Here is a 281015-nt window from a genome sequence, read left to right on the forward strand (position 1 = left end):
TATCAGTCATCAGAATGTAAATATTTTTAAAAGATATCGTTGCTTTTTTTAAAAAAAAGATTTATTTATTTACTTGACAGGCAGAGTCGCAGAGACAGGAGAGACGAAGAGAACCTCCTCTGTAATTCATTGCCCGAGTGACCACGACAGCCTGCTGTGTCCGCACCCTGGAGGACAGCAGGGGCCGGCTGAAGGCTGTGGGTCCTGCCAGTCCCGGGCAGAGAGCGCAGTCCTGGGGGCTGGCTTTGCCGGGCTGGCATCTGGGGTTGAACCAGTGAATCAGTCTTGCTCGCTCTCCCTCTGCCTTGCAAATAAAGAAGATCCCCACCCCCCGCCTGCTCTGCTGACCCCTAGGCGATGGATTTGCCACCAGCACAGTTTCCTAGCTGGGATTACCTTGGCTGGGTAGCCAGAGGGCAAAACAAAAGCGGTCCCACAGCGGCATCAGCTCACAGTCTCCCCGGTGCGGCGGGCTGGACATCTGTGCCAAGTGTGGCAAGGCCTTCCCAGGTCGCCTCACTCCTTCCCACACCCCCCACGCGGGTCAGGGGTCCACCTGCCAATCCCCCCAGGGTGTTCTTTCTCATGCTGCCTTCATGGTGTCCTGCCTGGCTTGCTGCTTACTGTCAGGTGGCAGCGTCAGTCAGTGAAGCACAAAATATACACCCTCCTCCCCCCCATCCCCAACAGAGCAAGACTCCTCAGAACAAAACATGGAAAAGGGTGTGGTAGCCTAGTTGCCAAAGTCTTTACCTTGCATGTGCTGCGATCCCATATGGGCACCGGTTCGTGTCCTGGCTGCCCCACTTCCTATCCAGCTCCCTGTTGTGGCCTGAGAAAGCAGTGGAGAACGGCCCGAAGCCTTGGGACTCTGTACCCATGTGGGAGACCCAAAAGAGGCTCCTGACTCCTGGCTTCAGATCAGCTCAGCTCTGGCCACTGTAGCCACTTGGGAAATGAACTAGCAGATGGAAGATCTTCCTCTCTGTCTCTCCTCCTGTCTGTATATCTGACTTTCCAATAAAAATAATAAATTTGTTTAATATTTTTATTGCATTTTTTGAATTAATTTATACATTAATTACATTGTATTACGTGACAGTTTCATAGGTACTGGGATTTTCCCCACCCCTCCCCAAACCCTCCCCCCATGGTGGATTCCTCCACCCCATTGCATAACCACAGCTCAAGTTCATTTGGGATTCCCCCATTGCCAGCATATAACAAACATATAGTCCAACGTCCCATTGTCCAGTCAAGTTCAACACCTTCTCAGGGAGACCCCCTCTGGTCTGAAGGCAGAGCCAGCAGAGTATCATCCCACTCCGTCAAAAGCTCCAACAAACCATCAGCAGCAATCCCGGTACAAAGAGGCAGGTGCAGAGTCCACTGATTGACATAGTCCATCATAGAGTCTCCCCTTGCCCAGTGTTTCGCTGTCAACATATAGCTGAGGTGGTTGGTTGATCTACTCCATCTTCCATCTTCTCTTGGTTAATGTTCTGTTTCCTCCATTTTGATTGAAGGGGTCCCCAAAGAGACTTTGAGGTGTTCCCAGATCAGGTTCCTATATGTATTAGCAAGCACAGTGCTTGACTCAGTCCGTCACCCCATCAGCTGGTGGTTGCAACCGCTGGGTTGGTTCTATTCTCAGCCCTGACCTCCACCGGAACCAATGAGTATTGCAGTCCATCCCGGCTCTGCCCATCACACACTCCACCCTCACCTAAACCAGTGGGATGTGTGCTGGTTGGGTGCTGTGTTCCTAACAGGCACAGGCAGCCTCGCCTTGGCATTTTGTGTTGTATACTGTGTTTATCGCAACCGAACCTGGCCAGACCCCCACACAGCTCCAGCGCTCAGACTGACCAGTGGATGACACGAACCGACTCAGCCAGGTCCGCCCTCAACCCGAGCCAGATGTATGCCAGTGGGACACTTTCCATCGCCTCTTCTGGGTTGTTTTCCTCCATGCTTCCTGCGCTTAATAATAAATATTTTTTAAAAGAAAGACAAAGAATGCTCCATGAAAGAATAAAAGTTTATTAAGGCAATTTAGCAGCTTCTGTATGAAAACCCAGACCAGGGATTAGCTGCAACTAAGCTTATTCTACTTATCCCAGACCCAACAGTTGAAGCGGGGAGGTTTTCTACTTTTACAGAATAAAAGTGAGCTGGGCATTACATACTTCTTCTTACTATTTAAAATATTCATGTGTTTGTGTGTTATGCATTTCATTTGAAGGGCCAGGAACCCAGAAACTTCTGGGTCTCCCACATGGGTGCAGGGTCCCAAGAACTTGGGCCATCCTCATCTGCTTTCCCAGGCCATAGCAAGAAACTGGATGGGACATGGAGCAGCTGGGACGTGAACCAGCAGCCATGTATGGGATACGGTCATTGCAGGTAGTAGCTTTAACCTGGCCTGCTATCATACCACCCTGCCTTCTCTCTCTCTCTCTCTCTCTCTCTCTCTCTCTCTCTATCTCTATCTCTCATAGCTCAGGCTAGGAGCGGCTTCCTTGCGAAGGACTGTAAACTCCATACACGGTTGCAGCGATTTCCAGAAACCTCTGCCAAGATCCTCATTTGGAAACATTACACCTGCTAAAATAGGTTGCAAGGTGGGCCACCTCCCTGCCCCTCTGCTGGGGCAAGGACAAGTCAAGGCCCCCGGAAGCGACCACCAAATCCCCCGATGCTCGCTGCTCCTTCAGCCCCTTGGAGAGAGCAGCTGGACCCCAGGGCTGGCACATGCAGGGGGCGAGAGAAGCAGGCGTATTTGGGGGTCTGAGGAGGCAATCATGGTGACATCTGGACTCAGAGCCGTCCCAAAAAACATGATGCACGCCTGTGTCTGAGACGAACCTGTACGGATCAAAATGTGCGCTCTTGCTTACGGCTGGCAGCGTGGGGTCTGCCCACACCGACTGCTAAGCATCTCTTAAAAGGGAATGACAATGGGACCCGGAGAAAGTCAGTGACTCCTCCATGAGCTAGATGGGTCTCTCTGAGTTCTACGACTGCCCGTCGGTTGCGGGTACCATCTCGGTGAAGACTCACAGGCAGCTCTCATCAATTCTACGGCTCAGCCAATGGGCGCCGGGCGGCCTCGCCCACGGCCTTCCCTGCCCTGGCACCGCCGCTGTCTCGCTCAGTCGGCCTGCCCGCCCTTGCCGCCGCCGCGCCTCTGGACTCGGTAAGGCCGGGCTCGATGCGCCCCCGGGGAGGGCTGGGGAGCAGGCGGGATCGCGGTGCAGTGCGCGTGGACATCGTCAGGGCGCAGTGCGCAGGGCAGCCTCCGAAAACTAGGGCGGGGAGGGATGTGGGGCTGCGGGGCTGCGGGGGCTCGGTCGCGGAAAGGATGCTCGGCAGGTGGCTTGGCCGGGCGCTGCCGACCCTCCGCCTCCCGCGACCCCGCAGTGCTGCGATCAGGACCCGCCCTGGGTGCGGGCTGGCTCCAGGCGCCAACCGAGAGAGCGCGATGGTGACAGGGATGCGAGCGCCCGCACTGGCCCGTCCCTCCTTTGGGCACCGACAGGTCCTGGGCAGGTGCACTTCGAGCCGGCGCCTGGGTCACAAGGGACCCAGAGAAGGCTTGAGTGTGTTGGAGATCAGAGTACCTGTTCTCAGCGACTTCTGTGTAAATCCTGTTCGGCTTTCTTAAAGGGATAGGAAGCAAATATGAAGGCTGCGCCTACTTTTTAAAACAAGAATACTTTGAAGAGCTAACAGTCTCAAGTAACTATCTCATTAAACACTATTTACCAGGTCGTTCCCTTGTTTTCTTAAAATAGTCACAGTGGGTCTGATAGAAAATGGCAACTTGGTAGATTACTGGGCAAAATCCAAGTCGGGCGGGGTGTGTTGCTCAGGTGTGAGTTCCGGTCCTTCCGGTAAGGTAGCTGGGTGGCAGACACAGCCTGTGTCGGTGCAAGGGGGCTGGAGGCAAGCCCTGCAGACCTTGTTCTAGAAGCCTGTGAGGTGACTTTGCGCCAGCTGCCGGGGGCAGCCCAGGACATGCCCTGTCCCTGCCACCAGCAGATTGAGAGAACACTGATAACGCTGCTGATAAGCGCGTGGGAGGGGGAGTGGGAGAACTGCCGCTTGCACAGCATTCCCCCAGAAGAGGGAGGGGAGAAAAGGGGACCCACGCTCACGCCCAGAGAACCTCCAGGCTGGAAGCCAGAATGTGGTGTAGTGGCTTAAGCTCTCACATGGGTGTCGGGATCCCATGTGGGCACGGATCGGACCCTGCTCCATTTCTGATACAGCCCCCTGCTGAGGTGTCTGGGAAGGCAGCGGAGGCTGGTCCATGTGTCAGACCCTCCGTCTGCCTGGCCCGTGGAGTACACGTGTCCGACCCTCCGTCTGCCTGGCCCATGGGGTCCATGTGTGTGTCGGCTGCTCCCTCTGCCTGGTCTGCGGGGTATACACATCAGACCCTCCGTCTGCCTGGCCCGTGGGGTGCACGCGTTGGACCCTCCGTCTGCCTGGCCCGTGGAGTACACGTGTCGGACCCTCCGTCTACCTGGCCCATGGAGTACACGTGTCCGACCCTCCGTCTGCCTGGCCCATGGGGTACACGTGTCGGACCCTCCGTCTGCCTGGCCCATGGGGTACACGTGTCGGACCCTCCGTCTGCCTGGCCCGTGGAGTACACGTGTCGGACCCTCCGTCTGCCTGGCCCACGGGGTGTTCTGTCTTCGTTATTTGCTAGACTTTGCTACCTCCCCCACCATCACTCTCCGTCTCACAGCTGGGACGGAGAGAATTCCTTAAGCAACTGCTAGTCAGACATGTCTGTTTACCTTCTTAATGAATTGTCCTAGAGATTTTAGACTCCAGGAACTTTTTTATATATATAAAAGATCTATTTATTTAGTTATTTATTATTGGAAAGGCAGATTCACAGAGAAGGAGATATAGAGAGAAAGATCTTCCATCTGCTGATTCACTCCCCGAGCGACCCAATGGCTGGAGCTGAACTGATCTGAAGCCAGGAGCCAGGAACTTCTTCCAGGTCTCTCATGCTTTCGGCTGCAAGCAAGGAGCTGGATGGAAAATGGAGCAGCTGGGACATGAACTGGCACCCATAGGGGATCCTGGGACGCCAGGCCCTTTGTGTCTTTCCAAGTTAAGTGAGGGGAAATTGCTGGCAGCCCTGAGCCTTTATGGAGGCTAGCAGATACTGCCTTCCACTTGTTTAGGGCCCTGGTGGGAGACATGCCCGGCTGGGGGCACACAGGAGCAGTGAGACCCTGTGCTGTCGGGGAGGCGGCACCGGGCCTGCGTGGATCTGGGAGCATGGCCGTTCAGAGCTGGTTTTGTCTCTGAACTAAGCGCCTGCAAATCACTGCTTTCTAGACTGGACCTTGTACAGGAACGCCATTTTAGTAGCTGTTGGGATTTCCAAAAGACAGGTCTAGAAGTGCAAGTGCCTTGCCTCACAGGGTCAGAAACCGGCCCTAAACCGGAGGTGGAGGCAATGAAAGGCGGCCCGCATCCACAAGGCTGCCCTTGGCCGCAGCCCAGGCGGCGAACCAGCGGGCTCTGCGCTCCGTGGCTCGGTGGGCACGTGCCTGCTCACCGGTTTGTGCCATCCTGTGGCATTTGCCATGGGATGGATGCCGCGACTCCTAACTGTCCCATAAGTGGGGAAGTGCCTCACTGGTCGTTGAGGTTTGAATGTGCACAGCCAGCGGAGCAGGCCCTGAGCAACGCGGCACGCCCATTCACTGGCCGCCTGCTGCTAACCTTTCCCCTACTTTTGCACTGTCACGTGACGACCGCTGGGGGCAGGGTAGGGTGCAGGTGCCTGCTTCAAAGTACTGGGCGTGGGAGGGCAACCCATGCCCAGAGCTGCTGTACTTTGATCAGCTGCATTTTCCCTTGGTTAGAAAAACATTCCGGCACCCTGCAGGGTGCTTTTTGGCAGACCAGAGTTGGCGCTAGGGCTGAGAGAAGCCTGAACTGCAATCCGAAGGAATGGGAGCTTTCAGAACAGCGTGAGGCAGCAGGGAGAGAGAGGAGCGTGGGATGGCGGCCCTTGGGCTGCTGGCATTCCTTCCGCTTTGAGTGTTCATTAGAGTCCTCCGTTTCTGACCCAGCTCCTGCCGCTAGGGCCTGGGCCCTGCACCGACCAGATGGAGCTGCTGGCTTGCTCTTGGCTTCAACCTGCCCAGAGCTGGCTAGTACAGCTGTGTGGGGTGTGTACCAGCAGACAGAAAATCTCTGTCCGTCGCTTTGCCTTTCTAGTTAATCAATCAATCAATCCTTAAAAAAAAAAAAAAGAAGAAAAAGAAGAAGAAGAAGAGGCTGAAATTTAACCTTTGGATGACTTTGTGACGGTGCCTGCAACCCGTATGGGAGTGTCTGATTGCGAGTCTGCTTCTAACCCAGCTTCCTGCCTGCACGCCCTGCGAGGCAGCAGGGGACGGCCCCAGGGATGGTCCCTGCCCTTCTGCTGAGAGGCCTGGCTTCAGTTCCCAGCTCCTGCCTACCGTGGGAACACCCGGGAATGGACCAGTGCGTCAAAGATCCGTTATATCTCTCTGCCCTTCAAAGAAGCAACCCAACTTGCTAAAAAGACGATTTTTCAAGATGGAATATTAAAAATGTGCTTGAATGGTGGCGTCTCACACTTGCGTGTAAGGAGCGTGTGGCAGAGTGGCTCATCGCAGTCCTGTGCTGTGCTTGGGTGGATGTTGTCTGGTCTCCCAAACAAGCAGCACCTTTAAAGGGAGGATGTGGACACGGGAACTGGCGCCTCCTAGACCGGAACCCCCTCTCCGCGCTGCGTTACTGACAACGCTTTCTCTGATAGTTTCAGAGATAATCTGGGCAGTAAGCACTTATTTTTTTTTATTACTTTTAGTTTTTAAAGATTTTATTTTTTACTTGTTTGAAAGGCAGAGTTACAAGGGAGGAGAGCTTTCACAGAGCTTCCTCCGGGTGGCCCACACGGGTGCAGGGGCCCCAGGACTTGGCCATTTTCTGTTGCCTTCCCAGGCTCATTAACGGGAAGGACTGAAAGTGGAGCAGCTGGGATTCGAACCAGCGTCCACCTGGGATGCTGCTGTCACAAGTGGAGGCTTAGCTTGCACCATCACAACACCGGCCCCCCCATGTTTTTGTTCGATTTTTCTGGAAGACAAAGAGGTGGAGCTCTGCCATCCGCTGCTTTGGCTCTAAATTCCCTCCCCAACCTGGGCTGGGTCAGGCTGAACCCAGGAACAGGCAGCTCCAGCCAACTTCTCCTGCGAAGTGGCAGGGTCCAACTATCCATCTATTACCCGCTGCCCGTCAGGGTGCCCACAAAGTTAGAAGAGGGAGCAGAGCCAGGGATGAAGCCCAGAGCTACAGACATGGGGTGCAGATGTCCCCAGGGGCCGTCAAACGCTGACTCCGTAACGTGCATTTGAAACTACATGCTACACAGAAGCGTGCAAGTGGTCCCTGTTTGGTGGGTTCAGACATTCTGGGGCCTTTTGCACCTCTCAGAGATCAGCCCCTGCATAAGCTGGGTGGACCTGTGGTCCCTGACGTGCTGGACCGGGACCGACTGTCCCTCCCCACAGCCTGTGGTCTGCGGCATGACCAACTTGGCAGGACCTTTGCTGTATCGTGCTTGTGTCCAAGGATGTCTTTGAAGTCAACAGGGAAAGAAATGGTGCTCCCAGCAGCTATGTTCTGGGCAGGGGGCATGGTGGGACAGGTGCCTACAGCCGTGTTCCTGGGCAGGGGGAATGGGGGGACAGGTACTACAGCCGTGTTCCTGGGAAAGGGACGTGGTGGGACAGGTGCTGAAGGCCATGACCCTGGTCAGGGGACATGGTAGGACAGGTGTCAACGGCCATATTCCTGGACAGGGGACATGATGGGACAGGTGCCTATGGCCGCATTCCCAGGCAGGGGACATGATGGGACAGGTGCCATCCTGGGAGGTTGGGACTAGGGCACCTCTTGCTCTGTATCCCCCACTTTCTCGATGTCTTCCTCAGTTAACTCTGAGGTTGGCAAAGGGCTTTGCTCCTTTGCAGGGGAGTCTTCAGTAATATTCATTGTGCTTTTGTCTCTTTTGCTCTTGGTCATTATACATCTGCTTAGCAGAGTCTTCTCCTTGGGGCAGGTTTCTAAGCTCTGTCACCCACAGGCCTACAATTCGATTTTTTTAAAAGATTTATTTATTTTTATTACAAAGTCAGATATACAGAAAGGAGGAGAGACAGAGAAGAAGATCTTCCGTCCGATGATTCACTCCCCAAGTGAGCCGCAACAGCCGATTCTGTGCCGATCCGAAGCCAGGAACCAGGAACCTCTTCCAGGTCTCCCACGTGGGTGCAGGGTCCCAAGGCTTTGGGCCGTCCTCAACTGCTTTCCCAGGCCACAAGCAGGGAGCTGGATGGGAAGTGGAGCTGCCAGGATTAGAACCAGCACCCATACGGGATCCTGGGGCGTTCAAGGCGAGGACTTTAGCTGCTAGGCCACACCGCCGGGCCCTACAATTCGATTTTACTTACTGTGGTTATCACATGGTTCTTTGTTTGCAGTCACTTGTGCCACTCCCTGAAGTGTGTTCCAGGTCTGGGTCCTTATGTTAGATTTCCACCATGGTCTCAGTAGCCCCAGCTCCTAGCTCACCACTCCCCACCTCCTGTGACACCGTGCTGAGGCTGCACCATTGTCTCTGCAACCTTTCTACCACTTCCAGTTGGTGCAGGTCCCAGGCTTAGGGAGACATCAGGTGTCCTATATAGCTAGGTTGTTGGTAGAGCTGATCTTGCCGGAACCTGTTGGCCATTAGATCTGAGGGCCACATGGACCTATTTTGACCGATATGATGCCATGGTCAGTATTATTTTCCTGTGGGACCAGTGCAATGCTCTGAGCTCAGGGGGTTCACACCCAGATCTGCACAAGCACAGCTCACTGTTGTCCCTGCAATCTTAAAGTTTTGCCACACCGTACAAAATGGCACCAGATGTGCCACTACTAGAGTTCTTGACCTGTTGGCCGTCAGGTCTGAAGGCTGCTTGGACCTATCTCGAGTGAACCTGTAGGTTGCATGTTGTTGCAGCTCACTGAGCCAGAAATGAGTTCACTCCCAGCTCAGTGCATGTGCAGTCCTGCCCCGTAACTCTTGCCTCCTTAAACAAAATGGCACCTGATCCAGCTGTGGGAGGCGGACTGGGCTGTGACATGTACCCTGTTCCCACACTGCCTGTCTGGGACCTGCCACTCTGTCTCTGCTTCTGGTCAGATCAAACGGACCAGCAGGACAGGCAGTTCTTTGTCTGGGTTCACCTCTGGAGTTCCCGGTTAACATCCCTTCCCACCTGGTTGCTGGTGGAGTTCTGGCTGCCAGTGGAGTTCAGATCGCCGCTTGCTGAATGCCGCTGGGATATCAGTCACTGCAACACCACACCGTTGCTATGAAACTGTCACATAATGCATAATAATTAATAAAAAAAAAGTCAAAAAAAAAAAAAAAAAAACAAGACACCGTTGTGTCCGCTGCTTTCCAGTGTCTGTCAGTCTCCAGGTGCCCCTCTGCTGTTGTTCTGTCGTCTCCTATTTCCTGGAATGTGTCCTCTCTGCTTCACACTGGCTAATGTTTCTCCATCTGTTTAATCATGCCCTTACCCTATTCCTCCATCTTGATTCTCCAGTAATAGGAATATTCTATATCTTTATTTAAAAAAAAAACTTCAGGATTTATTTCTTTGAAAAGCAGAGAGAGGAAGAGGGTAGGACTCTTCCAGCCCAGACCAGGAACTCTCCCAGTCTCCCTCCAGGGGGACAGGGACTCCAAGCGCTTCTGAACGGTCACTCCTGGCTTCCTAGGCCCGTTAGCAGGGACCCGCACTGCAGACAGAGCAACGGGGACTCTAAACGTACGCTCTGACATGGTGCGCAGGATGGCAGCTCAGCCCACTGAGCCATGTGCCCAGCCTGTGTTGCATCTCTAAAAGCCCAAAACTGTGTCCATAGGCCATTGACACCTAAATATCCATGCACGTGCCACCCCGTCCAGACATCTGTCCACACAGCTACCCACGCGGTAAATAAATCTCCTCACTGATTTATTTGAAAAAGTGTGTTGAAACACTCCCAGAAAACCCTTGACTTCTGCGTTTGTTATGTAATCTGCGTGGCTCACCATCACACAGAAAGAAAAGTCATTGTTTATCTCACCTGACAAGGGTGAACTCCACCTCCCAGCCTCCCTGCGTGGGCACTGAATCCTGGCAGCGCACCTGCAGCTGGCCTTTCTCCTGCCTTCCTGGCCGCTGTGTGCCAGGGCCTTGCGGGCCGGGGGCGCTCAGCAGGCAGCAGGGGCCAGCTGTCCTGAGGAGGACGCGGACCTGTCCTTGCACAGCACTCACAGCCCCTGACCTCCAACACCAAGATGTTTTGGTGAACAGGAGTTGATGGTAAGGAGGGGATGTGCGTTGGCACTGCCACAGCGACTTGGGGAAGGCTCCAAGCACAGTTACCCAAGTAAAGGGAACCTTCCCAAACCGGGGTAAGGTGCTGCACTGGCTCCCCGCCTGCCCCCTCATTTCACTGGCAGTGTTGGGGGGCCCTCTGGGGTCCTCATGGTTTGGCCCAGAGGAGTAAATATCCATGAGAAATTAAAAACTTATTTTTGGAGATGAAACACACAACTTAGAAGGGAAAATCTTCCAGCAAGTCAGAGTGCTTGGTGATTGGCAGAATGTCGGTGCTTTGGGAGTGCGGTTTCAGGAGCTCGCCTGGTCAGGAGCCCAGCAGAGCATTTAAGCTAGGTCTGCAGAGAAGAGAAACGGATGGAGGATGCAGGCTGCCAGCTCTGGGGGGCGGCCAGTGGACCCGATCTAAGTGCAAATGACACCAAGGTGGCCTCTAGCCTGCATATATGGATTTTAATTGCTCATTTATTTAACGATAAGTAGATTGTACCATATTGTTCAGCACTGAGTGCTGTTCTGGTGGGGTTCAAGGTGAGAGCTGGCCCCAGGCCTCCAATCTAGCTTCCCAGCCATGTCAGTGCGCTTGCCGTGACTGAGCACAGCCACACCCACCGGCACACAGGGCGTGTTGGCTGGGGTGCCCTGGACTTCTCCTGGGCCCTCCAGCAGCCGACTATCTGGTGTCCCCGGGCTCATCTGAGGATGCCGAGTGGCCTATAGGGGGCGCGTCCCTCAGGGACCCTGTGTCGCTGGCCAGGCCTGCTGGTGGGGAGCAGCAGCCGGTCTGGCCACACAGAGGCGAGTCTTACCTAGCTCCCTCGGGTGCAGAACTGGAGCCCAGAGACCCAGGGCTGGGCTCCGGATGACTCAAGGGGAACGGGGGAGTAGTTGGCCCCTGAACCATCGTGCCAGGCCCAAGGGGAGCAAGGTGGCGGCAGATGGAGGGGCTCAGCTCTCCCTCCGCCTGGGAGATAGTGTGATGTTGCTACAGGCTATTCCTCCACCTGCAAGTGCCAGCTTCCCACGTGAGTAATGGCTCGTGTCCTGGTTACTCCACTTGCTATTCACCTCGTTGCATGTGGCCTGGGAAAGCAGTAGAGGGTAGCCCAAAGCCTTGGGACCCTGCACCCACGTGGGAGACCTGGAGGCTCCAGCTGTTGTGGCCATTTGGGGATGAGCCAGAGAATAGAAATTAAAAATTAAAAATCTTAGGGAAAAAAAAGTTTGAAACTGGGAGTTGAGTGCACAAGCAGGGCCTGGGAGACTCCCGGAGTACAGGGGTTCCAGATGGAGTGGCCTGGCCAGTGGGGCGAGGGGCCACAGTGGCCGTGCCTGCTGACCTTCCTTGGGGGCTGCGCCCCGGAGACCAACATTTCCATTACACACTGTGGGGGGGGCGCGGTGTGGTCCCCGGCTGCCCATGGAAGTGAAGGGCATGAGCTTGCCCAGCACTGAATGCCCACCTTGCTGTAGGCTCTGGCAGCTGAAGGGTGAGGAAGCGGCTCCCAGCGCCAGGCGGCCTGGCCCAGGCCTGGGTCTGGCCTGCCAGCTGGAGCCCACACGTCTGGCCTGCCAGCTGGAGCCCACACAGCTGGCCTGTGGGCCCTTCCTCTCCCAACATGTTGGGACTCCCACCTGGCCTGACCCAGCAGCACAACAGCAGTGCCCAACGTGGACACAGCATGCCTGGACAACTCCAGGGCATCCTGCAGGCTTCGAGGGTCAGAGTCTGAGCTGGCAGGTGCCCCGTGGCCTCCTGCCCTCGCTGAAAGGTGTCCCGGAGAAAGAGCACACGAGGCCGCAGGTGTCAGCCGCTACTTCCTGCTTGCTACTTCCTGCTCGTGGATCGGAGGAAGAGAGACTGAGAGCAGTCGGTCTTGGGTCCTCGTACGATCTTGTCCATTTAGGAGGCACGACTCAGTGACCCTGTCAAAGGCTCTTGGGTTCACATGGGCTTCCTTCTGGACAAGATGCTAAAGGTGTCTCCAGTCTCACTGCTGAGCAGCGGTCGGAGGTCTGAACACGTCACAGACGCTTCCAGGTGCAATGGCTTCCAACTCTGTCTTTAATTGACTGTCCTTAAGAATCCCTCAGTGCTCTGTAGACATTTCCAGGGTAGCTGCTCGGGTGGTTGGACTTAAGAGCCTACTGTGGGATCATTAGTATGTCTTCAATGCCTCAATATCGAGTTTGACTGTTATAACTGGATATCTTTGTGCGGCAACTGTTGATTTTGGTAACTCCCAAACACACATCCATGTAATTTGGAGGCCTTCCCTTGCGCCGGCACAGTCCCAGGGGCCAGGAGGGAGGGCGGCGGCAGGGAGGCTGAGCTCCAGGACGGGGTGAGCCGCTGCAGGTGCCTGGCAGCCCCTGGGACGGCCGGCCGAGCCGGTGGGGTCCCAGAGCAAGGCCCCACCCTGTGAGCACCCACCCTTGAGGGTTCTGTATGTGGGGTGCTCTTGGGAAGGTGTTAGTTCCTCAGAGCAGTGCCCACAGGTGCGCCTGGGGCCCTGGTGCTGCATGCTGGTGCAGGGTCAGCCCTGAAGGTCGGGGCTCTGGCCAGTGTGGCAGGAGGCTGCAGGGTCTTCCCCGTGTCCGGCAGGGTCGTTGGGGCCTCTGGATCGGCGGGGCGGGGCCGCTAGGTAATGCTTTCCCTGGCCTGGCCTCTGTTAGACAGGGGAGCGGATGCGAGAGAGGATGTGAAGATTTATTTTTAGATTTGAAAACGTCACGGAGAGAACGAAAAAGAGAGGAAAAAAAATATCTTGCATCCACCTGTTCATTCTCCATGTGACCCCAACGGCCAAGGCTGAGCCAGGTTGGTGCCAAGAGCATCTTCTGGTCTCCACATGCATGCCGGGGGCCCAAGGACTGGGACCAGTCTCTGCCGCTTCCCAAGCCAGCATCAGAGAGCTGGATCTGGAGTGGAGCAGCCAAGCCACACAGCAGCCCCCAAATCCAACATGCTAATGAAAAGTTGCAGCGAAGTCAGAATGACTCTGTAGGGAACATCTTCTGCTCCCCTTCTCCCCAGGTGGTCCCCGGAGATGGCAGCTGCTCAGCCGCTCCCCGGCCCCACAGGCCACCTCGACCATGACGCCCTCCAGGAACTCCGGCTCCCTCAGCTGCATTCCTGGAAGAAGAGCCTCCTGAGATCCAAGGTTTTGCAGTATTTGTTTAAGTGTGTGTACAGTGGATACCCTCACCGCCTAAGAAGGGGGCTTCGCTGCTGTTGAAGCCAGTGTGGCCCAGGCTGGTCATTGGCCCCGAACGTATGCTCCCCTGGGACATTGGCCTAGGTAGCACCCTCACATGCACTCCCCGAGTTCTTAAAGAAACCCTGGGAGGCGGGTAGAGGGCTGAGTGGAAGAGAGGCCAAGAGCAGCCCGTCTTGGGTCCTCGTAAGACATTGTCCCCTTAGGAGGCACGACTCGGTGACCCTGTCGTGAACAGCCTGGGTGCTGAGGGAGGCCAAGCAGAAATTAGTCTCCTTTATTCCCTGGCCAAAAGGCGTTTTCCCCAAATGTAGGTGAGTTTCTTTAGTAACTGCCTTGCTGGTGGAATACTCGCAAACTGAAAACGGCCATTGTGATTTCCAGCATATTCTGGGCTCTTCCCGATTCTGACAGCCTGAACAAGGGGGTGTTGGCTTCCCAGTTTTAGCACGAGTTTTTTTGTTTTTGTTTTTTTGCATTAATTTTAATGTATTCTTAAAAGTCCGAGGAATGATTAATGTATATATTTGAAACAAAATGAACAGCAGTTCACCGAGTCACAGTGAGTGCCCCCCCGCAAACGGAGCTGCCACACCCCACCCCACCCCCACGGGAGCTGCCATGCAGTGTGTAGGTTGCCCACTCCCTCCCGTGGGAGCAGAGGCTGTGGAGAAAGCCGGCGAGAAGCTGCTGGAGCTAGGGTTTGCCTCAGGGAGCCAGCTCTCTGCAGTGTCCCCAGCTCAGCTGCTGCCTCCGTGGGCCCGGCCACCAGTGGAAACGGCCGGTGCCACGCTGGATGGCACCATGCCCCCAGGAAAAGCCAACCTTGACTGGATTCTTGGCAAGAGCTGGCCAGACGAGCAGATATAAAAGTGAAGAACAAGAAATGGCGTGGGCTGATAGGGACGCGCAGGTGCCCTGAGGAAGAGGGGCTCACGGGGCTGGGTGCCTGGGAGAACCGCCCTCTGCTCCTCCCTTTGGTTTAATGACTCCGTGCGTTGTTTGGCTTCACCCAACATCCTCCAACATTTGAGAAGCTGGTGAGGCTGACGTGTAACAACATTCCCTAGCAGGATTCAGATGCAGTCATGATAGGTATTTCTTGGTTTTTAAGATTTATTTCTTTAAAGCAAAGTTACAGAGGGGAGGGGTGAGGTCAGGGCTCGCTAGACCAAAGCGACAAAGCAGGAACTCCATCTGGGTCTCCCAAGCCTGGGGCCTGCTCCGGCCAGCAGAGCCAGTAACGTGGACAGGGAGAGGGTCTGGGATGAAGCACCGACAGGAGACCAGCGATGGTGGAAGTGTCTCCGAAGTCTCCGTTTATTGCTCGTTTACCTCTCCTTATATACTCTTCACCCACGTCCTCATTTAGCAGGAGATTGGGTACAGATGAGTCCAGTTAGTCTCGGTGTTTTTAGCCAAGCCCAGTTCCTGTTCCTGCTCAGTCCATCCAGCACTAATCTACCCCTTAGCCCGCAACAGGGGCCAAGCTTCCATTGGTTTCCTGGCTGCCCTAGCACAAGCTGGATTCCAAGTGGAGCAGCTGGAAGTGGAAGCAGTGTCCCATGAGAGGCTGGTGTCACAGGTGCAGGCCCCAGCGTTTCTTGGTTTTCTTTGTTTTTGCTTGTAGATTTTTAATTCATTGTTCAAACAACATCTTACTAAGGCAGTTTTAGGAAGAATTTTATAAAATTTGAAGTCATTAATATACACACAAATGAATAGGACGCTGACCCCCGCTGGCTCCCAGTCTGAACAGTTATCAGACATTTGCTCATTTGTTTCGTAGATACTTTCCCTCTCCCACACTCCTTTCATGGGGTGGGAAGTAGAGCATTTTCCAGAAAATTCCTGCTGTGGAGTTAGGTTTCCAGGAAGTACTTTGAGAGTCCGGATCAGGAGTGAAGGGAGAGTGGGTTGCAGCTGGAGCCCAGGTCTCAGGGCGTCCTCCGCCCAGCAGGTCGGAGAGGACTTGGCCATGACTCAGGGATACCCCTCCTGCAGTGGGGTCGGGGTCCGCATGGGGGAGCTCAGGAAGCTGTCGACCCTCTGCGTGGCTGACTGTAATGTCCTGGGGAGACTGTCACAGGAAGGGCTTTGACTCAGAGCAAGGGACAGAGCAGATGTGGCTGGCCAGGCTGCAGCCTGGGCCTCAGGAGAGGATTTCCAGCAGGTGAGAGTGGGCTCCCCTCATTCCCCAGGTGCCTGATGTCACAGCCACTCAGTCATGGGGGGCAAGGTGGTGCACTCACAGCTCCCTTGTTTTATTCTAGAATGCCATCATCACGGGCATGTACCCAGCAGGCCCCTCCAGCTGGTTCATTGTGGTGGTGGGCGTCATGTCATCCATGTACGGCAAGGTGGACCCCTCCTTGGGGATCATCGCGAAGATCAGCCGGACCCTTGGCAGTATGTAAGTATTACTTTTTTTTTTAATTGTCGATTTATTATAAAGAATGCTTTGTTATTTTTTAAAAGATTTACTATTTCACAGGCAGAGGGTCACAGAGAGATATCTTCCAGTATTGCCTTACTCCCAAATACCTCCATGCCTTTCACGGTTCTGGAATTCACTGGAACTGTTAGATGTTCCCATGTCAATTTTCTTATTTCCTGCACCTGTCAGTGGCGTTGAAGGTCCCCTGGGAGTTAACAGTCCCTTGTGGCCCTTCCTTCCTGAGTACGACAAGGGGTGAGATGAGGGACAGGCCAGGGCACCTGCTGGCCTGCCACAGGGTCCCTAAAAAGGGCTGGGATGGCCCCGACATGGCCTTCCTTTGCCCCATTCTGGAACACCGGCCCCTGCTGGCTCCTTTTGAGTGGTCTAGGACCCCCAGGGAACCCACAGTTCTAGAGGCCTGAGGGGCCTTCAGGGAAGTTAGTGTCTCCCAGCTGGGACCAGGTCCTGGGCCTCAGCTGGGCTCTGCTGGGCATGCTCCTGAGGGCAGCTCGTTTCCTGAGCTCCCCTGCTGTCCTGGTGACCTGGTGAGCTGGCCCTGTCGCCCTGCTGGGCTCTCAGGGGCAACCCGGGGCCATGCGGCCTCATGGGGGTCTTGCCGGTGCCCGTGAGGAAGCGTCAGGGAGGGATTGGCAGGGGGCATGGAGGGAGGAGTGGGAAGCTCTGCCAGGCTTGAGCTCAGTGCTGCCCCCCATGGGCACCGAGCCTTCCCCAAAGGCCTGCCCGAGACCAGGGTAACACCAGCTCCAGGCTCATGCTGGCCCCCACGGGCACCAAGCCTTCCTCAAAGGCTTCTTGAGACCAGGGAAGTGCTAGCTCTGGGTTCATGCTGGCCCCCACAGGCACCGAGCCTACCCCAAAGGCTTGCCTGATACCGGGGCAGCACCAGCTCCAGGCTCATGCTGGCCCCCACGGGCACTGAGCCTCCTCTGAGGGCCTGCCCGAGACCAGGGCAACTTCCCATTTGCTTTTGTCAAAGAACTGACAGAACTGGGCAGGACGTGACGCTTTGAGCATAGATGTGGCTCTGCAAGAGCTTTTATATGTGGCTAATTGTGATTAAGGCAGTAGTCTTAGCAAGTAATACCTAGCCTTGCAATAAGCAGAAAGTGGGCAGCTGGGTCCCTCAAGCCAGAGCCTGAGCTCTCCCCAGCATCTTCTTAGTACAGCCAGGGAGCCCATCATACTCTCAAAATGGGAGTCAGACAGTTTCCAGGTGAGACCCCACCTTCTGCTGTCCCCAATGGGCAGTAGTGTCCTTGCTGAAGACACAGCTTGGGCAAGGATCGCCCAACTTAAAACATGGCTCTGAAGGCACTTCCATAGCACGGGGCAGCCTTAAGGACTCGCGACAGCTGCCCCAGCTCAGAAGTGGACTTGGCTCCCACACAGTCACTGCAGCCACTTGACCCGAGTCCCGTCCGATTCCCTGGCCCCAGCCCTAGCCCCTGGCCCCTGGCCCCAGCCCTAGCCCATGTTTTAAGTTGGGCCCCAGCCTCAGCCCTAGCCCCAACCTCAGCCCCAGCCCCAGCCCCTAGCCCCTAGCCCCTGGCCCCTAACCCCAGCCCCTGGCCCCAGCCCCAGCCCCTAGCCCCTGGCCCCAGCCCTAGCCCCTGGCGCCAGCCCCAGCCCCAGCCCCTGGCCCCAGCCCTAACGCCTAGCCCCAGCTCCTGGCCCCAGTCCCTGGCCCTAGCCCCAACTCAGGAGTGGGTGTGGCTCCCATGCAGTCACTGCAGCCACTTGGTCACAGCCCCATCCCCTGCCCCGTCCCCTGTGCTGGCCCCAGCCCCGGCTCAGCAGTGGGCATGGCTCTCCTCTCTCCCCAGGGGCTACATGTCCAGCCGGACACAGAATGTGGTCAGCGGCGTGCTTTTCGGCACGGGCCTCTGGGTGACCCTCATCGTCGCCATACGCTACTCCCTGAAGGTGCTGCTCTCCTACCACGGCTGGATGTTCGCCGAGCACGGCAAGATGGGTCGCGCCACCAGGATCTGGATGGTGAGGGGGTCGTGCTCGGGAGGAGCTGGGTGGGCAGGTCTGCGGTTCAAACAGTATCAGGAAGTTCATGATTCGCGGGTTCTGTGTAAACGCTGCGGATCAACTTTACAAGTTCCTGAATGAAGGCAAGCTTATCTTTTAATTCCATTTCCCCAAGAACTTCCTGAAACACCTGCATATTTTTGGGGTACAATGTGGTATCTCAATAGATTTACGCAGCGTACAGTGATCAGAGCGGGGTCATGGAATTCCTGTCACTGCAAAGGTGTTGTTCTTTGTGTTAGCAGCACTCTTCTTTAATAATGAGGTTTTTTATTTCATGTGTAATTGTATGACAATCATTTTGAAAACATACGTGAAATGGAAATACTTTTTGGAACACAATGATTGATCCTGACATAAGACAACCTGAAGAGGTTGTTATGTCCTAAGGTATGGACAGCATTCTAGACGCCATCTGCGAGCTATCTTGAAACAGACGAGTAACTGTGGTCATTTGTCATTGTGCTCCTATGCCTGAGCAGTTCTCCCGCACTCCTGTCCTGGCTTTCAAGTTTAAAGCAGGGTCCCGGGGGGACCCTCTTCCTTTTACACTTGGTGTGATTTCAATCTCGACTTGTGATTGCTGGAGGGGATTGGAGCAGCTACTTACTGCCAAAGAGCGTTTCTCTTCAGCGCTGTCAGCGAGTGCCAAGTGTTGTCTGCCGGCTGCTGGACTTCGTTTATCAGATGAGCGCGTTCTCTGTCCGGCCGTCCGGAAGCGCTCCGTGGTCTCCTTGGCCTCTGTGACCCATGCCTTCACCTTGGCTCTCAGCCCGAGGCTCCCTAGTTCAAGGTTCAGCCGTCTGTGGACACTGCCCAGGGCTCACTAACCCAATGCCAAGAGCTCGGGCTTTCTGAAAGAAAAAGCCTGACCGGGATTTCGAGGCCTCCTTCTCCGACCCTCGGACCCCCTAAGATCCCGGCAGGGCCTGGAGCTGGGACTGTGGCATCTGTGCACCTGCGGTCCCTGCCCTGGGGCTTCTGGGACCGCCCATGGGTCTTGGGGGCCCAGCAGCTTATGAAGAACCATATGCCCTGTTAACCCACACTGGGTGAAATGGACTAGGTGCTTTTAATGAAACTGGTTTTATTAGGATGACTTTCTTCAAATCTTTTCTCTCTCGGCTGGTTCACAGGCTTAGTCCACAGGAAGCAGGAATACCAGCTTTGGCCTGTTCGTGTGCCCTGGAAGTTGAGCGTCAAGCTACCTGCTCAGGGAACTTGTGGGCTGGGCTGGCTGCCCCTGCCTTCCTCAGGGTCATTCTACTCACCCCGGCCCGACAGGCAACCCTGACCCGCCACACAACCCTGACTGCCTACACAACCCTGACCGCCTATACAACCCGGACCACCTACACAACCTTGATCCACAGACAACCCGGGCCACACAACCCTGGCCACACACACAACCCTGACCCCACCATACAATCTTGACCCCACACATAACCTAGACCCACTACACAACTCTGACTAACCTACACAACCCTGACCGCCTACACAACCTTGATTGCACAGACAACCCGGGCCCCACCACAGAACCTTGGCCACACACGCAACCCTGACCCCACACACAACCCTGGCTCCAACGCACAGCCCTGACCCCACTACACAGCCCTGGCTAGCACACAACCCTGGCTCCACTCTTACACAAACCAATTTAGTCTGTTGTTGAGATGTAAGCTTTCCAGTTTGTCGAGAAGTGGCAATACTAAGAGATTAGGGACGGTTCCCCGCAGTCTGCAGGATGGCTTTAGTTCTGCCCCCCAGAAGACCCTGCAGTTCCTGCAATGCTGAGCCAGCACTGTAGGCCTAGGCAGACTGTCCTCACACAGTGTGAGCCGAGCAGCACCTTTGTGTGGATTTGCGTGAGGATTCAATTAATTAGATAAACTATACACATAATATACCTAGTGTATATTCTCTATTATATTTATGACTTATTATATGTATTCTATATACTGTTGGTTTTAAAAGTCTGGATCCTCCCACCCAGACAAGGGCCCATGGCAGATAAATGTGCTCTTCTGGAGGCCTGCAGTGCCCACAGGGATCACGTGGCTCTCCCTGGCGGTGACTTGAGGGTTGGGGCCTCAGAGCAGCCCCCATGCCCTGTTTCTGGAACCAGGGGCCTCACCCAAGGAGGTGGGTAAAAGGCCACGTGCCTAAGCACGTCAGGCCGGGTTGTTCCAGACCGCCAAGGCCTGGCCCGCGAGCGTCTCAGGGCAGCTGCGTCTCCCCACCTCGGTCACACACGGCTTTGCTTCGACCTGGGGGGTATCGTGTGGCTTGCTGAGCCGTGCGAGGAGAGGGAAAATGAATTCCTGCCGAATGGGAACAAGTCAGACTGTGCACGTCATATTGACTTTGAAAGTGTAACCTTCTGTTCCTCAGGCCATGGTCAAGGTTTTTTCATGCCGGAAGCCCACGTTGTACAGTTTCCAGACTTGCCTCCCCCGCCTGCCCGTTCCAGCTTTGAACGACACCGTGCACAGGGTAGGTGTCCCCAAGGCACGTGTCTTCACGTGCTCTTAAGGCGCTCGCTGTACTTGGCTACTTCACCCACAACATCACAAACATGTAATACCTTTGGTTTTTGGTTTTTTGTTTTTACAATGCTGTTGAGTTTCATAGAGAAACCATAAGACAAATGTTTTATTTTTTTAAACAAGTTTCATAATAAGTGATGAATCATATATTTCAGTGAGCTTCAGGATATTATGTTGTTTTACATCTGGTCAATACAGAGCATTTGCCGGTCTGGCCATTTTCAGTTGCTTGGTACTAATTCTGTCCACAGTGCTAGGCAACCATGTCACTGTTGGTTCACAGAGCTTCCCTGTGGTCCAGCACCGCATCACAGACACCTGCCATGCCCGCTCGCTGCCTCTCGTGTCCTCACGCCTGCCTGCCCGCTCTCTGAACGTGCCTGTTCTAGGTACTTCCCCGGGTGCAGCCCTTCCGTATCCGTTCTTATGCGTAACTTCTTCCAAGCTCAATCACGGTGTAGCGTGGGGCAGAACCTCCTCGTGTTGTGCTTGAATGGGTCCGTTTTTCTCTACTGGTAGGTGATGAAAGTATTGGATCTGATTGTTCAGGCGAGCGTGTCCTCTGTGACCTGGACAGCCAAATGTGGGCATGACCACAGAGGGCCAACCTGAGGACAGCCTGCTTCCGCATGCCTGCCACCATTTCGAAGTCAGAGACTTGTCCTGGCTCCTTGAAAACAACAATTTCCACAGGAGTTCATTTTCTCCTGACAACCATGTCTTTCTTTTTGTCCTTCCAGAAAAAGTTGGGGGAGTGGCTGTATGTCTTTGTTTCCGTCTTTTTAAAATTAGGATTCAACAATGTAACTAGACTTTTAGTTGTTCTGAAAAGGACAATTCACTGACATTAAGCACATTTTTAACATTGTGCACCTGTCACTGCCTTCTAGTCCAGGACTTTTTTTGGTCACATAAAATCCCACTCTGTGTGTGTGTAGGTGTGTGTAGGTGTGTGTGTGTGTGGGTGGGTGTAGGGGGAGTGTGTAGGTGTGTGTGTGTTTGTGTGTGTGCCCTTTTCACCTAACTGTGCTTAGGAGTCATCCTGTCGTAGCACGAGATACAATCCCTTTATGCGGCTGACTGTGTCCTCATCCACCCATCCACGAACATTGACGCTCTTCCCTCTGCCACCAGCAATGCCACTAGAACATGCACAGGCAAGGCGCCCCTGCATGCCAGCTGCCAGTGCTGCTCACGCCCTCCCTTCTCCACAGGAGTCTGGTTTATAGGAGAATCCTGGGCTTCAACTCACATGTTGAGGCAGTACCGTTGACATAGTCAGCCAGCCATAGATCATGGTTTTAGTTTCGCTATTTCTACAACCTGAGATCCCACAGGATAAGTTAATATCTCTTAAATTTTCTTTTTTTAAAAAACATTTTTATTATTTTCATTTTATTTGCAAGCCACAAAGACAGTAATATACAGAGAAACAGAAATCCCCCATCCGCTGGTCCATTCCCCAAATGACCTCAGTAGTCGAGACTGGGCCAACCAAACCCTGCATGCCAGAACTTAAGCCAGACCCTCCGTTTAGGTGGCAGGGAGTCCAAGTACTTAAGTCTGCAGCCTCCCAGGGTGGCAGTAGCAAAAACTGCATCAGAGGTGGAGAACCTATCAAACCAGGCACGCCAAGGTGAGTCACAGATGACCACGGCATCCAACAGCCCCCTCCAGAGGCCCCAGTTAAAAGCTATCTGGAGGGGGCTAGTGTGGTGGTGTAACAGGCTACTCTTCTACCTAGCAGCACCAGCATCCCAAACGAGTGCTGGTTCAAATCCCAGCTGCCTCATTTCCCATCCAGCTTTCTGCTTATGCCTGGGAAAGCAGCAGAGGATGGCTCAACTCCTTGGACCCCTGCACCCATGTGGGAGACCAAGAAGAAGCTCCTGACTTCAAACTAGCCCAGCTCTGGCTGTTGCAGTCATTTGGGGAGTGAACCAGCTGATAGAAGACCTCGCTCGCTCTGTAACTGATTTCCCAAGTAAAATAAATACATTAAGAACAAATATATGTGCAGGCTCATGGATTCATGCTGGCCCGGGGCAGCCCTTCCTGTCTCCTGTGATTGTCCAAGCACAGGCAGAACCAACGTGGAAAGGGTTTTAAAACCTTGGTCGTTATGTTGGAACTTTCCCTAAATCACAGGAAGGAAAAATGTAGGCTTTGGTCAATTTGTTTTGCATTGGTGTTTTCTGTTCGTTCCAGTACCTGGAATCCATGAGGCCCCTTATGAACGAAGGAGATTTTAAACGGATGACGGCGCTTGCGCAAGATTTTGCTATCAAGCTGGGGCCCAAACTGCAGTGGTATTTGAAACTGAAGTCCTGGTGGGCCACAAATTATGTAAGTGCGCGCCTGTTGACCACCTACTTGGAGCCTTTTCTGGACTGTCCGTGTAGGTGCTGCCATGCCTGCACACAGCACTCACGGGGCTTCTCCCTGGTCTTGTGTCTGCACCCCCCAGGTGAGTGACTGGTGGGAGGAGTACGTCTACCTGCGAGGGCGCGGGCCGCTCATGGTGAACAGCAACTACTACGCGATGGTGAGTCCGTCAGACGGGGTCACCTGCCCAGTGGTGGCTTCCTGGGACAGCTCTGGGGAGCGATGTGACCCCTGTTCCTCCTGGTCCTGCGTCCACGGCCCCAGCTTCCTAATCCTGTGCGGGAGCCCGGCTGCTTCCCACCGAGGATGCGGATCGTCCCTGTGTCTCCGTGGGTGCTCACGGGTGCTGAGCTGCTGCAGGGGAGGCTGAGGGACAGGCACGGCTCTGTGGGTGCTGGGAGCTCCTCGCCGTGGGCATCCCAGTCCTGCTGCTTACAGCACCCAGTGCTTCAGCAGCCTGGCAGTTAGCAGCCTAGAGCAAGGCAGCAGGGCTGGCCAGGAGCGTGCCCCTCTGCTATCTTTTGCTTCTTTCCCAGACCATAAGCAGTGGAGCAGCCAGGACATGAACCAGTGCCCAAAAGGGTTGATGACACTTGTAGGCAGAGGATTAACCATGTGAACCATTGCACTGACCCCAGAATTGATATTTCACACAAATACATAGCTGCCTCCCCCCACCCCCAATATACCCATATGCGTGTCTGGAAGGGGTGTTATTGAAAGAGTTGTGGAAAAGAAGCTCTTCAGCCTTATTCACTTCCCAAAGGCCACAACCAAAGCTGAGTCAATCCAAAGCCAGGAGCCAAGAGCTTCTTCCAGGTCTCCCATGCAGGTGCAGGGGCCCAGGCTTTGGGCCGTCCTCAACTGCATTCCCTGGCCATAAGCAGGGAGCTGGATGGGAAGTGGGGCAGCCGTGTGTGTCTTCCCCCACTATGCTGCCATCTTGTGCATACATATATTTTGAAACACAGTGAACCCCTTTGGGTAAACTCACTCCCCTCAGTAGCTGGGCCAGGTTTCGGCCAAGCAGAGGCCAGGAACCCCAAACTCAGCATCTATGCACGTGGTGGTGACTCAACCACTTGGGCCATTACATGCCGCCTCCAGAGGGCCCGTTGGCAAGAAGCCAAATTAGGGGACAGCACGGGCGCTCAAAACGTGGCCCTTTGAAAGCGGCTGTGTGCACCTCGCTGTCAGTTTCACTCTGGGCTACAGGTCCCTTGCCCTTTTGTTTTGGGGAGGGGGGGTATTGTCTCTGCAGACTCACTTGCCAAGTGGCTGCAGTGATCGGGGCTGGACCAGGCCTGGCCTGGACTGGAACTACCTCCGGGTCTCCCATGGGCGTGCAGGGGCCCAAGGACTGGGACCCTAGGCACTGTAGCAGGGTGCAGGAATGAAAGGAGAGCAGCAAGGACTCACCAGCCCTGTCGCAGGCTGCTCAGCCTGCTGTACCTCGATGCCAGCCCCACCCTTCCAGCTGGGAAAAGCTCTTTATCCACACAGCCACAGGAGGGGAACCACAAGTTTCCCAGGCCACAAGCGTGGAGCTGGATGGGAAGTGGAGCTGCTGGGATACGAACCGGCGCCCATATGGGATCCCAGTGCATGCAAGGCAATGACTTTAGCCGCTAGGCTACTGCGCCGGGCCCAAGATTTATTTATTTTTATTGGAAAGTGAGGTCTACAGAGAGAAGGAGAGACAGCAAAAAGATCTTCCATCTGTTGCTTCACTCCTCAACTGGCCGCAGTGGCTGGAGCTGAGCCAATCTGAAGCCAGGAGCCTCTTCCGGGTCTCCCATGTGAGTGCAGAATCCAAGGCTTTGGGCCGTCCTCTACAGCTTTCCCAGGCCACAAGCAGGGAGCTGGATGGGGAGTGGAGCAGCTGGGACATGCTCCAGTGCATGCCAGGTGAGGATTTAGCCACTGAGCCATCAGAGCGGGCCCAGCCATGGACTTTGCTGCCATGTGGGGAGTGAAACAGCACATGGAAGAGCTCTCTATCTCTCTGTGACTCTGTCCAATAAATACATTTTTAATACATATATATAGTTATATGTATAAATACACACACACACACACATATATATATACACATACATAACAAAAACTTCTGAAGTGAAAAAAGCAGGTGCCCACCTGAGCTCAGCCCCTCGCTGGGCTGAGATGCAGAGGGGTATGCGTTGTCGTCTCCCTGCACCTCACCCTCCTTTGTCTGACGGTCACTGGAGGCGTCCTCAGCGGGGGTGCTCAGTCCTGTGTAGTGACCGGCTCGTCTAGCTCATCCAGCTGTCGGCACCTGCTTCGGGGAGCGAAGGCCCTTCCCCTCTCGTGTTTGTTGTGTGTGTTCTGCCCAGATGTGTTTTCTGCCGTCTTTTCTTACAGTTGTGGGAAATGGAAACGTTTGGCACTGTGCGTGTGAATCCAGCAGCAGGTGGACTGAGCACTGATGGTGTGCGCACCCTCGGTGACTGAGCAGCGTGGAGACACCGCTGGCGTGTTGGATGAGGCTGTGTTTGTCCCCCTGCAGGACCTGCTGTACCTCACTCCAAGCCACGTCCAGGCGGCGCGCGCAGGCAACACCATCCACGCCACCCTGCTGTACAGACACAAGGTGGACCGCGAGGAGATCACGCCGGTAAGCAGGCGGCTGGAGACAGTCCTGCCGGCCAGCTCTCCCCAGGGTCACTGGTCTTATCCCACGTGGGGTGTGCGACCCACTGCACAGACCAAGCCAGTTCAGCATTTTAATGTGTGGTCAGAACTTGCTAGCTGTTGTTGTTATTGAATAGAATTGTCCTGTTTGTTTGCTGATTGGAAACGTTTTTGCTACAGATTCTGCTGGGATCTGCGATTCCCCTCTGCTCCGCGCAGTGGAAGAGGATGTTTAACACGACTCGCATCCCGGGGGAGGAGATAGGTGAGTGGGGTTTCCACAGGGCTTGTGCTCCTACAGAAGCCTTCTAGAAGGCTCTGAGGCTGATCCAGCTTTCTGAACAGGAGGTTTTAGCCCAGGCTCTTCACTCAGTGAGCCCTGGCCAGCGTCGTGGGGTGGTAGTCAGAGGGCCCTACTGTGCCAGCGTCCCAGCCCTGGGGACAGGGGAACCGCCACCCTTGGGCACAAGTGGGGCCCATCCTGGGCTCTTGGGCTGTTCCAAAGGCTATTTTGTTTCATATATTCACATTAGTTTGTTCTTTTTTTTTTTCTTTTGGTCATGTTAGTTTAAAAGAGTAAATCCTTGCTACCTCAAAACTGCCACGGCCCATCCGTCTCCATCTCCACCGTGCGGCTTAAGGTCCCCCTGCCAGGCCCAGGGGATCGCCTGCTTGGAACTGCCTTGAGTTACAGAGAGGCCAACCTCAGTCATTGCTAAAATGTGATGCCTGCCTTCTCCTCTCTGCCTACCTGGTTTAATGCTCTGCTCGTCTGGGCCTTCCCTGTTTTATCCACATTGTTTTATTCCAGTGTTATTGACAGATATTCCCTGGGCCAAGGTACGTGAGGCAACCAAGATTGGTTTAGCAGTAATTTAGTGGCAACTTTACTTCACAGAGGAAGGGCTGAGCCTTAGGCGAGGCAGCCCTGGAGAGGCTGGGGAGGAGACAAGAGAGAAGAGAAGGGAGGGGCGGGGAGGGGAGGGGAAGCCAGGCGAGGAAGCCCCAAAGGTGTGCCGCACAAGGGAGGGTGGAAGAGGCAACAAGCTTCTGGGTCTGGCACCGCGTGTGGTGTGGTAAGCCGCCTGCTGCGACGCCGCCAGCGCATGCGGGCACCAGCTGAGTCCTGGCTGCGAAGTTCCCATGCAGCACCCTGTTGGTGCACTGGGGAGTGTTGGGGAGTGAAGTGTGGGGGCCCTGGGGCCACATGGGAGAGCCAGATGGAGCTCCTGGCTCCCGACTTGGGCCTGGCCTGACTCTCGCTGTCGTAGCCGTTTGGGGAGTGAGCCAGCAGATTGAAGACCTCTCTCTGTCTCTCTCTAAGTCTGGCTTTCAAATGGGTAAATCTCACAAAGGAAAGACCGAAGAGAAGCAGCAGCCACGGCCCCAAGGGCCAGTGTTTAAAGAAGTAGCCACTGCAGTGTGGCCTGGAGGAGTCTGCTTTTCCAGGCCTCCTGAATGCTGCAGGGATCTGCCTTTAGGGTCATGTATGCCAGCTGTGGGGAAGACTCTGCCATCGGGGGAGCAGGAAGCTGTCCGAGCTCTCTGGGTTACAGGGAAGCAGATTTGGTTATGTGAACATTGGATGTGACAAGTTCATGTAAAATAAGCATCCATGCAGGCGTGGTCAGGTGCAGGTGGGGTGACTCAGCTAAAGGGATGTTTCCGTTGGAGTTTGGACAGGGTGTCTTTCCCAGCAGTGAAGAGCTTGCCCTTGGCCTGCCGGAGTGTTCTGAACTACCTGCCGTTCTCTTGTTCTCGTCAAGTGTACTTTGGCACGCTGCCTCCTGAGTGCGTTGGCTTTCTGTGGCTGCCTTGACGGATGCCACAGACCGCATGACGTAGGTCGCAGGTGCTTCATGTCTCCCTGGAGGCCACCAGTCCAATGCTTCAGCAGCTGTGGTTGTTCCGGCAGCGTCTCCCCTCGCCTTCCAAGAGGGTCCTCGTGGCCCTGTGTCCTCAGAGTGTCCGTGTCCACATACGTCCTAAGGACAGCAGTGGGTCAAAGGCACAGCGTCACTGTGTGGTACAGAAGTGCAGCATCTCCCGTGAAAATTTCAGTATACAGTTTGCCTTGCATTAGGGTACCTAGATACCTGGTCATCTGTATTCTCACTAATTTAAATAACTTCAACACTTCTCTTCCAGTTCCGTCCCTTTCTTTGCTTTGTTTCCTTTACTGCTCCCTGGGATCTCAGGTGTAACACTCCGTGCAGGTGTAACACTCCGTACACGGTAACACTCAGTGCAGGTGGTAACACTCCGCGCAGGTGGTAACACTCCGTACACGGTAACACTCAGTGCAGGTGGTAACACTCCGTACACGGCAACACTCAGTGCAGGTGGTAACACTCTGTACGTGGTAACACTCAGTGCAGGTGGTAACACTCCATACACGGTAACACTCAGTGCAGGTGGTAACACTCCGTACGTGGTAACACTCAGTGCAGGTGGTAACACTCCGTACGTGGTAACACTCCGTGCAGGTGGTAACACTCCGTACGTGGTAACACTCAGTGCAGGTGGTAATACTCCGTACGTGGTAACACTCAGTGCACGTGGTAACACTCCGTACTAACACTCAGTGCAGGTGGTAACACTCCCTACGTGGTAACACTCAGTGCAGGTGGTAATACTCCGTACGTGGTAACACTCAGTGCACGTGGTAACACTCCGTACTAACACTCAGTGCAGGTGGTAACACTCCCTACGTGGTAACACTCCGTGCAGGTGGTAACACTCCGTACACGGCAACACTCAGTGCAGGTGGTAACACTCTGTACGTGGTAACACTCAGTGCAGGTGGTAACACTCCATACACGGTAACACTCAGTGCAGGTGGTAACACTCCGTACGTGGTAACACTCAGTGCAGGTGGTAACACTCCGTACGTGGTAACACTCAGTGCACGTGGTAACACTCCGTACGTGGTAACACTCCGTGCAGGTGGTAACACTCCGTACGTGGTAACACTCAGTGCAGGTGGTAATACTCCGTACGTGGTAACACTCAGTGCACGTGGTAACACTCCGTACTAACACTCAGTGCAGGTGGTAACACTCCCTACGTGGTAACACTCCGTGCAGGTGGTAACACTCCGTACACGGCAACACTCAGTGCAGGTGGTAACACTCTGTACGTGGTAACACTCAGTGCAGGTGGTAACACTCCATACACGGTAACACTCAGTGCAGGTGGTAACACTCCGTACGTGGTAACACTCAGTGCAGGTGGTAACACTCCGTACGTGGTAACACTCAGTGCACATGGTAACACTCCGTACGTGGTAACACTCAGTGCAGGTGGTAACACTCCGTACACGGTAACACTCCGTGCAGGTGGTAACACTCCGTACACGGTAACACTCAGTGCAGGTGGTAACACTCCGTACACGGTAACACTCAGTGCAGGTGGTAACACTCCATACGTGGTAACACTCAGTGCAGGTGGTAACACTCCGTACACAGTAACACTCAGTGCAGGTGGTAACACTCCATACGTGGTAACACTCAGTGCAGGTGGTAACACTCCGTACACAGTAACACTCAGTACAGGTGGTAACACTCCATACGTGGTAACACTCAGTGCAGGTGGTAACACTCCGTATGTGGTAACACTCAGTGCAGGTGGTAACACTCCGTACACGGTAACACTCAGTGCAGGTGGTAACACTCCGTACGTGGTAACACTCAGTGCAGGTGGTAACACTCCGTACTCGGTAACACTCAGTGCAGGTGGTAACACTCCGTACGTGGTAACACTCAGTGCAGGTGGTAACACTCCGTACACGGTAACACTCAGTGCAGGTGGTAACACTCCGCGTACGTGGTAACACTCAGTGCAGGTGGTAACACTCCGTACACGGTAACACTCAGTGCAGGTGGTAACACTCCGTACGTGGTAACACTCAGTGCAGGTGGTAACACTCCATACGTGGTAACACTCAGTGCAGGTGGTAACACTCCGTACACAGTAACACTCAGTGCAGGTGGTAACACTCCGCGCACGTGGTAACACTCAGTGCAGGTGGTAACACTCCGTACGTGGTAACACTCAGTGCAGGTGGTAACACTCCGTACACGGTAACACTCAGTGCAGGTGGTAACACTCCGTACGTGGTAACACTCAGTGCAGGTGGTAACACTCCATACATGGTAACACTCAGTGCAGGTGGTAACACTCCGTACGTGGTAACACTCCATACACGGTAACACTCAGTGCAGGTGGTAACACTCCGTACGTGGTAACACTCAGTGCACGTGGTAACACTCCATACGTGGTAACACTCCGTGCAGGTGGTAACACTCCATACGTGGTAACACTCCGTGCAGGTGGTAACACTCCGTACGTGGTAACACTCCGTGCAGGTGGTAACACTCCGTACCTGGTAACACTCCGTACACGGTAACACTCAGTGCAGGTGGTAACACTCCCTACGTGGTAACACTCCGTGCAGGTGGTAACACTCCGTACACGGTAACACTCTGTGCAGGTGGTAACACTCCGTACACGGTAACACTCAGTGCAGGTGGTAACACTCCGTACACGGTAACACTCAGTGCAGGTGGTAACACTCCGTACACGGTAACACTCAGTGCAGGTGGTAACACTCCGTACACGGTAACACTCAGTGCAGGTGGTAACACTCCGTACGTGGTAACACTCCATACACGGTAACACTCAGTGCAGGTGGTAACACTCCCTACGTGGTAACACTCAGTGCAGGTGGTAACACTCAGTACGTGGTAACACTCCATACACGGTAACACTCAGTGCACGTGGTAACACTCCGTACGTGGTAACACTCAGTGCACGTGGTAACACTCCGTACGTGGTAACACTCCGCGCACGTGGTCGTGCTGTGATGCCGTTGAGTTCTTGTCTCCATTTGGCCTCTGATGTTAAGTGAAAGGATTTAAATGTGTGTCAGCTCTAAGTTTCCAGTCGAAGCCCCTTAGCTGCATGCACTAGCCCTGCTCTGACCGAACATATCGGAAGCACAGACAATGTGTTCTGGGCCCCTTGGAGCAGGGTCTTTCTTGCAGGTCACTTCCTGAGCGGGTGGCAGCAGGGCCGGCTCGTGTCATCACGTGCCCTCAGCCTCCTCTCGCACTCACCTGTTTTACCTGACGTGCTCATCCTGCGGTCCCCCAGCCCCTGTCTTGTCCCGCCATCCGCACGCCCCACCCTGAACAGCACTAACACAACGCTGGAGAAATGCGCTTCACTTTATCACGGTTCTGTTGTGTTGACGCTTTCTGAGGCTCCTCTCTGTCTGAGTCATTTTAGGGAACAGCCTTCGTTCTTTGAGCCATTTTCCATTTCCCTTCTGAGAACACCGGCTAAGGTTCCTATTGTAATTCATTAGTGGAAAGCTCACTGGAGAGTTTACTATCTGTGAGCTGTATGGATGCTGTTTTTATTTCTAGTACAGCCACTCCAGGGCTATATTGTGTCCATTTCCCAGATGAGAACATTGAGGCTTAGGGGTGACTCAACACACACATCCAGCGAGTGGCCAAGCTGACTACAAGGCCAGACCCTGCCCGATTCCACAGAGCCCACCTCTGTCGTGCACTTCATGCTGTCAGCAGTCTTGGGGGAGGACGCATGAACCCAAAGGGAGTGACGCGGGGTCCGGAATCACAGCTGTTGGCAAAGCCAGGGTGTGACAGCCTCACGCTCGCAGTGGCCGTGACCCTGGGTTCTGTGTGTGTGACCTGTGCCCCCAGACACCCTCCAGCACCTCAAGGACAGCAGGCACATCGTGGTGTACCACAAGGGGCGTTACTTCAAGGTCTGGCTGTACCACGACGGGCGGCTGCTGAAGCCCCGGGAGCTGGAGCAGCAGATGCAGAGGATCCTGGATGACTCCTCGGAGCCCCAGGCGGGGGAAGCCAAGCTGGCGGCCCTCACCGCGGCCGACAGGTGCGGGGCCATCTCCACCTGGCCTGTCTCCCAGAGGCGGCCAGGTGCTTTATATTCCTTGTCCCCCCCAGGGAGCGGGGCAGTGCCCTCAGGGACCAGCAGACACGCCCGTGTGTGGCTCTGTCTCGGCTGCCACCCAGTAGCTGCCCCTACAGTACCAGTCTGCCTTCTAGACCTCCCTAGGCAGCTGTCCCTATGTGGCCACACGTCTCAGCTGAGTTGCATTTGATCTTGCTGCAGAGTGCCCTGGGCCAAGTGTCGCCAGGCCTATTTCGGACGCGGGAAAAACAAGCAGTCTCTGGACGCCATCGAGAAAGCAGCGTTCTTCGTGACGTTGGATGAAACGGAGCAGGGCTACAGAAAGGAAGAGCCGGAAGCGTCCATGGACAGCTATGCCAAGTCCCTCCTGCACGGCAGGTGTTTCGATAGGTAAGACCCTTCCCTCCCCTGGGAGCTTGGAAGCGACGTCCCACGTGGGCGACGCCACTCTCAAGGGTCTGCATGAGAGGAAGGAGCTGGCCTGAACGTAGAACTTTTGTTTTCTTCCTCCACTGAAACTGTCACACACAGCTTGAGATAGTGTGTGTGTGTGAAAGAGAGAGGGAGAGAGAGAGAGTGCTCCCTCTGCTTGGAGATGCTGGCCAAGGTGGCAGAGGGTATAGCATGGACCTTGCTTGCCAGCCGGGGAACTGTGAGGCCCCTCCCCTCCTTCAGCCTCCTCTTCCTCATATCCAAGGGATGGGCGCCCCCTGGCGGGGTGGGGCGGGGTGTGCCCCTGGCCAGTTCCCCTTTGTGTCTGGGACGGGCAGTAGGAGCCTGACTGTGAGGTTTCTGGGCTCGATCCCCACCTGCAGACAGACATTCAGTCAGCTGACCAGTCGTTCGCAGGGCAAGTGCAACACCACAAGGTGGCGTCGTACTCGGGTGTTTTGCCTTTGTGACCCTGTATGTTCCATGAATATGTTTGTTTCACCAGGTGGTTTGATAAATCCTTCACCATAGTCATCTTCAAAAACGGCAAGATAGGCATCAATGCCGAGCACTCGTGGGCGGACGGGCCCATCATCATCCACCTGTGGGAAGTGAGTGTCACTTGAACTTGACTGGGGAAGCTGCTTTACAAAATCAGAACCGCAGGCTACCTTTCAGAACGCGTCTGCTTGTATCATGTGCGCGTCTGACGTGAGTCGGTGCCGCACAGTTGGACCATGGCTTTGGCAGCTGTCATGTCTGCTGTGACTCCTGGCAACACCTTTGAGGGCCAAAAGAATGAGACCGCGTGGTCCTGGAGGGTGGCTCAGTTTACTGAGCATTATTCTACCCGCTTCTTGCGATCTTCCTGCTTACTGACTGGTAGAGCAAATACTAAGAAGCATACTGAGATCTAGGTTTCAGGAAGGTCGTACACCTTTTACCTAAACATCATTTTGGTTTTTAAAATGAGCAGTTTCTTGAGAGCTCTCCAATGTGTGCTGTGCTCTCTGCTGTGGCATGAAATCACCAGCCCCCAAGGTGGATGATGTAATGCTGCTAAGAGACCAGAGAGGGAACCGTTTGTGGTGCGAGGGGCCGGGGCCCTGGGCAGGTCCCAGGCTGTGGTGCCATGGGTCGGAGTCGTGGGCAGGTCCCAGGCTGTGGTGCCAGGGGCCGGGGCCGTGGGCACCAGGAGCCCGTGCCATTAGCAGGTCCCTGGCTGTGGTGCCAGGGGCCGGGGCCATGGACACCAGGGGCCCAGGCTATGGGCAGGTCCCCGGCTGTGGTGCCATGGGCCGGAGCCGTGGGCAGGTCCCAGGCTGTGGTGCCAGGGGCCGGGGCCATGGACACCAGGGGCCCAGGCTATGGGCAGGTCCCCGGCTGTGGTGCCATGGACCGGAGCCGTGGGCAGGTTCCAGGCTGTGGTGCCAGGGGCCGGGGCCGTGGGCACCAGGAGCCCGTGCCATTAGCAGGTCCCTGGCTACCAGGGGCCCAGGCTATGGGCAGGTCCCCGGCTGTGGTGCCAGGGTCCGGGGCCATGGACACATCCCCAGCTGCCTGGGCTTGCATCCATGGGGAACTCTTCCAGGCCACCCGTCCCAGCCTTCCACTTTGCTTCCCGCGGCCCTCGTCCGTGCTGCAGCTGGCCCCCAACCAAAGGGGCTGCTCGGTCTGGACCTTTTCCAGGCAGTGAGCTGCTGTCAGTGTTTTGGTATGGTGATGAAGAGGTGACGGACACAGCTGCCTGCCACAGGCGTCCAGCGTGCGGTGCGATCAGAACCTGCCACTGCTCCCTTTAGATTCTTTCCTCCCTAGTGACTGCAACTATTTCACATTTAGTGTGAAAAATGGAAACTTTCGTTTGCCTCACTCACCTGTCAGATTTTTGTTTCAAAAAGAAAAAAAGTTAAATTCTGGGACGGCCCATAGCAGAGCGAACACTGAAAGCGCTCACTGTATCTACTCACTGTTTACACAAGCCCTGTAACATTGTGAACGTGGACTATGGAAACCAGCTTTTTCTATCTTTCATTTTCCTGATACACAATGTGGAATGAAGTGACCTCAGAGTCGGTCACAGCATGCGCGGGGTCACAGCCCAGTGACCAGAGGCCAGCCGCCTCACTGACTTCAACCCACTCCCTCTTTTTTCCCATTTTTGAAGAACATCAATGTGTTCATTTTTTACTTGTTTTAGGTACAGTAAGAAAGAGAGATCTGGCTGCTGTTGCTCTCGGCAGGGCTGGGCCACAAGCAGGAGCGCGGGGCTCCTCCATGTCCTACAGGCTCGTCCCACCGGTCCCTCCCTGGGTGTACAGCAGCATGACACTGCCTTGGCAGCAGAGGCCTGGCCCGCCCAGGCACCCCAACGGGTGCTTAGCCCACTGCACCCAGGCCCGGCCCCTGCACCCAGACCCGGCTCCCACACCCAGGCCTGGCCCCCGTACCCAGACCCAGCCCCTGCACCCAGGCCTGACCCCCTACCCAGGCCCGGCCCCTGTACCCAGACCCGGCCCCTGCATCCAGGCCCAGCCCCTGCACCCAGGCCTGACCCCCTACCCAGACCCAGCCCCTGCACCCAGGCCCGGCCCCCACACCCAGACCCGGCCCCACATCCAGGCCTGGCCCTGCACCCAGACCTGGCCCCCACATCCAGGCCCGGCACTTGCACCCACACCCAGCGCCCACACCCAGGCCCAGTCCCCGCACCCAGACCTGGCCCCCACATCCAGGCCCAGCCCCCGCACTCAGACCCAGCCCCCGCACTCAGACCCAGCCCCTGCACCCAGACCCAGCCCCTGCACCCAGACCCAGCCCCCAGGCCCGGCCCCGCACCCAGACCTGGCCCCCACACCCAGACCCAGCCCCCACACCCAGGCCCAGCCCCTGCACCCAGACCCAGCCCCCGCACCCAGGCCCAGCCTCCGCACTCCTCTTTCTTTGGACTTCCAGGAAAGCTCTGACTTTCAGCATTTCTCTTCACAGTGGTGTCTGTCTACTTTTCTTCTCTGGAGCGGAACAAGGCCGGGGGTGGGGGGATTTATCTTTGGGGTCTCTGCCTTGCTTGTCCTGCTGCCTGGGAAGCCATACCCCTCCTTACCTCACCCCCAGCTGCCTCCTGCTCTCCTTGGAGGTCAGCTTCACTGCCCCGGGCTGCCTCTCTTGATCCCATGCAGGGCGGCGCCAACCTGGCACTGGTTCGTGTGTGTGTGTGTGTGTGTGTGTGTGTGTGTGTGTGTGTGTGTGTATGTCTATGGAATTGGAGATTTTGTGGTCTTCATGTCTGGCTCTTCCCGGGCGTACCATTAGGTCCCTGTTATAAGCCACCCTTGCTGTGGCTAAGCAGTGTTGCCCTGTGGGGAGAGCCCACCACTCTCACATGTGCCTCAGCTGGTGTGGGTCCAGGTTGTCTGCCTTGTTTTTAGTGTTTCGAAGGATCCCACTGTTGTCTAGGACTCCCGTCGATGCTGGCATTGCTTGAGGTAGAGCAGGAATCCTTGTCAGTAGCGCCTGAATGTCATCACTGCTGCCCTGGTGCCCACACTCCATCCTGTGAAGCCCCGGGGAGTCCGCTGGTGCAAGTTGACATGGGTTTACCCAGCTGTGAAAGGTCAGCCATGCTGTGTCAGGGCCTGGACGCCCATGGAGCACAAGCGTGGAGGAGGCCCGGATCCTCTGCAGGGCTGGCTTCGCCTCTGTCCACAGGGGCATGGCCGCTAGTGCTATCCACGGCTTGACAACACAGAGCACATGACATGTGAACGTTAGGGACACGACGTCCAGGTGGCTCCCTGCCATGAGTGTTCACCTCTGACACTTGCAGCACAGTCCCCAGAGTCCCGTGACCTTAGTGAGATGTTGAGCCTTTCCTGTCTAGTCTCTCTCAGCTCCCACCTCCTCAGGACGGAAAGGACTGCAAGTGACAGGGTGTGAACAGCCAGGGAGGGATCGTCCTAGTGTCTTCAGGAGATGAAACCCGTTTCTGTGGCACCATTGCTGTGATGACCCCTGGGCCTCACCACCACATCTTCTCACTTTGGACAGTACATCGTGGCTGTGGACTTCTTCCAGCTGGGCTACACGGATGATGGACACTGCAAAGGGGACCCCAACCCCAGCATTCCGTACCCCACCAGGCTGCAGTGGGACATCCCCGAGGAGGTGAGTCCAGGCGGTCAGCCAGGGGTGGTGTCCTAGGCAGGACGTCTCCTAACCTAGTATTCCAAGTACACTCCTGAGCGCCAGAGCTCAGCTGAAGTGCAGGAAAATGGAACGTTTTCTGCCCAGGGAGTTTCTATGAGGGCCATCCAGCTGCCATGTCTCATTTCATCTTGGAAGCCTTAGTGAATATTTCTTCTTCTATTTGCAGAAGAGTTGAGGTTTCCATCTCACAGTTATAAAATGCTTATAGTAAAAAAAAACAAAAAAGTTACAAAGAAGGACTGGCACGGTGGCATAACAGTTAATCCTCCGACTGTCAGCAACAGCATCCTATATGGGCACCAGTTCATGTCCCAGCTGTACCACTTCCCATCCAGCTCCCTGCTTGTGGCCTGGGAAAGCAGCGGAGGATGGCCTAAAGCCTTGGCATCCTGCGCCCGCGTGGGAGACCCAGAAGAAGCTCCTGGTGCAGCACTGGCTGTTGTGGTCACTTGGGGAGTGAACCAGCAGATGGAAGATCTTTCTCTGTCTCTCCTCTCTGTAAATCTGCCTTTCCAATTAAAAAAAAAAATATTGAAAAAGAAAGAGGAAAAGACAAAGAGGTCTTCCCTCTGCTGGTTCATGGCCGAAATTGCTGCAACAGCCAGGGGTAGACCAGGTGGAAAGCAGGAGCCAGGAACTCTACCCTGATCTCCCATGTGGGTGCTAGGGGCTCAAGTACTGGGCCATGCCTTTAATGCCTTCCCTGGCACATTAGCAGGAAGCTGGACAGGAAATGGAGAAGCCAGGACCCCAGGCTCTAACCCCAGGCTCTCCAGTATGGAATGCTTATGTCACAAGAAACTGGTTGAACGTGCTACACCACAATGTTAGCCCTAATTGATAAATTTGAAAACTTTAGTCAATTTTTTTACAATTAAATATTTTATTACTATTATTTTTTTTATTATATTTTTGACAATCTTTACATAGTTAATTAGGGTAAAAAGGTACAAGAACTATAGGAAAGTGGGTAAGACTATTATTTCCATATTGTTTTCTTCATATATCTGAGGTAAAGCGAATATTGAGCGAGAAGCCCCACCCAGTCTCCCACCCACCCCAGGTCCCAGATGTGGGACATGCTCTGAGATACTTGCTCAAGTGGTTTTGATAGTTCAACAGTTATGAATCGCTGCCAGTCTCTCCATTCCAAGCACAATGAGGTCATTGAAGAATCCACTGATTGACATAGTCCATCATAGAGTCTCTGTTTGCCCAGTTTTTCACTGCCAACATATAGCTGAGGTGGTTGATTGACTTGTTCTGTCTTCTGTCTTTTCTTGGTTAGGCTTCTGAGTCTGGCATTTCGATTGGGGAGATCCCCAAAGAAACTTTGAGGTGTTCCCAGACACCAGATTCTTGTAAAATAGCAAGTTCAGGGCGTGGCACAGTCCATTGCCCCGATCAGCTGGTTGGTTCTGTTTCCAGCCCTGTCTTCCACTGGAACCAATGGGTGTTGCAGTCCAGCCTGGTTCTGCCCAGCACTAGTCAATTTTTTTTCCATAATGATTCTCAAATATAGCCCACTCATCAGAATTCCTTCTGGGAAGAGATATTGCATTGGAGCGCTCACGTAAGCAGAAACTTCTGGGACTCCAAGAAGTAACATTGACGCAGTATTGTATCTGGTGCTGCCATCTTGTCGATGGAGCCGGCTTCCCTTGCCGTCCCAACACACAGCAAGGTTCAAGGTCAGCTGCACGCCAGGCTTGGGGTCCTGCTGGCTGGCCGAACCATCCACCATTTCTTTTACAACCTCATTGACAGTCTTGGTATTTTGGAGCAGTTCTGTTTACAGCACACTTGAGTGCAAGGACTAGAGCGTTCCCGCACACCTCGTAGTCCTCCCGCACACCGCCCCTTCCTGTGCGCGTCTCCTAGAGAGGAGCGTTCGGCCAGCCAGTGATTCGGTCACCTGAGTTTCCTCCGTGGCTTTTCACTGCTTCCTGGTTGGTTTTTTTGTTAATACTAAGCCACATTCCGTGATGTGGTTGTTCACTGAGTCTCAAAGGCTTATGTCTTGATGGCCACAGCATGTATCTGAAGCTTCATAAAACCAAATCCACACTGTCTGTGTGGTTTATCAGACGCCAGGAGATGAGGAAGCCCCTGCCGTGTTCACACTTTTGGAGTCAGACCACTGCTCCTCATTTGGGGGTCGCTCTCTGTGGCTAACTTCCTTGGGCTTCTAAAATACCCTTTCAGGAAAGACATGATTTGCACTTTCTCCGTAATAACTTGGCGGCCTGCTGGGTACATGCCAGTCGTTTCCCGATGAGCGGAGCCTGCCTCTGCTCTCTCCCCAGTGCCAAGAGGTGATCGAGGCGTCCTTGAGCAGCGCGACGCTCCTGGCCAGCGACGTGGACTTCCACTCATTCCCTTTCCACACCTTTGGGAAAGGTTTGATCAAGAAGTGCCGGACCAGCCCGGACGCCTTCATCCAGCTGGCCCTGCAGCTGGCTCATTACAAGGTGAGGCTGCAAGCCGGGGCTTTGGATGTGAGCCTGTCTGTGGTTCCCTCACTCATGCTAAGGCTGCTTCATCCGCTGCGTTTGGAAGGCCTGAAAGCTGCCTGGGAAGGCACGGGCATGGCCACTGCTGTGTCCAGCCGTGGATGGTAGAGCTGGGAAGTGGGCATGGTGAGTGTGCAGTCCTGTGCCACCTGCGTTCTATAGAGGAGGCCTCTGTTATTATGGGCAGGTTCTAGAAATGATGACAGGTGAACTCAAGCTGCTCTCTTCAAGTTATGAGCACTTATTTTCATCTTGCAAATGCTCCCGCCTGCTCCTGGACCTGTGCCTGGAAGCCGGACTTAGCTGAGCCAGTTGGGAGTTGAGGGACTCCCTGTGGTCCTGCTGCAGGCCAGAGCCCTGCTGAGGCCTTCTGAGACCCCTGCTGTCTGCATCTGCAGGCCCCCCAACACATAGCCTCTTCTCCCCGTCTCATGGAGACACTGGCTGCATTATGAGGTCGGGCCCACCCATACCCCACCTTCCTGCTAGTGAGCGTTTCCTCCCCAGCCAGATGGACCAACTCGAGACAGGGCTTTAGGATTTCAAATCACTTCATGCTGGCGCCTGCATGTCTCTCTCTTGCACGCTGTTTTTGCTCTTCCCACGAGCGGAACTGCAGCTGGGTCAGTGTGTAGACAACGCACTCAAGGTGTCAGAGCCTCAGGCAGGTGTCATGGCGTCACTGAAGAGGAACCCGGGGTCACCCAGAAACTGACTCCTCCATTCATCCAGCCTGTCCAAAAGCAAATGATGCCCTGGCTACATGTGACCAGGCATGTGCCTACACAGGCACTCACTGGAAACAATGGTCCTGACCTGCCAGCCTAGCCAGCCACCCTCCTGCCTTAGGGTTCACCACATGCCTAGCCTGGGCCTGAAGGTCTTTTTCTTCCCCCAGGACATGGGCAAATTCTGCCTCACCTATGAGGCCTCCATGACCCGGCTCTTCCGAGAGGGGAGGACGGAGACCGTGCGCTCCTGCACCACGGAGTCCTGCAACTTCGTGCTGGCCATGATGGACCCCACCCAGACGGTAACGCGCAGTGCTCTGCCGCCTCCCTGAGGGACGTGAGCGGTGGGCCGGCGCGGTGCCTTCCTCGTGGTGTGCCCCTCCTGCTCCTCCCTGCCTCCCCACCCCCCACCCCCAGGGAGCGAGCAGGGGCAGGCGGCAGAGCAGGGCTGCGTCCTGTGCTTCTAGAAGTCAGGTTGTGCTCCCCATGGGTCTTTGCAATAGAATCGAGTGAAGGGTTTCTGTACGTTGCCTGTTCAAATCCCAGCAGTACCTGGGACATAGTACCATCTCCCTTGCGTGGACGAAGAAACAGCAAGATTAAATTACCTAGTCAGCGCCACCCACCTAGTAAGTGGCAGTTGTCAGAGCTGTGCCCAGGCCACCCAACCCCAGGCGGGCCAGGGTTCTCTTTTTTAGTGGGAAATTTTGCTTTGAAAAGGCTCTCAATTCTGAGGAGAGAAATGAGCCATGGCTCATGGCTCTGATGGGATTATTCCAGAAAAGGCCTTGAAGACCTGGTGGGTGGCACTCAGTCCACTGAGTGAGCATTACGTTGCCCTGACCTGATGGTTTCCGTCACCGAGTCCCAGGGAACCTGAGAGGGGCACTCAGGGTCAGAATTAAGGGTGCAGAAGTGCTGTTCTAGAACTGTCAACCAGACCACACCCCATGGTGCCACAGTAAGGAGCCTAGGACACGGTGGGTATGATGCACACAGGCCCAGCCGACCTCGGGTGTGGTTCTCCAGCCGTCCGCCCTGCCCCTGGAACCCCTAGGGAAGGGGCAACCACCTGCCCTGTGTGTCATCAGGAGACCCTGGGGCCCAGTGCACCCCTTTCCTGGGAGGCCCCCTGGGAAGGACAGCTGCCCGCCCTGAGTGGCATCAGGAGACCCCAGGTGCCTACGTGCCCCTTTCCTGGCGGCTGAGAGGCGGGTGGCCCGGCCTGACACGTCCCGTGCCTGCGCCCTTGGTCTCTCAGGTGGAACAGAGGCTCCAGCTGTTCAAGCTGGCATCCGAGAAGCACCAGTACCTGTACCGCCTGGCCATGACCGGCGCGGGCATCGACCGGCACCTCTTCTGCCTCTACGTGGTGTCCAAGTACCTGGGCGTCGAGTCCCCTTTCCTGAAGGAGGTGAGTCCCTCTCCCCGGGAGGCGCTGTGCTTGCTGGACGGGGCCCAGGCTCAGCCCGTGAGCACAGCCTGGTCCAGGAGAGGGGGCAGCGGGCAGGTGCGCCTGTGGGGTCAGGGGGCAGACGGGAGGCAGGGGCGGGGTTAATCTGTAGCTGGTTTTATTATCATTATCATTATTATTATTATTATTAATCTTAGCTTCTTTTTGATGTGTTTGTTAGGATTTGTTTATGTATTTGAAAGGCAGAATTACATAGAGAGAGGAAAAGAGAGGGCTATTGCATGTGCTGGTTCACTCCCCAAACGGCCAACGGCCGGGGCAGGGCCAAGCCAAAACCAAGAGGTGCAGGGACTCAAGCACTTGGGCCATCCTTTACTGCTTCCCAAGCCCATTAACAGGGAGCTGGCCCTGCTTGTGGCCTGGGAAAGTAGTCGAGGACAGCCCAAGGCTTTGGGACCCTGCACCTGCATGGGAGACCTGGAAGAGGTTCCTGGTTCCTGGCTGCGGATCGGCACAGCACTGGCCGTTGCGCTCACTTGGGGAGTGAATCATCGGACGGAAGATCTTCCTCTCTGTCTCTCCTCCTCTCTGTATGTCTGACTTTGTAATAAAAATAAATAAATCTTTAAAAAAAAACCAGGGAGCTGGATCTGAGGTGGAGCAGTCAGGACTTGTACCGGCACAGACATGGAATGCCAGTGTCAGCAATAAAGGCTTATCCTGCTATACCACAGCATGGACCCCCCCACACACACACACACACACAACTCACTTGTTTTTGTGTTTACCACAAATGAGCAGCTAGCTCCTGCAGGCTGGTACATGTCGTCGCTAACTCCCTCTGATCCCAAGACCTCGCCCCGCCTCCTTCTCTGTCTGCCTTAGCCCTGCCCACTGCCCCTGCCCTGCCCGCCCCCAGCCCTCGGGGCCTGGGCACTCCTGGTGTCTGAGACAGCCAGAACGCCTACTGGCCTTCCCTAGGCAGGCGTCACTGAGCTTTTCTCTGGCCCGCACTCCGCCAGGTTTTGGCTGAGCCGTGGAGGTTGTCAACCAGCCAGACTCCCCTGCAGCACACCGACCTGTATGACTTCAAGAGGAACCCTGAGTTCGTGTCCAGCGGAGGCGGCTTCGGACCAGTAAGTGTCATGAGCGTCGCTGGTGTCACTAAGACACACGCCCAGGCCGCCCACCGCTGCAGGCCCACCGTGCTCAGAGCACCCCTGGGTGCCACGGAGGGGCGTGGCTAGCGGGAGGCTGGTCCTCGGTGTGCCAGACCCCAGGTCACCGACAGCTCGCCTGCTCTGCAGGTGGCTGATGACGGCTATGGCGTGTCTTACATCATCATGGGAGAGAACCTCATTAACTTCCACATTTCTGCCAAGTTCTCCTGCCCGGAGACGGTAAGTTGCCAGGAAATTTCTTTCTCTATAAAGAAGACTTAGTTTTCCTGTCTTCAGTTTAGTACTTGGTTTACACATGTGTACCAGTACGTGAGCTTGAAATTTCTCTTCCCCTAGTTTTACAGAGGCACGGCTTGGGCCCTCCTGTCCGGTTCCAGCTCCCTGCCGGTGCATAGCCTAGGGCAGCAGGCAACGTCAGGGCTTCCTGCCACCCCTGGGAGACCCAGGCAGAACCTCCCGCTCCTCCTTTTAGTTGCCCAGCCCAGCCCAGCTGTTCTGCAAGTTTAGGGGATGAAGCAATGCATGAAAACTCTGTCTTTTCAAATACATTTTTCAAAGAATTGAAATTGTGATATCTGTCACATCAACATTTCTCTAGAATGTCTACATGTAAGAGAAAGCAGGAAGTTAAAGACGTTTTTAATTAAATTTGAACCAAATTTTTAAAAGGCTCGAAATGCACTTTTTACCGTCTTGTTTCGCCTCCCAGGACTCCCATCGCTTCGGAAAACACGTGAGACAGGCCATGACCGACATCATCGCTCTGTTCGGGCTCAAGTTCTGATTCCAGGAAGTAATCGCCGCGGAGCAGCTGAGCAGCAGCAGGGACCCTCCTGGAGCGAGCCAAGTGGTCGCAGCCCGGGATGGAAACTCACCCTTAGAAAAGCCCACGTTTCCCTAGACCAGCCAAGTGCCGCCCTCCCCTGCCGGGCCCGCGCCCCTCGGCAGCAGCTGCCCAGGTGCCTCAGGGCTGGTGGGGGAGCCATGGCCGGTCGGTGGCATCCTGGAGGAGGGGAACGTCCTGCCCGCCGGGGCGTCAGGGCCTCTTACGTCATCACGGCCGTGTAAATGCTGGCTGTGTTCAGGGACAAGTGGGTTGTGTTGCTGAAGAGCACTGACGCGTCACGCACCGTCAGGGGGTGCTGTCCCCGTGGGGACATTACATATCAGTACGGTTTGCTCTTGGGCTGTCAGTGCAGTGTGGATGTTGAGTAGCAATAATAAAACACAATCCTGTCTGTCTGCCAGAGCCTTTGTCTCTTCTTTCCTGGGTGATGAGGGGCTGGGTGCTGGGCTGAGTGCCAGGCTGGGTGCTGGGCTGGGTGCTGGGCTGGGTGCCGGGCTGGGTGCTGGGCTGGGTGCTGGGCCGGGTGCCGGGCTGGGACCAGCAGACCGCCCATCCACCCAGACCTGCATAAAACGGTGTTAGTGCCAGCAGCGCAGAGTTGGCTAGTACCTATGCTTGTCTGCGTGGTGGGCCCAAGGCTGGTCACTTCACCCTCACCTCTGCTACCTCCCTCAGCCTGGCTCCTGGGACAGTGCCTGGCACATGGCAGGGGCTCTGAATCCCACAGTGTGCCCCAGCTCCAGCCCGGGCTCTGGCTGGCCAAGCTCCGGTCCTGATGGTGAGGCGGGCCTCCCAGGTGAGGAAAGGTTCTGAGGAGCCCAGAGGACTGGGGCTGTGCAGTGAGCGGCGGCTGGCTCCGGAGGGAGGCTGCGAGCCTAGCAACACGGTTCAGCCAGCGTCACACGGGCAGCAGGGTCGGGGCGGCAGGTGGGTACCCACAGCGTGGCGACTCACCCTGGCTTCTGTGCCGCTCAGGAATGTGCTAGGGGGAGGAAGGACCCAGGCCAGAGGCTGCTGGGAGCTATGTCCTCTGCCTTCCAGGTTCCTGAGCTCGCCCGAGTTCCCGAGACAGGACTCTCCCAGGAATCAGCTGAGAGTGAGACCCCCACCCACTCGCTGACACCCCAGAAGGGCAGTACAGGGGTGGGCTCAGGGGACGTGGCTTTCCCAACACTTCAGTGTTTCTGCGGGGGCTTATGTCAGACACATCCAAGAAGGGCGACCCAGCGTCCGCCTGCAGGAGCTTCTGGAGTGTTCTACAGCAGCTGCCCTCCCGAGGGGCACCTGGGAGAGATGCCCGTTCAGTCCTGCCCCATGGTGCTGGGCCCCACCAGACGGCATGATGTGTATGCTGGGCCTGCTGTAGTGCAGTCACATGGTGGGAACATCCCTCCAGCGCTAACAAGAATGTTCCAGAATAATCTCTTCAGGCAAGGGCATGCTGACTACATCATGAGCTGCCTGGCCACACAGTATTGCTGTGTTGGTTACTACCCCGTGGCTTTATTTTTTCTCTTTTAAATTTATTTTTATTTGAAAGGCAGAGATACATAGAGAGAATGAGAGACAAAGATCTTTCGTCCACTGATTCACTCCCCAATGGCCATCCGAAGCCAGGAGCCAGGAACTTCCTCCAGGTTTCCCATGCGGGTGCAGGGTCCCAAGGCTTTGGGCGGTCCTCTGCTGCTTTCCCAGGTCACAAGCAGGGAGCTGGATGGGAAGTGGAGCAGCCGGGACCTGAATTGGCGCCCATGTGGAATGCCGATGGCGCCAGCTGCTACCCTGTGAGTTTCCGAAGTGTTTTAAATATGATACTAGAAAACATTGAATGTGCCGTTTCTACTTGACTAGGAACGCCTGTGGTCCGTTCCACACTCGGAGGAGAGTATGCACAGTCACGCCCCTGCCGTCCCTCTGCACACCCACGGTGCTCCCGGCTCCCACTCCTCCCAGCGGGCCGAGGTCGGTGTCCAGGGCTCCAGGTCGGCCCCACCCGAGGCCCGCCCAGTCCACTCCCCGCAGGACCGCCCACTCCCCGCAGGCCCCGCCCACTCCACGCAGGACCGCCCACTCCGCCTCAGGACCCTCCACCTCCCACACAGGCCCTCCACCTCCCGCCCAGTCCACTCCGCCGCAGGACCCTCCACCTCCCACACAGGACCTCCACCTCCCACACAGGCCTGCCCAGCCAACTTCCTGACTCCGCCTCCGCTCTGACCACGCCCATCTGCAGGCCCCGCCCACCCTTCAGATCCGTCCCACTCCCTGCAGGCCTGTTCACTCCCCGCAGACACGCCCACTCCCCGCAGGCCCCGCCCACTCCGCCGCAGGACCCTCCACCTCCCACACAGGCCTGCCCAGCCCACTTCCTGACTCCGCCTCTGCTCTGACCACGCCTATCGTCAGGCCCCGCCCGCCCTTCAGATCCCGCCCACTCCCTGCAGGCCTGTTCACTCCCCGCAGACCCGCTCACTCCCCGCAGGACCGCCCACCTCCCACACAGGCCCGCCCAGCCCACTCCCCGCAGGCCCCGCCCACTCCCCGCAGACACGCCCATCCCTGCAGGCCTGTCCACTCCCCGCAGACCCGCTCACTCCCCGCAGGACCGCCCACCTCCCACACAGGCCCGCCCAGCCCACTTCCCGCAGGCCCCGCCCTCCCTTCAGACCCCGCCCCTTTCTCGCAGACCCGCCCCCTCCCTTCAGACCCCGCCCACCCAACGGCCGGCCTGCCTGCTGACCCTCCCGGCCTGCGGTGGCTGAGGGCGGCCGGAGCGTCCCTGAGGAGAGGCCGCGGCGGCGTTGGTCTGTAGCAGGAACGGGACGAGGGGGCCTGGGGAAGCGTAGGTGGACGGCGCGTCGTGGGCGACATGGCGCTGCCAGTCGAGTCCTTCACGGGCCGAGGCCTTCCCGGGCCGCGCGCCCCTGTCCGGTCACGGGCGCCATGACAGTCCCAGGCAGGCCCGTGGGGGTGGCGCGGCCCTCCCCGGCCGGGCGCCTCCTGACCTGTCCACCTGTTGCAGGAGCTCGGCCCCGGGGACCCGGCTGGCTGCGGCCATGGACGAGGCCCCGCTGCTGGGCGCGATGCCCGGCCCGGAGGAGGAGATGGTGAGCGGCCTGTTCGGCGCCGAGGGTCAGTTTGTGCCCGAGAACATGGCGCTGAAGCCCCCGGCGGCCATCAGACACGACGAGGACGAGTTCCACGTGCTGAGGGACGCCTACCTGTGTGCGGCCGAGCCCCAGGGGCCGCTGCTGGGCGCCGACGGCCAGGCCAAGGTCAAGGTGGAGCTGCTGGTGGAGGAGCAGGCGGAGCAGCCGCTGCTCGGGGAGTACCCGGAGCTGCCCGAGCTGCACCCGCTGGAGGACGCCGCGCTGCCTGCAGCGCCCCCGGCACACACCTACAACCTGCACTTCCTGTCCTCGCTGCTGGCCCCGCACCGCAGCCCGGCCGTGCTGCCCCTGAGCGCCTGGGCCAGGGACGGGGCCGCCCCGGGCGTGCGCGTGATTCCTGTAAGAGCCCCCGTGGGGACAGGCCGGGGAGCCCCCTCCACCCCTGCCCCGCGCGGGCTCCCCACCCCCGGGCATCTCCCCGAGAGGTTCCAGGAGGACTCCCGGCAGCCAGGCCCCCTCCAGGAGCAGAGGCACCCCCTGGCCCCGCACCCTTGTCCCTGAAGTGGGGAGCCAGGCGGCACCTGCGTGCCATTCAGTTGCTTTAATGAGCCTGGCACCTGGGTGCAGTGAGCCGCTGGAACCCAGCTCCTCAAGCCAGGGCTCTTCGGAAAGCACTCTGTCCCAGCTGCTGCAGGTCACTCCGCCAGGAGCCTGGAGCGTCCTGCTGTCCCAGGGCGCAGGGCCTGAGCACTGGGCCCCCTCCGCCAGCTTCCCAGGAGCCTTAGCAGGGAGCTGGCTGGAAGTGGAGCAGCCGGGACTCCAGGCCAGGCAGCACTCTGAGATGGGGGGGCAGGCCACGGCTTACCTCACTCCACCACAACGCTGGCCCAAAATCCGAATGATTTTGACGCAAACATTTTGAAATTCATACTTGGGACATTTTTCCAAAAACTTTGTGGAAATGTTTATTTCGAACTTGCATGGACTTCAAATTTTCTGTAGCAAGATTTGTTTCAAACTTTTATTTTAAAAGGCAGAGCAGAAACGGACAGGTCCTCCACCTACCACTTCCCTGCCCAGTGCAGCTGGGCCAGGAGGCTGGCATTGAGTCCAGGTCTTCCGGGTGGGGGTCACGGGTCCAGTTGCACCCCGGTGTACGGTAGCACCCAGAAGAGTAGTGGTCCCAGTGAGGGAGAGAGGCTCGGAGCGTGGGGCTCCCTCCTGTGGTACTCCTTCCCGGGGTACTCGGGTTCAGCTTCCAGTGGGCAGCTGCCAGAGCCGGTGTCCAGCGCGAGCTCACGAGGCCGCGGTGGCTCTCTAGGTGGAGATAAAGGAGACGGGCGGCACTCCCGCCAGCGGCAACCCGGAGGAAGCCCGGTTCCCGAGCCCTCTGCCCCAGGAGGCCTGCTGCAGGTTCCCGTCGTCCCAGGAGGCCGAGGACGCCGGCGCGGCCCGTAGGAAGGACTCCAGCCCCATGGTAATGGTGCGGGGAACCATGCTGGCCGCCATCATGGGAGGGCTGGGCCCCTGGCATCACCAAGTCAGTGGATGGGTTCAGGCCTTCTCCCTGGGCGCAGCATCTCAGCTAGGGCCTTTCACCTTTGCCCTTTGCCCTCTAGGGCTCTCTCCAGTGCTGGAGAACCACAGCCACACAGATGGGACAGGTCTGTGTGTGCTGAGGAGACGCACGGGTCACCCTGGGCATGCAGAGCCCAGGGGCGTAGGGACCTGAGCCCCGTGGGGGGCGGGCTGGCGGGCTCTGGCTCTGGCTTGGTCCTCCAGATGCAAGTCTGGGCCCTCTGAATGTGAGAGCCGAGGTCGGGGTGACCTGAAGCCTCGACCCGGGGCGCGGTGCCTGCTACTGCAGTTGTCTCTGGGGGGCTCGTTCTGATCGCTCTGGGTTTCCCTCGTTGGAGTGTAACATCCCGAGCCCAGAGACCGCGTCCTCTGTGGGAGACCACGGCACGTTAGGGAGAGGAGCCCGAGGCCTCTCTGGGCAAGGTGCTGTCATCCTCCGCCCTGGAAGCTGGGATGAGGCAGAGCCCTCGGCTTGTCTCCATCTGACCCGTGTGGCTTGGCCGGAGTTAGGCGCCCAGGGAGCTCCCTCCGTGTGCTGGCTTCTCTGGAGGGCTGGACTGCTCAGGCTCACCTGGCCACTGAGGAGCCATCCCTCAGCAGAACTCGTGAAATGGGTGGAGCCAATCAAGTCCTGGGAAGTAGACATGTTTGTTAGAATTTTGTAGTTCTTAGTTTAACCTTCCTAAATTGTAGGAATAAGACAAATGGATACTTTAAAAACCTGTGTTAACGTGTGTGTGTGTGTGTGTGTGGCGGACAAGAATACAGTAAGACCAGACTATTTGAGTGTGTGTCCTGCTGCACAGTGGGTCCAGCGGACAGATCCGCCCAGGTCCCCATGGAGAGGGTTGGGGAGTGGCTCACTGCCCCACAGATGTGGACCCTGGAGTGCAGGGCAGGGGCACGGGCAGCACCCTGGGGCCCACAGTGAAGAGTCCATGTCAGGCCCCGTTGGGGAAGGGCCGCCGGGAGCCTGCCCTGCACCCCAGCGGGCTGTCGGCAGCCACGTCCAGGCCGGGCAGTTCAGAAAGCATGGAATGTAGGCGGAAGTGCAGAGCACACCTACAGCCCTCCATCCATCCGGACAACAGCTTCCTCCGGAGTTGAGCTCACCTGGCCTGCCTTACCTGGGTCAGGTGCTCACAATGAAACCTGCTCATTTCTCCTCTTGGAGGTGATCTGCCAGTTGAAAGGCGGGACCCAGATGCTGTGCATCGACAGTTCTGGCACCAGAGAGCTCAAAGCGCTTCCCCTGCTTCCTCAGTACCAGGAGCAAGGCAGCTACCTGCAGTCGGGTAAGAGTGAGTCGGCGCCACGCACAGCAGCCTGCACAGGCTCACGTTTGTGAAGGTAATAAATAGCAATTGTACCAGTGCCCTAACCCTCACAAACGAGCTAAGATTGAACAAAACACATCTTTCCAGATGAATGCCCAATTCCTACATAGCTGCCTCCCCCGCAGGCCCTGCAGGTCAGTCCAGGGTCGAGAGGCCCGTGAGCGTGCTGGGAGGACTCATGCCAGCTCTGATTCCACAGCAGTGGTGCCCAAAGGTGCCCGGGTCAGCTGTAGTGGAGAGATGGGGGTGTTGAGGGGCTGCACTGGAGAGATGGAAGGCTGCCAACAGGGCTGTCCTGGAGAGAGGGGGTGCTGGGGGACTGCCCAAGGGGGGCTGTGCTGGAGGGATGGGGGTGTTGAGGGACTGCCCGTGGGGCTGTGCTGGAGGGATGGGGTGTTGAGGGACTGCCCGTGGGGCTGTGCTGGAGGGATGGGGTGTTGAGGGGCTGCCCGTGGGGCTGTGCTGGAGGGATGGGGTGTTGAGGGGCTGCCCGTGGGGCTGTGCTGGAGGGATGGGGTGTTGAGGGGCTGCCCGTGGGGCTGTGCTGGAGAGGGGTAAGTTGCTGTGGAGCTGTGACATACACTGTGTTTCCATGTTGTCAGTGAGAACTGTCACTCTGCTCTGGTCCCCATGAGTTCTGAAGCGCGATCAGGTGATTGATCTGAAATTCATTCTCTCAAGCTCCTTTTAACGGGCCTAATAAGGAGAAGTGATCGGGAAACACACGGCTCTCCTGAAACGCCCTATGAGTGGTCCAAGGAAGATGAAGTGATGTAATTGGCGGTTTGATGAGTTGATGAGCACGGCCCTTCCTCTGTGGGTGGCACACCTTCGTGTTCCTCTAAGTCATCTCTAGTTAGACTTTCGTTGTGGGACACTGACTGGCATGAGATGCCGTGCCTTTGACCTTGGGAACCGGGGCAAGAAGAAGCAGTGTGCCTGCCCATCTCCACACAGCAGTGTCTTCAAGCTGCTGGCTTTTGCAGGGAGGAAGTGTGCTGGGGACTGCCCGCTGTGGCTTCCTGGGGCCCACCTCCCTGCCCTTGCCTTCTGGGCGCCACGTGACAGCGTGCTGGTGCCTCCAGGTCTACAAAGGGCAGAAGCAAAACGCACTCTCCATCACTGGTTCAGATGATGCCGAGTCCCTGCTTGTTACAGCATGCACATTTTATTTAAAGCTTATTTATTTAAGAGGCCGTTCCAGCTGCTGGCTCACTCCCCAAATGGCTGCAATGGCTGGAGCTGGGACAGGCCAAAGCCAGGACCAAGGCGCTTCCTGCAGGTCTCCCCACGGGCACAGGGGTCCCAGGCCTTGGGCCGTCCTCTGCTGCTTTTTCAGGCACATTAGCAGGGAACTGGGCCAGAGGAGCAGCCAGGGCTTGAACTGATGCCCATATGGAATGTTGGTGTCACAGAAGGCAGCTCATGCACTATAGCACAACACAGCCCCTATACCATGTGCATTCTAAGCATAAACAAAATAAATGCATCATTTGCCTTCATCTAGATCTGCCAGTCAAAGTGTGTGTGAGCCCTCCAACACACTGGCCCTCCAACACAGCCCCACGGGCAGCCCCTCAGCCCACCCCTCTCCAGCACAGCCCCACGGGCAGCCCCTCAGCCCACCCCTCTCCAGCACAGCCCCCCTGGGCAGCCCCTCAGCCCCCCATCTCTCCAGCACAGCCCCACGGGCAGCCCCCAGCCCCCCATCTCTCCAGCACAGCCCCACGGGCAGCCCCTCAGCCCCCCGTCTCTCCAGCACAGCCCCCCTGGGCAGCCCCTCAGCCCCCCATCTCTCCAGCACAGCCCCCTCTGGGCAGCCCCCAGTCCCCCAGCCCTCCATCTCTCCAGCACAGCCCCCTCAGCAGGCACAAGCATGTGCTTAAGGAGTAAAACATACGTTTCTCTTGCCGCTGAGGAGCCCGGAGGTCCGTGACCCCTCAGGGCTCAAGGATGCCCAGCGAGGTGTGTGTAGACAAAACTCTCACAGCCTCATCAGTCCTACAGGAAGTACCTTGTACTGAGTAGCTGAATTTTACCCTAACAAGTTAGTCCCCATTTGAGGAAAAGCAGGCACATCAGGCACTCCTCACGGTGCACCAAGTGAGAAGGGGCACTCCAGGACAGCCGGGGGGCTTGCTGTGTCCCACAGCCCCCGGCCCCCGCAGGCACACAGCTCTGGGACACAGCAGGCCCACCTCAGGGTGGCAAGGCAAGGAGCTTTGTGGTAGAAAGTAGCATCACTGACTCAGAACATTTTACAGAATAAACCATCAAGCTAAGTTTCACTGTGAACATGACAAGCGCATACTCCGTGTGCGGAGCAGGCATGCACCGCCAGCTCACTCCCGTCGTCTCCTTACAGACATTGCTAAAGCGATGCCTACTCTAGCAGGAAGATTCTTGCCAGTGCCAGCAAAATTCAGTCTCATTCCACAGCAGGTGAGTCATTCTAATGCAAAAATACAATTGGGCATCATGGTCTCTTGAAATCTCCCTTAATGAAATATTTCTGACCTGCCATTTACAACGCAACACTAAAACATCTAGCAAGTTCTGGGTTCTTACCCTCCCTTGTGCACTGGGAGCCCTTCTCAGCTCAACTGACCTGTTTCTTTGGTCTCCAGACCCTCAGCTGCCCAAGGTGCTGCCCATGTAGAATCCAGAAGATTCTGAGCTTCCACATTACCACAAATATGTTTTTCTGTCAAGTTGGGCTTTCTGATTCTACCATAGTGTACAGGCAGTATTAACCAGAGGGCAGCCTCTAGCTCCCCAGAGTGGTCCCTTGGCACTCTGGCTGCCCTGCCCTGCTCCGTCGGGGAATTCAGTGGCCTAGGAGACCACAGGTGTGTGGTGAGCTGCCGTTTGTTTATATGAATGGACGGCACACAACCTGGCCCAGGCATGATAGTGCCACACCTGCAGGGGGTGGCCAGGGGAATGAGCCCTTGGGTGATACTAGGGGTCAAGGGAACCTGACAGCACGCAGCCCCCCATTCCACAGCCCACAGTGGGTGCAGCAGGCCGGCCACAGGCAGATGCGCTCAGTGGGTGATCATATTCCATGTGAGGAGAGCAGAGGAGGGGGCTGGGGACAAGCGTGGGGAGGGCAGGTGTCCGTGTACACACAGCGGTCCCAGCTGCACGACGGGACAAGCCAAGCATAGTCCTGAGCGACATGAGGGAGTGGGCAGCACAGGGAGGACAGCCTACACGTGGGCAGCAGCAGGCCCGGGGGACGGCCAGGTCAGCAGGGTGGTGACAGAGCACAAGGGAGGGTGGCAGCAAGTCCAGGAGGAGCAAAGGCTCCGGGTGTTCCTGTACGGGAAGAGACGGAGGGGAGGGAGGGACAGGGGAGAGCCGGTGAGGGTGCTGCCACACCATCTCGGTGAGCAGAGGGCGGTGGGCAGAGCTGCCCAGGCTGAGAGACTGAGGCACAGGGTGAGCCAGGGGCGGGGTGTGTGTGAGGGAGAGGAGCCCCAAGGGCCCTGGGACGTGGATTCCCCTCTACGGAGACGGTGAGTGCCCCACACATGGCCTCGGATGCCCAGGGAGACACAGTGAGCCCTGGTGAGCCCCCTGAGGGCGCCCTGGGCAGCAGGGATGAGGTGGGGTGGCTGGGGAGACAGCGCTCAAAGCCAGGAAGAGGGGGGCCTGGGGGAGGGAGCGTCAACAGGGCTGCAGGTGAGAAGGGAATCCCTGCTTCCCTGGAGGCTGGCTGGGCAGGAGGGAGGAGGTGTCACACTGTGCGCAGCCAAGCCCTGTGAGCCCCACTGTGCGCACCCGGCGGGAGGTCGCTGCAGGTCCCCAGGACATCCTCGGCACCATCCCCGCCATGGCCGGCTGCCCGCGCCACCACCAGGCCCCCTGGCACCCAGCTTCCTGTCTACATGTTCTCCCTGGCTCCTTGACTGGGTGTGTCCTCACATTCAGCTTCCCTGCACACTGTGACCCCAAGAGGTTGTCCCAGCAGGCCGTGGGCTGCGCCCCTGGAGACCCTGGCCTCCCTGCCAGACCCCACTGCCTCTAGTGCTTGGAGCCTCCCACCTGAGCGATGTGTGACAGACACCTGGAGCACTGGCATTAGCAGGAGGGGGTGAGAAAGGCAGCCCCCCACCCCACCCAGCCTGGGATGCAGACCACCTACAGCGAAACCCTGCCCTGTGCCCATGGCCCCAGCACAGCCTGAGAGCCCCCCGATGGTGCCCCTTCCGCCCTCCCAGGCCGCAGGGCACCACTCAGGGAAGTCACGGGCTGCATCGAGTTGCCCCAAGAGAGACACGTGCAGTGGATCTGCAGCTCGTGGCCTTTGCTCTGCACTCCTTGGGGGCAGTGTGGCAGGGCAGGAAATGGGATTGTACCTGCTCTATGCCAAGAATTGCCCAAACCCCAAAATTGGTGAAATTGTTTTCCCAAAAGTAGCAGACCTCAGACGGGCACTTGGAGCCTGATCTGTCCGTCAGGTGTGTGGGTGACAGCAGGGGACAGCGTTGGTCACTTCTGAGCTTCGTCGTCCTGGCTTGGCCAGACCAGGGCTGGCATGTGGGGAGAAGCCCCTGGGCCCCCACTGTGCTCTGTGAGGGGGTGTCTGGCCTCCCACCGCGAGTCCTCAACGTCCTGTGGGACTACACAGTTAATGTGGGGGTGAAATGGGGACAGGGAGAGGGTGAGTAGGATGCGTGCTGTCAGAGGGCTGGAAGGCCGAGGGACAGAGAGGGAACGCTCAGCTGTGACTTACCCAAGCCATCTCTGCCTGCTGTGCCCAGCGCTCTAGCAGGAAAAGACCCCGACAGTGCCGCTTTGGGCCGTGCGCGTCTCTGAGCAGCCTCTGTGCGTCACGCTCACCAGAAAATGGATAAGAAATGCGAACTGGGCAAACGGAGGGCACGGATCATGTGTGATTGTGCCGTTGCTTTCCAGACTGGGAAACGGCAAAGTGTCTTCTTGAAAAATGAGCCATAGTGGCTGCCAAGGAGACTTGCAATGGTGAGACCTCACTGCTGTGCCATCACTCATGGTTAAAGAGCAGTTTCCGTTTGTACAAGTCGCTCATTGGAATTTCTGATTTCCAGATCAACACTTCTAACGATAATAGCTCCCTGGCCATTTCCACGGCCCGCCGCCTGACGGCTGGGCCATGGTCACTCTGCTCCCCCCTCACCTCCTCTGGGGCTGCGCTAGGGCAGCGTTCTCTTGCTCTGGGCATCCTGTGCCAGGTGGGCCTGCTGCGGCCGGGGCTGCAGAGCCTGGAGAGGCGTGTGCAGAGCGGGACACGGCTGGAGAGGCTCGTGCTGCAAGCGCTGCGACGAGAAAGCCGTTCCTCCCGCCTGGAGGGCTGGCTGGCTGGCTAGAACCTCGAAAACCAAACTAACCCCATGCCCTTGCCTTTGACCTCGCCCAGGTTGATCACGGAGCCCTGCCAACGGTCGTCAGCGGGTCTGCTTTCCCCTCCAGCTCAGCTCTCCCAGGACCCCCCAAAGACACCGTGTCTGGGTAAGGATACAGGGCCATCAACCGCCCCTCCGTGCATGTGCTCAGTTAGGAGGCGGCGGGCACTGGCCTGGTCTCTGCAGGAAGTGGCTGCCCGTACTCCTTCCTGCCTTGTAAGGTGCGTGTCACCTTGAGTCTGGCTGGTAGAGGTGTTAGGGTTCACGTCTGGTCGGTGCTCCTGGGAAGGCTGGCGTGTGTGCGTGCTCCGTGGCTGTGCGGGGAGTCAGGAGCCACTCTGGCTGGGCCATCTGATGGCACCTGGGTCCCAGCAGGGCTGACCTGCGGGTCTTTGCTCTGACCACTGTCACAGATACAGTGGCCAGCAGGGACATGGAGCGTGGTCTGTCACGTGTGCTCCTGGGCTGCCCGCACACTGCCTTCCCGCTCAGTGGGCCGGTGCTAGTGTGGGAGCGTATCCGGAAATTATACTTGGAGGCCGTGTGTGGGTGTGGCTGCCATTACCTGGGACCTTGTCTTGTCGTTTTAAATTATGCGTGTGCTTGTGGCCCTGAAGCCACACTGGTTGTATCTCTTTATTAAACAGACTTGTACTGCTTGCTTGGGCAGCCCAGTGCAATCATGGCTCTCTGTAATGGATTTGAGATGGGTTTATGCCTGCCCTGCAGACCTGTTGGTCCACAGTGCCATGAAGGGACCCAGGCCTGAACAGCCAGAGGGCACAGCTTCCCTGCAGCCTGGGCTTGGAAAGAGATGTTTGGAAGGCTACAACAAACGGCTGTTATGTGGACCCCGTGGTTGGATCCTGGAGTTCAGCTGTTGCCCTGTGTGGTCACCACAAGCAGGCTGTGGGTGCACATGTTCTAGACCCCGTCCAGCTGTTGCCCTGTGTGGTCACCATAGACGGGCCATGGGTGCACGTGTTCTGCGGCCCCGTCTGCCGGAGTCCAGCTCCAGCCGAGAGTTCGGAGCTCGGGAATGGTGCGTGGAGTCGGCGATAAAGAAAGACAGACACTGACACTTGGTGCGTTCTCACAACAGCCCAAGAAAAAGCTGTCCTTTTTATTTACTCAAAACCTCACAAGCTTCTGCACAAGCAACTAATTGTTCTATTTTTACTTCAAGACTAAGGGGGCATGTACAGACATTTGGTCACTCTGTCCGCACTTCAAGGCTAAGCAGGTGTCCCCAGAGATAATTCTTTAAAACACTGTATTCATATTCTTCAAAGCAAGCCATTATTCATTCTTCAACAGTAGCCATGGAGCGGCAGCCAGGACTCCAAGGCCAAGGCACATGCGATTACCTGCTAATCAGTAGTACATTTCTACCACATTTCTATTTCTACAACTTGCCCATTATTCAATGAGAAAATAGTTTACAAGGGAAAAAATATAAATCTAAAAACAAAAATTACAAATATTAAATCCCTCTACAACTATAGACCCTGCAACCCCATAAACAATAAAACAATAATCAAAAGCACTTTTCTTTAATAAAAGCATCCTTAATTCCTCTAGCTAAAAATTATAAAAGCGGCTAAAACAGCTACATTTTCTATGCTCCAAAAAATTGCAAAAACTGGCTAGCCTATAAAATAACAATAACTATACTTATTGCCATAGCAATTTCAGCTCTCACTCTCACTTGCATTCCCGTGGGTCCACTGGGTGCTACCTGACTGGCCAGGCCCTGGAAAGGAGGCAGATCCGCCTCACCTGTGACCTCCTGTCTTCCTGCTGCCTCCTGGCCTTGAACCAGTCATTATTTTAGGGCAGGGCACTCGTGCAGTGCTCCCAACACCCGTCCAGCGTTGCCCTGTGTGGTCACCACAGACGGGCCATGGGTGCACGTGTTCTGCGGCCCCGTCCAGCTGTTTCCCTGTGTCTGGCTGCAGTGTGTGTCCACTCTGTTCTCAACTTGGGTGCCTCTGATGGAGTGAGACTCTGCGGGGCCTCCTGTGTGGTGGGTCAGCAAGGAGCCAGCTGGCCGTCGAGTGTGACTGTCAACGTTCCGGATGAAGCAGGAAGGACTTGGGAAGCCCCCAGGGTCTGCTTTTTGCATTGTACCCACAAGAGACCTAGTATGTTGTGACCCCCCAAGAAACTGTTTTCCTGGGATGTGGGCCGCCAGGTGACATCATGGCACTGCTCCGTGCCTCCCTGTGAGTAGAACATTCCAGGGCATTGATGTTTCTGTTACTTTCTCTGTGAGAGCCTCCCTGACTGCAGGGCCTGACTGGCTCGGCAGCTGCCCTCCCCCTTCTCTGCCAGCCCCCTTCCTCCCTGACCTGTGTGCTTTCCTCAGACAACTGTGTACTGTGTGTATCTTGAGGAGCTGTGCAGGTGGCACCCATCTGTTGTGTTATAACTCCTGTGGCAGGAGCGATGTGAGCTGTGTGCGTCTGTGTGCTGCGCCTGCTTACCTGAGCCCCTGAGTCAGCCCTGCGGGCAACAGGAATCTCCTCCAACGTGAGGGGCCGGCAGCGAGCCCTGACTGGTTCTCACACTGCGTGTGCAGCCCCAACCATGGCTTGCTAGCTGTTCCTCAGCCGCAAGCTACGTGCTGTACTAGCCCCCTGTTGGCTTCTCCGAGCAGGGCAAGCTGGACCTGCAGGTGTCGGAGGCAAGGTCAGCCTGATGCGGACACAGGTCAGCCTGGACTTCAGGCTGAGTGGGAGAGCTCACCTGGTCACCATGCTGCTTCCTGGAAGATCATCTGACCAACTGATTCGTTAGCATATTATGTTTATTTTAAAGCTTTTAAAATTCATGTTCTTTAATAATGTGACTGTCGTCAGGCTGTAACTGTAAATTCTGACATAGCACAGACTGTCCTCATTTTGGTGACTTAACAGACCTCCTAGACATCACAGGCCTGGACGCGTCCCTGGTGCCGTGACTGGCGGTCTGCCTCCCCGGGTGCCGTGGCTGGCGGCCCGGACATGTCCCCGGTGCCGTGACTGGCGGCTGGCTGTGTGTTGCTCTCTCGTTTGCAATGCCTCTCCATGGCATGGCCTTCTGGTCTCACCTCCCCGTCTTTACTCCGATTTGCAGCTTGGCACTAGGAGGGTAGCCAAATGTCATTAGAGCTCTGGGGGTTTGTCTATCCAGTTTCCATGACAATCAGCTCGTCTCCTCACATACACCTTGTGGCCCTTCCTGACTCGGCAGCTTTGCTCCGGCTGTGGTTTTAGCAGAAACAGGGACGCCTCAGGGCTGGCGCAGGTCCCCCCCTCACAAGCCTTTGGGCCTATCTTCTTGCATGTCTGCTGACTCAGCCATCTGTGTGTCGGTGGCATTGCAGTTAGGGTAAGAGCGACGTGACACGTGAGCGTGTGCTCTTCTGTGCTCCCAGCTACTCGAGCCTATGTCCCTGTCCCTGGCTCTTCAATGGGCTTCTCCAGGCCAGGCAGCATGCCCCCAAAGCACTGTCGCAATTCTGGGGCAGCATGGCTCCATGCCCTGTGCCTGTGGGTGTCCTCCCAACACTGCGACACACACCGGCCTGCGCTGCCTCCTGCCCCAGGCCCAGCAGGGCCCGCTGCTAAGTCTCCTGTATCTGGGGGAGAGAGTGTTGGCTCCTGGGCACAGGAGTGCAGGATGGCCTTGTGGCCCAGCTCAGGACGGGAGCCAGGACAGCAAGACAGAGGAGAGGGCCCCTCCTCCGAGCAGGGGTCCGTGGGTCAGGAGGATGGGACAGCCAGACCTGCTCCCTTCAGGAACCCGAGGCCTAGCAACCTTACTCTCTTTATCTGAAGAAATACCAAGCTAGGTGAACTACTCAGTGCAGTACTTGGGGTGTGACCCCAGAGCAGATAACAGCTTTAGGAAGTCATGATCGGACTGGGGGGTCATTTGTCCTCTGGAGGGGGGCAGAGGGCCAGGAGAGCAGTAAAGGCCCAGCAGCCTAGTCCTAGTGCACTTAGGAGTGATGCCAGTGCCAAGAGGGTGGCTAGGCCTGGTGACAGGGGTTGGTCTCAGGGCAGGAGTTAGCCAAGAGGGCTGGCTCTGTGGTGCCCAGCGTGTAGAGCCCGGAGGAAAGGGTGTGGCTGTCTTGCGGCTATCTGGATGAGTTGTCACCTTGGACCCACGGTGTCATCTCCGTGTGCTGGCAGGCAGTGTCCTCAGGCAGCAAGCAGGTGCCACAGGCGCCCAGCTCTAGTTCCCATGGGAACCCAAGGCTGAGGTGCACGCCTACTCATGATGGCATACATGCATGTCAGTGACAGCCCTCACCACGAGGGGGCCCACCAGCTTCCCATGTGGCTGGCCGGCCTGTTCCGTGGTGGGCCCTGGCACTTCTCCCAGCTGCAGCTGCCCTTGAGCCCGCCCTGGTCTGTAACAGCCTGGGCAGGATCAAGATGCTCTGGGGGGTAACCCCAAATGATTGTCCCTTCCTAAAACACACGTGAGCCCTCCAGTGCCCATTGACAGCCCTGAGTCCACTGATAGTCAGTGATGTTGAGGGGCAGACAGCTTTCACACTAGCCTTACGGGCCATGAGTGAGGGTTTCTCCATTGCTGCCTAGTGGTGTTGGGGTGGAGCAAGAGAGGTGGGCGCACACAGTCGAGACACTCCAGTGAGGCTTTTGGGGAGGGTGAGCCTGTCCCCGTTCCCCAGACGGCCCGGCAGTCAGCCGTGCTGTGCCAGAGCTGTCCGTGCGGCTCCTGCTCTGTGGTCAGGCCTGAGCCGCAGACGCAGCTCCACCTGCCCTCACTGCTCAGAAACACCAGTCTTAGCTGGTTCTCTTTTTTTGAGAGTAACCACCTGAAAACATTTTCTTTTTTAATCTTTATAGAGTAACTGTTAGTTCATGGGCCTCAAAGTCTAGAGAGGCATATAACTGTACCAAATCCCAGTGTCTGAGATCGTAAGTAACCACAAATAGAAGTCAGTGTGTACCCGCCACCATCATGGCACGGGGGATGGGATTGGGGAGGGGTGAGCTTGGTGGGTGCCAGGCCGGGATTGTCTCCATGCTCGGAGCCCCGATTCCAGCCACCGCATCCACGTGGTGACCTGTCCCTGGGCGGCCAGTGTGCCATTCGGTGCCAGACTCCGCTGCTGGCCGCCTTGCGGCCTGCTCTGGGGTTTTGGGCTTTGAATTGCTGCTTAGGTATCTCCACGTCAAGCCACTGTACTTCTGGGATGTCAATCAATCCTAAAGAATCCTAACGAGAGTAACTTTTCCTTGGAAGGTTAGCGAGGGCAATGAGACCTGGTAGGTTGGAGGAGAGGGACCAGATGATCTTTATGGGTAAGACTGATATACCGAACGCCTTTAAACCCTGTGTTGTACTTGTAATCACCAAACACCAGTCCATGCAAAAGCTAAGGCCCAGGGCTTGTCTAGCAGGATCATATCCGACCACCTGACATGATGATGGATCAGCAGACAGGTCATATTAGGCAGGGCCATGACATGAAGTAGCACACAAGAGAACCATATCTGGGGGTAGATTCTGTGGGGAGTGTGTGGGCCAAACCCTGTGGAAATACTAGCCCCACTGGTTAGCTCAAGAGTTGAAGGGGTGATGGACTAAACTAGGTGTGACCAAGGAGCCTGCCCTCACTCACAGTTAAAGGAACCGACAACAGTCTGGACTGGTCAAGGTAGCAGCACCCGAATGTGCATCCTCAATAGGGTGTGGGGTGGGCCGGGCTGCAGCATTCACCAGCTCATACAAGGCCAAATGGAAGGGGTCCGGAGGTGTGGCCTAGCGGCTAAAGTCCTCGCCTTGAACGCCCCGGGATCCCATATGGGCACCAGTTCTAATCCCGGCAGCTCCACTTCCCATCCAGCTCCCTGCTTGTGGCCTGGGAAAGCAGTCGAGGACGGCCCAAAGCTTTGGGACACTGCACCCGCGTGGGAGACCTGGAAGAGGTTCCTGGTTCCCGGCATCGGATCGGCGCGCACCGGCCCGTTGCGGCTCACTTGGGGAGTGAATCATCGGACGGAAGATCTTCCTCTCTGTCTCTCCTCCTCTCTGTATATCTGACTTTGTAATGAAGTGACTAAATCTTTTAAAAAATAATAATAATAATAAATAATTTAAAAAAAGGCCAAATGGAAGGCCAGACTTCGCCGGGCACTGGCCCAAAACCCAATGGCATGTATGAGAACTGGGTCTGGGAGTGGATCAAGTGGAGGAACTTGGGAAACTCCCACTTGTGAACACGTGGTCCAGACCTGGGGGTCGGACAAGTTGGGCAAAGTAGATCCAATGGCTGGCTAATGTGTGGATTGGAAATGGAACAGGGTGGACCGGGCATGACTGAGCAAACCTTAGCCCACAAGCAAAATTAGAAACCAGGATGGAGCACAGGTCATGCCGAGCTAGGCTGTTGCACCTACTGGTCTGCGTGGGCCAGGGATGCTAAGCCACAGCATCTAAGGCAGAGGTCGGGACAGGTGAGGGGCTGAGCCAAGCTGAGTCAGAGAAACCACTGGCATGCACATGATCTATGGCTGGGAACAGGCCCGGTTGGGGAGCTAAGGGGACACCCTAGCTGGGTGGAGGTTCCCACCAAAGAGCATGGGGCTGGAATGGGGGCTGCGTTCTGATCAGGATACAGTTGTAGTCTCCCTTGGCAGAAGTGTGGACTGGGACTGGACGCACCAAGCTGAGCTAGACTCCAACACCATCTGGGGCTCTGGAGGACCAGGGTAGATATAGGACGGACTAGGCTGGGTATCAGCCCCTACTGAGCCATGTATGAGCCGTATGTGGGTATGGACGAGCCGTGGCCGGGCTGAAACATCCAACAGCAAGAACCAGTTTGGGTTGAAAGCCAGTCAGGAAAAGCCACTGTTTCTGCTAGGACAGGAGGTGAACTGAGTAGGGCTGGCTCATGGACCCCCTGGTATACGCAAATTCTGGCATTGGGAGAGGTTCTGATGGAGCAGCCTGAACAACTCCTCTGGCAGGACACAATCCCTGCAGGTAAGCGCACGAAGCATGATAGGAAACAGCCCAGAACAGGCCATGGAAAGTTTCCCACTGGCACACATTTGGCATGGGTCAGGGGCAGACCAGGCTGCTGAATCAGTTCACGTCATCCACTGGAGAATCCGAGCACCTGGACAGAGTGTGGGTCGAGCCAGGTTCAGTCGCGACAAAAACCAGTGCACAATATGGAATGCTAAGGTGAGGTTACCTGTACCGGATGTGACCACAGCGCCCAACCAGCACGTGTGAGAACCAGGATAGGAGGGGGCAGAGCTGGCAGGTGGAATATGGGGGGAGGGGTTCCCTTGCTGGACAGCTACTCCCACTGGAGAGCGTGGGCTGGGATGGGGGCAGACCAGACTAAGCAGGGCTACAACACCTGTGCGCCTCATGTGGACTAGATCAGGGAAAAGCCAGACTGGGCTGACTCTTCCTACTGGTGCAAAGAAAATTAGAGTGGGTGAGGGTTGTTTGGGCTTAACCACAGCATCAGCTGGCAGAAGCTGGCACTGGGGGCTAACTCTGCCAAGTTAAACCACAGAACCACCTGGAGAGTGCATGATCCGGGAGTGGGAGTGGCCTACAAGGGAAATAGTGGGCTCCTCCCTCTTGGGTTACCACCCCCACTGGAGGACAGGAAAACTAGGACAGGGGCAGGGGTGGCTAGACAGAAAGGCACCCAACAGCATGTATGCGGGCTGGATAGTTGGGCTCGTTGGGTTGAATTAGGCTTTAGTGTCCATTGACATTATGAGAGCTGAGTGGGATGTGGGACAGACTGGACGGGTCTGCTATACGTACTGTGCATATGGGAACCAGGGTAGGGGCGGGGCTGATGGGGGTTATTGGGAGTCACCCTGACTAGGCTGCAGCACCCATTGGTTTATGTAAAGGCCGAGTATGTGCCGGGCAGAACCAGGCTGGACTGCAACACCCATTGGTTCCAGTGGAAGACAGGGCTGAAAACAGAACCACCAGCTGATTAGGGCGATGGGCTGTGCCGGACCCTGTACTTGCTAGTACATACAAGAATCTGGTCTGGGAACACCTCAGACAAAGTTTCATTTGGGATCTCCCCAATCGAAATGCCAGATTCAGAACCCTAACCAAGAAAAGACAGAAGACAGAACAAGTCAATCAACCACCTCAGCTATATGTTGGCAGTGAAATACTGGGCAAACGGAGACTCTAAGATGGACTATGTCAGTCAGTGGATTCTTCAACGACCTCATCGTGCTTGGAGTGGCGAGACTGGCAGCGATTCATAACTGGTGAACTATCAAAACCACTTGAGCAGGACCCTCAGAGCATGCCCCACATCTGGGACCTGGGGAGGGTGGGAGACTGGGTGGGGCTTCTCCCTCAATATCCCCCTTTACCTCAGATACATGAAGGAAACAATATGGAAATAATAGTCTTACCCACTTTCCTGTAGCCTTTGAACCTTTTTACCCTAATTAACTATGTAAAGATTGTCAAAAATATAATAAAAAATGGAAAAAGAAAAGAAGTCAGTGTGTAGACAACAGCCTAGACCACCTAGACCAGCCAGCATGTCCGAGCCACAGCTGATGTTTAACGCGCGTGTCTCCAAGCCCGCAGAGACCATGGTGAGGACCGTGACGAGTGGGTCTCCCACTGGGACCCCACCACATCGCGTTGGCCAGCCCACTGCACGACACCTCAGTTCCTGTGTTTTGGGACCATTTTCCAGCCCCTGACACAGTGCTAGTGCATGATGTCACTGGATGAGCGTTAACTGTAACATTCCCACATTCTGATTTTTTTTTAAAGTTTGATGAATGGGTCTATTTTATATTGAATTTTTTTTAATGAGAAGTTCTCCCCTAGAGGTGCGGGGCGGGGGCAGGTAGGACCACCAGCAGCGGAGGGAACTGGTGGCCTGCTTAGCAGATGCCTGCTCTGCAGGTGGTGCTCTTTCTCTGCCCTCATGCCCACTCAGCCCTCAGTTCTGTGTTGGAAGGGGAGAGCGTGTCTGCTGCCCTAACCAGAGCCTCTGCATGCCTTTTCCGCTGCGGAGCCTCTACTGAAGATACTGAGAGCTGTGGACATGGGGAATCCAGGGGCCCGGGCACTTGGCTCACAGCAGGAAAGCAATGTAAGATCTAGGGTTCACACCGAGTGTCTGAGCCGCCGTTGGCTTGGTCCGTGGGAGCCAGCCTCATGCCTCTTTGAACTTCGGAAACGCCAGGAGACCGCTGGCCAAGAGCCTGACAGTGCGGTGCTGGGTGAGGAGGGAGAAGCCAGGGAGGAAGCTGGCCCGGGGCGCTGTCAGGCCAGAGCAGCCCGCCCAGGTGCAGACTGCTGTGCAGTGGAGGACCAGGTCGTAGAGCCTAGACGGACGTGCCAAGCAGGGTTGGACTCCTGCGAACAGAAGACACGGGGACAGGTGCACTTGGCCTTGCAAGGGAGATGCCCCCTAGGAAGGGCTAACTGGCTTGGTTACCTCTAGAGGGAGAGCTCTGCCATCCGCTCCATCACTCGGCTGGGTATTGTGGGACAAGGGAGGGAGGCTCAGTGTGTGTCTCATGCTGGCCGGGGGACAGGGTCACTGTCCCCGGGGACGACAGCGCTGAGCTGGGCGCCTGAGGCTCTGCAGCCTTCCATCCTGTGCTTAACCAAGGGCTAGCTGCCCTGAGGCTCCAGGCGAGAGCCCGCGGTCACGGAGGGCAGTGGCTCCTTGAACACCGCATAAAGGACGTTATCCTGCAAGTCCATTTACACACGGCCCTGTGACGTCGGGCATCTTGGTGGCTGTCAGCGCCCCACTGCAATGCTGGTCACTCTGGAAGTGGTCACCACACCTGTGTTCTGTCTGGAAAGGCCCCTGGTATACCCCAGCACAGTCATCCTGGCGGGCTCGGAGCCCACCTGGACCCTGTGCTGACACACACACTGGGTCCTGGTGCCAGGCCTGTGGAGGAGCAGTGGCCTTGCCGTTGAACAGTGTCCTGTTCACCATTAGCAGCCTCTGACTCCCCTCACCTGAATCCTACGTGGCGGCCTGGGGACATGTTCCTAGAACACGTTTCTAGGGCACTGGATAAAGGCCCAGAAGGCTATCGCGAAAGAGAAAACCTCATTACTGCGTTTTTACAAGGTCAAAGTGGTCCGCACTCCTCAGGCACATGGCCACCATGATGACACTGGTCACTGGGTGCACCCCCCACCCCACCTGCTGGAAACCCCCCACTGTGCCTGCATGCAGTTCCTTCAGTAAGAGTGTTTGCAGCCCTCCTGCCACGGTTGGAGGGGTTGCTGCTGTGCCCTCCAATGTGAGAGCTCTTAGCATGAGAAAAGTCAGGCACAGATTTCAAGAAGTTGGGGCACCAAAAAAGACTTTTCTTTTACATTTTCCCGCAAATGTCTGGAAGTCTCTTGCATGGTGGCTTAGCGATTGGGGTACCCCCAGGTTCTTTGTCAGTGGTCCAACCATCCCCATCCTCACCTGCGTCTTCCAGCTGTCAGGGAAGAAGGGAAGAGGTGAGGCCACACTCCTGCCTCGCACGGCATATCCAGAATTTCCCATCATCACCTCCATGCACAGGTCTCGTTGGCCATCCCCTTGCATGTGGCCAGGGCCAGCTGCACTACACCACAACCCTGGCCCCCCATTCCTTCCCCGAATCCTCTGCATGAATCCAGTTCCTTCTCCCCTGGAGCCTGCAGGGTCCCCCGTCTGCTGCCCTGTCGCAGGCTGCAGCTCGTTCAACACCTGGAGGACTCTCGTGCTGGACGCCCGACTCCTCGGCTCTGGGACACGTCCTTGCAGAGTTCCTGTCTCTACAGCCTTAAAGACTCCTGGGCCTCCCAGCTCACCTTCCACTGCCTTCTGTCTCCTGCTCTGCCTGCTCTGTTGTTACTAGCTTTGGGTTCTAGTTCTCATGGCTTTTTAACTCTATGGTTACATGTTTGTTTCCCCTTACTCTGAGTGCAGTTTTTCAGCATGCTTCCCCTGTGTCCTGGCCTCAGGGCCTCCCGCTGGGCCCTGGAAGGCTGCCCAGACTCGCTCCGCCCCCATGTCCCCAGACACACCACCACCTTGCTGCCGGTCAGCCTGCTCCCCGTGGCGGGCTTTGCAGAGTGACAAACCGAAATGTCAGTGTCTGTCTCAGGCACGTTCTCCGGGACTTGTAGGATCCCCAGGGAGGGATGCACCCCAGGAGGAGCCACCTCGGCCAGCAGTACCCATGGGACCTACCTGGGCACACTCTACTACCCCGAGTCCACAGCTGTTGTAGTGAGTGATGTCTGGTCTGTGGCTGTGGTGGTGGGGCCGACCACCAGCTCTTAGAACAGCGAGGGAGCTTGCAATCCCACAGCACTTTAGGATTGTCAACCCACTCCGCAGGGCTCCCAGCCCGTCCCAGGACTCAGGAGGAGCTTCAGCCAGCCTGCCAGCTCAGTGCTCCATGTTCCCAATTTGGCAGAGCCAGTTACCGCTCACCCTGTGTTTTCTCTTCCCCTGAGTCTTCTGCTCTTACCTCCCCCGTCCCCGTCCTCAGACCTAGTCTCCCATCTCCTTCAGGAGCAGCCCATTGGGACCCAAGCTCTCTGGGTCTCTAGGAAGCAGCAGATGACGCAGAACAACACCCAGCAACCTCGCCCCTGGCCTCTTGTCAGTGCTCACCTGTGGGCAGGACATGCTGGTGTCCATGTTCTCTAGGGGCCCAAACAGCAGGGGACTTCATCATGACCAACATCACCAGGGGATCAGGCGTTCTACCCTGGGGGGCCGGCTTGGAGGTGGGGGACTTTCTCAGAGCCTCAGTGCGGCCCCCTGCTGGATGACCCCATGGATGGCTCTCAGAGGTTCCCCTTACCAATTTCTGCCGGTCCAAACACTGCCCAAGGAGTGTGAGGGCAGTCACCTGACACGCCTGCTTCCACCTTCACTTCCCTTCCTCTGAGCGTGGAGCTGGACTGAGTCAGCCAAGGTCTAGACCACATTCCACCCCAGATTCCACTGATTGCTTCTCACTGTCGAGGCCTGCTCCTGAAGTGAGGCTGCGGTCAGCCTCGTGGGATGGCCTGGGGGTGCTAAGGGAAAGCAGTTCCCAGCAGGTGTTTCCAACCCCACCTCCCAACGGGTGCTCTCCCAAAGGGGAGGCCGGGGACTGTGGCAGCTGTGGCATCTTCTGGGAAAATGCTGCACATGACAGGAGCCTGCTCTGCTCTGCCAGCCACTGGGGAGCGTCCTCCTAGCTGGTCTGGCTGCCCTGCTACGGAGAGCTGGAGCTCCATCAGGGCAAAGTGTGCTGACCGGCTCCTAACTCGTGCAGGGTGCTCCCGGCCACCTGGGCCCTACCTGGGCCCCTCCTGGCTGGGCCCTGCCCAGCCCAACCTGACCCTGTCTGGGCCCCGCCTGGCCCCTCCTGGCCTGCCTGCCCCCTCCTGCCCCTTCCTGGCCCTGCCTGCCACCTCCTGGCCTGCCTAGCCCCTCCTGGCCCTGCCTGACCCCTCCTGGTCCTGCCTGCCCCCTCCTGCCCCCTCCTGGCCTGCCTGCCCACTCCTGCCCCCTCCTGGCCCCTCCTGCCCCCTCCTGCCTGCCTGCCCCCTCCTGCCCCCTCTTGCCCCCTCCTGGCCTGCCTGCCCCCTCCTGCCCCCTCCTGGCCCCTCCTGCCCCCTCCTGGCCTGCCTGCCCCCTCCTGCCCCCTCCTGCCCCCTCCTGGCCCCTCCTGCCCCCTCCTGGCCTGCCTGCCCCCTCCTGCCCCCTCCTGCCCCCTCCTGCCCCTCCTGCCCCTCTTTCCCCCTCCTGCCCCTCCTGGCCCCTCCTGGGCCCCACCTCACCGTGTTCTTTCCTTTACAGGTACTGTGACTGCTTTGCCAGTGGGGACTTTTGCAACAACTGCAATTGCAATAACTGTTGCAACACTTTGCGCCATGAAATGGAGAGGTTTAAGGCCATTAAGGTAACATATGGTCATGAGCACATGCATTTTGGGTCATTCTGAAGTACCTGAGATCCTAACACAGGTGCCAGCGATTCCCAGTATGTGTCTGAAGGGAGTGTGCCACAGCCTGCCCCTGCCCCCACAGCACTGGGAGCTGCTCGGCGGAAGGCCTGGTGCGGGAGTGGACGGCCATATCCCCCACATCCCATCGTGGAGACGCCATGGGCTCCCAGGAGAAGGGACGGGAAGTTAAGCCGGGCTGTCGCCCTGCCCCAGGCACTTGCCAAGGGAAGTCAGCGCCGTGGACTGAGGCGTGCCCTTGGAGAAGAGCCGGTAGAGCGCAGCTGCGACCGCCTTCGGGTTTCCTTCCATAGTTTAACTCTCCTCTTGAATTACGGATGCGCCAATTGTAAACGCGTTACCAGTTTTGACGTGGTCCAGGAGATTGAAGGCCGTGGCGCAGCCAAGCTTGGGTGGCCCTATCAGAATTGAGGGCCAGGGGGCTGCTCTCTGTTATCGGCAGGGCCCAGACTCCAACAGCTACTGGAGTCTGTGATTCAGCAAGTTAATTCTCCAAAGGATGTTTGAAGTGCTCCTGACAGGACTTTGTTCTTTCTTTAGATTTTTCTTATTTCTATTGGAAAATCAGATTTACAGAGAGAAGGAGAGACAGAGAGGAAGATCTTCTGTCCGCTGGTTCACTCCCCAAATGGTTGCAACGGCCAGAGCTGAGTTGATCCGAAGCCAGGAGCCAGGAGCTTCTTCCAGGTCTCCTACACGGGTGCAGGGTCCCAAGGCCCTGGGCCATCCTCAACTGCTTCCCCAGGCCACAAGCAGGGAGCTGGATGGCAAGTGGAGCTGCCAGGACACAAACTAGCGCCCATATGGGATCCTGGTGCTTGCAGGGGGAGGATTAGCCAGTTGAACCATTGCACTGCACACCCCCCCACACACACACACACAAGACTTGGACAAGGATGTGCAGAGCAGGTTTTACCCTTGACAGATACCCCCTGTTTGGGCCCCAAGGGACGGACCGACTATGATGAAGTGCTGCACACTGTGAAAAGACCCCACCACATGAGTGGGCCTCACGCTGATCAGACAGCACTCGGACAGACACGAAGGGCACCCTGTGTGGGCACAGCCCCAGGGACCATAAGGTGTACACAGGAGCCCCTGGGGCTGGACCATCCCCCAGCAGGGCCTGGCTGCTGCCAACCCAGGTGGGACAGGCTCCTCACACTGCCCCAGGCTGGACCTGTGCCGCCTGGCAAGACCTCATCCAACACTGGCAGTGTGCCAGGGCCTCTGGCCTCAGTGCCTGGCACAAGTCCCCTCAGCTGGCCCCAGGCGGGGCAGGGAAGAAAGGCCTCCATCACAGCGTCTGTGTGCTAAGAACTTTACAAGCCCGGGTCACTTTAATTCTAAAACACTTATATCTGTGTGTCCATGAATGGACCACAGGCCAGACTAAGGCTCAGGCACGTTGGGTGGGAGGGCCAGGCTCTGAAGGCAGCCTGCAGCCTGGCCGTCTGAACTCCACCCTTGGTGCCATCACCACAGCCCGCCCCCTCCCATGCCCATGTTTGCTCATTCTGAGATGGCCGTGACCGTGGCTGTGTCGAGCACCCTGAATCCAGGAAGCCTCTTAGGCAGCTGCCTGGGACACAGCGTGTCCATCGGGCTCAGCCAGAGTGAGTCCGGCCCTGCTCCAAGGGAAGGTGTACATGGAGATACGGCTCTCCTCTCTGCTGCCCACTTCCTATGTGATGGCAGGTGACTTTGGAACCCAAAAAAGAACAAGGTTTGGGGCCCTGCACCATAGCCTAGTGGCTAAAGTCCTCACCTTGCATGACCAAGATCTCATATGGGCACTGGTTCTAATCCCAGTGGCCCCACTTCCCATCCAGCTCCCTACCTGTGGCCTGAGAAAGCAGTTAAGGACAGCCCAAAGCCTTGGGACTCTACACCCGCATGGGAGACCCTGAAGAGCTCCTGGCTCCTGGCTTTGGATTGGCTCAGCTCTGGCCTTTGTGGTCTCTTGGGGAGTGAATTAGCAGACAGAAGATCTTCCTTTCTGACTCTCCTCCTCTCTGTGTCTCCTCCTCTCTGTATATCTGACTTTCCAATAAAAATAAATATTTTTTTTTTAAGTAAGAGCAAGGTTTAAAGGGCTCTGGCCAAGATCCTGCTTTGTGTGTAGAAATGACTTGGAACCAGCAGGAATGCGTCCTCGGAGCCACGCGGGCACTGAGCCGAGATGTGCTGTGGCGGTCAGGACCGATTCTGTTTCCTGTCGCAGGCATGTCTCGATAGGAATCCAGAAGCTTTGCAGCCCCAAATCGGGAAAGGCAAGCAGGGAACCATCAGGCCTCGCCATGGCAAGGGCTGCCACTGCGAGTGGCATGAGGCCAGCGGGCGCGCCTGCGGCTGCGGAAGGCGGACAGCTGCTCAGCTTGGTCCGAACCGGCTGGCTTTGGCCCAGCTGGGAATGCACTGTCCTCCCCACCCGTCCTGTGTCTGGCAGAGGGCGCCCCTGCAGTCGCTGGGCCGCAGGCTGAGCCGGCCCTGAGTGACGCGTGCCCCTTGCTCCCTGTCGCAGGCAGCGAGGGAAGGACAGTGCTGTCCCCAAGTCTGGCGTCAGCTCGGAGCAGAAGCCCAGAGGTGCAGCCGCAGCGAGATGCCCGCCCCCGCTACCCACCCAGAAGCAGCTCTCTGCTGAGGGAGAGGGGGCAGGGACAGAGCCAAGAGGAGGCTGCAGCCATGATGATGGGCAGTGCCCAGCCTGCCTGGGCAATGAGTGGGGCTAGGGACGAGCGGCCTCTGCCCTGCTCGCTCAGGGACCTATCCCCCAGCTTCTTGACCGGGCTCCTATTTCTGTGTAAAGATGTTGTTATGACTTGGTTTGAAAAGCCAACAGCATGCCCTCATCAGGAGCCCAGTGCCCCACCTGCTCACAGCGGCTGGGGGTGGCCTTGGCTGAGGGAGCCAACCTGCATCTGGGTCTCCAACATGCAAGGGCCCAGACACAGCTCGCTGCCCGCCGGGCTGTGGGGCCCAGACCCGGGCAGGGACACAGCTCGCTGCCCGCCGGGGTGCGGGGCCCGGACCCGGGCAGGGACACAGCTCGCTGCCCGCCCAGCTGTGGGGCCCAGACCCGGGCAGGGACACAGCTCGCTGCCCGCCCAGCTGTGGGGCCCAGACCCAGGCACGCTGGAAGGTAGACAGTGGAATGGACCGGCCTGGATTGGCCTCATGGCAGCTGGGCTGCGTGCCTGTCTTCCTTTTTCTTTATTTATAAATTATAGGTTTTACTTCTATGCATATACACACAAGCAAACATAAGATTATTTAAGGTACCAGGAAGATTTTCCTCTCGGGGTGTCTAGGGCACCCCTGTTTATCAAGTGTTTCCTGTGACCAGGCCACGATCATGTGCTCATCTGTTTGTAAATGCATTGGCTGCAAAAACTACGAGGAGAGCCCGGAACGGAAGACACTCCTGGGTGTGCCACATTGCGTGGAGGCTGGGGACATGGAAGACGGCCACTGCTTGTCACCTGCCAAGTGTCCGGGCCCACCAGAATACAGAAAACAGAGGTGGGCAGGGGAGGTGGAGGCAGACCGGGGGGGGCTGCATGTCACTCCCGGGGCGGGCAGGAGGGGTGCCCGCCGCAGAAGCGGCCCTGGCTCTCCAGCCCCACCAGGTTCCCACGTGGCCCGTGAGCTGACCTGAGCCGCCTTCCCTCCTGCAGCAGCGGGGGCAGTGAGGGGGTGACGCCCAGATGGCCAGACTGGCCCTGCCTGTCGGGGAAGTGACTGTGTGTGTGTGTGTGTGTGTGCGCCTCAGATCCCATCCACTCCCCAGATGCCAGTTCAGGAGCCAGGGACACTGTCGCTGTGCCCAGGTGGCCGGCAGGAGCCCAGGGGCTTGCAACGTCGGCGCTGCCCCCAGGGTGTGCCTCAGCAGGAGCCGCAGCCATGACCGCAGCCAGAACCCGGCCGCCACTGTCTGACAGCAGGCATGTGCAACACCGACCTCCCATTCATGCATCTTAAACACAGTGAGAACTGGTTGGCTGTTGAAAGGCAGAGTGACAGAGATCGCCCAGGCAATCAGTTCACTCCGCAGTGTCCTCAGCAGCTAGGGCTGAACCCGCCTACACCAGGAGCACAGAGCCTGGAGCCCGGAGCCCGGAGCCAGGGGTCAGGGACCAGGGGCTCAGAGCCAGTACCAGGGCCCTAGAGCCTGGAGGCTGGAGCCTGGAGCCAGATGCTAGGGGCCAGGGACCTGGAGCCTGGAGCTCAGAGTCCAGAGCCCAGAGCCAGAGGCTAGGGGCCAGGCGCCAGGGTCCTGGAGGCTGGAGCCTGGAGCCAGGGCTAAGGGCCAGGGGCCTGGGACCTGGGGCCTGGAACTCAGAGCTCAGAGTTCAGAACCTGGAGCCCAGAGCCAGGGCTAGGGGCCAGGGACCTAGGGCCAGGGCCTCAGAGCCAGGGCCTAGGGCCTAAGGGCTAAGGGTCAGGGGGCCAGGGCCCAGGGCCTAAGGGCTAGGGGTCAGGGGGCTAGGGCCCAGGGCCTAAGGGCTAGGGGTCAGGGGGCCAGGGCCCTGGAGCCTGGAATCAGGGGCTAAAGGACAGGGACCTGGGGCCTAGAGCTCAGAGTCCGGGGCCAGGGACAGGGGCTAGGGGCCCAGAGCTGGGGCCAGGGCTGCCTCAGGGTCTCCCCCATGGGTGCAGGATCTCCTGTGCTCAGGCATCACGTGCCCCTTGCAGGCAGACCTGCAGGAGCTGGGTGACAAGCACAGCAGCTAGGACTCTGCCCAGGCTCTGCAGGATGGCTCGTGGGCACCTCAAGTGGCTGCTTCACTTGCTGCCCCACATGGCCACCCATTTCCTGGCTTGGGGGTGGTGTCACAATCCTGGGATAACACTTGCTCTGTGCACTGAAGGGTCCTTGATTCCAGTGTAGTGGTAAAGGGCTGGCATCATTAACCAACCAGCATCATGTCACCAACCCGAATACACACTGTGTGCTGGGGGCGCAGTGACCCCCTCAGCACTGTGCGCTTGAGGTCTGTCGGCACAGGTGCACTGACGCCAGCCACATGCTGTCCTGGCACCATGAGTGCTGTGGACCGTGGCCATGATGGGGCTGGGCATGGCCCACCTCCAACCTGAGCTGCTTGTGATGGGCTCAGCTGTCATAATTCTTCACGTCCTAGTCACGTATGTTAGTGTGTCTGTGCGTGAGATTAGGAGTGTGTGTATATGTGAGTGTGCATTTGTAAGGATGTGTGTGTCTGTGTAGTGCGTGTGTGTGTGTGTAATGTGTGTATGTAGAGATGTATGTGTAAATGTGTCTTCTGAATGTGTGTATTGTGTCTGTAAGTGTGTAGATGTGTCTGTGTGAATGTTCTCTAAAGATGTGTTTGCATGTCTGTGAGCATGTGAGAGCACATGTGTATAAGCGTGTAAGCATGTAAGCATGTATGTGAGAGAGCATGTGTGTAGATTGTGAGATCATTGTGAGCATGTGTGTGAGCATGTTGTCTGTGTGTGAGCGTGTGTGTGAGTGTGTGAGCGTGTGTGTGAGCGTGTCTGTGTGGGAGCATGTTGTCTGTGTGTGAGCGTGTGTGTGAGTGTGTGAGCGTGTGTGTGAGCGTGTCTGTGTGGGAGCATGTTGTCTGTGTGTGAGCGTGTGTGTGAGCGTGTCTGTGTGTGAGCATGTGTCTGTGTGAGCATGTGTCTGAGAGCATGTGTGAGCATGTGTGTGAACATGTGTCTGTGTGAGCGTGTGTGTGAGCATGTGTGTGAGCGTGTGTCTGTGTGTGAGCGTGTGTGTGTGAGCGTGTGTGTGTGTGTGTGTGTGAGCACGTGCATGTGTGTTTCAGAGTTCCCCGCTGACTCCTCTTGGTCCTGCCTGGCTCAGCCACAGCTGCCCCTCGGCCTGGCCGGCCGGAGCTCAGAATTCTGTAGCACACAGGCCTCCTTGTCCCCGAGAGCCTGGGGGCCCCAAGGGCCTCCGGGACAGGAGCGCCTGCTGGGGCAGGAACGGCAGGACCGAGGGGGGCTGCCACCCCAGCTGCTCACACTTCTCCAGACCTGGGCTACAAGGCCATCTGTGGGACCAGGGACGGATTCCCAACTCTTCAGCCCCGCAGGCCACAGCCCAGCACCCTCGGGGCTGCCGCTGGCTGATCCCAGGAGGTCAGGGCTGTGCTGGGAGGGGCGAGAGGCCAAGACAGAACCCTGCCTCGGATTGCAGGTTCCTGGCTCCCGCTGCCTGGGCCGCCGGGGTGGCCGCAACCCACCAGCGGGCCACACTGAGTGACCCCCTGAAAGGAGCCCATCCTAGACTTCCTGAACTTGAGCCCAGCTGTGGCTGCCTGGGGAGGCGGCGAGGGGTGGGGGGTGGGGGCTCGTGTGGACGGCCGGCTTCGAGCCTGCCCTGAGCCTGCCCTGAGCCTGCCCTGAGCCTGCCCTGAGCCGCCCTGAGCCTGCCCTGAGCCTGCCCTGAGCCTGCCCTGGGCCTGCCCTGAGCCGCCCTGAGCCTGCCCTGAGCCTGCCCTGAGCCGCCCTGAGCCTGCCCTGAGCCTGCCCTGACCCTGCCCTGAGCCGCCCTGACCCTGCCCTGACCCAGCCCTGACCCTGCCCTGACCCTGCCCTGAGCCGCCCTGAGCCGCCCTGAGCCTGCCCTGAGCCTGCCCTGAGCCGCCCTGAGCCTGCCCTGAGCCTGCCCTGAGCCTGCCCTGAGCCTGCCCTGAGCCGCCCTGACCCTGCCCTGACCCTGCCCTGAGCCGCCCTGAGCCACCCTGAGCCACCCTGAGCCGCCCTGACCCTGCCCTGAGCCTGCCCTGAGCCGCCCTGAGCCTGCCCTGAGCCGCCCTGAGCCTGCCCTGAGCCGCCCCACGCCCACAGGCAGCCCGTGTCCTGCATCTCGTGGGAGGTGGTGGAGGCCACGTGCGCCTGCCTGCTGGCCCAGGGCGAGGAGGCCGAGAAGGAGCAGTGCTCCCAGGGCTTGGCCGAGCAGCTCGTCCTCGAGGAGTTCGGGAGGTGCTTGTCACAGATCCTGCACATCGAGTTCAAGTCCAAGGGGCTGAACATGGAGTAAGTGCACACGGCCGTGTGTGCCCGCCGGCCAGCTCGCCTCAGGACCCCCAGCAGGCCAGCTCGCCTCAGGACCCCCAGCAGGCCAGCTCACCAAGGTTTTCCGGGGGAGCATAGGGCCGGTATGCAGCCCCCTCCAGAAGCTTGCAAACAAACCTCGTGTCTCTCCTGCCCCCGTGCCTGGGGGGCTGGGGGGCCAGGGGGCGGGATGCCAGCACTGCCTGTGCACTGCATGGGGGAGGGAGCGCCCCGGGACAGACAGGGTCCCAACCCCCTGGGGATGCCCACCTAATGGCCTCAGCTGCCTTTCTGGTTTTTGTTTGCTGTTTTTGAAATTATTTAGAAAGAAGTTCCCCAGCTGGGCTGTTAGGTTCAATATAGCGCCCCCTCAAGGCATGCCCAGTGCCTGCTGTTGCCCAGGCCACGGGCACTGGCTAGCGTCAGCAGCGTTTGGAATTGCGGGACTGATGTTTTGGTTTCATTTCTTATGTGTTTGTATTTGAATTGTGGAAAAATGCTGTCACCTGTTCACTTCATTATTGTACTATTATCATTCTCGCTTGTGAAGTGCAGAAACAGTAGGTAAAGGTGCTTTTCAAGTTTTGCCTCTTGGTTTTATTGTAAGAGGGCCACAGGCATTTCTGACGTCCTCAGTTGTAACTAACTTAGAGGGGAGTGAGCTGCATTCATCTTGGGAATTCCCAGCCTGAAATGAACATGGCAGATCCTCTCCCACCCCTCCCCTTTAGCCACCTGCAGAAGCCTAACGTCCGCCTGGAACGGAGGCTGGGACAGGGACCGGGTGGCCAGGACAGGCTGCAGGCTGAGGGGCCAGTGTCCCTGCCTTCCAGGCTCAGACATCTGCCCTGGACCAGGGCCCCAGACCGCCGCTGCCTGCCCAAACGAGAGGAAAGAAAACCTGGGGGTGGCAAGGAAGCCGAGTACGCGGGGGCACCCCGGGTTTGGACCACTGGGTGGGCGGTGTCCTGCACCCTGAGGTGGGAGTGGATGGGACACGCCGAAGGGAAAGCCCCAACGGGACGCACAAAGCTAAAGCATCCCAGGCGGGGCGGGAGGGAGAGCAGGAGCCGGGGTCGCTTCAGCCAGGCTGCCGTCACCAGAGCCCGCCACCCCGAGGTGCTGACGCAGGGTAGCGGCTGCCATCTGACAGGTGGGAGAAGCCCATCTGGCTCCCCCTGCTTGCCCATTCCCTTTCTCATTCTTGTGGAATGATCTTGAACGTTTGCCCACCACTCCCAAAGCCGTCAGATTTGAAGACTGGCCCGGGTCTGCCCATGCTGTGCTCACTGTGAGTGGCTTCCCCGCTGGACAACAGCTCGGTCAGAGTGGTGGCCCAGCCGCAGAACAACCCACCTCTACCTTCCTGGGGGGCCCTGTGGCAGGGGCGGGGCCAAGCGCCAGCCCGACCCTGTGCAGGGTGCAAGACAGAGGGCAAGCGAGACAGCTGGGACCATTGCTCTTTTTATTTTTCCAAAAAGAAAATCTTAAATAGGGTAGCAGAGTTAAGTCAAGGTCAGGCAGGGTTTGCTCTTGCAAGCTGGGGCCAGGGACCCATCGCCCAAGTTCACAGCGCAGACACGCATGCGTGGGGCAGCATCCAGTCAGGACCACCCGGCGTCCTCTGACGATCCTGCCACGGGGAGGTCGGCCAGGCTGTCCAGGGCGCCGGCCTCTGCAGGGGGACAGTGGGGTCAACAGGAGGCCCCGGGGCTCGCTGTCATCCCACAGCAGTCCTTACAGGGCGCACCCAGGGACTGCACTCCGAATTCAGTGGCATTTTGAGCTCTGAAGAAGTAACTCCCATCAGATGGAGACGTTTTGTGTTAGAAAATTTGAATCAAAAGAGATATGTCCCTGCAGGCCGCTGGGCACAGGCAGGGGAGAGGCAGGGAGACTGACAGCATGAGGTCTCTGTGACCCCAGCTGGCCTCACTGCTGCTAACCCACTCCTGCTGTGTGCCTGACGCAGGGCCGGGTCCCCTGCTACGCTCACCAGGAAGCTGGCTTGCGGGCCCCATCGCCCCAGCAGCTTGAGCTGTTGTCACCCTATCGCTAAGCCTGCCCCCAGGGCAGCCAACTGTCCTCAGGGCCATCCTGACTCCCCCTGGCAGGGGACACAGTCTTGGGGCGGGCAGCAGGTGGTGGGCTGCTCCTGGATGCTGGGCGGAGGCTCGTCACGTACCTTTGAGGCGCAGAAACAAGAGGAAGTCAATGAGTGAGCGCACCGCGGCCTCGGGCAGCGACGTGTCGGCAGCCCCTGCAAAGCAGCCCACGCTAGCCTACACAGCCCTCCGGCCACGGGTTGTGTGTCTATGCCCTGGCCCAGCCTCAGCCCAAGGTGCCCATGGCCTGGCCCCCTGCAGCCGGAGGGCTGTGGCTCCAGGCCCCAGCGGGTGGCCGGTGCTGGGAGGGAGACCAGAAGCCCTGGCGCGTCCTGACTGGGTCCCAGCTTCTACTGCAGACTGGGCAGGTGGGGTGGGCTCAGCCTGGGCTGCAGGGGCGGCCAGCGCGGGTGCACAGCCATGGGAGATGCGCCCTCTCACCTGGCTTCAGGGGCTGCTCTAGTGGGAGTTCCCGCTTGCCGGCCAGGCCATGCTTGTCGTTAAAGGACCTGTGGTTGTCAATGGCGTCTGTGGACAGATGGGGGGCGGGAAAGAGGAGAGTCATCTGAACGCTGCCGCCCCGCCCTTCCCAGGACTGCTGGGAACCCAACACAACCACACCCCAAAGGAGAGCGGCGGCGTGTGCCGGGGCCAGGGGTGAGCGGCGGTCTACAGCATTCATGAGCAGGTGCCCAAGACCACAGAAGGGGGCCCAGTGTCTGAGGACCCCACCGTTGGCAAGAGGAGGGTTCAGTCAGCCTGCAGTGCCCGGGCTGAGGCCAGGCCCACCAGCAGAGTGTCCCCACTGCTGGCCACCTCCTGCTGCCATTCAGAGGTCCCGGGCAGGCAGCAAGTCGTGCAGGGCAGGGAGGCACAGGCTCTGGGACACCCCGACAAGCACAGTGATAAGCAGGGGTCTGCATGGCAAGGTGATGAGGCCTCTCCCGCCATGGCCAAGCACCACAGGCACCGGGACCCCAGAGGGCAGACGCCTGGCGACTGTCAGGTCCCCAGCCTGGCCAGCAGGTGTCCACAGCTGCAGCTCGGCCACTCCCTCCCAAAGCTGAGCTTGGGGGGGCGGGGGTGAGACATGGGGGTGGGGGCAGGGGTTTCCAGGGTCAGGACAGAAGAGCTGGAAAATTTCTTGGGGTCAGGGAGAGAGAATGGGGTGCCGAAGCCCACACTGGCCACCCCAGGGACACGGCTTCCTCCCTCTGGCTGCCATGTCCTCCGCCAGCAGGGCAGCCCGGGCGAGACCACTCACGTGGGCCCAGCAGGTAGCCGGCGCTGTTCAGAGTCCAGCCTCGCTTCTCCTTGGCCTGAAAAGGAACAGAAGGGGGTCCTACGGGACGCGAGCAGAAACCGTGCGCTGTGGGCGCACGCGGCCGTCCGGAGAAGGCACCTCCGCAGCCCGAGGGCGCTCCCCGCTCCCGTCCCGCGCGCTCCGCGGGCTCCGGACCGACTCACCGGCAGCGGCAGCGCCCGCGTGGTCGGCAGCGCGGCAGCGAGGAGCAGGCAGGCGAGCAGGAGGGCGCCGGCCCGGGCCATCTGCAGGGGAGGATGAGGGCGTCGGGCCGGGCGGGGGTGGGGCCGGAGAGCAGGGCGCCCGGGAGGGGACGGGGAGCCTGGACCGCTGGGGTCCGCCAGGGAGCGCGGGCACCTTGAGCGGCTGTCGCGGGGCGGCTGGGGGCCGGTCGGCGCAGACGGCGAGTGCAGGCTGTCCGGCGGCGTCCTGGCAGGTCCCCGAGGGCGCGGGCAGCGGCAGCCGGGCTCCCCCGACGTACTCTGCCCGAGCCGCCGCCGCAGCCGCTCTTTATCCGCGCCTGCCGGGGAGGCGCGGCCGCGTCACGGGGTGCAGCGCCGCCCAGCGCCCCCGCCAGCCCGCGTGGGGGGCGGGAGAGGCCGCAACTCGGGTCTTGCAGGCGGCGTCGGGGTCCTGCGTCAGGCGAGTGGGGGGACAGAGGAAGGTCCCCGTCCCTGCGGGAGAGAGCCCCCATCCGCGTGCCCCCAGCCCCACAGGGGCGGAGGGCACAGACCACCAGAGGGCAGCAGGGTCAGAGCCCGCCCCTCTTCGTCCCCCAGGCCCAGAGGTCCCCCATGGGCGGGGCCTGCTTGTCTGCCCTCTGCCCTGTCCAGCAGAATGAGGGTGGAGGAGTGCAAGCAGGGTTACGGCTGTGGGATTCTCCTGGCCTGGCATCCCAGGACCTCCGCCCTAGTCCAAGAGCTGTTCCCTGTAGGCTAGTGGGCAGCAGGGAGCAGATGGGCCCAGCAGGGTCAGTGGAGACCCTCCCCAACCCATCCCTGCATGTGTAGAGGCCCCACCCCCCAGCAGACCCTGGCCACTGCCAGTGGGCAGCCAGGAACTTGCAGGTCTGGGTTATGGGAGGTGCAGAGGGATGCTGGGGCTGGCATGGCTCAGAGAGGGATCCTGGACCGGACTTGGTCACATGGGATGTCCCACAGGTGGGGTCTGGCTGCAGTCACTCCTGTTTCTGACAGCCTGGGGCGGGAGGGAGAGAGAGGCTGTGGCTGCAGTGGGCTTGGCTGGAGGACAGGGCAAGTCCAGCATGCAGCTCTAGCGAGCAGGGACAGCGTTTGGAGAAGGTGCCAGGACGCCCTGGCTGGCAGCAGCACCTGAGTCACTGCCCTCCAGGCGGGGCTGCCCACTGTTCCCAAGCAAGGCAACCCACAGGGACCCTCCTTCCCCCGGTCATCTGTGAATGAGGACAGCCTGGCCAGGGAGCCGGCACCTGCTTTGGGAAACAGGCTGTGCCGGCAGCCACGGCCAGGCTTCTAATGGGTTCCTCGCTCAGCTGTGACCCAAAGAGAGCCATTGTCAACTTGTCACAGATGGCGCAGTGAGTGGCAGGCAAAATGGCTCTCATTAGGGTAATGCAGCCGGCAGCGTCTTACCCCACTGCCTCGCAGCCTGGCTCAGCTCCGCTCAGCAACTCCACCCACTGCCCAGCAGGAGACGCCGCAGAAAGTCGGCACTGGGCACTCAGCCCTGAGCCCCCGTGGACTCCAGCCACAACCATGAGCCATAAAGACACCCTGGTTCTCAGGCCAAGGAGAGGGCGGCACCCGCCAGGAGAAACCAAGGGGGCCTTGTGGTGACACGCTGAGGGCAGGCGGCATGCCAAGGGTCGGGCTGTTCATCCACTAAGGGAATCTCCTTGTGAACAGGTTCCAAGGGGGACATGAAGCACCTGCTGGGGGTGCCTTTTCTGGGGGGCCCTGTAGGAGGAAGGATGGGAGAGGCACGGGGTGACGGGGCTCAGCTACGGACAGCCCCCCCACACCAGCCCAGGCTGCATCTTCTGCAGGTGCCGGCTCAAGTTGTTAGCAGGTGGAGCAGTGGGGAGAGAGGTAAAGAGAGAGACTCTTCCATCCTCTGGTTTACTCCCCACATCACTGCAACAGTCTGGGTCGGGCAGAACCAGGAGCCAGGGGGCTCCACCCGGGTCTCCCCTGTGGGTACAAGGCCCCAAGCACCTGAGCCTTCCCTGAGCTCATTAGCAGAGAATTGAATTGCAAGTGGAGCAGTCAAGACTTAGGACTGGCACCTGCATGGAAAGCTGGCATACTGGCAGCAGCTTAACCGACTGCAACTCAACAGGAGCCCCACCATGAGGCTGACTCCCAGCTCAGCTGTATGAGCCCCCGCAGTGGCTGGGGGCTCCCGGCCACTGGCCCCCCCAGGACTGTCCCTCTGGCCAGAGCTGCCACGCAGCCATGGCTCCAAATGGACAGTGCTCACTGCTATGACGCTGCAGCCTCATCCACCTGCCAGTGCTGGACTCCTGGCCTGCAGCCACCTTGCCTCCTAGCGGGAGCCCTCTCCTCCCTCAGCCACCACTGCCCCCTGCCCCCTGCCCAACGTGGAGCCCACCACAGCCCTGTACCTGGTGACCCACTGCCTGGTGTCTGCTGGGAATTGGTGGCCAGGAAGAGGGTCTGGCTGGGCTGATGGCCCCAGGGCAGATGGCCCCCCGCTGGGGAGGGCTAAGCAGGGGCCGGTGACTCAGCTGCAGGCCCTGGGCAGGGGCACCTGTTTCCTGACCGGCAGCAGGCCCAGCAGCAGCACCCACAGGCCATATGGGAGCCCATCTGGCCAGGGGGCTGGGGCTGTGGGAGGTGGCTGGCAGCACTGCACTGGCACCCGCCCTGCCTTCGGGGACAGGATCATGGAGGGACGGTGAGCAGCACCAGCTCATAGCAGCCTTCAGCGGGCAGATGGCCCGTGCCATGTTCACAGGCACACCTGTGGCACGCGTGGCAGTGTGGACCACCCACGCCCAACTCCCAGGGGTCTCCAGTGGCTAACCCTGCAGGTGCAGCGTCAGCTTGCCCCTGCCCGACTGATGAGCCCCCGGGGTTAGGGTTAGTGCCCATCACTGGCAGGGAAGGGCTGCCAGGTAAGCTGCTGCCCACCTGCAGGCAGGCCCCAAGGGGCAGGCTGCCCAGTCCCTGCCAGTTCCCTGAGCCGTGGGCATGGGCTGGTAGGGCTTCACCTCTTCCTTCCGTGCCGTGTGACCTGGAACCTGTGCAAACCTCTGGTCACAGGGAGTGGGGCAGCACAGGGTTCGGGACCAGCAGCTGATGAGCTGAAGTCTTGAGGATTCCAGGCTGAGCGGGGAGGGGGCGTGCCTTGGCCCTCCCCGCGTTGTCTGGCTATTGCTGGACTTTGTTCATTGTTGAAGCTTCTGTTATTTGCAAGAAAACAGATATGTATAAGCACCGAGTGAAAATCGCCTGTAATCACCAATTTTAAAAAAGATTTTTTTTTTTTTTAAATTTGAAAGGCAGAGAGAAAGAGAGAGATCCTCCATCTGCTGATTCACTCCCCAAATGGCTGCAGGGCCAGTCAGGAGCCAGGAGCCTCTTGCCGGTCTCCCATGCGGGTGCAGGGTCCCAAGGCTTTGGGCCGTCCTCCACTGCTTTTCCAGGGAGCTGGATGGAAAGTGGGGCTGCCGGGACACAAACCAACGTCCATTTGGGATGCTGACAACGCAGGCAGAGGCTTAGCGTATTACAAGCAAGCTGGCCCTGTACCACACATCGCAAAAATGTGTTTTGAGGGGCCAGCGGGCTGGGCCAGGTGTCCACACCCGGGGAGAGGCAGGGTATCTGCATGAGGCGCTCAGTCTGGGAGAAGGTCCAGGAAGGCGGGCTTAGGGCTGCCAGGCTGCAGGTGCTCTGTGGAGGGGAGTTGGAGTTGGGTGGGAGGAGGGGTCTCAGGGTCTTTCCCCACCCCAGAGGCCAGCTACTGTCGCCCCCAGGCTCCTCTCAGGGGGGACCTGACACTCCCTCCAGGTCAGCACCTACGGGTGAAGATGGAAGCTGCTACCTGGGCGCTGGGGACTTGGCCTCAGGGTGGGGGTGGCTGAGCCCGGCCCATCAGCCGCTGCGAGATGAAAGGCCTCGGGCTGGCCAGCCAGGAGGGCCAGCTTTCATGTTCTGGCACCACAGATGAAGGTCTATGCCGGCAACGCCTCTTTCATCTGCCAGCTGGCCTGAGCCCGGGAGGGGTCGGGGGGCTGCGCTGTGAGCTGTTGTCCCCCACTGCCGCCCCCGTGGTCCAGCACAGGGCAGCACAGCGCCCCCCGCCGCCCTCCCATCTACCTGCAGGAAGACTGCTCCAACCCCAAGCTGGGAGGCCTCCCTGCCCGCCCCCCACCCTGGATTCCAACGGAACCACATAGGCAGGAGCTAGGACCAGGGGTCAGCCTGGGTCTGTGAGCAGCAGGGATCAGACTGGGCACCCAAAGACAAAGCCAGCTCCTGGCTGCTCTCCGCATCCCTGGGCAGGTGCACACTGCTGGTGGCATGGGTGCCCCAAGCCCACCCGCAGCCCTGGTTATGTAGATCCCCATCCTACTCATGTCCCCTGCTTCCCCCCACAAACAGTCCCCCTATGGGAGACAATGACGCTGCTTCCCCATTTCGGCTTTGACACACGCAAGGCCATCACCTCCTAAGAGCGGCCATTGGTTCTACGGTTAACACATTTACCAAGACCTTCAGATAATTGAGTCCCACTTAAAATCTCATAACTGTGACAGCAAAGAGAGAGAGCATTTATTTTCTGCCTAGGACAAGAGCAGTGGCGTCATCGGCCCCCTCACACAGACGCGCTTCCAGCTCAGCTCAGTCATTCCCTCCCCCGGGTCCAGGTCTGTGGATGTAACAGGTGCCTCAGCCTGGGGGGGTCTGGGGCATGAGGGGGCAGGTGAGGGTTCCTGAGGTACCAGTGCCTGACAGCACCTCTGGGGGCGTCACCGGGCACGTCTGGGGGTATCCCCACTTGAGGAGACTTTGCCGTCCATTTGGCAAAGTGAGTCCCGGCCTGGGGAGCTGGGGCGGCCCTCCACCTCCCGACCCCTGCCTGGATGGCCTTCAGAATTGCAGAGAGAGATTGTCATCCGTTGGCTCACACCCTAAATGGCCACGACAGAAGCGGGGAGTTGGATGGGAAGTGAAGCAGCCGGGACTCCACGCCAGTGTCACTACACCTTGCTGAGGGTTAGGCAATGCCAGATTCCTGGCGGGCACAGGTGCTCCGAGGCAGGCAGCCTCTGCCCACCTGGGTGTCCCCAGGGAAACCTCAAGCTGGGAGACACGGCGGCCGACCTCGCGCCCTCAGTCCATCCCTACCTCTTGACTGTGAAGCTAAAAGGGTTGCTTCACTCAAAGTTCCGAGGTTCAGGTCCAATGCAGCAGCCCCATCAGAGGAGGGGTCTGGGTGGGCCAGGAAGGGGACGGACTCCCGGCAGCCCACCCTCTCAGGGCCCTGACCTCAGGGTCTCCAGTCCTCCCCAGGGTCAAGGCCAATCCCATAAAAGACCACAGCTGGACAAGGCAGTTGCGAGAATGCGTCTCCCAAGCTGCTAAAGCAGCCTCCGAGTTCCCTGCTGTCCCGGAAGAGCCCCCGCCAGGCAGGCGAAGTGCGGGCTGAGTGTTTTGTGTCCTGTCAGGGCGTCCTGACCCTCCACGCCACCAGTCTGCTCTGTCACCATGACTGGCAGAGTCTTAAATGGACATCGAGGCCAAACCTGGGCCTGCCTTGTCAGCGCTGTCCCTGCCTGCATGCCTCCCCTGCCTCCCTCCCCCCCGGGAACTCCACCCCTCCCCAGCACCCCGGGGTCCCCAGAGGCCAGCACCTGTCGCCTCCATAGCTCATCCTGAGCCTCCTGCACGCTCTGCCCTGCCCCGCTCCCCAGCACCTCCACCCTCTGCTGCGATCGGTCAGGGACTTGGGTTTGAGTGGGTTTGGGTGTGATGTTGCTGAGGAGCAGGTGTCAGAGTGTGCGTAGGGCTGCACGTGTGATGGGGCATGCATATGCACATACAACCTACATGGATGTGCATATGTGAGCAGGTTCTGTGTGTGTGGTGTGTGACGGGACCTTGGCTGACACGTGTGCATAGGTGTGTGGCTCCAGAGGGGTGTGCGTGATCGACCCAGGCCACCTCAATCTGCCCCCAATTCCCCCTGCTTCGGACTCCCTGCCCCTCCCGTCCCCGGCCGGCCTTTGGGAAGGAATTACAGCTGGGGGATCTCTGGACAGGGTGGACTGGCCCTGGGCTCTGAAGGAATTTCTCCTCTCCCCACTGCCAGCCACTCTGCTGCCCGGTGGGGCTGGCTAGGGGGCCCTGGACGGACCCTCTCTCGCCCCTCTCCCCCACCAGTCCCTGCACCATGCCCTGCTGGTGGCCTCTGCAATGCACACAGCCCCCATCCTACAAATCGGATTTTCCTGATTAGGTTACCGCTGCCCTTTGGAGCACGCACCGCCACGCCTGGCCGGGCTCCTGATTGAATCATCCATCATCACTCTGAGCTCGGCCCACACAGAGCAGCCCCGGGGCGCGCAGGGTGGGGGCTCGCAGGGGCTGCCCAGCAGCCCTCCCACCCGGCACCACAGACGGACAAGGACTCCAAACCGAGTCCCTCTGGCCGGGGACTGAGCCGGCCAGGGTCCGAGGTGAGCTAGGGGCAACATCAGAAAGTGTGAGGCCTCAGGGGGGCAGGGGGCTTCAGGGGCTTATAGAGCCATCTGTGGCCGCTACCAGGCCTTGGGGCCTTGGGGTCCCCCCAGTGGTGGCCACCCACATTTCTCATGCTTCAAGGGCTCTGGGTCCATTGCTACTCCAGGGGAAGCTGGCCCAGGTGTGGTGGGAGCAGGCTGGGGCATGACTGCTGCTGCCCGTTAGGGCGGGGGTTCGAGCTGGGCCAGCAGAGTCACACCTGGCTGCCACAGCCACACGCAGCCCGGCCACCAAACCCATTGGGGGTGAGTGTGCGTGACCCAGCTGCCAGGCCTTCTACATTCTTGACTGTTTCTGGTGACCACAGTGGTGTCCCAGCCAGAGGCCCCAGGAACAGGCGGAAGAGGCAGGGGTTGCCAAATGCGGTGCCATGTGTAGCCTCACCATGCAGAACAGAGCGAGCAGCCTAGAGGTAAGGGGTGTGGGGGGCATTCGGGGCGCTCAGCCTTCTACGGAGGCTGTGGCTAGGTGGGCCATGGCCACATCCAGAGCCTGTTCCGCACTGTATCTGCTGCTAACCCAGCTCCCTGCGAGGCCGCAGGGGATGACTTGGGCACTCTGGGGTCCCTGCTGCCACCACGTGGGAGAACCAGATGGAGTTCCCTGTCCCTGGCTTTGGTTTGTCCCCACCCTGACTGTCGGGGACACCAGGGGAGGGAGTGGTACAGGAGAACTCTTTCAGACACATTGATGGTAAGTCAGGGACAGCAGCAGATGACCGACCTCTCGGCTCTCAGTGTGTGGACACAGCCACCCCACCTGCCCGTCCATCTGCTGGCCTCCGTCACTGACCCAGTGCCACAGGCGGGTGGGGCACCTGTAACAGCTCTGGACCCTGCAGGCCAGGGCCCAGGTGCCAGCAGCTGGCCTTCAGGTGTGGCCGCCTCCACCGTGAGCCCACCAGGAGCTGTGCAAGGATGCCGCAGGCCCAGCAGAGCATCCTGACCTCAGACCCCCATGGGCCACCTCCCACCTTCCGCGTTCTGTCCAGTGCTCCAGCCAGGTCACAGGGGGTGTCGGACACCTCTGCCCTACAGAATCCCTCGAAAGGGGCAGCCCTCCAGCGCCCCTCCTAAGGGTAAGTAAGGGCTGGACCTGGATTTCCCTCCAGCTGTGCTAAATGCAGCTGCGGGGGCAAGGGGTGCAGCTCAGAGCCCCGAGCCCTGCCCCAGGCACAGCCAGTGAGGGACTGTAGGGGACCCTGCCTGACCACCCAGAGGGGGACAAAGAGCATCAGGGCAGGCTTCTCATCCGCAGGCGGTATGGGCACATAATGGCCTAATTTAGGCTGAAATTATCAGTAATTTGAGCCATTGACAGTGTGTGTTGATGGCTGTTTTTCCCAAGCACAGATAAAACAGACAGCCGCCCCGGCCCCTCAGCGTGGCCGCCCGTGGTTGGGGAGGCAGAGCGAGGACCTAGGCTGCTCCTCTCTCTCTACCATTTGCATGTTTCTGCATTTGCCTCTTGGCTGCTAACGTCTGAGACTGTGGCAGGCACAGGCAGACTGAACGTGGGGCTGGCCTCGGCAGCCAGGGCCGGTGCGTGGCTTCCATCTGTAGGGATCAGGGACACCTCGGGTGCTCCCGGCAGGGCCAGGGCCTGGGCCGGGCACAGGGCTGACAGGGCGGCAAGGCCGGCACGGGGCGCACACAGGGACCCAAGCCCAGCTCCAACCCCTCACACAAGGTATCAGAGACACAAGAAGCCCAGGCTGCCGGGGCTGGCCCCTGCGTCCCCTGCCCCTTGACCTGAGCCAGCCCACACCTCCTGCAAGGCCCTGCCTCCTGCCCACGCCCCAGAGAACAGCTCCGTCACCACACACTTCTCTGTGGGGTGTGATGGCAGCCACGCTGCGGGATCTGACTGGGGGCCTGTGTACCAATAAAGCTTTATGAAGACACAGGTTTCAACCTGGTCGTCCCACTCCAGCTCAGGGATAGCACACAGGCGGCCCCACCCCTGGCCCCCGGCACCCCCTCTTCCTGTCTTTCCTGGGATCAGGTCCTGTTCAAACAGCTGGGTGTCTCCCAGACCTGGTGAGGGCCAGACCAGGGCCATGGAGCCACCTCTGTGGCCACTGATGGTCCTGGAGGTGTGGCAGGGTCTGGGCGCTGCGCTTGCTCTGCCGGCACCTGCACTTCTACGGTGGACAGCTGTGTCCCTCCACGCAGGGTCTGCTCAGGGGGCTGGGGGTGCACTACAGGTCACCCATGGGCTGTAGCTCCCCGAGCTGGCCGCAGGCACAGGGAGGGGATGGGGGGGCTAGAGACAGAGTTTGGCTGCCCAGCCCCTGTGTTGGGAGTGCTGGTGGGCTCCGTGCAGGGTTTTGGGGGTCCTGACAATCCCCCAACCCTGTTACAGGCTGTAGGCCCCACTCCGGGGTCCAGCTTGAATGGCGGCTGCCCAGCCCCTGCCCCCGGCATGGTTGGCTTTCCTGTCGGCTTCCTGCAGGCCTAAGGGGGGATGCAGGGAGGCCAGACCTGAGGTAGTGTGGCACAGTTCCCTTCCCCGCTCCCCACCCGGCCCTGCTGTACCCTGAGAAGGGGCGGCTGGGGCAGGAGGCACAGCTCGTTCGGGACTTGGTGTTCTCGCAGGAACGGCAGCTGCAGACCAGGGCTGTCAGCTGTGAAATGTGTCACCTGCGGGTGGGGGTGAGTACAGTGGATGCCGCTGGCTGGGCAGCAGAGCCACCCAGAAGCCACAGCAGCTGGCCGTTTGTGGGGGTACACCAGTGTGGGGCGCAAGCATGCTGCACCCTCTGCCCGGTGGGGACAGGGCATGGAACCACCAAGCCCTAGGGTTGTGGGATCTCTGGGGGGTGGCATGCCAGTGAGGCCTGCAGGTGGTTTAAATCAGAAAGTTAGGGGGTTGTTTTTGCAATCAAACAGCCAGCAGTGCCCAAGAGGAAAAGGGAGGGGTGGGCCAGCTCAGGGGACCCCCATCACAGCAGAATTCCTGCACAGGCAGCCAGCCCGGGCTGCGGAGGGCATGTGTCGGGGGAGGGCGGAGGGGAGTGGCAAAGGGCGAGAGGAACTGTCAGGCCACAGCCAGCTTGGGTTTTGATTTTAAGGATGTATTTATTTATTTGAAAGGCAGAGTTACAGAGAGAGGGAGTAGAGAAAGGGAAAAATCTTGCATCTGCGGGCTCACGCCCTGAATGTGCACAGTGGCCAGGGCTGGGCCAGGCCAAAGCTCCACCCGAGTGTTCCACGTGGGCGCAGGGGCTACCCCGGGCCGCCACCTGCTGCTTTCACATCAGCAAGGAGCTGACCAGGAATTGCACACAGGGGGTGCCGCACTATAAGCAGCAGCCTTACCTGCCCCCCAGTTCTGGCTTCGGTAACAAGCTGTCCACAGAGGGTCCCCACCCAGGGCTCCCCCATCCACCCTTCCTCTGATGCCACTAACCCAGCACTCTGAGGAACTGTCCAGGAGAGCAAGCCATGCCCTCCCATGCCTCAGCGCCCCATGCCGACTCGGTCCCCACACAGCATCAGCTCCACGGGGGCCTACACCTCCAGGGTCAGCGTGACAGGAGTCCCCAGGACCGGGCTTGCTCCACGGGGGCCTACACCTCCAGGGTCAGCGTGACAGGAGTCTCCAGGACTGGGCTTGCTCCACGGGGGCCTACACCTCCAGGGTCAGCGTGACAGGAGTCCCCAGGACCAGGTTTGCTCCACGGTGTCCACCTCGGTGTGTGTGTGTTACAGGGGGGATGGCCACAGGCATGGAGAACCCAGGGGCGGGCACCCAGATGTGGGGTGTGGGGTGAAGCTGCTGCCTGGGGCACTGGCTCCCCTCACTCCACCTCCACCTCCCAACCAGTTCCCCACTAAAGCGCGTGGGAAAGCAGTGGAAAATGGCCATCGTGCTGAGCCCCTGACACCCACCCACGTGGGAGACCCGAGGGAAGCTCCAGGCTTCTGCAGGCCATTGTGGCTATTTGGGGAGTGAACCAGTGGGTCTGGATGACACCCAGCCAGCCTGCAAGGTGCAGGGGTGTGGCTGGGCTCTTGAGTGGGATGAGAGTACCCCTGTGCTGGCCATCTCCTCAGGACCTGTGCTTGCGAGTCTCTGCTGAGCTTGGCATGGGCTGCGGGTCCACGCAGCGGGGCGGACAGAGCCACAGGCAGGGGCTTGGGGGGGCCTGTGGACCCGGGGCACCCTCATACGCCCCAGGAGTCGTATAAAAGCCGAGACTGGTAGATGCCGCTGCCCCGCCTCCCTTAATGGGCCTAATGTCTGGCCTTGGCTCTAATGTGAGCAATTTCGCCTCCCACACAGATTCTGGCAACAACACGCACAATGGCTTCGGTCCACTTTAGCTGAGAAAATAAAATAGTGGGAGAAGAATAGTAAAAATGACCAGGCAATTGCCTGTCACCTGGATTTATTTATTTATTTTTAATCTCCCTGCATCTCTCAGTGTAGGTGGTTCTGATTAATTCCCAAGGAGCCACAGCCTCTTTGGAAACGCCCCCCCACCTCCTTCCACAAACTGCCTGGGATAATTACAGTCACGCCATCCCAGCTCATATCGCCTGTGCTAATTGGGCTAATTGACGGCAGCAGCATTAAGGGGCTTAGTCATGGGCACCTGAGGGCAGTGCTGCTGCCCGCCTGCTGCCCGGGAATCCTGCTCTGGCCCCGGCCACCGTGGAGGGGCCCGACACCGGCCTCTGCCCACTCCACCACCAGGCTGTGCCCCCAGCCTCTGGCTACTAGGAACACGGGCCATACACCTGTCGCCGCCGCCCTCCCTGACCAGGTGTCCTGGGCTTCCAGAATGTCGGGCTGTGTCTAGAACATGCTCTGAGCGTCCCTGAATCAAATGAGGGACAGCCAGGGTGTCCATTCCTTTTCAGAGCCGTGCCCTTCTCTGCCTCGGAAAGGTGATGAGCTGGTATTTCTTCCTGCGTAGCCCTCTTGGGCCACACCGCAGGCCCCACAACAGCTCCTGAAACGCTTCCTGGCTCGGCTCAGTGGGGTTCTGGCCCCTCCGCCCTCCCCACAGTTGACCCCGAGCTCCGCCCTGTGAGGCGCGGGTGGGTTTACCATCTCCAGGGGGCCCTTTCTCAGCTTCCTTTTTAAAAGCTTGCGGACTCCTCACCTCTGTCCTTCTGTTTCTGTGGGCATGGAATCCATTTCCTTTGGCTTCCTTTCTGTCCCTGAGCTGTTCAGGCAGATTACTTGGGCCTGGTTTTTTGTTGTTACTTTTTTAAACTTTTTTTAAATTGAAAAGTCAGAAAGACAGAGAGGAAGATCTTCCATTCACTGATCCACTCCCCAAGTGAGCCGCAATGGCTGGAGCTGAGCCACCCAAAGCCAGGAGCCAGGAGCTCCTTCCAGGTCCCCCACGCGGGTGCAGAGTCCCAAGGCCCTGGGCCGTCCTCGACTGCTTTCCCAGGCCACAAGCAGGGAGCTGGATGGGAAGCAGGGGCAGCCTGGATACAAGCCAGCACCCACATGGGATCCCAGCATGCGCAAAGGTGAGGACTTTAACCAATAGGCTATTGTGCTTGGCCGTATTTTTTTTTAACTTTTTTAAAAATGATTTATTTTCTTAACTTCCTGTGGTCTTGGGAAGGGGGGTGGTTTTGTGACGTCCACCCGAGGTCCCCGTGAGGGAAGCAGGTCCTGGAGGAGGGGTCACTCTGTTGGCTGATAGATGGGTCGGGGAGCAGGGAGAGTGGCTTCGGCTCGTGGGCCTGAGCTGGCTGCCTCCCGTCCCATTTCACTCCTCAGAGGCCTCCAGCTCCAGGTCAGGGTTGCCACAGGGCGCGGATGCCTCACGCCTCCTGCAGTTACCTTCCACTGGCCGCCCGGGCTCGGAGCCCTCTCCCGTCTAATGCATCCCCCTCACGGGCCGGAGAACGCCCACCCAGCACCGGTGTCCCCGCGGCTTCAGCCTTGCTCTGAGCAGCTGGCTTCTTGGCACAAGAGTCCACTGCGGGGGTGTTCTGATGCCGAGGCCAGACCAACGCCCTCAGGCTGTGGTCCCCGAGAGAGCCTGACGTGTCCGAGGCCAGCATGAGGTGGAAGGACGTGCCGCTCGCTGACAGTGACGTCACTGCTGGGCCTTCCACACAGCAGGTGCCGCAGCCGGCCCAGGGAGCCAGCCCCAACTCTCTCAAGTGCTGCTAGGCATGGACAGTGGCCTGGCCCAAGGAGGCCCGTGCCCACATCAGAAGTTCTCGGTTGCCCAAGGGCTCCGAAAAGCCCAAGGTGGCAGCGGTCTGCTCACTGCCCACCCCCACCCTTTGTAACAGACCACTACACTGGCACACAGGCACACCGGTGTAGTTAACGCAGAGCTGCATGAACCAGCCCCCAAATGCCAACCAGCTACTGGCTGCTTTTCTGCCAGCAGTGTAACACTTGCCCAGGTACAAGACAAGCCAGGCAGTTAGCTATAGCTGGGTTTCTTGCTTGAAAGGCAAAGAAACAAAGATCTTTCATCTGTTGCCTCACTCTCCAAACGGCTGCTACAGCTGCAACTGGGCCAGGCTGAAACCAGGGGAATGAGCTCCGGCGGGTCTCCTCGTGGGCGGCCATCCTCTGTCGCCGTCCCAGGCCCATGGGCAGGCAGGTGGCATTCAACCAGCTCTCTCTCACCCAGGACGCCTATGCTGCAGGGGCAGCTCCGCTCGCCGTGGACCTGTGCGCTTGTTCCTGGCAGTCTGTGCTACAAGGTTCCCTGGGTGGAGTGGGGCAGCGTGGGTGGCCGGACCCTGCGTGTCTGGGGACAGGCTCCACACCAATAAGCCTCCTTCATCTGCCCCGTTCAGAGGCCACTCCCACCCGAAGTGGGACCTGAGCCCTTCCCGTCCAATGCTCTTTCTGGGAGTTGATTGCCTTTGTTGTGTCTGGCGATGTTTTTTTGGTGCTTTGCTTTCCACGGCCATGGTCAACATGCAGACCCCGGGTGCTGCCCTGCCCAGTGGGAAGGTCCAGTGCCTCTCGGCTGGAGGCTTGGCTCCACCTCTTGAGAAATGACTTCTTCCTTCATGCAGGATGCAAGATTGTGCTGTGCCTGCCCAGCTAAGGCTGCTGGATCCCACCGCGATTTGGTACTTGTCCTTGACGCCAGCAGGCACGCCTTCGCAGCCACGGCTCCTGGCTGCCTCGTGTGTCGGGCTTCAGGGACGGCTGGCAGCTTCTGCTTGGGCGAGGATCATCTGGGGACGTTTCTACATTTCCAATGTGACTTTGGCTCAAGACAGAAGGTCCCCACCTAGGTAGGATTCAGATAACTGACGTCCTAGGCGCGTGCAGCCTCCCCCACCCCACAAAGGCGGCTGAGCCCCAAGATGTCCCTGCCTTAGCATCTGTCAGATTGGCCTGAGGGCCATGTCCATGGAACTGTCACATCTTCCAACACTCGGGGGACTGGTCTCTGTGCGGCACAGAACGTCTGCGTTTGGCCCTAGTAATGTTTCTTCCGTTCAAGTACACTTTGTGGGGCCAGCATGTCATCTGCAGCAGTGGCCTCCCATATGGGCACCAGTTCTAGTCCCGGCTGCTCCACTTCCCATCCAGCTCCCTGCTTGTGGCCTGGGAAAGCAGTCGAGGACGGCCCAAAGCCTTGGTACCCTGCACCCGCATGAGAGACCCAGAAGAGGCTGCTGGCTTCACACTGGCCTACCTTCAGCCATTGCAGCCATTTGGGTAGTGAAGCAACACATAGATCTCCTTGTCTCTCTGCGAAAATCTGCCTTTTAAGTAAGTAAATCTTTTTCAAAGTGATGATTGTATGCAATTTCCATTCTGTTTACTCTGGCACCCTCAAGGCCAGGGCCCGCCCCGGCGGGGCTCCCACACGGAGGGAAGGTATCCACACGCCGTGTCCAGGTACCCTTGTACATGGGATGTGGTCAATGTGACCTAACAATGTTTTCTTTATTTGCATCCTGTAAAAGGTATAAACTGCACATGAGAAATCCAAACCTTTCAGCTCCATGAACTCCCCTGTTTCTCCGTCCAGGGCAGCAGGGCTGGGCGAGGCCTGACGGGTTGGCAGCATCGACGGAGGCAGAGGGGAGATCGGGCATCACATCTCAGCAGCTGTCGGCGACTCCCAGGGTAACTGTGGGGAGTGGGGGGGGGCAGATGAGCCCCCAGGCCGCAGACTGTCACCCCATACATAGAGCTGACGGCAGGGTGCCTCCTTCCCCCGCCCCTGACGCCCCAGCTGGTTACAAGGACCCAAGCAAGGGACGAGAGAAGGTTACTAGAAACAGAACCAGGCTTTATTTTGCTGTTCTCTTCAACACAGGTACTGCACTGCAGACATCCGTCAGGCCCGCAGCTCAGCATGGCTGACAGGGAGATGGAACAAGACACGGCTGGCCCTGACCTTCAACCGGAGTGCCACCCCACCCAGCACCCTTCCCTGACACGTCCGGCTAGCAGGGCCAAGCACCACCCAAGGGAGACCCTGTTTCTTGGATGGCGGCGGCAGCAGGTGCCCGCGCCGGGCGGCCCTGGAGCGAGCGGGAGGCGTCGGTTCCTGAGGAGGCACCGAGGGCGGTGTCTTCGGGGGGCGTCCTGCGAAGGCGGGGGCAGGCTGCACCCCTGCTGTGTCCCGGGGCTTGCTGTGGCCTCCGCAGTCCTCGGGGAGCACGCCCAGTTTGCACACCACTTAGGATGAGAAAGTCAATAAGAAATAAGGCATTATACATTTGACTCTTTTATTTCCATATGCAATGTCGTGTTTAGGCACGCTGCTTGGGATGCTATTTCTAAAAAAACTGTTGGCCATTTTTCCAAATATCCTTTTGGTTTTCAATACTGGTCAGGAGAGACGGTGATGTAAAAAGACGTGGGTAACCTTGTGTGACAGAAATGAAAACCTGGCTTGCATCTACGGTGCAAGGAGGAAGTGACTGACCCTCCACCAGAAGGGAGGAATGGCATATTGCTTCAGCTGTCAGAGACTGCGACGCGCTGCTACAGACATAGAAAATTATAAATTACACTGAATTAGTATCCATAATCACTATTATATACACACAAACCAGTCTACAAAAATACACCGGCTTAGAATTTTTGAGTGAAAACCTCACGAGGGACGGTAGAACAAGTAACACACTCGGCGCTGGCCGGCCGGCACTGCCCCGTCCGACCCTGGCCTTGGCACGGGGCCGGCCTGCGGGTTGCTCTGAAACCGTCTCCAGCGGCCCTAGTGACAGGAGACTGTGGCAAGCAGGTGACGGGCAGATGAGCTAGCAGAACAAAACAAAACCAAGAAAGCAAAGAAAGCCAACCACAAGCCCTGCACATCCCGCCATCCCGGTGCAGGCCCCGTAGGCACGATCCTGCCCGGCGAGGAGACCGAGCAGAACACACGGCTGCCCAGCCATGTCCACCCATCAGCTAAGCTGCAGCAATAAATACCTCCTCTCCAGCAACAGAATGACACTGTGATCCATTTTAAACGAAACAAAACAATTACCAATCAAAAACTGGTTATAAAAAGAACACCAAATATTTCTTATTCCCAATCAGTCCTGTAAGTTAGAACAACCAAAATAACACTTAGAGGCGCTTCAACTCCACAAGTCCGTGCCAGCCTGGAAGAAAAATGGATTCAGAATTTTTTACAAGGTGAAAAATGTATGAAAATTGCTAATACTTTGGTCACACTAATAATTGTCAAATAGTTATGTTTCCAAATACAATACATCTGTGTATTCACTTTTATAAAACTATTCTTACAGCCATTCTGACTATAGAGTACTACTATTATTACATGGGTGGCAAGATCTTATTTCACAGGCTACCCATCATTTAGAACAATACAATATAAACATACGCAAAAATTCTTGGTATTTGTCAATGTGCAACATTTTTACACGTCTGTTTCTCTGCAGTCTCAGAGTCTAGGGTGGGGGGACTGCTGGTCCTGGCCGCGCGTGGGTGCGTGCAGCGGCGCGGCGGGGCCTGGCGGCCTCTAGGACCCAGGGTGCTGCAGCCTCAGTCGGCAACGGCGGACGTCCCTTCTCACACTGGGCCATTCACGGACGCGTCCCCTGGCACGCTCGGCTGCTCGGGCCTGGGGGTGAGACACACAGCTGAGGCACCCACACCAAAGCCTGACCGACATGCTGAATCTGGCTTTGCTCCCACCAGCCCTGGCATGCAGGGGGCTTTGGATCCCACCTCAGCTTCTGGAGCTGTCGCCTGAGCCCTCAGCAGTCGAGGGCTAATCCAGCCTTCGGCATCACTTGCACGGGGCCCAGGGACTGGCATCCATGTAGAACTGTGCTCGAAACACAGGGTCTGCCAGGGGTTCAGGGCAAAGGTGGCATCAATGTGCAAGCTGGCTAGGCTCTGTGAAATGCAGGTGCACACGGGAGCGAGTGGCAGGCATGCTGACCCAATGCCAGCCCGCCTTCTCACTGAGACCACTGGCGGGACATGGAGGGGTTTTACTCAAAGCTTTACCCAAGCTTTATCTGGTATGCTTGGGAAAGCTGCTTCAGGCTCCAAGTGGGACGGTGTGCACACCTGCTGCCCAGCCCTGAGGACCACCACCTAACACCTCCCAGCCATGAAGCCAGCCCCACTCCACACACACAGCAACTCCACATGCTGTGCCACTAGCACACTCCTTCCTCTCCAGCCGCTTCCTCCCAGGGGCCAAGGGTTCGGGCCTGCTGCCCTGAAAGGGATAGGACACGCCATTCGGAGGCAGGCCGCTGGATGCACAGCCCCATGTGTGCCCATCACAGCACAGGTGTTCCTCCAACCCTCAGACCACTGGCAGCACAGGGTGGGTGTGCTCAACAGCCTTTGGGGTTTGCCTTTCAAAGCTTCATAATGCCAAAGACTGGCACTTGGCTGTAGGGAAGGTAGGGGCAATGAGGGACCCTCCATGCGACCCCACAGCCAGTGCCCAGAACAGACAGGGAGCAGGGCTGGGTCGGCGGCCCACACAGATCCCCCACCTCTTCCTCCCATGTCCTCACCACATACTGTGCTAACGATGACACACACTTCCTTCCCCTTTCTGCTGTCTGAAAAGCCAGCCCTGCCCACAACTTCAGTGTGAGGACTGCAAACGTGGGCCACTACGTGGGATCACAGGCTTCAGAGCAGCAAGGGGAGCGCGCCCCCTGCTGGTACCACTAGTTAGGATGCTGTGCAATGGGAGGCCAGGCGAGGGGACAAACCCTCTGTAACTGCTCCGAGGGCTGGGATTCCTCACACAAGCAGATACAGGAAGTCAGAAAGCATTTTGGGAGTGCTGACCCATCGGGGGGCACACCTCATCCTCACGCAGTGCGGGCTCTGGGGCCTCTCTGCGCACGTGAGGCTTTGGCCTCTCCCAGCCCTGCAGATCCCGGGCTCTGAACAAAAGGTTAGCAGAAACAGCAGCACGCTCCGGGAATGGGTGCGACTCTCACACGTGATCAAGATGAGCCACACCCAGCCACGTGGGAACTCCTCTGAGAACTGCACAGCTGCTACTGCTCAGGCGCCTCCAGGTAAGCCCTCCACGTGTCCTGCATGGGCAAGAAGGCCCAGACCTGCTGGCAGCCGGGCGACTTCCCAGAACAATGAAGGCCCCGACCCTGGGGGGAGAGGTAGACCCAGAGGTGGGAGCAACTAAGACGACGCAGGCACCCCTGACGCTGGACTCTACCATGCCGTCTTTGGCATCTATGGTGAACAGAAAGCCATGCTGGCCAGATTCTCAGCCCGGGTGCCCCACACGCATGATGGAGTCAATGCTGTGGTACCAGTGGGTTGCTGAAGACTGGCACCCTGGACATGACCTCCCCTGCCTCCCACCTCCTGGGAGGCGAGAGGCAAAGCTGGCACTGGGGTAACCTGGCCACGGGCAGTTACCTGGGCTCGGAACTGCTGCTGGGAGGCCGGGGGGCTGTGCGCTTGGGCCCCGCGGCCTCGGGGCTCTCTTCCGTGTCCTTCCCAGCAGCATCTTGAGAGGTAGAGAGCTTTCCTTCCTCGCTGTAGGAAAAGGGCGAGACAAGCCGTCATCCCCAAGGAGCCGCGACCGGGTTCCAGGGGGGTCCCATGCAGATGGTACTGAAGTCATGATGGCCACGGAGGCAAAGCCCTGGGGCTGAGCATGCTCAGGGGGGACACAGACGAGGAGTCACGATGGCCAAGGCCACCCGTGGGGACCCGGGTGTGCTACAGCCTGAGGAAGGACGCCGCGAGCCACTGTACGTACCGACAGGATTTCAACACTCTGAGGCCAAGTGTGCAAAACAGAAAAAGAAACGGACAAGAGTTTGAGAATACTGCTGGGAGGGAAGGGACAGGGGAGGAGGCCCACGGCTGCACATGAGCCACGCTGCAGCCTTGGTGAGGATCCAAGTCCATGCGACAAACAGGTGGTCACAGGACAGTGCCCTAACTGGCTCCACCATGAGAGACTTCTGGAGTTCTAAGGAGCACAAACATCAGCCAAGAAAGGGACGTGACGGACGTGAGGGACACAAGGGCCACGAGGAGTGGGCGGTGCATCCTGGCCCTGGAGGGCTGAGGGAGGGGAGATGTGGGGGGCTCTCCACAGACACAGCACCTGTTCCGGCTCTGTGAGCTCGGCTGGCAGCCCCTGGCATCCTCACTAACGGGAGCCACAGCCGAGCCTCCGATGCAGCCCCACTGCCTGCAGCTCTGACGGCCTGCTCACGGGACCAATGCGGCTCAGCATGCGCGCTATGGAGGCTGGGCCACGCTGCGCACCTGCAAATGGCCCTGTGGGCAACGTGGTGGTTCCCATCGCGAGCACAGGGCTGACTGGGAGCTGTGCCCACGACTGCCGTCCAGAATCTGACGCAAGGACTGTACCGTACACCACCTTCCCCGGGAAAGAACAAGGCTGGAACTCAGGCCGTTTCTGTGGCACACACAGTCCTCCTGGGGCCCTGTCTGCAGACTGAATTCAGCTGGGATTGAGTGACAGGGTCTACTGATTCACTTCCACAGCTGTTACAAAGGCATCAACCTAATTTCTAGACACTCAGCGGATTTGCTTAGATTCTACGGCTGGACGCTTCCTGGCCCACCCGGCAGCCAGCAGGAGCCCGCCCCGGTTACCTCTTGAAGACTGCGGTCTCCGTCTTGGCGTCCACGGTGAGGCTGAGCGTCTCCTTCACGCCGCCATTCATCACCGTCTCGGTGACCTTGTCCGTGCTGTCTACATCCTCTTCTCCATCGGAACTGGCTTCCATGGCCACACCGCCTGGTGCTGAGACAACCAGAGACCTGATGGGCACAGCCCCCAGCCTGGACACACAAGCCTCTCCTGCCTGTTTCTGCCGAGGCCAGAGTCCTGTTGGCAGAGGCGTCCCAAGAATGCCCACTGGAGATGGTGCGCAGCTCCCCGTGTGAGAGCACCAGCAAGTGCCTGCAGGCTTCCTGGCGCCCAACAGCCTAGGCAGGGCACACAACCACCTTGCTCTGGCCTCCCCCACAAACTCTGCTCTCTCCCCTTGGGTTTCCGGGTCCCCACTGGCCAAAAGCCCGTGTTCTGAAGTCAGAGCGGCCTCTGCACTTCCCACTGTGATGCCCCACCCACAGACAGGTGGCTCTGGGGGACAGTGTCTGGGAAGAGCAACAGTGCAGCTCATGGATGGCAGTTCCTCTCCTGGACCCCCGGGTCTGAGTCCCCACTCATGTCTTCATTTCCCCAGGATTGACCTCTGGGACCCCCTTCCTACCTCTCCCTGTACTCCCAACCTCCCATCACACCCCACCTGCTAACACTCTCCCCGTCAAAGGCCCCATTTCTCCGGCTTAAGGTAGTTCAGGGCGAATACAGGAGCACACGTGAGCCCTGCGGACAGTCACAGCCCAGGGCAGCTCGTACAGGCACCGAGGACCATCCCACTGTTCAGGAAGGTGAGGGGCCAGGCCCAGACACAGCCCTGCACAGTCCTGGTTCTCTAGCCCCTGGCACACACCTGCTTCCAGACGTGCCCAGTGCAGCTAACAGTGACCCCTTACCCTCACAGAACCACCACACTAGCACACAGTGACACACACACACACAGCGCTGTGCTCACGCATGCACAGCTGTCCCACGTGCCTTCCCGGTTCCTGGTGGCTCCGGCCCCACCTGCTCGGCACACTCACCCTCCGGCTGTGCTGCCAGGGGAGACACGCTGTGGGTGAGGGGGTCCAACGGCTCCGTGCTGGTTTCCATTTCCACCGGAGAATTACTCCGTAAGCAATCTTTTGTGCTTTCAGAAAAGAGACAGTCCAGATGTCAGGAGCGGGGAACCAATGCCAGGGGCTGCTTCTGCGAGGTGACAGTGTTCGAGCAAAGGGGCGCAGAGCCCAGGGACACAGGGACTGAGCACCAGCAGCTGCTGGACACAGCCAACGGGCAGGCAACTATGCCAGTGGGGTTTGGCTAGAAACGCCCCTACTCTCCTACCCGCCCAAGCCAGCAGGCTCCAGGACCAGCCGCCTGGGCCACATGCACTCTCCGCAGGCAGCAACTGACCTACTCCCTGGGCTTGACCATCTTCAGGCAAACCCTCACTTCCCTTAAGTGGAACTGCCTGGGAGAACTTGCCTCTGTGAGAGGCTGCTGGGCCCGCATGCTAAGAGGGGACATCACCTCCCCCCTGCCCCGCTCCCGTGCTGAGGCCGTCATCAGCTGGTCCTCCTGAGGCCTGGACACAGGGCTGCCAGAAGCAAGATGCCAACAAACCAACAGCCCCTGCAGACACAAACAGGCGGGCCCAGTGCTGTGGTGCAGCGAGTTAAGCCGCTGCCATTGACAATTCAAATTCAGGCTGTTCAACTTCTAATCTAGCCCTCTCCTAACGGCCTGAGAAAAACAGTGGGCCCCGAGTGCTGGGGCCCTGCATCCAGCTTCAGCTCAGCCTGGCCACCACAGCCGCTTGGGGAGTGAACCAGCGGACGAGGATCTACCTACCTCTCCTTCTGTCCACAAATCTGCTTTTCTGGTAACAGTCAGTCTTAACAGAAAAGCAGCCCTCGTTCTTGAGAAGCCCGTTGCTACACACCTTGCGGGCAGCTCGGACCGCCCCCGGGCCGTGCTCAGCTAACTGCTCTGTCATTCAAGCAGAACAGCACACACTGATCCTTCGTGGACAGACACCTTTGGCCTCAGTGTCAGCCTAACGAGACTCACGGCCTGTGGTTCCTGCTAAGGTGTTGCCGGCACCATTAAGGACCAAGGCGAACAGGTCAGAGCCCTGGACGCTGCAGTAGCAGGGGAGACCACCAGGCACTGACCTGCCACAGCAGGTCTGAGTCCCCCGGGACCTGAGAGCAGGGCAGCCCGTGCAGGTCCTGCCCCTGCGTGTCCAGGCACCACATGCTCTCAGTTCCTCCTGGAGTGGCACCTGGGCGCTGTTTCTCTGGGGACGCAGAGCTGGGTCCCTGCCTGTCCAGGACCCTGCACACACACCTAGGACGGCAGACACGACGGCACCCAGCCGCTCACCTGAGGGAGGGTGTGAACTCGGCGAACGATGCCCAGCCAGTGTCTTTCGTTGGCATGGGCTCCTCTGTGCTCCACACATCAGACCCCACCGAGTCCAAGGGGGTCCCATGGGTGGTCTCCATGGGGACGTCAAAGTTGGCTGACCAGCTGGGTGCTGAAAGACAGATGTCACCGGAACCACTGCAGGAGCTTAAGGCATTTCTCAGACACAGGCCATCATGAACAGCGTGTGGGGCTGGCGGGGCCTGCATGGGAGCCAGGAGCCCATCACCCACCCACCACCTCCTCCAACCCAGCTCTGCCCCGGTGCTGGCTGGCTCAGCCTGGCCCAGGGCACGCAGTGGGAGCCAGGGCTGCACTAGGCTCAGGGGTCACGAGTGTCTGATTCAGCCCCCTAGTTAGGTTTGACCTCCAGAACTGCGTGCTGGGGCTGTGATGCCAGCATATCATGTGAGAGCTGCTTAAGAGTCTCGGCCATTCAACTTGCCACACAGCTCCCTACTTGCGCTCCTGGGAAAGCAGCATAGTTGGTCTAAGTGCTTGGGCCCCTTCCACCCAAGTGAGACCCCTGGATGGGGTTCTAGGCTCCTGGCTTTGGCCATTCACGGACTCAACCAGCAGACGGCATACCCCCTGCACCCCCACTCTGTAATGTACTTTCAAATAAATACATCAAATTAAAAAAAAAAGGCCTTTGGGGTACAGGGAGCTGGTGTGGCTAAGGGAAGCGCCAGAATTAACTCGGAAGGTCCTAGGGAACTTTGAGAAGCTGCCATGTCTTCCTGGCGATTACAGGGGTGGACAGGCACTCACTGGGCAGGTGCCAGGGTGAGCTCCTAAGGCTGCCACCAAGAACTCGTGTGTGCAGTGGCTTCCTCCATGTCTGGTCCTAAAGGCCCCCCCAGCCGGTGGCTGTCCCCGTCCACTCCATCAGGCTCCGCAGCAGAGGGGTGGCCACCAGCAAGACGCCTCTCCTGACACCACTGCTGGGAAGCTAGCCCAGGAAGCCACTCACGCTCACTCAGATCCACCTCCATCTTGTCCTCTGTGCTGGCACCGCCGGCCTCAAACAAGTCCTGCTTGTCTCCGTCTTCCTCCTCAGAGTCTGTGCTCTCCTCACTGTCCGTGCTCCCCGAGCTAGGAGAAAGGAACACAACATTTAACGCTGCTATGAACTCGCCAAGGCTCACTCAACCACAGAAAATCCCACTACACTGGACCTCCAGGGCACGCCCGCGAGGCGTGACACCAAGAGCTGACCTGGCAGTGTCCAGCAGTGCGTCACCCCCGGGCCAGGAGGGGCTGGGGGCTTCCCACAGGCTTACTCGAATCCCTGTACCTGCTTTTCCCACTTACGGTGCATTTTAAAAGCAGTGCTGTCCTTACGGAGCAGAGATTCTCAGCTCTGTTCAGAATGCCTTTATCAGACGTGATATGCAAACGAGCTTTAGGTCGGGGACTAAGCTGCACTTGGTGCAACTTCTCTTCCCTGCACTGTGTGGGCGTGTGTCCAGGAAGCAGGTGCCTAACCCAGGTCAGAGTTCTTTCACAGTTCCAAGTCCCTCGTGTGACCCCCGGGCAGAGGACATTCTGCGAGCCTGGCCTCTCTCCACGACCCTGCCTTGGCCTCTTGCCTTGCCCTGTCTTCCCGTGTCCCTCCCAGCCTGGTCCCCATGGAAGCTGATCTGGCATCTTCTAGACCCTAGCATTTCTGTACTTACACGAATCAATTTGTTATGAATCACAAAAAGTGTCTCAGGATTCATATATGTAAAAAACCAAAACCCTTTTATTGATTTACTTATAAGGCAGAGTTCTGGAGACAGCTTGCACTCTCTGGTTCGCTTCCCAATGGGACGCTGCCAGGGTCTTCCACAGGACAGGCAGGCACCCAAACAAGAAGGGAAACGGGGGGCTCGAACCAGCACTCACATGGGGTGCTGGCTTAACCTGATGAGACTGTACTGAACTGACATCCTGGCAAGACGCAGTCTTGGATCTGTAAACATCTGTCCAGGTACCTTTTCCTCAGCAGCCTCACAGTTCTCACTGTACAGATCTGACACAGCCTTTGCCGTACTTACCCTACACACTTGGACAGCACGTCTTCGATGTATTCATTCATTTCAACTGTGTGTTGCAGAATGCACAGAAGCAGTGCTAGTAGCCTGGCACCACTCAACCTTGCTGATGCCACCGCAGCTTCTCTGGGCATCTTGCAGATCTGGCAGTGTGCACCAACAGTCATGCTGCCAGCCCGTGCACACTCGACACTCAGTATTGAGACGTGATGGGGCAGACACCCCTGGTCCGTGCCTGCCTCACTGGCGGACTGTCTAATCTTCCACCATTCAGAATGACGCAGCCTCTGCACTTTGTACACACTTTACACTGGTAGGACAAATCCTCTCCGATTTCTTACACACTTTTTTCCTTTTACATGTGAAAGGCAGAATTAGAGCACGAGTGAGTACACTTTCCCATAGGGGATGCTGGTGCTGGTGGGCGTAGGACAGCCTACTACGCCAGGATGCGAGCCTGTTTGCTTCCCAAAAACCAGAACCAGGTATTGGACTTGCCTATTGCTTGCTCCAATGTTAAAAGTCTCCATGTGTGGAACCATTAGCCAGTTTTCTCAAAATGTCTAACTTGGTTGCCATGCAGATTATGGAGTCTTGCCCTGACTTCCTTAGGTGTCTGAACTGGTAATGACGTGCTCCCGGGATGGGGGCTGCTGCCTCAGTGACCCCAACTGGGCCGCCGCCTCAGTGACCCCAACTGGGCCGCCGCCTCAGTGACCCCAACTGGGCCGCTGCCCTGGGCCTGTTTTGGAACTTCGGAGCTGTCAGCACTTTATAGTCAGTTTGCTCAATTCTGTCATCCTTTTAATGTATTTTTTAAAATGTGCTTGTTCATTCATTTAACAGCCAGAGTTACAGAGAAGGAGAGACAGAGGTCTTCCACCTACTAGCTCACATCCCCACATGGGTGCCCACATGGGTGCCCATGGCCAGAGCCGGGCCAGGCCACAGCCAGGAGCCTCCTCTGCGTCTCCCACATGGGTGCCCATGGCCAGAGCCGGGCCAGGCCACAGCCAGGAGCCTCCTCTGCGTCTCCCACATGGGTGCCCATGGCCAGAGCCTGGCCAGGCCACAGCCAGGAGCCTTTTCTGCGTTTCCCACATGGGTGGCAGGCCCAAGGTCTTGGGTCATATCCGCTGCTTTTCCCAGGAGCATCAGCATGGAGCTGGACTGGAAGTGGAGCAGCTGGGACTTGAACTGGTGCCCATATAGGATGCCAGTATTGCAGATGGCAGCGTGGGGTGATAAGCCACAATGCCATCCCCTGAACTTCTGATCTTTTTACTGTGTGTAAAACCTATTGTAATGTCACCTACCTACTGCTGCTGCTAGTAATCTGTATTTGTTTTTATTCCCTAAAACTTCTGGCTAGGACTTTATTAAACTTACTGATCTTCTCAAAAAATAAATTAAGGTTTCCTTAATTTTTGTTTAACATTTTCAGAATAATACTTAATGTTTATTTCTGCTCATATGGATTTAACTTGTTCCTTTTTACTAGGGTTTTTAATCTCAGGGCCAGAAGCAACAGCCCGAGCTGCAGCCTCTTGGGCACGGGGCTGGTCAGCACTGAAGCAACTCCGAGGCCTGTTCTGGCTGCAGTCCCTACGTTCTCACGTGGCGTGGTCCCATCGCCTTTCAATCCCAAACCTGAGATTCCCTTTTTGACTCCTATCCAGCATTCAGGGTGTGGGGATTCCTGAGAATTCTAATTTCATTTCATTTTGGTCAGAAAATGAACTTGCTGGGACTCAGCCTGAACATAGTCTGCCTTGAAGTGACTTTCCCATGGATGGCAGGGAAGGCACACGTCTGCTGGTGCAGAGCTGGCAGACGTGCGGGCAGCATGAGCTGACCACACCACCCTGCTGGAGTGTTCCGCGGTCTCACTGGTGCTCACCGCCTCCCGAGCCACCTGACCGTGGACTTGTCTCCTTCCCTGGGCAGCTCTGCCAATGTGTGCCTCCTGTGCTGGAAGCTGTTAGGCGTGCTGCCATGGCAGGTACACCACCTCCGCAAACATCCTTGGACATGAACACACCTGTTTCCCTTCCTGTCAGTTACCATGGTGTGTTTTTTCTTTTAATTTGATGCCTTTAAATAGTTTCTTAAAAGCATGTGTGGTTAGGAATTGTTTTCTTCCTGAATTTTTTTGTTTTTTAAAGATTTATTTGAAAAGTAGAATGAGCAGGACAGGAGGGAGGAGAGAAGCAGATTTCTCTTGTGCTGCTTGCTCCTCACCCAAATGCCTGTGGCACCAGTTCTGCACTGGGCTGGAGCCAGAAGCCAGGAGCTCCATCCAGGTCTCCCCCAGGGCTGGCGGGGACCCAGGGACTTGGGCCACTGTCTGCTGCCTTCCCAGGCACACGAGCAGGTGGCCGCGTGGGAAGTGGAGCGGACTGCGCTAAGAGGTCAGTGGTGGCTCTTCTGTTGGAGCCACAGCACTGTCCGAGCTCTGCCATTGCACGAGGGCATCCTGGCTCACCTATTCAACGCTACACGGCTCCCCGAGACCACTATGACCTCCATCACCCTGCCGTTTACCTTAGGTACCCTGTGTTCTTGTTCTGATTTCCTTTTAGTTTATTATTTTGCTTCCTTTATTGGCAGAGTAACTTTGTTCTACTGACTTCTTGGCTTATCAGTCGACAGGAGGGACTCCATGTTGAGCTGTGTGCGAGAAGGTACCCCCACCCAGTGAGAAACTGGTACCCTGCTTGGCAAGCATGTGCAAACCCCTGGCTAGGCTGTTCAAGTGTGAGCTCCACCTCACTCCGCAACAAAAGCTTACGAAGCACCTTTTTCATCCCTGCGGTAGTTCTGCCTGAGCTCAGCCCTGCCGGGCCTTTCCTGGTTTGCAGACTTTGCCTTTAGAAACCCTGCTAGTCTGAACCTGGGGTTGAGAGACCTGGGCATGGCAGCAACAAAGCACTTTCACAGCTCAGCAGCGTGTGGCACTCCTCCCGTCAGCTTCGTGGGTACGACAGTGTACTTTCAATCTACATTACGGCCCAAACCCAGCACCAAGTATCCTTCGGAGGAAGACGCGTGGGCACATGTAGTGAATTTACTGAACGGAATACCACTCAGCAACAAAAAGCAAGAATTACTGCTACATCTGACATTGCCGACGGCTCAGGACAAGCAGACAAAAAGCTTGTAACGCGCACAAGTGCGCATGAATATGTAAAGGACAGAAAGATGGTGGGGAACAGGAAGGGCACGTTATGAAAGGGCATGAGGAAGGCTTGGCAGACGGCTGAGGTCCTGACCTGGCAAACAAGCAGGACCGCTCAACCATCACCGCCACTGCCTGCGCTGTGCGAGGTGTGCAGGGCCGTCCCTGGGACGTGGTCTCCGCTGCCCTACAGCTGTGCTGTTGGTGCAGGACGGGCTATACGCTGCAATCGTGTGTGGGCGCAGAGCCAGGCTGCCTCCCGTATCATTGGCAACGGCCGCTCTGGGAAGTGGTGGAGCTCACGAGCGATGGGGCGTGGCCTCCTCCTGGGGACGCCCGCCTCCCACTGAATCGCCTTGCAGTGGGGGCAGCCATCTTGTGATGACAAGGACCACTGGGTAGGAGGAGAGGAAGCAGCTGGGCAGGACTACCCTGCCGCACACCCCCATCAGCTCCAGGGCGAGGGTGGGCACCCCTGGCAGGCAGGAGCTGCAGCTCCCTTGGGGTGTGAGGCCACACGCCAACACTGACTCCAGACAAAGGAGGCAAACATCAAGTTCACCTGTCATGCGATGCTCCTCTCTATCCTGGGATCGGACTCTGCAGGAGCACCTGCGGTCATGCAAGGTCACAGATGTGTGGGGTCAGTGACTGAGAACCAAGGCCGGACAGACCACATTCAAGGCCACCAATGAGCACTCCTCGGGGCAGGAGAACTTCCTCTCTCTAGCCAGAGCTCTGCTGCTGCTGCCGAGGGCACGAGTGTCCCCACCCACGCAGAGGCCACCAGCCACACCTGTCATGACGGTGCCTGGACACCGGCAGACTGAATGACCCACCTCCGAACCAGAACTGGCCCGCTTTGGTCAACAGCACCTTCCTGGTGATGACCCATGTCCCCCTCCAGAGAGTCACACAGCAGTGGCGACGGGCACTCACCTGGACCGTCTTTGGGATTCTGGCGTGAAGGCAATGTGCTTCTCCTCCCAGATGTCCTCTTCATCAGAGCCACCATCGTCAAACTGCTGTATCCTTTCCTTGCAACACGCTTCAAACAGAGCAATATTTCCCTAAACGAAAACAAGAAAAGCAAGTTCAAAGTCAGGTTACTTTCTTCCAAAAGTTACCAGTGCAAACTGCATTTTTTCTACTTGCTTTAAACCAAAACAGTGCCCATCACCTTCACCCACATGAAGTGTAAACCTCTCCCGCAGCTTCTGTGTGAAACTGCTCGCAGCTGGCCGCCAGGCTCAGAGCACCCTCGCGTGGACTCCCTGCCACCTGGAAACGCACACTGGACCCCAGGCTGCCTGTGTCCTAGAGACCAGTACCAGACACACCCGAATGAGAAGCAGCCCAGCAGTGCTCACCCTCAGCAGCCCCAATCTGGAGCCTCCAGCCTGATCCGTCAGCAACTCCAGGGAGATCAAGAGGCACCCTTGCCAGAGCTGTGCCCCAGTTGGCCCGTTTCTCTCGGGAGTCAGAGACCCTGGTTTTACAAGTCGGACATCACCCCAGTAGGCGGGGGAGGGGGAATCCTACACAGAGTGGGCCAGTGCACGCGGCAGGCACTCGTGGCTGTAACAACACATCCCACTTCTCACCTCTGGCCAGGAAAGAGCTATACTTACACTTTCATTCGTATTGAGGGTAAAGTTGATGTCTGACACCCGATCGAAAGAAACACTACAAATAGAATACAGGTTATGAATTGTTAGTGACTTTGAGGCCCACAGAAACGGCAGGGATGACATTATCCAATTGGAAATACTTACACCACCATGACCACCCCTTAACCAGAAACTGACACAACTTCCTGCGCCAAGGATGGCCACCAAGAAGCTCGCTCAGGGTGCAGGAACTGGCTGGACTCGGACAGGCTCAGTGAGGACCCTACGGGCTCACTGGGGTTTGGCCTGGGCTAAGATCACGCCAGCAGCCAGGAACTGAACTCAGCCCAATCAACAGAAACCGCTGCCCCTGCCTGCCAGGGCGCCAGGGCCACAGCCAGGCACGGAACCCAGGAGCTCTGAGAGTGGTGGGATGTCAGTGCCTTGACTGCATCTTAACCTAGTCAGCATTTTAATGGAATCCAGAAAAAAGGTTATTTGTAAAGAACAACCAAGTGAAAATAGGAAAGCCATGTAAAAGCCTCACCAAGCCCTGGGCCTGGCGTTTCTCGCCGGGATGCAGCCCTGACACCCTAAGCTGCAGGCCGAGCACAGCCCAGGCAGCACGCAGGAAGCGCACGCCCAGGCTGCGAAAGGGATGCTGAGCTAGCTGTGGCAGTTCCAATCCTGCAAGGATTTGCCGCGATCAGTCAGCACTCCGAGCAACAAACACACACGTGGCCCCAAGCAAGCACCCACAAGTGGATAGCCTCTAGGTGAGGGCCTGCGCTGGGCAGACGCCTTCTGGCATGCTCTGTTCTCCCTGGAGGGCAGCAGACAGTCCTCCCTGCTGCTGAGAGTGGGCTGTCCCATGGAGCAGCAGGTACACTCTGGGCCAGGCAGTGTCCCATGAACTGGGACAGCTTCTCCGTGCCATAAAAGCCTTCACTGGTCATAGTCCCACAAACGATGGACAAGATATGGCTTCCAAGGCTCCACAAGACACGGGGCGCTCACGAGCATCGTCACAAGTCTTTTCTAAGACTAGTTCTCCAATCCTGAAACGTTGGCTGCCTCAGTCCCTCCTTCACCCCCACAGGCAGTGACACCCATGTCCGCTCATCCTGCCTGTGACATTCGGAAAGAACCATGTCTCAGGGGTCATCTAGAACCCCCCACCGGGGCAGAGTGACTCCTGCTGACCCGGCCCTGGCCAGCTGCCCAAGCAATGCCCACTGTCAGTTTGCCATCGAGCAGCTGGGCAGGATGGGGTCAGATCCTGTCAGAGGCAGGAGGTGGATGGCAGAGTGCCTAGGGAAGGCTGGGGAAGGACCAGTCTCTTGCAAGGCGGTCAGGCCCCACATGCAGGCTCCCCAGCTCAGCATAACCCAACCAGCCAATCCCAGGGAAGAAAGATCTACCTCAGGGCGGGGGAAGGGGCTTCCTCCCAATTCCTGAAGTGCCAGAGTCCCAAGTCTCATACAGAGCAGGTACATTCGACACAGTTTGGGAAGAGGAGGAATACTCACTTGCCAATGTCATCTTGATCTGCAAACTTCTCATCGTTGAAGCCGAACTGGTCAATAAAATTGGACGTCATTTGTTGCATCTGATAATCAGAAAAGGCCTGGCACCCCAGGGCCAGTGACAGTGATACAATGACTCTAATGACATTCCACATACTATCTGCCCGTTTGTCTTTCACAAGCCATCTTATTTATCTAGCCAGAGGGCTGTAAAAGTTGGTGTGCTTATAAAACAATACTTTCAGACACAATTTACGGAAGCAGGAAATGTTTGAAATTTGGCCGACAAATCACTCAAATGCAGACATGCCTACAAGAAACAGTGAGTGACCGTGCTGCCCTTGGCTGGCGATTCTCTTTACAAAGAGGCTTGGGCTAAGCCTCGTTTAAAGAGGTGGCCCAGGGTCACGTGAGAGTCCGTCACCTCCAGACCCCACAAGTGGTAACCACCTGCCCTCCCTTCCTTGCCACTCCCACCCCCACCTCCCACCCTCCCGAATCCACAGAGAAATAGCAACAGAGGAAAAATAACACAACCGTGACCATACAGACACTGCCTCTTCTAAAACACACGCGCAGTCCAGAAGCTGCCGAGAGCATGAGGCGAAAGCAGGGGTAACCTTCTTCCCCTACAGCAGGGCGCCAAGTTTCCTACTCAACTGAACCCCCAGAGCAGCTCCGGGCCGACCGGCACCCGGGACACCACAGGCGGACACACAGGAGCGTTTTCATCAGCTCCATGAAAATGTGCATATTCTAAAACAGGTCTGAGAAAGCAAATGAAACCTGCAAGTTCTTTCTCACACCTCACTGGACAATAAGGAGCACGAAGACAACCCTGGGCCGCCTCACCCTGCCCACAATCAACACAGACCCGGGGGCGGTGGGAGTGGCAGGTGCTGTCTGAGCCTGAAACTTCTCTCCTGCAGCCACCTGCTGGAAGGAAGGTAGCTTCGCCCGAGTTAAACCAGCTACCCCTGGCACACGGCTGACCACAGCATGCAGATTCTGTGGCCGGCAGTGGCGGGAATGGCTCTACTCCCCTGACTCACGCTGGCAGCAGGGAATCATGGCATGGATAATCCAAATCACAGAACATTACAAAACAACCCTTATATTTGGCTTTGGAAGGTATCTCTGCTGAATCTGGAGAATGCTACATGCAGCATGGCTGGACAGAGAACTCAAAGCTCACTGGCCTCATGCAAGACGGCTCCTCTCCCCTTCTCCCTTTGAGCTAATGCTCTCCTGCCCAGAGACCCCCTAAGGAGCCTCGGGAGGCATGGGGCGAGCCCCGCTGCACCTGCACACGGCAACCCTGGCACAGGGCACCAGCACGGTCGTGCTGTGGGGGCACTGGCCCAGAGCAGAGGTATAGGCCCAGGTTCTGGGAAGCTGCACTGTGGCTGGGATGTTGAAAGAAAAACAAAACAAAACAAAAACAGAAAAACCACACTCCTGGAAAATGTGTGCTTGGTCCTCAAGGTATGTGTGAAGAGCCAACAAGTCACGCAGCAGAGTAGGTGCCAGCGGGGCACGCACAGGGCCCTGATCCACGGGCACATCAGAAATGTGGCTGCACCAGGAAAAAGGTGCTTAACTATTTTGATTCTTACTTTCTCTTCAAAAAATTTTTAATCTCCAATAATCACATTATGATTTTTTAAGGGCAGACATAAAAGGGAAGAAATTCCCAACAGTGTTGTAACAATTCAAAGCAGACCATAAACACAGATACACATGTACAGACAGACACGGCTGTTCATTCTGTCTGGTCACCCACCCAGGGGCAAGACACCCAAATCAGCAACACAAGTGGCTTCGCTGTGATCCTACACAGGGGAAAAATAAAAGGGACACGCTGTGGTCCTCGAGGCCCCAGTGTTTTATGGCTTCTTGGACAACATAAAATAGCAAATAACTTCATGTTAAAAGCTGGTCTTTCGGGGGCCTGGCACATACGGTATTCCAGTGGCTAAACCCTCGTCTTGCACACACTGGAATCCCATACGAGGCGCCAGTTTGTGTCCCAGCTGTTCCACTTCCCGTCCAGCTCCCTGCTTGTGGCCTGGGAAAGCAGTCGAGGACGGCCCGGAGCCTTGGGACCCTGCACCTGTGTGGGAGACCCGGAAGAGGTTCCTGGCTCCTGGCTTCGGACTGGCTCAGCTCTGGCTGTTGTGGCCACTTGGGGAGAGAACCAGCGGATGGAAGATCTTCCTCTGTCTCCTCTTTTCTCTAAATATGACTTTCCAATAAAAATAAATCTTAAAACAAACAAACAAACATAAGAAAAAACCCCAAAAACAAAAAAAACAAAACCAACCTGGTCTTTCCACAGGTCAGAGGGCACAGGGTCAACATTGTCCTGTATGCCTGGAACCAGAATACAGGAAGTGCCTCCAACATGGAGGCCTCTGAACCTGGAGAACATGGCATGCCTGTGGCCACTCTTGAAAGTGCACTGTCCTTCCTCTCTATGTATCTGACTATGTAATAAAAACAAACAAACAAACAGCGAGCAAGGGCACTGCCCAGCACCGTGTCCCGAGCGGTCAGGGAGCATGTGTCCCAGCAAGCAGGCAGCCCATACCCACTTACCACAAGCCAGCCTCAGCGTGCAAGCCACCTGGACGGCCCCACAAAAGAAGGGGTGTTGGGCGGGGCAGATCAGGCCAGAGCTCTGCAGGCTGTCGGAGGCCTGGCTGCCCAGTTACAGCCTGCACAGAGAACTCACTCCTCCTAGTCTCTGCTGGGCAGAAGCAGGCTGGCAAGGCCTGGACACTGGCCACCACAGACAGCCCCGCCATGCTAGGGTGAGCTCATGTTTGTCAAACCATCTGGCCACATGCCTACACTTAGGGGGACGGCATCAACCTGAGGCCCAACTTCAAGAACCTGAAGAAGCTGAGAGCTGCAAAGTGATATTCTGATTTTTATGGAGACTAGAAGCGAACTCCTCAACGGTTCCTACACTCCATTTTTTCAACAGGCTGTTATTTTCTTCTTCAAAATGACTCCACACTGGTTACAGTTTAAGCACCCAGGAAATGTTCACTGGAAGCTTTCAATCAAAAAAACAGTCCTTCCTGCTGGCAGAGGTCTATATTAAGTGGGTAAAAACTGCCAGCACTGGGCACCTGGTAAAGCTGTGTCAGCGTCCAGGGTGGACAGGGCCTGCCTCTAGATGCACATCCAGCGTGCAGCCAAAGGGATCCAAAGAACGCAGAACTCTCCAGAACACTGAGGGTTCTGGAAGCAGGGGACAGAAGAGGAGGAATCCACCTGGTGCCCAGGATCAGTGGTTTGAGGCTCTCAGGCCACCCGCACACTCAGCAGACGCCGAGAGCTTTCTCACTCCTGAAGCTTAACTTCAAATCACTCTGACAGTTTGCATGAAGCACCATCGTGCTTCATTCTAGGGGCAGAGCAACGAGGACTCCTGCAGCCCCAGGAGCTCTGGGGCAGAAGAGGCTGGCACACAGGGCTGACAGTGCCAGGGCTGCCCAACAGCCAGCCAAGGCACAGGGCAGAAGGCTGCTAGGTGTGGCTCAACAGTCCCCTGCCTGCAGGGGACTGGCTTCCATCAAGCAGCAGCAGGGTCAAAAGTCAATAGCCAACCTCAGGCTGACGAGGAAAAGCTGAATGCTCCAGTGCCACAGCATCAAATCCAAGCCAATCCTTGGCTAGACTAGCCTGCTGTGTGACAGGCACGCAGTCCCAAGCCAGGGCTGGCTGGGGAGGGCTCTCCATGCATTCTAGCAGGTGCAAGACCGTGGCACCAACTTCTCCACAGGACTAGCCAGTAACCTGCAACAAACTTGACACCGAGCAGACACCTGTCACTTCTCTAGGAGTCAGCAATGAATGATAAATCATGGTATTTGCATTCTTTGACTACCACCAAGATAATAAGCTGATGCTGAGTGGAGAGAATTTGTGGGCAGGAGTAGCAACGAATTACTTCCACTCCCAGTTTGGAAATCACTAAACCAGAATTGCCCTGGTTTATTGGTGTAAGCCATTGGTTCAGGGATACTTTTATTCTATTATTACCCACAGATCTTCATGCAAAAACCCACCTAACGGGAGACACGCCTGCTGTGTGGGAGGCTCCAGGGGACTCCCTGCACTTGTCACGGCTATAGGGGCCACCCGTTCCCCCCCAGTCTCCACAGAACCCTGCCCGCACGCCCCCCGCCCTCTATCCTGCACTAAGAGATGAGCCCAAGGCCCACTCCGCACACCACCTGACTCTGATTTGACTCCGCGAAGCGTTGGAAATAAACAGATAAAGCAAAGCTTGAGGCATGACTCACTTGCTGCAAAGAGGAATCCTGTGAGAAACCCGTGTCTTTAAAGTCAATTTCATCATCACTGGATGAATGAATATGGCAGGTTGTAACCTATATGTATAAAAATGTAGAAAACTCTTTAACAAAGAGAAGGTTTGGACATATGTATCAGCATTTTTACGGAAAAAAATTCACATTTATCTTTTCTCTCAATGTGTAACAGAAAAACAATACAAAACAAAACAAAACAAAACAAAACCACCAAAAGTAAATACAGTCACATCGTCAAATCGTCCCCAGACGCCAGGGCTCACGTCCTGGGCGGCACCCCGTCCGCTGCGCCCGGGGCCAGTTACTGCACTGCCACAGCCTAGCAGCACCACAACAGACTGCTCCATCTACCCGAGTCCAGGTAAGGAACTCCAGGACATGTTTAAGGGGGCAGGCAGAAGCAACGGCGCGAATGTTACCTCAGGATGTTCACACGTGCCAGACCTGGGGGCTGAGCTGTGACCGGGGCCACCAGCAGATACTGCATGTCAGGGCTCCAGATACACAGTCACTTTAACATTTCCTGGCCCTGAACACTAAACATAGGGTGAGCCAACACTTCCTGACCCCGATCCACCTGCTCAGAACTTACAACCGACTTTCGGCAGTTAAGCAAAAACACAAACATGAACTGCTCATCAATTCATGGTTAAGTGATGTTTATTAATTCATAAATGTCACAATTATTAGGGGAGAATAGATTAACAATAATTAAGATAAACAAATGATTAAATACAACACTAACAACAGAAACTCTGATCTACCAAACACAGGCGGGAACAGCTGGCCAGGCCAGGCACGAGAACCGGACCTGTGAGGGCTGTGCGCTCTCATCCGTCCTGCTTGTCTGCAGCAGCGTTCGGGACAGAGAACACTGGCCGTCCTTGGGGGAAGATGCGACAGGAGCAGGTGCTACCTGCCAGCTCTTGAGGCCGTGCACATGGCTGGGGGTGGCAGCATGGGCCTGGGCTGCTCTGTGAAAATTGCCTCGTACTGGTTCGAGCAGCTCAAAGTGCAATGCTGAGCTCTGTCTACTGGGGGGATGGACTTTGGAATGCGTAACTCATCACTGTCCACTAAGACTCACCTTTTTTCTCTCTGTCCGGCCAGTTTCAGTAAAGACACTAACCCAAGCACGGTGGGGCTCTAACAACCCTACTGCTTCCAGACAAGGCACCTGAATCCTGCTTGTGAATCTGGCTTGGTGAAACAAGAGACTGCGCAGCCGGGGAAGCGGCGGGCCCGACACTGCGTGAGGAGCAGCTCTGCTGGCCACACTGCAGGAGAGCCCCCGACGTGCAGTCATGGTGGCTGGCCAGCCAGCGTGTGGGCGCTGCGGCCCTGAGGCTGGGCAGAAAAATAGCAGCCAGTCCAAAGCCAAGCTGGGGAAGCACGCTCTCACTCCTTCCTACAAAAGATTCTGCCAGTTCATTAATGAAGTGTGAGAAGAAAACTAACTTCCGTGAACCTGGCTGCTGCGTGCCAGACACTGACCCCTCCATGTAGGACCAGGAGGCTGGAACCAGTGTGTGTCTAAGTTACTGTCAGGAACACAGTGCAGACACCTTCACTTCCGCTAATGGAAGGCGTGTGTCTGCGGCGCGACCCCAGGCTGAGGTCGGTAACCTGGTGCTGAGGCCTGCCCTGGGCCCGGGGCCTCTACTGCAGCAGGTGGGGCGTACACAACGCTCAGCACTGTGCTTTCTCTGCATAACCAGCCCCTGCTCAGATGCAACGAGCCATGTGACCCACTTCACTACAGTGACCTTCTAAGGATGTTTCCCAAAGGCCAGTGCTGTGGCAGAAGCAGACAGCAGCCACCTGCAGTGCCAGCATCCCACAGGAGCACCAGTTCTGGCTGCTGCACTTCCAACCCATCTCCCTGATGATGCCCCTGGGAAAGCAGTGGGAGAAGGTCCAGTTGCTTAGGCCCTTGAACCTATACGGGAGAAGCGAAAGAAGCTCCTGGTTTCAAACTGTTTCTGCTCTGGACATTATAGATATTTGGGGAAATCAATGAGCAGATGGGAGAATTCTGTGCAACTTTGTCTTTCAAATAAAATCTATCAATCTTTGGTTTCTCATCTTGCTTAAATGAAAGAACAAAGCCCGGTGCTCCCTGGGGATCATTTTCCCATTACCTCCCTAGAGACACTCCCCGTTCACACATGCGCAGGGCAGGGGAGCACCTGTCAGCCTCCCTAACAAGCCCCCACAAGTATTGGCTTCTCGGGGGGGTTTCCTTGGTCCAGAACACTCCCTAACCACCTGCCAACCACACAACGCATCTTCTCAGACACATGGGTGTGCATTTTGCTTTTTTTTTTTTTATTTGTCTGCTTACAGATCTCTGACGAAGCGGGGACTTTAAAAGTCTTGCTTCTACGACAGCCTCAGCGTCTGGCAGCCAGCAGCCACCCAGACACTTAGAGAAGCAGTGTGTACTAAACAAGCCACTAAACGAAAACAAAGATGGCAACAAGTTAACCAATGCTTCCTTAACTGTACTCTTGCCAAGCTAGACATATGCTAAGTACACTTGGAACAGCAACAAAAGTTCTGAGATGATACTTTCCATATTCCTTAATAAGACATCAGCTTTATTAAGTGTTGTTAGAGGAGTAAGCAAACTTATTACACTCACTGTGGCTGATGAGCAGTCACAAAAACTGTGAACTATTACACAGCAAGCCACAGTTCACAGTGTGCTGCCAGGGCTGTCCCCAGCATCTGCAGGACTGGGGGGTGACAATCACCCCATCTCAGCCCATGGCAACCTGCTGACTCTCCAGGTACATGGCACCTGCACACTGGTGTTGCTCCACACAACCTCCCCAACCACCTCTGGGCTTCGGAGGAGAAACCCTCCTCGGTGAGGAGGGAGGCCATGGACGACACCAACTCCCACGTGCAGTTAGCGCAAAGTCCTTCCCAGCACTCAGCCAGGGTCACCTGCCTATCCTTCTTGGATTCGGAACATAGAGGGCTTAGTCACCACAAAGGACTTCATAGCTAATGAAAACCAAACTTTATCCATAACAGACTCTCAACATAAAAGCAGGCAACATATAAAGCCAGCGTACAAATTTTGGAATGACACAAACAAACAAAAGAAATACTTCCAATGCCTCAGAGGAGCTTAATGAAGACGTCCCACGAGAAGCAACAGGCGTGTGGGGCTGACAAGGTGTGCCAGATGCAGGGCACATACATGATTCAGTGCCGAGCTAGGAGACCCAGCCCAGGCGATACAGTGGGACACTGAATCAAGCCCGAGGTGCCCGACTCCAGGCTCCTGAAGAAGCCAGAGTGAGTCCTGGTAGCTGTGAGGGCCCACTGAACAGTACAGCCGCCTGACTGACCACACCTCTCTGCCCTAGGCTGGCTGGGGACAGGAGCCTGCACTGGACCAGCATTCCTAGAAATGAGTTCTCACTTGGACTGTGCACAAGTCACGTGCGGGAACTCTGGGTTCCACTTCTGCAAGCAAGGCTCCCTGAATTGATCAAGCTGTTTTAAATGGATACTCCTGACAGCGCAGGAGCCCTGGACACGGCTGACAACGAAGTGCCTGCGGACGCAGCAGAGATGCCCACAGTGGCCGACAAGGGATGCACAGGCGGCCACAGCACAAAGCCCCTGCAGCAGGGCCACAAGGCCACGGGGAGCTAATTCTGAACAAACTCCGAGGCTACGGGGAAGGGCGCAGAGATCAACCCAAACGTCTCAGGGACTGTGGACACAGAGGGCGGCTTGTAGGAGGGTCGCCATGCAAGAAGGCTCTGTAAAGCGGCCCCCAGCTGCCCCTGGACATCCCTGTAGTCCCGGAGGGACAGCCTCACTTGGAGGGGTAGCCAGGGCTCATGAGGAGTTCTCCTCGCAGGTGTGACGTACCTGCAGTGGGGTGCACATCCCTCCCCAACCCATGGCCAAGTGTCCAGCAGCATGCGCGGGGACAGCGCACTGCACTGTCACCTGCTCACAGGGGACTCTGCTGGCACCAGTGAGGGCAGGGGGCTCTTTTCAAAAAGCATGGTAAGTTCAACTGGACATTTCTGGCTTTACCTTTGAAGTCAACAGATAATTTTAAAAGACATTTTCCAATGAAAATCAGAACTAATACTCTGAAAAGATTCCTTTATTAAAACACACAAAAAGCTCCCTGAAGGGGATTCTTAGCACAGAGTCCGCAGGGAACTTGTGAACGGCCTGACCTGGCAGCGTGGGGGGCACAGCTGCACGCAACCAAACACCGCCTAGTGTCCCGCACAGACACAGCTGAAGCTAGGCTAGTCACGTGCCGAGAAACCCCAGAGCTAGCTCCACCTGGGTAACACCAGGACGGATTGGGCCCTGCTGGTGATCCCGGGTTACCAAGGAGAAGGCCAGCTTCTCTACACGCAGACCAAGGCCCAAAGGCCAACGGTGAACCACAGAACTCACTTGCTGCAATTATCTCAACTTGCTAGTCCCCCCGACTGTGTATGTTTCCTGAGTTTATTGTTTTATCACCTTAAAAAGCGATCAGCCCAAACTGTCATGAGTATCGGAAAAGTTACCCCACCCCCTCCAGTTAGGCTGTCCGGCAGGAGGCGGGGCCTGGAGGCAGGGCAGGTCGCCCGCAGGCATGTGACAGCCGCCAGAGCCTGTCCTTTGGTTCTGCACCACTGAAGTGTGGTGTGTACTGGATCTCAGACCACAGCTGCGGAGCTCCAGAGAGGAGTGACGAGCAACAGCACTGCTCAGTCAGGGCAGCGGCTCGAGAACCTGCTGGGGGTGCTGCAGAGGGAACGCTCCCCATCTTCACAAGCAAAAGCAAGGGCATACTTACCTTAAAACTTAATGTGTTAAGAAAATACATTCCAAAGTCCAATATACATATATATTTACATATATTTTTAAATTACCAATGCCATTATTCCCTGGCAAAAAGTATCAATTTTGTTCCAGCCTCCAATGTTGGGCTCTCCAAGTCCCCTACAAATCCCTGGGGGGCTCTCTAGGATAAGGGGCTACCCAGTCAGCAATGACGGAAAGCATCCAGAGGAACATGCGGAGCCCTAGGCCCTAGCCGAGGTGCGAGACCTGGGACTCCAGCACACAAGGGCAGGCTGCAGACTGCTCAGCAGGCGTGGAAGACAATGGGACCAAGCACCAGGGATGGTGGTGAGCAGAAACTGGCGGCATGGCAGTGCGCTCCGTCACCCGAGGCAGGTGTCAGGAGACGACCAGAGAAGGAGCAAGAGATTGTGAATCTCCACCTCTCTCCCTGGGAAACAGCCACGAACTCATCCTTGGCTGCAGTCACTGGGCCGACTGGACCCTTCGCACTATGTCGAGTAACCGGGCACAGGCTAAGGGCACTGAAACAACATGAACGTAACCTTGTAGAACCTACTAGATCTACTGTGTTCCGCTTGTTAGTTTCTCCTAAGGAGCTCGTGCAGAAGGTCTCCCATCGCTCTCTGACTTCATCAGGAAGATCTTCAGTGAGAAAAGGAAAAAGCGTTATCACCACAGTGACCTTACACAGACAAAATCATTGAAGGCAGCGGGAACAAGAGGGGCCTACCCACCTGGTCCGTCAGTGGCGAGCACTCCCTAGCAGTTGAGGAGCTCGGGCAGTCAGCCCCGTGCTTAGAGGAAGGCAGTTAGAAACCCTCCCCAACCAAACCCCACAGACTTCCAGGACCCAGGACCCCAGCCCACCTCTCCCCATCCTGGCTCCCCCAACAAGCCAGGCTCCAGCCAGCCAAGGGCCCTACCAAGCTTATAAAAGTGCCTTGGCAGAACTTGCAGGTGGAAAATGTTTCCAACCACCTCTTCTGAGAGACACAGAAGGTCAAGGAGTGTGGGGATGAGGATGGAAGCAGAGCATCCTGTTTGTTTTGTTAATTGCTTTGAAATGACATCTCCTAAATGCTTGCACCATGGACCAACACACAGATGGATATGGGTAAGTGGAAGTCTACCTTCTACAGAACAAGAAATGCAGCTACTTTTCTGGTAAAACCAAACCACGGGGGTAATTTTGAAGGCCCTATAAGACTAGAGTTGTCATCTGGCAATCTGATTACACACACTTGCTTGCACTCATATGTAGTACACACAGTACCACCTGCCAAGTGACTTCCACAAGACTGATGTGAAAAATGTGACTGCATCACATGGTCCCTTCCGACTGCAAGGACAGAGACCAACTGTGACAAGCAGGCAGGCCCTAGCCTTTGGTCACCACCCAATCCTCTGAGGACAGCCTCCAGAGTGAGAGAGGACAGCTGGGAATGGGCAGGAGCCAGCTCACTCTGCGCAGACGCCGCAGTGCAGGACGGGCGCCTCCTCAGTCAGCGAAGCCTCGGGCCTGGCCGCCCCACTGGGAGAGAAGCCTGAGCGCGTGGAGCCCAGGGGTGGATGAGATGGACGGCCCTCTGCTGCCCCACACCCCCGCAGTGTCTTCCAAGCATCCTTGGGCCGGCTGGGCCCTAAGGCCAGAGCAGGAACAGACCAACCCCCTAGTGGCAGTGACAAGAAGACAGAGAAAAGGCTGACAAAGGCCTCGACCCCCAGACAGAGAAATTCAGTGCCCAGGCTGTACAGAGGAACTGGGAAGGTAACGGAAACAAGAGGCACCCCAGCCCAGCGCTGCCTGCGGGTGACTGCTAGCCACTCCCCAGCGGGGCAGGCTCGCTGGCCGAGGCTCAGGCAGGGAGAAACAGACTTGGTCAAGAGCCACACCGTCCCAACAATCTCAAGAAGCTCATTCAAATCGCTCCATGAGTTGCAAAGTCTATGAAGAAAGTCCACAAGAATCTACTGGAAACGCTGTAATTCCATTTTATTCTTAAATCCTTTCTCTGATCCCAGAACATGGACACTGCGTCTGACCTACTCACCCTGGATGAGCCGCTGCACCAGCGCGCTGTTGGGCCCCTTATCCGTGCTGTGCACAACACAGTTGGCAATCCTCGTGAGGTGGCCCATGTAACCATGTCGTCTTCCACCCTCTGCCCTGGCAGGGAAGGCAAAAAGAAGGTTGAGATTCCTGAGAGCAGGCAGCCACAGAACACCTGGTACACACGGGGTCTTTCAGGAAGAATTCTAACGCCAGGAGCGCTTAAGATGGCTGTGCAGACCACAGAAGGGAGTGTGTCAGAGCCCAGCAGGGCCTGCGTGCCAGTCTAACCCAGCAGAACAGGGGTGCTGTATATGCCACCAAGCAGCACTGTTGCTGACAGCACACAAAGCCAGCGCTCATCATGGACAGCTCACTTTAATGCAGCTTTCCTTTGTATCTTTCTTTGGTAAAACTGCTTTCAGGCTTTCATCAGATTGGAGGGAACACAGGTGAGAATCCATTGACTCCGGGTGAGACACCTGATTCCCACAGCAGAGTGCCTGGGTTTAATGCCAGCTCCAGGTTCGGACCTAAGCTGGCTCAAGTGGCTGGGTCCCTGCCGTCCACGCAGGAATCCCAGGTTGGCATCCTGCTCCCTGGCTTTAGTCTGGCCGAATCGCTCGTGCTGACTGCACGCGGGGAGTGAGCCAAGAGGCGCAAGGCCTGTCTCCCATTCCGTTGGCTCACTGTCCTACAGGATGTCCTACCAATTAAAAGAAATAAATGTCTACCAGTGGTCTTTCTCAAGTTAAGACAGGGTGATTTGAAGGACTAGGTCAAAATGAGAGGCAGTGAACTTTAACTTGTCCACACACTCACTGTGAAACAGGTCCAACGACAGCCCGCCCTTCTCTCCCCACGTGAGCCTCCACTTCCCAGTCACAACCCATCTTTGCACAGACATACATCCTTCAAACCCAGGCACGGGCTGTGTCCATTTACAGAGGGTTAAGACCTCAAATACCAAGAAACAGCTGACAACAGGGAACAAATGGAGAAGATTTTTGCTTGAAAGGAGAAAAAAAAAAAACTTCTCACAATGCTTGAGCACTTGTCTGGAACATACAGTCTGTCAGATCACCTCAGAGAGGTGGTGACCCTTGGCTCCCAGGCTCCTCCCCTAGCTCCTCAGGAGAGCCTGACACGCTGGAGGGCCACTGCACAGACACGGGCCCGCCAAGCTCAGGTGCCGGGCTCCTGCACCGCCTCTGGGTCTCCAGTGCAGGAAAAAGAGCTCACTGGGGGTCCTCTCACTGGGGGGTCTTCTCAATGCGGGCCAGCTCCTTTCCGCACTTGGAGCTCAGTGCGAGAAGAGACAACACGTGGGCCACTGCTAGCCACAGGAGGAGGCGGACAGGATGAGGCAGGAGAGTACACCAAGGGACTCAGACAAGGTCAGACACACAGCCAGAGAGGCTGGCTGCACCTCACATGTGCTGTGTTTGGAAGCAAGCAGCTGAAGTGTACCAAAATCAACTTCCCTGCAACCCACAAACTTGATGCCAGTGTGCCCCACGGAGTCCCATCAAAACCAGAGCAGTGTATATTAAGCCAAAAAGATTCAATCTCCCCAAGCAAAGCTGACAGCTGCCATGGGTGCCACGGGCTCCTGGGGGCCCAAGGCTAATCTGGAGGAAGACATGGAACCGAGAGACCTCCGGGGGAAGCAGCGCCTCTCAGGGCACTGAGGCAGCGTGGCTTGAGAGCAGGGGGCGTGTCCACCATCCGGGCCACTGCTAGCATCGGCTAGGCCTGCGGCCCCCACACTGACGACCTGACCGCTCCTGCAGTCAACCCGCCACAGGAGGGACACCTGCGCCACAGCCGGAAGTCCGCAGGGTGGCATGCGTGTCATCACAGGGACGCCGTGGCGTACATCAGCACTGCCGAGCTGGGCCACGCAGCGCAGCTTTCAGCAGCAGTCAGGCACCTCACACACCCTTCCCAGTCGGCTACTGCAGATTTTCTAAAAGGAAAAAATTCACCCATGCCCTACTGAGTTCCACGTGTAAAGCGACTATTCTTCCCACGCTGGTCGGAGATGGGGCAGACAGGTGGGTGCACCATCACAGGGGGGGACTGCATGGGCACCTTGGTTTGCCTCCGGGACCCTCTTGCAAAGATGCCCGTAACCCACAGCCAGGAAGCATCAGAGGCGGCACAGCAGGGAAGGGTCCTCTCGGATCCGTGACTGCCAGAGGGAGATGGCAAGCGCTAACAACAAGCTAGCAGAAAAGCATCTGTTTCAACAAAAACATGTTCATTTTCCTGAGATGGGCAGGAGGACACAATTCATATTCTAAGAAACTGAACTCCTTTCAGAAAATCAATTTACTTACTGTTTCTTCTCATTCATTTCCCAGGCTTCAAGTATTCGTTCTATCAATTGACATTTTTGAAAAAGCTGAATGAAAAAGAATATTACCGTTACGATTTATGCAAACATCAAAATGTGCAACTCTGAAAGGAAACAAGCGGCATCAAGAGGTCAGTGGGATGTGTCGGCAGCAGGTGGAGGCAAGGATGCAGCGCCGGCAACACTGGCCGCTCCTGCCAGCGCCGCAGTGCACCTGTCTCCAAGGACGGTGCTGGCCCCGCGGCAGGGCGCAGCCGACCCAGCAGGGCGTCTCAGCTGCAAGAACTCGCTCTGATCCAAATCAAAACAGAATAAAGAGCATTTCACCATTGCAAAAATGTAACTTAGAATCCAAAGCAGTCCCTGACATCCCTCCTTCTCCCCAGCTCCGTGACCGGCTCTGTGCACCTCCTACCGCCAGGGACCAGCCCAGAGCACCTTGCCGGCGGCCTTGAGAGATTCCCTGCACACAACTCACTTCTCCAGATGCTCACACACCAACAACTACACTTGGGGATGCCAGGTAACTGCCACAATCATTCTGTAGGATTTAACCTTCAATGCTTCTTTTACTCCAAACCTATGCACTTTACAAACACACAGCCCCTTGAATTTTTGCTGTAGAGGTGTTGTCATTTAACGGGCATCTGTTCAGAATTGATCCCGAGGAGAGAAGCACTATACCCAGGACACCAAGGCACCGAGAACCGGACTGGAAAAGCTTACGTGCTTCAACAACAAGTTGTCGCCAGCAGGGTCCTGATCAGCCATTGTGCCACTGTCTGCATTCTCCAAAGGGCTCGCGAGAATTAGTGCAACACAAATTTCCACTTGCGTGTGCAGGAAGTTATTCCATGTGTATCTGAAGAACATGTCCTGCAAAAAGAGTGCAAAGTTTGACTGAGACACAGAGTACTGAAGCCACGACTCCCGTGGGGGGTGTATGCAGGAACAGTGTGCTCTGAGAACAGGAACACGGGTATGTCAGAAGGGGATTTGACACTCCATTTCATACCCGACATAACATGATCCCTGTTCAATTCACTGTGTCAAAATTTTCATGAAACTAGGAGAAACCAACAGTTGACATATAAAGGAAAATAGTAACTTCACTAGGTGTTTAATAATTTTCAAGGACATTTGTTAAGAACTGCACTTGGATCCAGGTGAACAGCCTATGGGAACACCTGGCACCACCAGCGAGGAAGCAAGCACTAGTGTTAGCCAAGTGGTGCAGCACTCTAAGCCTCTGGCTGCAAAGCTGGCATCCCACAGGGGCACCAGTTCAAATCCTGCTTGCTCCACTTCCCATCTAACTCCCTGAGAATGCACCTGGGAAAACAGAGAAGGCTGGTCCAAGTCCCCAGTCCCCTGCAGCAACGTCAGAGACCTGAAGGAAGCTCCTGGCTCCTGGCTTCGGACAAGTCCAACTCCAGCCTTCACAGCTATTTGGGAAGTGAACCAAGGGCCGGAAGACCTCTTTCTTGTCTCTTTCTCTCTATGCAACTCTGACTTTCCAATAAAATGCAGAAATAAATACTCCTCCTCCTCCTCCTCCTCAAAAGAGGTCTCTCCCACCCCCAAGCGGCAGACAAGACGCAGGAGGGAAAACTGATTTCCATCTCACCCTCACAGCCCCAGCCCGGAGCCGCTCCACGCTAACTAGAGGCCCACTAAAGGAAAAATCACATCAAAACCAAACAACTGGATCACAAAGGGGAAGTCCAAACTCTTCAAAAATAATGAAATAAATTCTAGTTATGATACCAGTATTTTCAATGAAAGCAAAAAATTTGCTGTATCTTTAAAAAATTTCCTGGGCCTGGCACGATAGCATAGTGGCGAAAGTACTTTCCTTGAATGCACCGGGATCCCATATGGGCACTGGTTTGTATCCCAGCTGCTCCACTTTCCCTGCTTATGGTCTGGGAAAGCAGTGGGAGACGGCCCAAACCCTTGGGACCCTGCATCCACATGGGAGACTCAGAAGAGGATCCTGGCTCCTGGCTGTGGATTGGCTCAGCTCCAGCCTTCGTGGCCACTTGGAGAATGAACCAGTGGATGGAAGATGTTTCTTTCTGTCTCTCCTTCTTTCTGTAAGTCTGACTTTCCAATAAAAATAAATAAAGCAGGGCCCAGCACGGTGGCCTAGCTGTTAAAGTCCTCGCCTTGCACGCGCCAGGATCCCATACGGTCACTGGTTCTAATCCCGGCAGCTCCACTTCCCATCCAGCTCCCTGCTTGTGGCCTGGGAAAGCAGTGGAGGATGGCCCAAAGCCTTGGGACCCTGCACCCACGTGGGAGACCTGGAAGAGCTCCTGGCTTTGGATCAGCACAGCACCAGCCATTGTGCTCACTTGGGGAGTGAACCATTGAATGGAAGATCTTCCTCTCTGTATATCTGACTTTGTAATAAAAATAAACAAATCTTTAGGAAAAAAATAAAGCAAAAAGATTTCTAACATATTATTTAATGTTTGTGATTTAAATTTTTATTCTCACGCAAAGGTTAGAATACACAATAATCCACTACATAATTTCAGAATAACTAAAAAATATATATTTCAGAGGGAAAAAATGATGCTGTAGGCCTTTGGGAAAGAAAGCAGCAGACAGGAATGTCCTCTGTCCCCTTTTGCGACCCCTTCTCTCCCTCCCTCTCAATAAAGGTTTTAAAAAGGACCATAAAGGGATTATCAGGAACAATTATGTGATGCCAAGTTGCAATAACATAGAATAACAAATGGACACGTCAAAGCACTGAGAAACATACAATCTACCAAAACAGTGAGACAGCGAGAGCTGTGTGAGCGGGCACGGGTGCCTCCTGCACCCACGGCACTGTCCCACCAGCAGAAAAGGCGGAGCTTCCCAGGAGAGAACAGAGCAGACAGAGCCACCAGGCATGCGCAGGAGGGGACCACCCCAGGCACCTGTCCTCGCGTCTCACCAAATCATTACCACGCAAACACAGCTGTAGAGATTAAAAATGAACTCAAGTTACAGGATCAGCGGCCAGCACCTTCAGGGGGAACTTCGGAAGCAGGGACACAAGTTTCACCAACCAGCCAGAGGGCAAGGCAAGAACAAGGCGCCCACCACAGAAGCACCTTTCCTCACTTCCAACAGGCCCGTGTCCTCGCTCTACATGCGCAACGCCAAGTGAGAGCATGCCGACAACTGTTCCCCGAGCCTCTGCGTCACTGCCGTGGGAGGCACTGCGTGTGGCCTTGATCTGGGAAGGCTGCCCTCCCTCACACAGCTCCCATGAGAGTTATGTAAGTGCACGCCTCTCCCACACTCCCAAGCCCTCAGTGTTGGCACAGTTTCAGATAGCGTCATGGCATACTGGACTAAGTCTCCACCTGCAGCACCGGCATCCTGTATGGACGCCATGAGCGGCCCAGCTGCCACTTCCGTTCAGTCTCCTGTGATCCACCCCGAGAGCGGGGCCGAGACTTCAGCTCCCTGTCTCGGGCCGTGGCCTGCTCAGCCCCACCTGATGTGCACACCTGAAAACAAACCACCACATGAGACAGTCGTGCGTCTGCCTCTCCCTCCATGCCTTCAGATGCAAGGTAGATTTATTTTTTCTTAAAGATTTATTTATTTTTATTACAAAGTCAGATATACACAGAGGAGAGACAGAGAGGAAGATTTTCTGTCCGATGGTTCACACCCCAAGTGAGCTCAATGGCTGGAGCTGAGCCATTCCGAAGCCAGGAGCCAGGAGCTCTTCCAGGTCTCCCACGCGGGTGCAGGGTCCCAAGGTCTTGGGCCGTCCTCCACTGCTTTCCCAGGCCACAAGCAGGGAGCTGGATGGGAAGTGGAGCTGCCGGGATTAGAACCAGTGACCATATGGGATCCTGGCGCGTGCAAGGCGAGGACTTTAACAGCTAGGCCACCGCGCCGGGCCCTGCAAGACAGAGTTAAAAGAAAAAGATTCAAGGCCCAGAGCAGTAGCTCAGCGGCTAAAGTCCTCACCTTGCACATGCTGGGATCCCATATGAGCGCCGTTTCTAATCCCCGTGGCCCCGCTTCCCATCCAGCTTCCTGCTTGTGGCCTGGGAAAGCAGTCAAGGACAAAGCCTTGGGACCCTGCACCCGGAAGAAATTCCTGGCTCCTGGCTTCAGATTGGCACAGCTCCAGCCATTGCGGCTGCTTGGGGAGTGAATCAATGGATGGAAGATCTTCCTCTCTGTCTCATCTCCTCTCTGTATATCCGACTTTGCAATAAAAATAAATAATAAAATAAATAAATCAGGGCCCGGCGGCGTGGCCTAGCGGCTAAAGTTCTCGCCTTGAAAGCCCCGGGATCCCATATGGGCGCCGGTTCTAATCCCAGCAGCTCCACTTCCCATCCAGCTCCCTGCTTGTGGCCTGGGAAAGCAGTCGAGGACGGCCCAAAGCTTTGGGACCCTGCACCCGCGTGGGAGACCCGGAAGAGGTTCCTGGTTCCCGGCATCGGATCGGCGCGCACCGGCCCGTTGCGGCTCACTTGGGGAGTGAAACACCGGACGGAAGATCTTCCTCTCTGTCTCTCCTCCTCTCTGTATATCTGGCTTTCCAATAATAATAAAATCTTTAAAAAAAAAAAAATAAAAATAAATCAATCTTTGAAAAAAAAAATAAAAAGATTCCAAAATAAATAAATGGTTTGCAATGTCCCCAAATGTGTGATGTGACTAGATGACACACTGAAATCTGGTCCTCGGTGCTGTGACGGGCCCTCAGCACCAAAGGACCCAGGAAGGCCAGCTCAGCCCTGCGCTTCTCTTCCCGCCCACAATGCGCAGCCTCACTGCTACCCGTCCAGGAGAAAGCAGGCCGCAAACCAAGAGCACATGGCCTGGAGCCACCACAGACACAACCCCAGCCATCCTGGCCCCCACAGCCAACTGTGCTGTCCTGGCCAACCCAGCTCCTCAGCCAGGCTTCTCCTGAGAAGACCCTGTGCCTTCTTCACATCTGGAGTTTAGCATTACTGCTCTTTGCACACAGCAGCAACACACTCAGAATTTACGACAAACTCCAGATGAACCTACAGAGGCACACCGATGCTCACAGGACGCACAGCCCAAGGCTCCGTGCAGACTGTGCCGGGAGGGCCACATCCACAGAGCAGAGCTCAGCACACAGAGTGGAATCCAGAGTGCTGGGGGCTGGGCGCGTCAGCAGCCAGGGCGGGGCGGAGGACGGGGGCGCTCACCAGGATGACGCCGATGCTGTTGAGCTCCACGAGGCCCCCGTTGATGCTGCTGGTGTTGGTCTGCAGCAGGCTGGAGATGAGCCGGATCACGTTCAGCCGCGTGTTCCCCACGGGAGGGTCCAGCACACCCCAGGTGGTCTTCATCACACTTTTCTGTAGAAGAAAAACTTATACCATAAAACTTTACTGTTAAAAACACACAGAAAAGACGTAGGCGCTGGAGCACAGTACCGAGCTGTCGAGCGTGGCCCGAATCCAACACCTGACTGGAGAGCTCGTCCTTCAAAGGACGGCTAAACGACCGAGTAGCAACAAACCACATTATTGCCCTGGAGTATAGATTAAAAAAAAAATAAAAATCAAGCATCCTCCTTCCCTAACATTCCAAACTGTCATAGGGTTTAAAAAAAAACAAAAAAACAAAAGCAGGAGTATGTAGGAAACCCATGGAAAAACAAAGGGTTTCAAAACCCGACTAGAAAGCTAATGTTACAGTAGTTACGGAATAGTTCCCAGTCTCTGCCAAATCTTACACACCTAAATCATCCTAGGTCCCTCCGTTTGTTACACAGTTAAACAGCAAACACCTAACTTAGGAGCAAGTTAGTATAAAAAGCCCTCAATAATTCCCAATTGGACAGACAGAGACATTCCCTAGGCAGAAGAGCGAGGACTCTGTGACTGTCCCAGCCAGCACCTTTGGCCTCACCTAACCCCTGCTCCAAGGCAAGCAGGTTAAGGGCATGCGACAGCACTGAGGGGCTGTCACCAGACAGCTGCCACCAAAACTGGCCATCCAAGGCACAGTCTTTGCTTCCAGGCACTCAACTTCAATCCACATTCCCATTAGACCGAGAGCCTACACCAACTGTCATTTCAAAACCAGCTCTTCAAGGATCAAGTTTACCTCAATTTACTCCAAAGATGTGAAAACGTAACTGCAAAGAACATACAAATGCTCAAGAACTGATACTACAGAGCACAGCATGGTAGCCTAGCGGCTCAAGTCCTCACCTTGAACGCTCCGGGATCCCATGTGGGCACCGATTCTAATGCCAGCAGCCCCGCTTCCCATCCAGCTCCCTGCTTGTGGCCTGGGAAAGCAGTGGAGGACGGCCCAAAGCCTTGGGACCCTGCACCCATACGGAAGAGCCAGAAGGGGCTCCTGGCTCCTGGCTTCAGATTGGCGCAGTTCCAGCCATTGTGGCCACTTGAGAAGTAAACCAGTGGACGAAAGATCTTCCCCCCTCTCTCTTCCTCTCTGTATATCTGACTTTCCAATAAAAATAAATAAATCTCAAAAAAAAAAAAATCAGGCTAAGGTGTCGTGCCTGATAAGTGTATATTTTAAAAAAAATGTACAAGAGAGGTAAGCTTCATGCATAAGCAGATGACGGACACTGACCACACTGACCGCAGGGACCGCAGTGACCACACTGACCGCAGGGACCGCAGTGACCGCAGGGACCACAGTGACCGCAGGGACCACAGTGACCGCAGCCGTCATAAAGCAGGCTGTGTTCTTCCCCTCGGGCGCCGGCCCTTGTAACCCACTGGACAGCCTGCTCCCAGCTAGTCCCACTACTCCCAAGGGAGATCTGAGTGTCTGCACCAAACCTCAGCATGGTTTGAATTCATGCTTAGCAAAGCTCACCTACCTTGGGTGGCTCAAGCAGGAGTTCGTGAAAAGACGCGAGTCTTCCTCTGATGGCTTCCAGCACACTCTTATTGACTGAACAAGTGGAGAGATTCACGCCTGGTGGGCACACCTCTACGTGGCCTTCAAATCTGAAAACAGAGGAAAGGCACTGGAAAATTAGAAGGGTCGTACGGAGTTCTCACACACAAACCTATTCCCAAGTATCTATTTTTTAAAAACACTTTCATAAAAAGATTCATTCATTTTGACTTGAAAGGCAGAGAGAGAGGAACAGAGATCTTCCATTCCCTAGTCCACTCCCAACCACACAGGCACGGCCACAGACAGGTCTATCATCTCAGGACGAGCAAAGCAAACAGGAGCCCTGCCTCCTGACTTCGCACACACACGGCCTGTACTTATTCCAGCTTTTCTTAGGTGATCAATATTGCTTCCTAACTAAAAAACTTCAGCTATTCGTCTATACAACAATCCACCCTCATTGCAACCCACGGCCAACAGAAAAAAAAAACTAGAGGTCGATGCTCTGGTTTGCCAGCGGGTAGCGCCCAGAGAAGTGAAGGCCTGTGCAGGCAGGTCTGTGAAAGTGCGGTGCCATCTGCCCAGCAGTGCAGACCAGTGTTACCCGTGAAGCCACTGGAGTCCAAGCCCAAGCTCACAGCCTGCCAGTTATCAGCCATCACTCCAGGGCATGCCGACCAAGTGCCCAGTCAGCAGGATGACTGTGTGAAATCCCACACGCCTCTGTGTCCGCACGCCCTAACTCTGAGAGCTCCAGGCGAGCTCCTTCGGAAACGCAACCACAAGAAGAGGTGGAAGACCTCAATCGTTCTGATCAAATGCATCTTTAAAACATGAAGGTCTTAATGTAAGAAGGTCCCCTCCAATAGCTTCTGTTTATGGAGCCATGCTTAAAATTTCTTATACTTCTATAGGCCAGGGAATATCTATACATCCTTATTTCATAATTTAAATTTCATATGAAAATTTACTTGTTATAAAAATTAGGTACATGCATTTCTTGATCATGATTCTAGAAAAACTGGCCTCTCTAGTGAATAACTCTATTACATCCCACATTAAAATTCCTGAACGAGTCATTTAAGTTTGATTAGTTTTTCTAGTAGATTCTTGGGGGCATCCATTTCCGTGCTCGCCTCAGTCTAGGACGAGAGCCAGTCCCCAGGGTGCTCGCTCACACTGTGTGCTCCCCTGGCTGTGCTGACCCTGGTGAACGTAATCCAGCAATGCTATACTGCATTGTAACATGCAGGGGGCAAGTCATCCTGTAACTGGTCTTATTTATAATTTTATAGTCTCATATTCTTGTGTGTCCCAACATACATAATAACTTGCCAAATCTAAGCCAAAAAGTCGAGTTCTATTATCTTTGGAACAGCCAGGAGCAAGGCACGGCAGTTTCCATTCACCAGCTCAGAGGCAGGAACAGGTAAGGGTGACAGACACTCACACACAGGTTTTGTGACCACTAGGTCACATGGCAACTTTTCACAGGAAACAGGCTGGTGCCCAGCTGCCAGGCGTGCTGCCCTCACGGGGTCCTGGGAATCTCACCTCAGCTGTACCCTGGATGCAAGGCCAAGCAGATCATGAGGTGCAGCCCTGGTGCCTTAGGTCACGGTCCTATTCAGGGCACAGCGGGCTTCCTTTCTGAGCCACGTGCAGGAACGTTAAGCCAGTCGCCTGCACACAGACATCCAGCAGCCGGCACCTGGGCCCTGTGCTCAAAGCCGAGAAACGGCTGTGGGTTAAGCTAGCCAGTTACCATAACCCGTGACAGGAGCGAGGAGACCCTGGGAAGCAGGCGCACTTGGTGGCTGCGGGCAGTAAATGGTGCTCTGTAGTGTCCATCAGTCAAGTGCATGGCTGGTGCTGTTCCCACCTGAGCTTCTGCATAAAGACTCTAAAAAAAGCTGACAAAACGGACCTAAAGAAAAATTATAAGGGTCGTACGGAGTTCTCACACCCAAACCTATACCCAAGGTCCTATTTTTAAAAATACTTTTATAAAGAGATTATTTCTCACTGGTCCATTGCCCCCCAATGACCACAATGGCCAGAGTTGGGCCGGACTAAAGTTGGGAGTCAGGAGCTCAAATCTGGGTCTCCTGGGGGGGATGGGATTGCAAGGTCTTGGGCCAGTCTCTGCTGCTTTCCCAGGCCATGAATTCACTCACGTGGGCTCTCAGTGGTGCAGGCCCAGTCTGCGGAGCCACAGCACTGCTCCACTTCAGACTTCCTACGTGGGTTCTCTATTCCATCATGGCGAAGTTCACCAGTAAGACTGAAGGCATTTTCATTCTGTTGTTGTTTTTCATGTCCAGTACTCAGTATTACCTTGACTGATAAACTCCCTCATCTGCTCACACACTGTCCATTTTGCTCAGTCTTTAACATGTTCATCATTTTATCACACGCCCCTGAGGAGTCTAACGTTCTGGGGTCTGGTTCCGTGTACTGCTTTTTCTCTTGAGAACTTGCTGCGTTTTTTCTTGTCCCTGGGGTCATAGATGGACCCCCTGTATAGGAGAGCAGAGACATCAACAGGGCGTCTCCATTCTCCCCCGGCGTGCCCCATGCTCACCTTACGGGCTTTCTTTACACTTGGCACTGGACTTTGGCAGAGACTCCTCTAGCCCTCCCCACACCTGCTTTTCCTCCATCAACAAACTGTGGCTACTTGTTCCTGGACATCTGGCAGTCTAACACAAAGGGACAGGGTGTATATGAGGGCACAGGTTGTGCGGGAGCTGTCATTTTGCCTGTTGTTCAGTTCCAGTACTGGGCAGCAAATGTCCGTAGTTATAAGGGACGGGGCTCTCTCAAGGAAGCTGGTCCTTCCTCAAGCAACGCAGGAATCCTGACCAGGCCTGGAATGTCTGTCTTGTATCTGTCTGTACAAATTACTCCTCCCACTGCAGGCGGTCAGCTAAGCCTGAGCACTGAAGGACACCCCTTCTCAGTTGCCTTCAGAGCAAAGGCGGGTCCTGGAGGGCATCCCCCGTCTCACTGCTCTCTTGCCCAGAGGCGCTCTCTGTGTGTTGCCAAGGGCAGTGCCCATGGAGGAAGGGCGGCAGCTATGCGTGCCCTGCCCCTGCGCTGCAGGCCTGGAGCTTGGTTGTTTGTTCACTGTTTTTACCTCTTTGCCTTCTAAGATGCTATGGGAATGACCTATCTATTGTTAGTCTATCATATGCACTTACAAAAAATCTGAACCATAATTATCTATCAACACAAATTTCACCAATCATCACTTATCAGGCCCCATTCATTTTTTTTTAAAGAAATTTATTTATTTATGTGAAAGTCAAAGCTACATGGGGAGAGGGAGACACAGAGAAAGAGGTGGAGGGGGAGAGTGACAGTGAGTGAGAGTGAGAGTGAGAGTGAGAGAGACAGAGAGAGATACCTTCATGTTAGCTCATGCCCCAGATGGCTACAGTGGCCAGAGCTGGGAACTGGGAGTCATGCGGGAGGCAAGGGCTCACGCACTCAGGCCATCTCCCACTGCCAACTGGACACGAACAGGGCTGGTCACAGGCAGCAGCTCTACCTGCTGTGCCCCAACATTGGCACCTCATTTCATAGAGAGCCAGGGGAAACACGCATTCGGGAAGTTTGCATATCAGCAGGGAACTGGCCGCTCAACCCAGCTCTGCATACAATTAACAGGCACCTGGTTACTGGGTCAGGATGCGGGAGCAGAAGCTGGAGGCAGGACCAGCTCAGGGACGGGCGCCCGAAGCTAACCCTCCTCTTCCTTCAATCTTAAGTTACCAACACATTTCCTTCATTCTTTGCTAACACTCATGTCAGCTGCCCCTTGGCAGCAGCACAGAGGGCACACGGAGTTGTGTGCTTGGGAAGGCCTGCTCCGTGTTGCGCGTCCACGGGAGCGCGGCCAGTCCTGTGCAGGCCCCCTGACACTTGGTGCACATCTAGCTACACAAACAATATCACACCATCTCACCAGCACCCCAGGGAGCCCAGCTTTTCTTATCCAGATTTTTTAAGACTTATTTATATTTATTACAAAGTCAGATATATATAGAGAGGAGACAGGAAAATCTTCCATACAAAGATTCACCCAAGTGACCACAACGGCCGGTGCTGCGCCGATCCAAAGCCAGGAACCAGGAGCTCTTCCAGGTCTCCCACCTGGGTGCAGGGACCCAAGGCTCTGGGCTGTCCTCGACTGCTTTCCCAGGCCACAAGCAGGGAGCTGGATGGGAAGCAGGGCTGCCAGGATTAGAGCCAGAGCCCATATGGGATCCCAGAATGTTCAAGGCAAGGACTTCAGCCATTGAGCCACTGCACTGGGCCCAGCCCGCATTTCTTACCCAGATTTTTAAAGATTTATTCTTTATCCTTTGGATTTGAAACATTCAGGTAAAAGCTTAGATCTGCAACAGCATGTCAGAACTATCAAAACCACTTGGACAGAACCCATGGAACATGCTCCACGTTACGGACCCTGAGCTGTTCCCTATCCCTGGGAGCTGGGGTGGCTGCGGGGCCGGGTGTGCCTTCTGTCCTTACCTTCTAACCCTCTTCCCCCAGACACAAAAAGAAGAAAGAAAATGTGCGTGGAAAACAATTAATCTAATTAAAGTTCTGAGGAAAGGCTCAGATCAGCTTCTCATCTGCTGAAGTGAATCCTGCTTAGAACCAGATGAGCCTGTCAAGAAACGGGCGCTTCCTCGGGTGGGACAGCCCCTCTGGTGTCGTTCATGAGAGCTGAGTCCAGGAGCCTCGGTGGTCGACACTCACATGTGCTGGAACACATCCTTCCTGTCCTCTGCTTCACAGGACGGAGTCCATTTTGAGGGAGAAAATTGAAATTCTGAATTCTAAATCCTACACCCCTGGGATTCTTACACAGAACCATTTCTACACAGAGTTCTTCAAGTATTCACACACCAAGAATACTCAGACGCCATGACAAGTGACAGGTCAGTGAGCACTGATGACCACAGGACCCAAGTGGGGAAAAGGCCCTGAGAAGGAGTACCTACTGGACTGTTTTCACTATGCATTTACTACTGGTTTTCCCAGCTACTAAGAAACCCTATGCGACTAGAGTCTAAACACTACCCAAAGCATCCAAGCTTCTCCACCGACTCCTTAGAGCATTTCAGCACCTGACGCGCAAAGGGTTTCTGCTGTAACTCATCCACTAAGATCTTCATTCTGGCTCTGTTTAATTGATTTGCTTGAGTAAAACAGACTGAGACAGATATCTATAAACTGGCTCACTCCAAAAATGGTTCCAACAGCCAGCGCTGGGGCCAGGCCGACCAAGGGACCCGGGGCTCCGTTTAAGTCTCCCATGTGGGCGCAGGGCCCATGTCCTCAGCCATCCTCAGCTGCCTTCTCCGACACATTAGTAGTGAAGAACCTGGATGTTTTCTGCCTTTTGTGATTCTGCCTTAATGGCTTGGCTGGGGGCTGTGTGAACTCCAGGCCTGACAGTCTATGTGACACCCGGCAGGACACCTGGCACGTCAAGTAGGCAGACCACTCCTCAGGAAGGAGGTACCTAGTGCTAGATAAGATTCACCGCCCTATAGCTCATCGATCTGTACTTTTTTGAAAGTTGCTTGTCCCCAAACCCACCAATAGAAGCCTGCTAAATCATGGCTGCATAATTAATAGCCTGAAATGTATAAGAACTGGGGGGCTTGGGCTCTCTCTCTCTCTCTCTCTCTCTCTGGCTGGCGTGCTCTCTTTTTGCCTTCCCTGCGGATCCTGCAGCGGTCGCCCCTCCCCCGCCCGGCCATGCTGGGAGACCTAGGTTAATCTGAATAAACCACCTTTCTCCCTCATCACCGACTTCAGACTTGATGATCATCTGGGGATTTCAAAATCCGCCACAACAGTAGGAAACGAAGTTGGAAGTGGAGCAGCCAGGACTCAGAATTGTCATTCTGAAAAGAGGGATCCCAGGACCATGAGTAGACATTTCACCTGCTTCACAACGCTGGTTTCTCAACAAGCTAAAACAAAACTCACACGGTTCATTTTGTAAAATTAAATGAACGCTTACGTTGGCCGCCGTGTCTCAAGTAAAGTCAGCAAGACCTGGATTGCACTCACTATGGCTGATTCGTTTTTCTCTTTGTGGAAAATATTTGATAGCAGCTGCTCTATAATTTCTTGCCTGGGGGAAAAAAATCAATAGTTTAGTGCTAACTGCAACATCATTTAACACAACCTCAGAAAAAGACCACGGCACAAATGAGGTAAATATTATGTAAGAGCTCAACCACACTTCGAACAGTGCTCTTATGTTTTGTGTGTGTGTGTATTTAGGAGGTTTATTCCAGTGGGGCAGAAACGGGGTGGAAGTGGGGGAGATCAGCAGGGGGGGGATGGAGGCACCTGGGCCCCTTATGTTCAGATAGGCCTGCAAGGTATGGGGGATGGGACTGGGACTGAGGGCAGGCCCCAAGGGGATTGGTGCCTGCAGGTGAATGCCTAGGGATGATTGGTGAGTGGGCAGGGTTGAGGAAGGGGCTAGAAGATTGGGGGTGGGATTCTCAGGTGGAAAGCGGGTGACATCTGATAATGGGTGGCTAGACCATTTCGTGAGCTGTGAGAAGAGGAAATGGCGCCGGTCCAAGGTGGGATATTCGAATAACTCTTTACATCCCTCCCTTTTGTTCTATATACATGAAGAGGGACATTGTTCTCTCTGGCTTCTTGAAGCTGAGTTTTCTCTTGGCAGAGGTTGCAGCCTGGTGGGAGGAATGGGAGATGGAAGCACACTGCTCTTACTTCTTTTAAGATGGAAGTCACCCTCTACTCAAGGCCAAGGTGGTGTTGGTGGGCACAGGTGGTGAAGACACAACCCTTCACCTTACTCAGAGAGGGAAAGTTAACCTAAATCTAGTTAGAACTCATAAATGGTTTCCCACAAGACAAGAATGTGTAACTAACAAAGATCTAAAACGCATGTTATAGGGGCACCCGTTGCACATCCTGCACAACGACCACCTGGCGCACTGTCATGTCAGCGAGACCCCAGACTCATCACTGCTGCAGGAAGTTGAAGGCTCATTAACAGAAAGAGGGGGGTGTCATTTCTTTGGAAATTCTTTAGGAAAACCTCAGCTTCCTGAAATGTCAGAGATCTTCTGAATTCAGGTAAATTAAGAAACACGACCTCCTTCCCAAAATGGCATGCTGTCGGGCAGACTCTCCCAGGGCAGGGTGGCTCCCTGCACTCTCACCTGCCCACCTCACCGCCTCTCAGCAGGCTGCAGCAGCACCAGAATGGATTTTGGGCGAAGTAAGTGAAACTGCTAATCTAATCTCTAACGTGAGAATGAGAATCGCCTACAGAAAGTGGTTTTGGGGTGCCCCAAAGTCATGCAAACACGCAACAGTCCACGCAGTCAGCCACAAGGCTAGCCAGAAGGCTCTGGAAAGGCTTCATGGTAAATCAGTGTTCTTCAAACAGCAGCCTAAGCCCAGGTGCCCCCTCCTGGAGTGGCAGTGCTGGCACTCATCCGTGGGCAGTGTCACCTTCACACCTCCCAGGGCCTGCAGGCAGAGGCGACAGAGACCTCAGCCACTGCACGCTGCTCCAGCAAACCGTAGGCCAACACTATCGAGGAAAGCATTCTATTCACAGACAGGAATAATGCAACAGTGCAACACACCCTGTGGTTAGGACACAACACCATGCCTGTTCCATGTTCCTAAACACACAAATATCACCAAGACGTAATACAAACCGGGCTTGTCAAACAGGATAAAAAGCAATGTTTGCAATATGACCAAAAACTTATGAAATGTTTATTTAAAAGCAAGAGAAAATATATTCACATTCACATTCAAACCACAAGCAAACAAGTTCTTGGGCAAGTGTCAGAAGCTAACTGCCTGCATTTCCTCGTCTCTGTTTTTGGGACAACGGCTCTATTTTGTTGTTCAGATGGGCGGCCACAGCAAAGACCGTTCTCTAACTGGTGAGTCCCATTTGTTTTACAGGCGCTAGGAGCAAGGATGAAGTGATATACAGCCCAATCCTTATACAACTTTTTAAACAAATGTCCAACGTCAAAAAAATTCCCAGTGCTGCTAAATGCCAGATACCAGTTCACAATTAGACCTCACTCCCGGACGAAGTGCGCTTCCTCAGCACCCTACCAGGGCTACCATCCCTTCACCCTTGAGGTTATGTCAAACTTCTTCGTGTTAGTCAACACTTATATTTATACATGCAACATCTGTGTGCATGGTAGCAGCTGAACTGTGGGCTTGTTGACATTATAATACATTCAGATAACTGACTTGATAGAGCACTGCTATTTACTAACGTATTATCCATGTGGACATCACACATATTCTCGAACACACCCACACAGAGGCTACCAGCACCCATCAGAGGACTTTTGTATTGCTGTACGGCTTCCATCAACAGACACCAGCAGCACGCAGGAAGGGAGCCTGTTGGGTCTCGGGAGCTGTGGGACCCACCCAAGCACGGCAGCCGTCACCAGCCTACGTCACAGGACCGATTCACTGGGGTGAGGTGTGTGATGAACGTGTTGTAACTAATACTTCAAGAAGCAGATCCGAGGGGCCAGGCCTGTGACGCAGCAGGTGGACCTGGCACGCTGACAAACTGGCTGCTCCCCTTCCTATGCCTCCTTAGACCCCGGCAGCCCTGTGGAAGACCTGCATGGAGTTGCTTCCTGGGATTGGCCCGGCCGCTGCACCATTTGGGGTGTGAATCAGCAGATGGGAGAATTCTCCAATTCCTCCTTTCCAATAAATAAAAGATGTAGCTAGATCCAGACACAAAACAGGAGCACCTGCAGTGGCCCAGGCCAGGATTGAGGACACAGCTAACATACAGAAAGCCAGAGTCCTCTGGCCTCTATCTGCAGGTGTCGGGTCTCAGGATACCCCCAGATTCTAGAGTTGGTGGATGCAAAACAGTTCCATGGTGCAACCCTCGCACAATCTCCCACACACATGATTTCTAGGTGATTTACAAGGGCAGTGGTGTGAAAATCGCAGCTACAGGCCAGCGCAAGGGCTCAACTGGCAAATCCTCCACTTCCAAGTGTAAGTATCTCACATGGGAGCCAGTTTGCTTCCTGGCTATTTCACTTCCCATCCAGCTCTCTGCTTGTGGCCTGGGAAGGTAGCAGAGGCCGGCCCAAAGCCTTGCGATGCTGCACCCGCTTGGGAGACCCGGAAGAAGCTCCTAGCTCCTGATCAGCTCAGCTTTAGCCATTGTGATCACTTGGGAAGTCAATCAATGGATGGAATATTTTTTTCTCTGTAAATCTGAACTCCCAATAATAATTAAAAAAATAATAATAAAAATTTTAAGTGCTGCTATGCCGTATTGCATGGAAAATTGACGATGCAGCTTCTGACCAGACGTATCTACCCGCTGGCCAAACCTGTGGCCACAGGAGCCTGGGACGGCCAGCTGCACACGCAGACCTTGGCGACGAGGTCCCACACCGTGCTGCAGGTGGTGTGGCGGGAACTCCAAGCACACACAGAGCAGTCTGCTCCGCAGCTGAGCCTGCACTGCCCAGCGTGGCCACAGGTGGCTGCGGACATTGTCAGCCAGACCGGCCTGAGTGTGAGACACTGTCCAAGGCTTCACACACACTCCCACTGTAGGAAGCTTTCTCTACTTCTACTGGACAGGCCGCAGAGGACCACTCAATGCCAATAATGTTTGTCGATGATTCAAATGACAATTTTAGAAATTCAACCTAATTAACATTTATTCACTAGCTGAATGGGAAATTCTGTAAGTTTTGAAGTACCTAAGCACAACCTTAAGAATTACTAAAATGAGGCAGGTCAAACCCGTTTTTCTTTTTCTTTTTTTTTTTTAAAGATTTATTTTTATTGCAAAGTCAGATATACAGAGAGGAGAGACAGAGAGGAAGATGTTCCACACAATGATTCATTCCCCAAGTGACCACAAAGGCCAGTGCTGAGCCGATCTGAAGCCAGGAGCCAGGAGCTCTTCCAGGTCTCCCACGCGGGTGCAGGGTCCCAAGGCTCTGGGCCATCCTCGACTGCTCTCCCAGGCCACAAGCAGGGAGCTGGCTGGCAAGTGGGGCCGCTGGGATTAGAACCAGAGCCCATATGGGATCCTGGGTGCGTTCAAGGCAAGAACTTTAACCACTACGCTAGGCCACCATGCCGGGCCCCAAACCCGTTTCTCTTCAGATGCTGGTGAATGCTCCGAGCTGTGGTAAATGCTCCGAGCTGTGGTAAATGCTCCCAGCTGTGGTAAATGCTCCTAACTGTGGTGAAGGCTCCCAGCTGTGGTAAATGTTCCCAGCTGTGGAGAAGGCCCCCAGCTGTGGAGAAGGCCCCCAGCTGTGGTAAATGCTCCCAGCTGTGGTAAATGCTCCCAGCTGTGGTAAATGCTCCTAACTGTGGTGAAGGCTCCCAGCTGTGGTGAAGGCTCCCAGCTGTGGTAAATGCTCCTAACTGTGGTGAAGGCTCCTAGCTGCACTACTCAAGGGATGTTCTAGGCCCCGTTCTACAGCACACACTTGTCCATCACATGATAGCCCAGGCACCACAGCCTACTACAAGCTAGCTTGTCTCTATTTTTGCTTTGCTCATCTCACATGTGCCAAAAAAAACCCACACATACACACCCTTTTTATTTTAACCAGTCAACCTTACAGACAAGTGAGACAAACAATGCAAAGGAAACCCCCCCCAGGGGCCTGGCCACAGCAGGACACTGGGGACAGCCAGCCTCCGCACTCTGCAGAGAGACTGTGCATGCCTGCCACTCACACACTCACAGGGCTGGGCAACGATCAACTTTCTCCACTAAAGTTACTTTTCAGCTGTCTGGGGCAGGAAAAGCATGCCCATGTTGGCAGAAAACAACCTCTTTGAAAACATGGGAATCCAGACATCAACGCCCTCTGTGCCCCTCATATCAGGTGACCTCACTGCTCGGGCCAAGTCAGCTGCCCTGGTGCATTGCAGCATGTCCCAAAAAGATCAATGAACGTCACCAACCAGAATGGATGTGAGACCCTTCCATGGAGCAGTTCTGACCCAACCACAGCGATCAGCAAGGACTGCCCTAAGGGAAGCGGCTTCTCCACTTCCTCCCCAGGCCACAAGCACTCTCCAGGGACACAATTCCCACCCGAGGAGCACCGAACCACCACTCCAGCTGCTGCCACGTGGGAAGAGACAAGGGCGGACGGGAACCTACTTCTCGAGGGCGGCCAGCAGGGGGTCTGGCTCGGTGCTGTTCTGAGCCTGCAGCATCTGGTCTCTGCTCAGGCGGACAATTTCACACAGCGACTGCGACGCATTGGAATGCCGCTGAAGGAAAAAGAACACAAGTTTAACATATTACAAGGCAAATTTATAAGAAAAAATTATGGGGCAACTGTTTAAGGAATTAACACAAATGAATCCTGGCCATAAGTCTCAGAGAGCAAAAACTCAAACCCTAAAAGAAAAATAGAGCAAGTGCTGGACTCTGCGGCAGGGCACTGCACGGTTCCGCTTGGTGTGCCTAACTCTGCAGGCAGAGGAAGGATAGGACAAAACCGACTGATCAATCAATCGATCAATTGACGGAATTCCTCCCAAATATACTTTTATCAGCACAGAAAGATACACATGATTCTTTGGCTCAAAAGGAAAAAGAAAAAACAAAACAAAACAAACCACCACCACCACAAAACCAGGAGTTTCTTGAAGATATGCCTAGGCGAGCAGTACACAGAACATCCCTACAACCTCAGCACCCAAACAAACAGCATTCCATGGTTTCCGGGCCCAAGCCCCACGTTCCCTCCACGAGCCCACACTCCTGTCCTTGCTGGTCTGGGCCTATGCCAGTCATGCTCCTGTCTTGTGCCATGCTGGAGTCCTCCACCTTGAGCTGAGGGCCTATAGCCCACAGCCCCGCCCAGCCAGAAATGCTCCTGGGCAGGCCTTGGCACACTAGGGTAGGCTCTGCCACCTGGCCCACGCAGGTAGGCACTGCTACGGCACAGAACAGCACTGGGGAAAACTATGGAGAAACGATAAACCCTTTCTTTCTCTGCTCTCATTCACAGGGCACGTCTGCTCTCGGAGAACGGCAGGAGCCCCTGGTGAGTTGCTTCGTCCTGGCCCTGCCTCACACAGGCCCAGCTTCCTGCAATCCTCCATGTCACCTTCAAGAACTCCTTCGTAGCCAACAGGGTCAATCCTAACAAACATCATGCCTACAGGTAAAGGGCTGACAACAGGACATTTCACTGCCTTGGTCTTGAACTTCTTCAAGCTGACCAGCTGCTCTCAGGTTCTGCACGTGTCCCTCAGCAGAGCTGTCTGCACACTGCATGTCAAGGTTCAATCCTGCAGGCAGTCCTTAGCACCCAGGGCCGTGAGTCCCAGCAGCGACTCTGCGAGGCGCCCATGGCAGCCAGGAGCCTTCTGCACTGTTTTCTAAGTGTCAGCCAGACCAAGGAAAGCCAACACACAGAAGTGGCCACAGCACTACGGACGGAAGGGACCTTTTTAAGAAAGGCAGGCAGGTTTAAACGGAATGAACCAGGGCCTGCCATCTCACATTTCTGGAAATTTTCAGGATCATTTAGTAATAAACTGCTACCTTCGAGAAGGTTGCACTGCCACTTTACACCAGCCTTCCCTGACCACTCAGCCCAGCACAGGGTATGCTCTGCAGCTAAACAAGCACGGGTTTTGTTTATTTAAAAAGCCAGTGCAGTTTCCCAGGAGGACTTACGTCTTCTTCCTGCGACGGGTGAACGACCTCCACAAGCCTCTGGATGATTCGCTCCTCGTTCAACCACTGTAAAACATGGCGGAAGGGGGCATGGCAGTGAGCGGCTCCTGCTTGCACACAGCCACCACACTCTCAGGAGAATGTGCCAGCTTTCTCTGGACCTTGAACACTACAGAAATCTCAAGTCCCCCGGGGAACGGCCCGTAAATACATTAACAGGTAAACATTAGCACCAACAATTCCCCAAGCTACAATTCCTGCATACTTTTGTATGGTTTACAAATGGCTCAGTTTACTGGCAAAGCATGCTAATCCTCTCCTTGCAACTACCAATTCCCACTGCAGGCACTGGCTGGTGTTCCAGCTGCTCCACTTCTGATCCAGCTCTCTGCGCAGGCTTGGGAAGCTATGTAGGATGGCCCAAGACCTTGAATGCCTGCACCCATGTGGGAGACCCAGAAAAACGTCCTGGTTCCTAACTTTGGGTAATCTCAGTTCTGGCTGTTGTGGCCATCTGGGAAGTGGACCAACAGATGAGAGACCTCAGTTTCTCCTCTCTTGGTAAGAATCTGCTTCTAAATTAAAATAAATAAATAAAATCTAAGTCTATATATCTGTAATTGGTTACGGGGGGGAGGGTCAAATGGTAGGGATACATTTTAAACATTTTTTACAGGAAGCTATATGTTCTCACAGCTTCAAAAGCAACGGAACAACCATATTTTATATCAAGTTTCTGAGTTAAAAAACCCAAGGGTGCTGGCATTGTGGTGTGGCATGTAAAACTACAACCCCAAACACAGCCATCCATATGAGTGCTGGTTCGAGTCCCGGCTGCTCCACTTACGACCCAGCTTCCTGTTCGTACGCCTGGGAAGGCATCAGCAGGTGACCCTGTGCTCAGGCCCCTGCACCTCTGTGGAAAACTGCAAGAAGCTCCTGACTGCTGGCTCTGGACTGGCTCAGTGCTGGGGAAGCGAGCAGCACGTGAACAGCACTCTCTTCCTGCGTATACTACTGGCTTTCAAGTAAATAACAAAAACAGAAACACAGTACAGCTAAAAAGGGGCTTTTAGATTTCAAAGCCAAACGTATGGCAGGAAACATGAGACGCCAGAGGAGCGGGACTTCTCGGCCCAGGCCCACTGGAGAAGAGCAATCAGAAAGATCATGGCCATTTCTTTAAACATATAAAGGAATGAGATTAGCCTAAGGATTAACAAGGGACAAGCCAGTCAGGTTCATGATTCCATCAGGAGCTAGAATGTTCTGACACACTGTGGCAGTCACAGTGAGCTGCAGCTGCGGGTGGGGGGCTCACAAACCCCGACAGCTCTACTCGAAGATGCACCTGCCCATGCGCCAGGCTGAAGGCACAGCACAGCAGTTTGCTTCTGCAGGCCAGCGGGAAACACAGGCCCCAGGAAGCATGCTCAGGGCAGCCACAGGAGAGGGCGGCGCCCACTGCCTCACTTCTGCTCCAAAGCCAGACCCTGCCAGCGGATAAGCTCCCAAGGAGAAGCACTCCCGACCTGAGGCAGCATGTTGGGGTCCCCATCCGACACCCCGGCTGCTCTCTACTCCACCAGCCGCCTCCCCACCCTCAGCGTGGAACAGTGCCGTGCAGTCCCCCACTCACATTCAGCACGTCCTGCCTGGGCTGTGGGGGCTCGATGCAGGTCAGGAGCCGCAGCAGCAAGTCCATGATGGCAGAAGTGCCTATGTGCTTCATAAGCAGGTCTACAAAGTTGCGCTTCTTCTTTAAGAAGTCCACAATCTAGAGCACAAACACAACGGTGAAGGACCCACACTGGGGTTGATAAACTTCAGGGCCTTGCACATCCTCCCCCGCCCCCGGCTGAGGAACGCTGGGTCCTGAACTGACACTAACTTGCCAACCTATGAGGTTGTGCTAAAGTTAGTGTTCAAAACCCCCTTAGAGTACAGATCCTAAGAAAACATACAACATCTTCCATCTCATTTTTATCGATGGTTTTTTAAAAATGTGGATTAAGCATGGAATATGCCTATCAAGACCAAGAGAATATAGCCATTTCAAGTTTATGTTCCTAAAACAATGAGAATGCACCAAATACAGCATAGTCAAAATCCTCAGCCACTCCCATGAAGAGCAGAGATGCTGGGCTCAGCCTGGCAGCGGCCTGTCCCCTGCTCGGTGCAGCCACCGTGACAGGTGCTTGGGTCTCTCAGAAGTCATCGCTAGGATGAGGAAACCAGGGCTCGGCTGCCAAGGACTGTTTAGAGCAAACAACTGGCTGCTTCGGAATCTCCACTTCAATCTGTATGCAGCACCAGCCACGGCCTGCCATGACCCCACAGGGAGGTCCAACAGCCAGAGGCATTCAGGATCAACCTCGACATCTCCTGGCTAGACTCTGGCGTCCAGCACTGCGGTGTAAACCTTTAGGACATGATGTGTTCTTCAGCCACTTACACCTGAGGCCCACGCTAATCTTTAAGGACAGAAAGGACGAGAGAGTGACACGTGATCCGGCACTCCGCAAGTCAGGGGCAGATGCACCACATGGAGCCGAGCACAGCTCTGTGGAGTACAGCAAGGACAACAACCTCCCCCCAGATGGCAAGGCTGAGGTGCTAAGCCACGTAGCACAGAAGGCACCTAACTGCTGGACTTCCTGCTGGGCAAGCTAAGAAACGCCTTCACTGGTTAAGCCAGCTGAGCCTGAGTTTTTCTCATTACTTAAGGTAGCATACATCCTAACTAACATTATCATGTATCTTGATATTATCACTCACACTCATAATTGTCAAAGAACAGACAGTTGCCGTGGCTGGCCTCTCACTACAGCTCTAGAAGCCCGGGCCATCACAGCCCACCACTCAAGCTGTGGTCATGGCACCAGGCGACAAATACGACAGGCCTGTGGGACTGGCACAGCTGTCACAGGGCTGATTTTGAGATCTAACACAAATATTCAGAGACCCCAAAAGTTTTAAGTGTACTCTCGCTCTTTAGAATTTGTGCACTGAATAGCACAGCTTGCAAGTTTGGGTTCCAAGGAAGAAACGGTAAAGCACAGTGCCTGGCTACAAGCTGCAAGCCCCTCTGAAGACACCCTGGCAGCTTTCAGGTGAGGGACTGACGCCCACGCTCCCTGGAAGCAGCATCCAGAAGGCAGGAAAAGCAGACAACCCGCACGGGGGAACCCTACTGGGGGACTGCTCCCCAAGTTGAAGAATCGCTTTCCAACACACTCATTAGGAAGGTTTTGTTCACCAGAGTCAAGAAAACAGCAAAGTTTTCCTCCAAACGCATGATCACTAGGCTGGGCACACGCCAGGGCAGTGCACAAGGGCCTGTCCGCTCCTGAAGCCACCAGACCAACTGGTTCGACCAGTGTCACCCAAAGCACCAGGGCCCTGCCTGGGTGGCTGGGGGACTCTGCCCAGAGCAGCTCCCTGTGTGCCCACTTCCATAAACAGCCCCTGACCTCCTGTAAGCGGATCCTTTCTCACACCCATACCCACCAGTACAGCAGTCCTCAAGTTTTAGCACACATCTGAGTCAGCTGAAGAGTCGCTAAATAAAAAAACCCAGACTGCTGGGGCCCACGGCCAGTGTGTGACTCAGTAGGTCTGGGAGGGACTTCAAAGCTTGCATTTCCAGTAAGTTTCGCAGGCCAGAAACACTGTGGGCACAGGAGCATGCCAGCAGCGCGCCCAGGATTCCCTGTGAGCGCCTGAACTCACAAACCAAAGCCAGGTGAAAGTGAGGAGGAAGGAGCGGAGCTGGGCGGAGGACGCGGCCCAGCAGTCAGAACCTGCCCTCTGGGAAAGCTTTCAGGTCAATGCTTCAGCTGCGCCATCAGGAGGGGAATGACGAGGCAGCCCTGCGGCCACAGGCGCAGAACCTGGAGTCTGGGTTACAGCCCTCGCTTCAACAACAGGACTGGGCAGGGGGACTAGGCGCAGGATTCTCCCTCTCCCTCCAGTGTGCTGGCAAGGCCCGTGAGACTTGAGGCCCTACGTGACACACACTCGTGGGTCACATCCACGGGCACTCTGTTCCAAGTGGGAGCTGTGTTCTCACGGAACCTGACCTTCAAGCAAACTCCGAGCACTATGGCAACACCAGCCCTAGTACTTACCTTTGGGAAAGCAATATTTACCTGTTCTGGTTTTCGGCTGATAAGAATACTTAGCACCTTGCTGAAGAAGCTGGCAAGTAGTGGGTTGAGGGGGGGATCGTTTAGGAGGAAGCTATATAATTTCACTAGCAAGGATTCATCTTCTCCCAGTCTATCATTCATCTGGGAGACATCGGAAGTGAGCAACTCACAAGACAGATTTGGATACCTGCAAGAACAGGATATTTGCGTCATCATCGACAGTGACAGTCATGACACAGAGCAACACAATCGGGTCGTCTTCATGAGAACCATCCACCGGGATTGAGAAAGTCACATAGCTACTTTGTTCAACCTCTAGATTGAAATGAACTTTCTACTTGGTCTAAGAATGTGTTTCTAAAGCCAGGCTCCGGTCAGAACACATTTTCCCTAAGCCTAGGCCAAGGCCCTGGACAGCAGAACAACCATGGGGACACCAGGGTGCCAGCACTCTGCCCTAGCAGGCCCTGGAGCAGGCCCTCTTTTCAGATGGGCCGTAAATGGAACCACAGGGTTGCTGCAGGGGCTTCTTCATGTTTGTTTACATTTCATCTCGAGAACATAAATAACCTAACATGTTATAAAGGGGGGAAGCGGGCTAAGCTACTCCGGTGGGAAGCTGTAGGCGAAGAGTGTGCCCTCCACACAGCCTCCCAGGAAGTCAGGGGCACACAAGATTGGCCCCGGGCCAGCCCGTGCAGGACACAGGCCTGAAGAGGACAGCCCCTGCCCGGTGCCCAGCAGGCCCACTGTGTGGACAGCCCCTGCCCGGCGACCAGCAGGCCCACTGTGTGGACAGCCCCTGCCCGGTGCCCAGCAGGCCCACTGTGTGGACCAACTCACTCCTGAGCAACAGGCAGCAGGTCCTTCTCCACGCCCTTCACCAGGAACCACTCCTCACCTGCCGCCAACTAAAGACAGGAACCCCAGGGCCACCCAGAGGACACAGGGCCTGACCTGACAGGAACCCCAGGGCCACCCAGGGGACACAGGGCCTGACCTGACAGGAACCCCAGGGCCACCCAGGGGACACAGGGCCTGACGTGAGGCTTCGATTCTCTGTTCCTGTGAGCGAGCCAGGAGCCATAACCTCACTGGTCATCGGGAGCACTGAGCCCCGGACAGGAGGTGACAGAACATGATAAGAGACAGATGTGAGCGAGGGCAGCCAGCATGTGTGACACGCCTAGAGGCAGGCAAGTGGTTCCAAGCGACAGAGAGCACTGCGCCTGAAGGGATCTATGGCGAGCGCAAGACTAGGACAACAGTGCTCCCGAAGGAAACTGTCGGCAGAAGGCCAACAAGACCTGGCAGAGGGGTGGGCACGAAGGGCACGGTGCCATCCAGCTGCCCTTCAGTGGTGCACGTCTCAGCCTCTCGCCCTTTATGACACACACACAGGCTTGATGAGGCCGCAACATTCACATGGGACTGTCACAGGGCCCAGGTTCAAACCCTGCCTCAGCTGCTGTGCAACCCCGAGCAACGCCTTCACCTCCCTGGGTCAGCATCGCAGTCCCTAACATCAAGACACAGCCTGGGAGAAAGCAGGTGCGGGGGAAGCACAGCCCCTCCCCTTTTCTGTAGTTTTAAAAATGTTGGGAGGCTGGGGGGTGGGGTTGGGTTGGGCACACTGCCTCAAATGCCCCAATTTGAAAATTGCTGGCAAGTAGGGAATAATAAAAAACAGATTCAAATCCTGCCGTAAACCAAGTGCCATGTGCACCTGACCAACAAGCAGCAGGCTGGGCTCTCAGTGCGACACAAAAGCCTGGGTTCCGGGCAAGAGCGGCTGGAGCCACTTCCTCCCTCTCCCAACTTCAACAAGTCCCCCAGGTACCCACAGCTGCTCTCTGCAGCCATGCCAAGGGCCAGCACCCACTGCATGCTCCAAGCACACCACTCTGGTCCTCGAGCCGCATAAATGATGTGCAGAGAACTCAGGCCTGCCGTACTGGACCAACACAGGGAGCTCCCTTACTTGCCCTGACTCGAGCTGCCATCTCCTCCTTCCATCCCTAGGACAGGGAAGGACTCTCCAGCGAGACCTCCAAGGCATTCCAGCCAAGTGTCCATTTTGTCCAGGGAGCCTGCTCCCCAGGGGCCTATGATCTCCATGTCAGAGACTCCGGGATTCCTTGTGAGCAGTGACCTGAAGCCTGAACACAGCAGCTTCCTGGCGCCCCCACAACATGTCCAGCCACACCCCAGAGAGCACAGAGGGACCCTGGAAGACAAAGTCACCTCACCACTCACAACGTGGGTTTGCTGCACGCTCCCCGCGCCTGGGCACGCCCAGCCCACGCGCGGTCTCCAAGACCACTCTGGCCAGCTCTCAACCTCTTCTTGCTCCTCCCACTCACTCTCCGTTATCCCTGGGGACACCAGAACTTCCGCATATACTGTCCCCACGGCCTGGAGATTCTTGCCAAGTACCCACACGGCACATGGCTCTGAGCAGAGCAGCACCTTCTCAACGAGGCCTCTCCTGAACTCCCTTCCATCTGCCCTTGTGTACTTCCCCCAAAGACTTTCTCTGAAAACCTCTGGGTCTTCTGTGTATTCTGGCGCACCTCCGCTTTCTCAGGTGACTCCATCTGTCATAATGCTGAGCTGCCCTTGATGCTGAAGCTGCCACTGGGCTGTCTCTTGAACGCTGCCACCCAGCTCAGCCGGGGATGCAGGCCCTGCAGGCCCGGCCAAGCTCTGCCCAGCCCAAGCCCTGGCCCCCCATGGCACAGGGCAGCAGGTCTTGAGTCCGGAGGTACCTGCTGTCACAACATCTAACTGCTGGACTGCCAGGCTTCAGATCCCGGTCTGAGTCACACCGGCATGCGGGACGCAAGCACTTCCGCCAAGTGCCTGTTCTTCCCCGAACTCACTGGTCTCACTCAGCACGCCAGCCAACACGCTCTCAGAGTTCACTGGTCCAGCTGCCCTAAGACAAAATCATGCTCGAGCCTGTCCAGCCCATCTCCCCACCTGGCAGCACCCACCCCGGGCTGGCCTGCTGCTCTGTCTTGTGGAGGGTGGGAGAGCAGACAAGCTGTCAATCGCAGCGAACAGCGGAGACCTACACGGCCCCCTTGACGAGGGTGAACCCTTCCCCGACAGCATGAGTCTCAAGACAAAACGGAAAGCTGTCTGAGAAGAGGACAGAGACGGGGCCAGGAGACACTGCTGAAGCCTTCTGACTCCTTCCAAGTCCACCAGGTTGGCTTTTCCTTCCTGCAGCTGCAGGGTTGGCTGGGAGCGGGGAGGACAGGGCCGGACACCGAACAGAGGGAAACACAGGAAACTCAACCCGACATTTCACAAGCACACCGAGTCCTTACAAGAAGCCTCCAGTGTCAGCTCCCCACACAGGACTGCAAGTGCATGCGTGGGGGGCTCTGTGGTGAAGCTGCTGGGGACCCCCAGAAGGCCAGGGGCTGAGCCCTGCTGCCAGCTCCCAACACCTGCCTGCTGCCAGTGCGGATCCCTGGGAGGCAGGAGTGACGGTTCGAGCAGCGGGACACCTGCTGCCCATGTAGCACACCTGAGCTGAGTACGCACTCCAAGCTTGCGCTGCAGCCAATGCAGACATGTGAGGAGCGACCAGTGGAAGGAAGTGGGCTGTCTACTTCCGAAAAGTTATAAATAAACTGACGCATCCACACGCAGCCTCACTGTGCCACCAGCCTGCTTCTGGGCAGATTGAACTGTGGTACAGGTACCCAGGGCACTCTATGCCTTGACTTGGCCACATTACTGTGCCCCCTGGCCCACGGCCTGCTTTCCAGGGTGCAGGAGCTCTGGCTCGCCTGCTCCCAGCACGGCCCCTCGCAGCGGTCTGCAGGGCAACCTGGGGCAGACACATCATCTCCAGGCTCCTATTTGCAAAGTCAGGCAAATGCTTACTTGACCCACCTTACTATTTTAAGAAACCTGACCACTGTTTATAAAACACACTGCCATTCCACAGAACCGTCAGGACGCTCCCCTGGAAACCCCTGGGATGTGCTGAGCTTGTCAATGGCGACAGCCGCACGAAGCAATCCCTGTGCACAAGGATCGTCCTATTCTCCCCACCTGACCCAAGAGGCTGGACTCGCTTACTTGTATCTGATCTTTTCATCCATGTCCTGAGGTGGTTCTTCTATAATGAATGAGACTAACTCCTGGAGACATTCTGCCTTGAGCAGGAACTCTATCAGCTTGCGGTTCTGAGCCTTGCACTCCTGTAAGACATCTTCCTCATCCATCAACTCCTTCAGCGTGACATCTTCTCTTTCTAGAAGTGTGTCTATGTGGGATGATGAGTGAAGATCAAATTTCCAAAACATGCTGGTCTAAACAAAACACAGAGAATAGTTCATAAATTTCAACTTCACATGTTTTTACTAATCCAAAGGAAATCTCAGTCTGATCCTTTCACAACGAGCAATGTTGGCAGAATACTTACCCTCTCAGAAAAAGAAAACTTTTATTAATAAAAATATGGTTTTGCAGTTTGGCAAGGAAGAAAGTCCACTTTATTTTGAAAGATTTATTTATTTGTATTAAAAAGTCAAATACAGAGAAAGCACAAAAGACAGAGAGGAAGACCTTCTGTCCAATGATTCGCTCTCCAAGTGGCCACAGCAGCCGCAGCTGTGCCCATCTGAAGCCAGGAGCCAGGAGCTGTTTCCCGATCTCCCACGCAGGTGCAGGGTCTCAAGGCCTTGGGCCGTCCTCGACTGGTTTTCCAGGCCACAAGCGGGGAGCTGGATGGGAAGCGGGACTGCTGGGATTGGAACCGGCGCCCATACGGGATCCTGGAGCGTGTAAGGTGAGGACTTTAGCCACTAGGCTACTGTGGCAAGCCCAGAAAGCAGTCCATTCTCAACACAACCAACATGCTCAGCTTGAAGCAGTGGGGCAAGCAGCAAGTCTCAGAGACTCTTGAGCACACAGAAGAACCACCATGCATTAGTTTCTGAATATGGTTAAGAGCCATGCTATTCTGTGTCACACACACCCTTACATTCTTCCACTTCACCCCCACATTTCGTGAACAAAGGGGGCTTGAAGCTTTCTCTCTTCAAATGGAAGGGGCACACTCACTTGTGCCAGGCGGAACACGGACTGGGGTCTTAAACAGGCCACTGAAGGACCATCTCAAAGGTCACTTGTGACCAGCAGTGACACTGGACAGCATCAAGCAAATCACTCAGACGTCAGCTCTATTTGTCACAAACATCCGCTGCTCCAGTGCAGAGCCAGAGGTCTGGTACAGGGCCTCCCCCAGCAGCCCTGTCCAGCGGGACCCTCACCGTGTCTGATCCAAGCAGGCTCGCATGACCAAGGAAGGAAGCCGTAAATGTGTAGACATTTAGTTGAGGGATGCATGCCTACCCAGCAGGCCTCTGATTGGGTAGGGAGGGCTGAGGTGTGGAGGCACGGGAAGGACATAGACGTCTCAGTTTTATTTTCCCTCCCTGCTGTGTCTACAAAGGGGAGGATGGTGAGGGGCCATTCCTTGCTGTCAAGCTACATCAGCTCCTAGGGGTGAAGAAAATCACCTGATGTCGCCGTACAGACCCCGAAGTGGGCCCAAGGGTGCTGCTGAAGTGGTCCTGATGGTTCTGACACTGTGGCATCACTGCGCCAGGTCAGAGCGTCTGGGTATGTTCTCCATGGCAGGATAATCAGTAACTGAGGAGGCCAGGCCAGAGCCTTGAACTCCAAGGTCAGACCACAAGGCTTGCTCCTGAGGACCGGAGCTGGAGCCCAGCGGTCTAGTTGGGGAGCTCCCAAGAAACCTCACCTTGGTGACCTCAGGCTTGCCTCCTGTGTGCAACAGCTAGTGCATCACCAGGCTCCGTGTGTTCCCTGCAACAGCCGACATACACAGCACTGGATGAGCTGCCCGGTCAGCTCCACCCCAGCCCAGCAGAACCTGACACAGGCCCAGTCTTCACACACACTGGGAGGTGATGCTGCCAAGCCAGGGAACACACCGACACCCTTACCAGGCCTGCTCCCAGGCCCAGCTTTTATGCATGCATGTGTGTGCTGTGGCCTAGCTCTCGTGTGCACCCCTAGGTGCTGTGGCTCAGCTCAGCCCAAGTTCCCCACAGGTGCTGTGGCCCAGCCTGCTATGGTCTGTCCCCCAAGTCCTGGCACACCCCAGTTCAGCCTGTATGAACTCTGGGTTAAGCACACATTATTTTAAGCAAAAATCTATCCATATCAGGCCCCATATGGACACACCCCAATGTGAACATACTGTGAACCTGTAAAAAACAAAAGAAACCAGCATTTCCCTGCACTGCCAGTCGCACTGATGGACCAAGGATACACGTGGAGGCCTTGGCAGGCGAGGGTCTGCAACGACGTATTCACTCCACATGCGGGTGGGAGACGCCAGGTCACTAACGTGACTACGGTCACAGATCCATGCCAAGTCTGGAGGGAGCTTTGGAAAGTTTCTCCGGAACACAAAGAACATTATGGGATGTAAAGGGTATCGGGACCCGGCGCCGTGGCCTAGCGGCTAAAGTCCTCGCACTGAGCGCACCGCAATCCCATATGGGCGCCGGTTCTAATCCCAGCAGCTCTGTTTCCCGTCCAGCTCCCTGCCTGTGGCCTGGGAAAGCAGGAGAGGACGGCCCAAAGCCTTGGGACCCTGCACCCGTGTGGGAGACCTGCAGGAAGTTCCAAGTTCCCGGCTTCGGAATGGCGCAGCACCGGCCGTTGCGCTCACTTGGGGAGTGAGCCATCGGACGGAAGATCTTCCTCTCTGTCTCTCCTCCTCTCTGTATATCTGACTTTGTAATAAAAATAGATAAATCTTTAAAAAAAAGAGCGACATAAAGGGCACTGGAAGTATCCCTGGAGTTGCTGCCATGGTACAGCAAGTAGACTGCCCCCTGCAATGCTGGGATCTGAAATAGGTGCTGACTCCTGTTCCACCCGTGCACCTGCTTCCCATCCAGCCCCGCCAGCAAAGTCATAGCCTGGGCAACGGAGAAGATGGCCCAGGTGTTTGGGTACTGCCACCCTTGTGGGAGAGCTGGGCGAAGCTGCTAACCGGACGCAGCCCTGGTCCCTGTGGCCAGCTAAGGAGTGAACAAGCAGATGCAGTCCCTCTGCAACTGATGATCCTCAGGCGCTCTTCCCGCGGACAGGCTGCTGCGCTCCCTCATCCATCCGCAGGAACAGCCCAGACACGCCCCAAGGCCATCATGACAGGGCACAAAGCAGGGGCTTGCAGGGTGACACACAGCACTGTTTTCTGTGTGTGCTGCCACATGGCTGCGGTCTGTGACGTCTCCACACCAGAAGAAGGTGAAGGGGACATGTGGCTAGGGCAGCAACTGGGTAGCCTACTTCCCACCTGTGATCCAGGCAGTAAGTGCAAAGATGCCCAAGGCAATGGGCAAGGCAGAGAGAACCCTAAGACATAACTGCTCTGGGGCTTCAGATTTATGAGAAATGTCAAACAAAAAAAGCTTAATCATATCAGCTTAACCCAATATAAACTGCGGGGGGGGGAGGGAAAGAAAAGCAAAACCCCAACCCCAAAAAACTCCAAAGGCAGAGCAGTGCTGTTTCCAGTCCTACACTCCCGGTCAGGGCTCAAGGTCAACTGCCAGTGGCATCTACAAGGCCTCAGTAGAAATAACATGGGCTCAGTAACCCACAAATTCAGACCACAAATTCTTTTCAAAAGTGTGGTTTTAACCACACTTCCCTATACTTGATATTTTTTCTTTTTATTATTTTTATTGTTTATTATTTTATGATACAGTTCCATAAGTTCCTGGTATTTCCCTTAGCCCAGCCCCAATCACCCCCCCTGCCTAGTTCCCTCTATATCATTACTAAAGTTTAGTTCTTCGTACACAGTCATATGTCCATCGCTGCAGGCATGGACAATGGCAGAGTCCAGCATCCCACTGTCAAGATGTAGTAAACACTTTCATTGTAAGTCCATCTTTGTCTGGAAGTAGAAATGCATACTACATTGTATCCTCACATCTGGATATGTTAGTCTCCATTTCACAGCTACTGTACATCCCCTCAAATGAAAAGTCATAACACAAAATCAACACTAGAAAGAAAAATAGAAATTTACAATGCTATAAAGTTAAATAACACGTTATTAGATATGACAGTCTCCATTACACAGTTACTATACATCCCCTTAAATGAAAAGCCACAAAAGAAAAACAAAATCAACATCAGGAAGAAAAAAGGAATTACCACCATGAAGTTAAATAATATGCTACTAAATGACTAACGTGTAGCTGAAGAAATGAAAATCAAGAACTTTCTTGCAGAAAATGATGCTACTGTATAATCTATGAGTCACTGAAGAATTTAATCAGAAGAAAGTGTTTTGAAGAGATGAAACTAACCCAAAAACTCAAAACCTATGTGATACAGTTTCCGCTGATTTTTGCTGGTGAACTGTGTCTCTTCTAGACAACAAATAGATGTTTGTTTGTTTGTTTTTAATCCAGTCTACTAATCTATGATGTTTGATTTAGCTTAAGCCATTTACATTCAGGGTTAATATGTATGGGTGGTACTTTGGTCCTGTCATTTTAGGAATGGGTTGTTCATTGGTTTAGTCTTGTGTTGTCATTTCACTGGGATGTTCTTCCCATTTGCCTTTGGTTTTGGTGGGTGCTATTCCTCTTCTCTGTGAAGAGAACATCTTGAAGTATCATTTGTAGGACAGGTTTGGAAGAGGCAAATTCTTGTAACTTTACTGTGCAAGAATTTTATTTCAATTTCAAAGACAAAAGAAAGCTTTGCTGGATATGTTATCCTAGGCCGACAATTTTTTCTTTTAGAATCTGGAATATGTCACTCCATTCTCTTCTTGACTGTAGAGTTTCCTGTGAGAGATCTCCTGAATTGAATTAGCATTCCTTTATATGTCAATTGATTCTTTTTGCGTGCACATTTAAGGATCTTTTCCTTATGTTCAATTGAAGAATGCTTGATGATCTTGTGTGTTGGTGAAAATTGCTTTTGATCAGGCCCGTTGGGAGTTCTGTGCCCCTCCTGGATCTTGTTTCCCAATTCTTTCTCTAGATTAGGGAAATTTTCCTTTATTATTTCATTAAATACATTTGCAAACTCAGCTTCTCTTTCTGCACCTTCTGGGACTCCCATAACTTATATTTGGCCTCTTAATAGTGTCTTTCAATTCTTGAATACTTTTTTTGCCCTGATCCAGCTCTGCTTCCAGCTTTTTGTTTGCTTCCCCCTGATGACAGGAAATATCTTCCAATTCTGAGATTCTTTCTTCTGCTTGCTTCATTCTATTTTGGAGACTCTCCACTGTGCTTTTAATTTGCTCCTCTGTGTTCTTAACTTCTGATATATCAGCCTTGATTTGCTTTATTGCTGCTATTGCTTGTGTAAAATATGCCTTAAATCCTTTGAACTCTTGTATGTGCTTCTCATTGTTGATCAGAAGCTTTAAAGTGAGTTTTCTGAATTCTGTGTCCCCCATTTTCTCGATGTCTTCCTCAGTTAACTGTGAGGCTGGCAAAGGGCTTCGCTCCTTTGCAGGGAAGTTTTCAGTAATATTCACTGTGCTTTTGTCTCCTCTTTTGCTCTTGGTCATTGTACTTCTGGTTAGCAGAGTCTTCTCCTTGGGGCAGGTTTCTAAGCTGTGTCATCCACAAGTCTACAGTTTGATTTTACTTGTTGCAGTTGGTACACAACTCTTTGCTTGCAGCCACTTGTGCCACTTCCTACAGCGAGTTCCAGGTCTGGGTTCTTATGTTAGGTTTCCACCATGGTCTCCACGGCCCCAACTCCTGGCTCACCACTCTCCACCTCCTGTGATACCGTGCTGAGGCTGCACCATTGCCTCTGCAACCTTTCTTCCACTTCCAGTTGGAGCAGATCCCAGGATTAGGCAGACACTAGGTGTCCTATATAGCGAGGTTGTTGGTGGCGCTGGTCTTGTCGGAACCTGTTGGATGTTAGGTCTGGGTGCCACATGACCTATTTTGACCCGTACAATGCTACAGTCGGTATTATTTCCCTGTGGGACCAGTGCAACCCACGGAATTCAGTGAGTTCTCGCGAGCTCAGCACATGCACAGTTCACTGTTGTCCCCTGCAGTCCTAAAGCTTTTGCCACACTGTAAGAAATGGCGCCTGACTTACCACTACTAGAGTTCTTGATCTGCTGGCCATGAGGTCTGAGGGCTACCCAGACCTGTCTAGAATGCCACGTTGCTGCAGTTCACTGAGTCAGAAATGAGTTCACTCCCAGCTCAGGGTATGCTTAGTCCTTTCCCTTGTCTTTTCCTCCTTACGCAAAATGGCACCCAATGCGGCTCTCGGGGGCTGACTGGGCTGTGAAATCCACCCTGTTCTCACAATGTCAGTCTGGGATCTGCTGCTCTGTCTCTGCTCCTGGTCAAATCAAATGGACCAGTATGAGGGACAGTTCTTTGTCTGGGTTCACCTCCCAAGCTCCCAGTGAAAGTCCCTTCCCACCTGGTTGCTGGTGGAGTTCCGGCTGCTGGCGGAGTTCTGATCTCTGTTAGCTGAATGCCGCTGGAGTATCAATCACTGCAACACGACACCGTTGTATCCGCTGCTTTCCTGTGTCTCCAGGTGCCCCTCTGCTGTTGTTCTGTCCTCTTCTATTTCCTGGAATGTGTCCTCTCTGCTTCATACTCATTAAATGTTTCTCCATCCGTTTAAATGTGTCCCTATACTTGATATTAAAGCTTAAGATGAACTCAAATAATCCTAGACTCCAAGCACAAACTAAACTGCTAGTTAAGGACACAAACAGGCTGAGTTCTGGTTTAGCTGAAGGAGCAAAACCATCCCGAGACGCCCCAGCGCGACCAGTGCTGTCGGCGCACCTTGCCTTCCAATCACAGACCGCTGGGAAAGCCGCCAGGCTTCCTCACGTCCTTGCTAAGGCCATCTTCTCATGTTATCAGCTCGGGTACACTTAACATGAGGTCGGATTTCTGATGTTCTAAGTGTCTCCACTTGAAGTCAGAAAAGTAGATACAGTGAAAAATATAACCAGAAATCTTTTCAGTGAACCACATGTCAGGTGCAGCAATGTGGCACAGAGGTCTGAGCACCACCTTCCGTGCTAGCCTACTGGCTGAGCACGGGTCCACGTCCCAGCTGTCCTACTGCTCACCCAGCTCCTGCTGTCGCTCTGAGAAAGCCACGTGTCTGGGGGACTTGGATGGCGGTTCAGGAGCAGCATTCCATATCCCCTTAACCTTGAATGTCCACTGCCAACCACGAACAATCTGGCCTTCCTTCGTCAACCCCTAATATTAATCTGTTCCTGCACAAATTATCAGCCCGAAGACATCCATGAACATGGATTTCTGCGCCTATTTTTCTACAATTTCATGCAAGCCATGGGTGATATGCAGCTCACTTACACTTTTTTTTTTTTTAATGTGACTGAGGGCCACTTGGGAGCAGGCACGCCACTAGCACGCCACAAGAGGAGCCGAGGTTTTTGCCAAGTCCTGCTCTCTGTGTGGTGTGCCAGGCCTGTTGCAGGGAAAGGGCATGAAATGACAGAAAAGATGGTATCACAGAGGCCAGAGCCCAACAGGAAGTCCTCCCTGGCAACGTCAAGAGGGCTGTCCACCGGAAGCCTCTGAGCCAGCCTCCCGACTGAATGTCGGCAAGGAGAGGAGTGACCCCAGGTGACCGCGGCTAGGACCCCTGTCTGCAGGAGGGGTCTGGACAAGGGGACTCCACACTAGTACCTGACAGTGGCCACCTTCCTCAGCACGTGACCACCACAGATCAGAAGGCAACGAGAACTGTCTGTGCTCACCAAGCAAAAATCCTGGAGCATACAGAGAGGTTTTCAAAGAATCAGGAAGCAAAAAACCAAATCAACAACAACAGCAACAATCAGGAAGCAGCAGGCTGCAAGCGAAGAATGAGCAAATTATTAAGTTCATTTTACAATTAAATATTAGAAGGCAGAAGTGGCAAATGGCAGCAAACACGGGTTAGAACAGCCCCGGCTACAGAACCTGCCCCTTGTCCTTGAACACTGCGGTCAGGCTGCACAGACCACTAAGGACTCAGCTTCCTCAACCACTAGCCCAGCAGCGAGGCCACTCAGTGGGGCAGTGCTGTCACTGGGCAATGCTTTACTGCCCCCAGAGAACGGAGCAGTGACACCCCACATGCCAGGAGCCCCCAGGAAAGCAGCCCCTAGCCCCTTCCTGCCCTTCAGAAACCATAGACAACACCGCTGTGGGGATGCTGCCAGACCCAACTGAAACACGAAACTGCCAGGCCCTGGGCTTCCCGCTTCTAGCTCTGACCCAACCCTTCAGCTGTTATCACCTACACGTTAACACACCAAGACTGTGAGAAGCCAGAAAAGCCCCCAAAAGCCATAGCTAAGAAACATGCCAGTCAGAACTAGGACACAAACCAGGTCTACCAACTTCCAGGGCAAGCACTCTCCCCACCAGATCGGCAGGGCAGAGCCAGCCGCTGAGCAAGCAGCCCTAGCAGCAGCCATGAGGCATACAACCCTGTCCCTGCCAGCTGTGCGTGCACTTGGCCAACAAAGGAACAACAGTGGGTCAGCTCACAGGAAGGCTCAGGCACAGAGACCGCGTGGCTCACTTTACCAGCTCAGCCAGTGCCTCCTCAGTGGGCATGTCTAGGGCTGCAGCAGGCTGGTGAGGAAGCATAGGAAACGAAAAGGCAGGGGCGACAGCCAAAGTCAGACGACAAGCGGTCAAAAACCACTTGACTGATTCTGGGGAGATTTCGTCATGCTTGGAATGGCGAGACTGGCAGCAGTTTAGAACTGCTGAACTATCAAAACCACTTGAGCAGGGCCCTCGGGGCATGCCCCACATCAAGGACCTGGGATGGGTGGGAGGTTGGGAGGGCTTCTCCCTTTGTCTCTCCCCTGACCCCAGATACAGGAAAAAAAAGAGAATGTGGAAACAATTGTCTAACCCACTTTCCTGTAGCTCTTGACCCTCTGTGCCCTAATCAACTATGTAAAGATTATTAAGATAAAAAAGACTGAAAACTTAACAATATTGAGCATTCTGCTATCACAAAACAGCAAAAAAAGCCAAAAAACCAACCCTCTTGACAAGGTGAAGCCGTCCAAGATGGGCGGAGGCAGGCACAAGGAGCAAGAAGAGCACCGCCACAGCCCTTGGCCGAGGACCAGCTCCGCTTGAAGCGATGCTGCGCCGTAGCCTAGCAGTGCCAGTGAGGACCAGACAAGCCACAGCGGCACTGGGCAGAGCACACCGCAGCCACACGGCATCTAGAGAGGCGCCTAGGGCGGCAGGAAGACCCGTCATGGCAGATATAGACAAGAGCTCTGAACGCAGGAGGGGTCGGGGCTGAGAGAACCATCAGTACAGTAGCCAGGGTAAGGGAAGCCCAGTGAGGCAGCCAGTGGGACCAGCAGCCAATGCAGGAACTTGTGAAGCCCAGAGCTGTGGCCCGGGCCAGGACACAGCCAAGGGCAGGTGCCCTGGCACAGCCCAGCAGGAGGAGTTCCGCCCCCAGAGGAAGGCCACAGTACATGAGTGCCAGGCAGCTGTATGGGTCGCGGCTCAGCAGCTACAGGCCAGGGAGACTGGGTAGGACCAAACCTGCCAGACGAGGGAGACACCAGCCAATATGTAGGAGGCCAACATTCAGGTAAGGGAGCTTTGAAGAATGCATACCGTCCGCTCGGCTAACGAGACTACACAGCGGAGAGTCCCAGGGAACAGGGATAACGAAAGTCTCTTAGGCCCAGGGCAATGGCTCAACAGCTAATTCTCCCCTCGCAAGTACCGCGATCCCATACGGGCGATGCTCCATTTTCTACCCAGATCCCTGCTTATGACCAAGGAAAGCAGTGGACGTTGGCCCAAGTGCTATGTAGGAGACCCGGAAGAAGCTCCTGGCTTCGGATAGCTCAACTCCGACAGCTGCTGCCATCCGGGAAGTGAACTGGCACATGGAAGATCTTTATCTCCTTCTCTCTGCAAATTTGATTTTCTTGTCCAATAAAAATAAATCTTTAAAAAAGGTAGGAAGGAAGGAAGGGAGAGGGGGAGGAAGGGAGGAAAAGTATCTTAACTTTCCTGCTGAGGGGAAATGTGCAGGTGCTCTCAGCACTAGAGCAGCAGTCTAGAACGGACACTCTCGGACCTGAAAGATCCACTCGCACTGCTCCCAGGAAGCTGCCAGGAACACACTTCACCAAACCCAGCAGGAACTTGAAAGCAGGGACCAGAGAAACATGAACAGAGACACAAACACCACTAGTAAAAAAAGGTCAAAAGTAAGCTTCAGGACCCAGCACAGCAGCCTAGTGGCAAAAGTCCTTACCTTGCATGCAGCGGGATCCCATATGGGTGCCGGTTCTAATCCCGGCAGCCCCACTTCCCATCCAGCTCTCTGCTTGTGGCCTGGAAAAGCAGTCAAGGATGGCCCAAAGCCTCGGGACCTTACATCCACATGGGAGACCTGGAAGAGGCTCCAGGCTCCTGGCTTCAGATCACCTCAGCTCCAGCCTCTGCGGCCACTTGGGGAGAGAATCATTGGTCAGAAGGTCTTCCTCTGTCTTTCATGCTCTCTCTATATCTAACTTTCCAATAAAAATAGATATTTCAAAAATATTTTAATAATTTATACAATTTTTAAAAAGGCAAATATGTAAAAGTTTATACTGCATATTTTGAAACAATAATCTTTGGAGATGGCGATGCGTAACAGGGCGACACGGGGTGACAGGCAGCGGCTCTGACCCACTGACGCACAACTCCGGGCCTGGAAGACCTGTGCCCCCTCTCTGCAACGTGTGTGTGTGTGTGTGTGTGTGATTCCTATTGTGTGAGGACCTTAAAGCTACACAGCAGAAGCCAACACTCTCATTTCTGAAATACCTAGTGACAACAGAGAAACTCCTAAAGACAATTCAACAAAATACTCAAGAGTTTACCAAGCAATAACCACAAAAGGCCTGGAACAATCCAGAAAGGCCTGACAAGGAAGAGCCTGGAGGGAAGGACCCTGCGAAGAACAGACCACAGCCAAGGCACAGAAGCAGGAGGCAGCCACACTGCTCACGGTGCCCGCAGCACCAGCAGGCCACCGAGCTGAGGGACGTGGCGTCCAGACAAGCCCCAGGTTCAAGGCACAAGGCTGATAGCTCACGCTTAGGGCCTGGGGAGGAGCGGCCAGAGGCCAAGCAGCGTGTTCGATGCTCTGACCAGGGCCCCGGGCATCAGGAGCAGAGAGTCCTCAGAAGCCTCAGTGTCCCCTCCACACTGAGGTCTGAAGGGCAGGACAACTGGCGCGTCACTGCAGGCCTTGGGGAATGACGGCTGACCGTCAGAGTTGAGACGCACAGAGCAGCCTGACAGCAAGTCCATGGGGCGGGGGCAGTGCGTGTTTGCAAACAGAGTGTGTATGACCTCCTCAACCACAAGTCAAACAGGCACAGGTGAGCCTCGATCTATCATTATTATTATTACAAAGTCAGATACAGAGAGAGCACGAAAGATACAGGGAAAGATCTTCCGTCCAATGACTCACTCTACAAGTGGCCGCAACGGCCGTTGCTGCGCCAATCCAAAGCCAGGAGCCAGGAGCTCTTCCAGGTCTCCCATGCACAGGGTCCCAAGGCTTTGGGCATCCTCCACTGCTTTCCCAGGCCACAGGCAGGGAGCTGGATGGGAAGCGGGGCAGCCGGGATTAGAACCAGCGTCCATATGGGATCCCGGCACATTCAAGACTAGGATTTTGCTGCTAGGCTATTGTGCTGGGGCAGATCCTTGACCTTCTAATCGACTCCAAAAGTTCTAGAGAACAGTAATGAGGACTCAAAAGGAGACATGTGGCTGGCTAGATGCCACGTTCTTCAGCTGATAGAAAACAAACCCACAGCACTCAGCCCCGCTCTACGCACTCATTCACACACACAATGGGGTGACCCGGAAGCAGCAGCCTGGGACATGAGCCTCAAGCAACAGTCTTCCTTGCACACTGCCACTGCAGCTTGCAATTCCCGGCCCCTGTGGGCAGCCCCTCCATCCTACAACCAGCTGTGGGAGAGCCACCCCCGCCCCCCAGCACAGCCCAAGGGCACAGGCCTGGCCTTGGCTCCCACATACCTCGGGCTCTCCTGGGCCTTGTTGGTGGAACAGAACCCCTCAGAACCTTCACATTCTTACCTTTCGAACCAAGTGTAAAAATTAAAAGAAACGTTTTCTTCTCTGTGGCTCCTTGCCCATTACAGGTTATCCTGGGAAAACTGCCTTCCGACTCGGTGCATCAGCAAACCAGCAGGGTGCAGGAGACGCGCAGGCCACTAGCAAGTCCTCCTGAGGAAAAAACCAGAGCAGATAATGGCACACGTTCCCGACACGGCTCACACAGAACCCCCCATCGGGGAACTAAAGGCTTCAGTTAGCTGGAATTTTCTGTCACCAGAAAAAAACAACGGGCACCCCTCTAATAACACAGTCACATATTATCCACTTCAGGTAGATTTATTTACTTCAAGAGGAGAGAAGCAGCATGTTCTACCTGCTGGTTCACTCCTCAGATGCCATCCCCAGGCAGCGCGGGGCCAGGCCACCTGGGTCTCCCACATGGCAGGAGGCCACTGAGGCGCTGCGGGCTCTGTGCACCAGCAGGGAGCAGTTCGGCAGACGAGCTGGACTCGGCACTCCGACTGACCTACTGCCACACTCCCAACCCCTCCTAGGAGAACATCAGTGACACTCTTGGCCAGCACAGGGAGCACAGCAAAGGCTCTGCACTCTCCAACACTGTTCCACCTGCAGCCCAGGATCCCACAGGGGCACGGAACTGAAACCCAGCTGCCCAACTGCTGATGCGGCACCCTACTGGTGACCTGGGAAAGCACTGGAGGACAATACCTCAAGTCACTGGGCCCCTGCCCCCACTGCGAGATCTGGAAGAAGTTCCTGGCTCCCAGCTTCAGACAGGCTCAGCTCCAGCCATCTGAGGAGTGAATCAGTGGATGGAAAATCTCTCCTTCTGTTCCTCTAAATTGGACTTCCATGTAAAAACAAATTAACCTCTTAATTAATTAACTGATCTAAAATGCTGAAGCAGACTTTTAAAAGATTTTATTCTGTCATTGGAAAGTCAGATTCACAGAGAGGAGGAGAGACAGAGAGGAAGATCTTCCGTCCGATGATTCACTCTCCAAGTGGCCGCAATGGCCGGTGCTTCTCTGATCCGAAGCCAGGAGCCAGGAGCTTCTTCCAGGTCTCCCACATGGGTGCAGGTTCCCAAGGCTTTGCCCATCCTTGACTGCTTTCCCAGGCCACAAGCAGGGAGCTGGATGGGAAGCAGGGCTGCCGGGATTAGAACCGGCACCTACATTGGATCCTGGCACATGCAAGGCGAGGACTTAAGCCACTAGGCTATCGTGCTGGGCCCTGATTCAGATTTTAAAAGCGCCTCCCTCTAAATGCCCCGGCAGCCACATGCTCCTTGTCACAGTCACTCAGGATTCAGGGGCGGCCAAATTCCCGTGGCTCACGTCAACACCACCATGCTACACAGGAAAGGAATGCTAATTGTCTTCCAATGTACACAACTTGTTATAGAAAAAGCTTCAAACTGTGAACACTATAGCAACTAGAAATCTTGTAAGAATACAATTTACCCAAAAACGCAGTTTCTCTAATGCTTTTCTCTCCTTCGATAGCACTACCTCACATTCCCTCAAGCGTGCTACACTCAACAACTTTGAACACACACTAAACAAAAATAATGAGCAAAACAGAGAGCTTAGTAAAAGTAAATAGAACAATTACCAATTAAAGGGTTTTGAATACACTTTTCAAGAAGTACAGTTGATCACTTAAACTGTTGCTTAAAATAGAAACGCTTCGCATTGCCAGGTATTCTGGAGTCGAGTGTACAGTGTGCAGCCTGAGTCCAGTGGCGGGGCAGCATCCTGAGAGGCCTCCCACTAACGGGGCCCATGCTACAGTGCAGCAGGCACCCCAGCCACTGCCTGGCAGGTGCCTGGCCCTAGCCACCCAGGGAGGAGTCCCGGTTGGAGCTCCTGGCCACCCTGGGCCTGCAGGGAAGATTTCTCTCTTGTCTCCAACCTTCCTGTTCTGCCACCCTGCCTATCAGAGAGAATACAGATACACAATCCAACCCACCTACTCTCCAAAGTGCACACACATACAAAATTGGACATTTAAGTTCAAGCGGCTTCAGAGTCCTCAAAGCCAATGTGCAGCCATTTCCCTGACCACCCGCCACACACACCTGCATGCAGATCCAGCCTCAGTGTGCCCGCACCCCATCACACTCTCATCCGGCGATGCCCACGGCCCGTTCCCAGCGCATGTGTAGCAGCGCGCCAGCAACTTCCCCCAGCCCGCACGGGGGCGGCCGGGCCCTCTCCTGGAAGGCCCTGCTTCCCCCAGCCCGCACGGGGGCGGCCGCGGCCCTCTCCTGGAAAAGGGCCCTGCTTCCCCCAGCCCGCACGGGGGCGGCCGCGGCCCTCTCCTGGAAGGCCCTGCTTCCCCCAGCCCGCACGGGGGCGGCCGCGGCCCTCTCCTGGAAGGCCCTGCTTCAGGCGCTGTCTACACTGCTCACGCTGATACACTAGCTTTTCCAAAGTGTAAGAATGGAAAAACGCAGAAATGGGAAGCAGTGTCATGGTGTGCAAACGCAGCACTGGCCCTCCTGGGCACCAAGTGCCAGTGACCACACACTGGGCAGCCCACTTCTGCTTCTGTCTGCCCGCCCCAGATACATTTAATGGGGGTCTGTGCTGTGGTGTTGTGAGTAAAGCTGCTGCTGGGGACGCCAGGAGGTGGAAGATGTAGCTGTAGCTCTGTTTTTCTTTATTTCTTTTTTCTTTCTCTTTGAGTGGTATTACAGGCATTCTCATCCCCCACCCTACCACAGGCCCCCGGGGCTCAAACTGCCAAGGCAGAGTGCCCACAGGCAGCTGGCCCAGGCAATGCCTTGGCTCTCCGGGGCCAAGCGGGTCCAGAGTCGAGTGGACCCTCAGCATTCTGTAATGCGGAAGCCTTGGTGCTGACACCAGCAAGGACTGCTGGGGCTGCACAGCACAGTGGGGGCGGGGCGGGGTCTCCCCACCACGCCTGTACTGGCTCCTGACTGCCAAGGTGGGCCACCACAGGCACTCGCACGCCCACCGAGGACCCCGCAGCCAGGAACTGACCACCTTGGAACAGCAGCAGACACCCGTCACGCACAAGCTGGGTGCCCCACCCTGAAACACTGACCAGAGCTCCGGAATCCACTGAGTCACAGAGGCAGAGCTGAACATTAAAGCCACCAGAGCAGAAAATAAACAAGTGTTCCCACAAATGTCTAAAAATAAACAGAAATACAAGGACCAAGAACAAGGAAGACAGTGCGACTCCCCAAAAAGAACACTCCAATGTTAGAATATGAACACACAAAAAAATTAAAATTCTTGGGCCAGTGTGATGACTAAATTGGCTAATCATCCCCCTGCAAACACCGGGATCCACATCGGCACCAGTTCTAACCCCAGCTGCTCCACTTCCCAGCAAGCTCCCTGCTTGTGGCCTGGGAAAGCAGTCGAGGACAGCCCAAAGCCTTGGGACCCTGCACCCGCGTGGGAGACCCAGACGAAGCTCCTGGCTCCTGGTTTCGGATCGGCCCAGCTCTGGCCATTGCAACCATTTAGGGAATGAACCAGCAGATGGAAGATCTTTCTCTCTGTATCTCCTCTCTGTATATCTGCCTTTCCAAAAAAAAATAATTTTTTTAAAAAAGATTTATTTATTTTTATTGCAAAGTCAGATATACAGAGAGGAGCAGAGACAGAGAGGAAGATCTTCCATCCGATGATTCACTCCCCAAGTGACCACCACAGCCGGTACTGCACCGATCCGAAGCCAAGGACCAGGAACCTCTTCTTTCAGGTCTCCCATGTGGGTGCAGGGTCCCAAGGCTTTGGGCCGTCCTCCACTGCTTTCCCAGGCCACAAGCAGGGAGCTGGATGGGAAGTGGAGCTGCCGGGACCAGAACCGGCATCCACATGGGATCCCGGGGCGTTCAAGGCGAGGACTTTAGCCGCTAGGCCAGGCCATGCCGTCGGGCCCAAAAATACATAATTTTTTTTTAAAGAAATCAGAAATACAAATTAGATTTTAAAAAAACCTATACATGATAGGAGCAAAAAAATCTTGTCAAGTTTGAGATGTTGAAGAGAAATCAAATTGAAACATCAGAAATGAAGACCTGAATATGTCCAACAGAAAATGCAGTGGGAAGAGGTGGGGCCGGGCGCGGTGAGGGGCGCAGTGGCCAGCGGCGGGGCCGGGAGCGGTGAGGGGCGCAGTGGGAAGCCCGGCCAGCACAGCGTGCCCAGGTTCGCCCTCGGCTCCAGAGCTTCAGCTCCCTCTCAGGATCTCCTCTTTAAAATCACCCTAGCCTAATATGTATGGCCCTTCCCCTCTAACTTTTTTTTTCTAGCAGGTATTTGTTATTTGAAAGAGTCAGAGAGGAGCCAGGAGCTTTTTCCGGGTCTCGCGTTGGGGCAGCAGCCCCCGCACCTGGCCATTCTCCGCTGCTCTCCCAGGCCGTCAGCAGGGGCTGCACTCAAGTGGAGTGCCCGGGCCTCCCATCAGCATGCACTGGACAGCTGGCACTGCCACGCGCCCTCCTGTGCATGTGCGTGCACAGGCAAGCACCCAATGGCCACTTCCTGCTATCCTTTGCCCCACTTCCCTTCCAGCTCCCTGCTCGCACAGCTGAGGAAGCAGTGAAGATGCCCAGCGCCTTGCAGGAGACCTGGACAGAGTTCTGGCTCCAGACTGGCTGAGCCCTGGCTGCTGCAGCCCAGAGGAAGATTTCTCCCTCTAACTCCACCTTTCAGATAAATCCATCTTTGTGTAGCAAGCTTAGCCCAACGCCCCTGGCACAGCCATCCCACAAGGGTCAGCTCACATCCCAACTGCTCCACTCTGACCCAGCTCGCTGCTGTGCCTGGAAAGCAGCAGACGACGGCCCAAGTGTTCAGGTCCTGCACCCACGTGGGAGCCCTGGAGGAAGCTCCTGGCTTCAGGCTGTAGTGGCCATTTGGGTAGTGAGCAAACAGATGGAAAACTCTCCCTTCTCTTCTCTGTGCCTTTGCCTTTCCAATAAAAATAAATTTCAAAAGATACTAAACAGGTAGAGAATAAAAAAGTGCTGTAAATTAAAAATTGAAAAGTTTGGGGGGGGAGGAAGAAAGTTAAAAACGGGGAGTAAATAAAATTAGAAGTCTAAAATGGAACATCCAACATGAAAGTAACAAGAATTCATAAAATGAATACAAAACAGAAAAGATCAGAAAATCCAAAGACCCGAAAACAGGCTCACACCAAGTAACAGCACTGGCCTTCCAGGGCCTACACAGGGGCCAAAGCCCACACAGCTTCAGACCTCTTCACAGCAAAACAGGATGATGAGGTAACCAGCTTGCACCCTCTTAGGATGACTGCTATCAACAAACACGAGAGGGCTGGTGACCGCCCCACTGGGCGCTGCAGCGGGAGGTTAGATGGCAACAGGACACGGAGGACAGAACACTGGCTTCCTAACGTGTACACTGTGGATTTACACCCAAAGCAATGAAAGCACCTCTCGAGGAGATTCAGGCCCCATGCCATGGTGCTTGCAGCAGCCACGCCACAGCATTCTGCGAGGCAGGTCCCAGTGGACTAGTCTACAGTAAAGCGACTTTAACCCAGAAAGGCACAGTCCCTAACTCTCCACAGTACACAGGGAAGACACCAAACCTGTGCAGCGCTACCTGCACCAGGACACGGAGAGTGAGGCTGTGCCCACACGGTCACGGGCACAGGCAGGCCGGGAAACCACTGTGTACAAGCACGGGACGCAAGAGCCCTGTAGCAGGCACAGACTTTTTCCATAACACGAAACTGATGAAAAGTATGAGCTCACAACTGGGTAGAGCTAAATCATTCAAAAATTTAAAAACTGGGCACTGGTTCTAATCCCAACGGCCCCACTTCCCATCCAGCTCCCTGCTTGTGGCCTGGGAAAGCAGTTGAGAACGGTCCAAAGTCTTGGACCCTGCACCCATGTGGGAAACCTGGAGGAGGCTCCTGGCTTCAAATGGGCTCAGCTCCAGCCTTTGCGGCCACTTGGAAAATAATTCACCTGGAGAATAATGCGGGTGTAAGATCTCTTTGTCTCTCATTCTCTCTTTAAATCTGCATTTCTGGGCCCGGCGGCGTGGCCTAGCGGCTTAAGTCCTCGCCTTGAACTCCCGGGGATCCCATATGGGCGCCAGTTCTAATCCCGGCAGCTCCACTTCCCATCCAGCTCCCTGCTTGTGGCCTGGGAAAGCAGTTGAGGACGGCCCAATGCATTGGGACACTGCACCCGCGTGGGAGACCCGGAAGAGGTTCCAGGTTCCCGGCTTCGGATCGGCGCGCATCGGCCCGTTGCGGCTCACTTGGGGAGTGAATCATCGGATGGAAGATCTTCCTCTCTGTTCCTCCTCCTCTCTGTATATCCACCTTTCCAATAAAAATAAATAAATCTTTAAAAAAATCTGCATTTCTGATAAAAATAAATCTTTTTTAAAAATACCATCAAAATAAGGGCACAAAGACACACAGCTGGGAGACGTTACTTAGGTAACAACTTACGTATCTTTAAAGGACTCTTTCAACAACAGAAGCCAGCTCTTGGTAACACAAGCCAAGGCAGGACTGCAAGGCCTCTAAGACATGAACCCGGAGTCAACACAGGAAGCCTAGAGAAAGCCCCAGTCCCAGCACAGGGAAGGCCACAGCCCCGCCTTCTCACAGCCACACCACGAAGACTGTGCGCTGGCCCGACCGTTGCCATCTGGCTACGTGCCCCCTGAGTGCTCAGGCTACTACAGACCACATGAAGCCAACTCAACCCAAGTCGCAACCAAAATGAAACCAAGACGGAAGTGAGGAACCGCTCCCCAGGTTCAGCCCAGAGAACCTCCTCTGCTCCTTGGAACAGCACTGGACAAGGATTCTGAGCAGTGGGGACAAGAGACAATTCCCACTGCCCAGCTATGCCTGGAAGGCCAGGCATAACACACAGGCCAGCCTGCTGTGATGTGGAAGCAGGAACTTCCCGTGTTCCCAGAACACAAGGGCAGAAAGGTCCGACCTTCCCAACGGCAGGCCGCGCAGCACCTGCCCCATAGTGCAGACAGCACACACGGATGACTGTGGGGGAGGGGAGTGAGGGCCACGGTGCGTGCCATGAAGACATCCGAGACAACTGTACAGCAAACCCTCATCGAGGACGCCCTGCACAGCCACCTCCGCCATGAAGACGCCCCATATACCAACGTGCTGAGACGCACATTTCAAACTGGCCAAGAACCCCGGCCTGGAGGCTTTCTAACTGGCACAGATCTGGACAGCTGAGTGCAATGGCTCCCTGAGGGAAGGGAAGCTCCGCCAGCCTTCAGGCTCCCCACCTACCCACCCCGGCCTGGAAGCTGTGGACCAGTGCAGGCTCCCTGGGGGAGGGGAGGGGCTCAGCAGGCTTTCAGGTTCTCCCAGGCCTGGAGATTCTTCCCATCCTGATCAACCATATAATCATTATAAACAACAAAACAATTATATTAAAAGATGGCCAAGAACAATTCCAAACACACAAACCACAGAAGTATTTGTGGTGATGGATTAATTAGCTTGACTTAATCACTCCATATTGTATTCCTAGCCAATATTGTCACTTCATACACTCTCCACATCGGTGTGTCAAATTAGTCACCAAAATTGTTATAATTATGAGCATAATAAAAACACAATGTTCAGGCCCGGCGCCATGGCCTAGCGGCTCAAGTCCTCGTCTTGCACGCACCAAGATCCCATATGGCGCCGGTTCCTATCCTGGCTCCCCTGCTTCCCAGCCAGCTCCCTGCTTGTGGCCTGGGAAAGCAGTCGAGGACGGCCCAAAGTTTTGGGACCCTGCACCTGTGTGGGAAACACAGAGGAGGCTCCAGGCTCCTGGCTTCGGATCGGCGCAACACCAGCTGTGGCAGTCACTTGGGGAGTGAACCACCGGACGAAGATCTTCCTCTCTGTCTCTCCTCCTCTCTGTATATTTGACTTTGTAATAAAAATGAAATAAATCTTAAAAAAAAAACAACACCACACTGTTCCCTGGCTGCTGCAGGCCGAGGACAGGCCTGGACTGTCCAGTGGCTTCTCTGCCTGTCCTCTGTGAGGCACAGTCCCATCGCATGCTCACTCCCGGATGCCCACAGCAGCAGCAGCTGGCAGTCAGGAACTCCTTCCAGGTCTCCCATGTCCCTGAGCCATCTCCTGCTGCCTCCCCAGGAGCTGCACAGAGCTGGATTTGGGAAGGCGCCAGGGTTTGAACTCAGGCCCTCAGCCATGTGACGCAGGCAGCCCGCCGCCCGCCGGGCGAGTACACCACTGGGTCACATGCCGACTTCAAGGGGGGAATCGCCAACTGGCAAGATCAGACACCTAAGACAGAGCCAGAAGCCTGGGGAGACACACACACGGTAACCAACTTCACATAAGCTCTTAGCACTGCCCTTCAAAAACAGATCAAACCTAGACCAAGGAGATGCCAGGTCACGACCAGCAGGAACACTGCCACCAATTCCAAGAGTCAGGGTTTTTCTTCCTGACTTTGACAGGAATCATCTAATTTCATTTTTTTCTCATAATATTTTTATTTGAAAGGCAGATTTACGGGAAGGGGAGGGCAGAGGAAAGAATATGAATGACTCTCCTATCCACTGTTCACTCCTTGAATGGTCTCGGGTCAGCAGCCTGCAGCTGCTCTGGAGGGGGGGCCCAAGGACTCAGGCTACCCCCACTGGTCTCCCAGGAGAAGCAGCCGGAAGCGGGGTGGGAGTCAGAGCAGCCAGGACTCCAACCAGTGCTGTTCTCCCTCTGGTAGGCAACACCCAAGCACACACAGAACAAAAGGGCCGGCGTGGCAGTGCAGGCCACTTCCACCCATCAGGCCAGCACCCTCATCAGAGCTGGTCTCTGGCCCGACGGCTCTGCTTCCAGCTCAGCTTCCTGCTAAGGGTGCAGCAGCCTGCCGGCAGAGTCCTTGGCTTCTGGCTTCACCTGGCACACACTTAGCTGCTGCACAGAGCTGGAGAAGGGAACTGAAAGCAACAACAAGCCGGGAGGCTGGCGCTGATGTCACGGCCCAGCTGGTCAAGCCACAGCCTGCGCTGCCGGCTCACGTCCTGGCTGCTCCACTTGCACACGGCTCCTGTTGGTGGCCTGAGAAAAGCAGCAGAGGCCAAAGCTTAGGCCCTGCCACCCACACGAGACCAGCAGGAAGCTCCTGGCTCTACCTTGGGCACTGTGGCCACTTGGCAAGGACTCTGTGACTTTCCAAGAAACAAATAACCTCAACAACAACAGAAGGCTCAAAGGACAAAGCAGCATGAAGAGACAGCAAAGCTCTCCCCAGGGGACACCCTCACACCAGACTCTGGGCTGTGCCGCTCAGGCTTCAAAAGGACACCAGCTCGTAGCACACTAGGGAAAATCAAAAATTTACTTTCTTGGACAGTAACTGGGTTACTACTGAGATCATTAAGTTTTGGGGTTTTGCTATAAAAAAAAAAAAAATGCCAGAGCGGCCAGCACTGTAGCTCAACAGGCTAACCTTCCACCTTCAAGAGCTGGCATCCCATATGGGGTGCAGTTCATTCTAACGGCTCCACTTTCACCCAACTCCCTGTTTGTGCCCTGGAAGGCAGTCGAGGACGGCCCAAGGCCTTCGGACCCTGTGCCCACGTGGGAGACCTGGAAGGAGCTCCTGGCTCCTGGCTTTGGACCAGCCCAGCTCTGGCCATTGCAGCCATTTGGGGAGTGAGCAACTTGGGGAGTGAACATCTTTCTCTTCGTATCTCCTTCTCTTTGTAAATCTGACCTCCTGGGCCTGGCGGCGTGGCCTAGCAGCTTAAGTCCTCGCCTTGAAAGCCCCGGGATCCCATATGGGCGCCGGTTCTAATCCCGGCAGCTCCACTTCCCATCCAGCTCCCTGCTTGTGGCCTAGGAAAGCAGTCGAGGACAGCCCAATGCATTGGGACCCTGCACCCGCGTGGGAGACCCGGAAGAGGTTCCAGGTTCCCGGCTTCGGATCGGCGCGCATCGGCTGTTGCGGCTCACTTGGGGAGTGAATCATCGGACGGAAGATCTTCCTCTCTGTCTCTCCTCCTCTCTGTATATCCGGCTGCAATAAAATGAATAAATCTTTAAAAAAAAAAAATCTGACCTCCTAATAAGAATAAACAAATCTATTTGAAATGCAGATTGACAGAGGGCTCTTCCAAGTAGTGGCTCACTCAGATGGTCAAAGGCCAGGGCTGGGATGGCCCGTGCCAGGAGCCTGCAGCTGCTTCTGGGTCTGCCACATGGGTGCGGGGATCCAAGAACTCAAGCCATCTCCACTGCTCTCCCAGACACTTGAGCCAGGAGCTGGATCGGAAGTGGAGCAGCCGGGACTCAAACTAGTGCTCACACGGGACGCCAGCACCTCAGGCGGAGGTGTTCCCCCCTATGCCACGGCACCGCCCAATAAAAGATCCAAAACTCCTTTACGCCTCACTTCCAAGACACGTTTGCTTACATCCTTCGCCCATTTCTCAACAAGCTAGTTTTCCCAATGGTTTGCAGTGGTCATTTAAAAATAAGAAAATAGGTCCTTTCTTACCACAGGCCTCTCCTACTGCATTCTGATCACACACCCGTCCCAAACAACAGAAGCAGCACCCTGAAGTTGCCGACGCCAGATGGGCCAAGTCCAAAGGAAGCCCTACTGTCCACGTCTTAACTGCACTCTCCGGGCGCCCGAGGTGGCCAGCACTGTCCTGACGAGGCCCCGTGTGGCACTCTCATCCTCTCACTGGCCAGTCCTCTCTTCCTGCCACAGCTGGCGATGCAGAGCCTCCCAGCTCCTCCTGCCTCCCCCAGCTCAGGCCCAGAAATCCTGTCTGCTCACCGTGCACCACAGCTGCCCCGGCCAGGAAGGTGGAGGAAGCTGCTTCCTGATGCACGCACCCAGCTTTTTTTCACCCCCTCTCAAGCCACTGTACGCTTGGGCTCTTGCTCAGTGTCCTCTGTCACTGCACATGAACAGCAACCACGAGGGTGATGCTGACCTGTACCGTCCACCACGGCAGCCACAGGCGGCTTCAGAGACACGCTAGGAATGCAGAACACACAGTGGGTTCCAAAGACTTCGCAGGTAAAAAAAAACAAATGTTTCACACAGATTAAATGCTGAAATAGTACTGTAATATCCTGGATTAAATCAAATACACTGAATTAAATTCTACGTATTTCTTTTTACATAATTCATGTGGCTATAGGAAATGCAAGCTTCTGCGCCAGCCTGTTGCTCTGGCCGCTGAGACACTGCCGCGCCGACCCCAGGCAGCCAGCAGCCGGTCATGTCCCGCCAGCTGAGCGGAGCCTGGAAGCAGGGCTCACACAGGGCAGGCACGCAGCAAAGCAAGACACTAGGAGCTCAACTCCACTCCAAGGTTGGTGATGCTTTTCAAACATAACTGAAGTTCCCAAAGGACCTTTTCCCTCAAGGTCATCTCTCTGGCCAGGCGCCCCCACCTCACCCCGCCCCAGGTGGGACTCCCTGGTCCTGAGGCTGACCCAGCCCAGGCGTGGCTTGTGAGCACAGCAGAGGAAAGCAGCAGATAAGAGCTATCAACCCAGTTTCGCGATTTATTGCCTTTCAAACGTTCTACTATGTATTTACTTAATGGAAATAGAGTTGTGAGGAAGAGGAGGAGAGACGGACCTCAGGGCTGGTTCTCGCTCCCAGAGGCCCAATGGCTGGGGCTGCTGAGGCCAAAGCCACAAGTCAGACACTTTCTCTGTGTCTCCCACATGGGAGTAGGGGCCCATACACCTGGGCCACTTTCTGCTGTCTTCCCGGGAGCAGAGCTGGATCTGAAGTGCAGCAGATGGGACTTGAACTGGCAGCCCTAACGGGTGATGCCCTTGGCAGACCCACTACCACACAACTCCAGCCCGAAAGAAATCTTTAAAAACTGTGTGGCTGGGCCCTGTGGTACAGCACCTGAAGCTCCCTTCACGCCCCAGGGGCTAAATCCTGAGGCGAAGCTCAGTCTGAGGCCAGGTCCTGCCCTGACCACCACGCGGGAGGCTTGGCTGCAGTGCCCAGCTGCTAGACTGGCTCTCACGGCCACCTGAGGAGTGACCCAGAACAGCAAAGAGTTCTTTCCCTCTTTGTATCTTTGCCTTGCAAATCAACCTTTTTAGAAAAAAAAATAATCAAATCTTCAAAACGTCACTCACTACCACTCACAGAATAAGCAGGAGGCACGCAGGTGGAGGTGGACAGGCCACGGGGCAGACAACACCCACAGGGAACCTAGTGACGGACAGTCCATGTGGCAGATGACACCCCACACCTACCGGGGCAGCTGAGCTCCCTGGCAGTAGGCAGCTCTTTTTTTTTTTTTTTTTTAAGATTTATTCATTTTATTACAGTCAGATATACACAGAGGAGGAGGAACAGAGAGGAAGATCTTCCGTCCGATGATTCACTCCCCAAGTGAGCCGCAACAGCCGATGCGCGCCGATCCGAAGCCAGGAACCTGGAACCTCTTCCGGGTCTCCCACACGGGTGCAGGGTCCCAATGCATTGGGCTGTCCTCGACTGCTTTCCCAGGCCACAAGCAGGGAGCTGGATGGGAAGTGGAGCTGCCGGGATTAGAACCGGCGCCCATATGGGATCCCGGGGCTTTCAAGGCGAGGACTTTAGCCGCTAGGCCACGCCACCGGGCCCAGTAGGCAGCTCTTGAAGTGGCAGTGCCTACCCCTACCCCGACACACATAAAAAATGCTTCCCAAATGAACGCCAGCACTTTTTTTAAAAAAGATTTATTTGTATTGCAAAGTAAGATATATACAGGGGAGGAGAGAAAGGAAGACTTTCTGTGCGATGATTCACTCCCCAAGCAACCGTAACAGTCAGAGCTGAGCTGATCTGAAGCCAGGAGCCAGGAACCTCTTCCAGGTCTCCCACACGGGTGCAGGGTCCCAAGGCTTTGGGCCGTCCTCAACTGCTTTCCCAGGCCACAAGCAGGGAGCTGGATGGGAAGCAGGGCTGCCAGGAAACAAATCAGCACCCATATGCGATCCCAGAGCTTGCAAGGTGGAGGATTAGCCAATCGAGCTATTGTGTTGGGCCCAACGAAATAAATCTTTAAAATAAAATCGTTAAAAGCCCAGGTTTTGTGGCTGACAGCAGCAGTGTATGTCAGGTGGCGTGCTGAGGTCCTGAAGGCTAGCAGGGGCACATTCATGCACCTGGTGAGCCGGTTCTGCCGCGGGGGCACTGCCAGTCCTCTCGCCTTGGCAGCCTTTGGTAGGGCTGCTGAGTGTTCCCTTCCAGGCCTTGGTGATGGCCTGCTCCCCAGGAGCCCCAGGCCACAGAGCACCTGCTTTGGCCAGGCCCTGTGGGTTAGCAGAGGCACTGCAGGCGCCAGGGCAGGACAGAGAGGGCACTGGATAAGGTCAGGTTGGCTTTGGTCTCTCGGGTCCCTCTCCTTTGCTCTTCGTGCTCCCCTCTGCCCTCTGCTGGACGCTTGGCTTGCGGCAGTGTTTCCCACTATTCTGGGGCCCCCCGCTTCCTGCATGCTAGTGGCTGGATCCTGAGGAAGTTTGTTAGAGCAGATAAACTTTGTTACACTTTTATTTTAAAATGTGTGTCTTGGGGCTGTGGCGTAGTATCCCAAGCTTCAGCCTACATATGCCGGCTCCCCATATGATCACTGATTCATGTCCCAGCTGCTCCACTTCCCATCCAGCTCCCTGCCTGTAGCCTCGGGCCCCTGCACCCGCGTGGAAGACCCAGGAGTTGTTCCTGGCTTTGGATCAGCTCAGCTCTGACCGTTCCGGTCACTTGGGGAGTGAACCATTGGACAGAAGATCTTCTTCTCTGTATATATGACTTTGCAATAGAAATAAATAAATCTTTTTTTCACCATTCAAATGGTATGTTTATTCTGATTCATACATTACACAATGTATACATGTATGAAATATCAAGTGTTGCTCCATAAATATGTACAGTTTTTATATATCAGTTGAAAATGAGCGGCTAAAAAATGTTTCCCTTGGGCCCTGCGCCGTGGCCTAGCGGCTAAAGTCCTGGCCTTGAACGCACCAAGATCCCATATGGGCGCCGGTTCCTATCCTGGCTGCCCTGCTTCCCATCCAGCTCCCTGCTTGTGGCCTGGGAAAGCAGTTGAGGACGGCCCAAAGCCTTGGGACCCTGCACCCACGTGTGAGACCTGGAAGAGGTTCCTGGTTCCCAGCTTCGGATCGGCACAGCACCGGCCTTTGCGCTCACTTGGGGAGTGAACCATCGGACGGAAGATCTTCCTCTCTGTCTCTCCTCCTCTCTGTATATCTGACTTTGTAATAAAAATAAATAAATCTTTTTTAAAAAGTTTCCCTTCCCTTTAATAAAACAGATTCTTGATGGGCTTTTGAGGATTGGTATCAAAGAACTTCTTACAAGAAAGATGACTTTCCCCTCTGCGTTACATTCCACTTAGATAAAGACAACTTTTCCTGCTTAATCACGAAGTGGCATTTAGTTAGTCATTCAGTAGCATGTTATTTAACTCATGGTGTTGTTAATTTCTTTTTTCTCCCTGATGTTGATTTTTTTGTGGTTTTTCATTTAAGGGGATGTATAGTAGCTGTGTAATGGAGATTGTCATAATTAGTAACATGTCATTTAACTTCATGGCGTTATAAATTTCTATTTTTCTTTCTAGTATTGATTTTGTGTTACGACTTTTCATTTGAGGGGATGTACAGTAGCTGTGAAATGGAGACTAGCATCCAGATGTGCAGGTATAATGCAATATGGATTTCTACTTCCAGACAAAGATGGACTTAATATGAAACTGTTTACTATATCTTGACAATAGGATGCTGGACTCTCTGCCATTGTCCATGCCCGCAATGATGGACCTATGACTGTGTATGAAGAATTGTACTTTAGTAATGATATAGAGGGAACTAGGCGGCGGGGGGGGGGGGTGATTGGGGCTGGGATATGGGAAATACCAGGAACTGTATCATAAAATGATAAATAATAAAATGTAAAATAAATAAATAAATCTTAAATAATTATTAAACAGAAATTGATCAAAGGAAGGTAACTGGGAAAACTTCCAGAACACCTGAATGTTAAATAATTCTTGTAACCTGCAAGTAGGTCGAGCAAGGACTCCCAAGAGAAAGCTAAAGTTAAGCAACCGTTAAACCAGTTCCTGTGACCTCCGTCCCCACAATTCTTTCTCCTTGTTCTTGCTGCCCAGGAAGATCACCCTTCTCTCGGAAGCACAGGGTTGACAGTAGCTATTCACTCTGTGCCTGGACGCCCCAGGGGAAGCACACAGCACCACGTTCACGGAGCAGTCCCGGTGAGCCCAGAGGCACACGCACACCCCGCAGTCCCCCTCGGGCGTCCGCACTGCACCCCCAGCTCCTCCTCCGGAGGGATCCGCTTCATCCTCACCCACCTTGACCCACGGCCTTGTGCAGTTTCTAATCTGTCCTTGGCTATCCTTGCACTTCAATTTCACACTAATGTTTTCTAGCACTCGATCCAACCCTTTTCAAAATGGTATTTCTTCAAGTCCTTTCCACCTCTAGATATAAAATGAGCAGTCTCTAAGGCACTGTGCACTCTTAAAGCCAGGAATGATTTCACACCTGTTGGCCAGTAACAAGACCAAGTCCTCTCCTGTCATTCCTAAGCGTTTCAAACATTCACACTCCAGGCCTGCACGTGACACTTGGTGATTCAGGAGCAGAAGACCAGAGACCAGAAGAATCCCCGAAACTGCTGGAGGGCACAGCCAGCCTGAAGAGGCCTTGAGCAGCACAGCCGGCGCCCCAAATCCCGCACCACCTGCAGCCTCAGCCCAGCTCCAGGCCACACTACCTGGCACCCCACGGTGCCGAGACACTTGGTGCATACTGGCTGCCAACTACAGGGGCATCTGGCCTCTCCTACCACACCAGCTGAAGACTGGGACCACAGAGCCAAAAAGAGCAAACACAAGAGGAAATCACTTTTCAGAAATTAAAAAAAAAAAACAGAAAATCACCCAGAGAACGTGTGATCGACACTTTAAGAACAAGAGAGCACTGACAAAGAACCAACAGATGTGGCTGATAACTAAAAACAGAATTTATCAAAATGAAAAAAATATGAATGAACTCAACCTCACTCAATGGATCAACTACCAAGTGGACACAGCTGACAAAGGAACAGTCCGCTCCTAGAGGGACCCGACAAAGCCACCGCAGGCGACACAGACGAGATCTCAGCCTGAATCCCCTCTGGGCACCAGTCGGAGCCCGGCCTGGCAAGAAGCCAGAGCTGACAGCCCAAGCGCCCACGTAGGAGACCCAGGAGACGCGCCGGGCTCTGGCCTGGTCCAGCCAGCTGGGGCGCGAACCCATGGATGGAGGCCTTTCTCTGAACTCTGCCTTTCAAATAAATAAAATAATTAAAACACTTTCTGACTAAGCGATTCGCAGTGAACCTGAAGCACAAAGGAAAGAGTTTCCGAAAGGAATAACGTACAGGAGCAGCTGCCTTGCGCGAGTGGCCAGGTAACATGTCCTAACACCGCCTACTTCGCAGGCGTCTAAGAGCACAAAGCAGAAATCAGTCAATACACACACGCAGGAGCACACAGCCATGCTAAGCTCTGCTAGGGTGAAGATGCTAACCTCAGGATGTAGAGTAAGTGTGGAATGTGTAAATCACCAAGGTGTGTAGTTTCTGCATTTATGTACGCAGAGGCTGAACAGGGGTAAAGAGGAAACCCCTACAATATATAAATTAGCAAAAATAGAAAACAGGACAGCAGAAACAAATCAACATTTGCAGCACAAAGTAAAATGGCCTAATTCATCCATTCAAAGTCAAGTTATAAATACCAATGTGATGCTCCTTGGCAAAGGCCTACCAGCGAGCTGAGAGCCACGGGAGCCCGTCCGGTGCAAGTCACCAGTGATCTACAGCTTCTCAACTGCGGGGCCCCAAGCCAAAGGCTCCAGGACCTGCCCAAGCACGCAGCACCAGCAGCGTTCTCACCCGCCCTCCTCTTTGGGCTGGTGACTGATGCACAGACCAATGACCCAAGGCCACCAGCCTGAGAGGAACGCAGTGACACACCCACCCCAATCTCCAACAATCTAAACCCTCACACACGCCATTCAAGTTTCAGACTTGGAGAAGTGCATTTGCAAACTGGGGATTCTCAAAGCCGATCTACATATTCCAAAACCCCAAATCTGACATATTTCCAGTTCCAAACACCCTGCAGAGGGTGCTCAGCCCGAGATATACTTCATCTAATACCGAACAAGACATCAGCCTGCCCCTCAAGCCCATGCACAGCCCAGTGCCAGCCCCACACTTCGTAAGATGTACTTTACTTAGTTGAAAGGCAGACTGACAGAGAGAGATCCTCCCTCCTCCAGTTCATCTCCCACACATCCACAGCAGCCAGGGCTGCGCCGAGGCAAACCCAGGAGCCCAGAGCTCTCCCAACAGGAGGGCCAGGAGCCTGGCACAAGCTGGAGCTGGCTGCTTTCCCGGCACGTTAGCAGGGAGCAGGACCTGAATCGGTGCGCTCCACCTGCAGTGTAGGGACACCACAGATGGCCCGTGGGCAAAGCCCTCCCCAAGGCAGATACACAATCAGGAAGCTACCAAAAGAAGATACCCGCTTTTTAATATGCAAACAGCCAGCAGACTCAAAGCTGCTCATCAGCTTAGTTCACAGCAAAGGGTAAAGTGAAACTACAATAAGCAAAAAAACCCTTCACATCTACTCTAAGTAAACAATGAAAACAAAAACAAAGGGGCAGGAGTTGGGCACGTGGCGGAAGAGGCCACCGTACAGGTCCTCTGCCAGCTTGCTGAGTGGCAGGTCCAGCCCCAGTTCAAGCCTCTGCCATTGCACTCTGGAACACAGCAGGTGCTGGCTCAAGCTTGGTGCTCCCCCACCCACTCTGCTTTGCAAATAAACATGGAAAAACAACTATTTGCGAGCAAAGCTCAGAGTTCTCTGCATAGTTTCTGCACACACATTTCCCAGGGGTCACTGGACGGTCCCTTCCATCTTACCTCTAGATTACAAAGTCAACGCCCAATAGTAAATAGTTAGGGAATAATGACTAGGAAAAAATCCGTACATGCTCAGTACACACACAACTTTTTTTCCTCAGATAATCCCAGCCTGCATTTGAGCACCTGAGGCTGCTGGAGTCCCCTGAATCTCAGGTCTCCAGGCCGACGCCCCAGAGAAACACTTGTACTTGTTCCCAGCAGCGGGAACAGCCTTCCTCAGCAGTGAGGGGCCAGAGAGCGAGACACGTTCAGACGAGGAGGACCAAGCTAAGCCTGCAGCAGCGTGGGCAACCTTGCCATGTCGGCCATGACTTCCCGCCACTACGACCAGCCTGTGACCCCCTCTCGCTGTGCCACTCATGTGGGGAAACCGCAGACCAACCCAACAGGCATCCTGCAGATCGCCCAGGACCCCTGCACTCAAGTCTTTCCCACCTTCTCCTGACACCTTACCAACTACCCCCCATCCCACTCCTCCCTGGTCCCCCACAAAGTGCAGTGGGGAGCAATCCCCCACCCCTCCTCCATGTGGACTCCCCACAGAGCACCTGCCCACCACTGCCACAGTCGGTGCAGAGCCGCCTCACCCGCCTCACTTCTCTCTTTGATTTTTTTCTTATTTGAAAGGCAGAGCTAGAGAGAACTGGGGGTGTGGAGAGATCTTCCATCAGTTGGTTCATGCCCCAAGTTGCCATAACGCCCAGAGCTAGGCCGCTCTACAGCCAAGAGCATCTTCCAGGTCTTTCACTCTAACATCTCAATAATACCTGAACCACAAAGCTTTCATCTCGTGCAGGTGCTACCCTCTCACCACAGCGGCTGAGGAGAAGCAGGGGACAAGCCTGCCCCTAGCTCCCAGGTCAGCAGCAGCACACCCACCCCACAGGCTTCTACGTCCCACTCACTCCTGCATACACTAATCACGCACATTTCCACCTGCAGCCCAGCGCCTTAATCCACCGGGCACGTCAAACCCCCGTTCCTGGGCTCCCTTTCCTCCTAAATGGCAACTCCCACCACATAATCCCCCAAGTCCCAGTTATCACTCCCCAGACACACCTACACCCCGTCTACCAGCAAATCCAGCCAGCTCACTGGCTCTTCTCAAAAGGATCTAGAACCCCAATACTTCTTCCTCCAGTCCAGGCACCCACCACTGCTCTACAGTTCTGCAGGGGCCCCGGAACCAGAGGTCCTGCATAGGAGCGGCCGCCACAGCGCCCTGGCCTCACTCTGCGCCAGCCCATGCAGCCAGTATTTGAACAGCGAACAGGAAACGGCCCCCAGCCTCCACCTCTCCTCATATCCACTCGAACCTTCCTTTCTCTGCCTTTCAGATGAAGCATAATCAACACTTAGAACAAAGTCAAGACTTCCTCTGGCAGGAGCCTAAGTGGGCCTCTCCCCCTACTCTCCCCAGCCTCTGCTTGACCGGCCTCCCCATTGTCCAGACCTGGCAGGCACAACCCCTCCTCTCTCAGGCCTCGCCCTTGGCCTTGGGGCTGGCCCACCTCCCTCCACAGATGGGCCCTGCAGACCACCTGGCTGCTTCCCTTTGCGTTTCTCTGTCACGGTCCCTGCCCACTGGGGCCTCTGGGCTGCCTGGCTCACCGCGGGCATAATCAGCCTTGAGCAGGTCTAAGACTCCGCATCTGAATAAACGAAAAGTCACAATTCAATCCACATAGTCTAAAGTTGAGCAAAAAATTAAACATCTACTCGCAGAAGGTAGCACTACAAGTCCATGTGTGCTTGGTGGTGCTGGGTTCACCAAGAGGGAGCTGGTGAAGACGGGCAGTGAGCTGGAAGTGGGGGGCAGGGAGAAACGAAATTCTGTTGCTTAAGGTCTTTGGTGGGCACACACCTGCATTTTTAATATCTGTAAACATGCTGATGTGTGCTGTGTGAGCACACACCTGTGTGAGCAGCCCCACCTTGTGCGTGCACATTCTGCTGGGAGACAGCCGGCTCCTCCTGCAGCTGCTTCACACTGAGGCACGGCCGAGGAAGCGCTCTGCTGGGCTGCCACCTTGGTGGAGTAAGCCAAGACGCTGCCTGCGCGCTGGCACCCAACATGCACAGGCGCCAGTTCGAATCCCAGCCGCTTCACTCCCAGTCTAGTCCCTGCCAACGCGCCTGAAAAGCAGGAGTACGGCCCACGCGCCTGGGCCCTGCACCCACGTGGGTGAACGAAAGGTGCCCGCGGTGAGCCAGGCAGCCCAGAGGCCCCAGTGGGCAGGGACCGTGACAGAGAAACGCAAAGGGAAGCAGCCAGGTGGTCTGCAGGGCCCATCTGTGGAGGGAGGTGGGCCAGCCCCAAGGCCAAGGGCGAGGCCTGAGAGAGGAGGGGTTGTGCCTGCCAGGTGAGGACAGTGGATGCCAGAGGAGCAGCTCTGGTGGAGATGTTCATCTCTCTCTCTCCCTCCTTTGCTCTCTGTATCTCTGTTTTCCAAACAAAAATAAATAAATCTTTTTTAGAAAAGCAATATTGAAAACAGACTGAGGAATCTGGGTGTGTGTTAGTAACAGAATCGCAAAGCTGAGAAGCTGCACAAGCGAACGCTGCTGGCCTCCACCAGGACTCTGCACTGTGGACAGAAACCAGCTACACACCCACACAAACCCCTGTGCAGGGCACTGAGCGCAGGCTCGCCGAGTCCATCCGGGAGCAGCAAGCAACCTGAGGACCAGGGGCACAAGGCCAGGGCCTGGACGCTGTCCTCCAAAGCCCACTGTCTGCAGAGGCCCCACAGGGCTCCACTCAAGGCTCCCACTCAGGCAGACTCTGCAGAGCTGGGCCGATCCAAAGCCAGGAGCCAGGAGCTTCTTCCAGATCCCAAGGCTGTGGGCCGTCCTCCTCTGCCTTCCCAGGCCACAAGCAGGGAGCTGGATGGGAAGTGGATCCTTCCCTCTTAGCTCCCTTAGTCCCCTGAGAGGTGGCAGTGGGTGGGGCTGCTGTACCCCAACTTAGGAATCACCCAGGAAGTGGATCTGCACCGCCGCCAGGCTCTTCTAAAAACCCAGGACCTTGATTCTGCCGCAGCCCAAGACCGATTTCCAAAGAGTTGATCAGGCCGACACCTACCAACACGCCCCTGCCAGGAGCTGCCACTGCCTGCCCGTCTGACCATGTTGTATAATCTGCACTACTAACACTTTTTTTTTTGGAAAGACAGAGTGCTGGGGTCTGTGCAGTGGGTCTGTAGGACACGAAGGTGTGAAAAGTACTGTTCCATTGCAGGCAGGGCCAGCGGGCGTCTCTGCAACCACCTGAAGGCAGTTCCACCTTCCTGCGCACGGCCCACCCCGCTGAAGAATTCCATGCTGTGTTTAGGCACTGTGAGCTTGGAAGTTGAAGCTGCTGCTGTCTTGCCAAAGGGCCTTCTACAGTTGGTGCAGTCTGTCTCCGCTGCCCCCACAGACCATCCTGGTGTTTAGCTCCCTCCTTCTGATGCATTTCCTTCCTTAACTGATTAAGTAAGTTGTAGAATGATGATTGTAGTAGGAATGTATTACTGATTCAGAACTTCTATTGAGAACTTAAAGCTGAAACAAACGGCACAATTATCCTTGGAAACACCCACTTGACCACGTGCCAGAGCCGTGCCAGAGCCTGTGACAGCTTCTGTATAAATGAAAGGGACACCTTTCTCACATTGTCCATTACGATCCTGAAATCGCAGTGGTCTGTTTCTCTTCTCTGGGCCTGCTCCGTGCACCCTTCTTGTGTTCCGAACTCCAACAACAGTCACAGATCTTCAATGATTTATACCCTAAGTTTCACAATTTTCCAACTGGTAAACTAGAAAATCTGAATTCTAAGGACAAGCAGAAGGACCACCAGGCTTCCAGCCTGCACACCTCACCTGCCCACCCCAGCCGGGTCCAGTGCGGGCTCCTGGTTCCTGCCCCCAGCCGGCCCGGCAGTGGTCCCTGAGCTCCAGCCAGGGATTGAACTGGGGACCAAAGATCTCTACCCCTCTTTCAAAACAAATCAAACCTTTTTTTTTTTTTTTTAATCAGCCTGTCATACAGTGTTGGCTTTTGAGAGGCACCTGTATTCCTCGGCAAGCCAGACCGAATGATCTCACCGGCCTGCGATGCCCACCAGCAACCAGCCTGGGCCACAGGCAGGCGTCGCCAGTCTCGTGTCATGGTGCTGCAGGTGCTCCAGCCTGCACGTGGAGTACTGAGGAGCGCCTCCCGTGCCCAGGCAGGGCGGCCCAGCTCCCCGTGGTGCCGAGCTGAGATCCTCAACAGCGGTTCCAAAGCCCAGTCTCACAACAGACAAGTTCTCTTAAACTAGATTCTTTTTTTTTTCAAGATTATTTGTATTGGAAACGTAGACTTACATACAGAAGGAGAGACAGAAAGATCGTCCACCTACTAGTTCAGTCCCCAAAGGCCTGGGGAGCCAGGGCTGGGCCAAGCCACAGCCCAGAGTTCCACCTGCTCCCCCAGTCTGCGGCAGGGATCCAAGCACTGGCCTCCGCTGCTTGCCAGGTGCAGCAGCCACTGCTGGGCAAGAAGTACAGGGCAGTGGAGACCTGAACCAGGCACTCCTCAGGTGCAGCACGTCAAACGGTAGCTCAACCCACTGCACCGCAATGTTCCCCTCACAGCTTGCCAAGACCACTGATTCTACCATGGTCAACCCAGTGCTGTCCCATGCCACCCAGCAACCAGCCTCTGGAGGTCAGCAGAAGGGGCTCTGAAGGGTGCCAACGTGTCCTAAGGGCCAGAATCGCCCCAAGTCAAGAACCCTGATCTAAAGTTTAACAATCAACTGAGGTGTTCTTCAACCAGGACAGTAAAATCGCTTAAAGCCAAGAGGCCCAGCGGGTGCCTCAGCACCTCGTGGCTACGGTGCTTGAGATAGCTGAGCCGCTCTCGGCACAGCCCGTGACCAAAATCCCAGAGTCACAAGGCCTTCGTGACCGCTGTCATCCACTCTTCCCGAGTATAATACAATGCTGTAAAACAGTGCACGTCAACACAGACTCAGGTTAATATTTAAAATATAAACTGCCAGACAGCAGTCTGCGGCACAAACCCGCGAAGGCCTAGCCTGACCCACACTGTCTCCACAGCGATGTTTACTTGTAAGAAGGACTTTATCTTCCAACAGATGCAAAAACTTATCTTGAAGAGGCCAAGCATGCCTCACCCTGTCAAGTCTTCGCTCTAGATCCATTTTCTGTCCAGCTGTGGCCTCTCAAATGCTGTCAGAACTACTAACTTCTGTTTGGCTGAACTTTACAGAAGTCTTCTAGATCCTGAACACTCCCTCCCTGGCCTTGACTAAGCCACACCAGCCAGACGCCCGTGTCCACCCAAGGCCCCAGGCGACCAGAGCGCATTTCACGGGTGCAGCAAAACTCGCCAGACCCCAACACCAACGGGCTGAGCACACTGGGGAGAGCGCACGGCTGTGTCGGACGCCTGGATGGCAGAGCCGGGCCCACCGAGGCACAGAGAGGCCTCCCGGGAGGCCAGCACCTCAGGGCACCACCGTGAGGATGTGAGAGCTCTAAGGAGATGGGGAACAGAGTCCTACTAGAGAGCTCAGCGGACCAACATTCTGGAAGGTGCCTCCAGTAAGCACTCTAGCAACTGGATCTGAGTCCATCTGTCCCAAGAAGAGAAGGAAGAGAACTTGAAGCTCCTATTGCTGAGCCTGCCTGACTCTAATTTCCAAAGACGGTGACCAAGAGCCAGGGCTTCAACTCCGACGGGACTTCCTGAGTGTCTGACTTGGAACCGGCTGCTGGCCAGGCACCTGCCGAGCAGCTCTGCACACAGCAACCACTGGCGGGACCCCACAGCTCAAGGGGACCGAGGGACGGGGCCCCGGCGCCAAGGTCACGGCGCCAGCAAGTGGACACCCACCGCGCGGGGCGGACCGGCCGGCCCTTCCCCTGGGCGCTGCCAGCCGGCACCATGACCTTGAGGCCAAACATCAAAGCCAACTTCACACACAAGTCAAGTGGGGCGACACCCACAACGGGCACCGAAGGCGAGTGGCTGCCCCGCTCCACTGTGCGTCTCCCAAACCTGCCGGCCAAGGGGACTCAAAGTCCGAGTTCGTGACCAGAGAGAGGGAAGGGTCCTGGGCACCAGCACGGAAAAGGGCCACGGGAGAGGACTCGGAGCGGCTTAGCGCGTCCCGATGACTCGGCGTCGAATTCAGGGAAACCCACAAAACTTGTTCCAACAATGGCCTTCGAGAACCCTGCTGCCGAGTTGCCGCCCCCCCCCCCCCCCGCCCAGCCGCCGGGAGAAAGTTAGTCGGAGACAGAGAGACACAGAGAGACAGAGACACAGAGAGACAGAGAGCCAGGGAGCGAGCCCGCAGCCCGCACAGGCTGGGCGGCCCGGAGCGGGAACCGGAGCGGGAACCGGGGCGGGAGCGGGGTCGGGGGACGGCGCTGCGGGGAGCCCCGGCACGGCCGCGGACGGCGACGCCGGACACAGCCGGCCGCCCCGGGGCCGCGTCCACCCCCGCCGGCCGGGAAGGACCGGGCGCCGCGCCTCCCGGGCCGCCGAGCCGCCGATTCCGGGGGGGAGGGGAGAGGGGCCCCGGGAGCTCCCGCGCCGGCCGACCCCCGGCCCCGAGCCCGCCGCCGCCGCCGCCCGCGCGCCCCGCCGCGCCGCCCCGCCGGCCCCGCGTACCTGGAGCTGCCCACGACCCGCCGCCAGTCGCGCTCAGGCGGGAAACGCGCTCACCGACACCAACCGCGAAGCGCCCAAAATGGCGGACGTATCAAGCAGGCCTGGAGTTCCCCCCGCCCTCCCTCCAGCCGCCTCGCAGCCAATCGCAGCGCTGGCCCCGCCCCCGGTCCCGCCCCCATTGGCCTCCCGCTCCCGCCCCCTTCGACCTATTGGATCGCCCAGCGGCTCCCTCGCCTCCCCTCCGATTGGCCGGCAGGTCTCGTCAATCAAGCGCTCGGGGTGCATTCTTTTCCCATGGACTTGGAGGGATCCGGAACCTCTAGGACCCTGGAGTCTGGGAAACAAATCAGGAAGCAGGAGAAACTTGGCTTGTTCCCCCCTACGCCGTAGCAACAGCAGGGCCGCTGCTTGACGGACGTTTCGGACCACCAATCGGAAGGGCCTATGCCGCTGGCTACTAAACGGAGCCAACCCAATCACGGCCGTGGAGCCTGCACCTCGAGGGAGCCAATGGGCAAGCGAGGAGGGCGGAGCTAAGCGGGGAAGAGTCCCCGAGGAAACCGGCGATGACGTGAGCCACAATTCGCGGCGGCGGCGGAAACTGGCTGGGTCCGGGGAATTAGCTCAAATGGTAGAGCGCTCGCTTAGCATGTGAGAGGTAGCGGGATCGATGCCCGCATTCTCCACAGGTGACTTTTGTGACTTTGCAGTCGGTCGCTGTCTCAGTGAGTTGGCCCTCTCTCCAGAGGTCAAGCCAGGCTCGCCCTTTGACCCTGCCTCACTGTCAGGACAACCTTCCATGTTATCCGTTTTACCTCAGTAGCGGCCTCTACTCCACCATCTCCCACAGGGAGACCCGGGACTTGAGCTTCTGGGGTCTGGGCTAGGCCTGGGAGCGCACAGCCAGGAGTACTCACCCTCTCCTTCAGGCTTTTAAGTGAAATAAACACACGCGCATTTCCTGTTGCCCTCTTCCATAACTGAAAGGCCATGTCTACAGAGAAAGAGGTAAAAAAAATGGGCCTTTTATTTTGATTTTCATTCTTAAATTTTGAATTGTATCATACAATTCTGTACAGTCTGGGATCCCCCCCCAATCCCCACCCCCCGACTGATTTTTCCCATGTTGTCCCAACAGTACAATCCTTCATAAGTCTATTTAAGTGTGCCCCGACAGTGTCAGCCCAGCATGCCATTGTCCAGATATGTTTAACGGTTTCATTGGGAGCCCATCCTTTGTTTGGAAGTAGGGATGCATGCTGCATTGTGTCTTCACGTCTGGCTATGGTAGTCTCCATTACTCCAGCACTATACAGTCCAATTTGCATGATGGTTTCCTTAGATTTGTCTTTTGAGGATTGACTTATTTCACTAAGCATGATGGTCTCTAGTTGGGACCATCTAGTTGCAAATGGTATAATTCCATTATTTTTAATGGCTGAATAATATTCCATGGAGTAAATGCGCCACAGTTTCTTTAACCACTCCTCTGGGCATCTGGCTTGTTTCCATGTTTTTGCTGTTGTAGATTGTATTAACATAGTTTTACAGTTCCCCTTCTCATATGCAGTTTTCATTTCCTTCGGATATATTCCTAGGAGCGGGATTGCTGGGTCATACGGCAGGTTTATTTGCAATTCTCCAAGCACTCTCCATACTGATTTCCACAGTGGTTGCACTAGCCTGCACTCCCACCAGCAATGGAGGAAGGTGCCTTTCTCCCCACAGCCACACCAGAAAGGTATTGTTAGTTGAGTTCTGAATGTCTTACTGGAGTTAGGCTAACAGACATATGAACAAATGGGCCTTATAAAGGAAAAGGAGCTATTAGTTATTTAATTGAAAGAATTTCAGAGTGAGGGGGATACACCTTCCATCTGCTGGGGCACTCTCCAAGTGGCTGCCACAGAGGCCAGAGCTAAAGCCAGGAGCCTCTTCTGGGACTCCCAGGCAGGTGCAGGGTCCCAAGGCTTTGGGCTGTCCTTGATATTTTTCCCAGGCCACAAGCAGGGAGCTGGGAGGGGAGCAGCTGGGACGTGAACGATACCCACATGGAATGCTAGTGCTTGCAAGGGGAAGCTTAGCCAACTGAACCATCTTGCTGGGTCCAGGGGTGGTAGCTTTAGCTGCTAGCACTACAAATGTTGTTCCAAGACTAACACAACTTATAGGAACGTTCAACTTGAGGGGTTAAATGAAGGGAGGAGCTGCACTGCTCTTCCTCCTGTGCCATGGCAGGGGCCTGGTCACCCAAGGCTGGCACTGTGTGTGCAGTGGGCAGGCAGCGGGGTCCAGGCAGGGCTCAAGAAGGTGCCAGCTCATGTCTCACAGGACAGGGACTCCGCCCCGTCAGCTGCAGGCAGGGCCGCAGTGGGAGGGAGAGGCAGAGGAGTGGTCCCGACCTGAGGGTACAGCCAACCTTCCAGGCCACCCAGGTTTCTCAGGGTGACCTAGAGTGCCTGGGGTCCCCTCCCTGGCAGATCAAACCCTGGGAGACCTGGGGTGGAGGCCACGCAGGGCCGTGGGAGTCCCTCAGGCTTCCTGCCAAGTGACACCTTAATAACAACCTTGCCTGGGTCAAGGGACGATAGAATCCACTGATGAAAAGGTGTCTGGCCCTGCCACTTGCTAACACAGGATGGCAGGCGCCATCTCCGTTCCCCCAGTCCCACCCCCGCCCGGGGCGCTGAGTTCAGGTGCCTGCACGGTGGGATCTGGCCGTCGCTCACAAATGGACTTCAGGTGGCCTCTGTGCACCTGCATGCAGTTGGTGTTAACTTGGCTCACAGCTGGTGGCAGACGACTCGCCCAGCCAGCTGCTGGGACTGTGGCCAGTGCCCCCACCTTGCAACAGCCCTGGTGTGGGGTGGGGGTCCTCTCTGAGCTACTGGGGGCTTCTCAGAGGGGGTACCCCTGCCAGGGAGCTCTGAGAGGCGGTAGTCACTCCTGGATCATTGCCCCACTTGCCCTGGCCACTGCCAGTCAGACCCTGGAGAACTCCTGGCAAGGGTGTGGCCCCTGAGGGCACAACCCTCTGTGCCAGTTCTAGCCTGTCTCCAGTGCTGCCCACGTGCGCCCAGTGCCTCTGGGTGGGCGGGGGAGGAGACCCCCAGGCATTCTGGGGCGCCAGGGAGGTGACTCCCTGAAGGTCTGTCCACTTGGCCCAGCCACTCCCACGCAGGCCCCAGCTGGTGGGCGCCCGAGGCAGAGGCCTGCAGCTCCCGCCCGCACACTTCCACCAGCGTCAAACGTCTGCCCCTCCCACCTCCAGGGCCCCAGTTCTCCTCCCACCTCCTCTACCCACTTCTAGTCCCTGGCTCAGCAGCCACAGCGGGGACGGGGGCGGGGGTCCAGCCACGGTGCCCTGATGGCATGCATGGGCAGCAGCCCAGAGCTTGGTGCCCAGTGCCCCTGGACACACCCAGTGGAGGGGCAGGCACGCACAGGACACAGATGGCCACCAGGGGGCGGTGTTGCCGACCCACCCCTGCCTTGCACAAAGGAAAGCAGCAGTTAGGTTTAGAAAAAAATGAATTAAGTTTATAAATATTTTCTCTACTGTACAAAGTTCTCCCAGCCCCACCCACCCCAGTCACTTTTCACATTTTTCATTTTTTAAACCCAATTATATTTCTTTTTTTTAATCATAAAATATATTTTTTTCTTTGTTCATATTTAAAACTATGTACAGGGGTGCTGAGGGGCCGAGGTCAGGACGAGTCCGTGCAGGGGGAAGGCGGGGGTGGGAAGAGATGGAAGTAGCTCCTCTCGGTGGCAGGCGACGGCGGGCAGCTGTCCTCGGCCGACAGGTACTGGCTGTGTGGCGTGGGCGGGGGCGGGTAGGGGTCGGAGTCCGAGTTCAGGTCCAGGTAGTACTTGCTGGACTTCCAGCGGCTGGCGCTGTAGTCGCTGTCACACACGTCCGTGCTGCAGGGTGTGGTTGGGGGCACCGTGCCCCGGATGACGTAGGGCCTGGAAGGCACAGAGGCCCAGGTCAGAGTCCCCTCAGGGAGGCGTCCCTGGCCCTGCAGCTGGTCAGGAGACCTGGCCTGCACCTGCCTGGCTGGGCATGGGCAGTGCCAAGGGCATGGCTTCCCCAGGCTCCACCTCCACCATGCCTGCCCATTTCAAAGGGGGCACCCTCTTTTCCCCTCTGCCAGGTCACCTGTCTCCCAGCCTGGGCTTAGGGTGTGGACCCCATGGGGACAGGCTAGAGAGCTTGGAGCTGGGGCTCAGAGTAAAGTTATGCGGAGAGTGGGGAGATGGACATGGGCTTGGGGACCAGTGTGCCTGGGCAGGGGTGACAACGCGGGGCAGTAACAGACGAGGCATGCTGCTGACAGAGGCTGGAGTGACTGCAGGTCCCTGGGCAGGACACGGGCCTCGGCCCGGGGCTGCAGCTCCCGACACGGCCACTACATGGCAGGTGGTGTCGTGCTCTGGGGACTCGGGGGCCAGGAGTGGCCTGGGGGAGCCAAGGAGGACAGAGGGGGCCTCGTACCTGTAGGGTGTGGCAGCAGGCGGAATGTTTGCAGAGCAGAACACATCCATGTTATACAGGGAAGGGTCCGTGGCAGGGGACGGCGGCGGGTTCAGAATCTGGGAGAGCCGAGCAAGGGTTACTGGGGCCTCGGTGCAGGCCCTCCGCGCCCAGGAGGGGCCTCTGTCCCCGGCCGGCTCAGCCACGCTGGCCTCTCGCTGCTCACGCCGTGTACTGCTCAGTCCTGGGCTGTGCTGGCGAGACCTGACACAGCTACCTGCACAAAGGAGCCCTCCACCCAGGGCATCCTGCCCTTCCCGAGTACCTGTGCACCTGGGCAGCCCTGGCACACACTCAGCCACCATCACAAAGGCAGAACTTGGGCAGGGCCCCAGGTCCCAGCAGGAGATGCCCTGCAGCCCCTATTCCTGGGCAGCGGTTAGGGGATGGGCTAGGGTTAGGGAGTGGCACCCACCACTGCACATCCAGCTTCTTACAGTCCTGGGAGGTAAGGGATGACTGCTCAACTGGCCCCTGCCACCCATGTGGGAGATCCAACTGGAGCCCCCGGGCCGGCCTGGGCTGGCAGAGGCACTGGAGGGGTGAGCCAGTGGACACAAGATCTCTCTCTCTCTGCTTTTCAAATACATGAAAATGAACTTCACAAAAAATTAAAAGGAAAACAGGACCAAGACCTGCTCCCTAGGCTGCTCCAGTGCCTGGGAGTGACAGCAGGAAGTGGCGGCCACATGCTTCCCCAGTCTGTTAGGAACCCCCGGGCCCTGCTCCCGACTCCAGGGGGATCCCCTAGAGCCCCCCAGCCAGCCTGGGACTGATCAGGCTCCGACCCTCAAAAAGACAGGTGCAGCACATCCATCACAAAAGAAAATGGAGGGCCCGATGCAATAGCATAATGGTTAAGGTCCTCGCCTTGAGCGTGCCAGGATCCCATATAGGTGCCGGTTCTAATCCTGGTAGCTCCATTTGCCATCCAGCTCCCTGCTTGTGACCTGGGAAAGCAGTCAAGGATGGCCCAAAGCCATGGGACCCTGCGCCCGTGTGGGAGACCAGGAAAAAAGTTCCTGGCTCCTGGCTTCGGATCAGCGCAGCACCGGCCGTTGCAACCACTTGGGGAGTGAATCATCGGACAGAAGATCTCTTCCTCTCTGTCTTTCCTCTCTCTGTACATCTGCCTTCCCATTAAAATAAATAAATAAAAAGAAAATGGAGAACTGAACCAACCCTGGACAGGGACAGCCCTGCCAGGTGGCCCCCTGCCAGTGTGACTGAGGACCGTCCCCTCGAAGGGGACGCAGCAGGACCCCCGATGGCCGCCACCATGGGCCTGCTCAGCTCACAGGCCATTGTTCAGCCACAAAGACTGGGTCAGCTCTGGGTAGCAGAGAGAGGGGAGTGGTGGTCCCCAGCACCACCACCTTGGCAGGGACCAGGGACAAGGACTGGGCAGGCAGTAACCCGCCAGTTACACCCTGGGCTCCCTCAGGGCAAGCTGGAAATGGTGGTGAGTGGCAGTGCTAGGTGTGGGCAGCATGGGGCAGTGCTGGGTCCACGCCCCAGGGTGTAAACCACAGCTGAGAGCCACGGAGGTGCTGGGGAGGGGTGGGCGGAAGGCCAGGTTCCCACAGCCCCGGGCCGAGAGAGTATTGGGGGCCCCTAACGCTTTGACGTCAACATGTTCCTTCTTGGCGGGGGCGCGCGTGGGAATGACACGCAATGGGGCTTCTGGTCACAAAGCCGGGTGGCTCCCAGGGCAGCCCCGCAGTCCCTGACGCTGCGCTAAGACAGGCCAAGCTGCTGAGCAGCGACTGGCCTGCACCCAGCTCCATGGGTTTCTCAGGACGTGACCGTGGCTGGGACACAGCGGAGGGCTTCCAGCGTGGTGGGGGAGGGGCCTCACGGCCACCCTGCTCCAGGACAGGCAGGCCTCCTGTGGCTACCCTGGACCCATCTGACAGACACAGAGCCGACAATGGCTGTGCCCAAACACATGCATGCTGGGAAGAGGGGGTGCAGGGACTGGGTGCCTAAAACCACAGGGGGCAGCTCTGTGCCCTGGAACATCCCCTACCCCGTCATGCCCGCCCCATTCCAGTGGAGCCGGGCAGGGAGGACTTGGCCAGTCCAGCCAGCAGGCGGGGACGGAGCCAGTGCGACATCACAGCAGAGCCAGGCATGCACAGTCTGACCTCCAGTGGTCTGGCTCCTGTGGCAGCCACAGCCACCCGGGGCCTGCTGGAGATAACCCAGGGCCAGCTATGAAAAGGGGAAGGGCAGGGCCAGCTCAGGGAGTGCACACAGCCTGGGCAGGGAGCCCATGAGGCCCAGACGCGCACAAGGCGTGGCTTGCCCCCAAGCGGTGTCCCTGAGAGGTGCCAGAGGCCTCCGGCCGGCCCCGGCTAGCAGCTGTGGTGCCCCATGGCAATGACTCGACCTGAAAGTCATTACCCGTTTCAGACGCAATCAGAGCTCGGTGAGGGCTTGTCCCACTCACCACAGGCACCCACAGTGCAGCAACAACAGCCTGGGGGAGGCCTCGGGGAGGGCCCTGGTGGGGGCAGGAGGTGGCAGCACTCAGAACACTGCTGGCTCGGCCTTGGTTGGGGCAGGGAGTAAGGGGACCTCAGGCATGGCCCGGCCTGGCCACAACAAAAATAGCCTGGGACTCCCCAGGAGGTCTCAGGGAGGGCCCTGGTCGGGCAGGAGGAGAGAGAGAGAGAGAGAGAGCGAGCTCCGTTTGCTGCTTCACTCCCCAGGTGCCCTCAAGGAAGACTCAACCAAGTCTCCCTCACAGGTGGCAGGGACCCTTGAGGGGCCCAGGAGCTGAGGTAGAACAGAGCCCAGGTGCTAGAGATGGGGAGGGGGCCCGGGCACCCGCCCAGAGCCTGAGAGGCCCCGCCAGCTCATCACAGGCTGGAGCAGTTTCCGGATGACCCCCAGTGGTCAAGTTTGCCTCTCCCCGAAACACTCCGGAAGGCAGAGAACGGAAAACGCCGTTCAAGCCACCATGAAAGCCACGGCGTGGCAAGGCAGGAAAGGAGGCCCAGTGGTCCTGGCTGGCCCGGCCCAGGGCCACGCCCATCCCAGCCACTCACCGGCGGGTACAGCGTGGCCTTCGTGCTGGACGAGCTGCTGGATGAGGCTCCGGTGACGTGGTTCCGGTCATAGAGGGGCACCCCAGCCCGACTGCCCACCAGGTTCATGGAGTTCATCATGGACTTGCTACAGGAGATGCCTGCACAGGACGGGGCATGGTCACCTCGAAGCCCAGCTTCAGAGAGGCATCGGGTACATCTCGAGTGAGTTCTGTGGCTTGTCGTGGTGCAGAGACCCATGGCACATAGCCTACCGGCCAGTGACCATCACCACACCTCCGGCGCATGCTCCCATCAGACACTCTGGCACAACAGGTCCCCAGGACAATCCCCAAAGTGGCCCTGAGACCGTGGGGGTCCCCTCAGCCCCTCCCAGGCCCTTCCAGGGTTCAGCGGCCCCTGAACCCACCTTCTTGGGCACACCGCAGTCACCCACATGGCACAAACCATCCGGGCTGGACCTTCCGGTGCATCCACACACCTTCCCAGGGACCATGCCAGGTGGGCAGCACAACCAGCCTCAGTGACCTGCCCAAATGGCAGTGTGGGCCCATGCCGAGCCCAGCTCATGGCACATGAGGCCCTAGGGAAGGACCCAGGACAGGTTCCCCAGGTCCGTCCAGCCAAATGTGCCCACAGCAAGGGGAGGTCATGCCATCCTGACAGGCAGCTGCCACCTGCACCTCGAGACACACAGACACACACACATTACCCCTCCCACGTCCCCCTCACCTGCGAAGGGGCCGTGCTGTGAGCCACCAGGGGCGATGAAATTGAGGGGCACGTGCGGGGTCCCGCTGACATACTCGTGCGGGAAGGGCCCACTGGCACCTGTATAGCGCTGGCACACCACACGCTGGCACACGAAGTAGACCCCGCCCATGACAAACAGGGAAAGGATGATGCCAATGACAGGCCCGATGGCACTGCTGTGGGCCACCACATCGTCCGATGGTGGCCTGGTGATTTCTGCCAGGGACATAGAGGAGGGGGCAGGGAGGCCAACGTGAGCCCCACATGGAGCTCCGCCCGGGCTCCACAACACCCAGTGGTGGGGTAGGGCACCAGATCACCCTGGTCCCTTCCATGCAGGAGGACACCCATGTTAGCCCATATGTCATGTACAGGCAGGCCAAGCGCAGGGCACATGTTGGCTGGGGGGTTCCTGGGTGCACACCAGCAGGGCCTCCCAGGGCAACTACCCATTATCTATTATATGTTAGCTGTGCCCCCATCACACCCCAGAGAGTCAAGGCCTGGCTGTGGACTAGCGTCATGTGATGACCCTGACAGAGGCCCCCATCGTTGTCACCTGGCCCTGGCAGGCTCGGGGACCCCTGGTATCTGCCCCCTGCCCGTCCCCAGCACATCAGCCGTTTCTGCTTACCATATCCAGGGCCAGCTCCCCTCCTGGCAGAATCAGACTTGCAGGAGCCACTGCCTCCAGAAGTCCTCCCTGGCTGCCCGAGCCCCTGCCATGGCCCCCAGTCCCATGGAGTACACAGCCAGCGGAGCGAGGCGACTCACCACACATGAGCTCATCAGAGCCATCCATGCAGTCAGGGAAGGAGTCGCACTGCTGTCGGATGAGCACACACTGGCCGCTGGCACAGCGAAACTGGTTGGGCAGACAGACAGCTGCAAGGAACAAGAGTGGCCCCACACTCAGAAGGGCCGTGGCACAGCCTGAGCCCCCGCCACCCCCCGGTCACAGCCTAAGCTCCAATGGCAGAGAGGACCATGGGACCCTTCCAAGGACCCAGCCAGCCGGGCTCCACTGCACCTGCTGAGCCCTCCGACCTCCCACGGCCTGTGCAGGTCAAGTACAAGGATCACAGCAAGTCCAACGCAATGGCTCAACTGGCTAGTCCTCCACCTCCAAGTGCTCGGATCCCACATGGGCACCAGTTCATGTCCCAGCTGCTCCACTTCCCATACAGCTCCCTGCTTCTGGCCTGGGAAATAGCAGAGGATGGCCCAAAGCCTTAGAACCCTGCACCAGCATGGCAGACCCGGAAGAAGCTCCTGGCTTCGGATCTGCCAAGCTCTGGCTGTTGCACCCATTTGGGAAGTGAACCAGCAGATGGAAGATCTCTCTCTCATTTTCTCTGTAAATCTGCCTTTCCAATAAAAATAAACAAATGTTTCATAATAATAAAGGATGAGAGCAATCTTTGCCCTACGCAGCCAGACAGCCCCAAGGTGCCTGGGTGACATGCCTGTGCCAGGAAACACGCTACGTTCCCCACATGGCCCGGGAGCTGGGGACACGGGGCCCCTACCCTTGAAATGAGTGGGCAATTTTCCAGTCCTCCCGAGTCGGGGAGGAAGTTTCAGAAACACAGCACAGAGCCAGAACCCATCTGAGGACCTGGATGTGGGGGCTGCACTTGGTACTGGAGAACCACTCGGAGGGCACCAGCCAGGGCCCCCGTGACTACGGATGCCGTGCCAGCAGCTACGGGGCAGTGAGGGCAATGGGGCTGTGGAGGACCCAGAGGAAACCCTCCGGCTTCCTGGCCACAGGCAGCATGCAGCCCACTCAATGGCACAGCTGTGTCCCCAGCAACACTCCAGGGTGACTTTCAGACTTTCCCAGATGAAGGTTTTGTTTTTGTCTTTCAAGCGGTGGGGTCTGTGTGGCCTGGAAGCCACTGTCTGCCGCTTTCCGTGGCACCCACTGGCTCCTCAGAGAGCAAGCAAGTTGCAGAGACTGCACTGGGGCCTGGGAGATAGCTCCTGGGCCCTCGCCACCCCAGTGGCCTGCACCAGGAGAAGACAGCGCCAAGACGGGGCGCTGGTGGGGGGCGCTGGGGGACAGCGAGAGTGGCGCACTAAGGGCTCCACGGCAGTCCCAGGACCTCAGTGTTGATGAAGTCAGCAGGTGCACAGGTGCCTCGAGGGGCAGGCCAGAGACAGGCTTCACTGGGGAGACTTGAAGGAGGATCCTGCAGGTAGAGGGGTCTGGGGTGCCTGAGAAAATCGCTCCATGTAACTTCCAGCTCAACAAGTGGCTGGGCTGGCAGCAAGGAAGGCAGCCACCTGCAGTGCCAGCATCCCACATGGGCGCCGGTTCGAGTCCCGGCTGCTTCACTTCCCATCCAGCTCCCTGCTTGTGGCCTGGAAAAGCAGTGGAGGACGGCCCAAAGCCCTGGGACCCTGCACCCGCATGGGAGTCCCGGAAGAAGCTCCTGGCTCCTGGCTCAGAGTTCCTGGTCCAGCCCTGGCTGTTGTGGTCATGTGGGAAGTTTTCTTTCTTCCCGTCTCTGTAATCCCACCTTCTGAATAAATCATCTTTAACTTTTTTAAAGGCTACTGAGCCCCTTGGGGTAAGCATTGCTCCTACAGGCTGCTCGGAGGCAGGTGGGCAGCCCCGCTCTCAGGCATGGTTCTGCCCTGAGTTCTGCAGGAGCTGGCACGGTGACATGCTTTCCTCCCTGGATCTCAAACTCCCGCCTGCTCTCCCAAGCTGACCCAGTGACTTCCCAGGGCCCCGGGCTCTGGCCCCAGGACAGCAGGGCAAGGCGCGAAGCCTGGGCAGAGCGGGGGCAGCGGGGGCAGGCCCTCACCGTCGCAGTCAGCCTCGTCGGAGCGGTCCTGGCAGTCGGCTTCGCCGTCACAGCGCAGCCGCAGGTCCACGCACTGGCCCCGTGCACAGGGGAACTGGGCGGCCGAGCACACAGGGCAACCCTCCTCGTCACTCTGGTCGTCGCACTCGGGAAAGCCGTCACAGCGCCAGGCACCTGGGATGCAGTCGATCTCCCCCGTGGCACAGGCGAACTGGTCGGGGGAGCAGGTGGGTGGTTCTGTGGCCAAGACAGAGAAAGCCCATCACAACCCGTCACCCACAGTGCTGCCAGAGCAGGGGGCACACAGGGGTTCCCACACCAGCCCCAGGCTTGCTACAAAGTGACACGGTCCCTGTTGTGGCTCTTTTTGCACCATGGAGAGGTGTATACACCAAAGATCCTGCTGGGCAGGAAATGGTTCTGAACACCTTCCCTCAGGGCCTCAGTCTCCCCACAGGCACCCCAAGGGTACAGGGTCCGTCTTCTGGGTAGCCCAGCCCCAGATCAGACCGCAGGCCCAGTCACGACCCCCACACAGGTGCACCTGCCTGGCCGTGCCCAAACATCCACCTCTCTTGTGGGGAGGCAGAGAGGTGGGAAACGAGACATCACCATTCCATGCTGTTACAGGGCCCTGTGCAGGGCAGGGCAGAGAGGAGGACCCAGGGGTGATGCTGCAAGTGCCTGTTGAGCAGCCCAAGCCAAGGCAGGGACACCTGAAGGCACAACAGGAGGGGAGGGGAGGGGTGCTGGAAGGGCTCCCTCTGCTGGAGACCCTGGAAGTTACTCCGTTCCCCCAACTCCAAGGGGGGTGGTAACACCAGAGTGAGTTGTTTTATTTAAAGGTGTATTCATTGTTCTTATGTATCTGAAAGACAGAAAGAGCATCCATCTGCTGGCTTCTCTCCCCAGTGCCCGCACAGCCAGGAGCCCAGAGCCCCATGCTCGAGACCCAAGGACTTGAATCATCCCCTGCCACTGCCCAGGGTACATGCTAGCAGGAAGCTGGACATGACCATGGGCACTCCAACACGGGATGCACACATCCCGAGTGGCAGTGTCACTGACTGTCTCCAGCCCCGAAACGAGGAGGGGGTCTGGGCTGGCAGCTGGAGCATCCCTTCACAGCCAGCCAAGGCCCTGTGAAGTCACATGGACCCCATGTCTCCCTGGGCACTGCTGACTCTGAGCCACACACAGGAGCTGAGTGGACACGAGCTCTGGGAGCTGACCCACGGGCCCAGCTGCAGGGGGACACTCTGGGACGAGCAGCTCCGAGAGGGCAAGTGGTCAGCTCAGGGTTGCTCAGCAGGGGAATAAATGGCAGAACCAGCACTTAAACCCAGCTTTGTCTGCCAGCAAAACCCACCCACCTGACCACGGCCAGCCTCGCCAGGTGGCCTCAGGGGAGGCAGGGGTACACAGCCAGAAGGGGTAAGGACCTCAAGCAGAAACAGACGCTACAACTTCAACACCCTGTCAACTGCTGACAGCTCCAGCAGCACAGTCAGCGAGCACTGCCGCGCAACTGGCTCAGCAGATGCTTCTAGAAGGTTCTACCCATATTCTTCTCAAGCACACATGGAACATTCAGCAAGACCAGACCACAAATTGGGGTACAGAACACCCCTGGACAGATATCAAAGAACAGGAATCAAAGCGAGATTTCAGACCACTGTGGAATTAAAGTAGCAACCAGCTCACCGAGTGACAGCTGGAATATTCCCCGACTCTTGGAACTGAACGATTTACTTTCCAAATAACACATGGCCACAGAGGCCACCTCAGGGGGGATCTGAAAAGCTGCAGGACCACTTGAAGACAAAAACACAACCCAGCAGAATGTCAACTGCAGGCACAGGGACCAGTGCTGTGGCTCAACATGATAATCCTCCACCTGCAAGCACCAGCATCCCATATGGGCTCTGGTTCGAGTCCCGGCTGCTCCACTTCTGGTCCAGCACCCTACTTATGGCCTGGGAAAGCAGTATAGGATGGCCCAAACCCTTGGGACCCTGCATCCGTGTGGGAAACCCAGAAGAAGCTCCTGGCTCCGGATCAGCTGAGTGGCAAGAACAGCAGGGCTTACAGGGACATTCATAGCACAGCAGGCGTATGTGAGAGAGGCAGACACTGCAGCACTGTGGGGTGGGCCACAGATTAGGATGCCTGCAGCACATGTGGGAGTGTCTGGTCCCAGCCTGGCTCCTCTGTTTCTAAGTCAGCCTCTTATTAACACACCCGGGAGGCAGCAGAGGAAGGGTTCTTGTCATCACAGGGGAGACCAATAGAGAGCTCCTGACAACTGCTTTTGGTCCAGCCCCCGCACAGCCCCACCCCCAGGGCTGTGCAAACATTTAGAGAATAAACCAGCAGATGGAAGCTATTTCTCCCTCTGGGATAGCATAATGGTATGGTGGGGAGAATTGCTGCCCGTGGTGCTGGCATCTCATGCGAGTTCGAGTCCGAGCTACTCCACTTCTGATCCAGCTCCCTGTATTAAGTGGTTAGGAAACAAGTGGAAGACGGCCCAAGTCCTTGAACCTCTGTAACCATGTGGGAAATCCAGAAAAAGGTCCTGACTTTGGAACAGCCCAGCTCTGGCCATTGCAGCCTTTTGGGGAGTGAACCACTGTACAGAAGATCTCTCTTCTCTTCTTTTCTCTGTAATTCTGCCTTTAAAATAAAAACAAGCCTTTTTTTTCAGAGATTAATTTATTTTTATTGCAAAGTCAGATATACATAAAGGAGGAGAGACAGACAGGAAGATCTTCCATCTGATGATTCACTCCCCAGGTGACCACAATGGCCGGAGCTGAGCCAATCTGAAGCCAGGAACCTGGAACCTCCTCCAGGTCTCCCACGTGGGTGCAGGGTCCCAAGGCTTTGGGCCATCCCCAACTGCCTTCCCAGGCCACAAGTAGAGAGCTGGATGGGAAGCAGGACCACCAGAATTAGAACCAGTGCCCATATGAGATCCCGGCACTTTCAAGGCGAGGACTTTAGCTGCTAGGCCACCGCACTGGGCCCACAAGTAAGTCTTAAAATAATGTATAAATAGCTCAGCCGTAGGCAATTGCCTAAGCTGCCTTGTACCCAGGCAAGTGTTACCCAGTTGGGAGAACAGCCACTAATAGCTGGCGGGCATCTAGGCCTGGTTAATGCCAGCTCTGTATTAATTATACCTTAGTTGCCTATTTTTTTTAAGATTTGTGGAGAAGGTGGAGGATGCCAGGCTGGGACATGCCACCTTGTCCCCCAAGGCATACTGTGCCAATGCCAGGTTGGGAGGTGGGTACAGACTGCTTGGGGAAGGAAGTCTGGGGACGTGTTGGACTTCTGGGGCCTCCATGGACCAGGCCACTGCACTCACAGGTAGGCATGGGAGATGAGATGCGGCAGTTGAGAGCGGGAAAACCAGAGGACATGTCTGAATCAGGTCAAGGCACCTGCCCATGTGGGAGACCTGGGCCGGGCTAAGCAGTATCACCCACTGCCTGCCACTGCACATGAAAACCAGGGTAGGGGGGCATGCCTGCCTAGGCTAGGCCACAGAACCTGCCAGCTGGGCCACAGCACCCACCAGAACACAAGAGAATTAAATCTGTGAGATCGCAGTGCCCACCAGTTTGCCCAAAAATTGGAAGGTGATGGGTCTACCAGGCTAGACTGCAGAACTCAGCAACGCTTGCAGGAGCTGGGACTGGAAAGGATCCAGGCTGAGTCAGGCCGCAGCACATGCAAAGTCCAGAACTGAGGGCAGACCAGGCCAGCAGGGCTGTGGCACCTACCAGCACACATAATATCAATGGCTGGGAGCAGGGCTGGTAGGGGAGCTTGGGGAGCTCCCCTGCAAGTCTGCAGCTCCCGTTGGGGAACACCAGAGCGAGGGCCAGGGCCAAGCCAGGCTGGCCCGCAGCACCCATCAACATTAGTGTCAGCTGGGTCTGGGAGCAGGCCAGGCTGGGCTAGGCCTCAGCACCTGCTAGGTCACACGTGACCTGGGTCTGGGAGCAGGCCAGGCTGGGCTAGGCCTCAGCACCTGCTAGGTCACACGTGACCTGAGTTTAGGGGTGGGCCAGGCTGGGCTAGGCTGTAGTACTCACCAGTGACAGCCAGAACAGGTCAAGGCCAGCCAGGCTCAGCTGCAGTGCTCAAGAGTGAGCGTCAGTACAGGGAGTGGGCCATGTTAGGCCCGGCTGCAGCACCCACTGGCACATGTGAGATCCGGGGCTGGGAACAGGCCTGGGAGGGGAACTTGAGGACTTCCCTGCTAAGCTAGGGCTCCCGCGGGTGAGCTAACAGAGGATGTCAGCTGCCTCATCAGAGGATGGAAAGTAAAAGAGGTTGGACAATTCTTCTGGCCAAGATTTGCAGAGTGTTCCTGGGTCCATGGAGGCACTAAGGTGGACTTGGTCAGCCAACATACCTCAGAAAGATTCTATCAACTTTGTTAACTAAGTCCACAACATCTCAGAACCAACAAAACTACTCAAGTAACACCCTCGGACACTCTTCCCTGCTTCGGGGTCTCTAAGACGACACCAAATGACTGTGCCCCATTCCCGTACACTGATGTAATCTAACCACAAGCTGTGGTCCCCTTCTGTCCCCTCCCCACATATATAGTAGAAAAAATGATATTAAAATAAAAAATAATGTTCTACATATTTTTCCGCTGTCTTTGTCTCGTGCTCTCTGTTTTTCTTTCAAATGAGCAAACAACTGGGACGAAGCCAGAGAGAGAAAGAAGAAAGGGAAGAGAGGAAGCGGAGAGCCTGCAGGCAGAGGCTCGGAACCGGCGTGTTCCTGGGCTGCTGTCGGGGAGCCGTCACACCTACCTCCGCAGGTGAGCAGGTTCTGCAGGAGCACTAGGTGGACAGGGCAGGAGCACCGCGGCGTCCCGTCACCCTTGGCAACGCAGATATGCGAGCAGCCGCCATTGTCCCGGGCACACGGGTGGGCCACTGCAGCGACACAGCAGGAGTTGGGGAGTCAGGCCCACGGCCCAGAAGGTGGAGATGGCAGGCACACCTGCAGGCCAGGCCCCGCGGGAGGGCCTCATTCATCACCCAGCGCGGGCTGCACAGCCAACAGTCCCAGAGGACTCAGGCGCACACACGCTCCCCCCATCCAGGGGCTGAGGCCCCCCTAATACCCAGGACGAGGTCAGGGAACCTTGGCCCAAGTCCCAGGAATGCTACAATCGCTGGGACAAAAACAGGCAGACAATGGAAGACCTCCCCAACCCCACCTGCCCAGGGACTCTCATGGTCGGGTTTGTGAGCTACCAGCAGAGGTGGGCTGGGCTGGGGCCTGGTCAGCTCTAACTAACCCTGAGGCCACCACTGCGGGGAGCCCAGGGGGCACGGATCTTGTCTCAGAGCCCGCAGACTATGCACCTGGCAGCGGGGGACAAGTTGGAGAGACCGACACTGGGAAGCCCGAGGGGCCAAGGTGGAGACAGAGGGACAAGGAGTTCCCGGCAATGGCCAGCAGAGAACAGGTGACCAGGCGCGGCAGTGCCTCTCCAGAGGTCCCTGGAAGGAGCTAGGCTGGGGACACCTCTGACCCCAGTTGTGGTCCCTGTGCCTGAGTGATCCCCGCCTGCCCCAACATACAGAACTCCTCCGGACTGACTTCCTCCACAGCGTGGATGCCCGTGAGGTGGGCTACGCGGCCCTGGACGCGCGTCCGCTTGGCCCCCGTGGTCTTCTCCACGCGTTCTATCATCTGCTGCTGGCGGTCGACCCAGTAGAGGTGCTGGCCCAGCACGGTCAGGCCTGCAGGCTGCACAATGTTGGCGTCTTCCAGGGTCAGGCGATTGGCTCCTGCAGGCAGGGTGGCGGGGGGGGACACAGGTTTGGTTCAGGCAGGCAGAGAAGGCTCCAGAGGGGGTCCTGGGGTGCCCTGGCCAGGGCTGGGAGCTGGGCTAATTCCCTGGGACAGAGCCCCAGAGCGGGACTGTGGTCACTGGCCTCTGTAGGCACAGCAGCCCCCAGGAGAAGATATGAGGACTGCCCCAGCTCTTGCACCTCTCTAAGCCAGTGCTGTCCCAGGGGCCAGAGCTAGGGGCTGGCTCCACTCCCTGCAGCGCGGCGGCAGGAACAACCGGCTCCCATTCTGTCGGCCCCGCCATGAGTTACAGTGTACCCCTGCAGCGCCAGGTCTAGGACCCGGCAGGCAAGGAGCGCCCTGCTGGGGCTGGCTGCCCCAGGCACACACCTGACAGGTCGCAGCTCTCAATGCGCTTCAGGTCGGCGTCCACCCAGAAGAGCTTGCCCAGCGCGTTGTCCACCACGAGGGCCACAGGGCGAACGAGGCCCGTGGTGAAGAGGACCTCGCGCTCGGTGCCGTCCAGGGCCGCCCGCTCGATCTTGGCCGTGCGCTCCTGCATGTTGGTGAAGTACAGATACCTGCGGACGGCAGTGGGGAGGGTCAGGGTGCTGGCCCACGGCACGGCTCCTCCCAGGCCCTGGCACCGAGGGCCCTGAACCCCAAGGACAGCCTCCACAAAGGCAACACCAGAGGCCGATGCACAGCCAGAGGTGCGCACGGGAGCAAGGCGACTGCGGCTCAAAGACGGCCTGCAGGCGCTGGGGCTACAGGGCGGCCCCAGGACTCGGCTGGCTCCCAACACGCCTGGACCCCCTGCCACCCATGTGGGATCCTGTCTTCAGCCTGGGCCAGCCCTGTAGTTGAGGGCATTTTGGGAGGAGGCCACTAAATTGACAAGCTTCCTCTCTCTCCACTTCTCTACCATGCCACCTCACAAGTGATTTTTCTTAAAGATTTATTTATTACTGGAAAGTCAGGTTTACAGAGAAGCAGAGACAGAGAAAGATTTTCCATCCACTGGTTCACTCCCCAAGTAGTCACAACAGCCTGAGCTGAGCCAATCGGAAGCCGGGAACAGGGAGCCTCTTCCAGGTCTCCCATGCAGGTGCAGGGTCCCAAGGCTTTGGGCCGTCCTCAACTGCTTTCCCAGATCACAAGCAGGGAGCTGGATGGCAAGTGGAGCACCCAGGACATGAACCGGCAGCCATCTGAAACCCCAGCACATGCAAGGCAAGGATTTAGCCACTAGGCCGTTGCACCGGGCCCAACAGAGGAACCCAAGGGCCACCAAAGCCATCAGGTTGTGCTTGGCTACCCAAGAGGCGTACAGCCTTCACACAGCTGGATGCCAGGTTCCCACCAGGATGGCCATCCATGGTGGCTTCTAGAAGCTGCTCTCTGCAGGCCCAGGCAGGGGCTGGGGGGCGCTCAGCTCTCAGGCTGTGACTGTGGCTGCGTCTGTGCCCTGTTTTCTGCTCTTACTATGGGGCTGGGGTCCCAGGACGCGGGTGGTGGACTCCCACCCACCTCGGCCGCCCGCCCCTGCCGCCTACCCTCGCTCAGCGTTGACCACGATGGCCCTGGGCCTGTCACGGTCCCCTCGGAGCACCACCCCCATGGCCTCGCCGTTCAGCCGCTGCACGTTGATGGTGTTGGTGGCCTCGCACGTCCAGAAGAGTGCGCGGCCGTAGATGTCCACGCTCAGGTCGTGCGGCTGCCTGTCCGGGTTCTGGTTCTGGGAAGTTAACACGAAGGGCTGCAGAGAGCAGAGAGGCCATGCGGCGCCATCCGTCAGGGACCCCGTGGCACGTCAGGGACCCCACGTGGAAGGGCGGAGACAAACGCTGACACCAGCCTGGGACCTTCCCTCTCGGCTCAGTTCTTGTCTGTGCGCCCAGCAGACAGTGCAGAGGGAGACCCAACTGCACTTCCGGCTTCCAGAAGGCTCCAGGCCCCCTCAGGGTCCCGGCTGAGATCCCAGACTGGGGGTTGGTGGCTCTCAGGTGCTGTCCCTGCCAGAGGGTCTGACAGGAGCACATTCTTTTGGGTGAAAACCCTCGAAAAGTTTAATTTCAACCCAGGATGGCAATTGCAAAAGCCAGGGGTCACCTCTCAGCACCCCTTTCCCTGAGGCAGAAAGGCGGGGTACAGGGCCAGGCGAGGGTGTAGGGTTGATCAGCAGCTCCTCTTTGGGTACCTTGACGTGCCCAGGCCTGACTCTCCCTCCCTGTCCAGGAGTCTCTGCACAGGGAGTCCACTAGCCACACCTCGGGGATGTATCTGGGCCTCCAGGGGTCCTAACCAGTGCCTGCAACAAGCCCTTCATCTGCAGGCCGGACGCAGCCTAGGCTCCAGCGTCACCCGGGAATGATGCATGAACATATAGCTTCTGGACAGAGGCCACGGACACCTCCTGTCCCCTCAGTGGTCTGAACCTCCAGCCCAAGGTGAACATGACCTGTCTGTCCGTGGACAGGAGGGAGGACGGACCAGGGAAGCAGGATGCTCTGACACACATGACACACGCATACTGTGAGCATATACAGTGGGCCTGCACTTCCAGGAGGCCCCCAGAGCAGCCAGGCCACCGGAGTAGGCATTCCCAGGGGCGTCTGCGAGGAGGACAGCCCCGGCCACCTGCTTCCAAAGGGCACTACCATGCACGCCAACTGCAGTGAAACAACGGAAAGCTCGCAGCAAACAGAGCCAGCGTCCTGGGAGCTGGGGTGGGTGGAGGGGTGGACCCCCCACTAAAGAAGCCAAGCCAGGGCAGCCTCCGCCCGAGAGGTGCAGCCGGCAACAGTCACAGGATCGGAAGGGCCCTCCGCTCCCAGCAGAGGAGTGGCCAGGGCCTTCCCTGGAGCTGGCTCTCCCAGCCCCTCACCTGCTTCCTCCCCAACACCGCTCCAGGCTCCTTAACCATCGGTCTAGACGGAGCTCTGGGTGCTGGGCCGGAGCCGCTGTCCCTGTCCCACGAGCCCTGCGTGGTCTCTGTGTTACTGATCTGACTGCATAAGGTCTATGAGATGTTTCAACATGGTGGGACGGACACAGCCACCTCTGTACACACTCAGCCAATGTGGACATAAGGGCAGCCCCTGGGTTTGTCCCACCCCCACCGTGCAGCCAGCAGGCCCAGACCCTATGTCTCTGGCCAGGCCAGGGATCTCACGCAGCTGCTGTGTATACCCGGTGGCAATGCACTCTTTCCTCCGGAAATGGGGCTGGGCTGGCAGGGGTTGGGAGCGGAGCAGGGGAGACAGCTGAGGGGCCTCTTGCAGAAGCAGCCCCAGCCCCACCCTGCAGGTGCACCTGCCTGGGTCCCGTCATCTTTCGCACGCTTGATGTTCTGGCGCCCGTCCACCCAGTAGATGAACCTGTCCAGTGGGTCGTAGCTAATGGCCCGGACGTTCCTGAGCCCATGCAGTGGCAGGACAAGGTCTGGGCTGCGCTGGTCGTCTGGGATCATACGGCTGATGGCATATTTCTGGCTGAACAGCAGGAAGGTGGTGGGTGCTACAGCGAGGCAAAGAAACCAGGGAGCAGTGTGTCAGGACCCGCAGGTTGCAGGGCCAGCGGATGTCTCCCTTCTGCTGGATGCTGGGTCGCACAGCAGCCCCTGCACCTGCTGGACATCCACGGAGAGGGCCAGGAAGACACAGGCCACTCCCTGTGCAGGCTCCGCTGCCCACAAGGACAGGCTGCTGCTTTGCGACGTTTATTCTTAGATTAAGACCCAAGTAAGACCAAACGCACGTCCACTGGAGTGTCTGCCGCCTGGCACGCAATTACATCTGTGTGTGCCCGGGGGAGCCAAAACCCACCAGATGGCAACCGTGGGGCCAGGACTGTGCCCACATCAGGACCCCAGGTCTGACAACCACAGGGCAGGGACTCCAAGTGGCAGTGCCTCCTCCTGGCCAGCTCACTGCCCACTGGACCCTTTCAGGTCACACCCCGGGAGAGACAACAGGTGCGAGCCGCCGCCCATGGCCACCTCAGCACCCACCCAGGGCCGGGCTGATCTACCCAGGAGGGCGGGGACCTGGCGGGGACCTGGCGTGAGGCACTCACGGCTACAGTTGCGGGTGTCAGGGTCCAGGGTGTAATGGGAGGCGCAGCTGCAGCGGTGGCCAGCAGGGACGGCGAGGCACAGCTGCCCACACTGGCCGTTGCTGTACGTGCAGTCGTTGAGGCCACCCTGGCGGGAGGCGTGGAACACCAGGATGTCCATGACGAAGTCCAGACGGCCCTGGACGAGGGTGCGGTTGCGGCCACTGGTCTTGTCGGCACGCTCAATGCTGTGCAGGTTCCAGTCGGTCCAGTAGATGTAGTCGCCGTACTGCGTCAGGCCGAAGGGGTGTGGGAGGTCGTCAGCAATCACCGCCCGCTCCTGACCTGCGTGGAGACCCGGCCCCGCCCGTGCACGGTGAGCATGGCACGCACAGCCGGGGGGCATCCTCCACCCCGTATCTCCCAAAGCTGAGAGCCCACCCCCACAGTGCCCCCGTTGGAGATTACACGCAACGCCCATGCCTGACAGGCACAGGAAGGGCCCCAGCGGCAGGTCCTGCAGAGTCACATGCCAGCCCATGGGGGGCATCACGTACAGGAGTGCTACAGGAATAAAATCCCACACCATGGGTGCAGCTCACGTCCTCTGGGTGAGCGGCCACTAAATAGCACATGCTGCAGGATCACAGTTCTGGAAAGTTCTAGAAGAACAAAACTAACCCACGTGACTATCCCTGAGGTGGCTGCTGGGACTCCTGGGGAGGGCCTGGAGTGGCGTACCCTCTTGTCTGTTGGAGCCACTTACGCTGGGTAAGAGTCTCTGCCTGTGGACTGCTCACCAATCCTATTTGCGTCCCACTGAAAAATCCACTGCTTAAAAGCACCTCAAACTCTAGCGGCCAGTGGGGTACTCAGGCAAGCTTATCCTCTGGCTGCAAGCTTCAGCAGCCCCTTGGGTACTTGCACCCATGTGGGAAGAAGCAGCTCCTGGCTTTGGATCAGCTCAGCTCTGGCCATTGCAGTCATTTGGGGAACGAACCAGCAGATGGAAGACCTCGCTCTTTCTTTCCTCCTCCCTGTAAAAATTTGCTCTTTCCTACTGTACTTCCAGGTAAATGAGGGGGCTGAGACCATGTGGTTTAGACGAGGGAAACTGAAGGACCTTTCAGGGCCAGACCAACACACCCACTCACGAGGGAGACCTGAGCTGGGACGGTTGGCATCACCATCTGCCGGAGCACACTAAAGCCATTGGCTGGGGGGCCTGCCTGGCAGGGCTCAAACACCATACCTGAGAGTGAATGTCAGGGCAGGGGGTGGACCGTGTCAGGCTGGGACATGACACTAACCGGCATGTGAGAGAGCGGAGTCTGGGAGCAGATTCTATGGGGGACTGTGGGCTCACCCCTGTGGGACTGTAATACCAGCTGCTTTGCTTGAGAGCTGGGTGGTGATAGGCCAAGCTAGGCATGATTATGGAACTCAACAACACTTGGGTGCTAGGATTGGGAACATGCCAGACTGGTCCAGGCTGCAGCACCCAAAGGTGCACCCAGGAGCTGGTTGTGGAGCAGGTCAGGCCACAACATCCACCAGCACACACAGAGGTCGACACTAGGGGGCAGACTGCCGGGTAAAGGCCTAGCACCCACTGGCACACATGAGCTTTGGCTCTGGGGGTTAGCCTAGTGGGAGAACTTGGGGAACTGGCCTGGCGGGCCATCACTCCCATTGGTGAGCATGTGAGTGGCCTGGGTGTTGGTCAGGCCGGGCAGGGACGCTTCACTTGTTGGCAGGAGTGTGGGTTGGCACTGCGGAGGTGGACTGGGCAGGGCTGGGTCAAACCATAGCACACTAGCATGTGCGGGAGCCAGGGATGGGGTGTGGGTCATGCTGGGCTAGGCTATCACACTATTGGTTTACATGAAAGCCAGGGACGGGGGCAGTCTGGGAAGGGCTAGGCTACAGCACTCACCAGTCAAAGTTGGGACTGGTGGCAGGCCAGGCCAGGCTGCAGCATCTGATGGTATAGGTCAAGCTGGGTGATGGGTTATGTTGGGCTGGATCAGAGCAACCACTGGCATGTGCCAGATGTGTGGCTGGGAGCTGGCCTAGTTGGGGAGCTGAGGGGATCCCTGGCTGGGCTGCAGTTTCCACTGGTGAGCCCAAGAGCCAGAATGGGGGAGGCAAACTGGGCTGGGCATAGCTGCAGCATCCCTCAGCAAGGGTGTGGATTGGGTGTGGAATGTACCAGACTGGGCTAGGCTGCAGCACCTGCGAGTGGTCACAGGAGTCAGGGTGGGTTTGAACAGGATGGGCTAGGTCTCAGCATCCACTGAACCACATGAGAACTGGGTCTGGGGGTGGATCTGGCATGGCTGGGCTGTAGTACCCAGTGTAAGAGCCGGAATGGGTATGGGCTGGTCAGGCAAGGCCACTGTTACTACCAGGCCAGACCAAGAACCCATCAATGTGCGTGAGTTCTGCCACCGGGAGGTAACCTGACAGAGGAGCTTGAGGAACTGCTTTGTGAGGACACAGCCCCACAGGTGAGAGCAAGAACCAAAGCTGGAGACAGCCCAGACCAGGCCAGGTTACAATACCTGCCAGCACATGTGTGGGTAAGATTTAGGGGTTGGCCAGAATGAGCCAGTTCATAACGCTCACTGGCAGATGTGAGAACCAAGTCAGGGTGCAAGACAGGCCAAGTTTGGCCACCACACCAGACAGTTCACAATAGGGTTGGGACTGGGGGCTGCCTGAGCTAGGCTGCAGCACCTGCGAGTCAATGCTAAGGTGAAGTAAGACATGCCAGACTGAGCTGTAGCATCAATCAGCACAAGTAAGCCCTGGTGGCAGGAGGGGGAGGGAGGGTGTGCATGCCTGATAACCAGGCTGCGAAGACTCCCCTGCTGGGCCACTGCTCCTGCTGGTGAGCATAAGAACTGGGATTTAGGGCAGACCAGGCTGAGCATCCTACAACACCTGATGTCCTACATGTAAGCTGAATTAGGGGAGAGTTAGGCTGGGCTAAGCAACCATACCCATTGGTACATGCATGAACCAGAGTAAGTGTGGGCTGGTCGGACTTTGCTGTAGCAATGATTGGCAGGTGCTGGGACTGGGAGCGAGTCTTGCCAGCCTGGACTGCCAGAATCACCTGGAAAGTGCAAGATCTGGGCAGGGAGTGGGCTGAGCAGGGGAACTGTGCGTACTTCTGTGATGGGCTGCAATTCCTACCAGTGGACATGAGAACCAGAGCTTGTGGTGGGCCTGGCCGCATAGGCAGTGGCGGTTGATAGCCTAAGTATGGGCTGGATAGTGTGGCTGGTCAGGCTGAGCTAGGATCCAACATCCATTGATGTATACATGAACTGAATGGGATGTAGGATGGACTGGACCAATTTTTTTGTACATACAGGATTCACAGGAACCAGGGCTGGGGGCAGGTCTGGTAGGGGTTACCTGGAGTCATTCCAACTAGGCTGTAGTTTCTGCTAGTATGCTTGAGGGCTGAGTGTGTGGTGAGCAGGATTGGGCTGGGCCTCAGTTTCCATTGATGTGCATATGATCAGCTGACTGTAACCACCAATGCGTGTGCAGCTGATGTGGGTGACAGACTGAGCTGGACCCCACATTGGCTGGCCCACACAGGAATCAGGTCTGGGGTCACCTCTGGTGAGGTTTCTTCGGGGACCCCAACTGGTCCACTAGACTCCGATTTCCAACATCAGGGAAAATCTGACCGCGGAGTGCATGTGGCAGAACTGGGTCTCCACGTTTGTTGGAGCCTGTGCAGTGGACGGAATGCCCAGATGCTCAAGGGGGACATGACAGCCAGCTCACTGAGGCCTACGGAGGATGTCTAGTGCCATGAAGGGCAGCACAAACTGGACAGCTCTGCTGGCCGAGCTTTGACAGTGAGTATCTGGGCGAGCGGAGACTCTGAGGTGGTCCATGTCAGCTCATGGACCTTGGAAGGATTTCCTCATCCTTGGTTCAGTGAGCTCGACAGCAGGTCAGAACTATCAAAACCACTTGAGCAGAACCCTCAGAGCGTGCTCCACATGGGGGACCCTGGGATGACATCAGGTGGCTGTCCCCCAGCCCTGGGTGTTGATGTGGTTGGGCTGCTGCGAGCGGCCCTCTCCCATTCTCTTCCCACTTTCCCCAGATACAGGAAGAAAAAAGGAGATTAGAAACAATTGTCTCGGGCCCAGTGCAGTGGCCTAGCGGCTAAAGTCCTCGCCTTGAAAGCGTCGGGTTCCCATATGGCCACCGTTTCTAATCCCGGCAGCTCCACTTCCCATCCAGCTCCCTGCTTGTGGCCTGGGAAAGCAGTCGAGGACGGCCCAAAGCCTTGGGACCCTGTACCCGCGTGGGAGACCCAAAAGAGTTCCTTGCTCCTGGCTTCAGATCAGCGCAGCACCAGTCATTGTGGTCACTTGGGGAGTGAATCATCCAACGGAAGATGTTTCTCTCTGTCTCTCCTCCTCTCTGTATATCTGACTTTGCAATAAAAATAAATAAATCTTTAAAAAAAAAAAAGAAAGAAACAGTTGTCTCATCCATTCTCCCCATTCCTCGGCCCTTCCCATGCTAATCCGTGGTCCACATGGGCATACACCTTTCTTCAGTATGTAAGCATCATTACAAACAAAATAAATGTATTATATTTTTTAAAGCTCCTCCGTTGGGAGCACGGGAGCCGGAGAAGCCCGTGCCAATCAAGGCTCCCCTCGACACAGTGAGGGTTCTGAGGAAGAACTCGCAGTGGAGCGTCCACCCAGGGACAGCTGAGATGTCCCACAACGGCCACTTAGTGAAGTCACATTGTGTCACGTTCCCAGCGCTGGCCCAAGGAACCAAATCAATGCTTGGCACAGCTGCATGTGGGTGGTCCACTGCTCCCTTGGCAGACCCCAGGTCTGTCATCTTAGGCAGCATAGAATTAAGAATCTGAGATGGATCAGATGGCAGAGGCTGGCACTGGGGACCAATTCTGTCAAGTTAAATGCCAGAACCACCTGGAGAGTGCATAATCCAGAAGTTGGAGTGGCCTAGTAGGGAGATAGAGGGCACCTCCCTCATGGGTAACCACTCCCACTGGAGAGCACAAAAACCAGGACAGGGGCAGGGATGGCTAGACAGAAAGGCACCTGCCACTATGTGTGTGGGCCGGATAGTAGGTTGGTTGGGTTGAACTAGGCTTCAAAGCCCATTGACAAGTACGAGAGCTAAATGGAATGTGGGACAGACTGAACAAGTCTGTGGTACATACTCGCATGCATGGGAACCAGGGTAGGGGGCAGGCCTGGTGGGGGTTATGGGGAGTCGCCCCAACCAGGCTGCAGCTCCCACTGGTTTGCGTGGGGACCGAGTATGAAGCGGGCAGGATCAGGCTGAACTACAATACCCATTGGTTCATGTGGAAGACAGGGCTGGAAACAGAAATGACCCAGCAATTGCAATGACCAGCATAGGCATAAGCTGATTGGGGTGAAGGACTGTGCCAGACCCTGTACTGGCAAACGCACCAGAATCAGGTCTGAGATCACCTCAGGCGAAGCTTCCTTGGCGATCCCTGCAACTGAACCGCTGATCTCAGAACCCCAACCATGAAGAGACTATGTCAGCCAGTGGATTCTGAATAGGTTTCATCGTGCTTGGAACGGCGAGATTGGCAGCAATTCAGAACAGCTGAACTATCAAAACTGCTTGAGCAGGACCCTCGGAGCACGCCTCACATTGGGGACCTGGGATGGGGGGAGGCTGGGTGGGGCTTCTCCCTTTGTTTCTCCCCTGACCCCAGATACAGGGAAAAAAATGATATTAGTGTGGAAACAATAGTATTACCCACTTTCCTGTAGTTCTTGACCCTTTGTACCCTAATCAACTAAGTAAGATCATTTACAAAAAAATAAATTAATTAAAAAAAAGAATCTGAGATGGGGGGTGGTCAGCATCATGGTGTAGCAAGGACCGCCACCACCTGCAAGGCTGGCACCCTATATGGCCCGGTTACTGCCCCACTGCTCCGTTCCCCACTTCCCTGCTAACTGGGAAAAGCAGTGCAGAATGCCTGGACACCTTGCCACCCATGTGGGAGACACAGAACTTATTGTCTCCTGACTTTGGCAGGGCCCAACTCTTTCTTGCAGCCATCCAGGGAGTGAACCAGTGGATGGAAGATCTCTCTCTCTCTCTCTGTAACTCTGATTTTCAACATAAATCATGTAAGTTCATGAGGGGGAGACAATCCTGGCTATTCATTATGAAGCGAAGGTCTTTACCAGCACGAGCAAATCCAGAGATGAAAAGTAGGTGGGGACGCCAGAGCTGGGGGCAGCAACGAGAAGTTGGTGCCCAGCAGGCCGGGTCTCACTGGCAAGATGAGAAAGTTCTGGAACTAGATGGTGACAGGTAGAGCTGTTCACCTGAAGTGGCTAAGCCAGGGCTAGCGCTGAGGCACTGCCCGCAATGCCAGCATCCCATTTGGGCCATGGCTCAATTTGCAAAGGTTTCACTTCCAATCCAGCTCCCTGCGGTTGCCTGGGGAAAGCAGCAGAGGATGGCTCCAGGGCTTGGGCCACTGTCACCTTCATGGGAGACCTTGATGGCTCCAGCTCCTTGACCACCTGACTCAGCCCTGGCCACTGCAGCCATCTGGAGGGTCGGGGGTGAACCAGTGGACAGACGATCTCCCTATCTCAGTAACTCTGAGCCATGTGTGACAGCTCTCCAACTAACTCTAGTGGCGCTCCTGCGACGCGACTTTGTCTGTACCAGGTCGGGAAACTCCCCACCCCCCAATAGTTCAGCTGCCTAGGGATCCTCATTCCACAGGGAGTCAGCAAACACACATGACTGAAATAGACACATGACAACAAAGTACATGTGTGCACATGGAGCACATATGTAACCGTGCAGCACACATGTGATCTTGGAGCACCACAACCAGCATGGCCAGCACCTCAGGCAGCCGGGTGCAGGGGCATGCTCCCCACGGCTCTCACCACACCAGGTGCCAGCTTTTCCCCAGCCATGAGCCCAGAGAGCCCACAGGGCCCTGCCCCCTCCAACCTTCCACTTTCCCAGCCTGGGCACAGGGAGAGCTCAAGGATTCATGAAAACAGGGGTGCAGTGCCCACCTGGGGGGATGCCAGGAGCCCAAGCGAGCTCCCAGCATGACCACAGGCACGGGTGGGCATCCAGGGCTGCTGTAGATGGAGCACAGGCCCTGGGTCTCGGCTTCCCCACCCACTGCCGACCTCCGCCATGACATTAGAGTCTTGGTACTTGGCTCTGCTGGCACCTAGCACCCAGCAGCTGCTGTCCTAAGCCACGGTGTCAGCTGTCCCCCAGGAGGCCTGCACAAGCGCTCAGTCCTCACCCAGCATGTCGGACGACTCGATCATGTTGGTGTCCAGGTCGGCCCAGTACAGGCGCTGGTCAGCGTAGTCGATGGTGAGGTCGTTGGCCCGGCCCACCTTGTCCACCAGTGTCACACAGTTGGTGCCATCCATGAAGGCCCGCACAATCCTCGGCCTGCCACCCCATTCGGTCCAGTAGAGGTAGCTGGATGACACGGGGGACAGGGCAGGGTGGGGCGGGCTGAGTCCACCGAGGGCACATGGAAGACAACACAGCCACTACCATCTCCTCTGTGTCCCCCGAGGGAACAGGATGGGGGAGGGGGCCTGGCTACAACCCAAACCTCTCCCTGGGGCTGGCGCCATGCTACGGCCCCAAGCCCCAGTGGCCACCCACCTGTGAGGCAGGTACACCCACCAACAGATACAAAACTAAGTGCTAGAACATCCACACTGGCACACCTGTGTGGGCACAGATGCTAACTGGACATGCAGAAGGTCGCAGGTGGTAGGATAGGGCAGGAGGCAGAGCAGGATCAGGATTCAAGCTCAGCTCCATGGGGCAGAGTTGTGGCATAGCAAGTTAAGCCTCCCTCTGTAACACCAGCACTTCATATAGGCACAAGTTTGTGTCTCGGCTGCTCCACTTCCCAACAAGCTCCTTGCTTGTGGCTTGGGAAAGCAGTGTAGGACAGCCCAAAGCCTTGGGACCCTGCACCTGCATGGGAGACCTGGAAGAGGCTCCTGGCTTTGGATCAGCTCAGCTCTGGCCGTTGTGGCCACTTGGGGAGTGAGGCAGCAAATGGAAGATCTTTGTCTCTCTGTAACTCTGTCTTTCAAATAACAGTTCTTAAAATAAAAAGTCTCTGCTCTGAGCCGTCTCTGTCAGCGGCTCCTGCCCTGCCGGGCCTGCCTGGCCTGCCGGCCCAGACACAGGAAAGGTATTTCCCAGCTTTCCTCACACCTCTGTCCCGCTATCAGACCCTTCCCAACCCCCCTCCACCCTCACCCTGCTGTCGGACCCTTCCCGACCCCCCTCTGCCCTCACCCCCTCCACCCTCACCTCTGCTGTCGGACCCTTCCCGACCCCCCTCCGCCCTCACCCCTGCTGTCGGACCCTTCCCGACCCCCCTCCACCCTCATCCCTGCTGTCAGACCCTTCCCAACCCCCCTCCGCCCTCACCCCTGCTGTCTGACACTTCCCAACCCCCCTCCACCCTCACCCCTGCTGTCGGACCCTTCCCAACCCCCCTCCGCCCTCACCCCTGCTGTCGGACCCTACCCAACCCCCCTCCGCCCTCACCCCTGCTGTCGGACCCTACCCAACCCCCCTCCGCCCTCACCCCTGCTGTCTGACACTTCCCAACCCCCCTCCACCCTCACCCCTGCTGTCGGACCCTACCCGACCCCCCTCCGCCCTCACCCCTGCTGTAGGACCCTTCCCGACCCCCCTCCGCCCTCACCCCTGCTGTAAGAGCCTTGCTGACCCCCCTAGCTGGGTCTGCAACACTCTGGTAACGATGCAGCCGCAGCCGCAGCCACACAGGGCATAGGGTACAAGGGCGGAAGTGGGAGGCAGAAGGAAACCCATTCCCTGGTGCCCAAACAGGGCGCCCAGGCCCGAGGAGGGCTCAGTTTCACGGCCTGCACCAGTCCCTCCCAGCAGCCTCTGGGACTCCCAGAGTCCAGGAGGTATGTCCTGGCCTCAGTGCAGTTATTTGATCCCAGGCAAGCCCCCAAGCGTTCATGAGCCTCGGTGTGCAGACACCAGGCGCCAAGGGAGGTGACCAGAGGGGACGTCCACCCCTGCCCACCGTGATGGCGTCAGGATCCTGCAAGCCAATGGCAGTTGGCGTGCTGCCACCCCGACGGCAGATGTTGCCACAGGGGCTCAAGAGGGAACCACAGGCACCTGGCTGTCCTTACCCCTTAGCAGGATCCAGGGCCAGCGATCTGGGGTTATCCAAGTCCCTCCACACCAGCACCCGCCGGAACTGGCCATCGAGCCGGGCCACTTCAATCCTGTTGGTCCCGGTGTCGGCCCAGTAAAGGTTCCTGCCCATCCAGTCGACAGCCATGCCTTCGGGGTAGTCGAGGCCGAAGTCAATCACCTGTTCCACCGAGCTGCCATTCATGAAGGCACGGCTGATGGTCTGCGAGAGGCAGGAGGGAAGAGGACCACACGTCAGGGACCCCGACATGCCAGCCACCAGCTCCTGACCGCACAGGGGACCGTCTCATTGGTATCGGGAATTCTAAATGTGCATTTAGAAGGTTGCCAAGTAGTACCACTTAAGAAATGAAGCTGGCAATGACCAGGTGTGAGATGCCTATCTCACAAAGACCTCACTCACGCGTTCTCAAAGCAGGGTCCTTTCACCCATAAGCTTCCTGCTCAAACTTTACCCCAAGGACCCAATGAAAACACAAGGGGAGGCGGGTACAGCACCATGGCGCAGCACGCCAAGTCGCTGCCCAAAACATCCACATCCCATATGGGCGCTGGTTCAAGCCCCGGCTGTGCCCCGCTTCCCTTCCAGCTCCCTGCTTGTGGCTTGGGAAAGCAGTCGAGGACGGCCCAAAGCCTTGGGACCCTGCACCCATGTGGGAGACCCAGAAGAAGCTCCAACAGATGGAAGGTTTCTCTCCCTCTCTAACTCTGCCTTTCAGCTAAACCAATAAATCTTCAGTTAACAAATATCAAAGACCAATGACTCAAAATGCAAACAAGAGGCTTTCGGCACCCAGATGGGAATTCCCACGGCGCCATCTGGAAGTGGGGGAAAGTGCAGGCGACCGCACGGCTGCCAGGCGCAGAAGGCCACGCCCGCAGGGAACGCGGGTGCCGTACAGGCCGCAGGCAGGCATGCTGCAAGGCAAGGTTGTGGCTGGCCACGATCACAGGGCCCCTGCACGCTGGCAGCGAGGAGACCCCGAAATGCTCCCAACACAGACAATGGCTGGAGTAGTAGACGCGCCGGTGACCCTAAACGTACAGGTGGCCCATAAACACAGGCAACTGCTATGTGCCAATATAAGAAAAAATGGGGGCCTGTGTGATGGTGCTGTGGGTCAGCCTACTGCCTGCAATGCTGGGATCTCCTATGAACACCAGGTGAAGAGAGCCCTGGCTGCTCTGCTTCTAACCCAGCTCCCTGCTAACGCACCTGGGAAGGCAGCGGAAGACGCCCCAAGTGCTAGGGCCCCTGCACTCACATGAGGGACCCAGATTCTGAAGCCCCAGGCTCCTGGCTTCAGCCGGGTCCAGCTCTGGCCATGCAGCCATTTGGGAAATGAGACAGCAGATGGGAGATCGGCCTCTTTTTCTCTATAACCCTATCTTACAAACACATACAGTAACTCCTTCAGCATTGTTTAAATCCTGGTGAAGAGTGAGTAACAAAATATCTGCTATAATGGGAAAGTCCAGGGCCGTGGTGGAGCGGGTGAGCCACTGCCTGCGTTGCCAACATCCCGTATCAGAGCAATGCTTCGAGTCCGGGCTGCTCCACTTTCAGTGCAGCTCCCTGCTAACACGCCTGGGAAGGCTGCAGGTGATGGCTCCAGTGCTGGGGTCCCTCCCACCCCACATGCAAGAACGCAGGGAAGTTCCAGGATTCTGGCTGCAGTGACTGGGGCCTCCCAAGACAGGTCTCTCTCCCCCTCTCTCTCACCATAGCGCACTGCAGCAGTCGGGGGCTCAGGCTGGGGGGCTGGAAGTCTCCTCTAGGCCATGTCATACAACTTCCTTTTTCCAGGCCCAGTGTGGTAGCCTAGTGGCTACAGCCCTTCCCTTGCATGCAGCACCGGAATCGTGTATGGGCACCGGTTTGTATCCCAGCTGCTCCACATCCCATCCAGCTCCCTGCTTGTGGCCTGGGAAAGCAGTTGGAGACGGCCCAAAGCCTTGGGACCCTGCACCCGCATGGGAGACCCAGAAGAAGCTGCTGGCTCCTGGCTTTGGAATGGCTTAGCTCTGGCTGTTGTGGTCACTTGGGGAGTGAACCAGTAGATTGAAGCTCTTTCTCTCTGTCTCTCCTTTTTGTAAATCCGACTTTCCAATAAAAATAAATAAGTCTTAAGAAAAAAAAAAAGGCTTCCTTTGAAAGTCAGCAAGCTTTTCAAAAGTTGCATCACAAACACAGTGTCTCCGCCACTCCGCACCAGGGCCGGGTGTGCCAGCTCTCCCCCGGAGTGGCCAGATGCCCAGTGTCTCCGCCACTCCGCACCAGGGCCAGGATGTGCCAGCTCTCCCCCGGAGTGGCCAGATGCCCAGTGTCTCCGCCACTCCGCACCGGGATGTGCCAGCTCTGCCCCGGAGTGGCCAGATGCCCAGTGTCTCCGCCACTCCGCACCGGGATGTGCCAGCTCTGCCCCGGAGTGGCCAGATGCCCAGTGTCTCCGCCACTCCGCACCAGGATGTGCCAGCTCTGCCCCGGAGTGGCCAGATGCCCAGTGTCTCCGCCACTCCGCACCAGGGCCGGGTGTGCCAGCTCTCCCCCCGGAGTGGCCAGATGCCCAGTGTCTCCGCCACTCCGCACCAGGGCCGGGATGTGCCAGCTCTCCCCCCGGAGTGGCCAGATGCCCTGTGTCTCCGCCACTCCGCACCGGGATATGCCAGCTCTGCCCCGGAGTGGCCAGATGCCCAGTGTCTCCGCCACTCCGCACCAGGATGTGCCAGCTCTGCCCCGGAGTGGCCAGATGCCCAGTGTCTCCGCCATTCCGCACCAGGGCCAGGATGTGCCAGCTCTCCCCCAGAGTGGCCAGATGCCCAGTGTCTCCGCTACTCCGCACCAGGGCCGGGTGTGCCAGCTCTCCCCCCGGAGTGGCCAGATGCCCAGTGTCTCCGCCACTCCGCACCAGGGCCGGGATGTACCAGCTCTCCCCCCGGAGTGGCCAGATGCCCAGTGTCTCCGCCACTCCGCACCAGGGCCGGGATGTGCCAGCTCTCCCCCCGGAGTGGCCAGATGCCCAGTGTCTCCGCCACTCCGCACCAGGGCCGGGATGTACCAGCTCTCCCCCCGGGAGTGGCCAGATGCCCAGCTGGGTAGGGCCAAGCAGCCAACACCACACTCACACACTGGTGTCGCCCTGCTCCAGTCAACCACCAGCCCGGCACTTGGCCCACACCTCACCAGCATGCCCCGCGCCGGGCACCTGCACTTTCCCAAACTCTGGGTCTCCCATGTTGGCGCAGCAGCCGCAGGACTTGGGCCATCCTCTGCCCCCTTCCCAGGATACATGCGGGGAGCTAGAGCGGAAGTGGGGCTGCTGAGTTGAGCTGGCGCCCCATGGGGGATGCCAGTGCCACAACGCCAGCTTTGGAATTTTCATTTTTTTTTTTTAAAAAAGATTGATTTATTTATTTGAAAGACAAAATGAGAGAGAGAACCTGGAAGACAGAATCTGTATTCCCTTCCCAAACAGCCAGGGAAGGCCGGGCCAGGGGCCTGGTCACCCGCGTGGGCAGCAGGGAGCCCCGTCCTTGGGTCATTCATCAAGCCAGGACAGACCCTGGCCAAGCCCGGCAGCCGCAGGCCCCAAGCACACACACTACCTTCAGGCTGACGTCTGTCCAGTAGATGCGGTGGCTGCACACGTCGAAGTCCAACGCCGAGGCCTCCTTGACGCCCGTGAGCGGGATGGCCACGTCGTTGGTGTGAGTCTCCAGGGAGATCCTGTGGATGGCAGCTCGGCTGGTGAACAGCAGGAAGGCCTCAGGCACGATGCAGGTCTGCAGGTCGCTCAGCAGCTCCAGGCCGATGGGGCAGCCGCACTTGGTGGCACGAGGCGTGAAGAAGCACAGGTGGCTACAGCCGCCATTCCTGTCCGCGCACGGGTTGGTCCCTGCAAGCGAACGCCAGCAGGCAAGCTTGAGCTCCCCTCCCCAGGCCAGGGTGACAGCAGGAACAGGTGGAGACAGTAACTGCCCCTCGCTGTCCTGGCTCCCGGCCACGGAGCGACCAGACAGCAGTAAGGAAGCGCAGGTGCCTGGGATGCTGGCTGCCTCACTCACTCCATCAGTCGAGGAAATGAAAACCCAGAGAGGCTGCTGACGGTGGCGGAGCAGCTGAGGGAGGATCCCGGGTGGGCATCCTGGAACAGGCTCCTCCCCAGGGACACTGGCCCTCGAGGTCCTTCCAGAAGCCCTCCTGCCACTCACTGCCACATGCCTGTCCGTTGGGAGCAGACCGGGACCAGCCTGGTGCCCCACCCTGGTGCCCCACCCTGGTGCCCAAGCACAAGCAAAATTTGCTTTGGTTTCATGTTGAGGATTTCAACTCAAAAAAGAACCCTTTCCCAGGCCACAAGAATGAGAGATGCCCAATGCCTTGGCTGCAAACCACAGTCCCAAGGTCTACCTCAGCTCCAGTTCCCTCCCAGCTGTCATGTGTCATCTGTGTCCACCGTGGACAGGGGCACGCTTGGCAGGCAGTCACCAGGGCTGTCACCTGGAGGAAGTGACATAACACAGCTGCTGCCACAGCCACCGTCACTGCCTCTGGCCAGGCCCTTGCCCGGTCACCTTCTACCAACTCTCCTCTGACACCTGCAGCCCCCCCATCCCAACTGCAGCCACCAGCCCACGATGGGCTGGGCCAGGACAGCCTGCCCACGGGACGGGATACAAGACCACTGTGAGGCTGGGTTGGGCTCTCTCCCTTGTCCCCGGCCAGGGAGTCCATGACTCAGTCTACACAACCACACCGGCCAGTCTAATTAGCAGAATCCTTCCCAGAAAGAGAGAAGCTGCGGTGCCAAGCAGAGCCCCAGGCGAGGCTCGTGCAGACAGACGCCAGCTCTGTCCACGTCTTGTGGGGGAGGCCAGGCCTGGGCACGGTAGACAGCAATCCCAGCCCGAGGGGGCAGCAAGGTGGACTCAGGGGAGCCATGGGCTCAGTCACCCACTATCCCACACACTCTGCCCCCATCCCCAGGGACAACAAGGGCAGTAAGAAGGATTGGCACACAGGGATGCCACTGTCAGGCCCTGGCACCTACGGGCACCACAGTTACCACCGCTAGGGCCGACAGCTCTGGGGCGGACTGCTGAGGACATTCTGCCACAGCACGGGGAGGGACCCCCACTCACCGACGACTTTGGCCACATTCACGGCCTTGAGCCCCATCAGATCAGGCAGCTGGTCGATGATGACATCACGGCTGGCCTTGACTTTGTGCACCCTCTCGATGCTGCGTCGCTGCCAGTCCGTCCAGTAGATGAAGTCGCCCAGCAACGTGAACCCGAAAATGTGCGGGAGCTTGTCCTCCAGGAGAGTCCGCCTCTTGGTCCCGTCCACGCCGATCACCTGAGCAGCAGAGACAGGGTCTGGAGGGCCGGGCTCCTGCCTGCCGCCAGCCCCAGGGCAGCCTGGGACAGCCTCTGCTCCATCTACCCCTTGCCGGGTACTGCGGCTCCAGCTGGCACACACACGGGCACCGTGACTGCTGCTGTCTCAGCTGAGGGCAGCTCAGCGGCCCTTGCCCACAGCATCCATTATCTAGGGGTGGACGCTGCGCTAGCATGGGCAGCATGTCAGGAGGTGCAACGTGCATTGATCCTTGCGGACTGGAGTCCCAAGGGGAGGAACTCAGAAAGGAGTCTGGGATTGATTAGGCATGCCTGCACAGGTGCATCAGGGGACAATCCCAGCTAACACCCACCATGTGGTTTCCAAATGCTGGGGGGCTGCAGGACCAAGTCTGCCCCAGGTCTATGCTGCTTTCTCGCTCAGTGGGGGGCACTGGACGTTGAGGGACGCTGAGATACAGCGGCTCCATCCGTACTTGCAAGAGCTTGTGACGTAATGAGATGCAACCACCATCAAAGTGCAGAAGAGAACATGCAGCGGGCCTGGCCACGGGCAGAGGTGGGGAAGGCACAAACACCCGGGATCTCGGGCGGCAGGATGCGGGGGAGGTGGTCGAAGGCAGGAGGCCGGTGGAGGCAAGCTCTGGCAGCAGGCACGCATCTCAAGCTCATGGGAAGGGCTACAGGGCCCACGGTTTGCTGGTGGCCAAACACAAGCCTGGCGAGATACACGGAGCTGAAAGGACCCCCGTCCTCACTGCTGGATGGGCAACTCTGGGACGCGCAGCCAAGGGGCATAGCATGTGCATGAGGCCCCCTTCCCCACCTGAAACAGAGGTCATCGGAGCAGCCTGGGACAGCTGAGTCACACAGCACACCCAGCCACAGACAAGTGTCATCTCAGTGGGGGGCAGGCCAGCTGGACACAGCCATGGCCTCACTGGACCTCGGGCTTGGGACGTACCTGTTTCCTGCCCAGCTCTGCCGGCCTCTCCTAGCGGCTCTGGTGAGCACGAGGGAACTGACTTAGCCACATGGGCTGGGATTCCTACTGGCATCCTGCTCCCACGACAGAAGGGCACCCAGCAGAGACGCAAACACAGCTGTGTTGGGAACACCTCAGAAGCTACGGGCCCTCCCGTCAATCCCTGACCAGGAGGGATATGTCCTGGGTCTCCAGCCCCTTCTTCACAGGGTAGCAGGGTGGAGGACAGTACCCAACCGCCAACCAGGAGCACTAAAAAGAGTGACCACGGTGCCATGGCAATGCAGATTAGCTCGCTTCCTACGATACCAACATCCCCTATGGGCACTGGTTGGAGTCCCTGCTCCCGGCTCATGCAGCTGGGGAAAACCCTGAAAGATGACCCAATGACCGGAACCCTCGGCTACCCATCAGGGAGAAGCCCCTGGCTCCTGGCTACATCCAGACCACTGGGGCCATTCGGGAATGAACCAGCAGATGGAAGAAATTCCTTTAGTCTCTCTCTGTAAGTAAGCCCAAGGGAGGAAGTATTTTCCGCTTGAAGGCCAGGCACACAGAAGCAGGTGTGGACAACACATCATGGACAGCGTGTTGTGGACGGGGGAGACGTGGGCAAGAAAACGTCGGTGAGTTCACACTTTATTTGTAAACCCTGAATTCATGTAATAGTCACAGTGCGTGAAATACCATCCTTTGATTTTTTTTTTTAATTACACTGACTGGTTTCTTGGAAGGCAGAATACAGTGAGTGTGAGCGACAGTCGGAAAGCTCTTTCATCTGCTGGTTTGCTCCCCAGCTGGCTGCGGCAAAGACCGGTGCGTGGTCAGGCAGAAGGCCTCTCCAGCCAGCTCTCCCCCATGGCTGGTGCGGCTCACACGCTGGCACCATCAGCCGCTGCCTTCCTAGGCACGTGAGCAGAGCACTGGGTCAGAAGCAGAGCTGGCAGCATTTGGAGGGGTGCTCTGATGTGGGGGCATCGCACACAGAGGCCCAACCCATTGCACAGCTTGTCAGCAAGCGTACGAAGCTCGCGAGGGGCCCTAGGATACAGTGGGGCCACAGAGCTCAGTGCCTGTCCCTGCCTGCACCCTCATTCCTGCAACAGAAAACCAGACCAAGGAGGGACCCGTCCACAAACAACGAAATGGTCTGGCCAGAAGCCCGCTTGCCCGCATGTCTGCTCATGGGCAAGCAGAATGACCACTCTGCGGCCAGGCCACAGTACGAACCCTGGGCAGCAGTGGAAGCTTCTGGTCTGGCAAGTAACTTGCTCTCTCCCTGGGCAGGCGTGCCCCTCCACTCCGCAGGACGCCACAGCCTAGGGCAAAAGCAAACCCCAGGCTTCCAGCGGCTAGGCTCAGGGCCAGCTGGGCATGTGGGTCCAGGGCTCAGAGGAGCTCAGGCAGAAGGGAACTGCTTGTGGGAGGCCCGTGCAAGCCTGGAGGGCAGGGATGGCCTGACCCTCAGCAAGGACCCATCAGGGAGATGGGGGACCCCAGGTGCTTTTGCTAACAGAGCATCTGTGGGTGGGGGGAGGCACAGTTGGGGGCACTGAGGCAGGTCAGAGCGAGCTCGGGGCCTGGCAGGGAGCGAGAGGCAGGTTGCAAGGAGTATAGGCTGAGCTGAGCCCAGCCTGCGCACCTGCAGACACGGGCCTTCCGACCCACGCACGGGCCTTACATCATGGTGACCCAGGGACAAGGTCGGTGGCACACGGAGGTTCCTAGGTCAGAAAGGCTGAGCAGGAGGAGTTGGGGACAAGTGAGACGCTGGCCACAAGTACGCTGGCCACACACAGTGGGCAGGCGTCACCCACGGCTGTCAGCACTGAACTACAGGGGTATCCCCCGCCCCAGGGTGGTCTCCCAGAACAAGGCAGCAAAGGAGCCACCCCATCCCCTCCCCTCCCCCTGCTGTCGCAGATGATGGTGGCCAGCTGCCGTGGAGGGTTAGGAGGGGCCTGCCACCCAGTGTGCAGCTGCAGGGGGCTGGCCTGGCGCCTACTTTCCAGGACAGCTGCCCCAGACAAGGCGAGCAGGACTCCCCCGGACGGGGGGTTGCTTGTTGACCAGCTGCCAGGGAGCTGCTTGCTGGGCCCAGCCCTGACTGGCTTCCTTCATATCCTGATCCTCCCATGGCCCAGATAACTCTGTCGGCCCCCCTCGAAACTACACATGCTCCCACCTCAGTCTCCCATCCTGTGGGTCCAGTGGGCTCATCACCTCCCACTCCCATCAGCTTCCTCACTTCTGTCCCTCTGAGAACCGTGGGACAAGGTGTGGGCATGGGCATGGTGGCAGGAGGCCACAGGGGCCTGCAGGAACGGGCTGGAAGGAAGAGGGCTCGGTGATCAGCTGGCCAGAGGCCATCTACCTGGGCTGGAGCCACAGGAGATCCTGACCTCTGCTCCTCCCCACCTCCCCCATGGGAGTGTCAACAGCTTCCTGACTTCTCAGAAAGGCTGACACCAAAGCCCAGTGTGACCAGCAGCCCACTCCTCGGTGCACGCCCAGAAGAGCTGATGGGTGTTTGGCCAAGCAGCTGAGACACCTGCGTCTCAGGCTGGCACTGTGGGTGGCAAGTAAAGCCACCATCTGCAACAATGAGATCCCACGGGGCGCTGACTGGCATCCCAGCCGCTCCCCGTCCCATCCAGCTCTCCACTAGTGCACCGGGGGAAGGCAGTGGAGGATGGCCACCTGGGCCACTCCCACTCACGTGGGACACCTGCTTGGAGTTCCAGGCTCCTGGCTTCAGCCTGGCCCCATCCTGGCTGTTGTGGCCTTCAGGGAAGTGAATCAGCACACAGAAGACTGTCACTTTGCATTTCTAACAAAGTAAAAAAATTAAAAATAATTTTTTAAAGATGTATTATTTAATTTTACTGCAAAGTCAGATATACAGACAGGAGGAGAGACAGACAGGAAGATCTTCTGTCTGATGATTCACTCCCCAAGTGACCACAATGGCCAGTGCTGCGTGGATCCAAAGCCAGGAGCCAGGAACTTCCTCCAGGTCTCCCACGTGGGCGCAGGGTCCAAAGGTCTTGGGCCATCCTCTTTGCTTTCCCAGGCCACAAGCAGGGAGCTGGATGGGAAGTGGAGCAGCCGGGATTAGAACCAGTGCCCATATGCGATCACGGCGTGTACAAGGTAAGAACTTTAGCCATTAGGCCACTGTGCCGGGCCCAATAAAATTTTTTCTAACAAGATGGTTTTACATAGTTTGCCTCGGGAGACAGTGGTACAACGCCTGACACGGCGCCAGCCATATCGCAAGACACGGCGCCAGCCACGGCACTGGCCATGGTGCCAGATGCAGCTGAGGCCACAGTGCCAGCCATGGTCCTGGCCATGGCACCTGATGTGGCCACAGAGACTGACATGTCTCTGGCCATGACACCAGCCATGGTGTCTGACACAGCTCCAGCCACAGCACTGGCCATGGTGCCTGACCTGGCTCTACTCATGGCGCTGGCCACGACGTCTGCTCACTCACACAGCACGCGGCCCTCACGAATGTCGCCTTCTATCACCTTCCAGAACCTTCCAGCTCTCAGGGGCAGCAGCTGGATGTCAGGGAGCAACAAGACCCTTCATTAAGAACACAAACATTGCCAGGGAGCTCCAAGCGGAAGCAGCCGCAGCTGGCTGGATTTCCGTGAGAGGGAGTCCACTCCGCCTTCCCCAGCCCTGAGTGACCTCCCACTCCCAAGGAGGGTCTGAAACCTAGCCAGCCGCCTGGCTCTGGCCTCCCCCATGGTCACCCCAAGCTGATCACAGGGAACTGTCCCAAGGTGACAAAATCAGTGGGAGGCGCCCACCCTGGGGGAAAGGACAGAACAGGGGCCTCCTACAACAGAGACCCAACCTGGTGGCTGTGCCACTGAGACCAGAGCCCCCAGCGGAAGCCCAGGTGAGCCAAGAGCAAGTGGCCCAAGCACACAGCATGCTGCACAGCGCCGCTTACACACAGCCGGAGCATGCCAACACACTCTCACGGTAGACATGTGGGTGCGTGCATGTGGCTAAATAACCAGGAGCGTCTCTACCTCGTGGCTGTGCGCCACGAGGCCGGGGCGGCACCTCTGACTGTGTCCATTTCACACTTCGTGCCTTAAGTCACACAGTGGACACTCCAGCACCATTTATGTCGACCTCATTCATTGGCAGAGGGGCCGGGGAGCACCCATAGGGCAAGGCTGGAAGACTCGAGGACCCGGATGCACCACCTAGGGGCCCTCTGTCACCCATTATTCCTGTGGGAACCTCGCCTGGCTGCAGAGCAGGACACAGGCGCCCACAGATGTCCACCAGGCCAGGCCTCAGCATGGGAACACCACCCTCCCTGCTCCCCAGCACCCCCATGGCGCCACTCACCTCGATCCTGTCCGTCTTGGCATCACCCCAGTACAGCTTGCCCTCCTGCGGGTCCAAGGCCAGGCCATTGGGCCAGCCGAGGGAGGTGTTGACCAGCACATGCCGCTCCTGCCCGTCCAGGTTGGCACACTCGATTTTGGGGTTCTCCCCCCAGTCTGTCCAGTACATGAGGCTGAAGAGGAAGCAGAGGTCCATGGCAGTGGCCATCTTTGTCCGATCCCACCACCCAGGAGTGCAAGGTGCATGTCACAGGTGTGACCAGGTGAGTGGCAGATTTGGGGCATAAGGAATGGTGGTTGCCCAGGCCCCAGGCCCCTCCCCTGCCCCCACAGCTTAGGGTATGCGGGGAAGGACGCAGAACAGAACAGAACATTCTGCAAACATGGAGGGCTCCCCTGAGTATGGGGGCAGAGAGTGCCAAGGTCTCGGTGACACACAATGGGCTGTGCAGGGCCAGCACAGGCTCCACTGCTATTGCACCTGACTGCCCCTCCCCCGCCCTCCCTACTGCCCAAGCGCCCATCCCTGATCCCTTCTCATGCACCTGACCTGGCACCCCTAGAGGCACAGGGGACAGAGCTAGGTGGCGCAGTGAGGGGCCTGGAGTCAGCTTCCTGGCTCCTCCCCCACTCACACACATGGACCGTGGCGCTCTGACCAATTCACTGGCAGTGCGTCTGCCTTCTCACCCTCAAACCCTGGGGGTGGGGCACTCCACTTCTCAGCCTTGATGACCCTCCTGGGCAGGGGCCAAGCCTGCCCTGCAGCAGCCTTCTGTCCTCCACTCCAGGCCTCCTGGGCTTCTACAGGTGACCCCCTTGAAGGTGAAGGCCATAGCCACTAACCCTGAGTGTGGCAGGGCAGGGCCACATGCACAGACCCAGGAGGCAGGGCCTGCAAATCCAGTCCACCCTTGCCAACTGGCACCCGGGCCAGGTCACAATGTCCGCTGAGCCTTAGGCCCCCTCCAGCGCTGAAGCAGAACTCTGTGGTCCTGTTTCCCCCACACCCTGCTCCAGCGGATGCTGATGCCCAACAAGGCCCTGGGGCCGTGTGTGTGTACCTATGGGTTGCCTCCTCACCCCCATCCCGCCACATCCGCATGGCGCCCAGGCCCGCCTTACCCCATCACAGGGTGCAGCACAATGGCGCGGGGCTCGTCCAAGTCCTCAGACACCAGGATCTTGCGAGAGGTACCGTTGAGGCGCGTGACCTCGATGCGGTCGGTCCCCGTGTCAGTCCAGTAGAGGTTACGGGCCACCCAGTCGACGGCGATGCCATCGGGGTCGTTGATCTCAGTGCTGACCAGCGTCTGGGCTCCCGAGCCGTCCAGGTAGGCCCGGCGGATGGCGTGCACCTCGTCGTCAGTCCAGTACACGTAACCCTCCAGCGGGTCGTAGTCAATGGCGATGGCATGCCGGATGTCATCCACCTGCAGCACGATGTCCGTGAAGTCCGGCGTGTCCAGCGAGATCCTCCGCAGGTCTGTGCGCCGTGCCAGCAGCAGCACCTCCTCCGCCCCTGGGGAGCAGCGGTAGGGGGTCAGTGCACAGCGGGGCGGGTGGCAGGGCTGGGCCGGGCAGGGTGAAGCCCCACTAGGCCGCCAGGTCACCCTCCTGGGAGGAGTACAGGGAGCTACAGGCAGCCCCTCGAGACCCCCACTCTTCCTGGGTGGCTCAAGGCCACTTCTACCCAAAGCCCTCCGCGGTGTGGGGATAGATACCTGTCTGCTCGTCACCAACCAATTCCTGGGCACGGCCAGACACCTGCCAGCTGAGCTCACCTCTGTCTCACACACCGATGTAGGGTGCCCAATACAGAGCAGAGGCTGCAGGGGTACTCTGAGCAATCCCCAGGCAACTGGGGCAAAGACCCGAGGGCCCTGCCTCCAAGGGTGGGGTCCCTGACGCCCCCCATCCTGGTGGCCTCCAAGAACTGCCCCTGAGAACGGGTCAGCAAGACACCATACCAGGCCCTTGGGAACTCACACCCAGGTTCTCAAAGGCGTCAGATGAACGGACCCCAGCATGGGGCTCCAGAACCATGCAGAACGGACCCCAGCATGGGGGACTGTGGCGGGGACGGGGGGAGTCTGCACCTCGTGGGCTCCTCCAGTGGAGGGCGGGATCTGCCAGCTCTCCAGGCATACCTGCACACCAGCCCCTGCCCCAAACTCCTCACTGTGACTTCAGAGCGGGCACACAGCGGTACCAGGGGCCAAACCCACATGTACAGCCAAGCATTCCAGGTGCCTCCAACCCTGGGGCTCCCTCAAGACCCACACCCCAACCTACTCTGGCTGTTGTGGGCTCAGATGGCTGAGCTCAGCATGGGGACAGGGCCACAGACCCCCTGAAAGCCCCATGCTTGCCCTCAGCCAGTACCATTCGGGCTCCGCCCAGCCCGCCACCTTGTCAGGATTCGTCAACACTTGCTGCAAAAGTGGCACAAGACGTCTTGCACAGACCGGAGGAGGGGGCTCCCCCAGGTCTGACACAGAACTGGGGTGCTGTCAGCTCAGAAGGACCCATGCAGAACCAGAGGGCACAGCAGGTCAGGCCCCAGCTCCCAGCCCAGGTCCCGCAGACAGCTTCGGGAGCCTGCCCAAGCTTCGGCCTCTGATAAGAGAAGGCCCTACGAGCCTAGGGACTCGGGACCTGCTGTCCATCCTGACTCCGCCCCAAGCTCAGGGCTCATAACCAGATTCCCTCACTAGAGGGCGCACACAGGCTAGCAATAAGTGCTGAGCTCTGGGCGGGGGAAACTGAGGCAGGCAGACAGTATCACGACCCAGAGAGAATGGTGGAAGGAGCCCCCAAGGCCCGGGAGGTTGTTTAACCCGCTCCTGGGCTCAGGCTCCTCCCAACACGAATGCCCGGGGCAACAGCATCTTCACACCACCCCCAGCTCTCATTTAACACTGAGAGGCTGAGCCCCAGATCAAGAACACAAGCAGGCCACGCAGACGGCACCTGCAGCACTTGCTGTTGCTTCACCTTGTCGCCCAGAAGGTTCCATCATCCCATCAATGCGTCTGTGGGTGGCACCTTGAGGCTGGACCCTTGTCCAGGGTCGTGTGGGCCACACAGATCTGGGCTCTGTCCCCACCATGTCCTCACAGCCGCGGGAAGGCAGACGGGGCAGGAGGCGCACACCCAAGATGGGCTGATGCTGGGGGAACCTGCTGCCTAAGCAGCTCTGAGAGCTACATGGACACCACACAGGGCACAGTCGCAAACGTGGGCCACAAGGGGCTGAGCGTGCCAGCCTGCACGGGAACGCGTCAACACACAGCCCCCAGGCCGGACCCCACCCCCACAATCTCTTCTCATGAGTTTTGCCCCTGAACACAGCGGCCAGGACAGCCTGGGAGACACAGCCGGCTTCTCTGAGGGTCTGAGCAGCCCTGCCAGCACAGCAGGCAGGCTCCCCGACACCAGGGTCCAGGCAGGGACCGGGGCCTCTGCCCACAGGTGGACCGAGAAGAGGCTCCACGGGCTGAGCGGCAGACCCGGCCACAGTCCTGGGGCGCCTCACTGACCACCACGGAGGGATCCACCCCTTCCGTGGGCCCAGACTCAGAGTCTGCACCCAAACAGATTTACACATCAAGGAAGGAAACTATTTACAAAGCAACAGTGACCACAAACCGCCAGCCTCATGGCGCTGCCAAACACACCTTACCAGAGCCAGCTAGGGATCTGGTCCTCACGGTCACCTGAGCCCCGCCCCACCTTCCTTCCTGTGCGCATGCGCGCGCCCCTGCACGTACGCGCACACCTGTACGCACACACCTACAGGCGCGCACACGCCTGCGCGCTAATGCACCTGTGCGCATGCACCCATGCGCGAGGAAGCGTGCACGATCCTTGCGAATGCAGGATGCCAGATGCGGGCCAGGCGTTCCTGACAGGGGTGTGCTGCTCCGGGCCGGGGTCCAGGCACAGGGCCAGCTCCCACCTCCCTCCCTGCTGCCAGCCACGAGCCAAGGTGCCCCCGGCCAGCAGCGGCAACGGAGGAACCGAGACATACAAGTCCCCAGGCCCCGCGAGGACCAGGATGGAACGGCCGCACCCCTTCCAGCTTCCGAGGCTGCCGGAAATACTTGGAGTTCTTTTGGCTTGCGGCTGCCCCACTGCGGCCTCTGCCGCTGGCCTCGGCCAGCCTCCCTGCTGCGGTTCTCTTGCTGTGTGAACTTGGAGCTATCCAATTCCCACATGGCCATCTCTTCACCTAATGACACCTGCTGACACCACTTCCAACTCAGTCCACACACACAGAGCGACTGACCCTGCCACAGCAATGGGTCTAGCTGGTCCACCATCCATCCATCTACAGTGGCTGGAAGGCGTCCCTGGAAGGCGGAGACAGGCCAGGCAATGGGCTGGGCAGGAGCAGGACCCCAGGGGGGCTGGGGTCCCCGCTGCGCCTGTCCCTGTAGCACACACAGCCTCCTGGAAGCAGCCTAGTGTAACCAGCATGAGCCTAGAAATCCATCTGGGTCCCCCACATGAGTGCAGGGTCCATAGTGGCAAAACCCATGATGCTGTACTCCAGATAAACAATCTTTAAAAAAAAAAAAACAATAAAAATAAATAAAAACAGGAGAAAGAAGGGCTAAGCTAAAGAAGCCGCTTGCCCTAGCCAGGCCAGCCCTGGTAGGAAGACCCTCCTGGGGGCACCCATGCCACAGGAACTTTGAATCACCATGCTACCCCCCTATGGCACCTTCACAACAAAGCCACAGTGTGTGGCTGGACCAAGCACACATGGCCAGGGGGAGGGGGTCCTTGGCCCCCAGGGCACAGGCTGGGCATCACCACCCTGACAGCCTGAGCCAAGTGTGGCTGGCACGCAGCAGCCCCCAGCGGGCTCTCGGCCCCTCTGCACTGCTCCTGCTGCAGGGCACCTGGGCCTCTAGCTTCCTTCAAGAGGCCACCTCTCCCTGCTCCCAGGGGCGGGGGCTCCTTCCCAGCCACCCTCCACGGGAGGCGGAGGGGTCACTGGCCATCTCAAGCTGCGTGGGCAGAGCTGGGTCACCATGCAGGCTGTAAACAGCCTGGCCAGGGCGGCCTCCCAGCAGGCGGGCGGCCAGATGACTTTTGTTTGTGACCAATTGCCCTGCTGCTTCTCCCCAACCGGAGAAAGTGTTGGGACAAATGCAGAGCCCGCAGTCCGCTATGTTGGCCCAGGCAGCCGCCTGGACTGACCATGCAGTCACAGGGCCTGGAAGAAGTGGCCGGGACCGGGGCCAGTAACTCGAGGTGTGAGCAGCTGTCCCTTGTGGGGCCTCCCAGCATGGACCCCAGCAGCTCCCCTCCACCCTCAGAGCCTCGAGTTGGGGCTGTGTCTGCTCAGCTCTAATGTGGAACATCACTTCTCTGCCTAGGGGCCAGAGAGCGGGCAGGCAGGGGCGGACCCCCCCGGGCTGGGATCCTCTGCCACTGCCCCCTCCCACCACCGCTGCCTCACCGAGCGCTCTCAATCCAACCACTTGACCTCTACTTCCCAAGTCGGGGTACAGGCAGATAAGGTCCCCCTCTGCTGGGCTGGGAGGACCCCAAGGGGCACCTTGTGCAGCTACAGCGGGAGGGTACAGGGAACGAGGCCGGGCATCCAGTCGTGGCTGGTCAGCTTCGGGAGCTGCAGGAAGCACACTGGCAAATAAGCAGTGTAATTGTCTGACACCTACCGGTGCCTGGGCTGAGAAACGCACTCTGCATTGGTTTAAAAAAAAAAACCCAGAGACAGAGAGAGATCTTCCATCCGCTGCTCTTGTCCATGACGGCTAGATGAGGGTTGGGGCTGGAGCCAGGAGCTCCTTCACTCTCCTGACATGGGCACAGGGGCCTGAACACCACATGGCCACACGGCAGAGAGGAAGCCGGAAGGCAGACGCTCTCACTGAGCACGGCTCCGGAAAGAGGGGGTCAGGAGAAGCCCCTCTGGGGAGCCATGGCCAGCCCCACCAAGGACCAAGGAGGCAGCTGTCATGTCACCCACAAGCAACAAGGAAGCTAGGGAAGAACTGTGGTACAACAGGCTACTCCCCCACCTGCGATGACGGCATCCCTTGAAGTCCCGGCTGCTCCACTTCCCATCCAGCTCCTTGATGACACATCTGGGAAGGTAGTGGGAGATGGCCCAAGTGCTTGGTCCCCCCATACCCAGTTAGGCTCCTGGCTTAGCCCTGTCTGTTGCAGTTAGTAAAAATCAGTGGATGGCAGATCTCTGTCACCCTGACTTTCAAGTCCATCAATCTTGGGGGGTGCGGAGGAAGCAGCAACAGCAACACGAGGGAGCCATAATCCCTCCAGGCCTGCAGTGGAGGTGGGAGCGGAGCATGCCACACCTGCCACCCTCACAGAGGGGCCAGGGGAGGAGCCCAGGAGAGAACCAGGAAGACGCGCCCAGCAGGGGCTGCAGTGTCCAATCCCACATTTCCACTGGAACAGGAGGGGTCGACGTGATGGCCCCACTAATCCTCCACCTAAAAACACCGGCATCCCATACAGGCGCCAGTTCACGCCCCGACTATTCCAAGCCACCTTGCTCCCTGCGTGTGGCTGGGAAACCAGACAAGGATAGCCCAAAGTCTTGGGAGCTTGTACCCACGTTGGAGACCCAGAGGAGGCTCCTGGCACGACTAGAACAGGAAGCAGCTGAGGAGGCTGGAGCCTTACATCTCCCTGGAGCCAGGCTGGTGGCCTGCAGCGTGGACGGCGCCCCAGGGGGCACCTGGGGCTCGGGGACAGAATATTCTGACCACTGCTCCCAGGGGACAAGCTCCTGGGCAGCAAACTTCAGGCCCTCCCTCCCAGGTTAGACACCTGTTACGGGCAGTCCCGAGAGATGTGGACAGACACTGTGAACCCAGAACTTGACCCCGAAGACCACAAGGAACCAAAGGAGTGACCTGCTCTTCCCAGCTCTTCCCAGCTCTTCCCAGGCTAGGTTGCAGGAGTCCAAGAACAGGCACACAGGGATGCCTGCAGCTGGACGCAGCTCCGCCCACTGGCCCAGGAGGCCCGGCTGGGTCGGTGTCCCCAGCCCTGGGCAACAGCCCTGTCTGTCTGAGACGTGCTGCCCTCTCTTCTTTCCCTGGCTTCCCACGCTGTCATCCCGGCCCAAACATTGGCAAGGACCAGGCAGTGCGGTCCCACGTCTGTGCAGCTCCAAAACACACGTGGCCAATCCACTGCAGAGCCCAGAGGCAAGGAGGAAGAGAGATGGACAGCAGAGAAGTTTCTGGGGGCTGGGGTGAAATAAGGTACATGTAAGTGCCCGAGCACATCAGAACACACGACGCACCTTTTCCTATGTGCAGGTCAGACCGCGGCTTGCTGGCACTTCCCTGACGTGCCCGCCTTTATAGACTCCCATGGTCCCTGGCGGCGGCGGAAAGCAGCTGCCCGCTGCTGGCAACGTCACTCACAGCGGCTTCCCTCCCACCCCCACCCCCACGCTCCCTTTGACCTACTTCTCAGAAACAAGTGACAAGAGTCTGACTCTCGGAACAAACGTTCCCGTTTTTCCCAGCCCCGGGGCTAATCCACCCAGACGGACGGACAGACATGAGGGGCCCAGCTGTCGCCTGCTCGTCGGGCCCACCGGCAGAGCCTGCCCTGCCTCCTGCTGCCCTAGCCGTGTCCCTCGACAGAGGCACATCTGTTCAAAGTGTGCAGGGGCACAGGCATCCATCCCCCATCTGCACTCTCCCAGCCACTCCAGCTGCAGCCCAGGGCCTGGGAGAGCTACAGTCACCTGGCCTGCCACTGTCCTGAGCCCGTCCCTCCACTCCCCTCGGAAGGCTGTGAAGTGATACAAGTCAGTGGCCCAGCCAGGGGGGTGCTGGGCAGCTCCCAGCAGAATCCCCCTCCACAACCCCCACCCGCGCTGTCACTGTTTTTAACCCAATCCACATAATTGGAAAAACATGGGGGAACCGAAGCCAGCTGCCAGGCTCGGTCCCCAGAGGGATGGGGAGGCCCGGCCTGCCAGCTCTTCCCAAGGGCAAGCTCCGCCCACAGAGACCCACACCAGGCCACCGCGGTGTCCCCGAGCCCTGGCAGAGCGGAACAGGAGCAGCCAGTTACTGGCCTCCAAGTGACCATTTCAGGATGGGCTGGGTGACAGACACGAAGGTTCTGAGCCAGTGGTCAGCACCCCACAACACACACACACAGAGCAGTGGACAGCATTGTGCCCCTTCTGCCATCTCTCCTTTGAGGAGTTCAGAGTAGGCCAAGGGACCTGCAGGCCAGCACTGCCTTCTGTCCCCGTGCCCAGGGCCTGCAGGCCACACCGGGTGCCCCTCCTCCCTACCAACTCCTCTGGACAGCACCCGGCCCTGGTGGCCTTCGGGGGAGCGGTGATGGTGTTCTTGGCATCACATCAGAGGGCTGCCTAGCTCCAAGCTCAAGTTCAAATTCAAGCACAACACCTATCTGTGCCCCACCCACCCCCTACCCCATCCCCCGCCCTCTGCAAACAACCCGACCAGGCTCAGTCCCTCCCTGGGATCACAAGGCGCATGGGGGTGGGGGCTCAGCAGCTGCTCCCAGCCCCACCTGAGAGCAGTCTGCACCAGGTTCCCCAAACTGTCCTGACCACGCCCCCCAGCGTGCTCTCTTTCTGCTCCCCTGCAGGTGCCTCCCCCCTCCCCCTCCCGCCCCATCCCGTCCCAACCCTGGCCCTTGCAAGATTCCAGAGGCCTTCTCTGCCTGCCTGAGCGCCACCCTCCACCTGCACATGTTGCACTGGCTCCTGGCACGTGGGGCTTGCGTCTGTAAAAACTGGAGCAGGTGACACTCGATCCTGAGTTGAAGTCCTGGAGGGCAGTGACTTTGTGACTTTTTGGGTACCTGAGAGGGGCCCCAGCACTAGCCAGCCTCCAGCAGCCAGGCACTTCCCTTAGGGCAGCTCCTCTAACACGGCCCCGTCGGTGAGACGAGAGCAGACATGGACTGCACGTGTGCACGTCGGGGCCCCCGCACTGCAGCCAGAATCCGCGGCAGTGGCCTCCACTGCCATGACACTTCCGAGAGCAGGCCTGGACTCTCCTTATCTCTTTTTCTTTCTTACATCCAAATAAACGGATCTCTCGTCGCCATGTCCATGAGCTTTCTGAAGTCTCCTCACTTGGCTACTGACTGCATCCCACCAGGCGCGGGCAGTGCCCCGGACGGCAGGACATGTTCTACAGGCGAGGGACCTGGGACCGGCAGCCGGGCCCCACACAGAGCAGGTGGACCTGATGAGTCACCCCCGCACCCTCCCTGGGCCCCGGGCTGCAGAAGCTCCCCACCCCACCAGCCTCACCTGCCTTACACGTGCGCCCATTGTCCTGCAGCTGCACCCCAGTCGGGCAGGCACAGGTGTAGAATGGCTCCCTCGGGGACAGCAGGCACAGGTGCGAGCAGCCACCATTGTCCTCCTCACATCGGGTGTGAACTGGCCAACACAGAAGGAGAGAACATTCCAGAAGGGCACCCTCAAACCCCTCTCCCTCCCACAGTCACTTGCTTCTAAACAAGCCAGTTCCCTGCCACCTGCTGGTTGTTCCCAGCATGTCCTACCCACCCCCACCCTGTCCCAACCAGGGCCACCCTCCAACCCATGCGAGTTGGGCTGCATGTTCTGCTGTGCTGCTCCGCCCCATCCCAGACCCCACCCCCGGCTGCAGGTCCCACGTGGGCGGCTGGGGCGACGGGCACCCCTGGCTGCAGGTCCCGCAGGCGGCTGGGGCGACGGGCACTCACGGGAAGGCTGCCGCTCCTGGCTCAGCACCTGGATGTCCATGGGCGAGTACAAGGCGCTAAGAATCTCCTTCCTCTTCCCCCCGGTCCTCTTGTTGCACGCGTGGATGGAGCGGGTCTGCCAGTCCGTCCAGTAGAGGGTGTCCCCAGACAGCGTCAGGGCGAAGGGGTGCGTCAGGCTGCCCTCCACCACCTTCTGCCTGCAGGCGGTCAGGGAAGACGTCAGGAGAGCTGGGGGGAGGAGAGAGGCATGGCCACCTGGACGGGCCCTGCATCGCATGGGGCCAGCACAGGTGGGACACCGCCCATGCCAGCTTCCGACCTCGCTTACCTGAAGGCAACAAGCCTTATCAGCGACCCAGGGGGCACCTCCAGGCTGACCTGGCCAAGCCACCTGCTCCCTCATCTAGTGCCCTTCCCTTCCACATGCAGAGTAACTACACCGGGTGGTCACACAGGCCAAAGGCCTTCCTTCCCGTGTGTCTCTGATGGAATACAGCCGTTATCGGCTTGGGGACCCTTCTGAGACAGGCTCTGGGGGAAGAGGTGGCGGTGGGCGGTGCTGAGGAAGTCATGCTCTCTGGCCAGCACCCCGCAGACAGCGATCTCCCTGGGTCCCGGCCAGCCTCCCACAGACGGCGCTCCCTCAGGGTCCCGGCCAGCCTCCCACAGACGGCGCTCCCCCTGGGTCCTGCCCCTGAGTCACCTGTTTGGCAAAGGTCACTTTTTGTTAACTATACAGAGCTGAAATCCACACAGCGTGAGTGACCGCTAGAAAGGGAATCCTCCTATGTGCTGAGGGACCGTGGCTCTGCTGCACCAGGAACACGGCCAACCTGCCTCTCTTTTTCTTCCTGTCGCTGGCCCTGGGGAAGAGCCCACCCCCACGCCTGCGGCCCCAGGCTGCCAACTGATCTACCTCGCAACTCCACAGACTACTTCTGCCATCCTGGGCACAGACGGCCTGACACAATCCCAGGCCAGCCCTGGACCCTCTCTTCCCCATGGCCGGCCCCCACGTGGCCCCTGAGGAACCATGGCCACCGCAGAGGACACATTTTTTTTGTTTCTTTTTAAAATTTCTTTCTCATTTTTTTTTTAGAAGACACATTTCCAAACCCAGCCCATGCTCCTGGGAGGCTGGGGAACTTGGAAGGTGTCTGACGCAGGGCTTGGCGCAGGAGGCCCGGGGCCTGCCCGCCTGGCCTGGAGAAGCCTCCAGAAGCCTGCAACCTCAGGACCTGTGGGAGCCACACCCCGGCTGAGCTGGGATGCCAACCCCACCCCAGGACTGTCAGCCCACGGGCCCAGTGAACACACAGATCAGCACCCAGACACAAGCCTGCAGGCACCATGGTCAACCACGGGCCAGACGCCCACCCTGCCCCCACCTGGGCCAGGGGTGAGGGCTGTGTCCCTGGTTGTTAGGGGGCACCCCTGAACCCGGCCCAGGGTCAGCAGCAGGAAGCATGCAGACAGAAGTCAGGAGCTATTACACTAAGCTGACCTCAGGAAAACCCTCCTGGGTCATTTGCGCATTTCTTCATTTATTCAACTTCCTGAGCACCTCTGGGTGGGGCCCCCTGGCAAGACTGGGTGTGTCGGGAAATGCCAACTGCCACTGTTGGGATGTTCACCGCCTGGCAGGGTGGAGAGGGGTCCCGAGCCCCCACGCGCAGCTCTGAGGGCTTGGGAGCTCCCCCTGAGGTGGGCACACCCTGCAGGTGGAGGTAGGGCCACGCCAAAGGCTTTGCCGCGCCCCACACAGAGGAACATCTTCACCTAGGGCAGATTCCAGGCCCAGCACGTGAGGCGCCATCGGAGACACCCACAATCCGCCACCTGTGGGAGTCTGGCACTGGTTTCCAGACTGCCAGCTTGGGTCCCCAGGGTCTTAGGTAAAGAGAGCTGCAGGCACCCGAGTGAAGAAAGGGCACCTTCAAGTATACAGGAACGGCACCAGGCACTGGGGGAGGGGACCCCTGGGGTGGGACACTCACCGGAGGGAGCCGTCCAGGTTGGCACGGTGGATGAAGCTGAGCTTGGCATCTGCCCAGTACAGCTTCTGCTCATCCAAGTCGATGGTCAGCCCGTTGGGCCAGTAAATGTCCGAGTCCACGATGACCTTGCGCGTGCTGCCGTCCATGCCTGCCCGCTCGATCCGCGGCGTCTCCCCCCAGTCCGTCCAGTACATGTACCTGCCAGGGAGGGCACATGTGGCAGACACAAGGCTGGCACCACTGGCGGGTTCCGATTTCTGTCTGCACAGACACATACCCACGTGGGCACTGGGTTCTCCCCCACCAGAGGAGACCACTGCTTAGGGTTCTAGGCACCCACCAGCCCCCAGACTCGAAGGTGGTATTGTGGACACAAACCCCCACCTGTCAGTGGTGGCCCAGGAACTTCATGTTGCTGGGAAAATGCAACAGGAACTGGCGCTGTGGCATAACAGGTAAAGCCACCGGCAGCCCAGGTGGTCCCCGGTTCATGTCCCAACTGTTTTACTTCTGGTCCAGCTCCCTGCTAATGCGCCTGGGAAAGCAGTGGAGGATGGCCCAAGTGTCTGAGCCCTGCAAGGACCCACATGGGAGACCCACAAGAAGCTCCTGGCTTTGGCCCGGCCCTGCCCCATCTGAAGGGTCAATCAGTAGATGGAACATCTCGCTCCCGCTGTCTCTCCTTCTCTCTCTGTAACTCTGACATTCACAGAAATCACACAGGCACATACACACAGAGAGAAAATGCTATGGCAAAGTTCTAAAGGGCACCTCACCACCTGCTGGGAAGGAGATGAGCCATCCACGCTCGAGCCTGAGGTGGCCATGGGCTGCCTAATGCCAACACCATGGCATCCTGGGAAAGGCCAACATGGAGATGGCAGCAGGGCCCGTGGGTGCTAGGGCTGGGAGAAAGGAGGAGGAGGAACAGGTGGGGGACAGGCAGCAGCCACGAATCCTGCACCTGCTGCCCGAGCTCACCGTGAGTCCAAATCTGCTAAAAACACCATGTCCTCCCTGAAAGGCACGCACACACGGGATGGTGGGGGAGCTAGCCAGGCCCCCAGACAGGGTCATACACACTCAGAGGCTGCCCTGTCCCCAGCAGGGCGTGAGAGAACTTCCCAGGCAGCCTGAGCCCCCAACACACGAGAAGGCATCCATAGAACGGGGCCCTGCCCGAGGCACCAGAGCTGGCTCCCAGCACTGCAGGCCGGAAAACGTGTGGGAGCAGAACTGGCATTCCTCCTGGCTTTCCCAGTCCAGGCCTGCTGGTTTCCTTAAATGGGGAATCTGTGGGCCAGGCAGGCAGGCGGGCAGCTCTGTGACGGACTCCAGTGCCAGCACAGAGCCCCACCAAATTCCATGGAGGAGAGCAGCTCCTGAGAAGAGAGCACTGCAGCAATGGCTCGGCCAGCAGAAGCCACTGGCCGTGAAGGACAGGGCTGGCCTTCCACCAGGCTCTCTTTAAAGCCCCAGGAACCTCTGCCGGCCTCCCACGCCAGGGATAGGGCCCTCCCTTCCCCCGAGTACTCAGGGTCAGAGAGTCCTCCCGCAGGTCCTGCTCTGTCCCCCAGCCCTCCGTGTCACCCACATATCTGTGCCAGGCATCCACGCTGCCGACACTGCACCAAGCACGGTTTGGCCGTGGCACTCCAGGGCCACATACATGCAAGGCCCGTTGCAGTGCGTCAGCAGGTGTGGAGCCTCCCTCCTGGGCCTGGCACTTGACAGAGACCAGGGTCCAGCGGCACCGCCCACCGGACACCTCCCCGGGAAGGTGCGGCAGAGGTGGCCTCAACAGTCCCACCAAGGCGCTCCTCCCCAGGCATAGCGACAAGTGGGATCCTGTACTGCATAACCGGAGGCCAACCGCGCAGGCAGAGCCGGCCCAGAGCTGAGCATGGGGAAGCCTGCTGCCCCCTGGGCACTGGCACCTGCCAAGCAGACCATCCAGCGTCTCCCACCTCATGTCAGCTACCTCCCAGCCCTCACAGTGTGAGACAGGGCCCACCACCAAGTATCCAAAGTCCTTGCTCGATGCCCAGCGCGAGGCCAAGGAACCGTGTGTCTGGGGGCTGGGGTGGGGGGTGGGAGGACAGGTTCAGCAGCAATGGGCATTGGACAGTGCACACCGCCCAGCAGATCCAGCGCTGGCCCCAGGAGAGGTGCCCCACGATGCTGCCCTGTAGGTTGCAGTAGGCAGGCAGCTGAGAGGACTACCCACCAGGCAGTACAGTCACAGTGGCCAAGCTGGCATCTGGACAGCCGGGTTTGGGGAAGGGCCAGGGGCTGCCCAGCATGCCAGCAAGGGGAGCTACACAGGTGGGGAGTACCAGGCTGGTCTGGGCTGACTGAGGATCACAAATCCCCCCCACACACACACACGCATGCACACACAGCACATACACATTCACACACACAGTCACGGACATACACTCGACACACGCAACCCATCCACACACATGTTCTGTTGTATACACAAAATACATGTGCACCCCCCGATGTGCATTCACACACAGGATCCCTCCCACACACACGCTCTCCCAGGAACACACGCCCGGCACACTCCCACTCAGTCACTTTCTCACGCACACTCCACATTCAGTCTCTCTCGTGACCTTCACAGCAACCATGTGCACTCCCTCCCTTCACAGTAGCAGCGTCAGTCCTTGCCCAGCCCTTGCCCCTCCTGGCCCCTGTCTGCATCCCCCAGGCAGGCCTGCAGCGAGCCCCGCCTCAGCTCTGGTTGCAGGGGTGCCATCAGCCCAGAGCCAGGGGAGGGCATCGGGCGGACCTGGTGGAGCAGGGGGCAATGCAGCACCGTGTGCCACCTCTCTGATATCTGCGTAGAAGTGTCACAGAGAATATCTGGGTCTGGCGCAGGGTCACCCCGCCTTCTGAGGGGTAGAGGGAGCCTGGCAAGGTGAGCTGAGGGCTCACGGGGGACCCCAGCACCCCACGCATCAAAGCACAGGTTGGAGTCCTGGCTGCTCTCCTCCTGATGCGACTGGGAGGCGTCCCAGTGCTGTGTCCCTGCTGCTCACACAGGAGACGTGGAGGGAGCTCCCACCTCCCGGCTTTGGCTGGTTCCAGCCCAGCTGTCATGGGCCGCACAGAAGCCCCTTCTCCGCCTCTCCGTCCCTGTCTCCACAGCATCCAAACAAGTGAATCTTGAAAAAAAATCAACTTCTGACAGCTGTTTCACGGCCGAACCAGCAACGCAGGACTGGACAGAAGGGGCGGGGCGGGGCCAGGGCGACCCACAGAAGGGGCGGGGCGGGGCCGGGGCGACCCACGGAGGGGACAGGGCAGGGTCAGGGCAACCCATGGAAGGACATGAGTGCTGTATCACTTCAGGGCCGAGACAAGCAGGAGGAAGGCAGATCTACCTGCTCAGAAAATTCTAGAATGAGTGGGGCCAGCAAAGCCAGGCCACCTCCTCACAGCCACTCACACCCTCATGACCTGGAACAAGGGCCAGACCGAGAAGCACAGAGGGACAACTGGGGACAATCACAGAACAGGCCAGAGACACCCCTTCCCCACATCCCCAGCAAGTTCTGCGCCCAGACAAGAAGTGGCATCTCCTCAGCCCACTGAGCTGTGGGGAGGGTGTGTAGGGGGTCAACACTACCTCTGGGAGAGCCCGTGCCTCCCCAGGCCACCCACCCAAGGCATCCCACTGACAGGGAAGCCCCCTCCCCACCGACCCCCAAGGAGCCAGCAGGAGAGAGGCCAGGGGCTCACCCGTGAGCAGGGTCCAAGGCAATGGCCCGCGGCTGGTCCAGGTCCTGCCAGAACAGCACCCGGCGCGACGAGCCGTTCAGGTTGGCCACCTCGATGCGATTGGTCTCCGAGTCGGTCCAGTACAGCTTCTTGCCCACCCAGTCACAGGCCAGGCCGTCGGGCGCCACCAGGCCGGAGATGACCACGCTCTGCACGGCCACCCCCGTCTGGTTCAGGTAGGTCTGCTTAATGGCCTCCTCGCTCACGTCTGTCCAGTACACGGCGCCCTTGGAGAACTGGAAGTCCACGGCCGCCGCATCCTCCAGGCCGCTCACCACGATGGTGGACTCCAGCTTGACGCCGCCAGCGTCTACCAGTCGCACATCCCGGCGGTTGGCAAACAGCAGGAGCGGCGAGGCTGTGGGGGACGGAGCAGACGGTGAGGGCACACAGCGGGGACATGCATGCAGGAGACCAGACCCTAGGGAGGGGCAGGGACTCAGGGCCGGGGCTCGGCTGCCAGGTCCACCACCTGCTCCAGCCACGGCCCCTGCGAGAGCCCCTCCACGGGGAAGGAAGAGCCACGGAGGAACCATCATATTCAGTGTTCCGGGTCCTCTACTCCTGGAGCAGGGCGGAAAACCAAACACAGCCATGGACAGTGTGATGTGGGGGCTACATGTGTCAGAAGACAAAATTCACAGAGGACAAGAGTGACCCATGGCACGGGTCATTCGCAAACCGTGTCTCTGATGATGCAGTCACTGTGTAGACTAAACAGAGAAGTTGCGTAAACCTCAGTAGGAAACAACCGACCCAAGATGAGCAAGGCACTCGGGCAGCCCGTCTCCCGAGCCCAGGAATAATCACGCGCCATCCTTCCGCATCAGGGAAACGCAAACCACAGCTACCGACAGACACCACTCCGCGCCCATCGTCGGGATGACCGCTCGCGTGGGCACACAGAGAGAATAGAGACCCAGGGCACAGCTGCTGGGAGCGTCAGCTCAGCTCCCCAGCCAAACAGAACTGCAGCTCCTCAAACAGTTAACACTGGGGGCTGGCACAGTGGTGTATAGGCTCAACTTCTGCCTGCAATGCCGGCATTCCACGCGGGTACCGGTTCAAGTCCTTGGGACCCTGCAGCCACATGGGAGATCCAAAACAATATCCTGGCTCCTGCCACTGCGGTCATTCATGGATCATCCGGCAGATGGAAGACCCCTCCCTCTCCATAATTCTTTCCAATAAAGCAATAAATCTTTTGTTTGTTTGCTTACATGGGGCAAGAAGGGGAATTCTGCCCCGAGTGTGACTGTGAAATTTAGGTTATATGTACCTTGACACAATAATAATAATGATAAACTTTCAGAAAAAGAAAATGATGAGAGGTCGTGGCTGTCGCTGGGCATTGTGACCGCTCACAGGAGGGACACCCACACTGGCGTCAGCCCTGCCTGCCCAGTCAGGCCCAGACAGACCATACGAATGCAGGGTCCAAGGTCCCCAGGTCGCTGTGGCCTGCCTCTGCAGTGGTGGCGGGTGAGCCGGGGAGGCCTTGGAGAGGCTCCTGCATGCTCAGGGCCAAGGGCTTCCGTGCTCTGGAACGTTCCCTCGGGTCAGGCTCCGGCCATGCTCTCCTCATTCAGTGCCCATCTCGGGATCGTGTTTTGGGGTCCCACACAGAGCTACATTCCTCCCCCACCAGCCACCACCTCCAGCACCCCAACTTGAACACGACTTCTGCCTGGCAAGAGAGGAGAACGGAAATTCTAGGAGACGTGCCAGCCTCTGCGCCCAGGCCTGGGCAGCAGTGTCAGTGGGGCCCCACGGCTTGCCAGGCTACGGGGCACTGCTCCTCAGGTGACAGCCACGCAGGGCAGGGACCAGTGATCCCCCCACTCTGTGAACGAGGCTGACCGGCCGGCACCCCACGGCTGCCACCGGGCCTGTGAAGTCCTCTCCCAGTGGACTCCCTCGTTAAAGAACAGGCACAAGGGGACACGAAGTGCCCCGGGTGCCAGCAGCTGGGGCGGGGCCTCATGGGGCGGGTAATTCTGGGAGCTGGAATCTCCCCACTGCGCAGCTCACACAGGAAGTGGACCCCCAAACAGGTGGGGCTCCCCTCTGTGCAAGTAATCCTCCTGGGGTGTAGTGGCCCATTGTACTCCACTCTGCAAGGAGGTGGCCCAAGGGGCCAGTGGACAGCGGGACAGCGGCCAGCAGCCCGGGGCCAGCCTCTCCATGAGAGGTGAGAGGCCGGGGAGGGGGGCCTCGCCAGGGAGCTCCCTAGGCACCCAACCCCCTGGCCAGGCCTGTTCACTCCCCAAACTGGAAAGACGACATTCCCCACCCGACACTTCAAAGGCCAGGTTTGTTTTTTGTTTTTTGGTTTTTTTTTAATTTCCTGTGCTTTGCCCAACCTTCCTCTGCCAGGGAGGAGCAGAGGAGCAGCCCTGGAGAGCTGGGCGGGGCCTGGGCAGGAAGGCCGTTCCCCAGAGCTGCTCCTGTTTCTGGAACCTTCTACAGCACCTGCATGCTTGGCATCTATCATTAGAGGAGCTCATGCCACTCTCCTGGGGTCCTGGCTCTCGCTGGGAAGACCCAGGCAGAGGCTCCAGGCCCACAGTGAGGAGGAGCCATCGGAGTGGGGACCCCTGTTACAAGCTGGGAGGAACAGAGCAAGCAAAGTGGAGGGGGAGAAGGGACCGAGCAGGCACCAAGGGAAGCCACGGGCTGGGACCGGGCGCCCTGACTCCAGGCCCCATCCCTGAGCAGCCTGCCGGCGCTGGGGAATGGACCCCCCTGAGAACTGCACAGACACCCTCCCAGGGTACTGCAGAGGCAGAAGGGGGCAGGCAGAGAGCCAGAACCAACGAGGGACTTCAGTGACACCAGAAAAGCTACAAGCCCGTCAGGCAGAGCCAAGAGGCAGGGGCAGGGCCCAGGGGAGGCCCCTCCCACCACCCCAGTTCTCAGCCTCTATTGGGTCAGGGGTCATGGCTGCCTATCCCCCAGGCCACAGTTCTCAAGAGGGTAACCTGGCACTGTGGTATAGCGCCCTAATCCTCCACCAGCAGTGCCAACACCCCCACATGGGTACCACTTCAAGTTCCGACTACACCTCCCATCCAGCTCCCTGCCGTGGCCTGGAAAAGCAACCCTGCATGGCCAAGTCCTTGGGACCTTGCATCCACGTGGGAGATCTAGAGGAAGCTCCTGGCTCCTGGCTTCAGATCATCCCAGCTCCAGTCATTGCAGCCATTGGGGAGTGGCCCAGCAGATGGGGCATGCCTCAGAAGTTTGATGGGGCCAGGCAGGTGGCCAGCAGCCACTGGAAAGGACAGCCAGGTCTCATGACAGGGCAGCTACAGACACACATGAACCAACCTCTGAGGACACAGGCGCAGGACACCATCGGGATCATGGAACATGTCCTCGCTGCTCCTGGACATTCAAAGGAGCTGGAGCTGCTGGAGGCAGGGCCAGGCCCCAGCACAGCCCGCCCACCTGCCCGTGGCTGTGGGAAGGACAGGAAGATGGCTCCTCTGCCAGCCGCCTCTGTGGATGGGCCCCGTCTGGCAGAACCGCCAGGAAATGGCTGCAGAAACCACGTCACGAAATGCCCGCGGACGCGGGGTGCCCCCGGACCACACTTGGAGACACAGGGGGTCTGAACACGAGCGAGAACAGCAACCCACCCCACCCCAGGCTGGCTTCTGGCATTGGAGCTCCAGACCACACTTCCACCACCAGCACCGCGGGACAGCTCAGCCCTCCGACCCGGACTGGGGGACTCGCCCAGCCCCTGTGACCTCACATCCCCTGGCAGCTTCCAGGCCGCTTCCTGCCGAGGCCGGGCCCAGCGGCATGTGCCAAGGGTCCCACCAGTCCCGGCAGGCTGAGCTGACCACAGTCCACTCTGCCAACTCCCACCGTTCTCCACTACAGGGGACAGCCAGGACCTGGGTTCAAAGCCTGCCCTCCACAGGTGTCAAGGCGAGGGTGGGGGCAGACCTTGCAACTGCCCCCTGAGCCTGGGCCCCCACTCTTCAGTGGCACCTCCTGCTGGTACAGAAGACAAGCAGGTCCTCCAAAGGTCACACACAGCAGCTAGTGGTGCTGGGGTACAGCAGGTTACTGCATCGGTTCAAATTCCGGCTGCTCCACTTCCCATCCAGCTCCCTGTTTGTGGCCTGGGAAAGCAGTGGAAGAAGATCCAAAGCCTTGGGACCCTGCACCCACATGGGAGACTGGCATAGAGCTCCAGGCTTTTGGTTTCAACCTAGCCCCATACTGACTATTGCATGGACAATACCATGATTCCACTTTCCATCTAATTAAAAGAAATCTAACTTTCTTAAGGATCTATTTATTTGTTTGAAAGTTAGAATCACAGAGAAAGACAAAAAGCTCTTCTGTCTGATGGTTCACTCCCCAGGTGGCTGCAATGGCTGCAGCTGAGCCGATCCAAAGCCAGGAGCTTCTTCCAGGTCTCCCATGTGGTGCAGGTCCCCAGGCTTTGGGCCAGCCTCTGCTGCTTTTCCAGCCACAAGCAGGGAGCTGGATAGGAAGTGGAGCAGCCAGGACATTAACCAGCCCCTGAAGACTGTTTAGGATGGTTCCACGGAGTGCAGGATGGATCTAGTCCCGAGCAGGCGCTCTGACACCCACAGGTGCACACAGGTCAGGGCAGCACGCGCAGAGGCCACATACGCACTGCCTGCTGGGCGGACGTGACACAGGATGTCCCTCAGCGACAGGGCCCCTCACCTCAGACCCAGGCTCACACAGCCGTGGGATGATCCTGCATGCACACAGCAGCCCATACACCCAGACCCCAAGAACGGATTCCAGGCAGGTGCCGAAAAGAGCGGGCAGAGACCAGACCCCGCACAGGCAGGGTGCTTCCATGTTAGAAGCCAGGAATGTTCCAGAACCAGGCAGAGATGGTGGCCCCCCACACTGCAGGCATGTGCTGAAGCTCTGAAGGGTTTTGGATCACAAGTTAAACATGCACAATGGAAACGCCCCGAGCAGTCCAGGCTTTGGGAACGTCCCTCCAGGGCCTCCGGACTTCAGGTCATCCCAGATTCTGGGTTTCTGCTCCACCCCACTACCGCCACCAGCCTGCCACCAAATCCCAAAGACTAGAAATCCCCTCAGGGTACACACACACCTCATAAAAGCAAACAACTGCTGTCGCTGGGCAGGCTGGGGCTCGCGAGGGCTTCCAGTCTGTGCAGACCCTGAAACAGGGCACAGTGCAGGCACCCAGGGCATGGTACAAGCACCCAGGACATGGCATAAGCACCCAGGGCATGGCACTGGTGCCCAAGGCACAGTGCAAGCACCCAAGGCATGGCGCAGGCACCCAGGGCATGGCACTGGTGCCCAGGGCACAGTGCAAGCACCCAGGGCATGGCACAGGCTTCCAGGGCATGGCACAGGCACCCAGGGCACAGTGCAAGCACCCAGGGCACGGTGCAAGCACCCAGGGCATGGCACAGGCACCCAGGGCATGGCGCAGGCACCCGGGGCATGGCACAGGCACCCAGGGCACGGTGCTGGCATCCAGGGCATGGCGCAGGCACCTAGGGCATGGCATAGGTACCCAGGGCATGGTACAGTCACCCAGGGCATGGCACTGGTGCCCAGGGCACGGTGCAAGTACCCAGGGCATGGTGCAGGCACCCAGGGCATGGCACAGGCACAGTGCAGGCACCCAGGGCACGGTGCAGACACCCAGGGCATGGCGCATGCACCCAGGGCACAGTGCAGACAACCAGGGCATGGTGCAGGCACCCAGGGCATGGCACAGGCATCCAGGGCATGGCACAGGTGTCCAGGGCATGGTGCAAGCATCCAGGACACAGCACAATCCCCGGGCTCCCCACCCCCGGTACCCCGGCCAGTGTCCATCCTCCCTCCCTTCCCCCTAGCTGAAGGTTCTGTCCTAGTCCCCGGGGCCTGCCTCAGTGAAATCCAGAATCTGCAAACCCCAGAGCCAACAATGCCATTTTCACCCATGTAAGCCCATCCACTATTTATATATGGAATTCCTAACAGATGTCCCGGCCGCCATTCCTACAGCCTGTATTTTACACTGTTTACATGGTAACGCCAAACAAGGCTCGCACCGAGGTAACCCAATCCTTTGCTACTATACCAAAATAAGCAACATCCTCAGCTCACGCCTGATTTATATTCACCAAGCGTCACACGGGGCTTCCAATGGCTTGGCCCACTATAGCAGGCGGGAGCTGGCACATACCCGGTCACGGCCAAGCAAGGATGAGCCTACACCTGGAACAGGCCCAGGGGGAGAGGCCCAGTCAGGAGATGGGAGGGGTCCATGCTGGAGGAGCCCATGTCTCAGGTGGGCAGGACATGCCGTGGGGGGAAGGGGCATGTCCACACATACACTCAGGTCCGTATATACCCCCACACACATGTACACACACCACACAACTCATACCCAATCATACCCACCGTCAAGCCACACCCCACACATACCCGCATGCTAACAGTCAACCCACACGCAGGCCCGCGGCCACTGACACACATCTTCACCTGAGCTGTACACACAGGCCCATTTGTACTGATGTGTGCACACAGGTGCCCTCAGGCACTCTGCTGACACACAAACACACACACACACACACACTCTGAGCAAGAAGAAACACGGTAGGAACCACACACTCAGCAGAGGCAAGCAGCCTGGGGTGGGCTGGCCAGGTGGCTTCCTGGAGGAGGAAGGGCCGGCCAGGGGTGAACCAGGCAGGCTTCCTGGAGGAGGAAGGGCCGGCCAGAGGTGAACCAGGCAGGCTTCCTGGGAAAGGAAAAGTTGGCTGCAGGCCAACTCGCTCACTTCCTGGAGGAATGGGGACCGGGCAGGCCCAGGCCCAACTCCCAGTGAAGTCAGCTGCCAGGAGCCGTCAGCAGCCACACCTGTGCCCAGCGTGCGTGCGAGCAGGCAAGCGTGCGTGTCCACTGCTGGGCTTCTCCACAGCCCAGGGCAGGATCCTCCCAGCCCATCCCCTTCAGCAGCCCCTCCACCGTCACCTTGCCCCCATAATCTCGCATCAGCACCCTAAGCCTCAGGAGAACCCATGCCAGGCTCTTGGGGGTACCTGACTCGGGGTCTTCCCAAGGTGGCACGGTGTCGTAGGGTGACCCCGGAGACAGGGGTGCTGCTTCTGCGCTCTCACATCAGGGGGCGGGAACCTGGCTTTTACCATGCACTGGGTCACACCGGGAGATATGCCCAGGCATCCGTCACACACAGCATCCATGCCAACGGAGGGCACACATTTAAAATCACGTAGCCGGGGGCGGGGGCAGAGCCTGCAGGTGAAGACGCCCACATCTCACGTCGGAGCCCAGTCCTGGAAAAGCAGCTCCCTGCTGACACAGACCCTCGGGGGGCAGCCACAATGGCCCCAGGAGGCAGGTGCCAGCCACCCATGTGAGAGACCCACACCAAGCCCCTGACTAGGGCCTGGCCCCGTCCCAGCTGCTGTGAGCACCTGGGTAGGGAACACCACGATGTCTCCCTCTTTGCCATTCAAATAAATCAGTTTATTTTGATACAATTTTTTTTAATTTAGACATAGTGTTTTTCAAACTATATACCTGTCACAGGGACAGTAACTACAGACAGTGCACAGGCGATCAGAAATAAACATCGATTACGTACACTCAGTGAAAAAAAAAAGCCACAAGTTTCTAGCAGGACTCACAACTCCAACCAGTGCCCCAGGGAGGGGGTGGTACTGCGGTGCAGTGGGTTAAACCACCAATTAGGACACCCACATGCCACACGGGCGTGCCCGGTTCAAGTTCCGACTGTTCTGCTTCCCACCCAGCTGCCTGCTCACGTGTGTGGGGGGGGCAGCAGGAAATGCTTCAAGCCCTTGGGTCCTTGCCAGCCCTGTGAGAGACCCGGATGGAGGCCCCAGGTCCTAACGTTGGCCTGGGCATCCTTGGCGGGCAGGGAGTGAGCCAGGAGATGAAGGCCCACGCTATCTCTTTCAGACAGATGGGAATGACAACAAGGAAACGGTGCTTGGGGTTCCTCGTACGCTTGCCCTTGGGGCATCTCTAAGAACCTTCTGTACAGCCGGAGGCCCGGCCTGGGTGGCTGTCCACTCCTTCACTCACCTGCTTCAGGAATTTGCTTGCCCAACACCTTCCGTCTCCCACCTGCTCCGGCAGCCGCTGCGACTGCCACACCCACCCTCGGGCTGCACCGGCACGGTCCACAGCACCTCTCCGTGGCAAGCGGTCACCCCCCGACTTTGCATTCTGCCAGGTCCCAGTATTTCCACACGAGGGAAGGAGAGAGGCCGGGCAGAGAGCTGGGAACTGCAGGGAACAAGCGGTGAACCAGCCGCCGGACACCGCCTTCTCCCCACCAGCTCACATCCAACCTCTCTTACATCTTTTCCTTCAACCTTGAGTTTCTACACCCCGGTCACATACATTTCCAAACTTCCACACTATGTTAAAAAATAAATGATAATAGCATAAGTTTAAGGTGCGCACCAATCTACAAAATTCCCAGAAATGTGATAATAAACATGAAACTTCAAAGACACCTGGTTAAGGGTGGGGCCCCGGCGGAAGTTTCCTGTCCAAGCTGGAAGGTTCTAGGAGCGCAAGTCTTTGAAATGCATGGATCTGACTAAATTGACGCAAACTGGGGGTGGAGAAGGGGGGAACCTGTACTGGCAGCCCAAGTGCAGGGGGACCTTGGTTCTAGGTCCAGCGAAGTTAGCGACAGCTCTCCGTGTCCAGACTGCTGTGTCCCTGGGCGGCTGGAACCACTCACAGTCAGACCTTGAAGGACATTTTCAGCAAAAGCAGACCCGAGTCTCCCCTGGGAGCCTTCCTGACGGAGCTGGAGGCGCCCTTCAAATCCAGGCCACTCTGCAAGGCAGGTGCTGGCCCAACCCGTGCCTACAGCCCCCTCACACCCAGCTCTCTGCCTGCAGGCCCAGCTAGCCCCCGACTCACGCCACCAAGGCGACCGTGATAGGCTGTCCTGCTTCTGCTCGGGCTCTGACCCCAGCGGGGTCTGGCCTGGCTCACGGACACAGCTCTAACACAGACCAAATGAAGAACCTGATGTTCATGACAACCACGCCAGGCCCTCGGGTTGCTGGGCACCTTAGGTAGTGAGCGCGAAAGAGCGTGCAGGATCTCCCCAGAACAGCCACAGATTTCCCAGGACACTCAAACACCCATCTCGGCCCTTGCCCAGCATCCCTAGCGAAGCACTCAGTCAGTAGTCTCTGGGAAGCAGCACGCTGCCCACCCCCACCCCCACCACCTCCACTCCTGGCCCTGTGAACCTGTGTCCTGCGCCCTGCCCAGGGAGGCCTGGCTGCCAGTGCCCAACAGGACACACTCGCCTGCCCCAGCACCATCCCTCCCTCACCCATGACAGCGAACCCCCATCCAGGGGTCATGAAGAAACCCTCTCTGCACCTTGCTTCAGCAGCAGAACCCACACGGGGCAGGCCAGCAAGTGCTGCACCTGCTAGCCTCCTCCTGGCCAAGGCTGTTGGAGCAGGGAAAGCCTCCCCACCGCCGGCCCCAAGATACAGGGGTTCAGGGCGTGGGGGTGGGGGGCTCGAGGGCAGGTAAAGGCCAGCTGGAAGGCAGCCCCAGGAACAGGCTCCCCTCCCGGGCACTGCCAGGACCGCTTCTGGCCATCGCCGGGCCCTCACGTACACACACATGCACACGTAGCCACAGCGGAAGAGATAACTAACTGTGAACTCCAGCCAGGAGACCCAAGCAGGGACCACGACTCAGGGGTCAGGGAGGCAGGCAAGCAGGAAGTGGACAAGGAGGCCACTTGGGGGTGGAGCAGGAAACCTAAAAAATAAACCTTGCACAAATGAAAACCAAATCGCTTGCTTCGGGCACCTTCGTGCCCAGGAAGACTGGGCAAGGTGCTCTGTGCTCTTCATTGCAGAAAGACAGGCTGGAGGGGTGCCAGCACAGATCTTGGCAGAGGGTGTGACTGTCAGTACAGAGGATACAGTACACGGGGCTGGGAGGAGGCAGCTGCCTTTGGCCAGACACTCTGGGCCTGGTCCCACGTAAGAGCTGACCCAGGCTCTGTCCAGCCAGTCCGGAAAGCTGGGACACAGCAAGGGCCCCAAACCGGAAACAGACCACAGAGAGCCTGCCAAATGCGTTCCTTGGGGTCAGCCAGAGCCTGGCCCTCCCCACCCACCCAGAGGCTCCTGACTTCTGGTCCCTCCCAGAAGCGACTGAGCGGCCCCAATTCCCACACCCACAGGGTCACCCCCTCAGCCCAGAGCTAACCATCAGATTATCAGCAAAGCCCCTGATCCTACAAGTCCCAGCACCATTACTGCGAGGGACGCTGGTCCCCAGTCCTTGACCGACACCTGCCAGACAACAGACCTGGGGGAGGGCACAGGCCCCAGTCCCAGGCAAAGCCTGCCCACTCAGCCCCACCAGCAAGGCAGCCTGCAGAGAAGAGGCTATAGCCTGGAGCAGAACTGCCATTTTAAAGGCTCTGACAAGGCCGGCAGGGAGGGACCTAGCTTGCTTCCAAACCTCAGGGTTTCCCAAAGGTATCAGATCCAAGACCACACTTCAGCCTTCACCGGAAAAATGAAGTAAAAAAAAATAAATAAAAAAAAAATAACCCCTGGGCAGGCCTTGGGCCTGGAGGTCAAGGTGTCCACAGCCCACATGGAGAGCTTGGGCCAACGCCTGCTTCCAGCGCCAGATCCCAGCCTCCTCCTGACTCAGTGGGGACCACTTGGCAGTCCCTGGCACCCACGCTGGGAGCCTGCAGCTCCTCACGCCCAGTGTCTGGGGAGGAGCCCCATCTCTCTCTCAGAAACAAACAAAACCGATTCCACCAGCAACACCAGCAGCCCATGTGGGAACCAGCTGGGGCCCCGGCTGCTCCGCTTCCCATCCAGCTCCCTGCCTGTGGCCTGGGAGAGCCGTCAAGGACAGCCCAAGGCCTTGGGACCCTGCACCCACGGGGAGAGACCCGGAGGAGCTTAGGTTAGCCGCTGCAGCCATCTGGGGAGTGAACCAGTGGGTACAACACCTTTCTCTCTGTCTCTTCCTCTCCATAACTCTTTCAAATAAAGAAAAAATATCGTTTTAAAAAAGAAATTGCTTTGTACCCAAGACAAGCATTGCAAATTCCATTTTCCACAACCTTTTGGAAAGACCCTCCATATAGGAGCCAAGGGTCTGTGTGCCATTACTCCCAGCAACCAACGCCACGCATGCAGGACAGGGCCAGTGTGACTCCAGCTGACCAAGGTGCCCTAGGCGGCACTCACCTCCCAGCCCAGACCCCTGCTGCCCACTGGGCCGCAGTCACCCCTAGCACCCAGAGAATCTTCCGGCACAGGGTAACACCAGCCCCGGAGCCTGCAGGTGGCCTGAGAGCAAGCTCCTGGAGACCACAGTGACACTCTCCCCAGAGAACACCTGCCCCAAGGGCAGTGGCCACTCAAGAGCTTACAGAGCTGGGGAAGCGCAGCATGCAAGGCCTCGGGGCTTAGGGCTCTGAGAAGGCCTGCAGCTAGGACACCCGGGCTATCTCCTACTCCCAGGATTTCCCAAGCGTGATCGGGGGAGCTGGCCGCATGTCAGTGCACACACTCCACAAGTCCTCGCTGGGCGGCGGAGGTCAGTGACAGGCAGGACGAGCCGGAGAGGCGGGAGGGGACGGGAGGCCTGCCTCCCATCTGCGCATGCGCGCCGCCCCTAATTAGAAGGTTTGGGGCAGAGCAGAGGAAAATATGTATTTCTGAGTCCCGGTTTGACTTGCCAGAAACCAGCCCATTACTAACATCCTTATTTTCGACAAAATATAGCATTCTGATTACATACCATCCTGGGACCACGGCTCCAGGCCTGCCCGGCCCCCGGAAGTGGCCCTAGACCATGGCAGAGAGCGAGAGATGTGGGCCCCGCAGAGAGCAGTTCCTGGGGCCACCAACGGGAGAGTCACCTAAACCAAGGTGAACCCTCAGGTTCCCATGGGAAGCAGGAGGCGTCCCAGGCCGCCCCGAAGGGCAGTCCTGCTGTTACAGCTCCTCCTCCAGCCTCAATTTCCCCACTTGCTGACAGGAGAACCAAGATCATCAAACACAGTGGGGTCCCTTTAGCCAATTTCCTGAGCCAATTTCTGCCCCTGCAAGAACCCCAGGGAGTGCCTCAACCCACCCCAGCCTCAGGGAGGGGGTGGGGGGGTCCTCCTCTGGGCTGTGGAGCCACCTGGCAGGGCAGCGCGAGGGCTGTGGGGGTCAGGACCTGTTTGGCAGGCAGTCGAGCAATTTTCATTGAGTGGGTCTGGATTTCTATATCCTGGGAGGCTGGGCCATGCTGAGGTCAGGAGTCTGGAACGCCATCAGGGTCCCTCACATGTGTGCAGCCGCAGCAGGGCACCGTGCCAGAGCTACTGCAGCCCTGAGGGAGGCAACGTCCCTGCTGCCACCACCCCCAGAGCACGGATGTCTTCCTGGACAAGGACCAGCACCTAAAGCCAGTGGACAGACAGGTGAGCGGACAGACAGGTGAGCAGACGGACAGGGTCGCGCCTGAGTCCAGACAACAGCACCAGGTGCTGCCCACGGACTCAGTGAAGATGGAAGAAGTCACAGCGGGCCACACGGCTCGTTCAAGCACCCAGGGACAGAGGCACGGCGTGGGGCATCCCTAAGCTGTGACCCTGAAAATCACCACCAGGGCAATAAAGACTGCTCCCTGCTCCCCCACTCCAGAAAGCACCCACAGTCAGCCAGCATCGCTGCCACCAGGACTGGGAACAAGGCACTCATTGTTTTGCCCGCAGAAACTGGAGCTCTGCTCTCGGATGCGTGCTGGTGTGGGCCAGAGAGAACACTAGAAGGGAACACACCCTAGGGGAGACCCACCTCCATGCCGCCCCCCACCCCCCCCAAACCCCTGCCAGCCTTAGGGGAAGAAACAAAGATTAAAAACATGGCCCAGGGCTCAGCACCATAGCATAGCGGTTAAAGTCCTCGCCTAGAACGCACCAGGATCCCATATGGGCCTAGTTCTCATCCCAGCAGCCCCACTTCCCATCCAGCTCCCTGCTTGTGGCCTGGGAAAGCAGTCAAGGATGTCCCAAAGCCTTGGGACCCTGCACCCGCGTGGGAGACCCCTGAGGAAGTTCCTGGCTTGGGACCAGGTCAGCACCAGCCCTTGCAGCTGCAAAGGACCCTGGGGGTGCAAAAGGCCAGGGGGGCCTGGTAAGGTCAGAGCAAGTTGGGGGGGGCCACATCCCCACCTGGCAGGGAGGGGCTCCGGCAAGGCTCCTCCACCTCCCAAGGAGGCCATGGGCAGGCCTGCCAAGCAGAGTCGGGGGCCTGCCCCTCAGCAGCTGGCCTGTTGGACCCTGGAGCGTTCCCCGCATTACCTTGGTTATTCTCAGCCCAAGACAACCACAGGAAAGGGTCCAGCCATGTGCAGCCCACAGAGACGCCCTTCCCACTTCATGTCCTGTTCTGGCTGCTGGACGGAAGGATTTTCACCAATTAAAACAAGGAGCCCCACAGCTGGATTTGGACTTGGCCCTGGCCTCACATTCTCAACATCCCTGTCTCTCCTCCAATTCTCCAGTTTCCCAGCTTTCCCAGTGCCTGGGCCAGGCTGTCCAGGGAGATGCCTGGGAGACGGTCTGGGTTAGCAGACGGGGTCACTCGGGCCCACGCAGCCCAACAGACAGGGTCACCCGGGCCCACGCAGCCCTCAGCTCCCAGCCCAACACAGGGGGACACCCTGCCACGGATCACCAACAGAGGCGCCAGCCCGCAACAGCCACAGCCAGGCGGTCGGCGTCCATGCCCAGGGAGAGCTGTGCCCCAGGGCAGCCCCAGAATGGGGCAGCAGCAGCACAGTCAGGTACCTGACCCCAGTGCCCCAGGAGCCACAGAGGGAGCAGGGCTGGGACACATGCCAGGCACACGCACAGAGCCCCAAGCGGTGACGACGAGCCTGACCGACGCAGTCTCTCAAGGCCGTGACCTCGGAGGGATGCCAGCATCCTCACGGTGAACAGCCGTGCACATCACTCAGACAACCACTTGCCAGTTTCCACTCTAAAACACCCCAAAACTGCACAGCATATGATCCTCAAATCAAGTTTTTTTTTCAAAGATTTATTTTTATTGCAAAGTCAGATAGACACAGAGGAAGAGAGACAGAGAGAAAGATCTCTTCCATCCGATGATTCACTCTCCAAGTGACTGCAGTGGCCGGTGCTGTGCCGATCCGAAGCCAGAAGCCAGGAGTCTCTTCTGGGTCTCCCACGCAGGTACAGGGTCCCAAGGCTTTGGGCCGTCCTCCACTGCTTTCCCAGGCCACAAGCAGGGAGCTGGGTGGGAAGTGGGGCCGACGGGATTAGAACCGGTACCCATATGGGATGCAAGGGCCACAGGCAGAAGTTTAGCCTACTATGACATGGTGCTGACCCCCCTCATATCAAGTTTTGTTTTTTTAAATAATACAAATGCTGCATTATGGAGACAGGTGCCAATCCCTGACCCTCCCCCATCTCCCCACTCAGAGTCCAGGCAGTATGAGACGGGGTCCCACAGACATGGGACCTCATGGTCCAGTGTGTTTGGCGTGCACTGGGGTTTGCAAAGCAGGATGGCTTCAACCGTGTAGTCCTCCCAGATTCCACACCTAGGAGATGGCGGCAGCCCTCACACTTGGCCCCAGACGTCTGCCTCGCAGCACAACAGGTGTCCAATCCAACCTGGGAAAGTTTGACTGCATTTCCACACAGCCAAGGAGGGAGCCCCAGAGGATAGCAGCCAGGGCTCGAGGGTTAGGCCTGCTGCCCCAGACAGCCCTGCCACACACAGAACAGAACGGAAACACAGGGAAGGTTCTAGAAAGCAAAGAGGGCAACTGAGGCCAGCGTGAGGCATTACTGCCCAAGAGCAGATGCACCTAGAGGGCACCTGGGCTGACGTGTTAAGCATGGCCAGGCAGGTCCGCTCCGAGTCAGCGCTAATAGAGGGGTGTAGCCCTCCATTAAAGATGCCCACATTTTGTTCTGGAAACAACTAGGAGGGGAGTCATCACTGACTGGGTAATTACACTGGCCCCAGGGGCTGACACTGATGTGGGTTTGCATTAGGGCTCATGTCCTAGGCAGGCAGACACCGGGAGGGTGAGCCAGTGGCAGAAGTGGGACCCCCCCACCACCCACGCCTTGATGATACTGCCCCAACGTCCATGACCCACGGCCATCTAGGCCAGCTCTCTGGCAGGCAGGAGCGGGTCATCTCATTTCCACACTCTGCCATTGGCTCACCACAGACCACATGAGATCCGGCCCTCAGCCACCTGTTGGATGTCATCATTCATGTCCCCATCCCAGGATCAAAGGACAGCCCCTGGCAGGCTGGCTCTCCGGCTCACCACAGCAGAGGAAACATGCAAGACAGACGGCACAGGCGTTTGCAACAGACAACGGAAGGGGACTTTCACAGGACTGATGCCGGCAAGAGTAAAACAGCAGCACACTGGCCCAGAAAGACACCCCTGCCCCGGGACCATGGAGCCCAATGCCAGGATCTGAAACCAAGAGCCGGGAGAGGCTGCACGGGGCAGAAGAGGGACATCCCACACCACAAGAGGCAGCAGGCACCATTCTGTGACAGTTAAGGACCGCTCCCACTTGCTGGGTAGGCAGACCCCAACCTCACACCATATACAGCAATGCATTGGATGGAGAAAACAATGATAACAGTACGAAGAACACACAGGCGATGGGGTTTATAACCTAAGCCAGCAGGACCAGCCCTGGACCAGAAAAAGTAACAGTGCAGAAACACACTGAAGAACCAGTGTGTGCGAGCCACAGATCACAACATGCTGAAACTCACAGTAAACAGGCACAAAATGCACTAACTGTAGGTCCTATGTCACAGAGGACACAGCTTGGTGTGGACACACAGCAGAGGCAACCACCACACCCGGTCCAGGACTGAGTGGGGCCTAGGCCAGTAAGTCTACATCCTCAGAAATGCCAATGAGCAACCACCTGCTGACTGCTCCACTTCCAACCCAGCTCCCTGGTAATGCACCTGGGAGAACAACGGCACAGCCCAAGTCCTTAGGCCCCTACACTCACATGGGAGACCTGGATGGAACTGCTGGCTCCTGGTTGCTGTGTCTTTCTAAATAATTAAAAAAAACCCTTTACCAGGGCACCAGGGACCAAGACCACTCCCCACAGCACCCCAGGAGTGGGCTGTGCCAGGCCACGTATGAGGCTGCTTGTCAGTTCCAGGCCACAAAGCCAGGTGACCATCCTTCGTGCCACAGCAGCAGGCAGGCCCCTCCAAGCCAAACACCTGGCCGGCAGGTGCCAGTCCAGCTAGGGGAGGTGGGAGGCCAGGCACTCCCTTGAAGAACCCCACGGACCACAATGGGGATACAGGAGGGTAGTGCAGCTCTTTGCAGGGGAGAGGGGAAGACCCCCCTCCCTAGTCCCTGAAACCAGTTGGGAAAGGTCTCAGAGACAGGGGCCAGTTCATTCTGACAAATAAGGAAACTGAGGCAATACCATCCACATTGGGCAACTGAGACACCCCTGCCCAGGGTTCTGACCCAGCCTCTCTTTGGAGACCAAGGGACCACGGCAGTCAGGTGGTGCAGGGCAGACCTCTGCATGGCCTGGGGGCCCCTGAGCCCCTCGCTCCTGCCTCAGGCAGACACTGAAACGGCCAGACCAAGCAGCCATGGCCCAGCATTGCAGCCATCCCTCCACCATGAACCAGTACCAAGCCAATCACATCCTCACCAGCTTGTAGCCCCCCAAAATCCCACCCTTGGGGTGCACAGCAGGGGCTCTCCATGGATTTCCCTCCATAACCCCCCCACACCAGCTCACTGAACCCTGCCCAGCACCGGCAAGGTGCACAGCATGTCCCACATCCTCCAACAAGGACATGGCCGAGCGCCAGCCAACCACTGCCCAAGAAGGCAGGGGACAGGCTCCCTGGCCCACGGGACCCTGAGGGGGGCCCACAGCTGCTCCCAGCCATCAGACTCGAACCTGCTCTGCCCAACTCCCCCACCTCCCATACAGCATGGCAGGGCAGCTGGTGTGGGGGCTCACGTCGGGGCTGCTTTGTGAGCAAATCCACCAACAGGGCCTCAAGCCAAGGGGCAGACGCAGCTCCCACTCAGGCCACAGCCCCAGCCAGACACCCCATCTTGAAGGCGTTCAAAGGGTCATCTTTCCAAAACCCCCAAGTCCACAATGTCCAGTCCCCTCAAGGTCAGTGCGAGGTGGACACAGAGCTCGGCCCACACACTGGCTCTCTCTCTGGCTGACCCTGTGTAACTGCAGACACCCTGGGGCTCCAGCTTACATGGCTCAAGGAATCAACCCAGACAGACAAGATGTGGTATATCCCTTAGGAGCACACGAGCCAGCGCCAGTGGAGGAGCCACAGCACAGGGACAAGGATGAGCTGAGTGGCCGCAGGGCACCCTGGGAGGCTACAGACGCCGCAAGCACCCCTGTGCTATAACGTTCACACTCTCCAAGACTCACGTGGGTCTAAGAAACCCACCAGGGGTCGGTGCTGTCCTGAAGTGAGCTAAGCCTCCCCTTGAGGTGCTGGCAGCTCACATGGGTGCTGGTTTGAGTCCCAGCTACAGCACCTCCAATCCATCTCTCTGCATATGGCCTGAGAAAGCAGCCGAGAACGGCTCAAGTGCTTGAGCCTTTGCACCCATGGGAGACCCAGGGGAAGCTCCTGGCTCTGACGCCATCTGGGGACAGGAGCCAGCAGGCGGAACATATCCTTGTCCCTCCTTCTCTCTCTGTAACTGACTTCTTTTTTTTTTTTTAACATTTATTTATTTTTATTGCAAAGTCAGATATACAGAGAGGAGGAGAGACAGACAGACAGATCTTCTATCCGTGGATTCTCCCCACAAAGTGTCCGCAACAGCCGGAGCTGAGCTTGTCTAAAGCCAGGAGCCAGGAACTTCTTCTGGGTCTCCCACATGGGTGCAGGGTCCCAAGGCTGTGGGCCGTCCTCCACTGCTTTCCCAGGTCACAAGCAGGAGCTGGATGGGAAGCGGGACCACCAGGATTAGAACTAGGCCTGTACAGGATCCCGGTGCATGCAAGGCAAGGACTTTAGCCAAGGTGTCACCATGCCAGGCCTTGTAACTGACTTTTCAATCAAAATAAATCTTAAGGGCCTGGTGCAGTGACCTAGTGGCTAAAGTGCTCGCCTTGAACACTCCAGCATCCCATATGGGCGCTGGTTCATGTCCCAGCTGCTCCACTTCTCATCCAGCTCCCTGCCTGTGGCCTGGGAAAGCAGTGGAGGACGGCCCAAAGCCTTGGGACCCTGTACCTGCGTGGGAGACCTGGAAGAGGTTCCTGGCTCCTGGCTCCTGATCAGCGCAGCTCTGGCCATTGTGGTCACTTGGGGAGTGAACCATCGGAGGGAAGATCTTCTTCTCTATCTCTCCTCCTCTATATAGATATATCTGACTTCGCAATAAAAGTAAATAAATCTTAAAAAGAAGAAGAAATCCACCAACACACACCTCCCACCCGAGCTTCCTTGCCCAGGGCAGGCCTGACTCAGCCTGCATTTTTAGTCGGCCTAAAGTCTTCTGGAAGCTTCCACTGCCTCCTGGAGCACAGCCAGGCTCCCAGCGTGCTGTGTCCTCCTTGAGCAGTCCTTCAGGAACCCTGGCCCCAGCCCTGCTGATGGCACACCTGAGGGTAAGGAGTGTCTGGCTCCCAGCCGCTCAGCCCCGGCATTCCTCCCAGGCCGTCTGCCCCCAGCACGGACGACAGAGCCGAGGCCACAGTCCACGGGTGTGCAGCTGCCCTGAGCGTGTGGCGGGAGAAGGAAGGCACTGAAGTGAAACCAAGACACCCAAAGGTGGCGTCAGCCACCTGAGCTCCTTGGCCCCTGGCTAGCGAGTGAGCGAGGCCGTGGACATCAGGGCTCCGTCCACACCGCTCACTACCCCACATGCCCGGCCCAGGCCGGCAGCCGTAAGTGAGTCCATCGGAGACTGGTCTCGGCCAAGGTCACAGAAAGGAGCAAGGAGCCCCTCACACAGGCATAGCCCCCACAGCTCTGCCTCTTGGGATCAGAGCTGGGGGAGGGGGCCAGGCAGGGAGAGTGGACATGGGGGGACTGGTGAGCGACCAGCAACAGTCAGCACCCAACGCTGCACAGCCAGGCACACATGCGCACACGCAGACACACGCACAGGAGGCCTCTCCTGGATGCCAAGGCCTCACCTGCGCCCCCTGCCCCCAACCGCCGGGGAATTCTAAATGCCTGAAGGGTGACACAGTACTGCTGCTGCTGTTGCCAAAATTCACCGGCAGGAACCCAGCTGGCTGCCCCACCCCCCGCCAACTCCCCACCACCTCCCCAGAACAAGGGCCGACCCTGGGGTCCTGTTTCCGCACAACAGTCGCCGACTCCATGCAGGGAATGCAGACACAGGTTCCTGAGTGACGGGAGAGTCTCCTCCTTCCATTTTAGGCCCGAGCTGCCCTGCCAGCGGACGCTTACAGGCCTGGCTGCTCCTGGTAAAATCATCAACTCTATTTTTGCCTGGTGCACCTCACTGGCAGGGTCCCGCAGTGCACAGCAGGGCCATCAGGCATCGGGTCCCAGCAATGTCATTCCACAAAATGCACAGGAAATCCCAAAAGCCAGGGAAGTGGGAAGCGAGGGGACGGGCTCAGAACCCCCTCCTTTCCAACAAATAGCTTCTCCTCAACTTTTGCCTCTGAGGGGACCCTGGCCTTGCTGGACAGCACATCCACCTCCTCCAGCCATCAGATAATCTCATTGTTTTGTCTCCCCTGTTTTGCCTGCACCAGACACAGCCCCGACATGTAAACAGGCTTCGGGGAGACCCAGCTGGGGTGATTGTGCCCAAGTAGCGGAGTCTCCTGAGTCAGGGTCAGGGACGCCCAAGGGGCTATAGCAACCTTGGGAATCCGAGCTCAGAGCTAGGCCACCCCCCAGCACAGCCCAGACTAGAAATATCCAGGGGGACAGCTGGCCCTGCCAAGAAGGCCCAGACAAAAGGAGGGGGCTCTCCCCCCAGCCAAATGGCGACCACCACCGGCAGGACAGAAGTGCCCAGCCGGGCCGCAGCCCACTGCACCCCCACCTCCCCACCAGCAACAGGTTTGCCTCAGAATCCACATGGCACTCTGCAAATTAAAATAATACGTACGGCCTTTCACAACTGTTTGGGCTTTCCGGGGCCGCCTGACCTCAGCCCCATCCGCTGGACACAGGACAAGTCGGAAAGTTCTGCACACTATGGGTGTGTTCCACCGGGCACTGCAGTGTCTGTCCCCCACGCCACACTCCTGGACCATGTCACCCGTGGCACACACACACACACACATGCAGCCCGCATCGCGGCCGGAGCATCGGGACGCCGGGGCACCTGGCAGGTGGTAGCCCCTTGGGCAACCGGCAGCCACCAAAATCAAAGGGGCAATCGCCACAGGCCAGGCGGCCCTGGGCCCCCAACTTTCTCCCTAGAACTCGGAGCTCGCACCCCCAAGAGGCCTGGGCCGGTGTCGACCGAGCGCGGCCTCCCGCGGGGCGCAGTGCCGAGCGCCCCGGGACCCGGGCAGGTGAGGACCCGCCCGCGCCGCACCTGGCGGGGTAGGCGATGCAGGGGCGGCAGAGACAAAGGCCCCGCGCGCGCTCTGGGGACGGTCAGTGACCGGGTGTACGTGCCGGATGGGGAGGGGGTGTCCACGGCGCGCGTCCCAACTCGCCCCCCAACTTTCCCAAGTGGCCTCCCGGGCCGCCCGAGCCGCCCAGCCATTGTCCGCGCGCCCTGCCCGGCCCAGCCGGGTGCCCACCTACCCGTGGCGGGGGCCAGGCCGCAGCACAGCGCCAGCAGCAGCAGCAGCGGCGGTGGCGGCCGGGCCGGCCGGGGCGGCGCCGCCTCCATGTTGTCCGGCGGCCGGACGGGCCCGCGCGCGCTCACTCGGGATCCATGGCGCGGCGGCAGCGCCTCCCGCCTCTCCCCCGCCCTCGGGCGCCGCGGGCCAGGACGGCGGGGGAGGAGGAGGAGGAGGGAGCAGGGCGCGCGGGAGCGGAAGCCACGCCGCGTCTCCGCCCCCCACGGCCACCGCCCGCGCCCTCCCGCCGGCTCCCGGGCCTCGCCAGGCTCGGAAACAGGTGTGTCACCTGTGGAGCCCACGGTCAGGCCCCGACCTTTACGCGCGGGGAAACTGAGGCACGGGCGAGGCGGGGTAACCCGAGGGCTGGCGAGGTGGGGGCTGTAGCCCCTCCTCTGGAGCTGCAGGGTCCCGTCGCTGCCCTCCATCATGCTCCCCAAGCAGTGCTGTCAGGGTGGGTCACTTATCCTGTGACAAGGGCTGGCAGGCGAGCGGGCAGTGGGAGTGGGCTGGAGGCTTACTATACACACACCCTCCCGAGTGTGATTGTGATAGGTGAAGGGGTCCAGTACCTCAGGCTGCTTTCCCAGACACACTAGCAGGAAGCCGGGTCAGAAGTGGAGCAGCGGGCATTTGAACCAGTGCCCTTGATACACCAGGACTACATGCAGAGGATTAGCTTACTATGCCACCAGACCCTCCCCTAAATCAATTTTTTAATGTATTTATTTTTATTGGAAAGCCACATGACAAAGATGCGGGAGCCAGAAGGATGTGGTCTTGAAACGGAGGACCACCTGGAACCCCAAAGTCGGAAGCAGCGGGCTGGCCCCCACTTCCCTGATGTAAGGAGCGATTTAAAGGTCGTCATGGAGACTGAGACCCTGCCACCCTAGACCCGGAGCCATTTTCCCTTCTTCATGGCTCAGGAGATTCACATTGGTTCAGCTGCTCACCAATCAGACAACCCAGCATCACCTGAGAGTCTCACCCCATCTCCCAGCCCCCTGTGCCTTGTGGGCTCAGCTGAACACAAGGAGCCCCAGGTGCCTATATCTGCCCTTCCATCCCCTCGCCCTTCCCCACCACGCCCTTCCACCACCTCCGTCCGTCCCGTTCCTGCACAGCTGGAGAGAACCTGAAGTGCCTGCTTGGCTCTGGTGTTTCGGCTGACGGTAAAAGAACCAGGCTGCAGGGATTAGCTGGCGTAATGATGTAAGAACTCTGTTTTAAAATAACTAACATTTGGCTCCCTGCTCCCTCCTCCCCGGCACTTGGCCACCTGGCCTTAGGGCCTTCGGCCACTACTAGGACCCGATTCATCCGTGACAATCCGTCGCTTTTCGGCTACCACTGACTTCACCTGCGCCACCGGGACTTATTGGCCGCCTTCAGACTCCAGCTCCATCTGCCCGCTGGGTCCAGGATTCATCTCCAACGGCCTGTTCCTGACTCTGTCTTCACCTGCCAGCTCCAGAACTCTCCACCTCCACGTGGCCGTCCCTGAGTCCATCTACACCTGGCCGTGCTGCCATGTCTTCATCCAGCGGCGACCTAACCCAGACGCGGGCTCCGGGTGCTCCATCCCCACGTGGGGCACACGAGGTGTTCCCCATCTTTCCGAGTGCTGAGCTGCTGCGTGCATGCACTGTTGTAGGTGGGGATCCCTCCCTCAGCCCCTGGAGTTTTGGGTGCAGCTCAGTGTATTTGCGCTACTTCAATTAGTTCGGCTTTTTCACTTTCAGGAGACCGGCTCTGTAAACCCCTTCCGGGTGCTGTGTCTCTTAGGGACGGGGGACCCTGTACTCTGGGTCGGGCCACTGTGCTGGGCTAATGACTTTGGACACAGGTGGTGTTTGGGGACCCGGCTTGTCCCTTCCATAGGGGGTGACGACCCTTTACGAGAGTCATTTTTCCTTGACCACGGGGTAGGATGGATCTTTTATTTCACATTTTACAAATGATAAATTTATTTCCAAATTCTGCACTATAACCAAATTGCAATCATCTCCAGGTCTGTTTTGCTGCTTCACATAAGGAGTGAAAAAGACACGGTCCCTCCCATATCCGGCATCTCAGAAAGGCCTGTGTGCCCGGGACGGACCGGGCCACCTCCCACTGTCCACTTCCCAGCTCCCGCCCTGAGGATCATCTCCCTATCCCGTGGCAAGGCCCAGCCGGCCAGCAACGGTCCAGGGACAGTGCCATGCGCAGATGAGAGAGGTCGTCCTGCCGGAGCACGCAGCACCCAGCACGGCCGTCGTGTCCTGCGCGGCCTCCGCTCAGAGCCCAAAGCGGGCTGGTGTGCGGCGAGGCGTCCCGGGCTCCCCCTGCTCTTTCCGGCCCGGCGTGTAGATCTTGGTAGACCTGGTACTGGCCAAGGGGCAGCGCTTGTCCTGCTCCTGCCGCCATGCTCGCAGCTGCTCCTCGGCCAGCACCATCTCCTCCTCCATGGCAGCGGCTTCCTCCCTGGCACCACGGCGCTTCTCCTGCCGCGCCCTGCCCGCCTGTTTCACGCTGTAGAACATGGGGCCCAGCTCCGCCAGCCACTCGCCGTCCACAGCCGTCACGCACTGCACGTACTCCTTGGTGGTCATGACCAGCTCGTGATAGACTATGTAGTCCGGGGTGTCGCCCATTCCAAAGAGGGAGCTGGTGGGACGCAAGTGGCAGGGCATCCCCGTGCGGATGTTCACGTACTCCCCGATGCCCTTGAGCTTGGCTGCCTGGTGGAAGTAGGCGGCACAGATGCACTTCCTGACAATGTCCCAGTCCGTGCCACACGAAGCCAGTCTCAGCCGCTGCTGCTCCATGATGTCCTTGAGCTGGGCCCTCACCTCCCGGACCTTGCGCATGGCCTTGGCGTGGATGAAGTGGTCGTTGCACCAGACGGTGGAGTAATTTCTCTTCTTCCAGTGCAGGTACACGTTCAGGTAGGTCAGGTGGTCGCTCTCGGGCACGGCGAACTTCTCCCGGACCTGCTCGCTCTCCTCCTCTCGGCCCCTGGGCCTGTGGAAGATGGCGGGGACCGAGAGCATGGAGACGATGAGCAGGATCTCGGAGCTGCAGCCCATGGCACAGGACGCTATGAGCATCTTGGACAGGGCCGGGTCCAGCGGGAACTCCGCCATCAGCCGCCCTGTGGAGGTCAGGCCGCCTGTGTGGTCCAGGGCCCCCAGGATCCAGAGCTGGTACATGGAGTTGAGCATGTTGTCCTCGGGCGGCGGGTCCACGAAGTGGAACTGTAGCAGGTCCTGCACCCCGAGGGACTTGAGCAGCAGCACCACGTGGGCCAGGTTGGTCCTCTGGATCTCGGGCACGGTGCTGGTCAGGAGCTCATTCTTGTAGGCACTCTGGGTGTACAGCCTGAAACACTGACCTGGGCCCGTCCGGCCAGCTCGCCCTGCCCTCTGCTTGGCACTGGCCTGGCTGATGGGGTAGACTTGCAGGGCGTCCATGCCAATCCTGGGGTTGAAGACCTTTAACTTGCAGTAACCAGAATCGATGACAAACATGATGCCGTCGACAGTGAGAGAGGTCTCGGCGATGTTGGTAGCCACGACACACTTGCGAACGCCATCTGGAGCCTTCTGGAAGATTTTGGCCTGGAGGTCAGAGGGCAGCTGGGAGTAAATGGGCAGCACGGCCAAGGCGGGTGCGTTCTCCAGCTCCTCCAGACGCGCCACAATCTGCTCGGAGGTGACCTCGATGTCCTCTTGGCCGGGCATGAAGATGAGGATGTCCCCGGGGGCCCCGGACAGGTGCACCTGCAGGGACTGCCTCACGGCGGCCTCTACGTAATCCTCCTGCGGGGTCTGGCTGAAGAGGATGTCGACAGGGAAGGTGCGACCAGGGATGTGGAAGACGGGCACGTTCCCAAAAAAGGCAGCAAATTTGTCTGCGTCCATCGTGGCTGAGGTGACGACGAGCCTCAGGTCCGAGCGCCGAGCCACAAGCTCCCGCAGCAGCCCCAGGAGCACGTCGGTGTGGAGGGAGCGCTCGTGGGCCTCGTCCATGACGATGGCGCTGTAGTGGTCCAGGTCGGCCTCGCGGAGGGACTCCCGCAGCAGGATCCCGTCGGTCATGTACTTGATGAGGGTGTTCTCAGAAGTGCAGTCTTCGAAGCGAATAGCGTAGCCCACCTCCTCGCCCAGCTTTGCCCCCATCTCTTGGCTGACCCTCTTGGCCACAGACACGGCGGCCACACGCCGCGGCTGGGTGCACCCGATCATCCCGTAGTCCGTGTAGCCGTCTTGGTGCAGGTACTGGGTCAGCTGTGTGGTCTTGCCACTGCCCGTCTCGCCTACCACGATCACAACGCTGTTGTCCCGGATGGCAGCGAGCAGCTCCTGCTGCACGGCGAAGATGGGCAGGTACTGCCTCTGCTCCCAGATCGACTTCTTCTTGGCAAACTCGCTGCTGGCTTCGCTCTGCTTCCTCACGTGACTCGCAAACTTCTGCTCTGTCCTGTAGTCCACCTCCCCATCTCCTGCCGGGGCTTCCTCGGGCTGCTCCTCTTTCGGGACACCCATGATCGCTCCCAGTTTGGTCCCGGCCAGTTCCCAGTGTCTGTGCTGAGCCCTTCTGCGCGCCTCTTGCTCTCTGTGCTTGCGTACCGTTTGGCTGCCTTTGCGGGCGATGATGGCGAGGTCCGAGGTGGCGTCCTTGACTGGAATCACGGGCTCTGGCTGCTTGGTGAAGACGATGCGCCCGTCCAGAAAGGGCGGCACCAGACTGTGCACCATCAGATGCACCTTGGCCGCGTTGTCCTCGGCAAAGTCCTCCTGCGCCTCCAGCCGCCGCACCACCCCGCTGGTGAGCATGCGGTTCGTCTCCCAGCGCTCGTTATCCTGGTTCATCTGTCTCCGCTGAGCCGAAATGCGCTTCTGCTTCTGCAGCTGCTGCTCCCGGCTCCGCACGTCGTCCTGGGAGGGGTAGGCCAGGGGGTCGTGGAACTCGCCACAGCCCTCGTCCATCATGTACCAGTCCCGGTCGGCTTGCCGCTGGTCGTCCTCCCACTGCTGCCGCTCCTCTTCTGTGCCCAAAGAGATGCCCTGCTCGCCCTCCTCGCGCCTTCCTCGGCCCCTGGACAGACGCGGGGTGGAGCCCAGGTGTCTCCTGTCGTCAGCCCACTCGTTGTATTTGTAGGAGGGGGTTGGCAGAGGCGTGTCGCCTGGGTTCTGGCTCCTGGCAGACCTCCCTCGGTGTCGGGAGGACGGCGGATGGCCCCCCTCGGAATCCCGGTGGGATGGCATTGGAGAGGGCGATTCCCAGTGCGAGCGCCTGGAGGAGCCGTGGCCCCCGTCCTCCTCCTCCTCCTCCTCCTCCCAGCTGGACCTGGAAGGGGTGGCTGCGTCTTTGGGCTGATGGCGTGGGCTCTCTGGTTCGTTCCTTCTGCGGCTGCGGCTGCGCCTGCTTCCAGCCCGCTCATCTCTGTCTCTCTCACGCTCATGGTCTCCGTGCCGCGATTGCGATTTCTCCTTCTTGCGAGCCTTTTCTTTGGAGGAGGCGTGGACCCCACGTTCCCGCCGCCCCCGCTCTCTCTGCCGGCTGCGTTCCCAAAAGTCCTCACTCACACCGCCGCGGTGGGATGGCGTCTCCACGCGAGCAGAGCGGTAGTGTCTGTCCTTGTGGCCGCTGCGGCCAGCCTGCTCGCCGCCCTCCTCCTCGGCACCCTTCTGCTCATCCTCGCTCTCTTCCCAGTCCTTGTAGGAGGAGATCCGGGGCTTCTTCTTGCCGTCCCGCTGGTCCTGGTCCTCCCGCTCTCTCCGTTTCAGGGAGGCCAGCAGGTCCAGCCCCAGGCGTGAAGGCCGAGGCCCGGGCGCCTTGAAGACTTGCTGCTCGCTGGCTGCGGTTCTGGTCCTGCAGATGAGGCCGCCCACCTGAGCGTCCAGGGCAGTGCCTTCCAAGCGGTGGATCGAGGCGTCCTCGCCGGCCTCCTCCATCCCAGCAAGCGCAACTGGAGCCCTGGAGAGCAGGATCAGAGTGCTCAGTCAGCCTCGAAGAGCCACAGTCCACACCCTGAAAGCCCAGCATCACCTGAGCGTCTCACCCCCACCTCCCAGCCCCTTCCCAACCCTGCCCACTGGCCAGTTAAGCTCAGACATTCACTTGCAGCCACCAATGCCCTGGGGCCTGCCCTTAATCCCTCCCAGGCCCAGCCCCCTGTGCCTGGCTGGCTCAGCTGAACACAAGGAGCCCCAGGTGGCTGTATCTGCCCTTCCGCCACCACCTCAGTCCCGTTCCTGCCCCGCTGGAGGTGCCTCCACGTCCCCTTTTCCTCGCCCCCTCCACCGCCTCCCTCCCGCTGCTCCCCCACTGGAATAAACCTCCTACAGTGTGGCTTTGCCTCTGGTGTTTTCGGCTCCTGGTGAATGAACCAGGCTGTGGGAATTAGCTGCACAGAATAACGTAAAAAGTAGAACTGGAACTGTTTTAAATAGCTAACACCTGATCCCAGAGCCTTCCAGAAGGTCGGCCTGGCTGCCTCCATGGCTCTTCCACGCCACGATGGTGAGGTTGCAAGCAGCCATGAAGACCAAGCATGCCAGGAGTGCCAGGGGGCGAGGTCTGTCCGAAAGAGATGCCAAGTGGAGCTGGAGGAGAAGGGACGAGGAAGGCCAGTTCCAAGGCCGAGCCCAAGCCCAGGGCACAGCGAGAGGCAGCGAGGGACAGCAGCTGGGCTCAGGGGACAAGCGGGATGGGAGAGGAACCAGGCCGGCCAGCTCACGGTCACAGCCAAGTTCAGGAGGAAAGCCACCCTGGAAGCAGAGGCGGGAATGGTGGGAAGTGCTGCATTTCCGGTCTCCGATGGCAGCTGGAACATGCCAGCTGTGTCAGGCCGAGAGAAGGAGGCCACTGGGCACCATGTCGTCCCATGTGGCCCCGGGGCACAGGAGCCCCTGGGAGACGTCCGGTGCCTGAGATGGCCCCCTGGGAGCAGGGTGGGGGAGGGCAGTGGAGGTCCAAGCTGGCCCAGGGCCAAGCCTGGTGGGCCTGGCACCCTAGGGTGTCGGGGCTGGGACCGGGACACAGCCATGCCTGGACCACAGGGAGGGTGGCAGGTGGACACTTGAGGCCGGGTGTGCGGCCACCGGTCCCGGGGACCAGGACAGATGGCCAGCGGCTGGCATCCCTGACCCTGAGGAGGACAGCTCTGAGGCAGGAGTGTTTTGCAGGGGGTTTTCCTGAGGGCCCGGGGCGCCTTGACCACCCCTCTTTGACCATTGTCCAAGGTTGTGAGGCTCCTGGGGAAGGGGCAGGGAGGGGCAGGGAGGTGCCAAAAACAGCCTGTCCCAGGGGCAGCCACCAAAGCTCTCAAGTTCATTGGAAGCCATGCCCTCCCACCCTCCTCCGGCAGGACTGGGCTTTAAGGCAGGAAAGCCCCAGTGAGGGGCGTGGGGCCAGCTGGCCGCTCCTCTCTCCCTGCTCCTGGCCCTCCCAGCTCAGCTGGCTCAGCTTCCTTGAGGATGGGGCTGGAGGAGGCTGGGTCAGGACATAGGAAAGGGTGGCAGCTAGAGGACAAAAGGGGTCCCAGACTGGGCACGCCACTGAGAAGTTATAAAGCACACCTCAATCACCAATGTCAAGTGCAAGAAATAAGTTGTGTGTGTGTGTGTGTGTGTGTGTGTGTGTGAGTTCTGGCACAGTAGTCCAATGGCTAATCCTCGCCTTGCATCTGCTGGGATGCCATATGGGCACCAGTTCTAATCCTGGCGGCAGCTCCACTTCCCATCCAGCTCCCTGCTTGTGACCTGGGAAAGCAGTCGAGGACACCCCAAACCTTGGGACCCTGTACCTGTGTGGGATTCCTGGAAGAAGCTCCTGGCTCCTGGCTTCGGATCGGCGTAGCTTCAGCCGTGGCAGCCACAAGCGAATGAGCAGACGGACAATCTGTCCTTCTCTCTGTATGTCGGGCTTCCCAACAAAATAGAGCCGACGTTGATTAGTGGCCTCAGACTTTATAGGGCGAGGGTCCTATGGGATAAAGGGAGGAGGTGCTCTGCTTATCAACAAATCCCATCAAGTGTTTCTAAACTCTTGTTTGGAACCGAGTGTTCTCCCGCCCATGCCGTCCACTCAGCTGTTCTTACAGAGGAATCCAATCAGTCACACACACGGCATCCATCCAGTTGTTTGCACACAGATATTATCCTATCAGCTGTGATCCTGGGCTCACAAAGTCCTTCTGCAGGGAAGGACCAATGACATGACCTCTGCAGGTCCCACAGCTCAGTTCTTCAGATTCCCCTCCCACCGCCCAGTGTGGGATTAAGCCACAGGTGTGTGTGTTCTAGTCCAGCTGCTCCACTTCCCATCCAGCTCCCTGCTTGTGGCCTGGGAAAGCGTCACACTGCCTGGATCCTGCCAGCATGCCACCCGCGGATGCCAGGGGGGCTGCGGGCAAAGGCCCGCGTGGGAGTCCCGGGTGGAGCTTCAGGTTTCTGGCTTCAGCTTGCGCCGGCCCTGGCCCTTTGTTTTAGACTTCTTTTAAGATTTATTATTTTAAACTTTTTTATTGCAAAGGCAGATTTACAAAGAGAAAGAGAGAGAGGAAAATCTTCCATCCACTGGTTCACTCCCCAAGGAGCCTCAGTAGCCAGAGCTGAGCTGAACTGAAGCTAGGAGCCAGGAGCTTCTTCCGGGTCTCCCACGCAGGTGCAGGGTCCCAAGGCCTTGGGCCGTCCTCCACTACTTTCCCAGGCCATGGGCACGGAGCTGGCTGGGAAGCAGGGTAGCCAGGACACAGACTGGCGTCCACATGGACTCCTGACACCTGCCAGAGGAGGATTTAATCATTGAGGAGCCATCCCACGAGGCCTAACGATGCTGCCTTCTTACAGAAACATGGTGGGAAAAAAAAAAACCAAGAAAGAAAGATGGCACCCTTGGCTCTGCCGCCTCCACCCTGCACTGCCCCCTCCCTGCCCGGGCCCCTGGTCCCTGCAGCTCCCCCTGCTGCGTGCCCACGACCAGCACTGCACTTCTCCATCTCACAGCAGCCAGGCTCCAGGGGTGTGGGTCAGCATGGTCCAAGGCCCCACCCAGCCAGTGACTCCCGGGCTGGGCCAGGAACCAGGTTGGGTGGGTGTACACGGGGAAGGGGACCTGTGGGTGGGGACGCTTGCAGGGGCAAGCAGCTGGACGAGGCGTCCTAAGCGTGGCACGGGGGAACTTTCTTCAGGATCCCCCTGCACCTCAGGGCAAACAGCGGGCACCCTCTCCACACTCCACAATGACCAAAAGAGAAGCGTCCAGGGCTCCTGAGACGGGAGCGGGTGACAGGCAGGCCTGCGGGTGTCAGGGTTTGTCCAGAGGTCTTGGGTCTCTGATGTCCCCTTCCCCTAGAGGGGACAGGTTGAGATCTGCCACCCCAGAAGGGGCTCCTCTCGCATCCGAGGGCCCCGGGAGGGGCATGGGCGGTAGGCGCTGCAGGATGCGCTGAGTCATTTGGGGGGGTGGGCTCCAGGGATACCCCGAGTCCCAGATTGCTCATTAAATCCGTAGAGCAGCGGCAAAACCGAGGCCGCGGCAGGTGACTGCAGCAGGCCCCTTGGCGGTGACCCACAGCCCAAGGACTTGGGCACTGCGGGGCCTCGGCTGCAGTGCGGCGCGCGGCCACGCGAGGGCAGCCGCCGCCGGCCCTGTGCGGGTCCCCAGCCACCGCCCCCTCCTCAGAGCACTTGACCACCAGAAACGTCTCCACTGTGGTCCGAGGGGCTGCAGGGAGGGGCCGCGGGAGCGGGATCTGGCCCGAGGGGCGCTGGGGCGGTCAAGGTTGCGATGAAGAGCCAGGGAGCTCCCAGACCGCCCGCCAGGGTCGGCCTCTCTTGACCTGCCCTTGTGCCACCCTCACTGTGGGCATGTTATGGGACCTGAGTGACCCTCTGCTCTAAGCCCCGTGGAGCCGGGTGGAGCTGGGGTCAAGGCCAGGGAGCCCAGGGTGTCCAGGGCCCGGGCTGGCTCAGCCTCTGGGACTGGTCACAACCCAGCAGGTGTGCCCAGGCGGCCAGAGTGTCTGCAAGGCCCAGGGAAACCCTCCCTGCTCCTCCACCCACTAGCCCTCCTGGCTGCTGAGCCAGGCCTGGGCCTGCACTGCCCTGTCCCCTCTGCCCAGCCCTCCCCAAACACCACCTCTGTTTCCTGAGCCTCCCAATGGCTTCCTAGGGTCTCCCACACCCACCTGTGCATGGCCAAGGGCGGTGGAGGGGCACTGGGACAGCTGTCCTGTCCCACCCCTGCCCACAGGGTTGCCTGGCTTCCTGGGCAGAAAAGCCCCCTTGTCAGCCTGGCCTGCCCCTTGGCAGGGTCTTAGGACCTTCGGCCACGGGTAAACAGGCTGAGGTGGGGCAAGAGGAACACAGCCACAGTCTCCCCCACACCTTGCACCTCGGCCAGCCCCGATAGGCCGAGCCGAGCTGCTGCCGATGGCCGGGGACAGCCCTGTGTGCGGGTAAGTTCGGGTGAGCAAAGCTGAAGGTAGAAGGGCCAGGCCAGGCCCCGGTGTTCCTTGCTCTGGTTGAAGGAGTTTCATTCTATCCTGCTTCTCAGGTGAGTGTGCGCCCCCTGCAGGAGAGCTGGAAAACAGTTGGAGGAGAACTTGGCCTGAGTCCAGCTTCCAGGCAAGGCAGTGGTGATGGCTTGTCCCTGTCACGCACAAGGGAAGCCTGGGTTGAATACCCACTCCAAGCCCTAACCACAGCCACGGAGGACACGTGAGCCACTCCGACCCCGGCCCCAGCCACGGAGAACACGTGGTCCACTCCGATCCACGGTCCCAGACACGAAGGACATGTGGTCCACTCAGAGCCCCGGCCCCAGCCACGGAGGACACGTGGGCCACTCCGAGCCCAGCACTCTGTCCCTCTGCCCAAGTTTCCCTCTCTGCCTCTCAAATTTAAAACACAAAGAGAAGGTGGTGGGAGCTTCCTACAGCCTGGTGGCTGCCGGGGGTACCTGAACCAGGTCAGACTCCATACCTGGGGCCCTGGCGACAGCCACCGCTGCCACACGGTGAGCGAGTCCTGGGCATTCGGGTGGCCAGTATGCCGGTGGCACCGAGATCCACCCGCTGGCCACCTGGGCTGAGCTCTGGGGTTTGGGGGCTGGAATTGCTGCCTGGACACATCCATGGATAAGGCCACTGTGTGTGTCGCGGAGGACCCAGTCTGATTTGGGGACCAACAACAGGCTGTACTTGCAGGCAAGCGAGAGGGCTGCGACCCGGAGGCTTGGAGGGGAGCGTCCAGACACTCTGCGTGGGTCAGACTCGTGCACCAGGCCACACGGGATCCTGAGCAGGGCTTGTTATCATGGAACGTTGCTGACCACCACACGCCAGTTCATGTGAAAGCTGGGGCGGGGTCCTGTCTGGCAGGGCTAATCCCAGTACCTGACTGAGTGTAGGAACAGGGACGGGTCACATTAGGCAGGGCCATGACACTAACCAGCACGTGAGAGAAACAGGTCCGGGGGTAGATTCTGTGGGGGATGTTTGCCCAACACTGTGGAAATGCAAGTCCCGCTGGTGAGCCCAAGAGTTGGGGCGGTGATGTGCTGAGCTAGGCGAGACCGTGGAACCTGCCAACACTCACGGGTACAGGGACCGAGAACAGTCTGGCAGGTCCAGGCTTCAGCACCCACACGTGCGCCCTATACCAGGGTGTGGGCGGGCCGAGCGACAACATTCACTATCCCAAAGGCCAAGATGGGGGGGCAGGTTATGCCGGGCAAGGCATACTAGTTGTTTTCTTTTTTTAAAAGATTTATGCATTTTTATTGGAAAGTCAGATCTACAGAGAGGAGGAGAGACAGAGAGGAAGATCTTCCCTCCGATGGTTCACTCCCCAAGTGAGCCGCAACGGCTGGAGCTGAGCTGATCTGAAGCCAGGAGCCAGGAGCTTCTTCGGAGTCTCTCAGGCGGGTGCAGGGTCCCAAGGCTTTGGGCCGTCCTCGACTGCTTTCCCAGGCCACAAGCAGAGAGCTGGATGGGAAGCGGAGCCACCACAATTAGAACCGGCGCCCACATGGGATCCCGGTGCACGCAAGGCGAGGACTTTAACCACTATGCTATCGCGCCGGACCCCAGCAAACTAGTTTCAAGACCAGATTTATTGAAAGAGGGAAAGTGAGTCTTGCTCTACCAGCAGAAGGGGGTTCCAAGGGAGGAGAGACCCTCTTAAACTCCATCCCGGAAAGAATTTGTCCAAGAACAGAGGAAATTTGTTCTCCATAGCACCTGTGTCAGACAGAAAGCCCCAGAAGGGTGGGATCGGTTAACCCATGTTCCCCTCCTAGCCATAAACTGGTCATTCAGGCACTGTCTCCTTGACAGTGGCCCGGAGATGAGATTAGGTGGGTCACCACTAGGTGGCGAATTGGTACATCCATTCTGCCCCTGTGTCCTCTGGCAAGTGGGTGTCCCTGGGAGAAAGATAATTAAGAGATGGGGGAGAAAATACAATTTTATATTTTACAAAACAACTCAGGGAGCCCAGTGCAGTAGCCTAGCGGCTAAAATCCTCACCCTACACGCGCCAGGATCCCATGTGGTCACTGGTTCTAATCCCGGGAGCTCCACCTCCCATCCAGCTCCCTGCTTGTGGCCTGAGAAAGCAGTCGAGGGTGGCTCAAAGCCTTGGGAGCCTGTACCCGCGTGGGAGACCCCGAAGAAGCTCCTGGCTCCTGGCTTCGGATTGGCACAGCACCGGGCATTGTAAGTTGGGGAGTGAACCATCGCATGGAAGATCTTCCTCTCTATCTCTCCTCCTCTCTGTAGATCTGACTTTGCAATAAAAATAAATAAATCTTATTAAAAAAGAAAATAATAAATTCACAAGTGGCCGTTTCGTTTCAAAAGCAAACCAACCAACCAACCTCGGGGACCAGAAAGCCCTAGCTGACTGGCCTGACTCCTCACCCAGCAATACTGCAGGGAAGGTGCCAGAAGCAGTTGATACAGAAATGAACAGACGGGAATTCCCTGGATAACAGATCCAAGAGAGGTGCCTCCTCCCCAGGAGGGCACAGGAGCTGACACTGAGGGCAGGAGCCTGCTGGCTGAACCGATGGTGGGTCAGGAGACTGTCTCTCGCTGTTGACAAACTCCTCAACCCCGCCTCCCTGATGGCTGCAACACAGTGTCTTTTGATGTATTTATTTATTTTTCGGTTTTAAAATTTTCATTGGAAAGTCAGATCTACAAAGAGGAGGAGAGACAGAGAGGAAGATCTTCCCTCCGCTGGTTCACTCCCCGAGCGGCCGCAACAGCTAGAGCTGAGCCGATCCGAAGCCAGGAGCCAGGGGCCTGCCCCTCCTTCCTGCCTAGTTGTCCTGCAACTGGTTATGAGTTTTCTCCCTACGCATCCTGCATAGCTTCCCGGTGTTCCCCAGCGAATATCTTCCCTTTGTCACGTACTATTTGGTCGCAATTTGCATACGGAACGTTTTCAGGAATTTTTGTCACTTTGAAAATGGCTTGCACTGCGAGTGTGTTTCACTTTCCATTTCGAGACAATTTTGACTCACAGACGGTTTTCAGAAATAGTTCCGAGGGTTCCTGTCTCCCTCCCGCGTGACCAACTTATGTAGCCACAGAACAAGCGTCCCTGGCAAGCGCTCACCTTGGTGTCTGCCGCCGGCTGTGTCCACGGCCTGTCGCCTGTCCCTGCGTCTCGTCCCCCCGCCGGGAGACAGCATCCCATCCCTTGGCCCCCTCAGATCCGTGGCAGCAACCTTGGCCAGCTGGTTTGTTCTCCGGCGCTTTGGTGTGACTGGATTGAGGGTGGGAGCGATTGGATGCCACAGCTGTGTCCGGCCATCTCCGGACACCTGAGCGGGGAGGGGACGGTGCCAGCGTCCCCCGGGACAACAGCCGCAAGCACTGCTGGGCCGTGCGCCTGCCAGGACGCTCACCACAAAGCAGCTCTTTTCTCTTTTCCTTCCTTCCTTCTTTCTTTCTTTGAAATATTTTTTCTTTTTTATTAGAAAGGCAGATTTACAGAGGGAAGGAGAGACATAGAGAAAGATCTTCCATCTGCTGGTTCACTCCCCAAGTGGCTGCAACAGCCAGAGCTCAGCCAATCCGAAGCCAGGAACCTTCTCCAGGTCTCCCCCGCGGGTGCAGGGTCCCTTGCTCCAAAATAAATGTACTATTTCATGTTCTTCCCCCCACACTCGCTGAAGAACCCAAGCGCTCTCACAGTGACCACAGAGAACTCCTGAGCTGTAATGTAGGAACATCTTTTTGCAGCTGAGGGGATGGCCTGTAGCGGGGGACCCCCGTGGTAGCTGCAGGGGGGCTACGGCTTCGGAGGAAGGCACGTATGGAAGCTCTCCCTTGCCCCTCACGCCGGGGGCTCAGCACCTGCAGTTGAGGCTTTACTCAAGTGTGATGCACCATGGACCCTCTGGTGCAGTCCCAGCAGGGCGGTACCGGGTGAGAGCTGCCAGGTTAGGGGACAGCCACGCCCCAGGAGCATGGCCCGCCTCCACCAACCCCCCACGCCACAGAGCACTCCAGTCACCCCTGCATCAGGTGAACCCTTTGTCACAAACTGGGGGGAGCTGGACCTGACCCCAGCGTTTCTCTGTGCACCAAGAAACATCCAGCCCGTGGGACAACTGGAGGACGAGTCCTCCCTGGGACGGGGACAGGCTGCGGGGGCTGGACATCTGAGAGGGAGGAGCTCCCCGGGTCCTCAGCGACTCCAGGTAATGCACGGAGCTGTGGCCACCCGGCAGGACCACACCTCGGGTGGTAGAGGTGCGGGAGAGCAAGCCTTCCCTTGAATGCTCTCTGGCGGTCCTCACAAAAGGTGCCTCTGGAGACCAGCTCCGGTGACTGAGAGCTTGCAAAGGATGCGTGGATCGGCGAGATGATAGGAAGAAGAGATAAGACGCGAACCACTGTGACATGATGCTCATAACGGACAACTCAGAAAAGTTGCCTTCTATATTTATACACAAATCATCATAAGCTTTTGCACAATATCCTTGTTTTATTTTTACTTCATGGTTAAGAGAATACAAAAAACAATCCTAAAGAAAACATTTTCAACAAACCATTCCTCATTGAAACCTGCAGTCACCTGGCTAAAGCCAGGAACTCCATGGTTGGCAGTGCCTGCGGTTACATAGCGACAAGTGGTTTACTTATACCTGAAATCAATTTTTACTAAATACAAACTAACTAATATTGCTTAAAATATTAAGAGTACAGAATTAAAAGATCATAAATGAAAGGATTTTATAAAAGCATATAACAGATTCTTTGCTAAATCTTATAATCAAATCATGCATTAATTACTGTCACCTTCACCTAGTGCTGATTCAATTGTTTTTTGTTCTTTTGTTAAAGGGCAGTGAAAGGGATCAAAGCAGCTCAGCCAATCTACAAACAGAGGGCTTTTACAAGAAACTTCTTTTTATCTTTATAAACTGTTTTCTTTCCCTGAACACAAGTGCCAGTATAAGATTGAGATTTTAAGCCATTTTGAGGGGGTTCACATTTGTTTCCCTGTAGAAGATGCCCCATATACTTTTGCTTTCTGTGGTGAGAAACTAGAATGCGTCATATCATGTGTTGTAACAGTTCGAGGCGCATGGTAAACAAACTCTTTGTATCTCCAAGATTGCCATCAGTTCCAAGATATTATCAAGCCATTTCTTAAGGAAATTATTACTTATACTAGGGCAAACTTCAGGACAAAAGTGGGCACATAACAGGAGGTTTGGAGACATTGTGGGCTCAGTTGTACTGTTGTATACTTTTAGCTGTGTGTCATAGCTTTACGTCGCTAAAGAATTTTCTTTTTAAAGATTTATTTATTTTTTATTACAAAGTCAGATATACAGAGAGGTGGAGAGACAGAGAGGAAGATCTTCCGACCAATGATTCACTCCCCAAGTGACCACAATGGGCAGTGCTGCATGGATCCGAAGCCTGGAACCAGGAACTTCTTCCAGGTCTCCGACACGGGTGCAGGGTCCCAAGGCTTTGAGCCGTCCTTGACTGCTTTCCCAGGCCACAAGCAGGGGGCTGGATGGGAAGTGGAGCTGCCGGGATTAGAACCGGAGCCCATATGGGATGCTGGAGTGTTCAAGGCAAGGACTTTAGCCGCTAGGCCACGCCGATGGGCCTGCTAAAGATGTTTTTATCATAACATGATTGATCAATTTTAGGTGTCATACCAGTTACACAAATCACTTCACATTAGCAGAAAAATAACACCCTCAAGAGAATTCTATGAAACATCAGAGAGGTGATTGGGTGTCCATACAATGGGGTGAGGCAGCAATGAGGTGACCAGAGACATTCTGCCGGGCCTTGCCTTGCTGCCAGAAACTCCTTGCAGCCTTGCTAACCGAGGAGCGGTGCTCATCACACACCCATGCCATCCGACCCAACTGCATGGCTCCCCACAAGGTGCCATCTGTATTGCCACACTGGGCTTCCATTTCCCTGGGTTGGCAGCCGGGCATGGGGCGGCTGGAATGGTGAGTGGACCCTCACCTGCCAGGCTGACATGACCTTACGTTCCCACAATAACATGTGGGTGCTTGTGTAGCCCTCAGCGTCTGCAGCCACCTGCTACTGTCCTCCTGGGGTCCCTGGGGGGGAGGGT

At 57.0% G+C, this 281015-nt stretch overlaps 6 protein-coding genes across 15 annotated transcripts; 2 read left to right on the plus strand and 4 right to left on the minus strand.

Moving 5' to 3' along the window:
• Positions 1-3095: 3095 nt before the first annotated feature.
• LOC101517526 (carnitine O-palmitoyltransferase 1, liver isoform) lies at positions 3096-43219 on the plus strand. The gene is made up of 19 exons (XM_004598261.2): positions 3096-3199; positions 13492-13618; positions 15946-16085; positions 17957-18128; positions 20562-20663; positions 22925-23062; positions 23184-23261; positions 25629-25736; positions 25934-26018; positions 31486-31681; positions 31922-32110; positions 32658-32763; positions 36200-36316; positions 38665-38829; positions 39770-39904; positions 40864-41016; positions 42039-42152; positions 42324-42416; positions 42907-43219. The coding sequence occupies exons 1-19, from the start codon at positions 3096-3098 to the stop codon at positions 42979-42981; spliced, it is 2397 nt and encodes a 798-aa protein (XP_004598318.2). The 3' UTR covers positions 42982-43219.
• Positions 43220-46081: 2862 nt separating this feature from the next.
• On the plus strand, positions 46082-74543 carry TESMIN (testis expressed metallothionein like protein). Of its 2 annotated transcripts, XM_058662714.1 has the most exons (9): positions 46082-46553; positions 47476-47631; positions 48907-49027; positions 51435-51511; positions 54474-54565; positions 67304-67406; positions 69694-69791; positions 70755-70991; positions 74310-74543. In XM_058662714.1, exons 1-9 carry the CDS (start codon positions 46101-46103, stop codon positions 74500-74502), a joined length of 1530 nt encoding a protein of 509 aa, XP_058518697.1. In that variant the 5' UTR covers positions 46082-46100; the 3' UTR covers positions 74503-74543. The 2 variants fall into 2 exon arrangements, with proteins under 2 accessions (XP_058518697.1, XP_058518696.1); XM_058662713.1 differs by lacking the exon at positions 69694-69791 and having other exon boundaries at positions 70816-70991.
• A 1454-nt stretch (positions 74544-75997) lies between these two features.
• GAL (galanin and GMAP prepropeptide) lies at positions 75998-78180 on the minus strand. Its single transcript, XM_004598260.2, has 5 exons — positions 78089-78180; positions 77886-77940; positions 77063-77149; positions 76702-76776; positions 75998-76191 (listed from the first exon to the last, which is right to left on the minus strand). Exons 1-5 carry the CDS (start codon positions 78167-78169, stop codon positions 76121-76123), a joined length of 369 nt encoding a protein of 122 aa, XP_004598317.2. The 5' UTR covers positions 78170-78180; the 3' UTR covers positions 75998-76120.
• A 15169-nt stretch (positions 78181-93349) lies between these two features.
• Positions 93350-186976, minus strand: PPP6R3 (protein phosphatase 6 regulatory subunit 3). 9 transcript variants are annotated; one of them, XM_058662708.1, is made up of 24 exons: positions 186854-186976; positions 162133-162282; positions 150023-150255; positions 145925-146111; positions 143413-143550; positions 141774-141839; positions 140241-140353; positions 135057-135170; positions 128988-129117; positions 127330-127482; positions 122846-122995; positions 122103-122167; positions 119762-119877; positions 118276-118352; positions 112842-112928; positions 108529-108608; positions 107021-107075; positions 106329-106459; positions 101146-101267; positions 100131-100284; positions 98786-98892; positions 97748-97898; positions 96530-96649; positions 93350-94730 (listed from the first exon to the last, which is right to left on the minus strand). In XM_058662708.1, exons 3-24 carry the CDS (start codon positions 150247-150249, stop codon positions 94679-94681), a joined length of 2595 nt encoding a protein of 864 aa, XP_058518691.1. In that variant the 5' UTR covers positions 150250-150255; positions 162133-162282; positions 186854-186976; the 3' UTR covers positions 93350-94678. The 9 variants fall into 9 exon arrangements, with proteins under 9 accessions (XP_058518691.1, XP_058518690.1, XP_036349814.2 ...); XM_058662707.1 differs by having other exon boundaries at positions 108529-108626; XM_036493921.2 differs by having other exon boundaries at positions 108529-108575; positions 118267-118352.
• A 3458-nt stretch (positions 186977-190434) lies between these two features.
• Positions 190435-264546, minus strand: LRP5 (LDL receptor related protein 5). The gene is made up of 23 exons (XM_058662715.1): positions 264353-264546; positions 243426-243822; positions 239676-239873; positions 237679-237875; positions 237239-237370; positions 229042-229438; positions 227918-228089; positions 222334-222550; positions 220798-221087; positions 217167-217393; positions 215261-215445; positions 207928-208251; positions 207170-207369; positions 205407-205609; positions 204241-204431; positions 203637-203846; positions 202857-202982; positions 198016-198252; positions 195974-196084; positions 195179-195415; positions 194447-194586; positions 191355-191452; positions 190435-190825 (listed from the first exon to the last, which is right to left on the minus strand). Exons 1-23 carry the CDS (start codon positions 264438-264440, stop codon positions 190564-190566), a joined length of 4839 nt encoding a protein of 1612 aa, XP_058518698.1. The 5' UTR covers positions 264441-264546; the 3' UTR covers positions 190435-190563.
• A 2126-nt stretch (positions 264547-266672) lies between these two features.
• LOC101530325 (pre-mRNA-splicing factor ATP-dependent RNA helicase PRP16-like) lies at positions 266673-270434 on the minus strand. Its single transcript, XM_036495509.2, has one exon. It carries the CDS (start codon positions 270333-270335, stop codon positions 266673-266675), a length of 3663 nt encoding a protein of 1220 aa, XP_036351402.2. The 5' UTR covers positions 270336-270434.
• Between the last annotated feature and the right edge of the window lie 10581 nt (positions 270435-281015).

The sequence above is a fragment of the Ochotona princeps genome, chromosome 4, assembly GCF_030435755.1.
Source record: "Ochotona princeps isolate mOchPri1 chromosome 4, mOchPri1.hap1, whole genome shotgun sequence".
NCBI lineage: Eukaryota > Metazoa > Chordata > Mammalia > Lagomorpha > Ochotonidae > Ochotona > Ochotona princeps.

Excerpts from the sequence above, each read along its gene's own strand:
- LOC101517526 (XM_004598261.2), top strand. The coding sequence starts at position 3,096 with ATGGGCGCCGGGCGGCCTCGCCCACGGCCTTCCCTGCCCTGGCACCGC. Across the intron at positions 3,200-13,491 it reads CCGCCGCGCCTCTGGACTCG|GTGGTCCCCGGAGATGGCAG; the intron begins GTAAGGCCGGGC and ends CCTTCTCCCCAG. Across the intron at positions 13,619-15,945 it reads AGAGCCTCCTGAGATCCAAG|AATGCCATCATCACGGGCAT; the intron begins GTTTTGCAGTAT and ends GTTTTATTCTAG.
- TESMIN (XM_058662714.1), top strand. The coding sequence starts at position 46,101 with ATGGACGAGGCCCCGCTGCTGGGCGCGATGCCCGGCCCGGAGGAGGAG. Across the intron at positions 51,512-54,473 it reads TCAGTCTCATTCCACAGCAG|GTTGATCACGGAGCCCTGCC; the intron begins GTGAGTCATTCT and ends GACCTCGCCCAG. Across the intron at positions 70,992-74,309 it reads CCAGAATACAGAAAACAGAG|GCAGCCCGTGTCCTGCATCT; the intron begins GTGGGCAGGGGA and ends CCACGCCCACAG.
- GAL (XM_004598260.2), bottom strand. The coding sequence starts at position 78,169 with ATGGCCCGGGCCGGCGCCCTCCTGCTCGCCTGCCTGCTCCTCGCTGCC. Across the intron at positions 77,941-78,088 it reads CGCGGGCGCTGCCGCTGCCG|GCCAAGGAGAAGCGAGGCTG; the intron begins GTGAGTCGGTCC and ends GTTCCTTTTCAG. Across the intron at positions 76,192-76,701 it reads CTTGTTTCTGCGCCTCAAAG|AGGCCGGCGCCCTGGACAGC; the intron begins GTACGTGACGAG and ends GTCCCCCTGCAG.
- PPP6R3 (XM_058662705.1), bottom strand. The coding sequence starts at position 150,249 with ATGTTTTGGAAATTTGATCTTCACTCATCATCCCACATAGACACACTT. Across the intron at positions 112,929-118,266 it reads AGCGGAACACAGTAGATCTA|GTTACAACCTGCCATATTCA; the intron begins GTAGGTTCTACA and ends TTATACATATAG. Across the intron at positions 101,268-106,328 it reads GAATCCCAAAGACGGTCCAG|CTCGGGGAGCACGGACAGTG; the intron begins GTGAGTGCCCGT and ends CCTTTCTCCTAG.
- LRP5 (XM_058662715.1), bottom strand. The coding sequence starts at position 264,440 with ATGGAGGCGGCGCCGCCCCGGCCGGCCCGGCCGCCACCGCCGCTGCTG. Across the intron at positions 243,823-264,352 it reads CGGCCTGGCCCCCGCCACGG|CCTCGCCGCTCCTGCTGTTT; the intron begins GTAGGTGGGCAC and ends CGTCCCCCACAG. Across the intron at positions 202,983-203,636 it reads AGTCAGTCCGGAGGAGTTCT|TGGCCCACCCGTGTGCCCGG; the intron begins GTATGTTGGGGC and ends GTGTCGCTGCAG.
- LOC101530325 (XM_036495509.2), bottom strand. The coding sequence starts at position 270,335 with ATGGAGGAGGCCGGCGAGGACGCCTCGATCCACCGCTTGGAAGGCACT.